The sequence below is a fragment of the Bubalus bubalis genome, chromosome 12 (assembly GCF_019923935.1).
Source record: "Bubalus bubalis isolate 160015118507 breed Murrah chromosome 12, NDDB_SH_1, whole genome shotgun sequence".
Taxonomy (NCBI): Eukaryota; Metazoa; Chordata; class Mammalia; order Artiodactyla; family Bovidae; genus Bubalus; species Bubalus bubalis.
This window is the reverse complement of record NC_059168.1, coordinates 68,788,877-69,077,234: the sequence shown is the minus strand read 5'-3', so window position 1 is coordinate 69,077,234 and position 288,358 is coordinate 68,788,877. Positions and strand designations below refer to the sequence as shown.

Sequence of the window (288,358 nt, the reverse complement as noted above, 5' to 3'; positions counted from 1 at the left end):
TCTGCTCAGGCTTCATGGAGTGAGCACATCCCCCATCCGCCAGGCAGAGCCACCTTGGTCTCAGTCCTTGCTGAGCAGTGCCGGCCCCTGGAAAGCTGTCACGGCCAGGAGTGAGAACAGGCTAGCACCACCCGGCATTCGTCCTGAGGTTCTGAGCTGCCAGGGGTAATGCTCTTGTCTTGGGGGGAATTTCCAGCTTTGCTTTTGCCAAACTGGTGTTATCAAATCGGGTCTTGCTGCTCACTGCTTACAAAATCAATACTTAACAAATGTTGATAGAAAAGAGAGTTGCCTTTCATCAGAATGCTGGCAATCTGGGGAGATGGCAGACTCGGCATTCCCCCAAACCACCTCTGAAAATTCTGCTTGAAGGGAAGCAGGAAAGTAATCTCAGTGAATTATTGAGCTGGGGGTCAAAGTGGTTGCCATCCCCACCCCCACCCTCCCACCCCACCGTGTGCAGGCTTGTATGTGGGCTTGCTGACTCCCCATAATCTTTCTTTAGACGCTATCTTGTTCATGAAAGGGGAAGCTAGGGAAGAGATCTGGTCCTCTGTCAATTATGTAGTCTTCATTTCTACTTCTTTGAGCAATGGAAAGGGCCAGTAAGTTAGGTAAAGTATTGTGTGATCAAAAGATTTGAAAGACTGGCCAGGGCTGGAGACGAGTAGAGCGTGGGGGTGCTTAAGGTTTAAGGTTAGTGACAAGAGAAAGGGGTGCCTCCTGCAGAGAAAGCTTTCCTACATAGAACTTTTGCCTGCCAAAAGCTGCTTACACCCAGGGAGAAAAATACAGGGATGAGGGGAACCGTCAGCTGGCAGAGTTCCACTCAGAATTCCAGAAACTCACACCCTAAGTCCTCCTCACAAACACACACACACATGCAATTTGCTCATCTATCAAAGTGTACTGAGTACCCATGTATGGAGTGCTAGGGAAATGATGGTGAGAAAGATACCCAGGCCCCGCCCTAGAGCAGCTTTCAGCCTGGTGGAAAAGAAGGACCTCTGCCCAGGGATTACAATGGAGACTGATGAGGGAGAGGATAGAGAAGTTCCACACACTGGAAAGCACACAGTAAGTACATCCAATCCTGTTACAGGCCAGGAGTGGTTTTGCAGAGCAAGGAATGTTTGAGCTGACCCATGTGAGGGAAAGCTAAGATCCAAGCAGGGCAAACGTAGAAGCACAGAGGAAAGCAGGTTTGCAGAGCATGCAGGGCAGATGCAGGAAATGTGGCCTCGCCTGCACTAGGGTATATGAACCAGCCCAGAGATGCTCAGAAAGTCGGGGAGGATGGCCCCAAAGTGAGGGAAATGAGGCACCAGTGGTAAACTTCCTTCCCAGGGTCTTATCATGGTGCTCTCCAAAGAGACAGTGTCCAATCTATAGGCTCATATATCATTGTCTAGGTCCGTTTTTTCTAAACCTTTCACTCTGAGACACACACACAGCCTCAGGGAGTCCCCATTTAGCACACAGGTGACACTCAGGGCCAGAGCAGGAAAACTGGCACCCACGAGTTGAAGTAGATCCAGATGGTGGCTAGCAGGTGGGAACAAGTCCAGGTCTGAACTAGGAGACCAGCTTGAGAATGACTTCAGTCACTGTTACCATTTGCTGACCCTGAAACTGCTCCCATGCCTACAGAAGGCTGGAGTCAACCCGAATCCAACAAGTAGGGGGACCAGGTCTGAGGGACACCAGGACTAAGAGGTCCCAAAGATGAGTCGGAGAATTACTGGATTCTGTGGGTAGGGCTTCAGCCAGGGATGGACTTATAGTCAGGGTTGAGAGGACTGTGGAGGAAGGAATATGGAAGACCACGACCCCCTCAGCTGACCCCTGACTACAGTCTTCCTCTTTGCCCCAGTTCCTGCCTCCTCCTGGCTGATCTCTGCATCCGTGTGGTTGGCTTTCCTAATTCCCTGCTGTCCCAGTTGACAGACACCTGCATCTCCACCTTGGGCATCTGAGTCCCCCTCCACACTTCAGCACTGTGGTTCACAGGAGCCAGTCTGCCTTAATGTGAATCCTGGTTCTACCATTGGCCAGCTGTGTAACCCTGAGCAAGTCCAAGCACCATTATATGCCTCCATATAAGATGATATTAGAACCTGTACCAGTGGGTGCTGTGGGATTAAAGAGTTAATACAACACATGGCACATAGCTGGGACTCCATAAATAGTGTTAGTAATAGAGTGGACTATTAGTTGCAATAAAGTGTTGCTATGTCCCCAAACTAAATGCAATGTCTGGCACAGAATATATACTTAATTTTTGTTGATGAACTTTGTCCTCATTCCGAGCTGCTCTACCCCTGGTATTAAAAAGAAAACATCCATCTCTTCAACCACACCTTTTATTCTTCCCACTAGATCTGGTCTTTTAATCTCCCCCACCTCCATCTTATTCTATCCTGGTCCAGCCTGCACCATGGGAACTAGCCTCTCACTAGCCATTCCCACAAGCCTCCTCCTCCACACCCCGTACAGGGCCACGTCTTAGACAGACCCCGACAGCAGCCGTCCTCGCCCCCTGCTCTGCCCTGCCGCTCACAGCCACCTTCTTTCTACTGTGCCGCCTTCTCCCCACCTTTGTTCTCAGGAGAGGATCTCTCCCCCTCTTTTTACTGAGAAAAGAAACATCACCAAATACAAAATCCTTCTAACTTCTAAAATGACCCCATTTTTCCCTTGCTATGCTTTCTTTCATAGGCGACTTTCTCCATTATGCACCCTTTTCTCTCAATTGCAGCTTATACTCTCCCATCTCTTTGAGGTCCTGCTCCTCAGTGTATACACAAGTTTAATACTCCCCACTCCCCTCAGGGAGAGGGAGTGGGGTATGTGGGTTGATGGGGGAGTGACAGTTCTCTGAGAGATCCTTTCTATTGTAATGTTTCACATGCCCACCAGTAATACAGAAAGAGTATCAACCAGGAGGGTGTTGACAGAACCCCAAATGGGATACTGACAGTAATGAATGAAACTAACTCTACTAAAAATGGATATATAACCATGTGTGGATCACAATAAACTGTGGGAAATTCTGAAAAAGATGAGAATACCAGACCACCTGACCTGCCTCTTGAGAAATCTGTATGCAGGTCAGGAAGCAACAGTTAGAACTGGACATGAAACAACAGACTGGTTCCAAATAGGAAAAGGAGTACGTCAAGGCTGTATATTGTCACCCTGCTTATTTAACTTACATGCAGAGTACATCATGAGAAACGCTGGACTGGAAGAAGCACAAGCTGGAATCAAGATTGCCAGGAGAAATATCAATAACCTCAGATATGCAGATGACACCACCCTTATCGCAGAAAGTGAAGAGGAACTCAAAAGCCTCTTGATGAAAGTGAAAGTGGAGAATGAAAAAGTTGGCTTAAAGCTCAACATTCAGAAAACGAAGATCATGGCATCTGGTCCCATCACTTCATGGGAAATAGATGGGGAAACAGTGGAAAAGTGTCAGACTTTATTTTTTTGGGCTCCAAAATCACTGCAGATGGTGACTGCAGCCATGAAATTAAAAGACGCTTACTCCTTGGAAGGAAAGTTATGACCAACCTAGATAGCGTATTCAAAAGCAGAGACATTACTTTGCCAACAAAGGTCCGTCTAGTCAAGGCTGTGGTTTTCCCTGTGGTCATATATGGATGTGAGAATTGGACTGTGAAGAAGGCTGAGCGCTGAAGAATTGATGCTTTTGAACTGTGGTGTTGGAGAAGACTCTTGAGAGTCCCTTGGACTGCAAGGAGATCCAATCAGTCCATTCCGAAGGAGATCAGCCCTGGGATTTCTTTGGAGGGAATGATGCTGAAGCTGAAACGCCAGTACTTTGGGCACCTCATGCGAAGAGTTGACTCATTGGAAAAGACTCTGATGCTGGGAGGGATTGGGGGCAGGAGGAGAAGGGGACGACAGAGGATGAGATGGCTGGATGGCATCACTGACTTGATAGACGTGAGTCTGAGTGAACTCCAGGAGTTGGTCTGCTGCATTTCATGGGGTCACAAAGAGTCGGACACGACTGAGCGACTGAACTGAACTGAACCATATGGAAAGGGTGGGGAAGACAATAACCATCCTAAATAATTTGAAAACCAGTATTCAGCTATACATTCTAAGGCTAAACCAAAAAGAACTATATACAGATATCATCCTCCAACAAGTAGATTCATTTCTCACAAGAGTATGAGTAGCAACTCTGAAATCCCTTTACAGGTTTATTCGAAGTGAGCAAATGTAAATACACTGCAGATAATGAGAGCAATGTTCCTCGCTGTTAGAGAAAAGAGTTACAAACAAGCGAAGGGGAAAAGCCAGAATGAACCGTGTGGTATTGGATTGGAACTGAAGGTATTAGCATGACCTTACAGATTTGAATATGCAGATGGCAGGCACAGAATTTCACAACTATTTCAACATTAAGACTTTCCCATCCTTTAAAGAGACATTACTTTGCCAACAAAGGTTCATCTAGTCAAGGCTATGGTTTTTCCAGTGGTCATGTATGGATGTGAGAGTTGGTCTGTGAAGAAGGCTGAGCGCCAAAGAATTGATGCTTTTGAACTGTGGTGTTGGAGAAGACTCTTGAGAGTCCCTTGGACTGCAAGGACATCCAACCAGTCCATTCTGAAGGAGATCAGCCCTGGGATTTCTTTGGAAGGAATGATGCTGAAGCTGAAACTCCAGTACTTTGGCCACCTCATGCGAAGAGTTGACTCATTGGAAAAGACTCTGATGCTGGGAGGGATTGGGGGCAGGAGGAGAAGGGGACGACAGAGGATGAGATGGCTGGATGGCATCACTGACTCGATGGACGTGAATCTGAGTGAACTCCAGGAGTTGGTGATGGACAGGGAGGCCTGGCGTGCTGCGATTCATGGGGTCGCAGAGTCGGACATGATTGAGCGATTGATCTGATCTGATCTGATCCTTTAAAAAGCAAAAACTTTCCTTCACCCCACAAGGATGCTGTCCTCATCACCTTTGTGGCCCTCAAGTCTAGAGCAGCACTCAGAACAGAGAAGGTTCTTAGTGTTTGATGAAGGAGTGAGTGAGTGAATAAATGAATGAATCTCTAACATCTCCCCTCCTCTTTGTTATATATCCAATAACATAGTTGACACTTGAGCTAACCTGTCCCTCAGTGGATATCCCTCAGAAGTCACTGAGGGATTTACTTATGTAGAAGCAAAAGGGAGAGAGTTTATGGTCCCAGATCAGAAGGCTATCCAGGGAGATGGTGTGACTATACCTGTTGTCTCAGCATCAAGTTTAATAGTGTCCCCTTTCCCTGTGTAAGTGTCCTAGTTGGGATAATGAATTACATGGCTATCCTACAGAGAGAGGACAAGCAACTTTTACTAAGCCCTGGATAGGAAGTGGTACCCTCTGCCCAAGGGCAGCAGAGCCCACCACTTGGCCTTATCATGTCACTGCGCTCCTCCAAATTGCCAACTGTCTGTAGCTGTGATTCACTTGAGTTTTTCAGAAGCCACAGAAAGCTGCCCTGGCCATGCACACCAGGCTGATCATGGCAGGGAATCAACATGCCCCAGGAGCAGCCCTCAACCAGCGACAGAAGGGGACTGTGTATGATGGCCCAGGTTCTCACCCCTCAGGCAGGACAGAGGCAGGTGTGTGCTCCACACTGTTTCCCAGAATTCCCCGTAAGATTATGCTCTGATCAACCACAGTAGTAACTGCTTATTATGACACCTTGGTCGGCTGCCCCTGCCCCTGTCCCACTTCCTCGGCTCCGGTCAGTGTTTCCTGCACTTGCTAGATGAGCTCCTTGCCCTTGAATTCTTCAGGGTTTGCTTCTGGGGGAACCCAAACTGAGACACTCAGCTCCCTCTTTCCTCCCTGGGGTCTAAGGAGCCTTGTTAGTGCTAAATTGCTTGGCACTGCTTTCCAGGCACCCCATCCTCAGGCAATCCCATTCCCCACAGACCTGAGCCCTTCCCCAGCCTACACGGTTCTTGCTTCCCAGGCCCGTTCCTCCCTCCTCAGCTGTCTGCCCAGGGCTGAGTCACCAGGGGGCTGGAGTGGATCTGGATCTGGGTGGCCAAGGCCTTCTATTGACCATGGCCTTAACCTAGACCCTAACGTCTTTCTGGGTTTTCTTTCTTACCTGTTTTTAAAGAGAAAAGATTATTAAATTTTCTGTTTTATATTGATTCCTTTCTTATTGAAATATAGTTGATTTACAATGTTTTAGGTATACAGCAAAGTGATTCAATTGTATATATATCTATAAACACACATATTCTTTTCCATTATAGGTTATTACAAAATACTGAATATAGTTCCTTGTGCTATGCAGTATGTCCCTGTTGTTATCTAGGTTATACATAGTAGTTTGTATCTGTTAATCTCAAATTGCCAATTTGTTGCCCACTTTCCCCCTTTGTAACCATTGGTTTTCTGTGTCTATAAGTCTATATCCATCTTGCAAATAGTTCATTTGTATCATTTTTTTAAAGATACCACATATAAGTGACGTCATTTGATACTTGTCTTTCTCTTTCTGACTTACTGATGATCTCTAGTTGCATCCATGCTGCTGCAAATGGTATCATTTCATTCTTTTTTGTGGCTGAGTAATATTCCATTGTGTATATATACCATATCTTCTTTGTCCATTCATCTATTGATGGACATTTAAGTTGTTTCCACGTCTTGGCTATTGAAAATAGTGCTGCTGTGAACATTGGGAGGATGTATCTTTTCAAATTAGCATTTTTGTCTTTTCTGAATGTAGTCCAGGAGTGGTTGCTAGATTATACGGTAGTTCTAGTTTAGTTTTTTAAGGAACCATAGTGGCTGTACCTATTTACTTTCCCACCATTAGTGTAAGAGGGTTCCCTTTTCTTTCTGATTAGATGTTTCTGTGTCAAATTCCAATATCAGTTCAATAGCATTCTAATAATCCACTCCTGGATCTGACTACAAGTGTCCACCTCTTCATCCATTTCACAAGGATCAAAGGCCAAAGAAATGGTCAGAGGAAGGGAAATTACCATTTATAGGGTCCCCAGTTAATATGCAACAGGCTGCATGTGAGTATGGCCTTATAACAACCATAAGAAATAAACTGGATTTTTATCTTTTTAGAACTAAAGATTTTTATCTGCAATTTTTTAAAGGAATGATCATTATAGAAATTTCACAAAATATGAACAAAAGAAAAACATTACTCATAAATTCTCGCATCCAGAAACTACCTTCGATATTATAGTGGTTATTTCCCTCTGACCCCTTTATCCATGTATGCCTAATTGGAACCACAGTAAGGGAAATCCTTTTTCACTCGATATTAAAATAGAAACATATCTGCCTTGTTACTTCATACTTTGTGAACACTAGGACAGAAATGCTTGCCTCTTACGTACACATTTTATATGGTGGGTAGGAACACATACACCATTCCTGAGGGATGGGCACTTTGGGAAGAAATCACTCCAGCAAAGTGAAATCGAGAAAAGAGGCAGAGGGAGATTTTGTCTCTTTCTGGCCTCTTTTTTTTTTTTTTTAGTTTAAAAAAATCAAAAACAATAAAATATTATTATTTAGACATTAAAAAAAATAACAAATAATCAGCTCAAGGAGTAGAAAACAATTGCCTCTGGGAAACGGGAATGAATGGGGCCACTGTTGTTTTCCCAGCAAGGCTTGTCAACCTGATTCCCTCTCTAATCTTTGTGTTACTTTGATGAAAATGAAACAATATGAGGCATGATTTATTGACCTAACAGTAAATACAGTTTTGTCATAAACTTTGCAAACATTGCTTTTAATGGCTGTATATTATCCCATCCTGTGAATATACAACAATTTATTTATCCATTTCCCTGTTATTGAATTCATCATTTGCTTTCAAATTATATTTAGATAGTGATGTTGTGATGAACAGCCCTGTGCATAAAGCTATTTCCTGTATTAGAGATTTTCTTTGTTGGAAAATAAGAGAGCTCTTAGTATATAGGAGAGTGCTCATTTTCTCCTGCCTGAACCAGTTTTGATTCAATTCTTTTTAAAAAGTCTCAAGCTATGAGGGAAAAAATTATTTTCCCCTTTTTGACAGTTAATAAAATGGAAGCTTAGTGATCTCCAACCTGCCACAGCATGCACAGGGTTAAGAAATGGTGGAGCTGGCTTTTAAGCCTGGTCTGTCTGACTGCCAAGTCCTCATCTATGCCACGTCTGGCCTGGGAGAAAGAGCTAGTTGTCATGAGAGCTGGATCTTAGTCCAACCTTTTTCATTGACTAGCTAGTGCTCTTTTAGTCTCAATTTCCTTGTCTGTGAAACACAGGTGCCCCACCTACCCATCCACTTTCTCAGAGCTATCAGGACCAAATAAGGTAGTGAATAGGGAGACTCTGGAGATTCTAGAAAGCTCCATCTGATTATAGACTTCAAAAAGATGTGGGCCCTGCATCCTTTTTCCTCCCAAATATAAATCTAGATCTCATGTTTATTTAGCATTTACATATGGCTGTTACTGGAGGTTAAGTGCTTTATACAAATTATCTCACTGAATCCTCCTAATAGCCCAACAGGTTAGATATTATTGTTTCTCCTGTAGAGAGGAAAAGTTGAGGCTGTGTCCCACAGCCAGTAAATGTTGGCGATGAGATTGAATCCAGGAGAACTGACCCCAGAATTTGAGCTCTTATTGTTTTAAAATGTGGTTTTTATTATTATTCTGGTATGATGGGGCCAACAGACTGGGAGACAATTGCTGATGAAAAGATAGTTTGTTACAGTTCTCAAGAGGGAGGGGCACTCCATGCCATGCAGGACCACACAGGGAAGTCCCAGAGTTGGTCAAGATGCAGAAGGAGTGAGGGAAAATCATGGGAAAGAGACTTTATTGCAATTTTCCTGGGAAGGAATGGGTGAGACAGGGTCAGCTGGCCACACAGGTCTAGAATGGACTCTTTTGAATAATTTCAGGGGGCTCATGGGTGTAGGGACGGTTTAAAGTTGTCTGGTACCTGACCCTCGAGGGATTATGGCAGAGGATAGTGGTCAACCTGTGACAGCTCCATAAAGGAGGCAGTGGGCAGCTCTGGGCTCTGGAGAGGTAGGTTTTCATAGGAAAAGTACATTCACAGGGGAGTCATTTCCTGTCTCTGGGAAGGGCAGTCTCTGCAGGCTCGCCTGGGCCCCACATGCCAGAGCATCAAGAATAGATTGTGCAGTGTTCTTGCCATAGCCGGGGTGATTATCATCACCATCAGGAGCCATCATCACAATACTAGTGATGTCCCATCATTTTCCTAACCCAAGGTCCATGAGGACAGGGACCATGTAGCACCCAGCACACAGTAGCTCTCAGGAGGGATTAGTGGAATGAGTAAATGAATGAATTGTCCAATGCCTGCCAAGCCTGGACCTGCATGCACTGCAGGGGACACACAGGTGTAGGTGCTCAAAAAATATCATATTTTCATCATCAGGTAAGAAATAGGGCAAGGCAGAGAATACCAGGGAAAGAAACTCTCAGCAGCCTTATTAGCCAGGATCTAGACCTATGTGCCTGTGGAGAGTTCTTCCTAGAGGAATCTAGATGACAGTTTGCAAATTTTGCCCAGTGAGGATCTCAGGCATGCCACAGCAACTCCTGCATGTCCTCAAGAACATAAGCTGACTCCTCACCTGACTAGTGATCTGATTTTAATCCTCTCTGCAGAGACTAAATGTCTGCCTTATTTAAGCAGTCACCTGGGAACATGCTCAGGGGGTTCTGGCTTTTTTTCATCCTTACATTTCTGCCCTCATCACCAGGTTCATCCCAAGCTTCTTTATTCATTTATATTTATTCACACACTTAAGAGCGTTTATCGTGAACAATGGTTTCGAGTGGTCTCATTTATCATTTACCATTGTCTTCAAGGAGGATCTGTACAACAGAGTCCTGCTTAACACATTTCCTCCATTTGTCAGAACTGGGGATTCTGGAGTTGACAGGTGGAGAGCTACCTACAGTTATGGGGTAGCACTCTGAGTCCTAAGAGAATATTCTTCTGCTGTATAGTACAAGCAACACGGATAGATTGGAGGAGAGTTTTCATGCTATGAGTGGAATTAGAAAGGACTCCTTGGCCTCAAGGAGTTGACAAAGCATACTAAGCAAAAGAAACAAGCAGACCCTTGGCACTTAATATAGTTAACATGAAGTGACAAATATATTTTATGGGGATCATTGACAAAGGAAATACACAAACAGCCAAACAATATAGCATACATGAGATTCTGAGCCCAAGCAGCTTGGCCTCCCATCCCATCTCTTCATGCCAATGGGATGTCTGACCCTTCTCTCCATCTCCTCTCCCTGTCCAGCCCACTGGACAGGCACTGACTATAGAAGGTATTTCTTCAGAGAGAAACCAGGGGCTGTGCAAAATTAGAAGGGCTAGAAAGTAGGAAAGCAAGATGAGGCTTCAAGTCAAGGAAGAACAGAAAGACTCACCTCTTATCCAGAGGCTGTTATGTCCACTTTCTTTCCCAGCCCCATTCCAAAAACATCTATCCACATTTATTCAGGGATGCCTGTTGCCATGACTACCGGGAGACAGATGCTTTTTTAATATGTGAAGAGCTCTTCCAATTTGGAATCCGACCTGGAACAGGTGGCTATTTTTAGCCACACGCTAATACATGCTTTAGAAAAGTCAGCTCTTTGCCTTGTACTTAAGCATCACCTTTCTCCACTCTCATCAGAAGGCCAACACCTGCCCTGGGCAGCTTGTGCCACTTCTGTCTTTGAGAGGGAGGGCCTGCCCTCACCAGGGCTGCTCTTAGAGTGTTGATTCCCCACTTGATACTCAGAATGGTGGCCACCACATTGCTCAGGCACATTTGTCTCAACCTCCATTATGGGTCTCTATTTCCTGTGCCTGATTCTCTGCTATTATTTATAAAAGGATACTTTGAATTCCATGTCTGTCCCATGCATGTGTGGAGGCAGCCTGGTCTCATGATAAGAGCTGAAGACTTCCCCTACCCACCTGCAAGTTAGTTTGAGATTGAAGTCCTTCAATGCTGTGGCCTCAGTTATGTTCCTAAACTTACTTCTCAAATCTCTCAACTCCAAGCTTGAAATCCCTAGGGCATTCTTCAGTTGTGCGGTGTTCTCCCACTGGAAATTCTCACATGGCTTTTAATCCCCGTATGAAACTTGATATGCTCAAGAATTCCTCCCTGTGCCATCTCTCCTTCCCTCCTAGTTAAAAGAATACAAGCATTTCCTCATTCCTGTAGGTTCTCACATCTCACAAGTAAATGTATAAGAGCTTGAAGCATTGCACACACCTCCTGGTGCTGTATTACTTGGGAATTCCTTAGCTTCTTTATGACCACTGGAAGGTTCATGAAACCAGAGAGGGAAGTTTTTCTCCATGTTTACATCTCTAGTGGCTAATTCAATGTTTTGCCCATAGCAGAGACTCAGGAAGTATTTGTGGAATGAAATTGTTATAGAAAAGTCTTCAGACCATGTTTCTAGTATTACTTTTGCCACTGATCTTGAACATAAAGCTTTCTAGGTCTCAGTTTCCATGCAACAAAAGAATGATAATGTATATTTCACTTCTCTCAAAACTTCATCATCAGAACCAAACTAGCTTTGTCTTATAAATGGTATCTTCTCAGATAAAAACATATATCCCTCAGAAATAATAAAACAGAGGAGTGAGGAAATACCATAGTAATACTGGAACTCTTTAAACACTAGAGCTATAGAAAGCACCAGAGCAGTTTGAGTAGACTACCCAAGAAGAAGAATAAGGAAAAGTAGGGGTGAGGTGGAGGACAAAGAGAAGGATGAGAGGGAAGGAGGAACAGGAAGGGGTAGATAGGAGAACATAGTGTGGTCACAAGCCATACACAGTCCTCTGGGGGCAGAGGGTGGCAGAGCAGGAACAGCTACTGGTAGGAAAGACTGTGTGAGGTATTGAGAGGCAGCACTCAGATCCACTTTCTTGTTTGCTGGTCATGACTTTGGAGATAGGGGTTTCCCAGTCAATAAGAAAGGAAACCAGAAGGAGAAGGGCCCCTAGCCAAAGGAGAGAATCAGGTAGAGAGAAAGCCCAGAAATCTAAATGTTAGTGATAACCACAGATAATTTTGATTCAGAAATACTCTAGCCATTCTTTGAGAAACACTGAGCCAGATAAGACAAAGTAAAGTTAAGAAGCATGTTGGTTAACTATTGATGGAACCAAGAACCCAGAAGTTGGAACTGGCAATAGAAATTAAAACATTGCATAAAGCCTGAGAAGCAAAGAAGAGACAGACAAAGCAAATTTAAGAGGAAAAGAAAAAAAGACCTGAAGGAGAAAAGACCTTAAATGCAAGTTTTGGTAAAGCAAGACTGAAAGCAGATACATGGGGAACAAATGGCATAAATATGAGGAAGGATAAAGAGAAATCTTTCCTGCAGGTTGATTTTCATTTTTTAAGGATGAAGATGAATAGAGAAATTTATTACTTATCAAGTATGCTCCTGGATTCAAGGATGGCAAAAGGGAAAGGTTTTCATAGAACCCTGGACTAGTAGACACTGCTGACCCTGAGACCTACAGAAATGATAACCAAGGAGAGAAACAGGAAATGTGAGACAGAATAGTCAATGAGATTCAAATGAATAAGTGATGCCATAAGGATAAGTAATGAACAAATCGGATGGGCTAGAGCCCAAGAGGTCAGCGTGAACTCAGGGCAGTGATCTCAGGACCATGGATAGCTCTGTGCCTGCCCTGTGTCTAGAATAAGAGTGGCCTTTTAACCCATTGCTACCTTGATTGGCTTCACTGCCTGGGTCTCATTTTGGATGTTAAAAAGATCTGCTTACCCAGTTAAGGTTTAAGACTTCAGAGCTAGGGAATAGTTGCTATCTAGCTGGTGGCCTGGAGAAGGCGATGGCACCCCACTCCAGTACTCTTGCCTGGAAAATCCCATGGATGGAGGAGCCTGGTAGGCTGCAGTCCATGGGGTCGTGAAGAGTCGGACACGACTGAAGCAGCAGCAGCACCAGCAGCTGGTAGCCATTGATAACTCCATTCAGAGATATTATAGGATGTAGAAAGAAAGAGTACCTTGGAACCAAAGACTAGGTTTTACTTCCAGCATTACTACTTGCTAGATGTGTGACTTTAGTGAAATCAAACTTAATAAAGCTCAGTTTTCTCTTCTGCAAAATAGGGTTCATAAGGTTTTCCCTACTTCCTATAAAGACCTATGTGCTCATCTGCTCAATCATGTCCAACTTTTTTCAGCCCCATAGACGGTAACCTCCCAAACTCTTCTGCCCATGGAATTTTCCAGGCAAGAATACTGGAGTGGAGTGCCATTTCCTACTCCAGGGAATCTTCCTGACCCAGGGATTGAACCTGCATCTCTTGCATTGGTGGGTGGATTCTTTACCTGTAGTGCCACCTGGGAAGCCATAAGGACCTACAGGAAAAAGCAAATAAGATTATGATGCAAAACACTCTTAAACTGTAAAGTAAAAGTGAAAGTGAAGTCACTCAGTCGTGTCCAACTCTTTTCGACCCCATGGACTGTAGCCTATCAGGCTCTTCCATCCATGGGATTTTCTAGGCAAGAGTGCTGGAGTGGATTGCCATTTCCTTCTCCAGGGGATCTTCCCAACAGTTAAATATGTATAGTTGTGACTAGCTTCCTACAAAATGAATACAGAGGTACCCTAGGAACTCAACAAGGTCAGGAGACATGGGTGATAAGCTAAAGGTATATTAGAGCCCAGCATCTCCAAAGGTAGAGATAAAGCTGTGAGAGGAATGTGGATTTTCAAAAGCTATGGGAGCTGTTTGGAAAAATGAATTAATGTGAAAGGAAGTAAAAGAGGGAAAGGGAAAGTAAAAGGACAGACTTGCAAATATTCATGACTTTCTCAAAATGAGCAAAGTTGATTATTTTATCAGTTTACAAGTAATACCTGAAACAAGCTAAAATATCAAACAGGTGAAATAGATTTGTTAGAAATTCAAAGCCATTTCAACAATATCTCTTCCTGCAATATGTAAACACAAAACACCTCTATAGCAAAACTGAATCTTTTTTTATTATTTTAAAGCCTTTATTTTAACCTTATTACAAAAGTAATATATGATCATTATAGAAAAAAAAACCAGAAGAAATAAACAAATCCAAATGATTATATTAAAAATACTCTCAATCCTATCAACCCAAAGACAATCCTGCATTCTTCAAATTCTTCTGTACATTTTGAAGGAACTAAATTCACTCACCTTTTTAAAAAAAATATATGGGCTCATCTTCATGCTGTTTCACAATATGTCTTATTAAGTAACCATGTTAAGAATATATTGTCATATAGATAACAATAAATAAATTTGAGCAGCAATTTAAATGGCTACGTATAATAATATTTATTGTGTAAATATTCATACTTATTTTACCATTCCTTTATTTTTGGATAGTCTATTCCCAACATTTCTTTATTATATACTGTGATATAAGGAGTTCATGTTGAAACCTGTGGGTTCCAGTGACAAGTTAAGTTCTGCTCCCAGATTCCTTGAATGTTGACTGTGTATCTTTGGGAAAGTTAATCTCTTTAAGGCTCAGTTTCTTCATTTGTGGAATGAGTTTAATAATAGTATCTACACTAAAACCTCTTGTTAGAATTAAGTGAAATGATATATTTTAAACTCTTTGTACAATGCCTGGCACATACTAAGTACCTACTAAAATGATGACAATTTTGTTCAAGTCCTTACAGCAGATCTCTGTGTTCATCCTCAAATAAACTTCCAGAAATAGAATTTTTATCAAAGGAAGGACATATCTATTTCAGGACAATGCCATATTTTAAATAGAGAATAATTCCATTGTCATGAAGAAAAGGGACAATCAGATATTAAAAAATAATATATGGATGTAAAGACTTTAGACTCATTGCTATTAAACGAAGAGTGAGCATATTCTAAAAGCAGTGATTCTGTATCTTAGAAAATGTCTTACAGAAATAACTGCATGAATACATATGTACAAGTACATTCATTGCAGTATTATTTATAATAGCAAAAAAACTGAAAGCAACCTGATTATCTCATTTTTAGGAGATTGATTAGATTAGATTATGGTATGTCCATACAGTTGAATATTATGCAACCATTAAAAAGGACAAGGTAAAACTACATATCTAACTTTGTATTGAGTTCCTAATATAAACTTATGGGGGAATTTAAAGTGACAAAGAGGAAGCATAGCCTGATCATAATCTATGCAATAATTTTAGGGATGCAGAATTTAAGGCTCATTAGTTACATGCACTACCAATGGAACAAAGATAGATAATAATAATAAAAAAAGTATTTGAACACTTTAAGGGGTACAGTAGGTTCATTATCCTAGTAATCTGACATAAACTTACTAAAAGTGAGAAATAGCTCATAAAAAGGACAGGATAATCATGAAATAAAAGTTATTACAAAACAAAAGCCATCTCTTTTCTAATCAATAGAAGTCTGGGTCTTAAAGCAGAAAAGATGCTTGAGAAGTTAGCTTATCCATCACTTTGCCTTTCAGTAAAGTATGTTTATCCCTTTATTAAAATGGAAAAGCAGAGATGCACAGAGCCAAGTGATTGACCCAAAGTCACATGGCTCAAGGAAGTGGGGTGATGACCAAAATTCTCTCTCCTGATCAAAATGGTATTCTCAAAATCTTGGAAACTTGGCAAGATCAAATACAGCATATGCAAATTCCTATTGGAACAGGAAGAAAGTAGAACTATAAAAGGGATCATTAAGGGGAGAGGAGACTTGCTCCCTTTTCAAGATGCCATGAAGAAGTAGGACATGTTAAAAATAAATTTTAAAAATGCTCAAAAGGAGGCACCAAGCCAAGGACTTTAAATAACAGAATAGCTCTTCTCTTACTCAGGAATGATCAATGCAGAGCAAGTTTCCCCTGTAAAGGTGAAAAAAGAGAAACAGAAATAGCAAAAATCAAAGAATAAATGAGGAAAGTTTCCATAAACATGGCCATGGAGATGAGTGACTATAGAGAAGGTTAGACAAGAAAAAGGACAAAGAGAAAGATGGAAAGTAACACACCGGAAGGAGAGGTAGCCTGCCTTCCAAGAGCCACTCAAGGATCAGCCCTGAGAGTGGTCACAACAGACATCAGTGCTCCGGAAATCAGTGACCATCAGGCTGATGAGAGGGGCCATGCCCCAGAGTTCTGTAACCTCACTGCTAGGGACCACACAATTTCCCACAAATGTAATGAAGCATGGAAAAACGGTAAAATGACCAACAGGTGCAGCCAAGTGGTGTTAATGTACAGCTGGTGGGAGGGAAATCAATGGTTCAAGGAAGGAACACTGGTGAAAACCTGAGATGAACGCAGAATCTCAGCAGCCTTCCTATCCTTAGAGTTTCCAAGTCTGCTCTAGCTTAGCTGGCTTCTCCCCACTTCTCTGCCTGAGAGGGCCATCAGCAGCACTGTGCCTATCTTCAGTTCATGGATTTTTCTCATTGCGCAAAGAGAAACAATGGATACCTTTCAAGTTAAAACCTATAAAGAAGAATATTTCGGAAAAGGAAACCCAAACCTCACTCCCCCAATACTCACAAATGCAGTAATCATCAACATAGGTAACTAAGGATTAGTTTAACGAGCATGCACGATCTTAGTATCCACAGCTCTCCATCATGTCATACCTTCCCAAGTACAATCAGGATTGGTCAGCCTGAATGTTATTTTGTGAATCTATTGTTCTACACTGTGCCTTGAGCCTAGCCTCAAAGGGGTCCCACAGGCCATCCTCCAAGGAGCCTCTAGTCCTCAAATTAACTCTTGCATGAGAGACAAACTTCTCATCCTCATCTAAAGCTCACAGCCCCTGTGTGAACCAAATGCTCTCTGCTTCAGGTCCAGAATTACCTAAGTTCTTCATTGCACAAATAGACAACTCCTTCCACATCCCCAGGTGCTTTAAGGGACCCCGTTCTCAGGGAATAGTTACTAAATTTTTTAAAAGTTTAGCACCCTTGCTCCTATATAAGCTAGTATTACAATGAATTTTTTAAAGAAAGGAGAAAAAAAGTAAAATCAGCTATGGCCTAAACAAATAGGAAGTTCACATTTCATGTACTGGAGACATAGGGTCGGGGAAGCAGTTGCTCAGTCCTTCCACTGGGGACACTTGGGCACCTTCTTCCCTTACCTCCAACTTGGCTTCCCGGCTTTCATCTTCTTGCTTGTTGTCTACAGCCATGAGGTTGTAGCCTTGCATCCATGATTAAGGCAAGAAGAGGGGAAAAAAGGACGAAGGGCTTTCTGCCTACAAGTCTTTGTGCTTTCATTCAGGAAGCTAAGACTTTTCCAGTGGACTCATCTACATTTCATTGACCAGACTACATTATACATCACCCTCAGTAGTAAGGTAGCTGGGAAATGGAGAACTGTGTCTTTACACTAGGAAAACAGCAAAGAAGGTAATTTAAAATGAATACTCATAAGTTACTGAATGATATCTGTCATAATTACTTCTTTGGCTCTTTGGAACCCAAGGGTTCCTATTCTTTTACATATTCTCACACACACCCGCCCCCACCCCACAACCCACCCATCACTAAGGAAGAAAACCCAAAGTTTTGTCCATTTCAAAGTCTAGGATTTCTGGTTACTGTGCAGAGTTCCCTATCGGCCTGTGTGTGCCTCTCAGGACCACAGTCTGTTAAATTGAAAAGACAGTTCGTCTGCCTGCCTATACCTGATGTTCAGAGGTAAGGAAAAAAACAATAACCACAATAAAAACTCCAGCACAACTCACAGAAAAGGAAAGTACCAAATGCACGTTGCACCATAGAACATATCAATTCCTACTGATCAGAAACAGGGAAAACTTCCTGGCCTGGCAGTAAAGTAAAACCAATCTGGCAGGTCCTAGATCTGCTTTCTGGGAGGAAATTCCTTTTCCATTATTCCCAATTGTAATATCCCCACAAAAACTCTCTGTGGCAAAGACTATTCCCATTCTAAAGATAAGAAAACGGAGACACAGAGAATAATTTGACCATGGTCATATAGAACCAGGATCCAAGCTCAGACAATCAGATTGCAGGGTCCCTGGCTCTTTACCATCAAAGTTCTTGTAACATAACAGGAGTTCTCCCCTAAGGGTCCAGGAAGAGTTTTGGAGACTGTTTCTACAACAGTGTGAAATATACTTAGCACTACTGAACTGGACACTTAAAAATGGTCAAGTGATATATTTTATATTTGTATTTTATTGTTATTTTTGAAAGCTACATAGAAAGTGACAGGAAATTTTTAAAAATAGGACCAAACGGTATTATGCTAGGAATGTCTTATCAGTAATAATTGTGCTGGCTGGTCACATTTTAGTTACAAAAGCATTTTTACACTCTTCCTATTTGATCCTTACAACCATATTGATTGATAGATATGGAAGACTTTTAGTATCCTCATTTTATGCACATGCCAAATGAGACCAGAATGAACGTCTGTCCAAGGAGGCAAAAGCTGGAATTAAACATAGGTCTTGTGATTCCACAGGCAAGTGTTCCTCATGATACTATGCTCCTGGTTAGTGAGGAAAGAGGGGAAAGTGCAATGGTTCGCTTAGGAACTGACATTTATAGGCAATGGCACCCCACTCCAGTACTCTTGCCTGGAAAATCCCATAGGCAGAGGAGCCTGGTAGGCTGCAGTCCAGGGGGTCGCTAAGAGTTGGACACGACTGAGCAACTTCACTTTCACTTTTCATTTTCATGCATTGGAGAAGGAAATGGCAACCCACTCCAGTGTTCTTGCCTGGAGAATCCCAGGGACGGCGGAGCCTGGTGGGCTGCCGTCTATGGGGTCACACAGAGTCAGACACGACTGAAGTGACTTAGCAGCAGCAGCATGCTGTGCCAGGCACGAGGCGCTATGGTACCCAAGCCTCATTATCTCTTTAAGCCTCAACCATGTGAGGTCAGGCCTCCTAGTATCCTGATTTACAGTTATGGGATTGAGACTCAGAGAAGTTAAATAACTTTCTCAAGGTCACCTGGCTAATAACGGAAGCACTGTATTCAAGATAATATGATGCTTAGGGGCAGAAGGCGGCCACAGGGAGAGGATGTCGGCAGGAGGTGATTCAGCAGCACCTATTTTTGTGCCTCTAATTGCCCTCTGGTCAAGAAAGAATTTGAAGACAGTTGGTTAAACAAGTGTGGGAGGAGGAGGTAAAGGGGTAAGCCACAGGTGCAAAGAACAAGCCTTTTCCAAAGGTAAGCGGAAAAAGGAACAAAAGGCTTACAATCTTGGAGATGTAGACAGGAAAGCAAAATTGCAGAAACCAGTAATTACGGTGTCAAGAGAACTGGCCAGAGGAGGAAAGACTGCTTTAGGAAAAAAAACAGAGAAAAAGGTGAAAGGATTTTTTTTTTTTTTTTTTGCATGTGCTGCATTTATTAGAAAGTGAGAGACAATGTTTGTGGAAAATATGTGGGTTGGGTGGGGAGAATTATAAATACATCTGACACTAGCTAATTTTTAAACAATTAAACGCTGAGGGATCCAATGAGACAATGCATGGGAAATGCTTAAATTACAAAGTGTTTTACAAAAATAGAGTGGTACTTATTTTTATATGAGTGTATTTACAATACAACTGGAAAGTCGAAGAAAAGCCAGGCCAAGGGTCTGCGATGATGCTCCGCCAGGCTCTGCCAGGCTCCCACTGAGCTTGTCTTGCCCGGGAGGTTCCTCTTTATCTGGCTGAATTACTGCTCTGCTTCACCTCTGGTGCTGAGTGCTGACGTGGTTCAGCTGCTCAACAGCTGGCTCTCATTTGCCCCAGGTGGTGGTATCTGAGGAATCAGTTGAGCAATGTCTCCACTATGTGTTGTTTGGGTTTTGCAAAATCCCATCATGATACTGAAAAACCAGAGTCATCTCACAGGACTCCCCCAGATTGGCTGGAAGAATCCAGCATTGTGTGTTGGAGAAGTGGGTTTTAGGAATGAAGGGGGAGCAGGGAGAAGTCCTAGGGAGAGAAGTCCTGGGAAGGAGGAGGCAGGGTACATTTGTAGGGAAGGCACATTCTTCTTCCCTGAGGGTTTGCAAACGATGCCATTGGCGTTGGGGCCATAGCTCTCTCACTGACCTTATTGATTTTAGGTGGGACTGATCATACTCCCCTTTTCCCTTTTCTCATCAACTCTGCGTCTCTCTTCTATTTTCCTGCCTCACTTTTCTTCTTTGCTTTTCATTATCACGCTTTCTTACTCTTTGCTCCTCTCCTTTTCTTCTCTTGCTCTTTTCTTCTGGCCAATGAACATTTCCAGAGTAGATTACGTGGGGCTGAGAAGGAGGCTAGGCAGGAGTTTTTTCAAAAGATGAACTATTCTTAAACCATATGCCACACGCAGACAGCCTCTCCTACCACCTGGAGAGTCGGGCTGTGTGAGCAGAGTCCAGGGTTAACAGAAGGGGTTTTGCAGAAGCCATCACTTCCTTCAAATAAAACCCATCAGTCTCCCTCCAAGAGAGCCTTCTGAGAGCCCCACACTGGGAGAGATTGTCCCGGAGCGAGGGTGTGTGTTTTCTGCCCCATCTTACCTAACATGCTGAGAACTGCTTGCTCCTGGGTATGGGATCTGTTCTGCTGGTGAAGGGCTGATCGTTCCGGAGACGGAAGGTTTAAAGGAGTGATTCTCAATATTTTGTTTCCAAGAGCCTCTGCCCAAACATTTGCTTTTAAAAGATTTGGTCTCCAGGCAATTAAATGACTTTTTTTAAATGATCCATTAAGATGACTTTGTTTCTCCATGTTCTAATTAATCATAGATGAATGTGTTTGCCAGGCAGGCTCTGAGGAGTACAGCACTTAGCGTCCTCACAAGAGCAGGTACAATGCCGCCCTGTGAGGCTCCAGTTGACATTTCAGTTGACCTTTGAGGTCTGATGACTGATAATGTGCTTCTCCCTCTTGGCTTCCCAAAACGTTTGAACACCGTTGGAGACCCAAAACACCCAGTCTACCCTCCTGGGGAACAGGGCTTTGAGGTGCAGAAGATGATGGTTAAGGTGACAAATAAGGGGTGGGCACACTCAGGACCAAGAAACCTGGCATTTGAACACTTAGGAAAGAATAGATGCCCCAGGAATAGGGAAAAGGAGTCCTGCCTGCGAGAGAAGAAAGGAGCTCTGGATGGGGGTGGATCTGGCTGTGATGGAGTTTGAAGTTCATGTCACCTGGGGATCCTCTCAGAAGTAAAGGCTATGTAATCACAAATGCAACAGTAGCTACTGGACCTTAAAGGGTCCTGCAGGTTTAGGTTTGCCAGCTTCCCAGAAAAATCTGCTCTGGCCAGTGGACAGCTTCCTCGTGGGGTTCAGCTGCTCAGGGGACCCTGGGAGCAAATGTTACATAATTCCTCTGAGGGGGTCCCTGAATAGTAGAGAAGTTCAGAAACTCTTCTAAAACAACTCTCATGCTGTCCTTTGGCCTCAGAAGCTGTCGTGAGGCAGGAGAAGTTGCTGTGGACAGAATGCCCTTGGCTTCATGTTGCTGTTCAGTTGTTCAGTTGTGTCCAACTCTGCAACCCCATGAGCTGCAAAGTTTGGAAGTGTGATTTTGGAGCCCAGGAAAATCAAAGTCTGTCACCATTTCCATTGTTGCCACATCCATTTGCCATGAAGTGATGGGACCGGATGCCATGATCTTAGTTTTTTAAATGTCGAGTTTTAAGCCAGATTTTCACTCTCCTCTTTCACCTTCATCAAGAGGCTCCTTAGTTCCTCTTCACTTTCTGCCTTTAGCTGGTATCATCTGCATATCTGGGGTTGTTGATGTTTCTCCCAGCAATCTTGATTCCAGCTTACACTTCATACAGCCTGGCATTTCTCATGATGTACTCTGCCTATAAGTTAAATAAGCAGGGTGACAATATACAGCACTGTCATTGTTGTTCAATCACTCAGTCATGTCCAACTCTTTGCAACCCCATGGACTGCAACACACCAGGCTTCGCTATCCTTCATTATCTCTCAGAGTTTGCTCAAACTCATGTCCACTGAGTCAGTGATGCCATCCAACTATCTCATCCTCCGTTGCCCGCTTCTCCTCCTGTCCTCAGTCAGGGTCAACCAGGATCAGGGTCTTTTCCAATGAGTTGGCTCTTCCCATCAGGTGGCCAAAGTATTGGAACTTCAGCTTCTGCATCAGTCCTTCCAATGAATATTCAGGACTGATTTCCTTTAGAGTTGACTGGTTTGGTCTCCTTGCTATTCAAGGGACTCTCAGGAGTCTTCTCCAGCACCACAATTTGAAAGCATCAATCCTTCAGCTCTTAGCCTTCTTTATAGCACATCTCACATCAGTACACGACTACTGGAAAATCCACAGCTTTCACTGTACAGGACTTTGTCAGCAAAGTAATGTCTCTGCTTTCTAATATTCTATCTACGTTTGTCATAGCTTTTCTTCAAAGGAGCAAGAGTCTTTTAATTTCATGGCTGCAGTCACCGTCTGTAGTGCTTTTGGAGCCCAAGTAAATAAAGTCTACAAAAAGTAGACTTTCCATTTTTTCACCATCTATTTGCCACAAACTGATGGGACCAGATGCCTTGATCTTAGTTTTTTGAATGTTGAGTTTCAAGCCAGCTTATTTACTCTCCTCTTTCACCTTCATCAAGAGGCTCTTTAGCTCCTCTTCGCTTTCTCCCATTAGAGTGGTGTCATCTGCATATCTGAGGTTATTGATAGTCCTCCTGGCAATCTTGATTCCAGTGTGCTTCATCCAGTCCAGCATTTCACATGATGTGCTCTGCATATAAGTTAAATAAAGCACAGTGACAGTATCAGCCTTGATGTACTCCTTTCCCAATTTGGAACCAGTCCGTTGTTCCATGTTCAGTTCTAACTGTTGCTTCTTGACCTGAATATAGGTTTCTCAAGAGGCAGGTAAGGTAGAATGGTATTCCCATCTCTTGAATTTTCCAGTTTGTGGTGATCCACACAATCAAAGGCTTTGGTGTAGTCAATGAAGCAGAAGTAGTTGTTTTCCTGGAATTCTCTTGCTTTCTCTGTGATCCAACAGATGTTGGTAATTTGATCTGTGACTCCTCTGCCTTTTCTAAATCCAGCTTGCACATCTGGAAATTCTCAGTTCATGTATTGCTAAAGCCTAGCTTGAAGGATTTTGAGCATTACCTTGCTAGCATGTGAAATGAGCCCCGTTGTATGGCAGTTTGAACATTCTTTGGCAACGCCCTTCTTTGGGATTCATATAGACTTGCATTAAAGTCTCCAACTCTGTCACTTACTGGCCATAAATGACTTCATTTGATTTCTTTATTTTTTTTAGCTGAGTGGCTTTAAGTTCATTTGAAAAAGGGGATAATATCTTCTGCTAGAGGGAAAATCTTCTTGTAAAGATAACATACTAGAATATGTGTCAGGGACTGGGCTCATTAAAGAGCGTGTATTCCCTCTTCCCCTCATCCTGAGTTTGTGTCTATGCCTGAAAATATACCTGGACTGGATTTTATTAATATGTGGGGCAGTTTAGTGTGTCCGAGTTGGACTTTTTGAAGACTCTAAAAAAAAAAAAAAAAAATGTGTACCATTGCCCCAGTAGTTACTCTCCTAAAGCACTGTTTGTATTGAAAGATTACTTATGACAACTCTGTGAATATGATAAAACAAAAACTTATTGAATCACATACTTTAGATGAGTGAATTATATCATATGTGACAAACATCACAACAATATTGTTGTAAAAAAGAAAAAAAAAGATGATTTGTGGAGGTTAGTTTTCTGCTACCAGATTATTTGGTTGCAAAGAACCAATGAGAGCGAAACATCGGTCACCATGATTTTCTTGTCTTCATTTTCTCAGTCTTAATCCTCCTTGAGATAACTATGTCATTTGGGGGATAATTATGATTGCTCAAACAACAATGCAAAGGGGGAAAAGCCAATGTCTCTTTTTTTACTTACAAATTAAAAAATTTTGAAAACCTAATTGTTCTATTAATATTTATATGAGAGTTTTGTTGAAAGAGGAAAGGCTCATGGCATCAAAGAGGGTATCCTTGAAGGAAACAGGATGGCAAGTTTGTGCTCATCGTTGATTAGGAGGAACCTGACCACCCCACTTTAGCCCCTGCTCCCAGGGAAACCAGAGAAGTTCCCCAGGGTGGGGAGCTGCATGGGAGGGCGATGAACAGAAGACCAGTGGCTAGGGTGCAGAAGGTGGTCCTGGCAGATTCAAGGAAACAGGTGGAGTCAGCAGTGACCCAGTCAGTCTTTTCCACTGACGGGGGTGGAACGCTTCCAAAGACCATGCGTGTAGGCCGCCATCAGCACTGAGATGTACACGTCTACTGAGCGTGCTGATGAACAGCATGGATGCAAGTCACTGCCCTACAGCTGCGTGCTTGTCACCTGTGGACGTGATAAGTGACACTTGTCCATACCCCAGGATTTTGCTGAGCCCCATCCCGACTGCCCCAATTGCCTGATGGTACCACTTCCTTTTCTATGGCCCCAGGCCCAGAGAGGGGATCCTGTAGCATTGACCCGGCACACCCTGCAGGCAGAGCCCTGCCCTCACTGTGTTCCAGCATCAACTGAAGCTCCAAAGCCATGCATGGTCCCCTGCTGAGCGCTTCTTCTAAGTACTCTGTGTGGGAGTCCTTGGTTATGGTTGAGTTCTTTTTATCTTTTTTTAAAGCTTAACTCCTACTCTGTCCAATTCTTGCATCAGCCACTGCTCTGCTTCCTGGCACCAAATGTGAAGCATGAAGAACCCATTCAGCTCACTTTCTGAATCATTTGAGGCTTTCCAGACTCTCTAGCCTGGGGGTAGCCAAGAGTAGGAGGAGGTAGAGCAATGGACCCATATATGATTGTCACTTCTGAGTTTACTTCATCAGGAACGTTTCCAGCTTGAATGAAAGAGTTGAAATGGAGGACAGGGAAGGATAAGATTCTTGCTTTCTAAAAAGAGGAAGGCTGCATGCTCAGAGGGCAAAGGGAGAAGAAATCACTCAGTTTCTCCTAGAAGCCCCTACTCTGAGCAGTGCCCTTCCCCCACAAAGCCTTCAAGAGAGAGTGTTGAGACTGAGATCAGGAAGAGAAACAACTCAGCAGGGTTCCAGGCTGAGCTGAGTTCCATGTTGGCATTGAGGTCCAAGTCAGACCCTGGCTTACCAAACTGAGCCAAGTCTTGAATTTTAAAATTATGGTGAGGCTTTGTTGTGATTATTTCCAGAGAAAGAGAAAGATGAAGGGAGGCAGCCTTGCTTAAAATGTTCTTTATTTACCCCAGAAAATGTCCCCTGATGTTGGAAAGGGATTGAGCTAAAAGCAAAATGCTGCAGGTACAACACCCTAGCTGAGAAAGGGTAGGGGTGGAATTCCTTAATGACAATTCATGTGCAGAGGATTTAGGGGTGTTACCTGAGTGTCCAGAAGAAGTGTTGAAGCTTCAGAAGGGCATGTGTAATTCAGACCTGGATTTTTGTTAAAGGACTTGGAATAAGGAAATGGTTCCCTTTGTGCCCCTCGCTAGTTGGACGATGTCTGAAATGCTGGGTTGAGTTTTGATAAAGGAGGCCTTCCAGCTGCAGATACCTTTAACCCATTGTCACTGCCAGCTGTTCCCACTGTCCCATCCTGGGCAGTATCCCCAGACCCAGAGCTAATCCGGAGTGGTAGACATCAACCAGCTATGCTTCCCCAGAATTCTGGGAAATCACCCCTCCATCATTCTCTGCCTTACATAGTTAGACATCCGCTTCTTTCTAGAAATGTGCACATGACCCAGTTCTGGGATTTTGTATTAGAATTCTTAGGAAATATAAGTTCGTTTTCAGCTGAATTTGAAGCTGAGAGGAGCTATCTCTCAGCTTTCTCAATGAAAGCTGCTAGAAGCTACCATTTGGGCACACCTGCCTGAGAGGAACATCAACTTAGAGCTGAGAGGTGAAGTCACGTGGGTCCAACAGTCCCTGAAGCAGAAGTTGCCCTCAGTACCAGTACTTTGCAGTTATAGGAATCTTTGTGCTTAAGATTAGTTGGGTGTCTGCCCTTCCAAGCAAAGGAATCCTTATAATACAGACAAGGGATAGGTCAGCAGCTTTAGTCCTATCTTCTGTTGAAGCTCAGAGTTAAATAAAAATTCTTGACTCAGACTGTTCCTCCAGCTTCCCCCTCCCCAAGCCTCCCACACGTCAATCATGTCCAGGCTTAGGGACTAGAGTTACCTTCAGTTGAAGGTGACTACTTCCTCCTTCCACATTATCCCAGTGGGTATCACTGGACTCTTTCTTTGATTTTGACCCTGTGGCCTAGACTTCCAGATTGTTCTGGATTCTCTGGTCTGGGACTCTGTCTATTTGGACTTTTCAGAGTTGGCCTTTAGTTGGCCAGGATCTGAATTTAGTGTGAACCTTGAGAAATCTTTGGTCAACCCTAAACTGCCTCCATATATCCAGGTCCATTTTTGTCTTGGGAAGAAGGATCTTGAGCCACGGAGACTTAAATATACCTCAACGATATTTCTTAATTCCAGTGTGAATCAGACACACACCCAAAGGGAAACCCCAAAGAAGACTCACCAGTATGACAAGGAAACAGGAAACCAGGTCCTTAAAGTCAGATGCAAAGAACCTGTGGCATTTGGCCTGTGAAAGAGGTTAAAAGAGAGACATGATATCTTTCTGCAAATGTTTATAGGACTGTCATATAAGACTATAGCCAATGAATGAATGTCCCAGGGAGGTGAATCCAAAAGAATTACTTTGGATTATTTTTATGCACTTGAGAATTGCCCTTGGCTTTAGCAAGAACATCTTTAACTTTCTTTTCATCTTTCAAATGCCTATCCCTGTGTCAGTGCATGAACACTAGTAGATGAATTTTGGGGGATGGCATCTGAGAATTGCCTGGAGAGGGTGGGGAAAGCTTGGTGACCTTCATGGAGAACATTCACTACCCAGAGCTGGAGCAAACTCCTGGACCTTAGGAGTCTGGGAGTAAGAATCATTGCCCATGAGCCAAACTCACTTCTAGGGAGCTGAAATATTTCCTTACTGAGGGACAAAGAGGGAGAGCCCCCTATGCTAAATCAGAAGGCAGCTATCTTCATAAGGCTGGTGGGAAACGGGGGCCCAAGTTTAATAATGGTAAATCTATCAAAACCAAACGGACATAGCTCACATCCTGTGGGCAATAAACATCCACAGGTGAAATTTTATGAGGTTTTAAAGGGAACTTTATGAGTTTTGAGGGAGCCTTAGTATAAACTGAAACCAGCCATGGAAAAACAATATAATGTGAACTGTGGAAAGCAATATCTGAAAATTCTGTCACTGTTACCAGACCAAAGAAATTGTTCAGGAGCAGGAGAAAGATATGCTAACCTTCACATCTCTCCCACAATTTCTGGTGAGGTAACTGTCTCACCAGCAACATTTTTAAGTCTTTGAGAGCAGAGGCCATTTAAGATCTCTCATTTCCCATATAGCACTTCATACAACATAGGTGCACATACACATGAACTGTTTCTAAGAGATGGGCAGTAACTTTTGTGAGTACTTCCATAGGAAGTCCCTACTATTCTGGGGACTTTGTATATCATAGGAAGGAAACTTGAACTCTGAATGTTAAGAAGCTTTCCCAAGGTCACATAGTGAATAAACAGCTGAACCCTGATTTCAGTCCATGTCGGTCTGTCCCTGGAGCCCATGTCCTTTCAGCCACAGCCATGGTTGCCAGGCTTTTGGATTTCATCAACCAATGCAGTGTCAAAAACACTCAAGAGAACCCCGATTGGGTTGCCAACATTTTATTGAGAGGCTATTGTTAAGAACTGAAAAAGTTGGATTAACAATGGGCAAAAAGACAGGACATGATCTCAGGAGAAGGAGAACAGACTGAGCATTATGAAACGCTCCACGCCTTCATATGCGTGCGTTTGTGCGTGTGTATGTGTGTGTGTACCTGTAAAAATGCTGTCATTCGTGAGCAGGAGACTGGCTCTTGGAACCTCTACTCTCTGCCTCACTTCACCTTCTTTAATCTTGTATCTGGCACAAAGTGTCCTACACAAAGTAGGTACTTAAGACTTGTTACTGAGTGAGTGACATCATTTGCTCTTTTCTGTTTCGTCCTCTGGAAACACCTCCATGATGCAGGTTCTCAGCAGCATCCCAGACTAGCTTCACTTAGAACATAGGGTTTAGTAAAACCTGGGTTTTGCCACCACCTCCTCTCCCTCTCCTCCCTACAGCTGCAAGATTTCTCCTTTTGGCAGACTCTCTCGATACAACTTCATTTCTTTTCACTAAAGAGATTCCATCACTACCCCTTCTGGCCTAGACTCTCACCCTCAGAGATTCTTTAAGAAGTGGGGTCAAGGAGGTCTGTCCATCCCTAAGAGGTGAATGGGCATCTCAGTCTGGGGGTTCTGTGTTTCAAGAGTTCCATTCTCTTGTCTGGGTTCTTCCACTTAGGGAAATCTCTTCTCTTCTTTGGACCTCAGTTTTTTTCATGTACAAAATGAGGGGGACTGAGCCAAAACATCTTACAGGGTACTTCCAATCTTGGCAATCCACACCTCTCTTCCATCTGGCTGATTGCAGCTCCTTACACATCAGGGCTCCTTTTGTTTGAGAAAATCTGGAATTTGGGGATGGATTCAATGACAAGTTGGCTCTTGAAGAAGGGTCTGTAATACGATCGTGCAGCTGTTTAGTGATTCTCCATGAGTGTACGATCACTTCAGGGTGGAATGTCAAAGTTTACCAGACATTATCTTGGACCGGTTCTCCTTTTTCCATGAGACCAAGTCATTATCCTCAAAAGCATTACTAATTGTGCACATCCACCAGATGCTGGAAGGCCCTCGCTGGAAGCAAAGGACCCTTGCCGGGGGTCAGCCACCTCATTCTGCTTTCTCCTTGGCTGGGCTTATGCTGGAGGGCCTGGCAGGAAGCCAGCCTGTGCCCTGGAATAAATGACTTGTCAAGTCACCAGCCATAGCCCGGGGAGGTGCTCTCACACCCACTCAGCCTTTCATTTATCTTTATGGCAGTAAAACCAGCTCTCCTAGAAGTCTACTTCATGGAGGGAAAGGCTAAGTTACAGGACCTATGTTTTATTTAAAAAAAAAAATTTTTTTTTTTTTTTGCAAAGACTTCCTTTTTAATTTTAGAATAGTTACTTTCTGGCAGTCATCAGAACAGGGCTGTTTGGATGTCATCTAGAAGCAGAGAAGAAAAGGAGATGGCTAGCTGACTGGGCTGCCTGCTGGATCGACTAGGGTTGCTTTCTCACAGGCAGATCAAAAGCCTCCTGAGCAGTTAACCCTCAGCAAGGGAGTTACTCCTACAAATGGAGAGGATTTAGCAAAAGCAGGCAAGTACTGCATGCAAATGCTTTGCATGTATCAGCACTGGAGATTTCCAGTGGCCTCTATAAATATCCTGAAGGTGAACTTTGGCTCCACTCTAAAAACATCCCTGAAGTCTATTAACCATCCTAACCCACAGGGGTAAGGTTCCCCAGACTCTTGGGATGGTACAGAAACCTCTTCTCCATTGCAGTAACTATGCTGGGCAGGGCTGTTTAGGTCTGCTTGATCTCTTTTTCCTTGGTGACACCTCGGTGAGACACTATATTTTAATCTCTGATAATCACTGTAAGAGCTAGAGTAAAAATAGAAAATGAAAGTCTTGGAGAAGAGGCAAGACCAAAAAGGAAGAGATACAATGAGTCATATGTCCAAACAAGAAATATTGGGAAGGTCAGTTGTGAAAAGGAGTTGACTCAGGGAAGGTCTTCAGGGAGTGGTCATGAAAAAAGTTTGGAGATCAAGCAAGGACATGAAGAGCCTCAGAGAAGCTGACTTGGAGAAGAGATGCCTCAAACTAAGAACACACTTATAAGAAGTTCCTGTAGGGGGAGGGCAGGGCAGAGCGCCCTTGAGGAGCCTGGGGACCTTCTGAAGTCAGATCCAAACTGACCTCTTCTGAAGGCCCAGAGAACTCAGAGAGAAGGCTCCCCACTCATGCAGCAGCCAAGGAAGTCAGGGGTAAAAAACAGTTTATGGGAAGCTAGGCAGAGAAGAGGGAGGGGACTGGGGAAGGTGTTGGGTAGAATTTAATGGGGCTCTAACCACCAAGATGGAGTCCAGGTCCTCTAAGAATGAGTGCCTTTGACCCATTACAAAAAGTTACAGGGAAAGAGTCAAGAAATTGAAAAGGCAAAGGAATGCTATTTAGGAGCCTCCTGGGCCATTCCACCACCAACCAGGTGAGCCACGGCAGCTTTTCTCTTCCTTCTGTTGAAAATTCCTCCCATATCTGTGAATACAAAAGTGCATCAGCATCACAGAATTGGAGAGCAATCCTGCCTTCTCACTTTACCAATGAAGATACCTAAAGTCACCTCAAGAGCTGGTGGTCGAGCCCCAACTGGAGCCAAGTTCTGCTCCTTCCCATGCCCCAGTTCCCTCCCTTTCTCCATCAATCTCTGGCCCCCTCCCCGAGGGTGTGTGTCTTTAAACCCCCACTTTAAGGATCTGAGAGTCTCCCGTGGTGTCTGTCTCTCCCTCTGCCCTAGAAAGCCTCCCATCTTGGCCTCTTGCTCATGTGAACCTCTGCTTCCTGGGTTCCCACCTGTTTGGCAGCATCTGCCAGCTGCTGTGGGCCTGTTGGCTGCCACCTCTCGCTGCCAGAACAGAAACCTCTCCCAGCCTCCTCAAGGGTGTGGACTTATGCTCTCAGATCCACATGTTCCCTACCTCCTTCCAGGGTAGGCACGTGTGTGATTCCAGGAGAGGGAACAGGCAGGTGGCTGCTAAGACCTGTCCCCAGCGCCCTGCACATGTGCAGACACACAGATGGGAGAGATGGGCATGTGGGAGTCTGTGGGTAACACATGCCTGAGTGCTGGTTACATCCTGCCCTAGTCCAACAATGAACAGTGAAACTCCCATGACTGAGAAATGTGGATTTCCTTGACTTCTGATTGTGGGTTTATTGCTTAAGTCCAAAGCTTCTGTCTTTTAAAGAACTGGTTAAAGGTTAAGGGGATCCATCCAATAGGGGGTCAAAAAGATCGTTTAAAACAGGTTCCATTAACCAAGATCCTGTACAAATCCATGCAGGAAAATAGAAGTGAGACTTAGGGGCCAGAACAGCGGCTCTGCAGGAGGACCTGGTTTCTGTCTGGGGAGATGAGCTGTCAGATCCTTTGCTGTGGAGAATCACAGGCTCCCAAGTGGCACTGAGCTAGGATGGAAGCGAGGCTCAAGTTAGGCTATAGGAAATGATCTTTCTCCTGGACTCTCACGTGGGCTTCATAGAATCTCTCCAGACCAGAGGCCCTAACTTTGTTCTTACAAAGGTAAATGACTCAGGTTCTCCCACTGAGACCCTCTAGGTGCTATTTATTCCTTTGAAGCCAAAACAAACTTCTCAAACACCTGTTCTGAGCCAGGCACCCTGGTTGGGTTTCTGGGGGAGCAAAGATAAGCTGAGCAGGATCTGCGGCCTCGCAGAACTTAGAACAAGGTCAAGAGAGCTCAAACTGCCTTGAATTGGGGAAGTTTTAAAATAGCTTTCCAAAAATGCTTCCCCTGCATGGCTGAGAAGTCAGGTCCCCAACAAGCCTGGGTGCAGGTGGCATCAGAGCCCCTCTCTGATGGAGAGGTGGCTAAAGGGTCATTTGTCTAGGCCCCACTCACTTGCCTTTCTGTGGACCTTACTGAGTGGCTGCCTCTGCCAAGGGCCGGGCTGAGGCAGCTCCTGGCCCTGGGAGTGGGAGGCACTATGGACCTGAGCATCTGGTGCTCTGGGCCTCTTTTGAAGGAGTCAGGTGGGGACATATCTGTACCTCAACTCATCCTGAGCATCCCCGGGGAGATACAGAATGCGTCTCTCCTTTTCTATCCACAGCTTTCCTTAACATCAGTGGATGGATCAGGGTCTTGAATGGAACCCCCGGGGAGGCTTTAAACATTGAAAGTCAGTCCCAGGCCAGGGCCCTCACCGGATGGGGAGGGAGCATGGGCGGAAGCAGAAGTGCTTGTGTTAACAGAATGTCATTTCCCAACATGATTCAGACCCCGGCGCAGAGGCAGGAAAAGGAGAGCAAAGCCTCCCCATCCATCACGGCGGACACAGCTATTTTTAGAGCACACACCACCAGCTCGGCACTGGGCTCCAAGGGCCCTGCCGTGCAAGATGAGGCTGGGCTGATAGAGTCAGTCAAGAGTGGAGATCTTGCAGGTGTAGGGGTGTGTGTGTGTGCGTGCGTGCCTGGCCCCTCATGTGAGCATGAAGGGGAGACTGAGCAGGAGGTGATCTTGGGTGGAGGGCTGTCAAGGGAGAAGAAAGGCCCTCGGCTGTCTCAGAACCGCCTCCCTCCCCAGCCCAGCCCCATGGGGGTCTGACCTGCCCTTTCATATGTGTACAGGACTCTCCTACCCTCTCCCCCACCTAGGTAGAGGGCAAAGCAGCCTGAGTCCTAGGCTTGACAGGATGTTGGCAGCCTGTTGGTGCCCTTGGTTTTCCTATCCCAGCCTTGAAAACATCTGGCCAACGTGAAGGCACCCATGCCCAGATGAAGAAGACATCCATGCCCAGGGGTATCGGGGCCCTCTGCACAGGGGGGTCTAGGAAATAGGTTCTGCCCCAGTCAGCACCTCAGCACCGTGTTTCTAAAATACAAACTCTCACCTGGGAGTAGAGAGAGAGCCCTTTGCATAAGGAACAGAAAAGTGGCTTCCCTTTGTTTCCCCCCATTCCTGGCCCTCTCTCTCTCTCCAGCTGAAGGGAAGAGGAGGCCTGCCTTGAACTCAGCCCCTAGGGAGGACTGGGCCCAGGAGTAGCCCCAGGCAGTCTATCTTCTCAGTTCCAATCAGTCTCCTCTCATCTTCTTAAATGCCCTGCCCTCCTGACTTCCACTTCTATCCTAAAAGACATGCCTAACCTGGCCTGTCCTAATCCTGACCAACATGAACTGCCTAGGAGGAGGCTCTCTCTCTCTTCCTTTTCTCCATGAGGCTCTTCAGATGCTCTGTGCAGTCCACAGAAATGTCATTTATCCTATATGGGCCTCACAGGGCCTCGGAGTTGATCCACTTTCCCTTAATAGCTCAGATATTCCTGAGGTTCTGGCCAGTTTTGAACCTTCTTACTGGCAGAGAGTTCAGCTGACTTCCGGCACAGTCATGGGGTGGCTTTCCACAAGCCAAGGCTGCTGGAGAAAGCATCCCACCATGACAAGTCCTTGCAGTCCCAGGAAATCAGGTCAAGGCTTGAGAGACCCACTAGCTTGTTGTAGGCAGGAGTCTCTCTGCTGCCTCCGAACAGCACCCAGGAGACGGAGGGTTCTCTGCTTTGCACCATGACCTGGGGTGGTCAGAGGATGGGGAGGAATAAGGAGACACACAGCTAGTTCATTTAGTTTTAACCTGTATCTTTTCCTCTGAGGAGTTATCACAAAGAAGTACCATCCAGTTGGTAATATAGCAGGAGAAAATGCACTTGACTGTGTCTGAGGACAATTGAGATGGATCAGCTGCACAAACAGGCAGGCAGGTGGGGACGAAGTAGTACTGCCTTGGAAGCCAGGTACCCCAATCCAGCTCTGCCACCAGCTTACATGCACTGTGATCTGAAATTCATTTTTCCTGTCCATAATTTATTATTATAAAAGAACTGCAGTGCTACCCACCTCAAACTGTGCAAGGAAAAGCAAGGAATAATGTTAATAAAGCAGCCGTCCCAATATGCCACCAAATCAACCTTTTTACAAGTGATACTCAGATGACCTCATCTGTGTGTTCCGGGAGCTTGGAACAGAGTAGGATGAGTCAGATGCCAGCCTACTTCTTTTCCAAGGACCTGAAACCAACTAACCTCTGCTCTTTCTTCCTTTGAAGCCCTGTGTATGATCATGCTTGCAGTCCCTGGGAGGGTTAGGCTATTTGTCCGGCTCTATCACGAGCTTTGTGATGTGGGAGGCAGAGGTGCCCCTGTATGCCCCATTCTTCCTGCTAAAGCTTTTCCCCTTTTCCCTTTGGCTTGCCCTGGTACTTTCAAAACCTATCACCTACCTCTCCATTATGTTCTTCTCCGGCTTTCTTTTTTCATCTTTCCAGTCCCTCTCCCTGGTGACTGTTTGACCTTTTCCCTCTGATCTCTCTGTCTTCCCATGCTTCCTTCTCTTTTATGAGCAGGTGGCTAATGAAACTGGGAGACACACAGCGTTATACACACCGCAGGTTGAGATTGCCTTTCTACAAATGCAGAAATCTTCATGATACTGCAGTGCCAGATGTGGGGCTCCTGGGGGGCCGACAGAGGAGACATTCCACTTGATGCTCAGCAGGGTCTGGAGCTGAATGAACCACATCATCAAGACCCTGACGCACAGATTGCAGCTGCTGCACGGAGCATTCAGTTCTACAAGAGAGACCTCAGCCTGCAGATCCTCGAGAGGTCATACCTCTGCTCATCTTTCCTCCTCACACACCTGACTTAGCCATGTGGCACCTTGGTCGTAAGGATAGCAAAGGAGTCCCAGGGACACAGGACATAGGCAGCCTTCCAGGATAATCTGGCACTCTTCTCTTCCATTCACAATAAGGTTTACTTGAGAGGAAACTTGCAAATAAGTTCCAGCCTCAAAGACTGGCACCACTTTTTTTCGGGTCCAAGAAACTCGCCAAGTTGAAAAACCAATGAAATTGGCATCCTTCACTGCAAGCTCAGCACAGATAACTTCTCATTCTTGGTAGGTGGGTGAAGACAATTGTACAGGACTGTTGAAATAAGTTGAGGCTGTGTCTAGATACATTGATCTGCAGGTTCAAAGGCTGTCCTGTTATGCCCAGTTCCACCTCTGACTTTACCTGACCCTAAACATTGTTTCATTTTTTCGCCTGTCTTGGTTTGCCTAATTTATAAGACAGACTGATAACAGGGAGAAACCAATACATAACTGGGGGTGGGGGGGGGGGGAAGGAAAATGCTATGTAAATAATAGTAGAGATTCCCCTGCTGTTTGCTTGACAGCAGTTCACTTTAGAAGGTTCAAGATCCTTTTGATCTGAGATGAGAGGGACCAGCTGCTGGGAGATGGAGTCTGATTTAAACCAGAGTGAACTTTCCAGAAGACCTTTGTAGATAATTTGCAATGCTTCTTTGTAGTCTAAATGCAGGACAAAGGTGGAGACAATAGCATTGCTAACAACCGCAAACTATAATTTCTGATCAAACCATTTTCTTCTTTCTGCCCTGTTTATGCTTCCAATGTAGGTCATTCTGTAAAGACTCAAGTGACCATTCCTCCGAACAGGTACTTCTGACTCTACCAAGACCATTCAGGCTATATATTAATATTTAAGTAATTGTAGCTCAGTTGGTAAAGAATCCGCCTGCAATGCAGGAGTCCTTCTGCAAAGCAGGAGACCCAGGTTCAATTCTGGGTCTGGAAGATCCCCTGAAGAAGGAAATGGCAACCCACACCAGTATTCTTGCCTGGAAAATCCCATGAACAGAGAAGCCTGGCGGGTTACAGTCCATAGGGTCACAAGAGTCAGACACAACTTAGCAACTAAACCACCAATAGTAAGAAATGATAACTCACTGTATCAGTAGGTATGCAAAGTTTATGGAAAGTATTTCCAGCATCTCTGACTCCCTACTTCAGGGATGTTAAGATCACGTGACTCAGGGAACCAGTATGGAAGAGGGCTAGTTGTGGGGCAGGGGGGTCACAAAACGTACTTACTGGACCACATAGAGCTGTCTCCCAGCCGTCCCCCCTCACGTCTCCATGGCCAGATTGGAGCAGGCTGTGGAAAAAATTCCTGTCTATTTTCAGAAACAGATAAAAGCATTCAGATTATGCAGTGCAAATCTCAGCCTGAAAGCAGCTGGAAAAATCTGTTCCTTGCCACTGTCACTGACCCCCCTGACCCCTTCAAGTAATGACATTCAGGCCTGCTTCCCCTCATCTCCCCTCATCCCTACCAGCACAGTGACCCTTCCACCACAGACCTGCTCCTTGTCTGCCTGTCAGAGTGGTCATGCCTCTGAGAACTGGAGACAATGGGATTGAAGATGATAATACATATACATATATATAAGATCAGCTCATTCAAGGAGAAGACAGCAGTAAGTCCATGTTTCTTTTTCTTAGGATTTTAGGGGAGCATTTTTACAGCACTGCCTGCCCCGGGACTCCCTCCCTGGGGCTCACAGGGCAGGAGCTCCAGTCTCAGGAGGGCACACTGGCTGCCTCTGCTAACAAGATCTCCTCTGGGAGAACAATATTCTATGCTGAGCAAAGCTGCCCGAGACCAGATGTCTCTGTGTCCTGATCTCCCCCAAGCATATGAGGCTTGGGAACACTGAATAGTTCATGAAACTGGACCTCTGGTACAGGGAATTATTCCTGGCTTTAGGGTAAAGCCTATTCAGAGACGCCTCCACTGTCCAGCGCATTCTGGTTTGCAATGAATCAGTTATGCTCTGAAGATACGCAGTTATAAACACAATAAAGCAGGCTTAGTGCCTCAGGGAGCAAATAACAGTCATTCACAGTCCTGAGGACCATGCTGTTAGCTTTTTACCTGGGAAGCCCTGGGGGTCTCAGGGCTCCATACTGAAATTTTCTTTCCTTCCAGAATGTCTTCTGCTTAGTCCTCTTCACTGAATAAGTCATTAAGCACCAAACTCCTCCTATAAGAGCACATGTCTAGATTGCTTGTTTTCCCACTTTCCACTCCAAGCAATGGGTTCAAACAGTTCAAACAGCAGCCAAAGCAAGCAGCTGCTGAAGGAACCAGAAGGGATGACTCTCCTCTGAGGGAGCAGGGTGGGCCTCTCGTTTCCTCCTCTGCTTGCCTCCTCTGGATACGCCAGAGAGAAGGCAGGGCTGGGATGAAGGAGCCACTATTCAAGCAAGAATCTATCTTTTCAAGATAGAACAAGGGCTCATCTATCTAGCAGATGGATGGAGCCAGTCGTCACAGCCGACATGGGCTCTTGGATTGGAGAAACGGGGCAGGAGCACAGCCGCTGCCATGTAGGTTCCAGGCGCTCAGACAACCACAGGATGTGGGGAGAGCCGGGAACCTGGGACCCTGCTAAACCCCACCAAGGCTCAAGCTTCACATTTCTGTTTCTTATTTTTACACTGCAGGCTCATATTCTGTGAGGCAAGAATCAAGGATCAAAGTGGACATGATTTTGATGTTTAATAAAAAGCAGCAGCAGACAACAAGCACATGAAAAGATGTTCAACGCTGCTTATCATTAGAGAAATGCAAATTGAAATGACAATGAGGTGTCACCTCCCACACCAGTCAGAATGGCCATCATCAAAAAATCTACAAACAATAAATGCTGGAGAGAGTGTGGAGAAATGGGAACCCTCTTGCACTGTTGGTGGGAATGTAAGTTGATATAGCCACTATGGAGAACAGTATGGAGATTCCTTAAAAAAGTAGGACTAAAACTACCATATGACCCAGTAATCCCACTATTGAGCATATACTCTGAGAAAACAATAATTGCAGAAACATATGTACCCCCATGTTCATTGCAGCACTATTTACTGTAGCTAGGACAGGAAAGCAACCTAGATGTTCACTGACAGATGAATGGATAAAGAAGGTGTGGGATATAGCTTCCATTCCAATACAATGGAATATTGCTCAGCCATAAGAAGGAACACATTTGAGTCAGTTCTAGTGAGGCTCAACCTAGAGCCTGTTACACAGGGTGAAGTAAGTCAGAGAAAACCAATACATATTAATATATATATATATATATATATATAGACTCTGATGCTGGGAGGGATTGGGGGCAAGAGGAGAAGGGGACAACAGAGGATGAGATGGCTGGATGGCATCAATGACTCAATGGACGTGAGTCTGAGTGAGCTCCGGGAGTTGGTGATGGACAGGGAGGCCTGGCGTGCTGCGATTCATGGGGTCGCAAAGAGTCGGACATGACTGAGCGACTGATCTTATCTGATCTGATATATATATGGAATCTAGAAAAATGGTATTGATGAGCCTATTTGCAGGACGGGAATAGACACAGAAACATAGAGAAGAGACTTAGGACATAGAAAAGGAAGGGGAGAGTGGGACCAATTGAGAGACTAGCATCGAAACATATACATTACCATATGTAAATTAGTTGATGGGAAGTTGCTGTATAACACAGGGAGCTCAGTTTGTTATTCTGTGACAACCCAGAGGGATGGGAGGGAGGCTCAAGAGGGAGGGGACATATGTATACTTATGGCTGATTCACGCTGTTATGTGGCAGAAGCCAACACAATATTGTAAAGCAATTATCCTCCAATTAAACATAAATTTTTTAAGTCAGTGGCAGAATACTAGGAAAAGCCATAGCTAAAATCACAACATCTGTATGTCTTTAAATGCTTCATATAGCTCCAGGTATTTGCTCAGGTGTGTCTGTCTGCCTAGAATGTACCACCTTCTCTGCTTGTCAAACCCCTCGGTTTAGTTCAGTTCAGTCGCTCAGTCATGTCCGACTCTTTGCAACCCCATGAATTGCAGCACACCAGGCCTCCCTGTCTATCACTAACTCCAGGAGTTCACCCAAACTCATGTCCATCGAGTCAGTGATGCCATCCAGCCATCTCATCCTCTGTCGTCCCCTTCTCCTCCTGCCCCCAATCCCTCCCAGCATCAGAGTCTTTCCCAATGAGTCAACACTTCGCATGAGGTGGCCAAAGTACTGGAGTTTCGGCTTTAGCATCATTCCTTCCAAAGAAATCCCAGGGCTGATGTCCTTCAGAATGGACTGGTTGGATCTCCTTGCAGTCCAAGGGACTCTCAAGAGTCTTCTCCAACACCACAGTTCAAAAGCATCAATTCTTCGGTGCTCAGCCTTCTTCACAGTCCAACTCTCACATCCATACATGACCACAGGAAAAACCATAGCCTTGACTAGATGGACCTTTGTTGGCAAAGTAATGTCTCTGCTTTTGAATATGCTATCTAGGTTGGTCATAACTTTCCTTCCAAGGAGTAAGCGTCTTTTAATTTCATGGCTGCAGTCACCATCTGCAGTGATTTTGGAGCCCAAAAAATAAAGTCTGACACTGTTTCCACTGTTTCCCCATCTATTTCCCATGAAGTGATGGGACCGGATGCCATGATCTTCGTTTTCTGAATGTTGAGCTTTAAGCCAACTTTTTCACTCTCCACTTTCACTTTCATCAAGAGGCTTTTGAGTTCCTCTTCACTTTCTGCGATAAGGGTGGTGTCATCTGCATATCTGAGGTTATTGATATTTCTCCCAGCAATCTTGATTCCAGCTTGTGTTTCTTCCAGTCCAGCGTTTCTCATGATGTACTCTGCCTATAAGTTAAATAAGCAGGGTGACAACGTACAGCTTCATATAGCTCCAGGTATTTGCTCAGGTGTGTCTGTCTGCCTAGAATGTACCACCTTCTCTGCTTGTCAAACCCCTCAGTTCAGTTCAGTTGAGTCGCTCAGTCATGTCCGACTCTGCGACCCCATGAATTGCAGCACACCAGGCCTCCCTGTACATCACCAGCTCCCGGAGTTCACCCAAACTCATGTCCATCGAGTCAGTGATGCCATCCAACCATCTCATCCTCTGTCGTCCCCTTCTCCTCCTGCCCCCAATCCCTCCCAGCATCAGAGTCTTTTCCAATGAGTCAACTTTTTGCATGAGGTGGCCAAAGTATTGGAGTTTCAGTCTCAGCATCAGTCCTTCCAATGAACACCCAGGACTGATCTACTCTTCCTTAAAAACCCAGTCCGAGTATCTCCATTTTTGCAAAGCTTTCCAAATATTCCTTCAAGCAAAATAAATCACTTCTTCCCTTGTATTCCAGCAGAATCATCTCTCTTTCCATTGAGATGCTTACTGTCTTTTGATTTGTGGAGTAGTCAGTAAAGCATGCATTGGTGTCCTCCATCTGTGAGCACCTTGAGCCTGTGTTTTATTCACATTTTTTTTCCCACCCACTCCCAGAAGCTACCATAAAAAGTGCTTGCCAAATTGAATTATGTCACATATGGTCACAATAGAGTCCCAAATGCCAGCTTAAGTTCAGAGAAGTGATGTGTAAAGGACCCTCCTCATTCTTTCTATTCTTTTTTTTTTTTTTGAAATAAAATTTACATGACACAAAAGTCACCATTTAAATCATTTTCAACTGTAAAATTCAGTGGTTTTTAGTATATTCACAGTGTTGGGAAACCATCAGTTCCATTAATTCCAACATCTTATCATCCTTGAAAGAGACCCCTTAGCAATTATATAATCACCTCCTATCATCTCCTCCCCCAGCACCAGGGAACCACACTAATCCACTTTCATCTCTATGGATTTGCCTATTCTGGACATTTCACATAAATGGAATTATATAGTATGTGGTCTTGTGTTTCTGGCTCCTTTTGTAACATAATATCTGCAAGGTTCATCCACATTGTAGCATTTGTCGGTACATTTTGTTTATCCAGTCATCAGTTGATGAACATTTGGGTTGTTTCTACTTTTTAGCTATTATGAATAATGCTGTCATGAATATTAGTTTACGTGTTTCTATGTAGACATATGTTTCCTATGAGAGGAATTGGTGGGTCATATGGTAACTCTATATTTAATATTTTGAGGAACTGCCAAACCTTTCCAAAGCAGCTGCATTATTTTGCAACCCCACAAGCAATACATGAAGGCTCTTCACATCTTTGGCAGTGCTTTCTATTTCCTTTCTTTTTTGTTGTTGTTGTTTTATTTTTTTAATTACAGCCATCCTGGGAATACCAGACCACCTTACCTGCCTCTTGAGAAATCTGTATGCAGGTCAAGAAGCAACAGTTAGAACTGGACACAGAACAACAGACTGGTTCCAAACCAGGAAAGGAGTACATCAAGGCTGTATATTGTCACCCTGCTTATTTAACTTATATGCAGAGTACATCATGTGAAATGCTGGGCTAGTTGAAGCACAAGCTGGAATCAATATTGCCAGGAGAAATATCAATAACCTCAGATATGCAGATGACACCACTCTTATGGCAGAAAGCAAAGAAGAATAAAGAGCCTCTTGATGAAAGTGAAAGAGGAGAGTGAAAAAGTTGGCTTAAAACTCAATATTTGGAAAACTAGGATCATGGCATCCGGTCCCATCACTTCATGGGAAATAGATGGGGAAATAGTGGAAATAGTGACAGAGTTTATTTTGGGGGGCTCCAAAATCACTGAAGATGGTGACTGCAGCCATGAAATTAACAGACACTTGCTTCTTGAAAGAAAAACTATGACCAACTTAGATAGCATATTTAAAAGCAGAGACATTACTTTGCCAACAAAGGTCCATAGAGTCAAAGCTATGGTTTTTCCAGTAGTCATGCATGGATGTGAGAGTTGGACGATAAAGAAAGGTGAGCACTGAAGAATTGATGCTTTTGAACTGTGGTGTTGGAGAAGACTCTTGAGAGTCCCTTGGACTGCAAGGAGATCAAACCAGTCCATCCTAAAGGAAATCAGTCCTGAATGTTCATTGGAAGGACTATGCTGAAGCTGAAACTCCAGTACTTTGGCCACCTGATGCGAAGAACTGACTCATTTGTAAAGACCCTGATGCTGAGCAAGATTGAAGGCAAGAGAAGGGGACAGTGTTGACAAATGATGAGATGGTTGGATGGCATCACTGACTCAATGGACATGAGTGTGAATAAGCTCTGGAAGTTGGTGATGAACAGGGAAGTTTGTCATGCTGAAGTTCATGGCATCACAAAGAGTCAGACACGACTGAGTGACTGAACTGAACAGCCGTCCTGGTGGGTATGGAATGCTATAGCACTGTGGTTTTGAACTGTATTCTCTCTAATTACTAGTGAGGTTGAGCATCTTGTCAGGTGTTTACTGGCCATCTGTAGATCTCCTTTTGATGACATGTCTATGCGAGTCCTTTACTCATTTTAAAATTGTGTTGTCTTTTTTTTTTTTTTTTTTTACTTATTTTTAAGAGTTCTTTATATATTCTGGATACTCCTATCAGCTGTGTGATTTAAAACTGTTTTCTCCCACTCTGTGGGTTGTCTTTTCAGTGTCTTGATAGTAGCCTCTGATGCACAAAGTTTTTGATTAAGCCCAATTTTTTTTTCTTTTGTTTTTTTTGTACTTCTGGTGTCATATCTGAGAAACTATTACCTAATCCAAGGTCCTAAAATTTTATACCCACAGTTCCTTCTAAGAGTTTTCTATTTTAGCTCTCATATTTGTCTTTGATTTATTTTCAATTAGGTTTTACATCTGGTAGGATATCCAAGTCCACTGTCTTGCGTGTGGATAGCTATCTGTCCCAATACCATTTGTTCAAAAGATTATTCTTTCCTACTCAATAGCCTCATACTCTTGTTGGAAATCAATTCCTCATTCATATTTTATACTGTTACTTTCTTGAACTCATCACTTGAAATAAGGTTATTTATTCATTCCTGGGATATAAAAAATTTGACAATACCAAGATTTTAAAATATATGTATAGCAGTTGCATCAATCTGACTTCCCCCTACACACCTCAGAATCCATTCCAGAAAAAGGTAACAGCATCCAAGCTTGCTACATGTTCACAAGTGGAAACCACATGGACTTTTAAACTAATAATGTAAAACAAAGGGAGTTAGAAAGTAAATCTCATGGGTTGTTTTTTGGTAAGCAGAGCACATGAACCGATAGGAGGAGGTGAGCTGACTTTACAGCCCTCCATAAATGTGTGTGTCTTGTTAGAATCTGTCATAAATTAAGCAAAAAAGGAGTCATTCCTTGCCTGTAAATGGTGACTCAACACTAACAGTGGAAGCAGCACCATAGAAATTCTTTCCCCTGCCTCAAAGCAGGGTTAGACAGGGGGCTGAAGGATGATGGGGAAGCTGTAGAAAATGTAAACATGGGGTTAGAGATGAAAGGCAAGGACTTTCAGGAAGAATAAAGAAATAACTCAGAGACAGAAGCCGAAAGGAGGAGAACAGGAGTGAAAGTGGATCAAAGACTGGGGTGCCCAGTATTGGGTTGACCAAAAAGTTCATTCCAGCTTTACCGTAACCTCTTACAGGAAATACCCCAAAAATTTTTTGACCAACCTAATATAATGCTCAAGAGAAGGGCTTCTCTAGCATACCTGAATGATTAAAAGGAGTGGATTTTGTCTCTGACACTAAAATAACTTGCTTTTTAAAAAAAGCAGCAGGGAGCTACAAAGTAGTTCTCAGCATGCTTCGCATGCTTGCTGTCACTCAGACTGGTCCTTGCTAATGCTGTTACCCCTGTCTCAAGCACTTCCTCCCACCTCACCCTTCCCTGGTAGCTCAGCTGATAAAGAATCTGCCAGCAATGCAGGAGACCCCAGTTCGATTCCTGGGTCTGGAAGAGCCCCTGGAGGAGGGATAGGCTCCCCACTCCAGTATTCTTGGCTTCTGTGGTGGCTCGATGGTAAAGAATCTGCCTGCAATGGTGGTCCAGTGGTTAAGACTGCACTTCCACTGCAGAGGGCACAGGTTCATCCCCTGATTGGGGAAGTAAGATCCTCCATGCCATGTGGCCAAAAAATAAATAAATAAAATAATGATAATAATAGAAGTCACCCTCATACAAATATTTTCATACTTTTGCGTATTTTCTTGTTAAAACAGATAATTCCTTCTACATAAATTGTAATTATTATCTTGATACAATATTAAATCTCATATTCTCATTTTTGTCCTTTTGTCATAAACATTTTCTATACCGTAACTATTTTTTTTTTTTAATTTATTTTTGGCTGTGCTGGGTCTTTGTTGCTGCAAGGGTTTTTCACTAGTTTTGGCAGGCAGGGGCTGCTCTCTAGTTGCAGTGTGAAGGCTTCTCATTATGATAGCTTCTCTTGCTGCAGAGCACAGGTTTTAGGGCGTGTGGGCTTCAGCAGTTGAGACATATGGGCTCAGTAGTTGCGGCTCCCAGGATCTCCAGCACAGGCTCAATGGTTGGGGGCACAAAGTTGCTCTGTTGCATATGGGATCTTCCCCAAACAGGGATTGAACTGGTGTCTCTTATATTGACAGGCGGATTCTTTATCACTGAGCCACCAGGGAAGCCCTACACATCAACTTTTTTATTATCTTTAGTTTAATATCAGCATAGCATTCTTTTTTAATGTAATTTTAAAAATTGAAGTATAGTTGATGTGTAACATAATATAAAATGACAAGTGTACAATATAATGATTACAATTTTTAACTGTTGTATTCCATTTATATCCCTGCATAGTAATCTTAAGTTTTCATAATCATCACATTTTTCTATATTGTGCCCTCTAGGTGAACACTCAGTTTATTCTTGATTATTATTATACAAAGCTGAAACAACATTGATCATATAGATTTTTCTTATTGATTTCTTTCTTTGGGATAAATTTCCAGGAGGGCACTACCTAGCTCATAGTGTGTGACTGTGTCTGTGTGTTGTGAGACACCTTGTCATATTACTTTCAGAATGGGTTACAATGATTCAGATCACCACCAGTAATGGAGGGCTTTCCCTTGTTGCTCATACCCTGACTAGCACTGTATGTCACCCTGTATCTTAGCCTCTCCTGGTTTTACAATGTAAACTCATGCTTCAATGTTGCTTTTATCTACATTTATTTTGTTGCTCAAAAATCCAAATGCACTTTTTGGTCAACCCAATATTTAATTATAAACTTTTCTTCCTTCAGTTTATAAGCTATCTATAGTTTTTTTTTCTATAAATTACTTCTCATTTCCTTTTCTCACTCACATATGGAGATCTTAATATTCTGTTCTGTGTTTCTAATGAGTTCAGTTCAGTTCAGTCGCTCAGTCGCGTCCAACTCTTTGCGACCCCATGAATCACAGCACACCAGGCCTCCCTGTACATCACCAGCTCCCGGAGTTCACCCAAACTCATGTCCATTGAGTCAGTGATGCCATCCAGCCATCTCATCCTCTGTCGTCCCCTTCTCCTCCTGCTCCCAATCCCTCCCAGCATCAGAGTCTTTTCCAATGAGTCAACTCTTTGCATGAGGTGGCCAAAGTACTGGAGTTTCAGCTTTAGCATAGTCCTTCCAATGAACACTCAGGGCTGATCTCCTTTAGAATGGACTGGTTGGATCTCCTTGCAGTCCAAGGGACTCTCAAGAGTCTTCTCCAACACCACAGTTCAAAAGCACCAATTCTTCAGCGCTCAGCTTTCTCCACAGTCCAACTCTCACATCCATATATGACCACTGGAAAAACCATAGCCTTGACTAGACAGACCTTTGTTGGCAAAGTAATGTCTCTGCTTTTTATTATGCTATCTATGTTGGTCATAACTTTCCTTCCAAGGAGTAAGCGTCTTTTAATTTCATGGCTGCAATCACCATCTGCAGTGATTTGGGAGCCCCAAAAAATAAAGTCTGACACTGTTTCCACTGTTTCCCCATCTATTTCCCATGAAGTGATGGGACCGGATGCCATGATCTTCGTTTTCTGAATGTTGAGCTTTAAGCCAACTTTTTCACTCTCCTCTTTCACTTTCATCAAGAGGCTTTTTAGTTCCTCTTCACTTTCTGCCATAAGGGTGGTGTCATCTGCATATCTGAGGTTATTGATATTTCTCCCGGCAATCTTGATTCCAGCTGGTGCTTCTTCCAGTCCAGCGTTTCTCATGATGTACTCTGCATAGAAGTTAAATAAGCAGGGTGACAATATACAGCCTTGACATACTCCTTTTCCTATTTGGAACCAGTCTGTTGTTCCATGTCCAGTTCTAACTGTTGCTTCCTGACCTGCATATAGGTTTCTCAAGAGGCAGGTCAGGTGGTCTGGTATTTCCATCTCTTTCAGAATTTCCCACAGTTTATTGTGATCCACACAGTCTAATGAGTAACTTCAGTATATACTCTTTTCCATGTTCGATAAAAATATTTCTCCAGTCTTCTCTTGGTATTTTATATTAGTTAACATTTTCCATCATTTAAAAACTCTTAAAATATTTATTTGTGCCTATTAGTTTTGATGATTTCCTTTATTGCTTCAAAACTAGCAAAACTTTATGCTGACTTTTTTGGTAATTTTGCCCTATAATTCATCTGTTTATATATATTTCTTAGCCTATATGGAGTTTCCTTTATGACATGATAGAGAGTATTGATCTAAATAGATCATTTTCCAAATTTATGATGAGTGATACAATGGTTATTAAAGTAAGCTTTTTTTTAACTCTCTTATTTGTCACATATCAGATTTATACTTTTGTATAAGTATGACTGAGTTCTGGATTCTCTTTCCTTCTGTGTTGATTCATTTTCCCTGTTTTGTGATTTAAAAAAATCAACCTGTTTTAATTATTTGTTTTTCTTAGTATCTCTGGTGTCAGCTATATTGACTGCATGTGCTGCTGCTGCTGCTAAGCCACTTCAGTTGTGTCCAACGCTGTGAGACCCCATAGATGGCAGCCCACCAGGCTCCACCGTCCCTGGGATTCTCCAGGCAAGAACACTGGAGTGGGTTGCCATTTCCTTCTCCAATGCATGAAAGTGAAAAGTGAAAGGGAAGTCGCTCAGTCGCAACCCCATGGACTGCAGCCCCCCAAGCTCCTCCATCCGTGAGATTTTCCAGGCAAGAGTATTGGAGTGGGGTGCCATTGCCTTCTCCATATTGACTGCCATGTAGTATGTGTTAAATGAATCTTTATTGACTTGTATTAAATTGATAGCACATGCTAATAACCATCCTAAGGTTTCAATTTGGAATATTTTTTTATTTAAAAAATCAATTTTTACCTCTCTTTGCTGGGTGACTGAATCATACAGAGGAGTCTTTTACTCTGTTATCTCCAAAACATCTCAATTTCTTCCTACATTCATTTCCTGTCAAGTACTTTTGAGAAGCGAGAGAAATTGAAATAATAGAATATGAGGGTAGGGAAGTTTCCAGCCGACCTGCACTTGTGCACAGTCTCATCTAGTCCTCAGAGCATCCCCAAGAGGCAGTCACTCTCTTTGAACAGAGGAAGGTAGAGCTCAGAGCGTTTCACTCTCTGCCTAGGGTCATACAGCTTGGAACTGTGGCTCAGACCTGGGTCATCTGGTTCTAAGTCCAGTATTCTTCTTCTTTCTTTCTTTAATAGATTTTATAGATCTAGGATTTTGTGCCTTAGTTATCTAGCCTGTACAGCTTATGAGCCAGTCAATATTTTCAAGCCAAAGGCTGACACGAGATATTTCGAAGGAACATTCTGGCAGATCAGCCACAATATTGGAGAGACACAGCACAGCACCCCACCCAGAACTAATTCTGACCACAGCACAGGCTACGTTTACAGATACCTGATGGGGATGAGGGAAGCCACACACCCAATCTGATCCATAGCATACCAGGGCAAGGGGAGGGCAGCTGGTGAGCCCTTATCACCAAGATGGCAGACTGAAGGAAAGTTATGGTGGTAGGCTTGAACTTGAGCACAGAACAGCTCTTTTTAAACACAAGCCTTGAGCCGACCACAGGGGTCACAGGCAGAATGGCCAACAAGAGACAGGACTATAAACAGCAGCTGTGACTGGAAAGCACAAGACCGGCCTGACCTGTGCAGAGTATAGAAAGGACCCCGGGGCAGGCATCAGTCTCCCCTGATGCTCCCTCCTGCAATGTGAGCACCCCCCACCCCCAACAGGCATCCTGGTCTCCCGCAGAGCAGTATCTCTGGGAGGGCAGTGCTCTTGGATCGATTTCTCTACTCCAGTCTTAAGAGTTAAAACTCAAAACGGCAAGTCAGCCTGGGATTTGGGGACAAGGCTCTTCTGGGTCTGTCCTGCAGGCGGCCATGAGCTGATCCTTTATTTATGCTGGGTTGTCTGTCTTTGTTCAGTTCTGTCTGCTTCGCCAGATTGGAAATGGTTTGCTGGAAAAAATTATGGTGCTGTCTAACATGATGTAACAAGATGTCATCTTCTAACTCCAACGCATAAAATGGATTTACAGGAAGGAGGAGGGAGAAAAAAACAAAGCCCCAGGGTGCACTTGACTCAGATAAAAACCACTGGGTTTTGTTTGTGAACGTCAAAAAGCTGCATGTTATTTTACTTAGAAGAACATGAGAACATACTGGCGTTTCAGGGGGAGAGAAAAAGATATGTGCTCTCCAGCCCAGAGGAAAAGTTTGCTGAGAAAACTGAAATTAATATTAATTTCACATGGCACACATAGACAAACACACCACCAACGCTACATACAAACCACACAGACACACAAAACATGTGCCACAAATACCATACACACAAACAGATATTGCCCTCACCATCTAAACCTCACCCAGACAAAACACATACTCACCACCCACACACATCAGCACACATTCTCCAGAATCACCCCAGTGATGTCACCACAAAGGCAAACACCCCTTATTTTTAATCAAGAATTCAGTAATTCCTATACCATTGGGCCATGGGAGTGAGCCTAGATTCTGGGTCAAAGCTTTTCTAAGGAACATTTGCCAAGTCTTACAGAGCTCTCTTTTATGAGAAAGCATAATGGAAAAGACAAAGTGGAAAAAGGGTCAAAGGTTTTGTGGTTCTTTTTACATATACAGTGCTTCTAGAAAGGCACATTCCAACCCAATGTTAATATAGTACAGGAAAGTAACATGAGTAGGAAAGGACATGATAGAGTTCCTCAGCCATTTGTGTTTCTGAGAACACCAGTGCTTTATTTCTGGGGTGGCCTTATATTCTGGGGTGGCCTCTGGGAATTGTCTACACAAACGCACGTTGACATAGAAGGGAAGGCACTCATAGGGCAACTGGAGGTCCTTTTTCCTTTTAGTCCTTCCTTACCCATCAATAAAGTGGAAGACAGTGTTGGTAAAATATTGTGTATCAAGAAATTAAAACAATTGAATGGGTTGTATGCAGCATTTCCATTGTTCTGGAAAAAACCAAGTGGATATGCAAGTATGAGCTATGAAATGCTCACTATGTAATGTCATGATCACATGGGAGAGTTAAATGCTCTTGCACTTAAAGTGGCATTGCATACTATAAAGGTAAACGGTAAAATTCATGCAGGTACGTTTGAAATGATAGTTTTCTTGGAATGACAAAAAAATAGGACATAAAAAGTGCTATGACAAGAGGGAGATCGCAGGGGGAATAAAAGGAAAAACTATAATTTTGTACATCTCATGGCACCTTTTCCTGCTGTTTGAACAAGAGGCCCCACAAACTACACAATCAGCCCTGATTGTAAGTCTCTATCACTAGAATGTAGAACTCTGGTACATCACAGGTGAAACCATCTGAGTACCATGAGAGGCACATGTGGGTCCCAGTCCCGAAATTCCTGGGGCTAGAAAGGCCTCTAAGTCTGATACCCATGTCTGTAGGGAAGAATGTCAATGCTTGAGTTGGGCCAGACAGATGTGAGGTCCTCCTCTTCCGAAAGTCTCAACCTGGCAGGATGGGACTGGCACTGGGAGGTACAATGACCTCTGAGCGCTACCTGAGAAATGTGAAAAGAGCGACTCTAGGCTCTGAAGCCCCTGTGTTCAAGCCACTGTGCCAGAATGGAATCATCTGATGCAGATGAAAAAGCTATTAATTAGCTAACCAAAAGCTGTTTCCACTCTGACTAGCCTGGGCAGATGTTCATTCTGGATTCAGCTTTTCCACGACCACAGCTAAGGGTGCCAAGACACCAAGTCAAGCTGGCAGCCTCCTAGCATCTGAGGTTCAGCATTCCCTCTCCAGCTGTGGGTGAAACACTGAGTTGCCAATAATGAGAATTTATCCCATGCATCTCCCCTCTCTGGGGCACAGTGGTTCAGGGCTTGAGGCTTGAAAAGTGTTACTTTACGAAACGCAAGGTTGTGCAGACTGAAGGACCAGAGCTGATGAAGAAGTGATCAAGATAAAACCTCAAAAGCAGGATCTGTGGGGCCACGGGATTCTTAATGCAGCTGTGAGCTCCAGAGAGCTCAGGGCTCTTTTGTTTAAAGTCAATTGAATATTTATTGAGTTCCTATAATATACCTAACCCACACCTGTAGAGAAATTCATAACACTTTCTGTTGTTCAGTTGCTCAGTCATGTCCGACTCTTTGCAACCCCATGGGCTGTAGCATGCCAGGCTTCCCTGTCCTTCACCATCTCCTGGAACTTGCTCAAACTCGTGTCCATTGAGTCAGTGATGCCATCCAACCATCTTGTCCTCTGTCATCCCCTTCTCCTCCTGGCTTCAATCTTTCCCAGCATCAGGCTCTTTGCATCAGGTAGCCAAAGTGTTCGAGCTTCAGCTTCAGCATCAGTCCTCCCAATGAGTATTCAGGGTTGATAACACTTTTATCCACCAAGAAAAAATAAAGTGATAGGGAGAAGTAGAAGATTATGAGAGTAGTGAGCTTAATGGGTAAGGTACAGGCTCTTGATTAGAGAAGGAAATGGCAACCCACTCCAGTATTCTTGCCTGGAGAATCCCATGGACGGAGGAGCCTGGTTGGCTACAGTCCACGGCGTCCCAAAGAGTCGGACACGACTGAGCGACTTCACTTCACTTCACAGGCTCTTGATGTGATTGTCAGACCTACTATTCCCTAGATGCATATATTTGGGCAAACTAAACCTCCACTTCCTCATCTAAAAATGGGGATGATAATAGTGCTTTCTTCATAGTACTGAGATAAAGATTACATAATGTGTTAAATTTAAATCTCTAGGCCCAGTTGAACGCCATAGTGCTCAACATCTGTTTGGATGGCAATGGTGATGATGATTTATGATGCTGATGACGACAACAAAAGGAGGAAGGGGTCCTTGATTTTCTTGGAAACGTGGGGGAAGTATCTGTTTGCAGATATATTTTTCCCAACCTTAAGTCATTTTTCCTCAATCTCAGAGTGCAAAGAGGAAGGTCTTGAATCTTGTGACAACCTAGTAAATATTCATTGGTGATGGAGATGCTGAATTGATGATCTAGGAATGGGACACCCACGGGTTGACTGAGAGGAGAATCTGAAAGGCAGGATTAGAAGCATGGGGTCCAGGCCTTGTGTAGGAAAGCCATGTCCAGCATCTAACCAGAGGGGCAGCAAAGACTTAAATGAAGAGGACTTCAAGGTCAGATATATACAGAACTCAAGTCTGTGTGCAATCTCATGGGTTCACACAGAGGTTAAAAAGGCCAGTTTTAAAATTCTACATTAGTGAGGCTGACCAAACAATTCCTTGGTGCCTTGCATGGGAACTGCAAAGTTTGGGGATCTCAGAAGCTGAGGTCCTCTGTAGCATTTGGGACAGCTGTCATTGGCCCCCAGGTGTGTCACGGACATATTGACAAAGGACAATAGGGCTCTTTTCTGGAAAAAGACCAAGACTTCTAAATACTCCCAATTATCCAGCGTCTTACAAAATATTCTTATCCCTTGTTCCAGCTACCCATTCTAACCCCTTGTCTTTCTTTATCCTGCTTTGTGTAATTGGATCTCCTATTTGGTTCACATATTTTCCCCTTTATTCCATCGAATTGGTCTCTATTTCCTTGCCTTGCACCACATCTGCCTTTGCCAACTATAGTAACTAAATAAAATAAATCTTTTTTTATTTGATTGTTTTGTCCTGTATTATTGCTTTGCCTTTGTTGTTACTCTACAACCAGGAAACTTGGATATGATACATTGGTTGTCAGCATCCAAAAGTAATAAAATGTTGCTCTCCCAAATCTCTTTCCGGCAGTTCATCACCAACAATGTCTTCCTACCTTGAAACATTCAGTTTTATTGCTCCCCTTTATTTCCTGCCCTCAGGCCAGTCCATGTTCTGCCGGTGCCAGTTTTCCTCTTGCCCCTCACACCCCACCTTCAAAGCCATTGTCATTTCAGGCTCTGATATGTGAGTCACAAGATTATTGCTTTTCTGAGCTCCTGTCTTTCTGGCAGAGACCCTCCATGAGTAGCAATATTTTGCTTGCAATTTCCCCGAGTCCCCACCAGCCTTTATCTCAACAGAAAAGGCAAGGCAATAACTCCTCTGCCTTCTTTATCTAGACCCAGAGCTGTCTGTCTGATGCAGAGAACCCTCCTGCATGTGTTATCTGAATCCTCCATCTCTTCATCACTTACAGAATTGCTCCTGTTTATGTTTAGCAGCATCCTGTGTTCAGAATCTCTCAGATAGGATTTTTTTTTCTTTTTTTGCTTTTGTTTTTGTATGGTTCCAAGTCTGATGAATCAGGAGAGAACTGATCGTTATTTACATATCCGTTCAGATAATGGAGAAATTCCATAGCTTGTTTTCATTCACTTTTCTGATTTGATTTTCAGAAACAACGCTTGAATGCTTTTGTTTTTCACACTTGAAATCTGCTAGAGTTCCACCCTGCCTCCTTCTATGTACTCTTTTCAATCTGATGCCATCTCCTGGGTCCGGAGAGCTGAGTACCAGATAATATCTGTGAAGTAATTTTATCAACTGCAACAGAAGCAATGTTCAGATTTTATCTTCGTGTCCCCATGAAGGTGTTCTGTCACAGAGTGGAACTCTCCACTTCTCTAAATCAAATTGAAGTGGTGGCCAAGTTTTGCAGCCCCGAAACACGCTTCTCTCCTTCCTGAGTGTCTGTGTGCTGGGTGGGAGGTGCACTTCCTGCGTCATGGTAATTTTGAGGAACAATAGTGGGCTGGCATGTTTAAACCTACTCCATAGAGAACTCCTTCTCAGTTTGCAAAGTCTCTGTGTCCAGGACTCCCTGGAGGTCATCTTACTCAGTTTGTCTCCTTGTCTTGCTTGGAGGAGAGACCATAGAGTGTAGGAGGTAATTCGTGGAGTTAAAATGAGAGTAGGAAGTGATCCCCAGCGTTGGATGTTCTGAGGTTCCCATAGACTTCATTAGCAAGGATGGAGTTTCTTTTTTTCTTTTTCCCCCAGAATGAAAAATAGCATTATTGAGTCTGTCATTTCCAAAGAACCAAAAAGAAGAAGAAAAAGGAGAGGAGTGGGCAAAGAGAAAGAAAGAAAGAAGGCTGAAAGGGAAGAGGGAGGGAGAAAGGGGGAGAGAAAGGAGAAAAAGAGAAAGAAAAGAAAGAAAAAGTGGCCAAAGAAAGAAAATATGTCTCTATATTGCAGGCCCCCTTCCCAGTCTCAAGCTGCCATCTGCCTTGCAGGCAATGAAGGCCTAGATGGGGTGATCTATAGATTCTTTTGAAGCTGCTTTTTGCTTCAATTCCTTGAACCTCTCTTCCACTGGTTATCTCATCTAAGGAAAGCTTGAGCTAGATGAAGGGATGGGTGTATTTGGTGACATTCTGCCCTATTATGCTTAACTTTGAATGTTTAGATGACAGTTTTAGAGTCTGGCCTTAAAAGTAACACAAAGTGAGTCTAGATCCACTATTTACTGGCTGTGCAATTTGGACCAAAGTCACATAACCTCTCTGATTCTCAATTTCCTCTTCTGTGAAATGGCAATAATAATAGTACCAACTTGGTAAGGTTTTGTGAGATTTAAATTAAATAATCCACAGTTCTTGACCCATGGTAAATTCTTAGAAAATGCTATCTATTGATCTAAATGTATTTCAAAACTATTAGAGAATAAAAAAGAGATAAACAGTTCTAACAGAATATAATTGGTCAGTTTTACAGTATTTCCTGCTATGCATCTTTCCAGTGCCCCCTCTCTTTTTTTAAACATACTTCTAACCATATTATTTAATCATATAATTCTAATTATATAATCATAAATCTAATCATATAATTTGGGTTTCCCTGGTGGCTCAGGTGGTAAAGAATCTGCCTGCAATGCGGGAGACCTGGGTTCAATCCCTGGGTTGGGAATATCCCCGGAGAAAAAAAGGCTACCCATTCCAGTATTCTTGCCTGGAGAATCCCCATGGGCAGAAGAGCCTGGCGTGCTACAGTTAATGGGGTCACAAACAGTCGGACACAACAGTCTGAGCAACTAAGCACAATCATGTAATTTGGTACCCTGCATCATTCCAATTAACATTACAATGAGCATTTTTCATGTGGCTACATAGACTCCATAACATATGGTTGGAGATTAGGACACAAACTGATTAAACACAAACCATGTTAACCTTGTAATGCCTCCTCATCAGATGAGGAAACCCCATTAGCCAGGAGGCGAGGGCACTGCAGCTGGCAGATAAGTAACAGCAGCCTGAGCAGCTCTGTGGCTCAGCCCCAACTCCTCCCAAAAGAGCAGCCAGACCTTCTCCATTTGTCTATGCATCCCAGCATTCACAGAGAAGGCACTGTGTTACCTCTTAGGATAAAAAAGACTAAACAGACCCCCACCCCTGCCCTTGGGAGCACTTAGTCTCCTTGACAAGAAAGTAAGGGATAAAGTACAGGAGGCTTGCCACTCTACCAGAATTGTCACAGGAGGCTGTGAATCAGGTGGGGAGGCTCACCTTGCTGAGTGGGGAGACCGGGGCAAGCTTCCTGGAGGAAGCTTCTGACTTCTTACCCTTCATCTCTTTGGCATCTTAATCCCGTCCTTGCTGTCTTCTGACATTCATTGCCCTTCACTCCATTCTATTCATTTGACCCTCTGGCCCTGCTGTCTGCAGTGCTCTCCCCAACTTCTGTTTCCTTTACAGTCTCTCTGTCATTCCCTCCTCGTGGTTGGCCGGGCTCCATCAAGTATAGACTTGGCAGGAGATGACCTGGAAGAGAGAGCAGCCAATTCAGTTCATTCAACTAGTGTTTTCAGAGTTCTTCTAGATGCAAGATGTGCAAGGGTCTCTTTGGGTGTGGAGGGATACAGAGATCAGGAAATGAAACGGTTCCCTTCTTGGGAGGATCATTTGGTTCAGGGGGTGGAGTGGTAGAAAGAGTTGAAAACTGGAACAGCTAGACCTGTGATCGTGCTTTGGTGAAGATACAAACAAGAGGTAATGGGAACACAATACAGAAACTCATGAATAAAACTGGTTGGTGGTGGGATAAGTATCTGAATAATCTGATATTCAAAATTAACTGGGCATCCCGTGTCTTTATTTGCTAAATCTGGCCAACTTATTTTTATTGAAATTCTTAGTATCAGATGTTAAAATCAGAATGCTATTATCATTCAGCTGGACCTCCTGGCTGAAGTTCATTTTTTTCCCCCTTACATTTCATTATCTTCTTAACTATTTGTTCAGTTTTCTGGAAGATCTCATTAACTTTATTTTCAAACCTCTACCATGATTTTTTCTACTTGTTTTATTGTTGTTGTTGTTGTTAGTGTTTAGTCCCTAAGTCATGTCCGACTCTTTGTGACCCCATGGACTGTAGCCTGCCAAGCTCCTCTGTCCGTGGGATTTCCCAGGCAAGAATTCTGGAGTGGGTTGCCATTTCCTTCTCCATGGGATCTCCCTGACCAAGGGATTGAACCCACATCCTTTGCATTTCCTGCACTGGTAGGCAGATTGTTTACCACTGAGTCACCAGGGAAGTTCTACCTTTTTAAAGAACTATTTTTTTGTCCTGCTATGGTTCTCATTTAATTGCATTCTATTCTTGTTTTATAGATAAAACACCTTTTCATATCTCTTTTTACATCCCCCACCCTCTTATTCCCTACACTATCTCTTTTTCTTCTGAGTTCCTTTTTTTTTTTTTTTGTTCATTGAGTTAGTCTTTTTTATATTGGGTCTTTTCTCAAATGTCAGGTGATTATTGGTTGTTTGTAGATATTTAAGAGCATGGTAAAAAGCTATTGGAAACTTTGAGGAATGGTAGAGGTTTAATCGGAGAAGGCGATGGCAACCCACTCCAGTACTCTTGCCTGGAAAATCCCATGGATGGAGGAGCCTAGTAGGCTGCAGTCCATGGGGTCGTTAGGAGTCGGACACGACTGAGCGACTTCACTTTCACTTTTCACTTTCATGCATTGGAGAAGGAAACGGCAACCCACTCCAGTATTCTTGCCTGGAGAATCCCAGGGATGGGGGAGCCTGGTGGGCTGCCGTCTATGGGGTCACACAGAGTTGGACACGACTGAAGCGACTTAGCAGTAGCAGCAGAGGTTGAATAGTGGAGGAATTCCTTTTTATTGATGGGGCAAATTAGACATTTCACTAGCACAGTGGAATCTCATGGATCAATTTTTGGAGGCTCCTGGGGCTGTTCTTTGTGTCTAAAGAAGGATTCTTTGAGCTAACGGCCTAGAAGGTGAACATCTGGTTGCCAATTTGCGTCTCATCTCCTGTGATTACCAGATGTGTTTTATATTCCAGTGGTACCAATGAGCTCCTCTCCACACAATTTCATTTACTTCTAAGTCTTTGTTTCTGGAATGTCTTCCCTCCATATTCTCCACTTTGCAAAATCCTGCTCTTTCTCCAAAACTCAGATATATAACACTTTCCCAAGGTGTTGATTCTTCCCAAATTGATGTGCAGATTCAATGTAATTCCAACCAAAATCACAACAGAATTGTCTGCAGAAACTGACCAGCTGATTTCAATAGAAATGCAAAGGTCCTAGAAGAGCCCAAACCACCTTTTTAAAAAAGGACAGAGTTAGATGACTAATTTTGATTGTGGTAATGGTTTTGTCAACACAAATAATCAATAAACAATCTATAATAGAAACAGAAATGAGTTTTATTTGAGCCAAACCAACTACAGTCCAGGAGACACAGATTCAAGAAGCACTTAATTGTGTTCTGCCAGACTACAAAAGTTATGTAAGTAGTTCATCAGGAATTAGGATTGGAGCTGGTAAGAAGTAAGGGTGCTTGTTAAGCAAGGATTGTTTGGGATCCGAAATGGCCGCATAGTTATTGATACAAAGGGAGACTTTGGCACCAGAAGGTTGAAGCTGGAGCTATTAACACTAGCAGGTGTTGTCTTGAAAATAGCTAGTGATGTCCCTGAGTTTGACACAGTTTGGAAAATTCAAGCTCTCAGTGATGAAGGAATGTGTCTGCAACCACATCCGCTAGGGCCACCAGGCTCCCTTGTGAATGCCTGAATCACTGTCGCTCCATTTTGACTTTTAAATACATTCTTTTCTTTAATGGTCAAAGCAGATGTACAATGTATATTTGATAGGCTGTGAGACAGGCTGTTCTTAGCATAAAGTTCAAGCCAAATCATGATTAAGTCAGAATGACTTCCCCATGCCTTAGGATGTGAAAGTTTCTCCCATCAGTTTCATCAGTGGACCTTTGTCAAAATTTATGGAATTGTACACTTTATGTGCAATTTACTATATGTACATCTTAGTTCAATAGCATGTTTGCAAATAAAGAAAAATCCTCACCTACATATAAAGGAGGTAGCCCAGTTTATTGTTTTCTTTAACTTTTTGTATTTATGTACTTTTATGTATTTTTGGCTGTGCTGGGGCTTTGTTCCTGTGCATGTGCTTTCTCTAGTTGCAGTGTGAGGGTTTCTCATTGAGGTGGCTTTTCTTGCTGCAGAGCACGGGTTCTGGACGCACGGGCTCAGTAATTGTGGTGCACAGGCTTAGTTGCCCGGCGGCACGTGGAATCTTCCCAGACCAGAGATTGAACCCACGTCCCCTGCACTGGCAGGCAGATTCTTAACCACTGGAGCACCAGGCAAGTCCTGCTATAAACCTTAAAATTGAAGGGTTGGGAAATAGCAATATAAGCAAACTATTTAGAAACATGGAGCTAAATGCCAGAAGAACTGCCAAAAAATAAAGAAGTAGAAGTTAGCTGCCTCTGGTAGCCAGAGCTGGGGCAGGGATGGTAGGAAATCAGTGGGGAGTAGAAGCAAGTGAACGATGTTTCCCATTATGGGCCTTTTGTTTCAGTTTAATTTTTGAACAATGTTCAGGTGGTACTTGCTTTTCACAAATATCAAAAGAGAAAACATTTTTTTTTAATATTTATCTTCTTGTTTGCCCCAGGTCTTAGTTGCAGCATGCAGCGTCTTTGATCTTCGTCGCAGATGTGAGTTCTTTTTTGCTGCCTGCTGCAGCATGTGGGGTCTAGTTCCCGGATCAGGCCTTGAACCTGAGTCCTTTCACTGGGAGTACAGAATCTTAGCCGCTGGACCGCTAAGAAGTCACAAGAAGAGAACATTTTAAACAAGAAAATACAGAGAGTATAAAAATTACTCAGGGTGGCATTTGAGGGAATGAGTCGTGAAGAATGGCATTCGGAAGCAAGGGAGCTCAGTTCAGAAGTTCCTGCATAACCTTGGTGGGAGGATGAACCCAGAAGGTATCTGAACTTAACTTCTCCTTTTTTGATGTGTGTTGAGAGTGATATCGCCTGTCTTCTCTCTCAATCTGACTCCTATCACTATCCCTGCAAGCCTCCATGCTCTCCCCTCCACCAGCCATCATGCTTCTTATTCTAAGGCATAGCTTTTATAGGAGGTGCCCGAGGTGTGCACGTGTGTGGACTTGGCAGAAGAGCTCCATAGATCAGGGGAGGAGACCAAGCCCCAAGGCAGTGGGGAGGGGCTTCTCAGGATACTGTTAGCCAGAGGCATGGTTGCCAGAACCTGAATCCTAGCCTGGGTTCATTCTTTATACAAATACGTGTTATAAGCCTCTACCTTACCCACTCCGGGGAGGGCCAGTGCCTGTAATCTAATTTCTGGACGCAGATGCTGGAAGCCAGTAACTTCTGGTCATTTTCATCGAGTTTTTGCCAGTTACCCATAGTCTCTCTTAATCAAATTCTTCCCTTCCTTTGAATTCCTACATTCCTTTCTTGCCTGGGCTGTTGACATTGGCTGTAGCGATGGAATTTTCCAGTTTCATAGAAACTGTAGCAATTTTAAGGTTATGGCTGCTCAGTAAACTCTTTGTTTCTTTTACAGCCTGAGCCCTGGAGCCCTTGATGAAACAAACATTTCATGGGATGTAGGGCTTGTTTCTGAGCAGACACCACTGCTCAAAGCACAGAGTACCACTGCTCAAAGCACAGATTACCACTGCATCAGTTAGTGAGAAATGCTCTCCCCGTTGCCGACTGATTTGGGTTGTTTGGACTTATGTTGCTCATTTTGTAAATAACTGTAAGCAACTGATGACCACAGAAGTGGGTCCTTGGGGGTGGGGATTAATAATAATTCAAGATGACCATTTAAGGCAGTGAGGCATTGTTCTGTGAACAAAGCAGGTCACAAATCACTAAGTACAGGATGACCCCATTTTTCTAAATATGTCTGTGTGTGTGCATGCACGTGTGTGTGTGTGTGTGTGTGTGTGTGTGTGTGCATGCATACACAAAACTAGGAACACTAAACAGTGATTCTCTAAGACTTAGGGATTTATGAAAGATTTCTGCTTAATTTTTGCTTGCCTGGTCTTTCCAAACAAACATGTGTTATTTTGTAATAATATGAAAAACAAGTTATTTAAAAACATAAAAACAGCAAGATCATGGGCAAATACCATATGTTTTGTCTGAATCTCAAATCCCCCTGAGTGAAGGGCCAAGGCCTGGCCTGGCTGGTGGGGCCTACAGAGCTGTGGGTGGTGGGGCAGATGAGTCTCCCATGTGCCATCAGGGGACTTCCAAACTGAGGAGCCAACACAGTCATGCCCCTTTCAAGAAACTAAGTCCACAGCCATGAGATACGTGGCCAGAGAGTTGACAAAACAAGAGAGACAGAGGCACATATTAAAACTGTCCTCAAAGGCAGAAATCCAGGCACATTCATTTATTCATCCACTGAGGATCCACTTTGGGCCAACACTGTGTTGAGAATCAGGGACTTGTGAGCAAAGGCAATCAAGGACGGCCTGGGAGCGTCTGACTGCTCACGGCTTGCTGGGATGTGGGTCAGCCTGCATGGCTTCAGGATCCCCAAGAAGAATAGCCAGGCTAGGCCCCTACTCAGTGGGACAGAAACAACACCACTGCAGTGGGGCTTCCTTCCCACTTGGACCCCTCCATCAAGCCCCCACACAAGCAGTTTCTGCATGTTTCCAAGTTTGATAGAAAAACTAGGCAGCAAGGATGACTGTTAGGTGTGATTTCTAAAAAAGTCTTAAAGCTATACAATACAAATAGGCACTCTTCCAAACATTATTTTCACAATAATGCTGTGAATAAAATAAAGTAGGCCCAATTATCATAAGAGAATAAACTGGGACTTAGAGAAAATAATTGCCCATATTTATATAGTGGTTGTACTGTGAAGAAGGCTGAGCGCCGAAGAATTGATGCTTTTGAACTGTGGTGCTGGAGAAGACTCTTGAGAGTTTCTTGGACTGCAAGGAGATCCAACCAGTCCATTCTGAAGGAGATCAGCCCTGGGATTGCTTTGGAAGTAATGATGCTAAAGCTGAAACTCCAGTACTTTGGGCACCTCATGCGAAGAGTTGACTCATTGGAAAAGACTCTGATGCTGGGAGGGATTGGGGGCAGGAGGAGAAGGGGATGACAGAGGATGAGATGGCTGGATGGCATCACTGACTTGATGGACGTGAGTTTGAGTGAACTCAGGGAGTTGGTGATGGACAGGGAGGCCTGGCGTGCTGCAATTCATGGGGTCGCAAAGAGTCGGACACGACTGAGAGACTGATCTGATCTGATCTGATATAGTTGTTGGGTCAGGGCAGGCCAGTAGTGATTGGGATCAATCCCCAGCTCCTCTCCCTTTCCCAGAGGTCAAGGTTAGGATGAAAAGTTCCAACCCTCTAATCAAGGATTGGTTTACCTGGAAACCAGCCCCCATCCTTAGGTTACCTAGGAGCTTTCCAAAAGTCACCCCATAATACTACAACTGAGGACACGGTTTTCTGGCCTTCAGTCCAATACTCTTTCTGCATACTATCTCATACTTATTTGTTTATTCACGTGTTTATCTGTCCGCCAAACGTTTATTGCATACCTACCATGTGGGAGGCACCTTGTTAAGTACCAGGGATTCACGCAACTATGCTACTTCAGGCCTATCACTTGTGCTATTGCAGGTATGTTCAGAAACTCAGGTACGGGCCCCAACGATTACATTCCAGCCTCTGACCTAGATCGATGCTCGTCAATCTTGAATGCACTTAGAATTGCCTGGGGAGCTTTTAAAAAATACCAGTGCCCAGGCCCCATCCCAAACCAATACAATTATCATCTCTGCCGGTTTAAAAGCTCCCTTGGTGATTCTAAAGTGTAGGCAAAGTTTAGAACCGCAGTTCTTGGGAGTAAGCATAAAGCACGACCCTTTCAGCTACCTAAAAGGAAGCAGCAGCCACAAACACCTGTGAACCGACTGATTCTAACAGGACTCTTCTGAACCCTGGTCTTGAACCACCTTAGCTCAGAGAGTCCTCTTTTGTCATCAGCCACTCTCTGAAGGGTCAAGATTGAGTTGAGCGTGGTGGGTGATGACTTTGTCATAGACAGATCCAGGACAGCAAGTGTTTTGGCCTGACATCAGAGGCCCCAGTACATACCTCAACTTCATGCTGGAGAGAACTTGCTCTAAACATAAGGGCTTGGCTTAGCTCTCCATCACTATTACTAGTTTCTGTTTTGTTTTGTTTTTTAAATTCAAGTAGAGTTATAAGGAACAGGCTCCTAAGTAAAGGTGGAACAAGTGGTAAAGAAACCACCTGCTAATGCAAGAGACATGAGAGACTCGGGTTTAATCCCTGGGTTGGGAAGATCCCCTCGAGGAGGGCATGGCAATCCATTGCAGTATTCTTACCTGGAGGATCCCATGGACAGAGGAGCCTGACAGGCTCTAGTCCATACGATCGCAAAGAGGCGGACATAACTGAAATGACTCAGCATGCATGCGGAGGAAAATGGTAGAGGAAAGAACTGAGAAGAATTAGGCGGATCATAAGGAGGATCTTGCCAGGTTCATGCTTTAACTAGCTGAGATCCTGAATCCTAGAGAGGGGAAATGACTTGAAACAATTAGCAAACAATGCAAAACAGGACATGATTCTGTGCCAAAACCTGGCTGCAGCCCAAAACTGCCTGCTGTCAGAGTTTTTGAGGACTAATGGCTCGCCATGGGTCGCGGTATCCCAGCACTTTCTTTCTAGGTTGATTGACGTTCACATTCTCATCTCGCCTGAGGCATTTAGCTGGAGCAAATTCATAACCCAAATTAGATAAAGGTGGACGGGAGAGGAAGAAGAGAAAAGCAACATCCATCTGCTAAGGATCTATTGCACGTGTCTGTGCCTTGTAACAGCTCCATGAATCAGAAACGATTTATTACTCTGGTTTGACAGATGAGGAAACCGAGGCATAGGGAGTTAAGCTAATTTGCCTCAAATCATGGAGTGGATCAGGAGCAGTGGAACTTAACTGCGTCGGACTCTCTCTTACTGTATTTACCACTCCTGAAATCATGACTATAAACCTTAAATTCACTTTATATACCAAATTCACTTTGGTAGATTGCCTGCAGGTCTATGAACTGGACAGGGCTTTATGGTGACAAATGAAGATTGCAACATCTGCTATTCCCCCTCCTCTTCTTTTTCATCATACTTTTGATTTATTTATTCCTATTTTCCTAATTTTATTGATGTGACCAACATAAGCTTAATGTGATCATCTAACACACAGGGCCTTGGGTGGGAGAAGTAGACAGAAAGGTCAAGAAATAGGAGAGGAATCCAAGGTGAACCCTACAACCTGAATCAGAAGCCTAGGACAGCCCCATCAGGGATACAGTAACTAATGAAGAATTCCAGAGGAAATTGGAAATGTGAACCCTTTCTTCAAGACATTTTCAATTTATCTAGGAATAGAAGATGCTATCTTCTAAACACAGGAGTACATAAATGAGGGAAACATGGGTACATTTTCTTCTTTTGAGGAAACCATGGAACCAGTTTTGGGTTTCTGGAAGCATCATTCTGTTTTATTTCACCACTTTGGATCGAGTGTGGTACATCAGTCAAAAGGGCTTTGTGATCTTGGGCATAGCAAGCATTTATAACCCTGTTTACAACAGTGGGGGGCTTCCACATGCTTGCCTCCTCTTGCTTGTTCGTGAGCATCATCTCTCATCACCAGGCAAACAATTGCACCAGCTGAGAGACCCAAATAACACACTTACGTCAGATCCTGTGTGTTGATTTGCATTGTAGAGTCTGAGATGTTTCTGGCTGGGGGGAGACCTATTTAGTAGCCTGTTAGCTCCATTTTTCTTAGATACCTTTCTCTCTCTCTCATGGAGAATATGGTGATTTTCAAGCTCTGCAAACTAGAATCTGTTCCAGAATACTCAGAAATTTTGTCTAAAAGGAGTAAGGGAAGGAACTGGCCATTTATGAAGCATCTAACCATGGACTCAACAGCCCTAAGGGGCAAGTATTATCATCCCAAATATGATAAGAGGATAAAGGAAAGGGCACTCTATCACAGGCATAGATTTTCAGCATCAGGCTAACTGACCTGGATGTATATCTTAGTTTCACTATCGCCTAGTTCTGTAAACTTGGCCAAAGTCCTTGAGCCTCCGGGGTTTTTCTCATTTAATTTCTTTTTACAGCTTTATTGAGATATAATTGACATACAGCTTACTGCATGTATTTAAAGTTTGCAATTTGTTCAGTTCAGTTCAGTCACTCAGTCATGTCTGACTCTTTACAATCCCATGAACCACAGCACATCAGGCCTCCCTGTCTATCACCAACTCCTGGAGTTCACCCAAACCTATGTCCATCGAGTCGGTGATGCCATCCAAACATCTCATCCTCTGTCGTCCCCTTCTCCGCCTGCCCTCAATCTCTCCCACCATCAAGGTCTTTTCAAATGAGTCAGCTCTTCGCATCAGGTGGCCAAAGTATTGGAGTTTCAGCTTCAACATCAGTCCTTCCATGAACACCCAGGACTGATCTCCTTTAGGATGGACTGGTTGGATCTCCTTGCCATCCAAGGGACTCTCAAGAGTCTTCTCCAACACCACAGTTTAAAAGCATCAATTTTTGGCACTCAGCTTTCTTTATAGTCCAGCTCTCACATCCATACATGACCACTGGAAAAACCATAGCCTTGACTAGATAGACCTTTGTTGGCAAAGTAATGTCTCTGCTTTTTAATGTGCTGTCTAGGTTGGTGATAACTTTCCTTCCAAGGAGTAAGCATCTCTTAATTTCATGGCTGCAATCACCATCTGCAGTGATTTTGGAGCCCAGAAAAATAAAGTCAGCCACTGTTTCCCCATCTATTTGCCATGAAGTGATGGGACCAGATGCCACGATCTTAGTTTTCTGAATGTTGAGCTTCAAGCCAACCTTTTCACTCTTCCCTTACTTGTTAAGTTTTGATATATGTGTGGTATATCCATGAAACCATCATCCAGTCAAGATAATCACACTGATCACCCCCCAAAGTTTTCTCCTGCTCCTCTGCAGGACCCTCTTCCTACTCCTCTCCACCCTGGTTCCCAGAAACCACTAAGCTGCTTTCTGTCTGAGTGGAGTAGGCAAAAATAACATCCCCCCTCCCAAAGATGTCCATGTCCTAATCCCCTGAAAGCATGAATCTATTACATTAAAGGCAAAGGTAGTTTGCAGGTGAGATTTTCCTGAGCCTAATATAATCATAAGGGAAAGAGGGAAGGAGGCATGAGGGTCAAAGAAGGAGATGTGATGATGGAAGCAGAGTTTGAGTCAGTGAGATATTTGAAGATGATACACTGTTGACTGTGAAAGTGAAAGTGGAAGTAGGAGCCACAGCCTAGGAATTCAGGTGGCCTTTAAACCTGGAAGAGGCAAGGAAATGGATCCTCACTTAGACCTTCCAGAAGAATGCAGCATTCAGGAATGCTGACACTACCCAGTGTGTTAGGCTGAATACTGCTAAGCTAAGTCACTTCAGTCGTGTCCGACTCTGTGCCACCCCATAGACAGAAGCCCACCAGGCTGCCCTGTCCCTGGCATTCTCCAGGCAAGAACATTGGAGTGGGTTGCCATTTCCTTCTCCAATGCATGAAAGTGAAAAGTGAAAGTGAAGTCGCTCAGTCGTGTCTGACCCTCAGCGACCCCATGGACTGCAGCCTACCAGGCTCCTCCATCCATGGGATTCTCCAGGCAAGAGTACTGGAGTGGGATGCCATTGCCTTCTCTGGTTAGGCTGAATGGTGACCCTCAAAAATACCCAGTGCTAATTCTTGTAACCTAAGAATGTTACCTTATATAGCAAAGGGACTTTGAAATTCTATTGTGAAAGGAATAAATGCCTTTATTACATGAGCTAAGATAGGAGGGAAGAGGATTTAAGATGTTACCGGAAAGCCCAAAGGAATTTTTTGGCCAACCCAATAACTGAATATTCATTGGAAGGACTGATGCTGAAGCTGAACTCCAATACTTGGCCACCTGTTGTGAAGAGCCGATTCATTGGGAAAGACCCTGATGCTGGGAAAGATTGAAGGCAGGAGGAGAAAGGGGAGACAGTTGATGAGATGGTATCACTGACTCAATGGCATCACTGACTCAATGTTCATGAGTTTGAGCAAACTACAGGCGATAGTGAAAGACAGGGAAGCCTGGCGTGCTGCAGTCCATGGGGTCACAAAGAGGCAGATATGACTTAGCAACTGAACAACAACAATAAATTAAATTGAGAATTTTGAGCTGAGATTATCCTGGATTATTTGGATGGGCCATAAATGTCATCACAAGTGTCCTTAAAAGAGGAAGACAGAGGTTTTCTTTTATGGAAAAGAAGGTGATGAGATATTGGAAGTAGAGATTGACATGATGTTTATGAAGGTGAAGGAAGGGGCACAAACTAAGACAGTAAAAGGTAAGGAAAAAGGTAAGGAAATGGATTCTCCTCTCAGAGCCTCCAGAGGGAAATAGCGGAAACAGCATGGCCAGTACAATTGATTTTGGTCTCCTGACCTCTAGTAAGAGAATGAATTTGTGTTGTTATTTCAGGCCACTGAGTTTGTGCAAATTTGTTACAGCAGCAATAGGAAATGAATACACTGAGTCTTAGTCTTATATCTGTAAAGTGAGGACAATACATCTTTGCTGGGGTTATAGTAAAGTTAAATAATTTAACTCCATAAAGATGGGATTCTAGTCCTACTTTGCCTCTTATTCCTTTTACCTCCACTCTGAGAGTGTGTGGTCTTTGATGCAAGTTATCCTAACAGAGGTGGCCAGGATCAGCAAGGAAAGATTTGTTGTAGGCACTATAGTAGAAAGACTAGGGGACATATGAGCTGACTATGGAGAAGGAGAGTAAGACCTGACCAACTGGAGTCCAGGGGCAATAAATTCAGAGTTGGCCCCTGAGTAGAGAAGGCAAATAGGTAGAAAACCACCAAGGGAAGTAGGTTATGGGGAAGGGTTTCATTTTTAAAGGTGGGTTTTGTTATTATTCAGGACCGGTGAGACAACAGATCAGGGGATTACCATTGAGAAAATAGGTTGTTACTGTTCCCAAGAGGAGGGGCGGCTACATGGGGAAGTACCTGATTCAGTCAGGAGGTGGAGTGGTGGAAGAAAAGGTGGGCAAAAGCCCTTATTGTGGTTTCCTTGGGAAGGAATGGGGGAGATAGGATAAGTGGTTTAGGATTGGTTGGTTTGAATAATTTCAGCAGACTCTGGGGAATTTGGGCCGTCTCAACTAGTCTGGTACCTGGCCTTGGGGGATTAGGGCAGGGAAAATTGCCTAGAGTTGGATGTAAGGGTGTGTGTGTGTGTATGTTTGTGTGTTGAGGCAGGTCAGAGTAAGCCCTGGATGGTTGGTTTACATATAAAAAGTATGTGCGTTCCCCATTCCTTGTGATCCTATGGACTGAAGCCCGCCAGGGTCCGCTGTCCCTGGGATTCTCCAGGCAAGAATATTTAAATGGGTTGCCATGCCCACCTCCAAAGGATCTTCCCAACTCAGGGATAGAACCCACAACTTCTGCAATTCCTGCATTGCGGGGGGATTCTTTACTGCTGAGCCACCATGGAAGCCCACATAAAAAGCACTCCCAGGCTAGTTGTTTGCTATCTCTAGGAATGAGGCCTCAGATGCCAGTGCATCAGGAATGCAGAAAATAAGAAAATATATTAAGTACAGTTTTCTGGATGGCCTTCCCAAGCAGATTATGTGGACATCAGGGGTATAATTCAATGAAGGTCATAAATAGATGTTGAAAGAACTTGAATTGGGTCTTAAAGTTTATTACTATTTAGAAAAACAACAGACAGACAAGAGGTAACAGGCATTTCTTTTTGGAAGATAGCATAAGTAATTTCTCAGAGAAATGACACTGGGCTGAAAGTTTACCTGCAGCATAGGATGTGACAGACCCTTGGCTGGTTGCTCAATTTCTATTCCCAACCCCACCTTTCTTTTGATACCTCCCCATACAAAGACTAGGGTGCCAGATACTTGCATACTCTCTTTGTAGAGGTAGCCATGTGACTAAGTTCTGGCAAGTGAGACAATTGGGGACATTTGTTATGAAATTTCTGGGAAGGAGATTTCTTCCAGGAGAAAAAGATAAAGCCTCACAAGGAGAACACCTTTTCCTCTGTTTACTGTTTCCTGCCCCTGGATGTGACTGTGATGCCTGGAGTTGTGGCAACCATCTTGTGCCTATGAGGCAGCAAGCATGAAAATGTAAAGTCAACATACTTTATATTGGCAAAGCAGAAAGATGGAAAGAACCTGGGTCCTTGCTGTCATCCTTGAGTTACAGAACCAATTAGGAGACTGCTTACCTCTATAGTTCAAATTGCTGCTGCTGCTGCTAAGTTGCTTCAGTCGTATCCGACTCTGTGCGACCCCATAGATGGCAGCTCACCGGGCGCCCCCATCCCTGGGATTCTCCAGGCAAGAATACTGGAGTGGGTTGCCATTTCCTTCTCCAGTGCATGAAAGTGAAGAGTGAAGGTGAAGTCGCTCAGTCGTGTCCAACCCTCAGTGACCCCATGGACTGCAGCCTTCCAGGCTCCTCCATCCATGGGATTTTCCAGGCAAGAGTACTGGAGTGGGGTGCCATTAAATTAAGTAACAATAAATGTCCTTGTGGCTTAAGCCATTTCAAATTGAATTTGATGATACTTTTGGCTGAAAGCATTCTTTACAGATATAGAGAGTTTGCTTTAAATAATAGAAAGGTGAGCTTCCCTGGTGGCTCGGTTGGTAAAGAATCCACCTGTAATGCAGGAGACCTGGGTTCAGTTCTTGGGTTGGGAAGATCCCCTGGAGAGGGAAATGGCAACCCATTCCAGTATTCTTACCTGGGAAATTCCGTGGACAGAGGAAACAGGGGGTGGGGGTGGGGGTGGGGCTACAGTTCATGGGGTTACAAGAGTTGAACACAACTTAGTGACTAAACCACCCATCAGGAGAGAGGTCTGTGTTGGATGAGTGGCTAGATTTGCCTTCTTGCATTTTAATTTTTTTAGCCTAAGTGAGATTTCAGTTCATCAATATATCAATATATTTCTTGCTAATATATTTTAGCAAGAAACAGAAGGAATGACTAGAGAGAGTTAAAGGGATTACTACAAAGGTGTATATTGACTATGCCAAAGCCTTCGACTGTGTGGACCACAATAAACTGTGGGAAATTCTGAAAGAGATGGGAATACCAGACCACCTGACCTGCCTCTTGAGAAACCTATATGCAGGTCAGAAAGCAACAGTTAGAACTGAACATGGAACAACAGACTGGTTCCAAATAGGAAAAGGAGTACATCAAGGCTGTATATTGTCACCCTGCTTATTTAACTTCTATGCAGAGTATATCATGAGAAATGCTGGGCTGGAAGAAGCACAAGCTGGAATCAAGATTGCCAGGAGAAATATCAATAACCTCAGATATGCAGATGACACCACCCTTATGGCAGAAAGTGAAGAGGAACTAAAAAGCCTCTTGATGAAAGTGAAAGAGGAGAGTGAAAAAGTTGGCTTAAAGCTCAACATTCAGAAAACGAAGATCATGGCATCTGGTCTCATCACTTCATGGCAGATAGATAGGTAAACAGTGTCAGACTTTATTTTTCTGGGCTCCAAAATCACTGCAGATGGTGATTGCAGCCATGAAATTAAAAGACGCATACTCCTTGGAAGGAAGGTTATGACCAACCTAGATAGCATATTAAAAAGCAGAGATATTACTTTGCCAACAAAGGTCTGTCTAGTCAAGGTTATGGTTTTTCCTGTGGTCATGTATGGATGTGAGAGTTGGACTGTGAAAAAAGCTGAGCGCCGAAGAATTGATGCTTTTGAACTGTGGTATTGGAGAAGACTCTTGAGAGTCCCTTGAACTGCAAGGAGATCAGTCCTGGGTGTTCATTGGAAGCACTGATGCTGAAGCTGAAACTCCAATACTTTGGCCATCTCATGCGAAGAGTTGACTCATTGGAAAAGACCCTGATGCTGCGAGGGATTGGGGGCAGGAGGAGAAGGGGACAGCAGAGGATGAGATGGCCGGATGGCATCATCAACTCGATGGACATGAGTTTGAGTGAACTCCGGGAGCTGGTGATGGACAGGGAGGCCTGGCGCGCTGCAATTCCTGGGGTCACAAAGAGTTGGACATGACTGAGCGACTGAACTGAACTGAACTGAACAAAGGTGTAATCAGCAGATGATGAAGCATCCTGGGGCTAGATACAATAAATTAGGCTGCCACACAGTGGGCTTTGCCCAAGGGAAAAGGAGGGAGTGAGGCCCCGAACTCCTGAAAGCTGAGCTGTAGGAGAGAAGTGAAAGTGAAAGTCGCTCAGTCCTGTCCAACTCTTTGCAACCCCATGGACTGTGTAGTCCATGGAATTCTCTAGACCAGAATACTGAAGTGGGTAGCCTTTCCCCTTCTCCAGGGGATCTTCCCAGGAATTGAACCCAGGTCTCCCGCATTGCAGGCGGATTCTTTACCAGCTGAGCCACAGTGGAAGCAAAAAAGAGAGGTGGCCTTCAGTTCAGTTCAGTTCAGTTGCTCAGTCATGTCTGACTCTTTACCACCCCATGGACTGTAGCACGCCAGGCCTTAAGTAGTAGTGTATGAAGCCACCTCCACCCTCTAATCCCAGAAGGAGGAAGGGAGTCAGGAGAGCAACTCTCTTCACTTTCTCAGTCCACCCTGCAGACTCCTTCCAGCCTCGCCTTGGCTTAACTCTGCCAGAGACAAAAGATCAGGGAGCCAGGAGATGCAAACTAGATAAGTCCTTGGCATAATATGTGGGGGTGGGGATAGGGGAAGCAGTTCGAGGAGCAAAAAGAGAATAATCAGAATTCATTTCCACCATTGGTCTGTGTTAATGTGAAATTGTCACTTCTAAGCTACTCCTTTTAGCACCAAGGCTCCTCCCAAACTACCAAAGACTTGGCTGCCTTCTCAGAAAATCAAAACCTTGGATTTCAAATACCTTTTGAATTCCAGAATATCACTGGGTAGCACAGAGTATGCTAAGTCCCAGCCATGGGGAGACTGCAGGTCTCTAAGCCTCCAGTTCAGTATCTGTGGCCTCTACCAGCTCTGGGCTGCTGTTCCCTGCACTCATTACCACTGAAGAGTCGGTCCAGTGTTATTGGCTGCAGCTCTCTTGGCTCTTTTCTGAGGTCTGTTATTGAGTACATATTTTTGCACCTTATTGCTCTCACATTTTGAGGAGGAGAAAGCCATTACACAGGCATAGAGAGTACCCCAATAATAATAAAAGAGCAATAGAACGAGGAATTGGGATTCCCTGCTTGTCACAGGGCCTCTCTGAGCACTGCAGAGAGTGCCCTATTAAATCTGATTGTTAAGTCGATGGCTCATAAGGCTGAGAAATCCATCAGTTATGACACTCTGTTGCAGGAGTGAGGGAGGATTCAGAAACCTCTGGGGAAAATGACTTTTCTGGGCAGCAGAGAAGGTTAACCCCATCTCTTAAGCTCATAGGCACCTCAAAGGGGTTTTCCACTTTCTCCTTCCTTAAATTAGAATGGCAACACATACATCTGGCTAAAATGCTGTCAGTGTGAAAGGAAATATCATGATGTGTCCATATGCTGTGTCCAGTTTCTCTTCCCAGCAGCAGCTACATCTGTGGCTCTTGCAGAGCCTTCCCAGATATTCTGGGCATATTTGATCATAGATGTAGTCTTTTTTTTTTTTTTTTTTTTTCCTCTTTGCATGGCTTGTGGGATCTTAGTTGCCCAGCCAGGGATGGAAACCACACTTCCTGCAGTGGTAGCGCTGTCTTAGCCTTTGGAGAGCCAGCAAAGCTCCAGAAAAACTGACATTTACTTAGTATTTATGTTGCGTCTAGAGTGGATATTGTTGGTGCTCTACTCAGATGGGGCACTGGTCACCCAGCTGCTGTGACCACTGGCAGCTGATGGCTCACAGCTGCCTCCGGGCTCCAAGAATTCCTTGCAGCCAAAAAGGAACTGCCTTACTCAGCTGATTATGCACCCTATTCTCAGGCAGCCTGCAGTCGATAACTGACTGATACAGGAAAATAAGAGCCTGGACCCCTGTCTCAAAGTTGAATAACCCTGTGGTATAATTCACGCTCCAGAACTTCTGTTAGATCAGACTGGATTCTCATTTTTTTTCTCCTACTTCTGTTACTCCCCTGCTCTTGAGAGCAATACTTCAAAGAATAATCTGTACAAGGGTACTTGCCTTAGGTCCTGCTTCTAGGAAGTCTTCTTAAGAGAGCTGGTTCTAGAAAACAGACTCTAAAGATGGAATTCTGAAGATAAACCATTTGATGGCAGGGTGGTGATGAGGATCCATCAGTCACTGGTTATAGTTGGAATATTGATTGTTCCTGATGTGCTGTGGTGCGGCACATTGCTTCTGGCGAGCCAGGAAAGGACGCAGGTGGAAAAGGATTCACTGGCCGGTGCCAAGTCCTGGGGTTTGAGAGAGATGGAGCAAATTAGTATCCACAAGGACTGTGGAAATGGGTGACTACTGCTAAGTAAGCAATGTGTATGAGTCCGAAGGCTTTTTAAAAAAATTTTATTTATTTGCTTGTGCGGCATGTGGGATCTTACTTTCCTAACCAAGGATCAAACCCGCACTCGGTCCGTTGGAAGCATGGGATCTTAACCACTGGACAACCAGGGAAAGTCCCCCCAAAGGCTTCTTATAGAAGCATTTAAAGAGATTCTCACCATCTACAGCCAGAGGACAGCCAGGGCTGAAGATCAGACATAGGGCGTAGCTGTAAGAGTGACAGAAGTTCAGAGAAGGCTGTCTTCTCTGCTTGGTAAATCACCAATGTCAAGGTCACCACCTTGATAGGAAACAAGTAGAACCCTGAGAAGACAAGAGATAAGTGCTGGCCAAGTTGTGAAGACAAGGGAGCCCTGGTGCACTGTTGTGGGACTGTAAACTGATGCAGTTGTTATGGAAAACAGTATGGAGATTCCTCAAAAGATTAGAATTACTACATGATCCAACAACCTACTTCCGGTTATACATCCAAAGGAAATGAAACCACTATCTCAAAGATATATCTATACCCCCTGTTTGTTGCAGCATTATTTATAATAGCCAAGACATGGAAGCAACCTAAGGGTCCACTAACTGATGAATGGATAAAGAAACTGTTTTATATATATATAAAACATATATATATTTTATATATATATATACACACACACACACATAAAATATTATCCAGCCATAAAAAGAAGGGAATTCTGCCATTTGCAACAACATAAAAGAAGGCATTATGCTAAGTAAAAAAAAGTAAGAGAAAGACAAATACTGTATAATTTCACTTATATGTGAAATCTAAAAATAACTGAACTCATAAAAACAGAGAGTAGATTGGTGACTGCCAGAGATCAGGGGAGGAGTGTGCAGTAAGAGGTGAAGGTGGTAAAAGGGTATAAACTTCCAGTTATAAGACAAATAAGCTCTGAGGGTCTAATATACAGCCTGGTGACTATCGTTCACAATACTGTACTATATACTTGAAAGTTGCTAAGAGGGTAGATTTTTAAAAAGTTCTTACCACACACAAGATAACTATGTGAGGTGAGAGATGGGCCAATTATTTCTTGTGGTCATCATTTCAGCAATATATGTGTATGGCAAATCATTACATTGTACACCTTAAATTTACATAGTGTTATATGTCAATTTTTTTTTTTTTTTTTTTGCATTTCTTTTCCATGGGGATGGTCTTGATCCCTGTCTCCTGTACAATGTCACGAACCTCATCCATAGTTCATCAGGCACTCTACCTATCAGATCTAGGCCCTTAAATCTATTTCTCACTTCCACTGTATAATCATAAGGGATTTGATTTAGATCATACCTGAATGGTCTAGTGCTTTTCCCTACTTTCTTCAATTTAAGTCTGAAATTGGCAATAAGGAGTTCATGATCTGAGCCACAGTCAGCTCCTGGTCTTGTTTTGTTGACTTGTTTTGTTGGCTGCAAAGAATATAATCAATCTGATTTCGGTGTTGACCATCTGGTGATGTCCATGTGTAGAGTCTTCTCTTGTGTTGTTGGGAGAGGGTGTTTGCTATGACCAGTGCATTTTCTTGGCAAAACTCTATTAGTCTTTGTCCTGCTTCATTCCGTATTCCAAGGCCAAATTTGCCTATTACTCCAGGTGTTTCTTGACTTCCTACTTTTGCATTCCAGTCCCCTATAATGAAAAGGACATCTTTTTTGGGTGTTAGTTCTAAAAGGTCTTGTAGGTCTTCATAGAACCGTTCAACTTCAGCTTCTTCAGTGTTACTGGTTGGGGCATAGACTTGGATTACTGTGATATTGAATGGTTTGCCTTGGAAACGCACAGAGATCATTCTGCAGTTTTTTGACTTTGCTTTATTGACTATGCTAAAGCCTTTGACTGTGTGGATCACAATAAACTGTGGAAAATTCTGAAAGAGATGGGAATACCAGACCACCTGATCTGCCTCTTGAGAAATTTGTATGCAGGTCAGGAAGCAATAGTTAGAACTGGACATGGAACAACAGACTGGTTCCAAATAGGAGAAGGAGTACGTCAGGGCTGTATATTGTCACCCTGTTTATTTAACTTCTATGCAGAGTACATCATGAGAAACGCTGGACTGGAAGAAACACAAGCTGGAATCAAGATTGCCGGGAGAAATATCAATAACCTCAGATATGCAGATGACACCACCCTTATGGCAGAAAGTGAAGAGGAACTAAAAAGCCTCTTGAGGAAGTTGGCTTAAAGCTCAATATTCAGAAAACGAAGATCATGGCATCTGGTCCCATTACTTCATGGGAAATAGATGGGGAAACAGTGGAAACAGTGTCAGACTTTATTTTTTGGGGCTCCCAAATCACTGCAGATGGTGACTGCAGTCATGAGATTAAAAGACACTTACTCCTTGGAAGGAAAGTTATGACCAACCTAGATAGCATATTCAAAAGCAGAGACATTACTTTGCCAACAAAGGTTCGTCTAGTCAAGGCTATGGTTTTTCCTCTGGTCATGTATGGATGTGAGAGTTGGACTGTGAAGAAGGCTGAGCACCGAAGAATTGATGCTTTTGAACTGTGGTGTTGGAGAAGACTCTTGAGAGTCCCCTGGACTGCAAGGAGATCCAACCAGTCCATTTTGAAGGAGATCAGCCCTGGGATTTCTTTGGAAGGAGTGATGCTAAAGCTGAAACTCCAGTACTTTGGCCACCTCATGTGAAGAGTTGACTCATTGGAAAAGACTCTGATGCTGGGAGGGATTGGGGGCAGGAGGAGAAGGGGACGACAGAGGATGAGATGGCTGGATGGCATCACTGACTCGATGGACGTAAGTCTGGGTGATCTCCAAGAGTTGGTGATGGACAGGGAGGCCTGACGCGCTGTGATTCATGGGGTTGCAAAGAGTTGGACATGACTGAGTGACTGAACTAAACTGATATGTCAATTATATCTGAGTAAAGCGAGAAAAAAACCTTGAAATCTGGGGATGGGATATCTGAGTAGATGTACTTGAGAATCCTAAAACTTCAGATTCTCTAAGCTGTCTGGGCCGGCAGAAGTAGGTCTCTCTGCCTTGTTGGAAGAAAGTGGCAACCCTTACTTAAAATGGGTCAGATCTCACCTTGGCCTCACCAGGCAAGTTCTGGGGCTATAAGGAAGAGAAAGGATTCTATGCCACAGGGGCTGTAGGTCCTGACCCACCAGACTACATTCTGCCTACATGTAGAACCTGAGGTGCTGGATTAAGGGGATAGAGCACATAAAGCTAGTTTAGAGGAGTTTGCCAATGAGGCCTATTCCCATGACATAGTATTTAAGAACATGGTAGGAGCTCTGGGACTCAGTTCTAATATATTGCTGGCATGGTACTTGGAAGTTGGGAAAAGCAATGACCACATTAAATAAAGCAGAGTTGCCGGAACAGTCATAGCAGAATATGGATGTGGGAATCAAAAAATCCCAAGAAACAAGCATCCTAAAATGCATCTACCAAACAAGACCAGAAAGCTTTCAGTTGACTCTCTTCTTCAGGAGGGCCTGGACAACTGTCCAGGTGATAGCAAATGCCCTGGAAAGGATACCAGCATCATTGAGATGCTCAATTGTGTTTGCCCTCTGCAGATCAGGGCTCATGCTTTTATAGAATAAGATCTAGTAGCAGTGGAGAGGACAGGATCCTAGGATAGTAGAGACAACTAAGAGAAGCAGTGGTGACCTGATTACCATATGGATAGTAAGGATCAACCTGATCAATGGCAATGTCTAGTAGAATGCAGTATTTCTAGGGACAAGATAGATGGGCAGACAGAAAGGATACTGATTAACACACAATCAGTTCAGTTCAGTTCAATCGCTCAGTTGTGTCTAACTCTTTGTGACCCCCATGGACTGCAGCACGCCAGGCCTCCCTGTCCATCACCAACTCCTGGAGTTTACTCAAACTCATGTCCATCAAGTCGGTGATGCCATCCAACGATCCCATCCTCTGTTGTCCCCCTCTCCTCTTGCCCTCAATCTTTCCCAGCATCAGGGTCTTTTCAAATGAGTCAGTTCTTTGCATCAGGTGGCCAAAGTATTGGAGTTTCAGATTCAGCATCAGTCCTTCCAATGACTATTCAGGACTGATTTCCTTTAGAATAGACTGGTAACATACAATAAGAAGAAATTAATAGTAGAAGGCTGGGGTCAACATTACTCCAATGAAGTTATAATAACTTGCCTGATTTAAAGACCTGAGCCTTTACTCAAACCTAGAATGCATGAACCAAAGGAAAGACTATGTGTCTATGAGAAAGAACCTGGAACACCAGGGCAAGTATGTACAGATTTTTTTTTCAGTTCTTCTCCAAAGTGATTTATGGTTATTTCCTTGGACAGGAAAGAGGACTAATCTAATATTTTGAGGGATGTTGGATACAGGGTCTAAGTTGATGAGGATACCCAGGAGTCCGAAGCACCATCAGGCCCTCCTGTTAGAGGAGGGGCATATTGGAATCAGATAATAAACGGAGACTTCAGCCAGGTCTGTCTCAGAGTGGGCTCACTGGCTCCTTTTATCAAACTGGTGGTCATTTCCTTGATTCCCAAATGTATGATTGGAATGGATGCACTTAGTAGTTGCCAGGATCCTCACATTGGTCCTTAGACCAATAGTCTGTAGAGTGAGAGCTACTGTCTAGGAAAAGCCAAGTAAAGCCCCTGGAACTGTGTTACCTCTGCCCCAACCAAGTAGTAAACCACAGCAATGTTCAGAGGAAGATAACATTCACGTGGGCAAGAACGCAATTCCACTTTTTTTTTTTTATTTAATTTTATTTTATTTTTAAACTTTACAAAATTGTATTAGTTTTGCCAAATATTAAAATGAATCCGCCACAGGTATACATGTGTTCCCCATCCTGAACCCTCCTCCCTCCTCCCTCCCCATACCATCCCTCTGGGTCGTCTTGCTCCAGGACTATGTTTATTTTCCTGTTTTCTGTCATCATACATTCCAAAGGGACCCAGGCCATCTGGCCATTCCACAGAACATCATTTTAGTCTATCATAGTGAAATATCACGTTGCTTGGGCCTGATAAGCAAGAAATGCAAGTAATCTGGATGTCTTGATGAGATACATGCTTTCCAGAGGGTGAATAAACCCCGTAAAAATTCAGAAGCCTGCTACACTGCTGAAAATTTTAAATGGCAATTATTACTTTTAACATTTTGAGATAATTTTAGATTGATAGGAGAGATGCAAGAAGAACACAGATTTCTGCAAGCATTTTACCCAGCTTGCCTTTATATTAACATCTAATATAAGCATAGAACATATATCAAAACTAAAAAAATAACCTTGTTGCTGGGCCATGCTTCAGTCATTTCTCATTCTTGCTGATCCTATGGACTGTAGCGCACCAAGATCCTCTGTCCATGAAATTCTCCAGGCAAGAATACTGGAGTGGATTGCCATGTCCTCCAGGGGATCTTTCTGACCCAAGGATCAAACCCGCATCTCTTATATCTCCTGCATTGGCAGGTGGGTTCTTTACCACTAGCACCACTGAGGGAAGCCCAGCCTTGGTACAGTACTATTCTCTAGAGTACAGACTTTATGTGGATGGTGAAGAAGTCCAATGGTCAAAGGCATGCCAGAGATTTTTCTCCACAGTATACGACAACTTACCTTCTACCACTAAGAAAGAGTGCTTGGTAGATCTCTTCAGGTTAAGGTGGAAGGTTTCTAGTTTTAAGAAGGGCTCAGATCCATAAAGGACTCAGTAGCAAGTCCAGCCTCATTACAAGAAGCCCTGGGATTTGTGATCTATCACTTGACACATCTTATGATAAAAGCAATATCTGTGGTAAAGAAAAGGCCAACTGGAGTCTCTGGCAAGACCCAAAAGAAGAGACACAGCACAGCCCATTACAGTTCTGGAGAATGGCCGAACCAACTGGAAACATACCCATTTGAAAAGCATCTACCCTGGTGGTCCAATGATTAGACTTGGTGCTGGATGGGCTGGGACTGGGGGGTGGGGGAGGGCAGATGCCTGTCCAAAGGCCTACTCCCCCCTCTGAAAATTAGGGGGTAACAGTTTTATAGACAGGGAATTCCCTGGTAGCTCGGTGGGTAAAGAATCTGCCTGCAGTGCAGGAGCCTCCGGTTCAATCCCTGGGTCGGGAAGATGCCCTGGAGAAGAAAATGGCAACCAAATCCAGTATTCTTGCCTGGAAAATCCTAAAGACAGAGGAGCCTGGTGGGGTACAGACCATGGGGTAGCAAGAGTTGGACATGATTTAGTGACTAAATCACCACCAGTTTTATAGACCTATAGATGGGGGGTTGGGTTGGGGGTGGGGGTGTACATGCAGAAACAGCATAGTCAGCTCTGAGAGTTATTTGTACTTGATCACTGGTGGTCTGAACAGCATCATCTTGATTAAGTACAATTAATCTTTAGTTGCAGGATTGGTTTGTTCCCATTTCCTTGAGGCCAGTTCTCAGAATTGTGGCGGCTTATGTCATGGCTACAGTCTGGTCATCAAGTAGGTAACTTCTTCCACCTGGTAGGAGTTTCAATATCTATAAAACAGCTCATAGGATATGGCTCAGAATATTATCTATAGCCCTTAAGAAGGAAATAAACATCCTTGACTTTGCATAATGACTAACCTATTATTATTTGGTCTTCTTTGGTTGTTTCTGCATTTTCCTCACTTTTCTGATTAAACTTATTATTTGGCTAAAGTTTTTCCACAGACAAAAGGCAGGTGAAAGTTATGGTGGGGAAGGACCACAGAGTCCTGATCCATTTCAAAGGCAGATAGGAGGGTCTTTTGGTATTATAACAAGCCTCTGTGAGCCTGTGTTTAAGCTAATGAATTGACTCTGGGAGGAGGGAAGCTGGTTGCCAGAGGAACAAACCCTGAGATTAGAGGCTTGAAACTTTCAACTCCATCCTTCAATCCCCCAGGCAGGGATTGAGTTAATCATTAGCGGTCAGTGATTTCATTAATTATGCCAAGATTGGAGGCAGGAGAAGAAGGTGATGACAGAAGATGAGATGGTTGGATGGCATCACCGACTCAATGGATACGAATTTGAGTAAACTCCGGGAGTTGGTGATGGACAGGGAGGCCAGACGTTCTTCAGTCTATGGGGTAGCAAAGAGTTGGACACGACTGAGTGACTGAACTGAACTGAATGAGATCTCCATTAAAAAAAACACTGACAACAGTTTCTGAGAGCTTCCTGGTTCGTGTGAACAGCGGGGTGCTGGGAGGGCAACACACCCAGAGGGGGAATGAAAGCTGAGTCTCCTCTCCACAACCCAGACCTTGTCCCATGCCTCTCTTCCATTTGACTGTTCCTGAGTTGTATCCTTTAGAATAAGCCAGTAGACAGAGGTAATGCGTTCTCCTGAGTTCTGTGATCTGTTCTAGCAAACTGGACCCTGAGCAGGGTATTGTGGGATGTCCCGATTTACAGCCAGTTTGTCAGAAGTACCCAAGGTCTAGACTTCCCACTGGCATTTGAAGTAGGGAGCAGAGTTGCACAACAAGCCCTGAACCTCTGGGGTCTACACTACTTTGGAGTTGTGAGTGTCAAAACTGAATTACCTTGCAGGACACTCAGTGGGTGTCCATAGAGCACTGGAGAATAGCTTGGCATGGAAAAGCCACACATGTGGTAAACAACAGCTAATGCCTTTAGTTTCCACAGTTTTGACCCTTTCCTTCAGGTTCTACTGCTCCATTCCTCAAAAACTCCTAAGGCTAGGGAAGTGAGATAGAGAAGAAACCAGGATGATTCATCAAGTCAGTTGATGTTCTCACTTGATGTCAGAAGTCAGTTCTTCATCAGTTGGCACTGTTTATTCTAGGAGTTACAGAGATGCAAAGATAAACTATTATATAATCCCTTCTTTCAAAAATCTGTCTCCAAGGCATTTAGGATTCCCCCCTGGCCTCTAATAACAACAAATTAAAAAACTTGTCGGGGTGAGCGGAGGAGGTAAGACTTTATTTAAGTAACTTTTTTCCCAGCAATCTTATATTAAAGATTTTTTTAAAATGAGGCTTAAGGTCACAGGGGTAATTGATAGAGCTAGCTTTTGTACTGGTGTTTCCCTCTGTTGTTTAATTTTCATTTTCTAACACAATTTCAGCATTTGAAATATTTCAATATTTCTGAATAAAACTGGAGAGTTTGTGAAGCTGATTTTAGAAAAAGAACATGTAAACTTTTGATTCACAGAGAGTTTGGAGTATAATTTTTTGTTTGTTTGGTGCACCCTGTGGCTTGTGGGATCTCAGTTCTCTGACCAGGGATCAAACCCAGGCCTCAGCAGTGAGAGAACAAAGTCCTGACCACTGGTCCACCAGGGAACTCCAACGGAGTACAATTTAGCTATATTGAAGCTATGCATTCTAAACTTAGATGTTCATTATTGTTTATACTCCACATTTTGTCAGGACAGGAATTCTGTATTTTGAAAAAAAATTCTTTCCCCTCTGTACCTTGATGAATAAACGAACAAAACACATAAATATAGGTAAAGTGGCTAAGTGTGTGATGGGTAGTTAAATTCATTCTTTTTAGGATTTTAAATCAGTGAATCTTCGTTGAAAACTAGCAGGAGGAAGGCACTGTGCAGGAAATGAAAAAAGGCTTAACTGCAGTCCCCAGTATCATGGAGCTTTAGAGTTTAGGTTAAGGAACAGATGTCCCAGGACAGAAAGTGGCCGTGAAAGCCTTCTGTGAGGGATGCTCAGAGGAGGTAAAGTTTCCCTCTGACTGGGAAAACTTCATGCTAGGGAGAGCTTGGTGCTGCGTGTCAGGAACCTGAATTCTAGAACTGGTTCTATTACTGATCTGCCTCTGTAGGTTAGGCTTTGTGGACAATGAGTATCACCAGCCATATCAGTAAAGACAGGATGTTGTGGCCATGAGCCACTCCCTCCAACGCCCCCACCCCCTAGTTAAGGTGCCTGTCAGAGGAACTATTTCAGTGAGCCCAGACTCCTGCCTCTTCCCATAGGTAGAAAAGTGCTAACTTCATTAATTTAAGCTGTCTGGCTTTTAATTAACAGTATTTTTTTAATATTCCGACTACCTAGTTTTTGTTGCAAAAGTTCCTAAATTTCCTGGCTCCTCCCTTATCTCTTCTGAACAGCCCCTCAGAGCAGTATGAGAGGCTGCCTCCTGGGCTTAAGTCCTCAGTATGTTCCTCCAGGAAAACTCGGTTCTCAGTTTTTAGGTCATACATTTTTAAGCTCCCCAGATTTCTATTGTCACTCTGAAACTCTAGGGGTTAGAGGGACAATGACCTTCATTCGGATTTCCTATTTCTTATTGCTACTCGCCCCTACACCCCCTCGCTCTCTATGTCCCTCTTCTTCTGGAGGCCAGATGGAGAAATGAAGGTGGTCCCTTTAAGGGAGCCCTCAGTGTCTGGCCCCGGGGAGCCCCAGGCCGGGAGCAGGGGCGGGGCTCCGGGGACCCGGGCTTCCCACGCAGCCGGGAACGCCGCTGCGTCATGGCGCTCACAGCCAATCAGGATGAAGCCTGCCTGGACGCATTACTAGGGCGACGGGCCCGACGCCTCCTGCTTCGGGATGAATTAGCGGCGGGTTCTGCACCCAGGTTGTGACCCCCACGGATTCTGCAATTCACCCACGCGCTCTCCACTGCGTCGCGCGTAGTCCTTTGCTGGCCACAGGTGAGAAACTGGAACCGTCAGGTGGGGGTTCCGGCGCCGGGAAAATGGCGGCGGCGGTCGGGGGATCCCCGGTTGGCGGAGGGGGAGCAGTCCCATGGGCTCCTCCCTGGACCGCGGGCGTCCCCGGGATGCGGCCCCCTGTAACGGTCACTTGACGGGGAATTGGGGTCCGGATGCGGGTGGCTGTGCCACCGGCTCAGGTGAAAGGAGGCGTGGGGAAGCGATTCCCGGAGGCTAGCGGAGGCGTCGGGGGCCACGGAGCAGCTCGGCCGGCTCGATGGGTCGCTTTGCTCAGTGTTTACAGAAGCTCACCAACACGTCCTTGCTACAGACCTGGGCGGAGCTGCACCGTTGCGAACACAATCCAGCCTTTCACTGTTAAATCGGATGTACAAAAGGTCCCAAGTGGCCGCCACGTGCGAGGCTTAGATGTGAACTGGAGAAGGCAGGGGCTGGAGCTGGTTTATCTGTATCCTCCAGGCGCCTGCTTGTAGGTGACAAGAGGGGCAGTGCCACGAAAGGAAGGGTAGGCCCCAACGAGGGGCTGATGTCAAGTCCGATCATTAAGGCGAGTGTCTGAGCTCCTGCTTCTCCACTGGAAGAGAAGAAATAAAAAGTTTGGGCGCTTAGGTGTTGGGGAGACAGTCTTCCTCCTTGTACTTTCTGGGTTCGGGTGGGTTCCCCGGGGGCATTGCCCCTGCCTTCGAAGTTCTTTAGCTCTATTCCACGTGCACGTGGCTGCATGTACAATTGAGGATTTGTTGCCAAAATCTTGGCTCTCTGTGCACCAAAACCAAACAGAAATAGAGTTATGGAAGAGAAAGAAAGAGTGGCTTTATTACTTTGCCAGGAGACAAAGCAGGAGCTCAGTAGGCTAGCAGGAGAGGTTATATAGTCAGACAGCAGTATGTGATAAGGATCAAGGCAGTAACAGTCTTGTAGTACCTCTTCTGAGAAGTTTCAAAACGGTGGGGGTTGCTAACAAGATGAGGGTGTGTACAGGGTCTCAGCAGGTCAGTCTCCTAATCTTGATGAGCCTCTCTGTTCCCTTTAGTCTTTGCCTCAGGTGCTTACCCTTGCTGCTCCTCCTGCCCTTTGGAACTCAGAGAAGGTCATGGGAGGCCAGAATCTTGCCTACAAGGAATGGGGAACAAAGAGGTCTCCGTTCCCAGGAGCCCGACAGGGCCCTGCTCAGTATCAGACCAGTTTAAGCTCAGGAATGTAAAAGATAGATGTATCTGTGCAGGTCTTACAGAAATGAAATTCTGTCCATTCATGTCAGTCCCTTATTTGAGCAAAGACTTGTCATGATATATGAGGAATCACAAATCAATAATTGAAGAAGGTTTTAAGTTTTTATTAAACTCTTCAAAAGAATACTTTGCCAGATGACTTTTACAACATAATTTGTGTTAGGTGTTAAGATTTATTGCTTTGATGTATTTTTCTGGTTTCTGTTTATAGAAAAAAGGTAACATTGGTTCTTTCATTGAGCCTTGGTGGAACTGCCCTGCCAAGTCCTTGGGATATAAAGATTAATTACTGCTTCTGAGTGAGACAAAGACGTTTGATTCACTAATGCAGGTGATAAGGACTCAAGTATAGTTGGGGTGGGTACAGAGAGCTGCAGGAATACATACCAGGTAACAGTCGCTTCTGCTGTGGTCCTGTCCTAGAAAGAAAGGGAGCTGATTGCAAGGTAAAGGGGGAAAGAGCTTTAGGCAAAGGAGGAGGCAGTGCCAAGTTAGGTTGGGTTAGTTTTTTAAAAAAACAATCTTGATGAAAGTCCTTTTTGCAAAACTTGTATCTTTCGAGAGTAAAAGAAAAAGATTCATTTTAATTTTTTCCCCCGTTTTAAAAAAGTTCCTTTTGTCATTGCATGAAATGTACTTTCATGTGACAGAAAAGCAGGTTAAGTGATTTTTGTTTTCTGTAGCAGTCTTGATTTGGTGGAGTACCTTGTTCTGTTATTGAGAGAGAGCACAGTGGCACTTTTCATTTGCTATCTTTGGAGTGCCTGCTGTGAATCAGGCACTGTGAAAATGAGGTGTCTTCCGTGTTCTAATTTGAGCAAATGATGGTCCATTTCTTCCCCCCAGGTGCTTAGTCAGGCTGTTGGTGTTGCTGAGGACCAAGGGTAAACAATGGGGAAAAACCCAAAGGAGACTTTGTTCCACACTGCATCTGTGGAGATTTGGTGTTGGGCTGGAGTTAGGTACAGTTTCTAGTTCCTACTCTGCCACTGAAAATATCTTAGGGAAATCATTGTTTCCTTATTACCTTATCTTTGACATGGACAAAGCGTTTCTCCTCCAAGCAATCTCACTGTTGTTGTGAGAAGAAAAAAAAAGTATAGGTAAAAGGACTTAAAAAAAGTGAAGACCAGTGTGATGGCAGCGACATTATAGACACGGTTCCGGGAGCCGCATACAGGCTCGCTCAGCCAGCAGCGTTGTGAAGTGAGTCCTTTATCGTCTTTGTTTTTCAGATGAGGAAACTGAGACACATTGAACTTTTAAGTTTTTTCCCCCAAATGGTACTACTAGTGTCATGGTGCCAGGCTGTGTTCTTAGCCACTGGGCATACTACCTTCTGTAACTTGTGTTAGGGGGATATATATGAACAGGCTTTCAGTGAAGTAATTTTGTATGTGGTCTTTTAGTTGTATAGATAATGACCGTGACTCATTCCATCGGCATCCAATAGTGATTTATATCGTGATGACTACCGTTACTTTGGTTAAGTGATATAGTCATCCCACCTTTAATGTCCATTTTTTTTTTTTTTTTTTCCAGTGTTACAGCTCCATTTTATTTAGAAGATAGCAGGAGAATCCAAGACTCAAAGAGAAGGGAGCGGAGAAGTGCGTGGGGAGGGAGAAAGAGAGAAAAAGAGAGAGAGAGAGGGCGCGCGCGCGCGGGAGAGAGAGTCCGAGAGAAAGCACTTTGGCTCCTCCTTTTATATGTTTTTTCCTGCACCTGGGCCTGCCCTATGCAAATTGGGCTTAGCCAGGAGTGCTGTTTGTTCTGCCTGAAGTCTTCACTCTGGTCCTCGGACCTTCCTTGTCTTTTAGCCACCGCCATTTTGGACTCCTTTTCCCTATTCTACCTACCTAACATTCCCCCCTCTAGAGATGGGAGGCCCAATTCTTTGGGAATAGGGGCATCGAGGTCTTTCTGGCTACTTCCTGCTGAACTGGGGCAGCGAGGGGTATTGGGCCTCCCCCTCTTGCTAGTCTCAATCTTCAGAGTCCTTATAGCGGTGTCCAAGGGTGTGTGATATTTTCCATGGTCAGCTGTAGTTTTATATCTTTGTTGAACTGGCACTGCATGTTGTAGCTGGTTGACCTGGTGGCAGAGGCTTAGCCTCTATGGTCTCAAAATTGGAGACTACTGCATACCCGGCTCTTCTTTTTCCATCCAAGACAAAGCTGCTTCCATCAGTGTACCAGATTTCCTCAGGATTGGTCAGAGGATCTTCTGACAGTCCCTCTCGGGGTTTTGTCCAGTGGTCCAAGGTTTCTTAACCGGAGGTCTTCTGGAATCTGAGACTGGGCCGCATGAGCTTTCTGCTGAGTTCGTTTTTCGCTGTCCCGGTTTCCAGCACAATGGGCCTTCCCCTGCGCTGGGTTTCTTCACCTTCTGCTTCTAGCGCGGGAGCTTCGCTGAGTTGGGCTCCTGTTGTGCTTGGCCTCTTCCACGTAGAGGTTGTTTCAGCCAAGTTTTATCCGAGTTACGGCACCATAGATGTCACGCGAGTGTATGTTCCTCGGTTCTTTGTCTCGCCACAACAAAGATTTGGAGCAACGGATTTTAAAGCCCTCGGCACATCACAGCTCTTGGGTCTTGGACAAACCGTGTTATAGCTCTTAGGCAGATCAGTGTTACAGCTCTATTTTATTTAGAAGATAGCAGGAGAGTGAGAGAGAGAGAGAGAAAGAAAGAGAGAGAGAGAAAAGAGCACACAACACGCGGGAGAGAGAGTCCCTGTCCATTATTTTTTAAAGTATTTTAAAACAGGGTTGTTACTGACTTCTAAGAGGAAGCACAAATCAATAATTGAAGAAGGTTTTAGTTTTTATTAAACTCTTCAAAAGAATACTTTGCCAGATGACTTTTACAACATAATTTGTGTTAGGTGTTAAGATTCATTGCTTTGATGTATTTTTCTAGTCTCTGTTTATTAAAAAAAAGGTAACATGAATTAAAGTGGCTGGGACATTCGTTCTTTCTTTGAGCCTTCATGGAACTGCCCTGCCAAGCCCTTAGGATATAAAGATTAATTACTGCTTCTGAGTGAGACAAAGAAGTTTAATTCACTAATGCAGGTGGTAAGGACTCAAGTATAGTTGGGGTGGGTACAGAGAGCTGCAGGAACGCATAGCAGGTAACAGTCGCTTCTTCTGTGGTCCTGTGCAAGAAAGAAAGGGAGCTGATTGCAAGGTAAAGGGGGAAGGAGCTTTAGGCAAAGGAGGAGGCGGTGTCACATTGGGTTGAGAGGGCATGAGTGCCCAGTAGTCAGGCCAGAGTTTTGCAAAAGTTGGTGAGAAAGAAGCCAGGAAAGGTCAGGGCCAGATTATGAATTCTCAGTTGAGAGAGTGATTTTATCCTGTGGGCAGTGGGACCTATAGAAGGATGAGTAACATGACCAACTTTATGCTCTGTAAAGGGAACTTTGGTGATAGCAGGGTCAAAGACAGAATGTAAGGAAGAAACCAGTTAAGGGCAGGTTCCATACTCCAGACCAGAGATGGTGAGGGAGTGAGGCAGGGCATTAACTGTGACAGCAAAGTTCAGAGTCCACCACACACATTTTGAAGGCAGAATGGAAGATGGCTGGGTGTGAAGAATAGTGGGGTGGGGAGGGGAGCACCTGCTGAGCGAGTGACGGTAAGACTAAGGTGTTATATTTGGGGTGTTTTGGTAACCATATGGTTAGAGATCGGAAATACTGTTAAAATTTTTAGGGAAAAGGATGGAGCAAGGAGTTCTTTGTTACTGGGTTTTGGGAAACCTGTAAACCCTCTGAGGTGCTGGGTTACATAAAGTGTAACAACCAGGTTTAACAGAAGCCTCTAGGCTTTTGATTTCTGAGACTACAGAACTTTTCATTATACCCTTAAAGACAGTAGGCTTTCCATTGAAGGAAAGCCACTCAAAGGGAATGGGAAGAGGGTACGGTTGAAGTAAAATATTAGAATAACAAGTGTTACATAGTGTTTTCCCCCCTTTTGTTAACATTATGTTTTAATATATTTGTATAGAAGTCATATTACAAATGGAGTCACAAATGAATTCTCTAGTTGTAAAACTGACCGCTGCTCAAACTTCCATAATACTAGAGATGTCTTATCACCAACAACATAACATGAATGCATTTTAAATCAACCACATGGTGAAATTGTAAACCTTGGAGAGAGGCAGGAATTCATGAATTCAGAGCAAGGCCAAGAACTGTTCAAACCATAAGCAGAAATCAAAGGACTACTGAGTAGAGTAGGCATAGATTTCTTTAAAAAGACTTAAGGCGATGAGTGTAACAATGATTGACAAATTTGACTTCAGACTTTGTTAAAATTGAGAATTTTTCTCCATCTAAAGATAACAACATTAAGAGAATGAAGGGCAAAATACAGATTGGAAGAAGAAAATGGCAATTCATCTGGCAGATGTATGTATATCATGTAAACTTAGTAAGAAAAAGACAGTTTTATTTTAAAATGTACAAAAGTTTTGAATAGAATCTGTATGGCCAGTATGCGTATAGAGAAGTGTTCAACATCAGTCAATGGAGAAATGCAAATTAATTAATACAATAATGAAAAAACAACAGTGAGATACTATTGTCTGCCTTCTGGAATGGCTAAAATGAAAGTGTCAGTGCCTTTGTTGGCAAGGATGTGGAGCCACAGGATCTCTTAAATGTTTTGGTAGGAATGTAAAATGGTACAGTCATCTTGGAAAATTGGCTGTATCTAATCCTACCCATGACCCATCATTTTCGTTCTTAAGAATATACCCAAGGGAAATAGATGTATATTCTACCCCTCACCCCAAAAGTAAAAGGATGTTCAAAGCACCTTTATTCATGATAACCAAAAATTAGATGAAACCCAACTGGACATTGGCAGTAGAATGGATGAATAAGTTGTGGTTTATTTATATAATGAAAAATTAAAGAAGCAATAAAAGGGAAGGAACTACTGCTTATGTAGACATCAACATTGATGGATCTCATGGACTTAATGAGCCAGATAATTCATTGAATACTATGTGACTCCATTCAAATGAAGTTCAAAAACAGGTAACAACTGTTTCCAGGTCAGAATAGTGGTTCCTCCAAGGGGTGGTGTTGGTAATGACTAGAAGGGGCATGAGGGAACCTTCTGGCATGTTGGAAATGTTCTGTATCCTGAGATGGCATGGGTGTATGTGTATGAAAAATTCAAGTTGCATACCTAAGATTTGTACAGTTTCTCTTATACTTTAATTTAAAAAGAGGTGCTAGTGAGAATTTGGCAGTGTTAGACCAGTTAACTTTTGATGAGGAAAACCAGCAGGAATGACAGTGAGAAAGGTGCTTTAAAGGATATAAAAGGAGTATGAGAGGCCCCAGGAAAATGATGAAATCTAGATTTTTTTACTTTTTATTTTACAAAAATGTCTTTTATATAATTGTCTTGTAAAAGGCATATGTGAAATTAAGGCTGTTGGTCTCAAAGTTACATTCCAAACTCTGTACCAGATGATTAGTTCCTTGTCCTAAGAATTAGTGCAAGAAACTTCAAGTGTAACCTAGGTTTTGGTAAATACAAGATATGTTATGGGAAATAAATTGATGTATATTTTGCTTAATTTTGAGGGGAAAAATTCTAATCAAATCTCTTTTTCATCAATATGAAATGTGGTCCCTGTTTAAGAGAAGTCACTGTGTGGCTTTTCCACATCCCTGCTGATTGCTCTTGGAGAATGAGCCCTGAGTTGTGATTCCTTTGGCTGCAGGGTCTCGAATGTAGTGATGGAGCTAAGAAAAGCCTTTGGTGAGCTACCTGTAGCAGCGAGGTAAAGCTCAAAAAAGGTCTTTGTGAGCTGCCATCAGATTTGACAGTGTTTATCACACCTCTCCCTGCTGGTGATGGTGGTTTAGAAGCTAAGTCGTGTTCGGCCTTGGCGACCCCATGGAGTGTAGCCTGCCAGGCTCCTCTTCCATGGGATTCTCCAGACAAGAATACTGGAGTGGATTGCCATTTCCTTCTCCAGGGGATCTTCCCAACCCAGGGGTCAAACCAGAATCTCCTGCATTGCTGACTGAGCTACTCCTCTCCCTAGGTCTCTCTAACTGACAGTGAGGACGAGGGGTGGGTGGATCCTGCTGTGAGGACCTGGGAGGCAGAAGTCTGAGGGGCGGCCACCAGTGAGAGCTGACTGGATATGATTAACCACAGTATCAGCTATAACTCTGTTACAGTTGAGGTTTCTGCACAGGTACAATGCTCACTTCCTCCCAGGAAGGAGATTACTATTCCAGGGATGATGAGGAGCACTTAACGCTATCCTTAGTTTTCCATCTCAATTAGAGATCACCTTCTTTTTATGTTTGTAAGTGAAAGTTAACCCCCTCCGGAGACCTTGTGGAGCAGGGACATAGCTTATTTCTGTGGTGAGCTAGTGTCTACTGGTGTCACAAAGCAAATGATGGATAAGAGACAGGAATAAAGATGCAATGAGGGAAGAGATGTGAGTGGTGGCAGCCATTCTTAGGCTCTATGTGGCCAGTAATGTGGACTGAAAGGTTTTTGTTTTTTTTTTAACTCTGACAGTGAGTCTTTCCACACATGAATGTTATCTTGGGGAAGACATCTTTGTCTGGGTTCTTATTATTTCTGCCTTCCTTTTCAAATATGAATACTTTTATTAGATTTATTTTTTAAATTCAGTTCAGTTCAGTCGCTCAGTCGTGTCCGACTCTTTGCGACCCAATGAATTGCAGCACGCCAGGCCTCCCTGTCCATCACCAACTCCTGGAGTTCACTCAGACTCACATCCATTGAGTCAGTGATGCCATACAGCCATCTCATCCCCTGTCGTCCCCTTCGCCTCCTGCCCCCAATCCCTCCCAGCATCAGAGTCTTTTCCAATGAGTCAACTCTTCACATGAGGTGGCCAAAGTACTGGAGTTTCAGCTTTAGCATCATTCCTTCCAAAGAAATCCCAGGACCGATCTCCTTCAGAATGGACTGGTTGGATCTCCTTGCATTCCAGGGGACTCTCAAGAGTTCTCCAACACCACAATTCAAAAGCATCAATTCTTTGGCACTCAGCTGTCTTCACAGTCTAGCTCTCACATCCATACATGACCACTGGAAAAACCATAGCCTTGACTAGACGGACCTTTGTTGGCAAAGTAATGTCTCTGCTTTTCAATATGCTATCTAGGTTGGTCATAATTTTTCTTCCAAGGAGTAAGCATCTGTTAATTTCATGGCTGCAGTCACCATCTGCAGTGATTTGGGAGCCCCCCAAAATAAAGTCTGACACTGTTTCCACTGTTTCCCCATCTATTTCCCATGAAGTGATGGGACCGGATGCCATGATCTTCATTTTCTGAATTTTGAGTTTTAAGCCAACTTTTTCACTCTCCTCTTTCACCTTCATCAAGAGGCTTTTTAGTTCCTCTTCACTTTCTGCCATAAGGGTGGTTTCATCTGCATATCTGAGGTTATTGATATTTCTCCCGGCAATCTTGATTCCAGCTTGTGCTTCTTCCAGCCCAGCGTTTCTCATGATGTACTCTGCATAGAAGTGAAATAAGCAGGGTGACAATATACAGCCTTGATGTACTCTTTTTCCTATTTGGAACCAGTCTGTTGTTCCATGTCCAGTTCTAACTGTTGCTTCCTGACCTGTATACAAATTTCTCAAGAGGCAGGTCAGGTGGTCTGGTATTCCCATCTCTTTCAGAATTTTCCACAGTTTATTGTGATCCACACAGTCAAAGGCTTAAATTATGTAGCCTATAATAATTTGCCTTTTGAGGGTTATGGAGAAGAATGATGGTAACCAGGAGTGGCTTGAATACCAAAATGTTTATTTGTTTAATCTGAACATTTTTGAACCGTTACTATGAGCTTGGTGATGGAGACAGAATTGAGTAGGTACCATTTCTGCCACCTCCAGAGGTTCTAGGGGAGACTCTGCTCCTGGCCTCTTCTAGCCTCTGGTGGCTGCCTGCATTCCTTGGCTTGTGGCCACATCACTCATTCCTTGTCTCTGTGGTCACTGCCTTCTCCTGTTCTGTCTGTGGTCAGATCTCCTTCTGCCTCTTCTTTGAAAGAATATATGTGATTGTATTTAGGGCCCACCATGATAGTCCAGCTTCACAGGTGGTGCTAGTGGTAAAGAACTTGCCTGTCAGTGCAGGAGATGTAAGAGACAAGGGTTCAGGTTCCATCCTTGGGTCGGGAATATCCCCTAGAGGACAGCGGTGTAACCCGCTCCAGTATTCATGCCTGGAGAATTCTGTGGACAGAGGAGCCTGACAGGCTACAGTCCATGCGGTTGCAGAGTCAGACATGACTGAAGCGACTTACAGGCATGATATTCCAGGATAATCCCTCCATCTTAAAAGATTTAAGTTAATCATATCTACAAAGTGTTGGGTTTTTTTTTTTTTTTCCTTTTCTGCTTAGGTAATGTTTACAGGTTCAAACGATTAATATCTTACGTGGCTATCTTTTGAGAGGGTCATTATATAGCCAAGGTATTTGTTAATCTATGTATTGCAGGTGAAGAGATTAATTACTTAAAGTCACAAAGTTAGAATTAACTTCTCTTTATATATATGTTTCCCATCTGTGTACCACCTTTTGGAAGAAAGTAATATTCTGTGTTTATGTGGATTTGTTATACAGTCAAGTTTAGGGATTTTTTTTTTTTTCCTAAAAGACTTGTTATTTTGAGATAATTGTAGAATTACATGCAATTTTTAAGAAATAATACAAAAATTCCATGTCCCCTTTATACAGTTTTTCCCAATGTACAGTATTACAACCAGAATATTGACGTTGATACAGCCAAGAAGCTGAACAGCTTCCCCACATGGATTCCTTATATGGTCCTTTGATAGCTTCATATCCCCTTCTCTGACCTCTGGCTATCACTAATGTGTTCTCAATTTCTATAATTCTGTCACTGCAAGAATGTTACTTAAATGGAATTATACAGTGGGTAGCCTTTGGTGATTTATCTTTTTTTCACTTAGCATGATTCCCTGGACATTCATCCAAGTTATGTATCAGTAGTTTGTTCTTTTTTCTTGCTTAGTATTTCTCTATAGTCTTCAGTATTTTTTGGTATTGCGCGAGCATACTCAGTTGTGTCTGTCTCTTTGCGACCCTGTAGGCTGTAACCCTGATGTGAAGAATTGACTCATTGGAAAAGACCCTGATACTGGGAAAGACTGAAGGCGGGAGGCAGAGGGGACAACAGAGGATGAGATGGTTGGGTGGCATCACCGACTCAATGGACGTGAGTTTGAGTAAGCTCCAGGAGTTGGTGATGGACAGGGAAGCCTGGCATGCTGCAGTCCTTGGGGTCGCAAAGAGTCAGACATGACTGAGCAACTGAACTGAGACTGTAGCCCACCAGGCTCCTCTGTCCAGGGAATTTTCCTCCAGAGGATATTCTGGACCCAGGGATGGAATCCGTGTTTCCTGTGTTGCCAGGCAGATTCTTTACCATAAAGCTACCTGGTAATGTAGCTACCGAAGGACATCTTGGTTTTTTCTAGTTTTTGGCTGTTTTCCCTAAAGCTACAGTGAACATTCATGTACAGATTTTATGTAAACATAAATTTTTATTTTATTGGAATAAATGCCCAGGAATGCAGTTACTATACCATATGGTGGTTGTATGGGTACATTGAACTCTTAATTCTCTTCTGTCCTAATGCTAATACCAAACTGTCTTAATTATCGTTGCTTTGTGGTAAGTTTTGAAAATGGGAAGTAGGTCTCTTACTTTCTTTTTCAAAATTGTGTTGTTTTTTACGGGTCCCTTGTAAGGCCTTACAAATTTTAGAATCAGCTTGTTGGTTTCAACAAAGACGTCAGTTGTGGATCTGTTTGTCAGTAATTTTTAATACTATTTTCATTGAGTTGTACAACCATTACCACAATTCATTTTAGAACATTTTCTTCACCTCAGTAAGAAGCCCTGTATCCATTAACAGGGACACCTCATCTTTCTTCATCCTCCTCTACCTTTGACCTAGGCAAATACTCACCTACTTTCTGCCTATCTTAGGCATTTCCTTTAAGTAGAACTACACAATATATGGCCTTTTGTAACTGGTTTCCTTCACTTTTTAGCATAATATTTTAAAGGTTCATCCCTGTGGTAGCATGTAACAATACTTAATTCCTTTTTATGTTTGAGTAATACTCCATTGTATGGATACACCACTTTTTATTTATCCATTCGCCAGTTGATGGACATTCATGTACAAGTTTTTGCATAATTTTTTTGCGTAATTATGCTGTAATTTCTTTGGTGGGGTATATACCTAGGAGTTGAATTTCTGGGTCATAGGGTAGCTTATGTGTTTAATCTTTTCAGGGCTTTTCCAGACTCTCCCATTTTACAATCCCCTTGCAGTGTGTGGGGATTTCCATATTTCTCCATCCTCCTCCAACACTTGCTATTATCTTTTTGATTTTAACCATTCTAGGGGAGTTGTAATAAAATATTCTCTTGTAATAAAACATCTCTTAAAGGATAAAAAAAATCTTGATTACAATAAAATACAATATTATTTATTTATTATTTATTGTAATAAAATATTGTATTTCATAATAATTCAATCCTAAATTCTTCACCATATATCTTCTAAAAACAAGGTCATACATAACAAGAGTATAATAATAATACTCAACAATTTAATATAATACTGTTGTTTAATATACAATCCATATGTATGTTTCCTCAGTTGTCCTTTATAGATGTTTATTTCTGTATTAAGAATCCAATGAAAGAAGTGTTTTCATGTCTGTTTAGCTTCTTCAATCTAGACTAGTTGTAAGAAAACATTCTCTTGGATATGAGGTAATCTCTCATTGCAGTTTTGACTTGCATTTCTCTGATGAGAAATGATGTCAGACATCTTTCCATGTGGTTATTAGGCATTTGTGTATTTTCTTTGGGGAAATATCTATTCAGATCCTTTGCCCATTTTTTCCTTTTTTATTTTTTAAATTATGAAAATATAACACATTTGCAAGAGACTCGGAAAATACAGAGCAAATTTATAGTTCTATATATTACAATTTCTTTTAAATAGATAAATAAGATTTTTAGTTGGAGTTTCAATATCAAGCTCAAAAATTAACAGAATGACTATACATAGAAGTAGAAGGATATAGTAGACCTAAAAAGCACTGTGAACCAATTCAACATAATTAAGATTTATACAACTTTGCCCATTTTTAATTGGGTTATTTGCCTTTTTACCACTGCATTATACAAGTTCTTCATATATTCCAGTTAGAAGCCCCTGATCCTATGTGTGATTTGTAGAAGTTTTCTTCTATTCTGTAGGTTGTCTTTTCTATTGAAATGCAGTTTGCAGTTGATTTTCTTTCTTTCTTAAGTTTATTTTTAATTGAAGGATAATTGCTTTACAGTGTTGTGTTGGTTTCTACCAAACATCAACATGAATCAGCCTTTCCTGGTATGTTTATCTTGTATCTGCAGCCTTACTGAATTCACGCTTTAGAAGGTTCTCGGACGTTTGGGGGCAGATTCTTCGGGATTGTGTATGTAAACCATCATGTCATCTGCAAATAGGGACAGGTTTATTTCTTCTTTCTGTATGGCTTTTATTTCCTTTTCTTGCCTTCTTGCATTGAGTAGAATTTCCAGTACTGTGTTGTACAAGGGTGGTGAGAATGGACATCCTTGTTCTCAGTAATAGAGGCAATGAATGCAATGTTCATTTTTTTCATTTATCATTATGTGTAGTAATGTTTGCTGTTTTTTTTTTAAAGATGCTCATTATCTAGTTGAGGAAGTTCCCCGTATTCCCTTATTTTTATGAGCACTTTTCTCTTGAACAGGATTGACATTATTATTATTATTATAGCTCTTACCATGTTTTCTGGTCTGTTTTTTAACTTTTCATTTTATATTGGGGTATAATTGATTAACAGTGTTGTTATAGTTTCAGGTGTGTAGCAAAATGATTCAGTTATACATGTGTATATTCTTTTTCAAATTCTTTCCTATTTAGGTTGTTACATAATATTCAGCAGAGTTTCTTGTACTATATGGTAGGTCCTTGCTGGTTATTCATTTTGTTTGTTTATTAAAAAAATTTTTTTTTCCTTTGTATAGCCCAACTCACTAAATTTTTATTTTAAATGAATTGGTGTTTATGGTATGTATGATGTCACAGACAGTGACCATACACCAGTTTATATTGTTGGGAACAGGCACAGCTGAAAAGTGGCTGACTTGCTATTCTTATATTACACAGGAGTAGGTCAGTTAGGGAGTTAAAATAATAGTCAACAGAATGCTTTTTTTTTTTTTTTTTAACTTTTTATTTTGTATTGGAATATAGAACTCCGGCAGACGGTGATAGACAGGGAGGCCTGGCGTGCTGTGATTCATGGGGTTGCAAAGAGTTGGACACGACTGAGCGACTGAACTGAACTGAACTGATAGCTGATTAGCAAACAATGTTGTGATAGTTTGAGGTGAAGAGCGAAGGAACTTAGCCATATACATACATGTGTCCATTCTCCCCCAAACTCCCCTCCCATCCAGGCTGCCACATAACACTGAGCAGAATTCCATGTGCTCTAAGTAGGTCCTTGTTGGTGGTCCATTTTAAATACAGCAATGTGTACATATCAGTCCCAAACCCCTTAACTATCCTTTACACCCAAAACAGGATTGATTTTTATCAGATGATTTTTTTCTGTGTAGACTGGTATGATCGTGTAAATATGTGTTTTTTCAGTTTGTTAGTATGTGGGTTACATTGATTCTTGAATACTGAACTAAGGATTTTTGTGATTATATTCATGTATTGGTCTATAGTTTTTTGTTTTTTTTTGTAGTAATGTCTTTTCCTGGTTTTTGAGGTTTTTTTTTTTCTTTTTTTGAGGGCTTCCCTTGTAGCTCAGTTGGTAAAGAATCTGCCCGCAGTACGGGAGGCCCAGTTTTGATCCCTGGGTTGGGAAGGTCCCCTGGGGATGGAAATGGCAACCCACTCCAGGATCCTTGCCTGGAAAATCTCATGCACACAGGAGCCTGGTGGGCTGCAGTCCATGGGGTCGCAGAGAGTTGGGCACGACTGAGCCACTAATACTAACACACTGCACTTCCTGGTTTTTGCATCAGGGAGATGCTGGATTCTTAAAGTGATCTTGTGTTTTCCGAAGAGATTGTGTTAATTCTTGAAACATTTGGTAGAATTCTCTAATGAAACGATCTGGGCCAGGAGATTTCTCTTTTGGGAGGTTTTTAATTATGAGTTTAATTTCCTTAATAGTTATAGGGCTGTTCAGATTGTTTCATTTTGAGTGAGTTGTGTGTTTCGAGGAATTGGTCCGTTGACATACAAAGCAGGGCTCTTCACTGATGCTGGGCAGCGGTGGGAGTTTCAGCTCTTCTCTAGGCCTTTACTGATAGACTCTGCCTTCTTGCTGTTCCCCACACGGCCTAAACTGACACCACTGGGAGGGGATGGCCTTCTTACGCCTGGAGATAGAGAAAGTCCTGACTCTCTACTAGGCTGTCTCATACCATTCTGGTGGAGATGAGAAGGGGAGCCTCATTACTGTCATAGGAGTAGAAGAACAAGCTCTCCAGGTGTTCTTCCTAGATGCTGTGTGGCAGGGGACAGGGGTCCTTAGCAAGGGAAGGAAGTTCTGCCTTTGGTATCATCCCCACAGGTGAAGGTAGGAGGTAAGGGAGGGAGTAAGGGGGTAGCCTCCTGTAATGTTGAGGCACAACAGTATATAGCCTGGTGAGAGGGAAAGTTTAGGCTCCTTTCTTGGCTTACCTTGTCACAGGGTTAGGGTGAGCTACAGTCTATCTTATGGTTTTTGGCTGGAGTGCCAGTGGTTATTGTCTACAAGTTTTCTGTTTTGCTCTGCTACTCTTTTCTTGGTTCTCTGAAAGAGCAGGGACTTTATTTGTCTGCCTCCATTGGCATTTCTGGATTATTGGCTGCTTCAGCTCTATGTCCATGCTGTATTTGAGGCAAAAGGAAAACCCAGAGAATTCACCATCATGTTGTTCCACAGATCCCGCAGTCCTTCCCAAACTAAAGTGCCTTCTCTCCACCTTCAGAGTCTTCTTTTGTTTGTTTCACATATAATGTCCTGAATAATCATTGGAAGGACTGATGTTGAAGCTGAAGCTCCAATACTTTGGCCACCTGATGAGAAGAACTAACTCATTAGAAAAGACCCTGATGCTGGGAAAGATTGAAGGCAGGAGAAGAAGGGGACGACAGAGGATGAGATGGCTGGATGGCATCACTGACTCAATGGACGTGAGTCTGAGTGAACTCCGGGAGTTGGTGATGGACAGGGAGGCCTGGCGTGCTGCGATTCATGGGGTCGAAAAGAGTCGGACATGACTGAGTGACTGAACTGAACTGAAGCAGTAGGAGCAGTACATTTACTGGATTTTATGGAGCAGTAAGTAGTTGGACTGAGATTAATTTTTTTTTTTAATGGAAGAAAACATAGGGTAGAAATTAAGATACATGATTGGCTAGTTAGATACTTAAGTTAGTTTTGGGTCAGTTACTTTGAAGTGACAGTTTAACTATGTTCTCTTTTCCCCTAGAGAGTAATTCTGTTTGTCATTGTTCAGTAAAACCAAACCCTCATTAGTTTAAGATCTCTTTTAAAGAAGCTTGAAAATCCAATGAACTAATTTATTTCTGCATTTATATATTATAAATGCATCATAATTCTACATTTCTGGCTTAGTGTGTGATAGAAAAAAAATTTATTGTAGTGAAAGATTAGTTTTATAGAGGGACTAACTCAGTTTTTCTAATAGAGATCTTGAAGCTGTGGATTCTTTTCTTAAAGAGGAAAAAGGCATTGTGGTTAAGAACTACATAAGGAAAATTTGTGGAAGTCTTTGAAATGTACAAAACAGATCATGGGGTATTTTGGAAACTGGGTGGTCTAAAACACGTTTCCTGGAGATGTGATCTATGGAATCTGCAGGTTTTATTATTTTTTGACTGACTTTATAACTTTGTAAGTTGTGGATAACTGACAGGAGTGCATATGTCTTTAGACATGCGGCTGAGTTTTGTTGGTTGGAGGTACTATTGATTTCTTTTCCTCTTTTGTGGGAGAAGCCGGTTTTAGATCTATTAAACAAATACATTTCACCATTTCCAGTTACCTGTGTGTTCATGTTCTTTGGATTCACTTTTGAACCAGATGAAGCATGTTATTTATTCCATAATTAATTAATGAGTTAAGTAAAATCATAGGTGTTCATTTTATATTAGTATGGGAGACACAATGTTATCTTTTTGTTTGTTTGAATTATCCTGTTAACAACTTGAATCCCACTGTAACACTTACTGTCATTGTGATTTGGAGCAGGGAGTTTTATCTTTTAACCTAAGTCTGTCTACCCACTATAAAAAGGGGTCACAGTGCTATTTTCCTGTTGGTTTTTGAGAGGACTGAAAGAAATGTTGTAAGGAGCACTCATCTCACTGCACCTCATACATCTTAAGAACTTTGCTTTTTACTGTTATAAGGCTGTGGGCAACCATTTTACCTTCCTGAGACTTAATCTATTTAAAAAAAAGGAACTTTTTTACTTGGTTGTTAGGCCATAAGTTTTACTAGTCATAATTGCAAAGAATGGAAGAAGTAGCAGTAGTTGCTTTTGGAAGGAAGAACATTTTAAACATGCAAGTCACCTTGCTGCTCTGAGAAAGAGAAATGTAGAGTTGGATCTGGTGAGCCATTCATTAGAACAGCAGCCTGGTAATTCGATCAGTAAACTTTGATTGAGGGGATCCTGCTGTGTTGGCCTTTGGACTAGGAAGAAGCAGTAGGGCTGGGAATGGGGCTTACCAGAGTAACAGGAATGCTCTTTTTTGCCATAAAACAGTTTGGAGAGTGGATCAGGATAGATGAAAGACTTGGAGCTCAACACCCTGATGGGTGTGGGCATGCTCACTAGTGAGTATAACTGGAAAGGGCTGAGTTTTGTTAAACAGGGAAGGCCATTTGGAGTTGTAAGGGCAGTTTGAGGGCGAGTGGGGAGGTGGGACAACTGAAGAAGAGGGAGGAGCTGGAAAAATGGCTCCAGGATAACTGTTACTTAAATTGACCATTCCCTCTGACCCTCAATATTGACCAGTGTTTTTACCTAAGGGTTTTTTGGGCCTTTGGGGGGTTTAGGTAGATGGGAGCAGGATTCAGTTGGTGAACTGTTCGAGCTAAAAGAGGGGGTCCTTAGGCTGAGAGAATTTTAGTCCCTCAAAAATTAGCGCTGGTCTGGGAAAGACCTTGGTCTTCTGGGAAAGACCTATAATTGGAGCAAGCCAGGGGATAGTTCAAGGCCAGGGTATCCCCAGCCACTCTTAGTTTAGGATAATGAGAATAATTCCAGCTGCACTGCCAGGTGAGTATGGGGAGGAACAAGACTTTCCTTTGCCTTCATAATCCTTCTGACTGGTCTAAGAATTAAATTGACACGAGACAGATTAGTGGGAGAAATCAATCCTAACTTTGTAAATACAGGAATCCCACATACATGAGAAGGTCAGAAACTTCACATCCATGGGATATTCAAAGACAGAAAGGTAAAATGAGGTATGTATGTCATTTCTGAGCTAAGGGACTTCCAAAGTACATGTGTGTGTGCTAAGTCACTTCAGTCGTGTCCGACTTTTTGTGACCCTATGGACAGTAGACCGCCAGGCTCCTCTGTCCATGGGGATTCTCCAGGCAAGAATACTGGAGTGGGTTGCCATCCCAGTCTCCTGGGGATCTTCCTGTCCCAGGGGTTGAACTCGTGTCTCTTACTTCTCCTGCATTAGCAGGCAGGTTCTTTACCACTAGCACTACGTGGGAAGCCCAGGACTTCCAAAGAGAGGAAGGTTATTCACAGAACAGAAGAGCAGGTGTTGGGTAATTAGATGGCTGTCCTGTCTTACAGATGGGGCCACTTAGATAGTTAATTTCTGATAGTTACTCTTTTTCTGACAGAAATTCTCCGTTTAGATTCTTATTGGGTGGTCAAGGGAGAGGCAGTAGTAATAGGCAAACAGTGTCAGATTTGTGATCTCCGAAGATTTACCTTCGGGACCAGAAACCAGGCTTGACCACTCAGGGCTCTTGTGTGGCAGAAGTTTTATTACAGTGAAAAGGGATGGAAAAACTTCTGACATAGATATCAAAAGGGGGTGGAGAGTGCCCCACTCGCTAGTCTTTAGCAAGGGAATTACATACTTTTTAATTAGTTATTACAATAAATCAAAAGAATGTCTCAAGGTTGTAAAAATATTGTCAAACCCACTCCCACAATTTACATTTTAGGATAACAGGATTAGAACTTAACAATAGGAAGATCCTACCAGACCCACTCCCCTAATATATGTTCTAAGATATCAGGATTAGTTGGAAGGTTTTCAGGAAGGAGAAACTGCCCTCAAGCAGGATACATTATTGTTATATAATCCCTAGTACAGAGTTTAAACTGAGTTGTTTGTTGTGTAATCATCAGTTTAAAGGACTTAAAGGAAAATACTGTTCTATGTGACTAAGGCTAAGGAATATAGAGGAAAAAAAAGTTTGTCCTCTCCTCTTCCTTGAGAATTCCAGATCCCTATCTCCTCCTTGAGAACCCCAGGCCCCTCTCTCCTCGGGGACCCCCGAACTTCTTATAAACCTGCGTAGCAATTGACTCTCTCAGTAGTATCTCTTGGACCTCCAGAATCTGGATTGATTTCAGCTCAAAATAGTCTTCTCGCAAGAGGGACACATCTTGGGGATGCATGTTCTGGACCTTTTCAGAACAAGGAGTTTATACATTGACAGATAACCATGGTTATAATCGGCTTATACACTGATTCTGACTTAACAAAATTAAGTACTACTATACACGAAAGCAAGAGTCTGCCCAAACATATTTTAAAGTTTTATGCACAGTAAAATAGTCCTTGTAATTTGGCTTTAGACTTGGGGCCCCAGAAGTGGGAAGAGTGTGGGGTCTGCTTGCTTTCTTACAGAAGGTCTTAAGGTTCCTCTTGCCATCATTGGAACCTGAATACCCCAAGTGTTGGATGTGGGGAGGGGAGCTGCCGCCTATCCCATTCCTTCTGGAGGTTGAGATCTGAGCTCAGATTTTGCCTTCACTGTCCAAATTCTGCCTAAGGGTGTTGCCGTGAGAGGAAAGCTGAAGCTTCAAGGACCCAGCTGGTTTTAGCACGCCAGCCTTGGGCTTCCCAGGAGGCGCTAGTGGTGAAGAACGTGATGCAGGTTTGATCCCCAGGTTGGGAAGATCCCCTGGAGGCGGGCACTGCAACCCACTCCAGTATTCTTGCCTGGAGAATCCTGGTGGACAGAGGAGCCTGGTGGGCTACAGTCGCTGGGGTTGCAAAGAGTCAGGCACACCTGAAGAGACTTTGCACTCACCCACTCCATGTCTTCTCTCTCTGGAGCCTGAGGGCATGGGAGCACGTACTGAGCTCTCACTGCTCTCTGGCATTCCTAACATAAGCACAGTCCCGTAGGCTTCCTGAGTTAATAAGCCTGTTCATCAATCTAGTCAGTACTTGAATGTCTCAGTTCCATGGCCCCTTAGCCTTATACCAGGAACCATATGACTACCAGTGTGCTGGCCCAAATTCCACTTTCCGTTTCTTCTCCCACTTGTCACCTTCACTGGCAGAAAGGGTTGGGGCTTTCTTCTGTTAGCAACAAAGGGATAAGATGATGTGTAAGTTGTAGGGAAGAGTAAATTTTGATGCTTCAAAACGGTGGGCAATTAACAACACAGTTTCTAGTTATTGAATGTGCTTTCTAAAAGCTGGCAGTAAAAGCTCTGAATGTCTGTGTAATGGTTTCCATGCTTGAAATGTTCATCCTGCTTCATGTATCTTTACAGGAAGCTTCCCTAAATTGATCATAGTTGTCCTGTTTATGTTGTGTTGTTGAAATGTTCTGTGGTTGTTCCATAAACTTTTCTTTGAAAAATAAACATTTCTGTTAGAGAGATGTAATATAGGTTTCCTGTTGATAGAAATAAAAGGGTCCTTTTCTATTAAAGAACAAAACCCAGCATTTCTGTTTGGCATTTAATCATGTGATTCTGTTTGAATCTTTATGTTAAAAATGAGGTACACCCTTTTGTTTAGAGTTCAAAATATTAAACCAAATATATCCTAGAATTCAGCCCTTACATTTTATGCTGTGTGTGGTAATTTGCTTTTTCTTTTTGACTTAGATGGTTATGTAACACCATTAGCTGATATCCTCCTTTGAGTAGTGATGGCTTTTTTGTGTGTATGTTGTGGGTGGGGGCAGATTTTATCTCTGTGGAAAACTCTGACAACTGATTCAGGCTATGATCTCCCCAATCTCTGGGCTCACATTCTCCTTCTGTCTAGGTCCATTTGAAATCCCTGGTCATTGCCACCAGTCTCAACTCGGCTAACACTAAATTCATTCTCAATCTCCTCTTTGTCTGCCTGGATATGCCTGTTTCTGTCTATTTAGTCATCCAGCTTGAATCAGTTTGACACCCCCTCCTTTTTCCCTCCTAGTGTTTCATCTATTGTAACGCTTCTGATTTTTTTTCCTTCCTTATCTTATGCTTGTATTATTTTTATAGCCTACTACTTGGTTTCTAAAATAATAGCTTCCATTTATTGTGTATGTGAGATAATAAAGAATATATCTGGTCTTTGTCCCTGATTCCAGACACAGACCTTCAAAAACCCTTGGAATTTCCTGAGTAATAGGAGTATCCTTTGTTCATAAGTCCCCTTTAACCATACCTGCTGCTGCTGCTGCTAAGTCACTTCAGTCGTGTCCGACTCTGTGTGATCCCATAGACGGCAGCCCACCAGGCTCCCCCATCCCTGGGATTCTCCAGGCAAGAACATTTATGCTAATAAAGTGACCCAGGGTGGGCCCACACATAGTTTTAAGGGAGGGGCTGGTCATACCGGAAAGAGTTTGCTCTTTTTAAAATTTTCTGTGAGGTTGTCATTTTTATTTAATCTATAACCTGAAGCTGATAATTGGTTTTTGTTTTGTTTCTCTTAAAGAGTATGCTCCATTTATAGTTGCTATAAAATATTGGCTGTATTCCTTGTGTTGTACAGTGTATCCTTGTAGCTTATTTTGTATGTAATCGTTTGTATCTCTTAATCACCTACCCCTATATTGTCCCTTTGCTCTCCCCACCAGTAACCTACTAGTTTGTTCTCTATATTTGTGAGTTTGTTTCTTTTTTATTATATTCACTAGTTCGTTTTACTTTTAGATTCTGCATATAAGGAATATCATCCAGTATTTGTCTTTTTCTGACTTATTTCACTTACCTTCCAGTTGATCCATGTTGCTGCAGGTGGCAAAATTTCATTTTTTTTTTTTCATGGCTGAGTATTCCATAATCCATTCATCTATTGATGGACACTTAGGTTGCTTCCATATCCTGGCAATTGTAAATAATGCTGCTGTGAACATTGAGGTGCATGTATCTTTTTGAGTCAGTGATTTTTTTTTTTTTTCACTTATATATCCAGGCATGGAATTACTGTTCAGTACAGTTCAGTCACTCAGTTGTGTCTGACTCTTTGCAGCCCTATGGACTGCAGCACACCAAACCTCCCTGTCCATCACCAACTCCTGGAGTTTACTCAAACTCACGTCCAAAAAGTCGGTGATGCCATCCAAACATCTCATCTTTGTCATCCCCTTTTCCTGCCTTCAGTCTTTCCCAGCATCAGGGTCTTTTCCAACAAGTCAGTTCTTTGCACCAGGTGGCCAAAGTATTGGAGTTTCAGCTTCAGCATCAGTCCTTCCAGTGAATTTTCAAGACTGATTTCCTTTAGGATGGACTTGTTGTATCTCCTTGCTGTCCAAGGGACTCAAGAGTCTTCTTCAACACCACAGTTCAAAAGCATCAATTACTCAGTGCTCAGCTTTCTTTATAGTCCAACTCTCACATCCATACATGACTACTGGAAAAACCATAGCTTTGACTAGATGGACCTTTGTTGGCAAAGTAATGTCTCTGCTTTTTAATATGCTATCTAGGTTGGTCATAACCTTTCTTCCAAGGAGTAAGCGTCTTTTAATTTCATGGCTGCAGTCACCATCTGCAGTGATTTTGGAGCCCAAGAAAACAACCTATCACTGTTTCCTTTGTTTTCCTATCTATTTGCCATGAAGTGATGGGACCAGATGCCATGATCTTAGATTTCTGAATGTTGAGTTTTAAGCCATCCTTTTCACTGTCCTCTTTCACTTTGATCAAGAAGCTCTTTAGTTCTTCTTCACTTTCTGCTTTAAGTGTGGTGTCATGTGCATATCTGAGGTTATTGATATTTCTCCTGGCAATCTTGATTCCAGCTTGTGCTTCATCCAGTCCAGCATTTCTCTTGATGTACTCTGCGTATAAGTTAAATAAGCAGGGTGACAATATACAGCCTTGATGTACTCCTTTTCCTATTTGGAACCAGTCTGTTGTTCCATGTCCAGTTCTAACTGTTGCTTCCTGACCTGCATACAGATTTCTCAAGAGGCAGATCAAGTGGTCTGGTATTCCCATCTCTTTCAGAGTTTTCCACAGTTTATTGTGATCCACACAGTCTTTGGCCTAGTCAATAAAGCAGAAGTAGATGTTTTTCTGGAACTCTCTTGCTTTTTGGATGATCCATTGAATGTTGGCAATTTGATCTCTGGTTTCCTCTGCCTTTTCTAAATCCAGCTTGAACATCTGGAAGTTCACAGTTCATGTACTGTTGAAGCCTGGCTTGGAGAATTTTGAGTGTTACTTTGCTAGCGTGTGAGATGAATGCAATTGTGCGGTAGTTTGAGCATTCTTTTGGCATTGCCTTTCTTAGGGATTGGAATGAAAACTGACCTTTTCCAGTCCTGTGGCCACTGCTGAGTTTTCCAAAGTTGCTGGCATATTGAGTATAGCACTTTAACAGCATCATCTTTTAGGATTTGAAATAGCTCAACTGGAATTCCATCACCTCCACTAGCTTTGTTCGTAGTGATGCTTTCTAAGACCCACTTGACTTCACATTCCAGGATGTCTGGTTCTAGGTGAGTGATCACACCATTGTGATTATCTGGGTCGTGAAGCTCTTTTTTGTACAGTTCTTCTGTGTATTCTTGCCATCTCTTCTTAATATTTTCTGCTTCTGTTAGGTCCAGACCATTTCTGTCCTTTATTGAGCCTATCTTTGGATGAAATGTTTCCTTGGTGTCTCTTAATTTTCTTGAAGAGATCTCTAGTCCTTCCCATTCTATTGTTTTCCTCTATTTCTTTGCATTGCTCACTGAGGCTTTCTTATCTCTCCTTGCTCTTCTTTGAAACTCTGCATTCAAACGGGTATATCTTTCCTTTTCTCCTTTGCCTTTCACTTCTCTTCTTTTCACAGCTATTTGTAAGGCCTCCTCAGACAACCATTTTGCCTTTTTGCATTTCTTTTTCTTGGGGATGGTCTTGATCACTGCCTCCTGTACAGTGTCACAAACCTCCATCCATAGTTCTTCAGGCACTCTATCAAATCTAATCCCTTGAATCTATTTGTCACTTCCACTGTATAATTGTAAGGGATTTGATTAAGGTCATACCTGAATAGTCTAGTGATTTTTCCCTACTTTGGCCACCTCATGCTTAGAGTTGACTCATTGGAAAAGACTCTGATGCTGGGAGGAGAAGGAGATGACAGAGGATGAGATGGCTGGATGCATCACTGACTCAATGGACGTGAGTCTGAGTGAACTCCGGGAGTTGGTGATGCACACGGAGGCCTGGTGTGCTGCGATTCATGGGGTCACAAAGAGTTGGACACGATTGAGTGACTGAACTGAACTGAACTGAACTTTCCCTACTTTCTTCAATTTAAGTCTGAATTTGGCAATAAGGAGTTCATGATCTGAGCCACAGTCAGCTCCTGGCCTTTTTTGCTGACTATAGAGCTTCTCCATGTTTGGCTGCAAATAGTATACTCAATCTGATTTCGGTATTGACCATCATCTGGTAATGTTCATGTGTAGAGTCTTCTCTTGTGTTGTTGGAAGAAGGTGTTTGCTATGACCAGTGCATTCTCCTTGGCAAAACTCTTTTAGCCTTTGCCCTGCTTCATTTTGTACTCCAAGGCCAAATTTGCCTGTTACTGCAGGTATTTCTTGACTTCCTACTTTTGCATTCCAGTCCCCTATAATGAAAAGGACATCTTTTTGGGGTGTTAGTTCTAGAAGGTCCTGTAGGTCTTCATAGAACCGTTCAACTTTAGCTTCTTCAGCATTACTGGTTGGGGCAAAGACTTGGACTTGCTGGGTCATGTGATAATTCTCTTTTGTGTTTGGATGAATCTCTGTGCTGTTTTCAATGGCTGCGCGAGTCTGCATTCTCACCAGCCGTGTTCTGTGTTTCCCTTTTCTCCACACCCTTGCCAACCTCTTTTATTTGTGTTCGTTTTGATGGTAGCTGTTCTGACAAGTGTAACGTGCTATCTCCTTGTGGTTTTGATTTGGTGATTTCTGTGATGATTAGTGATTTTGAACATCTTTTCATGTCCCTGTTGGCCATCTTTGTGTCTTTTTTGGAAAAAAATGTCTGTTCAGGTCTTCTGGCCATTTTTTAAATTGGGTTTTGTTGTTGTTGTTGTTATTGTTTGGAAAGATTTAGCTTTTGATTGGTGGGTGGGAAGTACCACCCCCTGATCTCTGGGGTGGGGAGAGGAACTAGAGATTAAATCCAATCACTTGGCTAATGATTTAGTCAACCATGCCTGTATAACGAAGCCCTTCATATAAACCCTGGGATACAGGAGTTTCTGGGTTGTTGAATGTGCTGGCGGGGTGAAAGAGAGGGCATGGCATCTCTGAATCTCTCCATCGTCTCTTCCTAGACCTTGCCCTGCACGTGCCTTCCACTTGGCTGTTGCTGAGTTGTATCCTTTGGTTATAAACTATAATCATTTAAGTGTAGTTTTTGTTTGTGTTTTTGTATTTTAGTGAGTTCTGTGACTTGTTCTAGCAAATTATTGCACTTGAAGGAGGATCATGGGAGCCCCTAAATTTATAGCTAAGTTAGACATTGGTTCTGATAGCTTGGGGATGTCTGAAGCAAGGGCAGTCTTGTTGGGTGTCTTGCCCTTTCACCTGTGGGATCTGATGCCCACGCTCAGTAATAAGCATCAGAATTGCGTTGTAGGACACCCAGTTGGTGTCAGAGAACTGGTGTCCGAATACAGTGTGCTTACACCCTCATCAGGCATTGTGTTGTGTGTTATATTCTGTAATACTCCCTACGGCTAGGTAGGCCCTGGTTTTCTCATCCTTGTTTTATAGATAAGGAAAAGGAAGCCTTTAAGAAGCCATATTACTTTCCCAGAGCTAGAAGGGTTAGTGAACACAGTGCTTTCTGACTTTAACCCTTTATGCAAAGCTGACTGCCTCCCTTGCTTTAGATGTTACGGCCTTTTCCAAATCTAGATGAAAGAGTGCTTTTCCTAAAATATGCTTTTATTACATCATTTTTGAGCTTAAGAACTTTATATTCTAGATCATTGCAGGATAAAACCCACACTTCTTAGGCCGCTATCCACGGCTCACCACGGTCCATCAGGCCCAAACTAGTAACTGTCGTAATCTCTATATAGAAGCAAAGGAATCAAACAACTATTGTATTTCTTGGATGGGCCTCTCATCTTGTATCTCCAGTGAATTGCATTAGAGATGGAAGACATATCTTCCAGTTCCTTATAAACTATAACTGGGAAGTCAGAATATATTTAAAGATTGTCAGTATAAAAATAGCACATGCTGATCAGTACAGATACTGAAATGCTTCTGGAGTTCCAAAGAGCAACAGCTTAATGGAGCAGATGTATTTCGAGCTCAGTTTTAAAGAGATGGTAGGATTTTGATAATTGTCATATCTGGGGAGAGGACCCTTGTAGGCAGGATGCTCATGAATAAAAAGGAATGGAGTGGGTTACTGGACATGTATGGAAAGGTGGTGTTGATGGCAGTGAATAAGCTTATCTGGAGGGAACCTTTTTCTGAAGACCAGGGTTCTAGTCCCTGTCTCAAAACATTATTTCAAAAATGGCAGCATAATATTTTAACTAACTGAATTTGTGCTCGGTCTCTGTTCTTTGAAACCAGAGTTGTTTGAAATGACTACAAAACTATTTTAGGACCTCTTTAGGTGCAAAGGTGGAGTGATCATACTGGTTAATACAATTTTACTTAAAAATAAGGTACAAGTATAATTGAGTACAAGTATAATTAAGGTACAAGTATAATCTTTTTATATGTCACCTGAGCTGATCAAAGGACATTTCAAGCTATAAAAGTTCAAAAATACTTTCAGTAATGCAACATCAGAATAAATACAGTATTTCAAGTAACCAGTCTGAAGGAGACAGCATTGTTTATATTGGGCTGCTGCTAAGTCGCTTTAGTTGTGTCCGACTCTGTGCGACCCCATAGATGGCAGCCCACCAGGTTCCCCCGTCCCTGGGATTCTCCAAGCAAGAATACTGGAGTGGGTTGCCATTTCCTTCTCCAGTGCATGAAAGTGAAAAGTGAAAGTGAAGTCGCTCAGTCATGTCCGACTCTTAGCGACCCATGGACTGCTCCTTCCATGGGATTTTCCAGGCAAGAGTACTGGAGTGGGGTGCCATTGCCTTCTCTGGTTTATATTGGGCAGGTTTTGGTAAATATGTATTTTAAAAGGTCTTCTTTGTACCTGAAGTCACTGCATAATTTTATACTTAGTATTCTGTATTCCGTAGGGTTTGAATCATTCCTGACTCTAAAGTATAAGAGTTTTTTGGGCTCCCATTTAAAAACAAAGCTTTAATTTTTGTTTTGATTTTTTAAATAACATGCATTTTGGAAAATAAATGTATAAAGAACAGATTAAAATCACATTATTACTCAGAGGTAATCACTCACCCTTATTAATACTGCACTGTTTTTGTTTATGTAATTACATACACAATTTTGTAATCTATTCTTTTCATTTAATTTTATAACGATTTCCCCATTTCATAAAATTTTTTTGAAAATATGGCTTCTATTAATATTATAATATGTATAACTTTGTTATATTGTTTTTCCCTTTAAGTAAAAACAGAATAATTTACTTACTATATTTCAAGTGCTTTTTTCACCTAATGATGGCTGGCTTTCTAAATGACAGCTTGTATTGTTGTGTTTCATTTTTTTACTGGCCACATTGTATTCCTTTGTAGATATATGCCATCATTAGCCATTTCTCTATTGATGGGCATTTATAATATTTCTTTCACAAGCAAATAGAATTTCAGTGAGCATATACAATATTTATTTATTAAACTGAAGTACAATTGATTTACAAATATAGTTTCAGATGTACAACATAGTGATTCAGTATTTTTATAGAGTATATGTGATTTAAAGTTATTTTAAAATATTGGCTGTATCCCCTCTGCTGTACAATATATCCTTGTAGCGTATTTATTTTATACACAATAGTTTGTCTTTTAATCCCCTACCCCTATCTTGCCCCACCTCCCTTCTCTCTCCCCGTTGGTAATCGATTAGTAGTGTATTCTCTACATCTGTAAGTCTGTTTCTGTTTGGATATATTCATTCGTTTCATTTTTTATATTCTACATGTAAGTGATAACATGTAGTATTTTCTCTGACTTATTTCACTAAGCATAATACTCTCCAGGAGGTCCATCCATGTTCTTGCAAATGGTTCATTCTTTTTTATGGCTGAGTAATTTTCCTGAGTAGAGAATATGGCTGAGTAGAGAACATACTACTGATTACCAAGGTACTTTTATGAGTATTTTTGTAAGATAGAAGTTAGAAGTGGAATTATTGGGTAGAAATCTATTTAACTTTTAAATCTTACTCAGTTTATACTCAGGTAATAGTATGTTTAAGAGTCCCTGTGTCCCCACACCCTCACCTTTGCTAGGTATTATCATTATCAAATATGGAAGGGTAATAGTTGGAAACATGACATCACATTGCTTTCATTTCATTTTTTTTTTTTAAGTGGCTTCATGTGTGACTATTTTTCTTGCTTATTTTTTCTGTTGCTATATTTTATTCTAATTCTTAATGCTTTCATACTTTATATATAACTCTTTAATTCATCTGGAATTTATTTTGATTTTATGGAATGAAAATGCTTGATTCTGGAGGAGATTCAAGGGCTAGTGGGCCTTGAAATTATGTATTGGAAAAATTTAGACAATAAAATTTTTGCTGTTTTTGGAAAGTAGTCCATTTCAAATTCATTTAAAAACTTAGTTTATTTTTACCCAATTCTATAAAGTTTGTTGGAGAAATAAGAAAACCCTGCCAACAAAAGGACCCCTCTTTAGCAATGTAGAAGGGAGAAAAAACTTGCTTTATTGGGTAAATTATTATTTATGTAGAAAGTTTAGGAGAGACAGCAAAATTTGAGTAGAATTTCATTCATTTTACAGTAAATAGAGATTTACTTTTTCTTTTGTATTTTGAAGAGACAAATGGATGTCTCCTGTGATGGTTTCTTATATACCTGGTGATATATTGCAGAGAGTTCTGAGAATCAGAAGGTTTGTGACCTTGCATTGTAAAATCTGGAGACTTAAGATTACCTACTTCTGACTGAAAGGTTGCCCTATGTTTTTAAGGAGACACACTGTGGTAGGCTGAAAATGGCTCTCCTAAAGAGTCAAGTGCTGATCTCTGTAACACCATATGCCCAGAAAGGGTCTTTACAGATGTGATTAAATTGGGGGTCTTGAAGTGGTGCAGTTATCCTGCATTATCTGGTTGAGTCCTAAAGGCAATCACATATACCCTTCTAAGAGGGCGGCGGAAGGAGATTGTACACATACAGAAGAGGAGGAGCAAGGTGACCCATCAAGGAGGCAGAGATCGGAGTGATGAGGCCACAAGTCAGGGAATTCTGACGGCGGTCGGAAGCTGGAGGAGGCAGAGAATGGATTCTCCCTAAAGCCTCTGAAGGGAGTGTTGCCTTGATACTTTGATTTCAATAACAGCCTACTAATAACTGATTTCAGACATCTTGCTTCTAAAACTGAAAGAATAACTTTCTGGCGTTCTAAGCCATCAGGTAATTTGTCACAGCAGCCATGGAGGGGAAATATGTCTCCTAAGGAGAGGAGAGCCTTAGCTCTCTCCCCTTTATTAAACTAAGACCATTTCATTTTATTTACCCTTTTATTAATTATTGGTAATAACACTTGGCTCTTGGCTTCTCTTAGCTAATGACCATTATATATTTGTTCCTATGGACAGAGGAGCTTGGTGGGCCATAGTCCATGGAGTTGCAGAGTTGGACATGACTGAGCACACACACACATACATTGTTGAATAACAGAGGTTAAAGTTAAACATGCTTCAAAGTGACTTTAAGATAAAAATGAAAATTTTAACTTCTATGGTGTTTGTAAAGATTGTGATAAAATTTGACTGATAAAAATTTTCAGGTTTTTTTAAACTTGAAAAATGAGTAATTTAGAATCATTTATATCATGAGTTTTTTTTTTTTTTTAGATTTGCTTTTGAATTGAGAATAAAGTCTATTGTTCTTATTAGTCAAACTGGGTGATAGTTGCTAGATACTTATTAACCAGTTTGAATGTTTGACTTTTTTTTTTTTATGCAATGGAAGGAATTTAAAGTTCATAGAATTTTGTTAAGATTTTCCTCACTTTACAAGTTCTAATTTTTTTTTAACCAAGTAGCAGATTAGAGGGCTTCCCTGGTGGCTCAGGTGGTAAAGAATCTGCCTGCAATGTTGGAGACCTGGGTTTGATCTCCATGTTGGGAAGAGCCCCAGAAGAGGATGTGGCATCCCACGCCAGTATTCTTGCCTGGAGAATCTCCATGGACATAGGAACCTGGCGGGCTACAGTCCATGGGGGTTGCAAAGAGTAGGACATGACTGAGTAACTAAGCACAGCACTGCACAGCAGATTGTAACTAATGTCATAACTGAACTTCTGACTTTTTCATTGACAAGTAATTATATTTTTGATGAACTAACCATCAGTTAGTTAGAGATTTAGAGTTATTAAAAAATCTATTTTCCAGAGTTTTCTGAAAAGTTTATTTTCTTTATATTTTATTTTTTTAAAAGATGATGATTAATTTTCCCCCAATTCTACATTTGTCTATTTGAGAATTTATTTTGTTAGAATTTTGAAGACTTTAACCAAACTCATTTTAAAGTTTTGCTTTTGTAGTTTCCTAGTCATGTAATTTTAGTTGCATTTATGTTTGCTTTCTTTTATAATACCTTTATTTTAAGTTTACTGCTGAGTTAATGTTCTGTTAAGTTCTATTATTTTACACAGTGTATATGAGTACAGCTTTGTGTGAATTCCATAGCTTTTGCTACGCAGTATCTTTAGATTTTTTTCTTAATATTTTGTTATTGTTTTTAAACTTTCCTGGAGGGCTTATTAAAATATGGATGCTCTAACTCCACTCTTGACCTATTAAATGAGAATCTCTGGATGTAGGGCCTAAGCTTCTTTGTTTTAAACAAGCTCCCCAGGTAATCTGAGTGTACACTGAAGTTTGAGAACTACGTCTTACTTATCTTTTAATTAAAAAAAGTAATTCAACATTATTTAAAACTTTCCATTCATTAGGATTCTTTGTTTTGAATTTATTATTAATTCCTGGTTTTATTGTGTTATAATCAGAAAATATGCCTTGTAAATTCATTAAGATTGCCATTATGGCTTAAGAGATGACTGAGTCCCTGGCAACCATCAGTCAGCTTTCTATCTCTCTGAGTTTACCTATTCTGGATATTTTATATAAATACTATAAATATGTGACCTTTTGTGTCTTGCTTATTTTGCTTAGTATACTGTTACCAAGGTTCATCCATATTGTAGCATGCATCAGTACTTGATTCCTTTTAAGGCTGAGTAATATTGCCTGTATGTATATACTACAGTTTGTTTACCCATTCATCCATTGATGGGCCTTTGGGTTGTTTCTGCCTTTTGGCTGTGGGCAAATAGTGCTGTTATAAACATTTGTGAACATGTATTTGAGTATCTAGTTCTAGTTCTTCTGGGTATATACCTAGGAGTGAAATGCTGGATGATAAAGTAAATCTATGTTTAACTTTTAGAGGAACTGCCAGCCTCTTTTCCCACAGTGGCTGCACCATTTTCCATTCTCATCAGCAATGTATGGGGGCTTCCAGATTTTCTGCATGTTCACCAATACTTGTTATTTTCCATTTTAAAAATTATGGCCATCTTTGTTGGGTCTGTAGTGGTACCTCATTGTGGTTTTGATTTGTGTTTCCGTAATATTATCATTGAGCATTTTTAAAATGTGCTTATCACCCATTTGTGTATCTTCTTTGGAGAAATGTCTAATTTAAGTCCTTTGCTCACTTAAAAAGGTTGTCGTTTTCATGTTGAATTGTAAGAGCTCTTTAATATTCTGGATACTAGGCCCTTGACCTGCAAAGGTTTTTCCCCATTATGTGCATTGTCTTTTCACTTTCTTGATACTGTTTTTTGATGCACAGATGTTTTAAATTTTTGATCAAGTCCAATTTATCTGTTTTGTTTTCTGTCACTCGTAGTTTTAGTGTCATATCTAAGGATCCATTGCCAAATCTAAGGTTGTGAAGATTTACCCGTATGTTTTATCTAGGAGTTTTATAGTTTCAGCTCTTACGTTTAGATTATTGATCCATTTTGAGTTAATTTTTATCTGTGGTGTAATACCAAAGTCAGTTCATTCTTTTACATGTGGAACTCCAGCTGTTCTTGTATTATTTGCTGCAGACTATTCTTTCCCCATTGAGTGGTCTTGGCACCTTTGACAGAAATCTGTTGGCCACAGACGTATGGGTATATTTCTGGACTCTCACTTTTATCCCATTGATCTGCATGTCTTTTCTTATGCTACTACCATACTGTTTTCATTACTGTAAGCTTTGTGGTAAGTTTTGAAATTGGGAAGTGTGAGTCTTTCAACTTTGTTCTTTCTTTAAAATTACTGTTTGGCTACTTGGGACCCATTGCAGTTCCATACGAATTTGAGAATCAGCTTTTCCTTTTCTGCAAAAAAGGCTGTCAGAATTTCAAGAGATTGCACTAAATCTGTAGTTTATTTCACTGTTAAGTATGATGTTAGCCATAGTTTATTTTTCTTTTAAACCTTAAAATTTTTCGAAATGGAGTTAATTGTAAAATTTTACATAAGCTAATTTAAATGTTGTTGCCAGTTTATGGGAAGTAACCTCAAAATTGAGAACAGAATAAATTTTTGCATGGTAATAACTTTTGGTTCATAAATGTTCAAGAATATACAAAAAGCATTTATGATAAAGGAGAGAAAAGGAGACAGGACCTTGAGAATTCACTGAATACAGAGTGTTACTCTCTGAACTACTGCCAGATTGAATATTTTAAAATTTAAACATGGGTCTAAAAAATTTTTTTTTATCATTTGGCCATGCTGCATGGCATATGGAATCTTTGTTCGCAGACCAGGGATCAAACCTGTGCCCCACCCCCACATCCCCCCCCTCAAACTGGCCTCACAGTCTTAAACACTGGACCCCCCAGGGAAGTTCCAAAAAATGTTTTTTAATGTGTTGATTTCTTTGTTGATTTGTAATAAATGTTTATAAATATCAGTAAGTTTCTTTTTCTGAGGCCTACACAAGAGGAAAGAACCATTGACCAGTAACTAATTGACCAATGACTACATCAGAAGTTGCTCAGAAAAATGGAATTTCATTTTCTTATTAAAATGGAGTGGCCCTAAGAGTCAGAAGCACATTGATCTTGCAAGATATTACTTGACTTCCTTATAGCTATTTTAGTGACATTTAGATAGGCTTTATGCAAAATATTTTTGATGGACAAGGTCTTAGAAATATATTTCAGAGAGATAGGAGGTAATTACCTTTCATATTCAGTTACTTTCAGTTTTCCTAAACATTTTTAGGAAAAATACCCAAGAACTTTTTTGGGCATTTTTTGGTATTCAGTATTAAGGTATTTCAGCATACCCAATTTTGCTTCTTTGAATCTTGCTAGCCGTCCTCCTCCCAGCCCTGCCCCTTGTCTTTTGTGCCGTGTTCAGCTAATGCATTCAGGTGAGACTTTTTAAGTCACAGAGGTAAGGAAGAGAAAAGATTAGCTTGGATCAGTGTGTTTCCAAAAACTTTTTGCATTAGACAAACCATAATTATCCTTTTCTCTCCATCCTCTCTGGAGTTTAAAAAATAGTGTAATGATTTGTTATCTCTGAATATAGTTGATATTTGTATACAGTGTATCTGTGGCCTCACCAGTCAGTGGAGAGCAGGTGTTTCCTCTTGGAAAATAGTTTGCCTGGACTAGATATTTCTGATTGCTAATTTATTTTATATTTATATTTATTTATTTCTGAGACAGCTCTGAACAAGGGCAGGATGTCTGTGTGTGTGTGTGTGTGTCTTTTAGTGTTCTCCAGAGAAGCAGAACCAGTAGGAGATAAGACATTTGTATATATATCTGTATCTTAAATATTAAAAATTTAAATGTATTTATGTATTTAATATGCATAATATTAACATTTGAATGTAATATAATATTCAATTCAAATGCTAATATTATATTGAAACACCCTCATAGACACATCCAGAAATAATGTTTAATCTGGGTACTCCGGTTAGGTTGACCCGTAAAATTAGCCATTACATTGTACCTCTTATAAGTAAATGGAGTTGAAATCCATGAAGATCGTTCTTACTTAGGCTCATGTCTTTTCGTTAAAGGGAGTGGGTAGATGCAGAAGAACCTGGTTGGCTTAGAAATCACCTGGTTCTCCTAATGTGAGTTCTTGCATCTGGAACATCTTCTTTGACTCTGTTATCAATATGTTTCTCATCCCTTTACTTCTCTTTATATTAATGATTCTCCATAATTATACTTTTATGAAACTAAACAAAGATTTTTGCATTGATTTCTTCTAGAATGAGATAAAAATTGATTAGTACCTGCTTTTATGGGTGGGAGATGAACATGGATACATGCAAAGGGATGGTAAAACCTTTAATAGAACAGGGACTACCAAATGTATTTTTCCATTTCTGATATGAATTCTGCCATTGGATTGGCCATTTATCTTTATTCTTTTGAACTTCTTAAAGGGAGTCATTGAATGGATAGTGGAAATGAGTAGGCAGCAGCTTGTGATTGCTATTCCTTGGCTTCACCATCATCCACTGTCTGAATATGGGCTTTCTGGTTCTGAAACCTGATTTTCTTGCTTCAAGTGTGTATGATTTCATTCATTTCATGCCAGCCCAAGTCATAGGATTGATTTTTCAGAAGCCAAGGGTTAGTTTATTAATTTACATGGTGAGATGGACCTTTCCAGTCCGATTCATACTCACTGTTGGAGTATCGTTTTATGTTGATAATCTAAGTACTGAATGGTGTCTTTCCAATAGTAAGAAAGTTGACTAGTGCATTAAACCATAATATAATGAGTGAAGTTGTGAAGTTGCTCAGTCATGTCCAACTCTTTGGGACCCCATGGACTGTAGACTACCAGGCTTCTCTGCCTATGGGATTCTCCAGGCAAGAATACTGGAGTGGGTTTCCATTTCTTTCTCCAGGGGATCTTCCCAACCCAGGGATCGAACCCAGGTCTCCCACATTGCAGGCAGATGCTTTTACCCTCTGAGCCACCAGGGAATCCCAGTGCATTAAACGATAATATAATGACTTAGATATAAAAATAAACATGTGTTAAGGATTTTATTTAATTCATACTCAATGTGGGAATCAGGCAAATGGTATATAACCAGTTCAAAGAAAAGTTAAAAAAAAAAGTTTCATAAATGTATATATGGAGTAAAGTAATGTTGAAATGGATGGCAAACGGATACAGAAGTGGTTTGTGGGGGAGGGGGCGCCACTGAGAAGTGAGTGAAGTCAGTTGAACCCTCTTCCTGACAGGATGTATCTGCTCGTCTTTTAGTTACTTACAATCTACAGGTTTGTAAAATTTCCATAGAAGTTGGAATGTGATGAGGTGTGAAGGTGTGCTATAAATAGTGTGCCTGGTTTTCCATGGTTTTCTCTCTGTGAGTGGGAGTTAGAAGATGTTCTAGGACTGTTCTTCTGGATCCTCTTAGGACCTGATAGACCTCTACAGTTGTACCATCACTCTGTGAATGAATGTGGACATGTTAAAATAATTTGGTTTTGGATCATATAAATAATTGGTAATACACAGATCCAAGTTTGAAGATTTTTTTATAGAGGTTGGTAGTTTTCTCTCTGGTACTGGGTCTTTTTATGGAAAGCTGGTGATGGAGTATGGCTGCTGCTGCTGCTGCTAAGTTGCTTCAGTGGTGTCCGACTCTGTGTGACCCCATAGACGGCAGCCCATCGGGCTCCCCCGTCCCTGGGATTCTCCAGGCAAGAACACTGGAGTGGGTTGCCATTTCCCTTCTCTGATGCATGAAAGTGAAAAGTGAAAGTGAAGTCGCTCAGTCGTGTCGGGCTCTTAGTGACCCCATGGACTGCAGCCTACCAGGCTCCTCCGTCCATGGGATTTTCCAGGCAATAGTACTTGAGTAGGGTGCCATTGCCTTCTCCGAGTATGGCTGCAAGGAACATTAATAAATCACCCGGTTTTGTATGCTTTTCTCTTATAAACACATAAATTTTGAAATTGCTTAAAAATTTTTGGAGGCCTTATTGTGGGGTTGGAAAGAGCCCAAGGTTTATAATAATCTGAATTACTTACCTTAGATTATACAAGGATATGTAAATTATGATTTTATAGTCTAATTTCCTTTTAATTCCTTCTGAACATTTTCATGTATGTTTAAACAGAATAAGTTAACATACATGTTTTATACAGTTGGGTGTAGTATTTCTCTATTAGCCAGAATAAATGTTGAGTGATTCTTTTCTTTTCATGGTCTTTTCTGATAGATGATTTTTCCTAATATTGTGATGCCATCTAGTGAATTCAGCCTTTCAAATAAGAAGTTATGAGAGGAAGTAATGAGTACAATGAAATCTTCAAAGGGAACATTCTAGCAATTAGAACTGTTTTTATATGTCTTGTTGAGAAGGCAAATTTCTGTTCCAGGAAGTGTTTAAGCAAAGATTTGATAATTTCCCACAAGTCTTATTGTTAAATGAAACTGTTCCAGAGGACCTCTAAAATCTCCTTCAGTTTCAAAGTTATAGATTTCATATGAATTGCTAGTCTTCAGTCATAAATACTGAGCATCCAAAGTGTTTGGCACTGTCCTGAGAGTTGTGAAGATTTCAAAGGTATTGTTACAGCACGAATGTGACTTCAAGTAACTCTTCTGCATCAGTTTGGAGAAAACAATAGTGTCTACCCTTTATTGAACACTTACTCTGTTCCTGAAGCTGCTCAGAATAATTTACCTTTTGTCATTTAATCCTCACAATAATCATGAGGTAGTAACCTCTTTAGTTCTATTTTAATAGTGCAGAAATCAAGACTCAGAGAGATTAAATAATCTGTCCAACTCATACAGTAAGTGATAGAACCAGGATCATCTTGTGTAAAGTAATAGTGAATAGATTAAGGTGATTTTTAATTGTTTATAGGTTTCAGTTCAGTTCAGTCACTCAGTCGTGTCTGGCTCTTTGCAACCCCATGAACCGCAGCACGCTAGGCCTCCCTGTCCATCACCAACTCCTGGAGTCCACCCAAACCCATGTCCATTGAGTTGGTGATGCCATCCAACCATCTCATCCTCTGTCTTCCCCTTCTTCTCCTGTCCTCAATCTTTCCCAGCATCAGGGTTTATAGGTTGGTAGCTCTCTGATTGGGTGGTCAGTTCTCTATTTCAAGCTAGTTCAGATTACTTTTGGATACATTATCTTTACATTGCTACACTTAAGAGTATGGTTTCTTATTTCATACAAGAAGTGGTAGTTTAGTAATTTGTATCTAAATTTTTTAGTTTATTAATAATTTTTGGTCCATTAGATACTTATTTTAAAGACTTATTTGACAGAATGATACAGTCTTACTTTACAAGTTTGCTTTCTGTAAAATATCTATAAAGTTTGTAGAATCTACTGCTTATTCCTATGCTTACGAATTCTTTGAGGGCATTTATGACTTTTGGCTTTCCGAGTCATTTACCATCTTCTTCATTGAATCTTGAGGCCAGTGTAGCTTTCTTCATTTGGTTTTCATTATTTAGACCAAGTAGAAATTGATTTCTTCATTTGTTGGTAAGTTAATTTCATCAGATAGAGAGTGTTGGCTTTTTGATACCCTGGATTTTATCTACTTGTGGTATACTCTGGTCAGTGTTAGTCATACAGAAACAGTATAGCATTCATTTTTGGTATAATTATTGGAAAGAGAAGGTGTGCCCTAGAACAAAAGAATATTGTGGTATATAAGGTAGATTTTTCTTATTTCTGGAAACTTATTTGGTGTTCATTTATGAAACTGTGTCTTTGCTCCAAATCATTTGTGTACAGTTCCTAATTTGTATTTAATAATTTACATTAATGTTGACCTTAAAGGCCTGACTACTCCTTAATCTCTATTTCTCCCTATTTCGGTTCTATGTTTATACCTAAAGACTTGTTATCAATGTGCCCTTTTCTTTATTTTTCCATTTAGGGTCTCAGTAAGAAGTGAGAGAGAATGTGAGAAGGAACAAAATAGCAGCTTTCTTAGTGGAAAGGAGATACTCAAAGTGCCCAGCCTAGGATTTTTAAAAGTCTAGAAAGGTTGAGCAGGGCTCTAGAGAAGGTAATGTCAATGAAAGTAGGAGCTTAGAAAAATTGCATGCAACTCCATGTGCCTTTTGGCACATTTTAAATTTCTTAAGATTTTGTGATCCTGCTTCATTTGTTTTTCCTATTTCTCTTTGTCCTTCTCCCAAAAGTTTTTTATAGTGGTGAAAAATCTTAAGAGTTATTTCAGGGATGAGAATTATGGGATAAGTTGTGGTCTTGAATTCTATGGCCCAGGATCTGGGAAAATAAAATGAAGAGTTTTGGTAAGAATAGGTATAAGCTGGTCACGTTCAAGAGAAAAGACAGAGATAGGAGTGAGGGAAAGGAAAGAATGAAAGATGACTCCTAGGTTTCTTGGTGGAGAATCTGAGTGGTTGCTGATACCATTTACAGAGGTGGGGAAGGACAAAGGCTGAGTAGTGAGTAGAGGAATGGGGGAATGGCATTTATTCTGGATATGTTCTGGATATGCTGTCGGCTTCCCAGGTATCTCAAATGGTGAATAACCTGCCTGCAGTGCAGGAGACCTGAGTTCAATCCCTGGGTTGGGAAGAACTCCTGGAGAAGGAAATGGCAACCCATTCCAGTATTGCCTGGAGAATTCCATGGACAGAGGAGTCTGGCAGGCTCAGTCCACCGGGTCACAAAGAATCGGACACAACTGAACAACTAACACTTTCACTTTCACGCACAGTTTGATAGAACTATTAGACACCCAAGTGTCAGGTAATCAGCTGAATCTGCGAGTCGAGCTTGGAGGAGAGGATTGTGTTGGAGATATATTTTGGAAAGGTCACAATGTGCAGAGTAGAGAAGGAGGGAAGGAGGAAAAGGATAGAGGAAGGATAGAGAGAAGACAATGTCCCAGTGATAGGAAGCCCCAGAATTGAGAGGTCCAGTAGAGGAGGAGGAGCCACAGGACATCCTGAGAGAGGGAGCAGTGAGGTCACAAGAAACCCAGGAAAGCGGTGTTGCAGAAGCAAAGAAAGGCAGGCCTTTAGGGGAGGAAGTGGCCATGCATGTGAAGCAAAATGAGGACAGAAAAGTGGCCATTGGATTTGACAAGGTGAAAGTGGACTTTTTTTGCTGACGTGGTTACAGTAGAGTGGTAGAAGCAACAAGTCAGACTGTAGTTGATTGAAGAGGGAGTGGGAAGTGAGGGACTCTGTCATCGTGATGCATTCCTCTATTGGGCAGACATAAACTTAATGTACATGAAAAGTCTTCCAAACCCATTCAGTAAGCCTGGAGGTTTGCATTATCCATAAATGACTGTAGGAAGTTAGCAGTGACCTTTGTCTCCCAGTAATTTTCTTTGGTTAGCAGTTGACTGTTAATTTATAAGGTTCTAAATTTCATAGGTGGCTTCCATTTTAGAGTAAAATCAAATGTTCAATCTGTGTTAACTTCTAGAGTTAATATTAAATTAAGTTAAAACTTAGAGTGTTTACCTTTTCAGGAAGGTAATTACAAGCTTTGAAAGTTTAGCCAGGACTGTTTCATCTTGAAACACTTAGAAATTCATTTTGGTTTTTTGTAATTACAGTGTTTCAGTGAGCGACAGCTAAACAGGGATTGAGTTTGGCAGTTATGTACGTGTTCTAAACTAAGCACTATTCCTGTGGTTTAGATTTCCCTTTATAAATAGAATTTTAATCAGTATAGCTTAAATTTTTTTCCAAGCATGTTATAATTAGCACTGGCAACAACTTAATCCTAAAATGTGCATAATAAATTTAATAATATTTTGTAAGTACTGCTATTAAATGAAAGTAAATAGGACTTATTTGAATATGTAGAAATGTCTCTGGTTTGTATTTTTCTGTTACATTGTGGGAAGAAAATATGGCTACTTAAAAAGTAGTATTACCTGCTTGGTCATATCACTGGGAATGATGTTATACTTACATTTTGGAGTCAGATTTTATATTAGAGTGACATGGTCTTAAATACCATGACAGCTCATTCATATATTCTGAATATACTATGTATTAATGTAGTTACTGGCACAAAAACCCTATTTATTGTAGGATCTGCTTTCCAAGTGTGATTGATCTGCCAAGTTCAGGCCCACTGCACTGACCAACACATGGGACTTTTAAAAATTCTAAGGACAAGAAATTTGATTTATAGGAAATTGTTTTGCAGAGTTGTTTTTCTGTAAATTTAAACCTGTTCTAAAATAAAAGTTTATTTCAGGGGAAAAAAGAACACGTGGGATAGGAGATATTTTTGTAGCCATTGTTGGGAAATACAATCTGCCATACTTTTTCACTCTGGTTATGTAAGCTTTGTGGATTCGAGTTTCCTTATCTTTAAAATAGGGATATAATGTGCCTTCCTAGTAGAGTTGTTTTGAGGGTTAAATGAGGAAATATAAGTGCCTAGCATACTGTCTCGGTGAAGGCAATGGCATCCCACTCCAGTACTCTTGCCTGGAAAATCCCATGGATGGAGGAGCCTGGTGGGCTGCAGTCCATGGGGTGGCTAAGAGTCGGACACGACTGAGCAACTTCACTTTCACTTTTTACTTTCATGCATTGGAGAAGGACATGGCAACCCATTCCAGTACTCTTACCTGGAAAATCCCATGGAGGGAGGAGCCTGGTGGGCTGCAGTCCATGGGGTCGCTAAGAGTCGGACACAACTGAAGCAACTCAGCAGCAGCAGCATATTGTCTGGTGTTGTAAATGTTCAATAAATGCTATTAAACAGTAATGATGTCAACTCAATTTTTTTTTTTTTAAGTCTGCATAAGAAACAAAGCATATTCATACATTTTGACTGAGCTATGAGAAGTGTGGCCTTCCCATGCTGGCCCGAGTTTAGGGCCTAACCTCATTGAACCTCTATCCTTCAGTTGAGTTTCTGTAGTCCCTGTCTCCTCTTTATAGCAGTTAGAATCGACATCTCTAAAATTATGTGTATTTCAAAATCACATTGCATATTCTTAAAGAATTTGGGGGATTCTCAGTTGCCTTAACTTTAAAACAAAAACCCTTAATGAATTTTAAAGGCAATTCTACTTTCCTCTTCTCAAGCCTTGAAGACCATAGGCAATATAGTGTATAGGAAAGAATATTGAACAGGAATTAGGAGACTTGATGTTTAGTTCCTAGTTTGGTTCTAAGTATTGCTAGTTAGGTGATTTGGGGTCAGTCAGTCAGTTCAGTTGCTCAGTTGTGACTCTTTGCAACCCCATGAATTGCAGCACGCCAGGCCTCCCTGTCCATCACCAACTCCCGGAATTCACGCACACTCAAACCATCGAGTTGGTGATGCCATCCAGCCATCTTGTCCTCTGTCGTCCCCTTTTCTTGCTGCCCCCAATCCCTCCTAGCATCAGAGTGTTTTCCAATGAGTCAACTCTTTGCATGAGGTGGCCAAAGTACTGGAGTTTCAGCTTTAGGATCATTCCTTCCAAAGAACACCCAGGACTGATCTTTAGAATGGACTGGTTACATCTCCTTGCAGTCCATGGGACTCTCAAGAGTCTTCTCCAACACCACAGTTCAGAAGCATCAATTCTTTGGCGCTCAGCTTTCTTCACAGTCCAACTCTCACATCCATACATGACCACTGGAAAAACCATAGCCTTGACTAGACGGACCTTTGTTGGCAAAGTAATGTCTTTGCTTTTTAATATGCTATCTAGGTTGGTCATAACTTCCCTTCCAAGGAGTAAGTGTCTTTTAATTTCATGCCTGCAGTAAGCATCTGCAGTGATTTTGGAGCCCCCCAAAAATAAAGTCTGACACTTTTCTACTGTTTCCCCATCTATTTCCCATGAAGTGATGGGACTGGATGCCATGATCTTCGTTTTCTGAATGTTGAGCTTTAAGCCAACTTTTTCACTCTCCTCTTTCACTTTCATCAAGAGGCTTTTTAGTTCCTCTTCACTTTCTGCCATAAGGGTGGTGTCATCTGCATATCTGAGGTTATTGATATTTCTCGCGGCAATCTTGATTCCAGCTTGTGCTTCTTCCAGCCCAGCGTTTCTCATGATGTACTCTGCATAGAAGTGAAATAAGCAGGGTGACAATATACAGCCTTGACGTACTCTTTTTCCTATTTGGAACCAGTCTGTTGTTCCATGTCCAGTTCTAACTGTTGCTTCCTGACCTGTATACAAATTTCTCAAGAGGCAGGTCAGGTGGTCTGGTATTCCCATCTCTTTCAGAATTTTCCACAGTTTATTGTGATTCACACAGTCAAAGGCTTTGGGTAGTCGCTAAAGCAGAAATAGATGTTTTTATGGAACTCTCTTTCTTTTTCCATGATCCACCGAATATTGGCAATTTGATCTCTGGTTCCTCTGCCTTTTCTAAAACCAGCTTGAACATCTGGAAGTTCACTCTTCACGTATTGCTGAAGCCTGTTCTTTCAAATTCAGTTTTCTTAGAAATTTCTTAGAAATTCAGTTTTCTTGTTGATAAAAGAGTTGGAATGAATGATAGTTGTAAAAGTTGATTCACATTGACATCTAAGTGAAAAATGTGCTTGGAACAGACACTTTGGGATACTTTACTTTTCCAGGGTTGTCTCACAAAAGAAAATTGTCATTGCCTTATTTTATCTCTCTTTTTTTTTGGCTGCACTGCAGAGCATGAGCGATCTTAGTTCCCCAGCCAGGGATCAGACCATGCCCCTTGCAGTGGAAGTGCGGAATCTTAACCACTGGACCACCAGAGAATTCCTGTACATGTCATTTTTGACCAAATATATATTACTCTGCTGATGATCTCTATAGCAAAACTGTGTGACTCCTTCATGTTCTCTATAGCAAACCTTGTGACTCCTTCATTGGTTTAAAAACTCAAATATGCTAAGTTGGAAGATTCATCAAGAGTAGTTAGTAAAATATGCTAAACGTTCTGCAGAGATTTCCCAAAAAGGAATTGTAAAAAAATACTATAAGCATCAGCAGCATGTTGGAGTAAGTATTATAGCTTCCTAAGCCAGTTTTTTTTTTTGTTTGTTTGTTTTGTTTTTTAGCCAGTGTTTTTTGAAGCATACACATCTTATTTAGGACTAATGACTCTGGTATTTCTTTATAAGTTGATTTGCTTTATGGGACTTACTTCCCATTGGTCTCTGTGACCCTAGATTTGAGACTCTTATTTTAAACTCTTATTTCTAATGATTTTTCAGTGTCATGTAACTCTTAGCTTTCCCATTGACCGGTATTATTGTAGTGCTAGAGGAGAATTGTAGGCAAGAGCTATGTTGTACAGAATAAAATCTCTAATGCAGATCTGGTGTCTGTTTCTTTTCCCCTCGCTTAGGGGGAACTACAGCTTGTCCATACATGCAATAATTCTTAGCTATCAGATTTTAATATTACTAAAACTAGTATGATCAGTGTGTATAACAGTGTTTGTCTAAGTGTGTAGCATTTAGTAACATATGCCAGACATTTTTAAAAAGTGATTTCATTTTAAAATAATGAAAAATTGAACAGTTTATCAGCTACTATTTCATTTTGCCAAGTATGTGGTAAATTGAGTGTTAGTAAACTGAAACTCTTTTTATTTGTATAAATAACTTTTCAGATCTTTTATCATGGTAATGGTATGTGAGTGTTAAATTTTTAACAAGCAGTAACTTAGGGCTTCTTTCAGAGAAGGCAATGGCACCCCACTCCAGTACTCTTGCCTGGAAAATCCCATGGATGGAGGAGCCTGGTGGGCTGCAGTCCATGGGGTGGCTAAGAGTCGGACACGACTGAGGAACTTCACTTTCACTTTTCACTTTCATGCATTGGAGAAGGACATGGCAACCCACTCCAGTGTTCTTGCCTGGAGAATCCCAGGGACGGGGGAGCCTGGTGGGCTTGCACAGAGTTGGACACGACTGAAGTGACTTAGCAGCTGCAGCAGCAGGGCTTCTCTGGTGTCTCAGAGGTAAAGAATCTGCCTGCCAATGCAGGAGACACGAGTTTGATCCCTGGTCCCAGAAGATCCCCTAGAGAAGGAAATGGAAACCCACTCCAGTATTCTTGCTTGGGAAATCCCATGGACAGAGGAGCCTGGAAGAGCATTGCAGAAGAATCAGATATGACTTAGTAACTACACAACAACAACAGCTCTCAGAAAGTGCTTTAGAACCCAACTAAATGATCCAAACTCTTAACAGACTGCTGTGTGGTAGTGCTACGTGCTATGTGATGAAAGTGAAAGAGGAGAGTGAAAAAGCTGGCTTAAAACTCAACATTCAGAAAACTAAGATCATGGCCTATGGCTCCATCACTTCGTGGCAAATAGATGGGGAAACAGTGGAAACAGTGACAGAGTTTATTTTTTGGGGCTCCAAAATCACTGTAATTGGTGACTACAGCCATGAAATTAAAAGAAACTCCTTGGAAGAAAATTTATGACCAACCTAGACAGCATATTAAAAAGCAGAGACATTACTTTGCCAACAAAGGTCCGTCTAGTCAAAGCTATGGTTTTTCCAGTGGTCATGTATGGATGTGAGACTTGGACCATAAAGAAAGCTGAACATCGAAAAATTGATGCTTTTGAACTGTGGTGTTGGAGAAGACTCTTGAGAGTCCCTTGGACTGCAAGGAGATCCAACCAGTCCATCCTAAAGGAAATCAGTCCTGAATATTCATTGGAAGGACTAATGCTAAAGCTGAAACTCAATCCTTTGGTCACCTGATGCAAAGAACTGACTCATTGGAAAAGACCCTGATCTGGGAAGTATTGAAGGCAGGAGGATAAGGTGACGACAGAGGATGAGATGGTTGGATGGCATCACTGACTCAGTGGACATGAGTTTGAGCAAGCTCCGGGAGTTGGTGATGGACAGGGAAGCCTGGGTACTGCAGTCCATGGAATCGCCAAGAAGCGAACGTGACTGAGCAACTGAACTGAACTGAACTGATGTGGTAGAAATGGTTTTCGATGATTCAACTTAGACTGATCTTTCCGCAGTGAATATTTGAACATTTTTCATGGAAAGCAAATTCTAAACTGCATAGAAAGATGTGTGACTAACATTTGCATGATGTTTGGAACTTACTGAAGCATACTCCAGGCTTCCAATAAATAGAATTTGCATAGTTCTACTTCTCTTGACAGCTTTTTTCTCTCCATTTTAAGAAAGCATGCTGTGCAGTGTCGTCATTTCAAGCCTTGCCATTAGTGGTATATAGGATAAAAGGTAGAAAAAGTGGTTTTTATGGGCTTTGTTCTTTAAGAGGCTTGGAATTAGCTTTCTGTCTTTGATAAGCATATATTTCCATTGATTATAAGGACTAAGTGTTCACTTTCTTTAGTGTTTAAATTTAACACTCCTTTATTCCAAATAAAATTCTTATTATCTGAGTTGAATGATGACGCTTGAATTTCTCTAGCGAAAAGAGCATTTCACCTGAAGTTTTATTTTGGTTTTTCTAAATAGACAGTCACTTCTGTAAACAATAAGATTTTTGTTTTGGCCCCAGCGCCTCATTCTTTACGACTTTTTGCTCTCACATATTGGCTAGAACTGTCGTTGTTTAGTTACTAAGTCATGTCCGACCCCCACCAGACTTATCTGTCCATGGGATTTCCCAGGCAAGAATACTGGAGTGGGTTGCCATTTCCTTCAGTTCACTTAGATCACCATTCCTCCTTTCCCCCCTGTTCTTTCATACTTATTGCAGAGAGTTACGTGTGTCATCAGTCCTATCTGACCATTTGTGACCCCACCAAGGCTATATAGCACACCAGGTTCCTCTGTCCATGGAATTTTCCAGGCAAGATGACTGGAGTGGGTTGCCCTGCATTGGCAGGCAAGTTCTTTACCAGCTAAGTCACTGGGGAAACCTTTTGTTACTTATTAGGTATTTTCTAATCTTTGTAAAATAAAGCATGGATTGTCTGCAGTGGTGCTAAATTTAGTTAACTTCATTTAATTTTCTCTGGTTACACTTTCATTCTAAAGGAGAAAAATACTAAAAATGCTTTTAATAAATTAGAACAAAGATCTCTCAAACTAGTAAAATTTGCAATAGTAAAGTCACTCTCTTTTATCTCTTCTCCCTCCTCCTTTCCCTTCTACACATGTGAAACATTTACAGCAGGGTCCTGTTCCAGGCCCTAGGGCTACAGCAGAAAATAGACAAAAATTGTTGCCCTTTTGGAGTTTGAAAGTGAAAGTCACTCGGTCGTGTCCAACTCTTTGGGACCCCATGGACTACCCTCCATGGAATTCTCCAGGCCAGAATACCGGAGTGGGTAGCCTTTCCCTTCTCCAGGAGATCTTCCCAACCCAGGGATCGAACCCCAGTCTCCCACATTGCAGGTGGATTCTTTACCAGCCGAGCCACAAGGGAAGCCCAAGAATACTGGAATGGGTAGCCTATCCCTTCTCCCGCAGATCTTCCCGACCCAGGAATCAAACCGTGGTCTCCTGCATTGCAGGCGGATTCTTGACCAACTGAGCTATCAGAGAAGCCCTCATGGAGTTTATGGACAGTCAACATTAGAATGCTAGATGTGATCAATATCGGGGGAAAAAGGAAGTGTATGCATGGGGTAAGGGTGTGGGGTGGCAGATGATATGATGCTTGACGTGTGTGCTGCATGGGTGGCGTTACAGGTTTTAATTGGGTGGTCAGGGAAGGCCTCTCTGAGAAAGTGACCTTTGGGCTATGACCTGAACCAGGTGAATAGAAACCATGTGGCTAACTGGAAAAAGAGCTATTAAATAGAGGAGACCACAAGTGCTCTTCAGCCTGAGGTGAGAATAATGAAAATGTTCTAAAATTGATTGCGGTGCTTCCATCTCAGTACTCTGTGAATATACTAAAAACCACTGAAAAGTACACTTTAAATGCATGAACTTTCTGGTATGCGAATTATATCTCAGTAAAGCTATTAAAAAGAAAACCATCAAGCTTTAGAGATTTTTCGGCTTTGACCCAGGGAAAATCCTTCTTTTCCTTACTTCTCTCTTTAGAAATGGTAGGGTGTGTAGTAGTAGTCATTGCAGTGAATCACACAAATTGTGTTCCAGTTAGACCAGATACTGGGAAGCACGATAATCATTATGAATTATTAGTGAATCCATGTCAGCTTACATGGACTGTTTTAAGTTTTTAAAAATTTCAGCACTAAAATCTGGTCATGTATATGCAGTCTTCATAGCTTGCTGCTAAAGTCACAGTAGATGATTATCCATTTTTTATATAACTTGGGAGGAAAAGGTAAGGTTGGCTTATGCTCAGTAATGACTGATTTGGGATGGAGACTCGCTTGACTGGCTTTGCAGTCGCATCCCTTACTGACAAGGCACTTGCCCAAGAGCATTGCCGTTAGACTCAGGCTTGCTTTTTGTTTCCTTTTAGTGATTTATATTCAAAACATCTTGTCCATCTTAGCTCCTTTAGAAAGATGGTAACAATAACCCTATATGGGAGACAGCAAAAGAGACACAGATGTATAGGACAGTCTTTTGGACTCTTGTGGGAGAGGGCGACGGTGGGATGATTTGGGAGAATGGCATTGAAACATGTATATTATCATATGTGAAAAAAAAATAGCTACACCAAAAAAAAAAAAAAATTAGAGCTAGAAGGTGCCTAGTGTTCAGAGTTACATAGTCACTGCAAAGCTTGTATTAGATTCTCAGTAATCCTGAATTCCATCCTCAGAGTCTTTTTCCAGTTCCATCACTGTACTTCCGTAGGAATAAATAATGCTTATAAAGGTAGGCTCCCATTGACCCTAAGGAGATTATTTAGATTCTATTACAGTGTCTAATGGAGAAGGCAATGGCAACCCACTCCAGTACTCTTGCCTGGAAAATCCCATGGACGGAGGAGCCTGGTAGGCTCAGTCCATGGGGTCACTAGGAGTTGGACACGACTAAGCGACTTCACTTTCACTTTTCACTTTCATGCATTGGAGAAGGAAATGGCAACCCACTCCAGTGTTCTTGCCTGGAGAATCCCAGGGACGGGGCAGCCTGGTGGGCTGCCCTCTATGGGGTTGCACAGAGTTGGACACGACTGAAGTGACTTAGCAGCAGCAGCAGCAGCACAGTGTCTAAAAGTATTGATTCCAAATATCTTATATAAAGCATCAGATCATTTTGTCTCAGTCTGTAGTTACTCTTTGTCACAGGACTACTTTCCTCTTCTAGGTAAGGAGGCAGGTAGGTGGTCTGTTATTCCCGTCTCTTTAAGAATTCTTCACATTTTGTTGTGATCCACACAGTAGAAATCTGTATGCAGGTCAAAAAGCAACAGTTAGAACCTGATATGGAACAGACTGGTTCCAAATTGGGAAAGGAATACATCAAGGCTGTTTATTGTCACCCTGCCTATTTAACTTATATGCAGAGTACATCATGCGAAATGCTGGGCTGGATGAAGCACAAGCTGGAATCAAGATTGCCAGGAGAAATATCAATAACCTCAGATACACAGATGACACCACCCTTATGGCAGAGAGTGAAGAGGAGCTAAAAAGCCTCTTGATGAAAGTGAAAGAGGAGAGTGAAAAAGTTGGCTTTAAACTTGACATTCAGAAAACTAAGATCAAGCATCAGGTCCCATCACTTCATGGCAAATAGATAGGGAAACAATGGAAATAGTGACAGGCTGTTTTTTTGGGCTCCAAAATCACTGCAGATGGTGAGTGCAGCCATGAAATTAAAAGACGCTTGCTTCTTGGAAGAAAAGCTATGGCAAACCTAGACAACATATTAAAAAGCAGAGACATTACTTTGCCAACAAAGGTCCATCTAGTCAAAGCTATGGTTTTTCCAGTAGTCATGTATGGATGTGAGAGTTGGACCATAAAGAAAGCTGAGTGCCGAAGAATTGATGCTTTTGAACCGTGATGTTTTGAACCGTGATGTTAGAGAAAACTCTTGAGAGTCCCTTGGACAGCAAGGAGATCCAACCAGTCCATCCTAAAGGAAATCAGTCCTGAATATTCATTGGAGGGACTGATGATGAAGCTGAAACTCTAATCCTTTGGCTACCTGATGCGAAGAACTGACTCATTGGAAAAGATCCGGATGCTGGGAAAGATTGAAGGCAGAGGAGAAGGGGATGACAGAGGATGAGATGGTTGGATGGCATCACTGACTGGATGGATATGAATTTGAACAAGCTGTGAGAGTTGGTGATGGACAGGAAATCCTGGTATAGTGCAGTCTATGGGGGTCACAAAAAGTCGGACACGGCTGAGCAACTTAACTGAGTTTCCTCTTGTACTGATTAAGTTAACAAATGATTTTATTGCAGTTTGAACTGTTTACTTCCACAGTGATTCTAGGCCTGGCTCTGCCACTGACTTACTCTGTGACTTTGTCAAGTAGTTTTCTGATTAAAGACAGATTTTGTGTTTTAGAGGTAGGTTTTATAAGCAGGATTTCCCCACCCCCACTCCCCACCAAGAGAGTGGATTTTATGTTGCTGTTATAGCTGAAAAGGTATGAGAGAAAAGCAAACATAACATAAGTTTCGTAGACCTCCGGAAGGAAAGGAAGGGATTTTCACTCCATAAAGAGCCTCACAGCTCCTTCTTTTTTTTGCATGGAAATGATTATTATCATTATTTATTTATTTATTTTAATTGGAGGCTAATTGTTTTACAATATTGTGGTGGTTTTTGCCATACATTCACACGCATCAGCCATGGGTGTACATGTGTTCCCCGTCTTGAAACTCCCTCCCACCACCCTCCCCATCTCATCCCTCCCCTCAGGGTTATCCCAGTGCACCAGCCCTGAGGACCCTGTCTCATGCATCGAACCTGGACTGGCGATCTGTTTCACATATGATAATATACATGTTTGAATGCTGTTCTCTCAAATCATTCCACCCTCGCCTTCTCCCACAGAGTCCAAAAGTCTGTTCTTTACATCTGTGTCTCTTTCACCTTCTTGCATATAGGGTCATCATTACCATCTTTCTAAATTCCATATATGTGCATTAATATACTGTATTGGTGTTTTTCTTTCTGACTTACTTCGCTCTGTATAATAGGCTCCAGTTTCATCCACCTCATTAGAACTGATTCAAATGCATTCTTTTTAACAGCTGAGTAATATTCCATTGTGTATATGTACCACAGCTTTCTTATCCATTCATCTGCCGATGGACAGGCTGCTTCCATGTCCTGGCTATTGTAAACAGTGCTGTGATGAACATTGAGGTACACGTGTCTCTTTCAATTCTGGTTTCCTCGGTGTGTATGCCCAGCAGTGGGATTGCTGGGTTGTATGGCAGCTCTATTTCCAGTTTTTTAAGGAATCTCCACACTCTTCTCCATGGTGGCTGTACTACTTTGCATTCCCACCAACAGTGTAAGAGGGTTCCTTTTTCTCTGCACCCTCTCTAGCATTTATTGTTTGTAGACTTTTTGATAGCAGCCATGCTTCACAGCTTCTTACCACACAGGCAAGATGCAGTGGGGAAGGAATCCAGCTCTGTGTCAACGTGGTCAAGGAAGAAGGGCTAATTTCGCCTGCAGAGCTTTGTAAGACAGGAGTTGGGGAGTGTGCTGTGGCCTTGGCCTGGCCCAAGAGAGCTCTTAACTTGCATATGAAGCATTTGTATCTTGATTCAAACAAGGGCATCTTAATCTAGAGCCTGCTGTTAGTAACAATGATAAAAACAAATATTTACTCAGTATATACTGTGCATCAGTTGCTGCTCCAACCACTTTCCATGTATTAACTCATCAGATTTTTCACAACTGTATCTGCTATTGACCTGACTTGGTACTGCTATTACCCCTGTTTTTGAAATTGAGGAAGTTACAAGTTGGCAGTTCACAATTAAGTGGTGGAGCTGGGATTCAAATCCACAGCCTGTGGCTGTGGTAAATAGGGACAAGCCTGATCTCAAGGACGAGTGAGTTTCATTGTAGAGGCCTAGGACTGCCTGAGAGCCTCTACTCATAGCACTGAATTATTTCTCTGAGTTTATCTCTCAAACAGAGTTTTAAGAAATTAGGCCTTTAAAGTGCTTGCTGTTGGAGAAGTCTTAGGATTTTGAATCCACAGATACAGTGCCTAAGTACTTCTTTTCAATAAATGTGAAGCATGAAGATTTTATTACCGATTTAACCTTGCCTATAATCATCAGTATGCAGTATATACTACATGCGTTGCCCTGTGTCTAGTTGCGATGTGCCGTAGGGTTAAAATACACAGCAGATTTTACAAACTTATTGTGAAAAAATGAATGTAGAGTATCTTATTAGTAATCTCTTTAAATTTGATCATGTTTTGAGATGATATTTATTTATATTAGGTTAACTATTAAAATTAGTTGTATCTATTTTTCTTTATTTCTTAATGTGTTTGCCAAAAGATTTCAAATGACAGATGTGGCTCACCTTGTATTTCTGTTGGACTGTACTATTATAGGGAGTCTTAAGTGAGAGAAAGAAGGTATTTTTCCTATGAGTAGGAAACGAGTGAAGTAGATGGGAAAAATATGCATATCTGGTAAATCTGAGTGCATCAATATTGTCTCCTACTTGGGTGAATAATATATGTTATAATAACTTGAAAATGTTTGAAAGAAATAAATTAGTTGAAAGAATAGATACATTTATACCATATATAAGTCAGTAGTATATTTATTGAACTCTTACTATATACCAGGCACTCATCTAAGCACTTTACATATATTAACTCTCTTAATACTAATAGTAACACTGTTAGGCAGGTACTGAAGAGGGTGCAGTAAGGTTAAGCTAAGGCCTCGTAGTTAGTATAGTGAGTAACGAGTTACTTCAAGTCTATACAGTTTGGCTTCAGAGTCAATACTCTTAACCATTCTTTTTATTACCTCTTTAAACCATTAGGTTCCCCAAAAAGTTCGTTTGGGCTTTTCCATAAGATGGAGTGAAAGTCCCAAATGAACTTTTTGGCCAGCCCAGTACTTGACCTTGTGATTTGTTGTATTTTTGAATCTTATGATTTAGTATGGTAGTATGTTCATGAATATAACCCATGAAATTTTTTTTTTAAGTTTGGCAGTTATATTTTGTTTATAAATTTAAAGTTCCTAAGAGTGAATAATTTTTGTTTAGCTTCCTCTTAAAAGGCTGGTTGTTAATGCCTTAATTTTATCCTATTAACTGTATTTGTGATAATATTCCATAAATTTTGTATATTATAAAAGTTCTGCCTGGACTTTCAGGGAGAAATGTATATGACCAAATGATAATCAATAAACTTTTTATAATTTAAATGAGTGGGATCAAAAGAAAATACAGGAATTTGTCCTTGGGTTTTCTCTTTCTGAGAGCTATCATTTAGGCATTAGACTTAGTAAAGATAACACGTTTTAAATGTGTTTATGCTGAAGGGGAAACGATAATACTTTGTCTAGGTGGAGTGTACATTAGATATTTATAGCACATGTATTACATAAATATTTAAGTACAATTCTAAATTAGTTGTTACCTAAAATTAAAAATATTTTTCTGCCTACCAAAAGATGTGATATGCTGTAGATGATACAAGAATAGATGTCACAGATCCCTGTCCTCTAGAATTAAGACACACATGAAAAAATGAAATACCAGTTCAGTTCAGTAACACTGTGTACATCGTGAAGGGACAAATAGGTGTTATAGGAATTCTGAGAAAAGGAGGAAGCTTTTGAACTAGTAGCTTGGGAAGGGTTGTAGGAAGAGGAAAGAATTGAGCTGGTCTTACAGGATATGTTGGGTTTCCTTAAGTGGAGTAAGGAGGGCATGTGAACAAAACTTTAGACATAGAGAGGGACATGTAGAGATTAAGAAACAGGAAGAATTCAGCCATGGTTAAAATAGAGTGTTAGGAAGATAAAGACTTGGGCCAGACTTGTAGAAGACCTTAAATTCCAATAGTAGAAATTTGGATTCCTTAAGAAGTTTGGAGTTGAAGGGAGAAAAAAAAGCTTTGGATATATGATACTTTATCCTTGATTTACTGCTTATGTGATGGACATCACTTAATAAGTTATATTCTTGACTTAAAATGCTAGATATCTTTAGTTTTTGGTAACAAGAAACACTGAAGGGCTTGTTTTCTTGATTCCTAGTTAAGTCTAATGCTTAAAATTAGCTTTTGTTAGCATCATCTGATTTCTTGATTGGAAGAATTTTATATCACTAGCAAATACTTGACTGTTTTTAGAGATGACAGATCAGTATTTTGCACTTATGGTTAATTTTGTTTATAAATTTCCACATTTGTATTATAAATTTCCACAGTTAATGTATACCCTTATTACCAGGCAAACTAAAACTTGCTCATATTTTAAAGCTCTGGCTTATCTTGGCCCTGCTGTCTTACTAATTCAGCAACTGTGGGCTACATTGTTTAACCTGCTGAACTCCATGTTCTTTCTTTGTAAAACTGGAGAATTATCTCTCTCCCATCAGTGGGAGATTGTTTAATGAGATAAGACTGTTTAAAAGAGAATGCAGTAATGATGTTTGGCCCATTTTGGAAGTATATATTGAGTAAATTTTCTCTCCTTCCTTTCTGACTTTGAAATGGTTGTGAGTAGAGACTATTTCTTAATTTAAATAGACTCATATAACAGAACTTAAAAGAAATTTGGAAGTCAGTTACTTTTGCAAAGTCTGACTTTGTTGTGTAATAACTTGAATCTTTAAAATGTCGATATGCTGAGAGAACTTATCGACGGTTAAAAAAGATAAATTTGCAGTGGTTTAATTAGAATCTCCATAAAAACATCTGAACTGTTAAAGGACTAAAGTGTTTCTACCAGGTTATTTCATGAGCTGAAAGCGAAATTGGGCTGTGGCTTTCAAAGGAAATGAAATCGGAGAAATATTCTGTATCAGCCATTTTCTATATCATGTTGTTATGGAAATGCATTTAAACTTTTTTCTAAATGGATTTTTTTTTCTTTTTTGGTGTTCATCTATCGCTGTTAATGTATGTATGGATTGTGTAACTCCCACCATAGTCAGGAGCAGAATAGTTCCCCCCAGCCCCAAAACTCCTTTGTGCTATCTGTCCCTTTATAGTCACACCCTCACCTGGCCACCACTGGTCTGTTTTTCATTTCTTCCTTTATGGTTGTATTAGTGAAGGCTGTCAAATGATAAATATCTTATCAAATATGACAAAATATGAGGAATATCAAGTAAGAATGTATGCACAAGTGCTTGGCACATGTAAGTACCAGGACTTAATGAAAATTAGTTTCATGTATAATATTAGGTCAATAAGTGAAGCTTAACTGTACTCTTCTTTTAGGGTCAACTTTGCATAATGTTTAACAGCTCTTTTCTCCTTGCTCAGAGGCTTTTAGGCATATTTTGGAAAGACTTTTTGTTCTACATGGCTTTGACTGCTGGAAGTCTCTGTGTTAAATGCCTTTTAACTTCATGTCCCCTGGAGAAGGAAATGGTAACCCATTCCAGTTTTCTTGCCTGGGAAATCCCATGGACAGAAGAGCCTAGTGGGCTCTAGTCCATGGGACTGCAAAGAATTGGACACGACTGAGCAGCCTCATGTTCCTCATAAGAAAGAGTGGAAAATAGTATCTACCTTGAGAGTTGTTACAGTAATTAAACGTGATGATATATATATATATAAGCATATATATATTTGAAAAAATAAATCTATAAATATAAATACATGTTTACACATAGACACAGGTGTGTATGTTCATATATGTGTAAGTGCCCTGATCCATAGTAGGCATTCTACCAATTTAAAAAAAATTATAAATAATACAGTTTACAGTAACTTTGGAATAGCTTGGTAAAAGAATATCATGTCCTCTTGTTATCTGGATTCTCACCCACCCCTCCATCCTTCCAAAAGCTTCTGGAATGGGAAGGTTGATCCTCAAAATACCAACTTTCTGTTTTAATAATTTTTTCATAAGTTTATTTTTTTTCCCCAGAAATTTATCACTAATAAATTTCTGTTTTGGGTTGGAGGGGAGAATACCAAGTCTGTTTAACTTTACCTTAATATTTCAGAGTTCACATCACAGTATACCCATTTCATAAAAGGTGGTTTTGTTTTTTTAATTGATGATTGGGACATATGGGCTGAATCTTTGCCAACCTCAGGGCTGCCTTTCGATCATGTATCCCTAAGCTTCTGCTTATAATAATGACTTTTCTGGCCATTTAAAATTTTTCCTTAAAAGTAAAGCACACAGTATTCTGATATATAACACTAGGCAGTGGGATATGATTGTTTTTTAACAAATTTAATTATTTAATCAAGTACAGAAGCAGATTTAGAGTTTTTTTCCTTACCCACAGATCATCTACATTCTTTATCAGTGTGTTTTGTCTCATTATTAGCATTGAACATATTAATAGAATCAGGAAATTACAAGACTAGAAAAACCTTTGAAATCTTCTAGTCAAATACTCTTAATTCTGTCTAACCCAAACCCCCTTTTTGTAATAAATATTTTGCAGTACTCTTTAGTGTCCAGAAGTGAAATTCAGTTAATGAAAAATTTTACCTACTTAATTAAAATAAATCAATTTAATTCTGTAAGTGTAATATAAAAGAAAAATAAAAGGAAAATTATTGGAAATATAATATGAGGTATGCTGAAGAAGGAAATGGCAACCCACTCTAGTATTCTTGCCTGGAGAATCTTATGGACAGAGGAGCCTGGTGGGCTACAGTCCATGGGGTCTCAAGGACATGACTTGGCAACTAAATCACCATCACCATGCTAGAAGTCAAAACCTCAAAAGGCAAACAGCAACCCAACAGATTTCTAAAATGCTCCTTGTGGGATGGGCTGCTCCATAGAGAACCATGAGTTTTCTCATTTCATAGGTAAAGTAAGTAAGGGGTGGGTGTAAGAGAGCAGAAGGTGGGTATTGGATGGGCCTTGGTATACTTCTCAGAATTACACAAGTGTTATTAGCAGTAGAGCTTGGATGGGGACTCTGGGTTTGAGGCTCTGCCTTGCTGCTCTTGTTGTTTAGTGCTTCTCAAGCTGCCCTGGATTCTGAAGGAACCCAATGGGCCGCAAGTCCAGGGTGCCACTTTTAGTCAGTCAGTAGGTGCCAGACTTTGCTTCCTGGTTTTTCTGAATACCTGCCTTCAGGATGTCACACATTTTGTCCTCTCCCAAGCAACTATCTTCACCAGCTCAGTCCTCACCTCCTCCTCTTCCATCCCTCAGTAAGCACACAAACAAAAAACTTAAAGCAAAATTTTTCTCTTTTAGCTCCACTACTTGTATGTCAAGGAGGCCTTCTAGAAGAACACAGAGCCTTTGGTTAGATGCTTGCAGAGTTTTTTTTACATTACACTCTTTACTGATTTGAATTTTTATTTCCTTGCTCAACTGTAGGTTCCATGAGAATTTTCTAGTCTACCCTATGTGCTTATGTTGAAGGTAAAAGTATTATTTCCAAAATATAGTAATATTGACTCTCAGTGGAGAAGTGCTCTGTTTATATTCCAGTCTCAATCCTCTGTGATACTCCGGTGTTTCCAGAAGTGCTTGGAGTAGAGCCCAATATAAAGCACCACCAGCACACAAGTTTGGGTTCCTTTTTATTTTCATCCCATTTAATTTCTTGGAGGAAGCATCATCCCCTATAACTTTTGGACTGTTGCTCCTGAATTTTACCAGTTATGCAGAATTCTATTGTAGCTTAATTTTGATACTTTTGACTTTAGCCTTATACATTGAATTTTTTTATAAAATAGATTCCAAGTAATCAAGATCAAAGATCAATTAATGAAGAACTAATACCTTTGTGGTATTCTATTAAACATCTGAAAGACATTTTACTCTTTTGTAAATAGTTTTAGGTAGAGTATAATTTACTGTTTTACAGTAGCTATCTGACTTTGTATTTTAGACTTCATGTTTTTTTCCTCTTGTATTTTGGAATATCTTCATGTTTTTGCTTAAGTACAGTAATTTCATTTCTCATCGTTGATTTACTGAATATGCGTTGGTGATACTTTCTTTACATTCGGCAGCTATGCCTCATTAATTTAAACCTGGCTTTGCTTTGTCTCACTGTGTTGTCAGCTATACTTCTCACAACCCCATTTCAGTGCTGCTAACTTAGGGTGTTCATGTCAGTAGATACCTTGATACTATTTGGAGACTCTGGATGTTTTTCCTGGCTTGGACCATGGATTCCTCTTTCATTTCTTTTGGCATTTGTGCTTTACAGCTGTAACACAGTTCATTGGAAAGAGCACAGGCTTATGAGTTAAATGGATGCAAGTTTAAATCCTAGCTTTGTGACCTGTCAACTGTATAGTCTGGGAATATTTGGATGCTTTTGAGGTCACTTTCTCCAACTGTAGAATGGGTTTTCTTTTACCCATTTTTCAGAGTTGTGAGATTAGGAATATTGTATGTAAAGTACTTTGTCCTTTTCTCTCTTCCATGTCTCTTAACTGTCTCTGAAAGAGAGGCAGAGTAAACTTGAGGGAGATAGACTGAGAGTGAGAAGTCCTGGATAGCCCTACCCTTCTGTCTCAAAAATTATGTGTGTTTGTGACTGACCCAGAATTCTGTATTTATGAATAAAAGCAGTTAATGGATTTCAGTCAGAAAAACCTTGAATTAAAAAACATTTGATTTTATTCATATTATGAGGTATTAAATAATAGCGACATTTCAGATATTTTTAAGACAAGGCTTACTACAAATAAATACAAATAAATGATCTGTATTATTTCTACCCTTTTCCACCACACTTTGTTGGTTTTTTGACTTCTTAATGAGAATAGTGGCTATATATGACTTATCCTTGGTTCTATTTCCTTTTTCAGATACTTGTGTTTCATGGAAGAAAATTACATAGCATAGTTTCTTGAGAGTTAATATCTTCAGAATTCCTGGTAACAGGAAACCATTTTAGGCTGTGGTTCAAGTATTTCCCTAAAGCTGTAGAACCCTGAATACATTCTGTGAACTACCTCTAGGTAAACTACCCTTTGCTGTATGAAGATTAGATTGTAAATATTTTCTTAATTTCCTTTTATCTATTAAAAGAAAAAAAATACTATCAATGATTTTGTTGTTGTTGTTTAGTCACTAAGTGATGTCTGACTCTTTGGTCACCCCGTGGACAGTAGCCCACCAGGCTCCTCTGTCCATGGGATTTTTCCTGGCAAAAATACTGGAGAGTGGGTTGCCATTTCCTTCTCCAGGGGATCTTCCTGACCCAGGGATCAAACCTATATCTCCTGCATTACAGGCGGATTCTTTACCAGCTGAGCCATCGAGGAAGCCCCACATCCGTAACTTTGACGTCTTTTATTAAAGCTATATAACTATAGCTTTTAGAAATAATGTGATCAACTTGTTTTGTAATAATAAATAGGAAGAAAAACATTTTATTCGTTGTCCAGTCAAATCACTTGTTAGATGTTTCCCTGTAACTGGTATTTTATGCCTTCCAGTGAATACCAGTAATTGGAGGGGGGGAACTATTGATGTCAGAATATTAGCTCTTTCATGTATGGAGAACACGGGGCCAGTGTCTTTAATATCGGATAGTTCACACTTTATATCTCTCTTGGTGGTTATCCCTACCCTCAGTATTTTCTTTGTGATGCACCTTGTCCAGTCTCTTAATGTAAGAAATTCTGGCACTTGATTTTTCCCTTTGAAATAAATGTTGTTGGGACTTTTGAAAAATTCTTTAAAAATAATACTGTTTGTCCCACAATTTGGGGAAGAAAACCAAGCATAGTCTCACTATACAGGGACAGTCATTGGTAACATTTTGATGTCTTTCTGTGGTCTTTTTTCTGTTCTGTGATTTCTTTCTGTCCATGTTTTGGTCCCCTTTGTTCTCTGGCTCCATCTGTATATGCTCTTGTTTCTCTTTTTTTGTCTGTTCGATAGGTAAGAAGTAGATTTATTTAGAAAGAAACACACTCCACAGACCAAGTGTGAGTCATCTCAGAAGGCAAGAGCATCCTCTTTTTCTAATTTCTGAGATGTCAGTTATCATTTCTCTTTTCCTTCCCCATTCATGATTTCCAGGGTAGAGTTGATTATAGTTACTCATGTCTTGGTAATCGCCCAGCTAATTAACTTCTATTTTGAGATATAATTCACCTGCCATACAATTCAGCCATTTAAAATATACAAGCAGTAGCTTTTAGACCACCACTATTTGATGTTAGAAGACTTTTTTTTTTAAACCCTCAAACAAACTTGATACTCATTAGTAGTCGCCTCTTAGTCCACTTGCCTTGAGCCCTAGTCTCTAGTGCTAAGTTGCATCAGTCGTGTCCAACTCTTTGTGATCCTGTGGACCATAGTCCACCAGGTTCCTTTTCCATGGAATTCTCCAAGCAAGAATCCTGGAGTGGGTTGCCATTTCCTTCTTCAAGGTATCTTCCCAACTCAGGGATGGAATCTGCGTCCCTAGAGAACCACTAATCTACTTTCTGTCTCTGTAGATTTGCCTATTCTGGAGATACATAAATGAAATCGTATAATATGTGGACTTTTGTAACTGGCTTCTTTCACCTAGCATGAGTTTTCAAAGTCCATCTGTGTTGTAGCATGTGTCAAGTACTTTGTTCCTTTTTTTGTTGAATGATAGCTGATATCTATACCACTTATCAAATGAGGAAAATTGGGTTGTTTCCACTCTATTATGAATTGTCCTGCTATGAGCATTCCTGTGTATGTTTTTGTCTGGACATAGAATTGCTGGGATTATATAGTACCCTATAGTTAACATTTTGAGAATTATGTAAGTAAGTTGAACAGGGAAAAAACGCTTATGAATAACAGGTAAGAAATATAATAGCATTATACCAACCTGTCTTTCATGATTTTATCTAGTAATGTTCCACTTAGCGTGGGTGCGTGTGGTTTAAACTTTTACATCTTAAAAGGAAACCTCGTGTAATAACAGGAAATTGTTAAAATATAGTGAGTGTGCATGCCATTTATGCAGAAGAAAATTGGTGACATTTTCATTTAAAAAAAATACTTGCTCTTAATAATTCATATTGCTTGAAAAAATTTCAAAGAAACAAAACCCAACAGAAATCCTGAGACTTTGGAAAAACTTCCTTATGACTAATTACCCCCGTGCAGTGTGCATCATAAAGAATAATGTCAAGAAGTCGGCCTCTTGCCTAGCTTTTGCGTCCCAGCTTGACAGGGTACTGTTCTTCCTCCAGGCCCAGGCCTTGTTTGCATCCTGATTCATTCAGCATGTTTTAGTTGATTGCCTTAGACCTTTAGGATCCCTTTCCAAGGGAAAGAACACTGAGCTGCTGACTGGAGATGGGAGGTCTTCACCTAGTTCCATCATCACTGGTTTTGCCACTGTGAGCACAGTCAGGTCCCTAAACGTTTCTGCTTTTCACTTTCTTCACTGGTGTGATTTAGAGAATCATCTGTGAAACCAAAAGAGGTTTAAAGCTTGGTGATCTTTGTTTTTTTTTAATCTATCATTTTCTTTTTTTGGCCATCCCATGTAGCTTGTGGGATCTTAGTTCCCTGACCAGGGATTGAACCTGGGTCCATGGCAGTGAAAGGACCAAGTACTAATCGCTGGACCACCAGGGAGCTCCCATAGCTCATAGTGATCCCATAGAGCTCCCATAGTGGTCTTAATTCTAGCTCTAGACTTCTAAATGTTACACACTGGTTGTCATGCATACTGGTTTTTCATGAATTTGGCATTTAATATATACTTTGTTGTGTGGCCTTCTTTCCATCTTTTTCAGATTTGTTCTTCCCTCTCCACCTAGATAGATGATCTGTCCTAGAAGGGCAAAGACTTCTGTTAACAGTAACAAACAATAGTCTTTAATACCTTGCCTGAGGTTGGTTAGTATTTGATAGTGCAAGTATCATGAGTTTTCAGTGACTGTAGAATGACTCTAATTGGTCATATTCTCTGTGTAAATGAAACAATGAAAAATACCTTGGTAACTTTAGATAGATATTTTAACTTTTTCTTTTTTCTTTTGAAGAGTATGCTTTGACTAAAGTAGACATGGTATAGTCAGAAATGAACATTCTGTTTTTGATAACTTTTCTTTACATTAATTGATTTATTTTAATTAGAGGCTAATTACTTTACAGTAATTAAAGACTCGCAAAAAGTCGGACACAACTGAGCGACTGAACTCAACTGAACTTTACAGTATTGTGGTGTTTTTTGCCATACATCGACATGAATCAGCCACGGGTGTACATGTCTCCCCCCATCCTGAACCCCCCAAACCCCCCTCCCACCTCCCTCCCCACCCCATCCCTTTGGGTCATCCCAGAGCACCAGCTTTGAGTGCCCTGCTTCATGCATTGAACTTGCAATATGGTAATATACATGTTTCAATGCTATTCTCTCAAATCGTCCCACCCTCGCCTTCTCCCACATAGTCCAAAAGGCTGTTCTGTACATCTGTGTCTCTTTTGCATATAGGGTCGTCATTTCCGGGTTTCTAAATTCCATATATATGTGTTAATATACTATATTGATGTTTCTCTTTATGACTTACTTTACTCTGTATATCTAGGCTCCAGTTTCATCCACCTCATTAGAACTGACTGAAATGCATTCGTTTTTTATATAGCTGAGTAATATTCCAATACTTTGGCCACCTCATGTGAAGAATTGACTCATTGGAAAAGACCCTGATGCTGGGAGGGATTGGGGGCAGGAGAAGAAGGGGACGACAGAGGATGAGATGGCTGGATGGCATCACCGACTCGATGGACATGAGTTTGGGTAAACTCCAGGAGTTGGTGATGGACAGGGAGGCCTGGCGTGCTGCGATTTGGGGTTGCAAAGAGTCGGACATGACTGAACTGAACTGAATATTCCATTGTGTATATGTACCACAACTTCCTTATCCATTCATCTGCTGATGGATATCTAGGTTGCTTCTGTGTCCAGCTACTGTAAACAGTGCTGCAGTGAACATTGAGGTACATATGTCTCTTTCAGTTCTGGTTTCCTCAGTGTGTATGCCCAGCAGTGGGATTGCTGGTTTGTAGTTCTCTTTCCATTTTTTTAAGGAATCCACACTGTTCTCCATAGTGGCTGTACTACTTTGCATTCCCACCAACAGTGTAAGAGGGTTCCCTTTTCTCCACACCCTCTCCAGCATTTATTGTTTGTAGACTTTTTGATAGCAGCCATTCTGACTGGCACGTGAGCACTTCATTGTGGTTTTGATTTGCATTTCTCTGATAAAGAGTGATGTTGAGCATCTTTTCATGTATTTGTTAGCCATCTGTATGTCTTCTTTGGAGAAACGTCTGTTTAGTTTTTTGGTCCACTTTTTGATTGGGTCGTTTATTTTTCTGGTATTGAGCTGCATGAGCTGCTTGTGTATTTTGGAGATTAATTCTTTGCTAGTTGCTTCGTTTGCTATTATTTTCTCCCATTCTGAAGGCTACCTTTTCACCTTGCTTATACTTCGTTATGCAAGCTTTTAAGTTTAACTTGGTCCCATTTGTTTATTTTTATTTTTAATTTCCATTCCATTCTGTTTTTGGTAACTTTAATAACTGTTTTCTGCTAGAACTTTATCCTTATGACACTCATATGTGTATATATTCATGGGCTTATATTTTGTGTATAAGAAAAGATTCAGTTAACTTGCTTGCTTTCTGACAGTCTGTGTACCTCCATTACTTAGTACTTTAATTATACATTTTACTGGGTAGCTCTGTGTCTCATGAGGGAAGAAGCACAACATGAGTTTAAACTTCAGGTTGATGGAAATAAAGTGCTATAAAGTAAACTGAACGATGGTTTTGAGTGACCTTTGTTGGGACAAGGATCCTTGAGGATGCCCGTGTAGTTTTAGTTTACCTAGGACGCTTTAATCATTCGTGTCTCAGTGTATGTTTTGAGTGGTTTTTAATTTGTCTATAAAAATTAAAGTTTGGCAAATAGAAATTTGTCTAAGAGGTATGGGTTATTTCTACTTTCTGATTTTTACTTTCATTATGGCATCACGGAAAAACTGGCATTACCAGCAAGCTGATTTTTTTTTTGACTGTGCCTAAGCTGCTGCTTTTTTCCTTTCTCTTTTCCTCCCTCCCTCTGTTCCTTCCTTTTTTTCCTTTTACTATGTAAGTGGAAATGTTCTCTTTTTAAAACATTATAGAGCTCTATTCCTTTTTGACCACCCTTAGTCACAACCTCATCCATCTTCACCAAAGCAACCATAGTGACGTTGGCATGTATCCTTCTGAACTGATTTATGTGTATTTACATTTATTTATATAAGCCAGATAGCATAGCGTTTTGTGTGGGTGGGGGGAGGAAATGTGGTTCCCGCGCTTCCAAAAATGGTACCATATTCTTTTTCACTTAGCAATACCTCTTGGAGAGCTGTTTATCTTAGAAAAGACAGCTTACCCTCTGTTTCTTTACAGCTGCTGGTGGTATTTCATGCACCACAGTTTATTTAGCCCTTCTCTCATCAGTGGGCAGTTATATTTCCAATTTTTACTGTTGTTATAGACAATGCTACTATGAAAATCTTTATACCTAAAACTAAAGTATTTCTCAAGGGTAGATACTGAGAAGGCATTATGATGGTAGGCACTCAAAATTCTAATAACTGCTTATCTATTTTCCCTCTAAAGTTTATATTCCTCTCCAACTGTGAGGGCAAAGATCCTACCACATGAGTTCAGAATATGGAAGTCAAGACATAGGCCTTTTTATCAATCTTTAAGAAGGAATGGTGTTTGTTATTTTAACTTTTGCATTTTCTAAAAATAGGTTGAACTTTGTTGACTTGACCATTTGTGTTTTTTCCTATAAATTGCATATGTTGAATTGGATTCATTTCAGTTGAGTCGCTCAATCGTGTCTGACTCTTTGCGACCCCATGGACTGCAGCACGCCAGGCCTCCCTGTCCATCGCCAATTCCTGGAGTTTACTCAAACTCATTATTCAGTTTAAATGATAACTTTGGGGGTAAATATTATTAAAATATACATAAAGAAAGGTGTATAAACCACAAGTATACAGCTCAGTGAATTTTCAAAAAATAAATACACCATATGTAACCAGCACCCAAATAAGAAACAACATTGCCAAAGCCCTTGAAGCCTCCTGGTGCCCCTTTCAGTAACTAACCCTGCTCTGCACTTCCAGGATAACTGCTATCCTTACTTTCAATAGTATAAGTTAGTTTCTATGCTTTTCATTGTTAGGTAAATAGATAACTGCTATCCTTACTTTCAATAGTTTAAGTTAGTTTCTATGCTTTTCATTGTTAGGTAAATAGAATCATATAGTACATACTCTTTGCTTCTTTCTTAGTATTAGCTTTTGAATATATTTTAAGTAAAAAATTGTATCTGTGTAGAGATCTTTATATTTATACAGATAATTTCTTCTCTCACTAAACTTCAAGAGATACGTTGTGTCATTTTATATAACCCCCAGTGTCCTTATACAGGTGTAAGAACTCAAGAGTGGACTCGTCCCACCAGGCTTTAACGGACTTGTTTACTCAACTCCAGTTGATAGCTGAAAGTTCTTGCTTCGTTTTGGTTTACTTATGGTTTGATCCTATTCTGCTCATTAGCTGTCTTTTTGTGTTTTGTCAGAATTTGCAAACGGGTTTTATTTCTTCTTAGTGCTCTGTAACGAGACTGCTGCTTCACCTTTTATCTTCTTTTTGTATCTGGGAAAGTATTATTATTCTCTTGTGCTGCTTTAGGAAGAATGAAACTCTATCGTTTGTCCCTTTCCTTTTATCATTGTTTTCCCAAACAGCTAAAGGGACCTGCTGCAACTTGAAACATTATCCTTTCCAGCTTCCCCTGGTTGCCTTATAAGCATTTAATTGATAAGCAATGGTTTTAACTTCTGTCTTTTAACTAGTAAAATGTGTAAAACTGAGTAAGGTTTTTTATAGATGACATTGTTTAAAATTATTTTTAATTGATAGTTTGCTTCCTAAAAGAATTTAAAGTGATTTACAGTAAAAGACATATGAAGTAATGCCAATAAGAATAAAAATATAAGATTGTAAGAGGAGAAAAAGATAATAATTACCATAATTTTGCTTCCAGAATTGGGTGTTAAATTTAGCTTTGAGCCTCTGTCTTTTGAGACTTGAAAACAAATATAATTGTCACTTGGGAATAAGGAAGCTCATTATTTCATCAGGCAAGGCAGATGTGTTTGTTACTAAATTCCAAAAAATGAATAAATGTTCCTCAGAATCAGGTCATGCAAATTAGCATGTATCTAGGGATTTTAAAACATATTGATGGGTTTAAAAGAAATCAGTCAGCTCATAAACTTTTCACTTACGTTTGTGAAAAAACTAAGTCAGTGTGATGGTATTTGGTTGTGAAGTATTCATCTAGTTTACAGGAGTAGAGCATAAAGAGCATGTGCTTAAATTATTTCAATAATGAACAGTGTTCACTTCTTTCAGGTTGTGGAATAATTTCAGTCATCAGGCTATGATTGTTGTAGCTATCTGTTAAAACTATTTTCATTGCAAAGTGATCATAACTCTTATTATATATTGTATATATGCAGTGATTGATATTAGTGTTTATGCTCTCGGTTTATGTATTTGATTTTGTCACGTGAATCAGGATCAGCATGTTGCTTATTTATTTTGGAGTAGTCTTAGAAAAATTATAAACTTTTTCCATATGTTTGTTTCAGCTGATTCCCAAGGGTTGCTTTTTCTGGCAGAGTATTTGATTAGGGATTATAACATCATCCTAACTTGAATTAACGTGTTCTTAAACACTTTTATAATTAAAATATCTTTAACTGTAAATTAATATGTTTATTCTTTATAAAATTAGAGTAATATAGAAATACATGAATAAACACATGAAAGCTGTGTTCTTTCCCTGTTTCCACCAAAGATGGTAGTCACTAAAAGGTTTTGTTACTCTTGTTAATGTACTATACAATTAGAATACAGTATGATATATGGAGTGTGTGCAGACTGGCAAAAATTGCCCTTGATATTATATTCTAAAAGTCAACCTATAAATAGCCACCATACTTAAGAAAGCTATTATCCTTTTCTGTTGTTCTTTTACTTTAAAAGTTTACCTATGTTTGTATCCCTGGACTATATATATTTTTTTTTTCTTTTTTTGAGAACTTGAGAGGTCAGCATAATCTGTTAAACACTGCCATCAAACACTGCCACAGTTAGATGAAGGCTCCTAGAGGTACAGAGTCACTGGGTGATAGTCAGACCTCAGCTTCCCAGAAGGCTCACCAGATAGATCCTTTTTAAGGGGAAGACAGTAGGCAAGTTCCTGCATAAGTAAGTCCTAGAAAACTACAGTGGGAGGGCTCACCACCGTCAGGACTCTGCAAGTGTTTACTGTTTGTGCTTCTAAATTCACCATGCCCTCCCTCCATCTCTCAGGAGTAGGTCAGAGCAGAGTATTTATGATAGATAAAATGAGTATCATCAGCTGATCTGGCAGCTGGGTGTGGAAGAGAGAACAGGAATTTTACCAGCACCTGTTCAAGAAGCCAAGTACAGATTAGAACCTGTGCTGGGTTTACCTGGGCATTCTGTTTTGTTTCACAGCAAGGATTTTGGTGATACAGCGTTCAAAGTCTTTTTCTTGAGTCAGCCCCACCACCCCTGGTTTGTTTAGATTGGATATCTTCTCTGTCTTATGCATGACTATTACCCTGGGATCTCCCTTCATGATTATCTTAGAGATTTTCACCTAAGTTGGATCTCATTTCCTGTGTTTCAAGTCTCCATCAGTCTTGTTTACTCTTTTGTTTTAGCAGAGCTCATTTTTCCAATAGCTTCTTGAAAAAAAGATTTTATGGGAGGTAACTTTGAGACCTTGTGGTAGTGTTTGTACTGTCCTTGATTGATAGAGTGACTGAATGGAGTAATTTTCTTGAGAATTTTGTAGGGATTCTGTTTTCATCTTGCTTTTGCTATTGCTGCTGAGTCCTAAGCCAATCTAATTTTTGGTCCTTTTTGACCTATTTTCATCCCCTCCAGAGATTTTGTAGAGTGTCCATTGTCTCCTGTAATCTGAAAGCTACAGCCATGTGCCAAAGGGAGCATTTGTTCTCTTCTGTAATCCTAGCTTTCAGTAGGCTCTGTTAATGTGGAATGTCATATTCTCCTGTTCTGGGGAGGTTTTTGTTACTTTGTTGCTGATTTCCTCCAATTTCTCACTGCTTTCTTTTTGCAGTTTATATAACTTGCCTATGGCTCTTGTCTTGGTCCTCTAATATTCTTTCTACTTTCCATTTCTCTATCTTCTGCTTGACTTTTGGGAGGATTTCTTCAGGTTTATTTTCTAACTCTTCTGTTGAGTTTTCATTTTTGCTGATGTTTTTACTAAACATTTGCCACGTTTTAAACTTCCAATTGCTCTACTTTCTGAACGTTTCTATTTTTCATTTTACTTAAATTTCTTTCTCCACAAGAACATATTATTGTTGTCTACCGGACACAGTATTTGTCTTTTTGAAAATGTTAAAGATTGTTTTTTTTTCCTTCCTAAATAGTTTGTTTCTTTCAAGTATACTTTCTTCTTGTTTTCGTATCTAATGTCATGTTCAAGTCTTTCCCCAGATGTCTCATAATCTACTCAGAGTAAAAACCAAGGGACTTACAAAGCCAACTAGAAGCCTGCACATCGGTGTAGGTTATATGAACCTTGGGCTTCACAGTAGAGTTAATAGGTCAACTTTTTATCAGGGAACCACCAGTGTTTCTATAGTTTCATCTTGCCTCATGGTCTAGTAAGATTCCTCAGAGAAGTTTGTACCTGTAACTCTGCATAGAGCTGTGCTACTCATACTCAACACAGTAGCCACATGTGCCTGTTTAAATGTAAATACCATTGAATTAATAATTCACTTTCCCTATTGTTCAGTTCAGTTCAATCGCTCATTCATGTCCAACTCTTTGTGACCCCGTGAACCGCAGCACACCAAGCCTCCCTGTCCATCACCAATTCCCAGAGTCCACCCAAACCCATGTCCATTGAGTCGGTGATGCCATCCATCCATCTCATCATCTGTTGTCCCCTTCTCCTCCTGCCCTCAGTCTTTCCCAGCATCAGGGTCTTTTCCAGTGAGTCAGCTCTTCACATGAGGTGGCCAAAGTATTGGAGTTTCAGCTTCAACATCAGTCCTCTACCAATGAACACCCAGGACCAATCTCCTTTAGGATGGACTGATTGGATCTCCTTGCAGTCCAAGGGACTCTCAAGAGTCTTCTCCAACACCACAGTTCAAAAGCATCAATTCTTCGGTGCTCAGCTTTCTTATATAGTCCAACTCTCACATCCCTACATGACCACTGGAAAAACCATAGCCTTGAGTAGACGGACCTTTGTTTCCCTTTTGAGCTAACCACATTTCAAGTGCTCAGTAGCCACATATAGCTAATGGCTGCCATGTTGGACAGCACAGCTACTGAACATTTCCATCACTGCAGAAAGTTTTATTGGAGTGCCCTGGACTAGAACTAAAATCTTGTTGCAGTCATCTGAGAGCTCAGTGAGGGAAGACTCTGTGGGGTCTCAATGTTCACAATTTAGTAGGTATATGGTTACCTAATCCCACTCTTCTTAGAGCAGTGACTGTCCTCAGCTGTGTGTCCGCCAGCCCAGAAACTCTTGTTTTATCTTCTCCAGAGAAGACAAAGGCTTAAACAATATGCCTGACTCTTCATTTTACTTTAAATACTCAGTATTTACTTTTTGGCCTTTCAATCCTACTGGTCCCTGTTCTGAATTCTCCACTACATTTTGCAGGCATGCCCCTGGTAATAGATCCTCTCTCAGTATAAATAGTGTTAGGGACTTTTCATTAAGAGAACAAAGTCCCATATTTCTTCACCTGTAAATAACCACTGATATAATTAATATCTTGTTTTGAAGTATTTGAATTGGATGAGAATGTTTTGTAAACTGCCTATTTCAGGACACACTGGGCATTATCAAGTTTTATAGCAAAGTCTTTGTAAGTGAAAGTGAAAGTTGCTTGGTTGTGTCAGACTCTTTGTGACCCCATGGACTGCAGCACACTAGGCCTCCCTGTCCATCACCAACTCCCGGAGTTTACTCAAACTCATGTCCATTGAGTTTAAATCTAAATTTGGTTTAGATTTGTGACATCTTGATTTTATATACAGAATAAAGTCTGTGTGTGTTTAATTACAAAAGCAGTATCTGCTTGAAAAGAGCAAAGTGTTTATTAGGCTGAGCATGGACTCTGACTCCAAATTACCCAGATTCAAATCCTGTCTCCACCACTTACTAGTCATATAATCTTGAGCATGTTATTTAACCACTCTGTGCCTCAGTATACTTACATATAAAGTGTGGGGTAATGAAAATATCTATACCATGGGATCACTATATTAAATAGGTTCACACATTTGAAGTACATGAAACAATGCCTGGCATATTCTAAAAGCTTGGCATAATTCAGATATGATTATAATTGAAATAATCCAAACATATAGAATTCTCCAGATCATAAAAGCTTAATGAATATTCTATTAGATTTTATCTTGCATAGCACATTCCTTTTAACTTAGTTCTTATTCTTTTTAACTTAGTTCTTACTCTACATACAATAAAGATCAATATTAAAATATGTTCAGTGAGCTTGTGTAGTCTTATCATCATCACTGCAATCAGGAAATAGAATAGTTTCCTCAACCCCTAAAAATTCCCTTGTGCTGCACCTTCACAAACTCACTCCCTATTCCTGACCTTTGACCACCATTGATCTTTCCTTGCTTATAGTTTTGCCTTTTCCAGAGTGTCCTATAAACGAAATCATATAGTTAAAAACAAATCATTCCTTTTGAGCCTGGCTTCCGTCATTCAACATAATGCATTTGAGGTTAACCCCAGATGTTGCATGTATCAGTCTTATCATTGCTGAGTAATATTCTTTTCTATGGATGTATTAAGTGTGTGCATCCACATACTCCCAGGCTGACATGAGGGTTGTGTCTGCTGCTGCTGCTGCTGCTAAGTTGCTTCAGTCGTGTCCGACTCTGTGCGACCCCATAGACCGCAGCCCACCAGGCTCTGCCGTCCCTGGGATTCTCCAGGCAAGAACACTGGAGTGGGTCGCCGTTTCCTTCTGCAGTGCATGAAAGTGAAAAGTGAAAGTGAAGTCGCTCAGTCATGTCCGACTCTTAGCGATCCCATGGACTGCAGCCTACCAGGCTCCTCTATCCAGGGTTGTGTCTGGTCTTCTGCAGTTATGAAGAATGCTGCTATAAAAAACTGTGTACAGGTTTGTGTATCAATATGAGTTTTCAGTCTGTCTTGTATATTCAGTAGTGGGATTGCTGGGCTATATGGTAAATGTACATTTAATATTTTAAGAAACTAAGAAGCTATTTTCCAAAGTGGAAAATAGCTTCTCATGCCATTTTGCATTCCCACCTGCAATGTGAGTTCTGATTGCTCTGCATCCTTACCAGCACTTGGTTTTGCAAAAAAAAAACAAACCCCAAAATTTAGTTGCTTTAAATAGCTGTGTAGCTAGCATAATTCTTAACCAAGTTTTCTAGCAAAGTCTTGAGACTTGGAAAAAGAGATAAAATAGGGCTTGATTAAATGCAGGTATCATAAGGAGGGGTTGGAAAGACTGTTCAATTTGTGAGAGCTTGGTTTATCTGTGGTGTTCACTGTTGTATCCCCAAATGACTGACACAGTGCCTGACACACTGTAGGAATCTCTTTGCATGTTTATCAGATTATTGAACAAATGATTGAGAGGTTAGGGAAGAAGTAGAGATAAGTAAATTTAGGAAAAGTAAATTTAGGTTAGACTTGGTCTGACTAATATTCATATTGACACATCTCTTAACTCTTCTGGTTCTCAGCTTCATCACTATAAATTGAGAAGATTCTCTTAGATGATATCTAAGCTCTTAATGAATTTTTTTTTCCTTTTTATGACATCAAATGAAAAATAATTCAGTAAGTGAAAAAGAAGCATGTCAGATCCTTTGATGTGGATGTATGGATGTAATAGGAAGTATAGCCCTTCAGGGAGTTTAGGGGTGAGTGTCTAAACAGAAGCTAGCTAGCTAATGGCAGAAACAGATTAAAAAGTAGTTACAAGAGACTTTTCAAATCAAGTAGCAACATTGCAGTGATATATTTGGGAAGTAGGAGTTGAAAATACTGAATTTAGAAGCTCATTTTTATTGATACTATTAGTTTTAAATGCTTTAAGTTAGACTAGAGAGAAGCAGCCTATGGTTAATGCAAAGAGGAGGAGCTGAGCCTCAGTGAAAGCAAAACCAAGGGTGTGTAGGACTTTACAGAACATCCTGGGCCCTGTGTGAGCAAATGTTTGGCTGCTGTTTTCCAGTGTTCTTTTTCTCTGCCCTCATTCCCTCAGCCTTGTTCTTAGAAGTTCCGATCTGGAATTGAGCAGAAAGCCAATTCTCAGCAGATATTTGTTCTATTTGTACTTTGAAGGATTTTGTGTATAACACTGTCAGGTATTGGTAGGGATTTTTAAAATATACCAAATATACAGATAAACTTGATTCGGCGTTAAGGGATTTGACCTGTTTTGTCTGTCATTTTTTAAAGCACCATGACATTTGAATTTTTTTTTTTCTTGTTGCAGTTCTTTTCAAATATTCAAAGGTCTTGATTGCTGAAATGCTTTTTTCAATGTATAGATTTTTAAGGCCATTATTGTTTTCATGGTTTTAATGTTTCCAACAGTTTTATTATCCTGAAGCAAACCATATTTTTGCTCAACAGAGTTTAGGTCGTAAAATCAAACATTTGATTATTCATTTTAGACTGTGCTTGCAACACTTCATTTTAAAACATCAATATTATATTCATCTGGTTATGAGGACCCTCAAAAGTAATCCTCTGGCAAATAATTGAGGCAAGTGATTGAGGAATCTGACTTCTTCCTAACCTTTCAGCTCATAAAGACCAATTGCCCAAAGATATTACTTTTAGGTTCTCATGTAAAGAATTAATATTTCTAGACCAAAAAAAAATTTAGTGCACTCTGTAAAATTGCCATCACTTTTAAGCATAGTCACCCTTAGGAAGCTGTTCTGCAGTTCTTAGTCCATTAAGTCTACTTTTTATAGTAAGGGATTAAGAAAAAAAAAAAAATTGTGGAATATTTTAAGATTTTGTGTTGGATAACATCTTGGAAAAGAAAATATATAGTTTTGTTTTAAGACTTAATAGCCAGGAAAAAAAAAAAACCCAAGACTTTTAAAACAGCTTTTTTGGGGGGGGGGGGCGGTGGTGGCGGTGGCAGTCAGACATTTACTCTTTAAGCGTATCTATTTCCTTTTTTAATCGAAGTATAGTTGATGCACAATGTTGTAGTTTCTGCTGTACAGCAAAGTGATTCAGTTATACATATACACACATGTATATATACACACATACACATTTTTCCATAGTCTTTTCCATTATGGCTTATATAGAATATAAACAGGATAGAGAATGTAATTCCCTGTGCTATACAATTGGTCTTCCCTGATAGCTCCGTTGGTCAAGGATCCACTGGACTCTGTTGCCTTGTGGTACTGCTCATCTCAAACTCCTACCGTTTCCCTCCTTCCCCTTTGGTAACCATGTTTGTTTTCTATGACTTAAGTCTGTTTCTGTTTCATAAGTTCATTTGTCTCATATTTTAGATCACATATACAAGTGATAGCTTACCAGTGTTTGTCTTTCTCTCTCTCTCTTTTTTTAATAATCTCTGGTTGCATCCATTTTGCTGCGAATGGCCTTTTCATTTTTTTAGAGCCAAGTAGTAGTCCACTATGTGTATATACCACATCTTTTATCTATCAGTGGACATTTAAGTTGCTTCCATGTCTTGGCTATTGCAAATAGCCACTGATAGTGTCTTTTTGGATTATGGATATATGCCCAGGAGTGGGATTGCTGGATCATAGGGTAGTGCTTTTGTTTTTTAAGGAACTGCCAGGGACTTCCTCGGTGGTCCAGTAGTTAAGACTCTCTGCTTGCAATGCAGGGGACACAGGTTTGATCTTTGGTTGGGCATTTAGATCCCATATACTGAGCACTGCGACCTGACAGAAAAGGGTGCAGGGGGGCATCATGTTGTTTTCTATACCTGCACCAGTTTACATTCCCACCAACTCTGTAGGAAGGTTCCCTTTCCTCTATACCCTCTCCGGCATTTGTTACTTGTAGACGTTTTGATGTAGACGTTTGATGGCCATTCTGACTGATGTGAGGTGATACCTCATTGTAGTTTTGATTTGTGTTTCTCTAATAATTAGCAGTGTTGAGTATCTTTTCATGTGCCTTTTGAGCATCTGTATGTCTTCTTTGGAGAAATGTTTATTTAAGTCTTCAGCCCATTTTTTAAATTGGGTTGTGTTTTTGTTACTGAGTTGTATGAGCTGTCTGTACAATTTGGTAATGAAGGCCTTGCCGGTCACATTATTGGCAAATATTTTCTCCCATTTCATAGGGTTTTTTTTCATTTTGTTTATGCTTTCCTTTGTAGTGCAAAAACTTGTGAGTTTTATTGGTTCCTATTTAATTTTGCTTTTGCCGTGGGAGATTGATTGACCTAAGAAAACATTGCTAAGTCATAGAATGTATTGCCTGTGTTCTCTTTTAGGAGTTTTATAGTCTCGTGTCTTAATATGTAAGTCATTTTGAGTTTATTTTTGTGTATGGTGTTGAGGGTATGTTCTAAATTCATCAATTAACATGTGGTTGTCTAGTTTTCACAATACCACTTGCTGAAGAGACTAGCTTTTCTCCATTATATATATATCCTTGCCTCCTTTGTCAAAGGTGCCACACAGCATGCGGGATCTTAGTTCTCCAACTAGAGATCCAACCTGTGTCCCCTGCAGTAGAGGTACAGAGTTCTAACCACTGGAGCACTAGGGAATTCCTGTCAAAGATTAATTGGCCGTAGGTGTGTGGGTTTATTTCTGCTCTTCATTCATTGATCCATAGGTCTGTTTTTCTGGAGTGCATCCATTTCTAATGTACTGACAACTTGTTAGAGCTGTAGGACATGTAAGAGGACATTCAAACTCAGATTCTTTATCAGAACCTATTCTGTAGCCCTATAATTAAAAATCATTAAATGTATCATTCTGAAATTGAATTTGGGCAGTTGTAGTAATAAAATATATTGATTTTTTTGTGTGTGTCTTTCAGAATCATGGTGTCATGGAGAGGGATATACTTTATACTCACTCTGTTTTGGGGAAGCTTTTTTGGAAGCATTTTCATGCTGGGTCCCTTTTTACCTTTAATGTTTATAAGCCCATCTTGGTATCGCTGGATCAACAACCGGATTGTGGCAACCTGGCTCACGCTACCTGTGGTAAGTTACACACACAGCAGAGAAAGGGATCGTACCAAAGTAGCCTATCCTATTGATTTGTATTTTGTGAGTCAGATTTAGTCAAATATTATGAGAAACATATTCCTATTACATAAGAGGCACATTAGTTTTTGTATTTTCATCTTTAAATGCTAGGAAATGAAATAATTAATGTGTTTAAAATATAATATTTTATCTATTTAAATAGAATATCTATTTAATAGAATATCTTCCATATTCCTCATGAATTTATTTTCCTTTAGTGAGGTGTGCTTTAGTAAAATGCACAAATCTAAAGATGCAGACTGAAGAATTTTTACATTGTTAGTTTTATATTGCATTTTAGTTTTTATTTCTCATGTTTGTCTTATTTATTATATATACATGTATCCTTTTTCAAATTTTTTTCCCATTTAAGTTATTACAGAATATTGAACAGCGTTTTCTGTGCTATACAGTGGGTCCTTGTTGGTTATCTGTTTTAAACATAGTAGTGTGTAACTGTCAATCCAAAACTCCCAGTTTATCCATCCCCTCAACTTCCCCCTTTAGTAATGACAAGTTTGTTTTCTAGTTTGTGAGTGTTTCCGGATAAGTTCATTTATATCTTTTTTTAAAGATTCTGCATATAAGCAATATCATACGATATTTGTCTGACTGACTTCACTTAGTATGATAATTTCCAGGTCCATCTCTGTTGTTGCAGATGGCATTGTTTCATTCCTTGTGATTGGTCAGTCCCTATTTTCTATTTCTTACTGTTTCAGTTTTGGGAGATGGTTCCTTTCTAAGAATTTGTCCATTTCTTCCAGGTTGTCCATTTTATTGGCATATAGTTGCATATAGCAGTCTCTTATGATGCTTTGATTTCTGTCGTGTCTATTGTAACTTCTTTTTCATTTTTGATTTTAGTAGTTTGAATTCTCTCCCCCATTCTTCCTCATGAGACTGGCTAAATAAAGGTTTATCAATTTTGTTTTATCTTTTCAAAGAACCAGTTTTTAGTTTCATTGATCTATTGTTTTCTTCATCTCTATTTCATTTATTTTTGCTCTGATCTTTATGATTTCTTTGCTTCTACTGATTTGGGTTTTCTTTGTTCTTCTTTCTCTAGTTGCTTTAGGTGTAACATTAGGTTGTTGGGATTTTTTTCTTTCCTGAGGTGAGATTGTACTGCTGTAAACTTCCCTCTTAAAACTGCTTTTGCTGCATCCCATAGGTTTTAGATCATCATGCTTTTTTCATTCGGAGAAGGCAATGGCACCCCACTCCAGTACTCTTGCCTGGAAAATCCCATGGATGGAGGAACCTGGTAGGCTGCAGTCCATGGGGTCACTAAGAGTTGGACACGACTGAGCGACTTCATTTTCACTTTCACTTTCATGCATTGGAGAAGGAAATGGCAACCCACTCCAGTGTTCTTGCCTGGAGCATCCCAGGGATGGGGGAGCCTGGTGGGCTGCCATCTCTGGGGTTGCACAGAGTTGGACACGACTGAAGTGACTTAGCAGCAGCAGCTTTTTTCATTTGTCAGTATTTTTGATTTGCTCTTTGATTTCTTCCGTAATCCATTTGTTGTTGAGTTAGCATACTGTTAGGTCTCTACATGTTTGTGTTTTTTACATTTTTTTTTTCCTTGTAGTTGATTTCTATTCTTATAGTGTTGTGGTTGGAAAAGATGCTTAATATGATTTCAGTTTTCTTAAATTTACTGAGGCTCACTGTGGCCCAGCATGTGGTCAGTCCTGTAGAATATTCCATGTGTACTTAAGAAGAATGTATATTCTGCTATTTTTGGATGGAATGTTCAAGAAATATCAGTTGAGTCCATCTCATTTAATGTGTCATTTAAGGCCTGTGATTCAAGCAAACATTTAGAGGTAAATAATTTTTTTTAAATGTCATATGTTGCCACTATACTTCATTTTCTTTAATGTCATAAATTTTCCATAGCGTATGATCTTTTGATTGTAAATCACATGTTTTTGGCTGAATCTCTCTACCAAAACCTTAAGAGTTCAAAGATTTCCATAAGTTACTACATCGGTAACTCATTATAACTGTTATGCTTCTCAGTGTCTAATCAATCTAATTTCTTTGGAGAGCCAGTGTAGGCAGAGTGCTTATTCAGATATTAGAGACAGACATTTGGTTTCACTATTGGCCTTCCCACTTTCTAGTAATTTGAACTTGGCTACTTGGCGTCTCTAAATTTCTCTTCCTTCATCAGTTAAGGAAAGTTAATACCACCTACCACAGAGTGTTATTGTGATGACTAGATGAGATACTGAATGTAGACTTTGCAAAGTAAGCAGTAAATGTTTTCTGTTTTACCAGCTTTAGGGGGTAGGCTAAACTGCATTATCAAGGAGAATTCGGAGTGGCTTGAATAAGGCAAAACCTTTACCTTCAAGTCCTGGTTGCCAGGTTAGCTCTGCTCCCTGCTGTTATGCAAGGACTCAGATTCCTTCCACCCAGCCTGGCATAGCATCTTCTTCTGTATGGTTAAGACTGTTCACTACCCCTTCTTTGCCCTACTAGGCAGGAAGTGAGGAGGGAAGGAAGGCCAGAGCAATAGCTTTGCATTTATACCAGTGAATTACAAGTTATATATAATATCTCTTGCTCACCACATAGGTAAGAACAGCTAAAAGCTCTTACAGAATCTGGGAAGTGTTGGAAATGTAGTGTTTTGTTTTCTGGATGGCCATGTACACAATTAAAATCTATTACTTTGGAAGAAATGCTGGATTTTATTGGACAAATTAATGGACAGATTTTGCCATAGCTGCTACTACTGCTATTACAACCAATAGCAACCAATTACAGCAGAATTGCTGCTGCTGCTGCTGCTGCTAAGTCGCTTCAGTCGTGTCCGACTCTGTGCGACCCCATAGACGGCAGCCCACCAGGCTCCGCCGTCCCTGGGATTCTCCAGGCAAGAACACTGGCGTGGGTTGCCATTTCCTTCTCCAATACAGCAGAATTATGTCATATCTATTTACCTTTGACAACTTCAATTCTGTGCCCTAGAATGGATGAGGGGAGAGATAAGAATGAATGTTTGAAATCTGAGTGGTCTGGTGCTAAATATGCTTCATGTGTTTAAAACCGCATGCAAATCAATAATTTCATCTGATGATGGGTTGGAGAAATCTGGTCCAACATTTAGAAAAACTGGCTAAGCTGTACTTACTGATGTGTGCTAGTCTCTTGTAGGTACTTTTGTTTGAGATTTTCAAGGGTGATTTCAGCTATTCCTGACTGTTGCCTTATTACCTGTCTTGAGAACTTATCATAGAGTCAAGATTCAACCACCATTGTAGTGTCAAATTGGTATATATTTGTAAAAACTTCTGTTACCCAACTGTTTCACTCACTGACTTGCTCGCTGGTAATGGTATATCGAGCAGAGTCTTTCAGTTAGAAATCTATAGAAGTTGAATCCCTTGTAGCTAGGTTACAGAAAATCATGTTCTGATTTTGAGAAAGTGAACGTCTTTATTAAAAAGAAATGAAGAAAAACTGTCATGGTGTCTTTATGATTTTTTATTTCGTACTTTTGCAAAGTGCTAATGGAATTTCTACTTTGAAGCAAATAGTACAATAGATCACTTTTTATTCAGAAGGAGTTTTAGTTTTGTCTTCTCTATAGGTGTACTTTATTTGAAATACTCAAACAGTTAAAAGTCATTTTTCACTAAAAATAAATTAGGGTAAATGCATTTAGACTAATTATTGCTTCATAGAAATAATCAAAAATTATTCTTTTGTATAATCTTTTATAAGTTTTGCTTGTTCATTAAAATGATTTCATTGGCAAGATTTTTCTTATCTTACTATTTTTAACTGGTACATTTTCTGTTAAATGAGGTTCCACAGTAAAATCGTCTAGAATTTTAGAATTAGATGAGAATTAATTAGAATTAGAGGTCACCTAGTCTAACTTACCTGTGTGTCCAAGAATCCTTTCCCAAAGTCTGCAAAGTAACCATTCATTCTCCTTTGAAACATTTTTGTAATGAGAAGTACATGTCTTTGTTCATTTCATTTTTGGATGGTTCTATTCAACATAATCAATACTGTCAGGTCAAACTTCGTTTGTGCCCAGAGAAATTTTTGCTTCTCAAAATTCTGAGTCTTTCCAACTGTCTGACTGTTAGGTAATTAATTACCAAGATTATGAGAACTACTTGGAGTTCTGTCCTTTCACCATAAATCATGTCCTAGGAATTTAGTGGTCATTTTCTAACTCGCCATCTAGGACACATCTCTTCCCACACCTTGCTGATTCCACTCCCGTTCTAGAACACAACAGGTGTTCAACAAACATAGATGACTGAATATAATTTCTGTCTAGACTGCTGCTCTTAAAAAAGAGGGTCTCTGTCTTTGAGTGACTTGGGATTGTGCATCCTTCAATACCTAAGGATTTGAGGACCTGGGTCTACAGAGCCAAGGCAGACTTGGAGATGAGGAATGTCACAGATCTTTCTTACATCAGACTAAGTAAAGATCCACTGGAATGATAAATAGGAGCATGGGCATCATGGCAAAACTGATTCTCTTTGATCATGAGGGTAACCCCTTATTTTTGTTTTCATACACAGTGGAACACTTGGAGGTAGGAAACAGTGGTATATAAAAGATTCTCAGAAATTCCTCATATATTTCTAATTCTAGGTGAGATCTTTGATCAATTAAATAAAAGTCCTAAGAATTATTACCACTCTTGATTCAGACATAAAGCATTATAAAATTTTATAAGATTCGTTTCTTACTGCTGAAACTTATCTTCTATACTAGAAAGAGAACAAATATAAGAATAATGGCTTTTTTAAAACAGTTTTTGATCTGTATTATTTGAATTCTGGAATTCTTTATAAGCATTAGAACTTTGTCTCTGTGTAGTGTATTTGTTAGTCTGCTTTTGCAGGAGCTGTAAATAATGTTGACTAGATATGTCTTTTCTGGCATTAAAAATGATTAATGTGAACTAGAGCTCTAGGTTGTCCAGAAGGTTATATATTATAACTCTCAAGCACATTCTGATAGAGTGTTGGATGGCAGGAAAGAGAATACTTTATGATATGCTCCTCAACAAATAGTCTGGGATTTTTTACTTTTGACATTTACTATAATGAAAAGCTAAAGATTGTTTTGGGGTCCATAGGAAACACATATTGGAAATTTCACATGTAAGGCTAGAGTTGATGTTTGGGATTTATGGGCTTAAGATTTTCATCTCTTTTCTATAGTACAACATGGGCTGTCCCAGGTGGCACAGCAGTAAAGAATCCACCTGCCAATGTGGAAAACGTGGCTTCTCCATGGGTTTCCCAAAGAGTTGGACATGACTGAGTGACTGAGCATACAAATACACATAGTATGGTACACAATTAGTAGTCAGCTTCCTCTTTTGACTCTTAAAGGAAGTGTTCCTATATTTTAGTTATTTGCACACTCTGAAAATTATATATCATATGTGGAATGCAGAGTGGAGCCAATCCAAATTAACCTTGGATGGTGACTTCATACACATCACCTGGGCCAAGACATATAATTCAGTGATTTCATTTTGGTAGTTGACAGCCCTTTACGCCTGTAAGTGGAAAATGGATATTTCTTGCTGTGGGTCCAAGTCTAGAGGACTCCTCCCTGATTTTCTCCATCCTAAAGTCTCTTCTACATTGGAATTTAGCTTTCCAAACTTTGAGGGGAGGGGGTTATAATTATTTGAGTGGTTATGGACACTTTAGAAAATTTAACAAAAAACACAGGCATTTTTTAGCTACTTTAGCCTAAATGATCATGTTTTACATCTTAACACTCTGACTCTGTAATACTGTGGATATAATAACAAACGTATCTAATCTTTTATTTTTTAGCTTGTATTCCTTTTAACCTGTTTTTTTCTTGGTCCTATTTGAAGTCCTATTGTTCTTTTGTATGTTTTTTAAAAAGCTCTTTTTGGAAATATAATGAAAAATTAATAAAACATGAAAACACTTTAATAATTTTATTAAAGTATAAATATCAACCAGGTAAGGAAATAGAAAATTGCCAGCAAACCACCTAACTTCTCAGTCACAAAACCCTTTTCAACAGAAGGAATATCCTGACTTTTAGTTATTTTTTTGCTCTTCTTTTTAATTTTGCCACCTGTATATTTACCCCTGGGCTTCCCTGGTGGCTCAGTGGTAAAGAATCTGCCTACCATTGCAGGAAACATGGGTTCAATCCCTGGGTCAGGAAGATCCCCTAGAGAAGGAAATGACAGTGCACTCCAGTATCTTGCCTGGAAAATCCCAGAGACACAGGAGCCCGGTGGGCTGCGGTCCATGGGGTCGCAAAGAGTTGGACACAACTGAGCATGAACTGAGCACACAAGCATATTTACCCCTAGAATATCGTAGTTACTGTTTGTTTTAGAAAGTTTTACATATGGACAATTATTATGTTCTTGTTTTGTTTCTCAACATTATGCTTGTATGTTGTCCATGTTGCTACTGATGCCCATAGTTCATTTATTTTCACTGTTGTATTATATCCCATTGTATGACTATACCACAGTTGGCTTATTTGCTACATTTTGATCAAAGTTTTTTTAACATTGCCAAAGAGAACTTTTTATTTTCTTTTATCTGCCATGGACCAGTTTTCTTTCCCTAAGTTTATTACTTGGAAATTATTCAGAAATTTAAATGGGCATTGCAGTCAGTAATCAGGGCTTCTTAATATCTGTTATTGTTCTTTCAAGAACCTCAGTCTATAATTTATTCTAAATATTTCATATATAATTTATGTCTCTCCATCAGTAAAGTTAATTAAATAAATTCAGCAAATATTTGAGCATCTCCTATGTGTCAAGCACTGTGGCTGAAGTACTTTAGTAAACATACACTGCTTATATATTTAAAAAATAAACAGATACATGTGTTTGTTTAAAAGAAACCATAGTACAAAGAGGTATAAAATGAAAATTTTGGCTGTTCCCTCAGTCATATATCCAGCATTACATTTCTTGACTGTTCTTTTATTTAAAAATGTAATAATCTTATATATCTGTAGACTTAAAAAAATTACACAGTGGAGATCTTGTTGTATGCCTTTTGCACTTTTCATCTTAATAATCTATCTTGAATATTTCATTGAAAGTTAGCATTTTTAAGTTAGAGAACTGCTGGAAGCTTAAATTAATAGAACTGAAAATACAAACAGTACTTTGTTCCAGATTAATTTATTATAGAAGCAAGAATAATGGGGGGAAATATGCTTTTGACTTATTAGAAATCAGATTTATTTATAGGACATGATAAACTTTTACCTATGGGAAATCATAACTTTAAATTGTTAAATATCTATGTGGTTTTTTCTGTAGGCATTGCTGGAGACGATGCTTGGTGTGAAAGTGGTTATAACAGGTGATGCATTTGTTCCTGGAGAAAGAAGTGTCATTATCATGAATCATCGGACAAGAATGGACTGGATGTTCCTATGGAATTGTCTGATGAGATATAGCTACCTCAGATTACAGAAAATTTGTCTGAAAGCCAGTCTCAAAAGTGTTCCTGGATTTGGTAGGTTTACATAAATTCTTTTAAGTTGTTCATTTATTTTATATGTGATGTACTCAAAAACTACAGAATAACTTACTAAATTCCACTTAAGTACAAGCCATTTCCGTTTTTTTACAGTCTATGGACTGTAGACTGGCAGGCTACAGTCCATGCGGTTGCAAAGAGTCAGACATGACTGAAGCGATTTACAGGCATGATATTCCAGGATAATCCCTCCATCTTAAAAGATTTAAGTTAATCATATCTACAAAGTGTTGGTTTTTTTTTTTTTTCCTTTTCTGCTTAGGTAATGTTTACAGGTTCAAACGATTAATACCTTATGTGGGTATCTTTTGAGAGGGTCATTATATAGCCAAGGTATTTGTTAATCTATGTATTGCAGGTGAAGAGATTAATTACTTAAAGTCACAAAGTTAGAATTAACTTCTCTTTATATATATGTTTCCCATCTGTGTACCACCTTTTGGAAGAAAGTAATATTCTGTGTTTATGTGGATTTGTTATACAGTCAAGTTTAGGGATTTTTTTTTTTCCTAAAAGACTTGTTATTTTGAGATAATTGTAGAATTACATGCAATTTTTAAGAAATAATACAAAAATTTCCCCATGTCCCCTTTATACAGTTTTTCCCAATGTACAGTATTATAACCAGAATGTTGACATTGATACAGCCAAGAAGCTGAACAGCTTCCCCACATGGATTCCTTATATGGTCCTTTGATAGCTTCACATCCTCTTCTCTGACCTCTGGCTATCACTAATGTGTTCTCAATTTCTATAATTCTGTCACTGCAAGAATGTTACTTAAATGGAATTATACAGTGGGTAGCCCTTGGCGATTTATCTTTTTTTCACTTAGCATGATTCCCTGCACATTCATCCAAGTTGTTTTATGTATCAGTAGTTTATTCTTTTTTCTTGCTTAGTATTTCTCTATAGTCTTCAGTCGGAGAAGGCAATGGCACCCCACTCCAGTACTCTTGCCTGGAAAATACCATGGACAGAGGAGCCTGGTGGGCTGCTTTCCTTGGGGTCGCTAAGAGTCGGATACGACTGAGCAACTTCACTTTCACTTTTCACTTTCATGCATTGGAGAAGGAAATGGCAACCCACTCCAGTGTTCTTGCCTGGAGAATCCCAGGGACGGGGGAGCCTGATGGGCTGCCGTCTATGGGGTCTCACAGAGTCGGACACGACTGAAGCGACTTAGCAGCAGTAGCAGCAGCAGGAGCCAAAGACAATCACCAGTTTTTCTTTTTCCTCAGGGGATAATAGATTATTTTAATCTCTTTTTTGGAAACTATTCTTAAGGAAGTATATATGGTCCCAGAAGGACAGAAATTTGAAGGATATGAATTAATAGTTCAGTAACTTATTTCATGCCATACTTGTGGTAATTTAGACCAGAAACTGGTCTGTGCTGATAAGATACTTGAAAGGACCTGATTCCCTCACATGCATCTAATAAATAGTAATGAATACCCTTTGGTTCCAAGCAGTATACTAGGTGCCATTGTTTTCTGAACTTACCTAATCTATCATTTTTAAATTCCTAGAAATGTTTACTTTCCAAAGTTAGAAACGCAACGTGTTCATTGAGTGGTGGATAAGTATGGATTTTTCAGCATTGCTTAATTGCCCTTCACTCCTTGATGTGAAGAAGGGGTAAGGAACAGACGAAATGTATTCAAACCTATTGTTCACATATGAGTGGATGAAGCACCCACTAAATTCCCTGACAGCCTCATCCATTACATCTGTACTTCTTTGGTTTCCTATGTAATATTTCTTATTTGAATTCTTTGCTCTCTAAACCATGTCCCTATCAATAGTGTACTGAAACTGTGTAGGATTTTGACAGCAAAGGGCAGGCATTGTCCTCAGAACAGACTGGTAAGAAATATTGCCTGTTTGTGTTTTACTTGTCTTCATGCTTATAGTTTTGTCTTTGTCACATAACAGTATTATAGTGTCAGTATAGTCAGACTAGGTAACTCATTGTTGCCCCAGGAGATTTTCACAGAAACTAAATGCCCATGGCTGGCAATTTGTTATGTAAATAAATATTGAAACATCTCCAATCAATAACATTCAGGTAACAAAAGACATATTAATACATCTCTGTCAATAATACATTAAACGTCAACTGACTTTCCCTCGAGCAAACATCTCCATAGAACCAGCGGAAAGCTGCAACATTTTACGACATAGCGCCAAAATTCATATAACAGCCTATCCACAGTACCTTACTGGTGGAAGCTGTCACTGTCCTTAAAGAGACTAGGGGAGGAAGCATACACATCACCTCTTGATGGTAGAAATATCAAAGGTTTTTCAGTGTTTTAAAAACTGCCACATTCATCAAGAATGATAATGTCTTGTTTATCATTCCTTATTCTACATAAATATATTAACAATATTAATATTATGTGAATGAGCTTGAAAATGTATGTGAAATTAACATGTTACATTGAGAAAAATAGAAATGAAAAAGAAAAATTAAAACAGTTTTGTGTTTAATAGATTGAATCCATAATAAAAAGCCTTCCCAGAATGGTTTCTGGAGGACAGTGGCAGCTGCCTAATTTTCTTTATCCTTAAAAAAAAAAATTCATCCAATCAACAAACAGGAAATATAACCACATATCACTCATCGCTTCAGCATGATCAGGAGACAAAGAAGGCATTTAGAAGGTATGGTATTAAGTAAAGAAATAAAAAGTCTAAAAGAGTTCTCCCATCCATCATTGCAAACCTTTGGGTTTTAAGAGTGAAGAAAGGCTTAAGAGTAAAAGCATTGACAACTTAGAAGAAGCACAGACAAAAGCATCCCCAGAAAGATTCCAGTCCAATGCTAAATGCCAAAATACCAACTGAACACGGGTCAGGACATAGTAGCTCATAGCACAAAACATAGGAAAGTGATTAGAAAGAGAGTGAGACCTGAAGATGCCTCAGAGAAGCATTGCTTCTGAGGGAGAATCAGATATATAGAGATGGGGTAAACTTCCCTTGGAAGTGTGGCAGTGAAGGAAAAGGAAATTGAAGATCTGGCAGGAATAAAAAGAGAAACATGAAATAAAAATCTTTGCTCATCGTATGCAAATTATGTACCCAAACTCCATAACCATAAAAAAAAACAAGTAGAGGGGAGAACTGAAAAACCAAAAAGTCAAAAAACATACACCATAACACAGCACTCTAAATGGACTGAATTATTAAATAAGCATTTGACGATTTTGTTTAAAAAAAAAAAAAAAAACTTTTGAGAAATACAATGAATAGTAATGAACAAGAAAATTAGAAATATTTCAACTGAATTCAAGCAAAAAAAAAAAAAAGAATTAAAAAAGGCAAAACCAGAAATAAAGAGTGAATTATGAAATACCCAAGAGGAAATAGAGTGAAATGACTCAGTGGTGAAAAGCTGGAAGCATGTCCTCTAAGATCAGGAATGAAACAAGGATGTCCACTCTCACCACTTTCTTTTGGCCATGCCACGCAGCTTTTGGGATCTTGGTTCCCTGTCCAGGGACTTGAACCCGGCAGTGAAAATGCTGAATCCTAACCACTGGACCCCCATGGAATTCCCATTCTCTTGCCACTTCTATTCAACATAGTTTTGAACGTCCTAGCCACAACAGTCAAACAAGTAAATAAAAGGAATCAGAACTGGAAAAGAAGTAGTAAAACTGTCACTCTTTGCAGATGATATGATACTACATAAAGAAAAAAATCCTAAAGATGCTACCAGAAAGCCACTAGAGCTCATTGGTGAATTTGGTAAGGTTGCAGGTTACAAAGTTAATACACAGAAATCTCTTGAATATCTACATATAACAACAAAAGATCAGAAAGAAAAATTAATGAAACAATTCCATTTATCATCATATGAGAATATTAAGTACCTAGAAATAAGCCTATTTAATGAGGCAAAGGATTTCTACTCTGAAAAGTGCAAGATGCTGATGAAAGGAATCAAAGATGACACAAACAGATGGAACGATATACTATGTTCTTGAACTGGAAGAATCAATATTGTCAAAATGACTGTTCTACCCAAGGTAATCTACAGATTCAATGCAGTCCCAATGGCATTTACCACAGAGCTAGAACAAAAAAGTTTTAGATTTGTATGGAAATAACAGGACCTTGAATAGCCAAAACAATCTGAGGAAGAAAAACAGATGGAGGAATCAGGCTCCCTTACCTCGGAATATACTGCAAAGCTACAAAAACAGAAATACAGATCAGTGGAACAGGATAGAAAGCCTAGAAATAATCCCACACAGCTATGGTCAATTAGTCAATGACAAAGGAGATAAGACTACACAATGAAGGAAAGACAGTCTCTTCAATAATCAGTGCTGAGGAAACTGAACAGCTACATGTAAAAGAATGAAATTAGAACATTCTCTTAACACCATACTCAAAAATAAACTCAGGATGGATTGAGGACCTAAATATAAGGCCAGACACTATAAAATTCTTATAGGAGAATATAGAAAGAACACTCTTTGACATAACTTGCAGCAGAATCTTTTTCAGTCCATGTGCTATTAATTGAAATTTTAAAAACTAAATGAAACCTCATTAAACTTTTTTTGTATAGCAAAGGAACCCATAAACAAAACAAAAAGACAGCCCATAGAATGGGAGAAAATATTTGCAAAGGAAGTCACCAACAAGATTAACCTCAAAAATATACAGTTCATGTAGCTCCATGTCAAAATAAAAACAACCCAATCAAAAAAAAAAAGGGCAGAAGATCTAAACAGACATTTCTCCAAAGAAGACATGTAGATGGTGAAGAGGCACATGAAAAGATGTTCAACATCACTAATTATTAGAGAAATGCAAATCAAAACTACAGTGGGGTATTACTTGACACCTGTCAGAATGGCCATCATCAAAAACTCTACAAACAATAAATGCTGAAGAGACTAGAGAAAAGGGAACCCTTCTATACTGTTGATTGGAATGTAAATTGGTATAACCACTATGGAGAACAGTATGCTGCTGCTAAGTCACTTCAGTCGTGTCCGACTTTGTGCGACCCCATGGACTGCAGCCTACCAGGCTTCTCTGTCCATGGGATTCTCCAGGCAAGAACACTGGAGTGGGTTGCCATTTCCTTCTTCAGTGCATGAAAGTGGAAAGTGAAAGTGAAGTCACTTAGTCAACACATATGCTACTTCTACCCATTTAACTTGTTCCTTACAGAACCAGTCTAATTGTAGAACAGTATTATACTTAAGAGACCCTCCAACTGGCCACCGTTCGCCATTCTCCAATGGATACTGTGGCCATTGGAGAAGGAGCCCAATGGAGAAGGATACAATGGAGAACACAGAGGTCCTTAAAGAACTAAAAATAGAACTACCATATGATCCAGCAGTTCCATTCTTTGGCATATATCTAGAGAAGACCATAATCCAAAAAGATACATGCACCCCACTGTTCAATGCAGCACTATATATAATAGCTAAGACATGGAAGCAACTTAAATGTCCATCAACAGAAGAATGAATGAAGAAGAAGTGGTACATATATAAAATGGAATATTACTCAGACATAAAAAATAATGAAATAATGCCATTTGCAGTAACATGGATGGACCCAGAGATTATCATACTCAATACAAATATCATATCACTTATATGTGGAATCTAATGTTTTTTTAAAAAGATAAAATGAACTTATTTACATAACAGAAACAGACTTACAGATATCAAAAACAAACTTATGGTTACCAAAGGGGAAATGTGGGAGGCAGGGCAGAATAAATCAGGAGCTTTGGATTAACATATACAAACTATATAAGATAACCAACAAGGACCTCCTTTAGCACAGAGAACTGTTTAATATTTTGTGATAAACTACATGAGACAAGAATCTGAAAAAGAATGAACATGTGTATAACTGAATCACTTTGGTGCACACCTGAAACTAATAACAACATTGTAAATAAACTATATTCCAACAAAATTTTTAAAAAAGAATGAAAAGGAGGAACAAGAAAAAAAATGTCAGAGGAAGTAGTTGAAATGAACGATAGTCATAGTTATTCTAACATCTATATAACTGGAGCCTGTAAAGAGTCAATCAAAACAATGTAACTTAAATATTACAAGGGTTATATTTAAAAGTATTACCAAGAGAAATCTTGGGCATAAAAGATGACTGGAGAGGCACTTCCAGCATGATAGCATGAGGAGCTGTCTATACCCACTTCCCAGTGAAACTGGAAAATCTAAAGTAGCAGTCATTTAAAGTCTCTGGAAATGGTCTGAAAGGCATACAGAAAATGAAAATACATTTATTCAAGAAAATTTATACCACGATTTGTCGAGAACAACGAGAATCTGTGTTTTTTAAAACAAGACATACTACCGGGGTCCAACCCCGGTAGGATCCAGGGATTCCCTCAGGAGGATGGCGTCGGTGATAAGGAAAGTAAAAGGGGAGAGAAAGAGGCTTGATCTTCCTTGGTTTACACAGAAAGCTAATAAAGCTCCTGACTCGGAACTTGCTCTGTTCATGGAGGCCGCAGGCGCCCTCTCTGTGGGGTGAGGACGCAGGACGCCCTCTCCCCGGTGAAGACGCAGGGCTCCTTCCTGATTGGGTCTTAGAAGCCCAGGCAAAAAAGTGAACTCAGAGAGCCCCTGTGTCCCAAGTAGTCATCCTGAAAGAAGAACAGAGAGAGAAAAGGAGGGAAAAGGAAAAAAGAATGACACGGGGAGACCAAGCTCTGATGAAGCCGGGTCCGTAGCTTTATTTTCAAAAGGAGCTTTTATACCCTAAGTTGTACATAGAGGATAATAGGGGGTGCAGAGTCATGCAAAGTCAGCAGTCCTTGACCCTTATCAAGACCAGGGTTTCCTTCTGCAAACCTATCATATACAAATGCTTTAGGTGATTTACATCATCTTCTGGCCAGAAGGCCTGTTAACATTTTATGACTCTCTGTTCTGATAAAGGTTAGTTAACCAGAAAACTTATTTTCTCTAAAAGTAATTTTTCTAAAGTTTGGCGCCACTCTCCAAAAGCACTAGATAAATTTGCATTCCTATAGGGCAAAGGTGCAGTGGGCTGTAGCAAGGAAAGAATTTACTACCTCAAGGGTCTAAAGTTGTTAACACCAAGGCCACTACTTATTTTTTCTATATACCGACTATATTAATTAATATATTCCCAGGGACACAGTGGGTAAGGGATATGGAAACTTGGCAGCAAGCATTGGCTCAACAATGAAATCCTTCACCAGTTCTATTCTAATAATTCTTAACTCCTCAAAAGGCTCTATATTGTTTGAATATGTTAAGCTTCCCGTGCCTCTCACGGTTGGGAGGCTGTAAACAATCATATGCATAGCTGTAGGAGTCCGGATAAACCTGTCAGGCAAGTTAGAAAGCCATCTGAGGGGTTTGGATTGAAACACTCGTATTGTGCCCAGGAGGCGTATTAACTAGAGCTCTAAGTTGATTTCCTTCAGAGAAAGGTGATCGGGGATAGCCCCACGTTAATGTCAGAGGAGTTGGTGAAAGTCGTAAAATAGTAAAACAGACAGATTCTGGTTTTGGGGTAGATGCCCAAGCAGGTCCAGGGGGTCCCTCGAGTCCTGATTCGCCTTGCCCGTCAGGCCTCTCCCACATGACCCTGTCATGGGTGGGATCTCCTGTGCTGGCTCCCTGCATCACACTCATTTTCTCCCACCTCCCAGTTCAGCCTGACAGAAACTCTGTCCCATACTGGTGCAGCCAGGAAAACAGGGTGACCCACAATCAGGAGAAATCCGAGCTTCTCCCTCAGGAGTACAGGATTTGAACCCCACATTTAGCTCCCCAGTTTTAACACTGGCACCTGAGAGAGGAGTCTTCGAAACATCTAACTTTGAAAACCAATAGTTTTACATCTGTGAGACTCATACAGGAAACTAAACCTATATAAAATAGGATAGCAAAACAATTTTTAAAGGGCTCTTGCATACTTGTGTTCCTATACTCCTGGATCCAGAGCAAAGGCAGCTGAATAGAAAGCACCCAGTCTTGCTGTGAAAGAGGGCTTATCTGTGAAAGATTTGCTTGTTTTCCTTGCTGTAGCCAGAGGGGCAGGGTTCTAATAAAACACACATCTAAGGGCACACATCTAATCCTCTCCAGAGACCTTGGAGGGTGGGTGTATCATTCACATACTACCTCTGGTCACCAGTGTCTCTGAGAAGGGAGCTTATATACTCTGGAACTCTGACTTTATGGCTGTTACCCAGAGAATACATCCCTTGGGAGTCTGGCTCTTGTAACCAGGGGTTTGTGTTCAGGGGGTAGGGGGTGGGGACAATGGGATGTAGCAACCAAAGAAGAAACAGTTCTTAGCTAACCATTGTTCTAGGGCTCAGTGTGGAGGGAGCAGGCAGAAGAGCCCATCTCCAAGTCTTCTTCTAAAAGAAGAGAAGTATATTTGCATAATTTAAAAGCTGCTGTCTGAGGGTGTGACTTCCAATTGGCCTGAATCAAGGTGTTGAGATCCTCTCTATTGGCACATCTGTCCTCAACTACTGGGAGCCACTAAGAATAAAGTAGGTAGGCTGCTTGGACAATCACAGAAGGTGAGACAACCAAGAACTAGAGTATGGTTGAATGGTAAGGTTTATCTCCTGTACGAGGACACTCCTTCAAGACTGAGAGAGGTAGGTGTTTTATCTAATGCATAAAAATGAACACAGTCAAGGAAAATGAAGAGACAGAAGAATATATTCCAAATGACAGAACAAAATAAAACCTTAGAAAAAGACCTAAAGGAACTGGAGAGGAGTGATTTATCTGGTGGTAAAGAGTTCAAAACAGTAGTCCTAGAGATGCTCATTGAGCTCAGGAGAACAATACATGAGCAGTCTAACAGAGATAGAAGATACAAGAAAGAATTCACAGTGCTGGAGAACTCAATAACCGAACTGAAAACATAGGAGTTTAACAGTTTAGATAAAGCAGTAGAAAAGGTCAGTGAACTTGAAGATGGAGCCATACAATTTTCCAATCAAGGCAGCAAACAGAAAAAAAGATTGAAGATAACTTAAGGGAATTATCCCTGGAGATTCCCATGGACAGCCCTAGCAGGCTACAGTTTATGCAGTTGCAAAGAGTCAGACACAACTGAGCAACTAACACTGCTACTTCTACCAAGGGAATTATGGGAAATATCAAGAGGCCTTACGTTTGCATTACGGGGTCCCAGAAGGAGAAGAGAAAAGGGAAAGGGGAGAAAACTTATTTGAAGAAACAGTGGCTAAAAACTGCCCCAACCTGGGGAAGGGAAGGAAATAGTAGATGAACTTAAAGAGACTCATGTCAAGACACATAATTAAAGTGTTGAAATCTAAAGACATGGAGAGAATTTTAAAAGCATCAAGTGCAAAACATGTTATGTACAAGGGAATTCCCATAAGATCATCAGCTTATTTTTCAGAAGCACCTTTGCACACCAGAAGGGAGTGAAATGCTATATTCAAAGTGCTGAAATTTAAAAACTGCCAAACTGAAGAAGACTGTATCTGACAAAGTATCTCCTTCAGAATTGAAGGAGGGATACAGATAAGCAAAAGCTCAAGGAGTCTATCACCTCTAGGCTGGCCTTACAAAGAAATGTTAAAGGGACTTCTTTAGGCTGAAAAGAAAAGGTGCTAAGTACAGGGAAACAATAAATATCCTTGGTAAATATAAATATATAGTAAAATTTAAAATAATCTAATGTTGTAAGGTTTGTGAATTAACTACTTCTAAAGCTAAAATAAGTTTTAAGACAAGTATTAACAATAATTATAACTACAATAATTAAGGGATACAGAAGATAAAATGATGTAAATTGTGACCTCAGAAACAAAATATGGAGTAGTAAAAATGTATAGCCTTGGAATGTGTTCCAAATTAAGTTGTTATTAACTTAAAACAATACTATTTTATGTCTCATGGGAACCATAAAGCAAAAATCTATAGTGGATGCACAAATGATCAAGAATAAGGAATCTAAGCCCACCACTACAGAAAATCACAAAGGAATAAAGCAAGAGAGAAAGAAAGGAACAAAAGAATTCTAAAACAGCCACAAAGCAACCAAATGGCAGTAAGTACATAGCTATCAGTAATTAAAAGATATTCCATGCAATAGAAATAAAAAGAAAGCTGAGTTAGCTGTATTTCATATCAGACAAAATAGGCTTTAAGACAGTCTTTGATAAAAGACAGGGTCATTATATAATGATGAAGGGGTCAGTCCAACAACAGGATATAACATATGTAAATATTTATGGATCCAACATAGGAACACCTAAATGTATAAAAAAATATTAAGAGATCTAAGTGAGAAATAGCAGTACATTAACAGTAGATGATTTTCATCAATGGGTGGTCATCTAGACAGAAAATTAATAAGGAAACATTGGCCATAAGTCCAATTGGTCTAATATAGTTTAATAGACTTATATAAAACATTCCAAATTCCATGGACTGTGCAGTCCATCGGTCACAAAGAGCCGGACACGACTGAGCGACTTACACACACACACACCATTCAAAAGCAATAAAATACACACTTCTCTCATTTTCCCATGGAATATTCTCCACAATAGATCATATGTTAGGTGGCAAAACAAGTTTTATTACATTTAAGAAAATTGAAATCACGTCAAGGCAACTTTCAATCATAGTGTTATGAAACTAGAAATAAATTATTTGAATTTTCCAGTTATTTTCTTATATGTGGAAATTAAATAACGTACTGCTGAACAACCAATGGGTCAAAGAAGAAATCAAAAGAGAAATTTAAAAATACCTTGAAACAAATGGAAATACAACACACCAAAACTTATGGGATGCATTAAAAGTAACTCTAAGAGGGGAGTTCAATAAGCAACCTATCTTTACACCTCAGGGAATTGGGGAAAAAAAAGACCAAATGAAGCCCAAAGTTAGAAAGAAGGAAATAAGTTAGAAGGCAGGAAAGAAAGAAATGGAAGAAAGACTAAAAAGACAACAAAAAAGATCAGTAAAATTAAGTTGGTCCTTTGAAAAGACAAAATTGACAAAGCTTTAGCTAGACTCACCAAGAAAAAGAGGACACAAATCAGAAATGAAAGCGAATAGGTACAACTGATACCACAGAAATACAAGAAATCACGAGAGACTGCTATGAATAATTATTATATGTCAACAAGTTGGACAAGCTAAAAGAAATGGATGAACTCCTAGAAACATATGACTTAGTAAGACTGAATCATAAAGAAACAGAAAGACTGTACAGAGACACCACTAGTAAGGAGATTGAATCAGTAATCATAACCCCCCCACCCACCCCCAACAAACAGAAGGCTAGATGACTTCAGTGGTGAATTCCTACCCAATATTTTAAAAAAATAATGCTAATCCTTCTCAATCTATTCCAAAAAATTAGAAGAGAAGGGAACACATCTAAAGTCATTTTATGAGGCCAGCGTTACCTCAATACCAAAACCAAAGATGCCACAAAATAAAATTATAGGCCAGTATCCCCAATGAACATAGATGTAAAATTCCTGGACAAAATATTAGCAAACAAAATTCAGCAATACACTAAAAGGATAATGCATTATGATCAAGTGAGATTTATCCTAGGGATACAAAAATGATTTGACATCTGTAAACCAATCAGTGAGATATACCACACTGGCAAAAGGAAGAATAAAAATTATCTTATCATCTCAATACATACAATAGATGCAACAACAAGAAAAACATTTGTCAAAATTTAACATACATCAGTGATTAAAACTCCCAATACGATGGATATAGAGGAAATGTATTTCAGTGCATTAAAGGGCATAGATGACAAGCCCATAGCTAACATCAGACTTAATAGTAATGAAAATTTCTAAGTTCAGGAGTAAGACAAGGATGCCCATACTGTCCATTTTTATTCAACATTATATTGGAAGTTCTAGCCAGAGCAATTAGGCAAAATTAGATAGATAGCATCCAGATTGGAAAAAAGTAAAACCATCACTATTTGCAAATATCATATTACATATAGAAAATTCTCTTAAGGCTCCAGCAAAAGCTGTTAGGATACGTGAATTCAGTGGGGCTGCACAATACAGAATTAATATACAAAAATCTGTTGCATCGCTATGTACTAATAACAAACTAATCAGAAAGAGAAACTAAGAATATTACCCCATTTACAATTCCATCAAAGAGTAAAGTAGGAATAAATCTAACCAAGAAGGTGAAATACTGAAAATTATACAATATTGATGAAAGAAGTTGAAGAAGACAAATAAGTGTAAGGATATTTTATGCTTGTGGATTGAAAGCATGATTTTCAATTTGAAAAGTTTTCAACTTGAAATTGTTTCAAAAACAATTTCGTAGTTTTCATAGTTGGCATTTTTTGACAGAAATATAACAGTCCTAAAGTTTGTATGAAACTGCAAAGGCTCAGAATAGCCAAATCAATCTTGAGAAAGAAGAACAAAGCTATAGGTATAATATTCCCTGATTTTAGGCTATACTATAGAACTATAGTAATCAGAACAGTATGGCATTGGCTTGTAAACGGACAAATAGATCAGTACAACAGAATACAGAGCCCAGAAATAAACCCACACATATATGGTCAATAATTTATGACAGAAGAACCAAGAGTATACAGTAAAGAAGGGATAGGATAGTCTTTTCAATAAAAAGTGTTGTGAAAACTGGACTACTATCTACACCATATACAAAAACTAACTCAAAATGGAATAAAGACTTGAACATAAGGCCTGAAACCTTTAAGGTCCTAGAATAAAAAATAGGTGGCAAGCTCCTTGACATTAGTCTTGGTGATGATTTTTTGGATTTGGTACCAAAAGCAAAGGAAACAAATGCAAAAATAAATTGTACTACCTCAAACTGAAAATCTTCAGCACAAGAAAGGAAACCATCAACAAAATAAATAGGCAACCTCTGGAATGGGAGAAAAATATTTGCAAATCATATTATCTGACAAAGGGTCAATATTCAAAATATATGAAGAACTCATAGAACTCAATAGCAAAATAACAGTTCAATTAAGAAATGGGCATAGGACATAAAGGGACATTTTCCCGAAGAGATGTCCAGATGGCTAACAGGTACATGAAAGGGTGTTCAACAGCAGTAATCATCTGGGAGATGCAAATCAGAAGCCATGAGATACCACATCACACCTGTTAGAATGGCTACAGTCGAAAAACTGAGAAATAGTAAGTGTTGGGAGGATGTGGAGGAAAAGGAACCCTGGTGCACTGTGGATGGGAATGTACATTGATACATACATGGTGGAAAACCATACAGAGGTTCTTAAGATTAAAAATGGCACTACCATATGATCCAGCAATTCTGCTTCTGGATATTTATTGGAAGAAGTCACACACACTAACTTGAAAAGACATCTGCATCCCCATGATTATTGCAATGTTATTTACAATAAACAATAGATGGAAACAACTTGTGTCCATTGGTAGATGAGTGGATAAAGAAAATGGTAAATATAGACAGTGGCATATATTATTCAGATATAAAAAAGGATATTCTGTAATTTGTATCACCTGGATAGACTTTGAGGGCATCATGCTAAGTGAAAAATAAGATAGAAGAGAATTCCATGTGATCTCACTTACATATGCAGGCCCCCAAAATAAACAACACAAACCCAAAAAAACCTGAACTGAATATAGAGAATGGATAGTGGTTGTTAGAGGCCAGGATTTGGGGATGGGCAAAATGGATGAGGTTGGTAAGAAGGCACAAACTTGCAGTCAAAACATAAATAAGTTATGAAGATGTAATGTATAGCATGGTGACTGTAGTTAATAATATTCTACTGTATATTTGAAAGTTTCTGAGAATAGATGTTAAAAATTCTGGTCTTAAGAAAAAAATTTGTAACTACATGTGGTTATAGATGTTAACTTAGACCTACTGTGTCATCATTCCGTGAATATACATATATGGAATCATTTTGTTGCACACCTAAAACTGTTATGCCTAATGTTATTTGTCACTTATATCTCAGTTTAACAAAGTAGTAATACAGCTTTATTGGGTGATTGTGAAGATTAAATTAAATGCCAGTACAGTATTGCTGCTGCCTTTTATTTCTCTAGTTCCTTTTGGTACATCTACACTCTGACCTTTGGCCTTACAGAGATCTGTATCAGACCTCTGATTTTTCCAGTGTCTCACAGACCCACATTCTCTTTCCTTGACCACCTGATTTTTACTTCCTCCCACTCTGCAGTGGTATAGTCATTTTTAACATTGTTAAACTGTCTCATTTTGAGCTTGTATGTATTTCGTTCTTAGCTATCCCATTTTCTTATCTCAAAAGTTACAAGCTTCTTATAGAGTGTCTTTCATATTGTGGGCCCACAAAGTATATGTAGACTTGATAGGATTTCTTGAAAAAGCAAACCATTAATGAGAACAGATTTTGGATTGAAGAAAACCCAGTTTTAGAACCTTTAAAATAGTGCAAAATAAATTAAACAAGGCAAAAGTGTAGGCAGGAAAAATAAAACAGAGTGTGTCTGCAAATGGAGTATTAAGGTTGGACTTTGCAGGAGAAGATTAAAAAAAAGAAAAAGAATGGATGTGTCTTACTGGTGAGCTCCATCCTGCTTCAGACTATGCTAGACTTAGCTTGTTGACAATTGCCATGACCTTCAGTTCAGTTCAGTTCAGAAAAAGAATGGATATGTCTTACAGGTGAGCTCCATCCTACTTCAGACTATGCTAGACTTAGCTTGTTGACAATTGCCATGATCTTAGAGTGTATTTAATGTTGCTATTTATAATCATTTCTAAATGTTTGCTTACCAGAGTTTGGAATATAATCATCTGGTTCTTTTAGTTCATTTATAAATGAGTAAAGGGAATAATAATATCTGTATTATCCATTTGGAGAAGGGATGGGAATTTAGAATTTGGAAATTTTTTCTTAAAGTATGTAAGTAACAGACGTTGTGTAAGAAACCATTAAGACTGTTTAGATTCCAGTTCAAGTAGTGAAGAGTTTTGGTAAGCTAACTAAACAGTTTAGAGTCTCCTAAGTTACGTGAAATTAGATTTTAAAGAAAAATGTCAGATAGTTAGATTTCAACTGTCTGTAATGGTGGTTTAGACCTAGATTTTCACTTTTAGCTAACTTCATAACTACTTAGTAACAGTGAAGGAAATACTAAACCCAAAGGTGTCATAAAAAGTCCATTCTCCTGGTGTTTTTGTACCAAGAAATTCATGTGCCATTTGGCCCACCTAGCTCACGGCTCCTTGGGTTTTTCTGGATTGCTAACTAATCACACTTGACTGGCAAAGAGAGTTTGGTGCTTTTAGAAAGCACAAAAAGAGGAGTAAACATTAAAGAGATAGTGATTTAAAAAGTGTCTAGGTCATGGATTCAACTAAAAATCTACCTCACATAACTCAACGGTTTCAACGTAGATTATCGTTTAATCCTGCTGTTGTCAAACTGCAACATAAGAATTGTGGCAAAAACTCGGAACCACCACAAATTGTGAAATTTATCTAGATTGTTCAGGATGAGACCAAGGAGAAGTGAGAAGTAACCACATGACTTCTGATGAATGCTTTTATCCATTCTCAGTGTGTTCAAGGTATGCAAAGTCTGAATGAAGCCTCAGAGGCTCCTGTGGGTCCTGTTTTAGCAAGACATTTGAAACTGGGTCAGACACCACTTCTCCTAAGTCTGACCTCCCTGAAAATAAGCTGTCTGACAAAATATTAAACATTTTTTAGTCAAATCTGATTTATAAAAATAACTGGAAGTTTAAAAAATTGCCCTTGGTGTTATATATGCATTCTCCTTTTTTCAAAGATCATGAATAGAAACTACTCGGTTAAAATCTATTGTCCACCTTGCCCAATACACGGGAGAAACAGTGGTTATAGTGCACACTTCTGTTACACATGAACATGCAACAAAACAGGGGTCATACATTAGTTGGGAAGGTAATCCATTTTATGGGGTCAAATTTTCAGTTTTCACTGTATTTCATTAACTATTTATGTTAGGTATAAATTCACTTAAAGATGTTTCTCACACAGTTTTAAGAGTCACTACATTTACTGAAGTCACCTAAATTTTATTATCTGTTGTATATTAAGTAGGGCTTCCCAGGTGATGCTAGTGGTGAAGAGCCTGCTTGCCAATGCAGGAGATTTGAAAGAGATGTGGGCTCGATCCCTGGTAAAATCCCCTGAAGGAGGAAATGGCAGCTCACTCCAATATTCTTGCCTGGAGAATCCCATGGACAGAGGAGCCTGTTGGGCTACAGTCCATAGGGTCACAAAGAATTGGATACAGCTGAAGCGACTTAGCACACATGTATATTAAGTACAAAGAATGGATAATTTTCTATTTGAAATATTGTGTTTATAATACCAAACTTAACTCCATGGAGAAGGGAAACTCTCCACTTCCTACCCAGCTTCCTCCTGGTTAAAATGGACATTCACGAAGACTAGAACCATCTTTAAGCCATAAATGTCTTTGATATCATCCAATTTGGTGGACCCCCCTAAGGTGGGGGTATTATATTATCCCCCTGGAGGAGGAAATGGCAGCCTACTCCCGTGTTCTTGTCTGAAAAATCCTGTGAACAGAGGGGCCTGGCAGGCTACAGTCAATGGGGTCACTAAGAATCGGACACAACCGTGTGAATGAGCACACATATCATTTTTACTATACGTGGTTTTTTTTAACACACTTTCAATGTTATAAATAGGTTATATGTCATGCATCTCATATTATATAAATTCAGTAGTTTTACATGAATTGACAGAGTTCTCTATCAACTGACCAACTCCCTGTCAGTCATTTTTTGGCTGAAATGTCTCAGCCTTTTATGTCATCCACAGCACTAATAAGCTCCCACCCCTCAGTACCAGGTTAATATCTGAAGTTTTCAATAACTCTCCATTTTCTTTTTGCTGCTATCAGTAGCAGCTTTTTATAAACTTCAAGCATCACTTGAAGTTTATAAAAGTATATATACTTTTATATATATATATAAAAGTATATATATATAAGTATCACTTTTTATAAACTTCAAGATTAATTAAACTCATCTTAAAAACTCATTGATTGCCTCTGACCCCTTCACTCCCTCACTTTGTTATGTTTACCAGGATCAAAGAGAATACACAGCTTGCTGGGCACATTAACATAAGTTTCAAAGGCAACTATTATAGCAAATAAAACATTTTTATGTGACTCTTTCTCTAAATTTCCTCCCAATTATGAAAAACGACACACCCGGATCCTCTCTTCAAATTATAGAAAGACATAAACCAGAATTACCCACCAGGACCGCTGTTCTTGGTATAGTGTGGACGCTTTCTAAATTTAACATTTCATGCCTTTCTTCTGTTTTACAACTCGAGAAAAGATGAATACATTCCTAGATTGAAGTAAGACTCTCCACAAGAGTTAATAATAGTTAACTATTATAGTTAACTATAATAGTTAATAAACTGGCCCACTCCTGCCAGTTTCTTTGGTACACCTGAGACATCAGTTTTTTTACCTTCATTAAGTAAGTGAGCCTAGTCCCCCTGAGTAACAGCTGCTGAGGATCTCTACAGCAAATATATTTGAAGCTCCCTCTGACCCTTTCTTCAAAGGGCGCTTCTAGTCAAGGATTCCTAACCATTTAATGACTAAATGGTAGATTGATTATTTTATTGCTTCCTGCTGCTGCTAAGTCGCTTCAGTCGTGTCCGACTCTGTGCGACCCCATAGACGGCAGCCCACCAGGCTCCCCCGTCCCTGGGATTCTCCAGGCAAGAACACTGAGGTGGGTTGCCATTTCCTTCTCCAATGCATGAAAGTGAAAAGTGAAAGTGAAGTCACTTAGTCGTGTCCGACTCCTAGCAACCCCATGGATTTCAGCCCACCAGGCTCCTCCATCAATGGGATTTTCCAGGCAAGAGTACTGGAGTGGGTTGCCATTGCCTTCTCCGTATTGCTTCCTACTGTATCTAAATCATGGAAGGTTTCATAGCAGCTTTCTTTCCTGTGTTGTTGTATCTATTACAAAATATCTAAGGCCAGAGAAGATGTTTCACTATTTTTAACAATGTATTTCTGTGATAAGCACATCCCATGAAAGCATATGAAAATACCCCATATTGCCTTTCTTAGCCTTCTATCAGCCAGTTCCACCAAAGGCATGTAATAGGGAGACTTCTTGTTAGGAGGCCCTGGGAAGGATTTTCTTCCTTAATAAAATCGGTTCATGAAGGGACAATGCCATTCCTTTCCTACTTTGGGACATTATTGTGAGAACACATCATACTTGGAGCTGCTGCAACCATCTTGCATCCAAGAGGATGGCCAAATAGAAATGTGAGAGACTGGTTTCTGAACCAGCCTTGGGGCCAGACTTGACTTTACGTGAGACACGTACACCTACGGTGTAAGACCTCTGGATTGGTATCTGTTATTTAACACAGCCCAGAGCATCCTGATACAACTTCTTTCCCACATTTCACCAATGTATACAGAAAAGTATCCAACAATTGATTTACTCATTCAGTAAATTTTATTAAATGGTTATAATGAATTAAAATTTATATGAAAACTGTCAGAAGAAATAGGTATATTAAAATATTTTACTTCTTTGGCTGGATATCATATACAGCTGTATTTTCAGATACATAACACAGACCATTTTCATCTTAGCTGTTCTACTACTAGTTGAAAAATAAGTTTTTGTAGTTTCAGTTGCCAGACTTCCTTGGCTGAGACTGAGTTTTGATGTGGTGTTTTTGTTTTGGGGGGTTTTTTTTGGTCAAAAAGGCAGGGAAACCCATTGGGAACAAAGGTTTAATAAATTTAGTTAAGTCATCTGTCAGGCAGTATACCAGGATTATACTTTTTTCTAGAATTACATTGAGAACTAAGTAATTTTTTTAGGGTTGCATTGAGATGTGTGCGTGTGTTTATGTGTGGCCCCATGGGCTGCATCCCACCAGGCTCCTCTTGTCAATGAACTTATCCGGGCAAGAATACTGGAGTGGGGTGCCATTTCTTATTCCAGGGGATCTTCATAGCCCAGGAATAGAACACCATGCAGGTCACTTGAGTCTCCTGCATTGGCAGGCAGATTCTTTACCACTCACACCACCTGGGAAGTTAAATGAAGCTCTTGTTTTGACTGTGTTCACTGACTTCCTAACAAAGCTCAAGCTCTGAGCTGTGTGGAAGTTGACAGATTCTTTGGTTGGGAGAAATGGTTTTGGGCTTTAAGATTATTCAGTCAGTCACTTACTGGTGTTACTATGGTAAAAGTGCAAGAAAAAGTAAAAGTTGCTCAGTCGTGTATGACTCTTTGTGACCCCATGGACTATACAGCCCATGAAATTCTCCAGGCCAGAATACTGGAGTGGGTAGCCTTTCCCTTCTCCAGGGGATCTTCCCAACCCAGGGATCGAATCCAGGTCTCCCACACTGCAGGCAGAGTCTTTACCAGCTGAGCCACCAGGGAAGCCCTTACTACAGTTCAGTTCAGTCCAGCCACTCATTCGTGTCTGACTCTGCAACCCCATGAACAACAGCACGCCAGGCCTCCCTGTCCACTGCCAACTCCCGGAGTCCACCCAAACCCATGTCCATCGAGTTGGTGATGTCATCCAGCCGTCTCATCTTCTGTCATCCCCTTCTCCTCCTGCCGCCAATCCCTCCCAGCATCAGGGTCTCTTCCAATGAGTCAACTCTTTGCATGAGGTGGCCAAAGTACTGGAGTTTCAGCTTCATTATCAGCCCTTCCAGTGAGCACCCAGGACTGATCTCCTTCAGAATGGACTGGTTGGACCTCCTTGCAGTCCAAGGGACTCTCAAGAGTCTTCTCCAACACCACAGTTCAAAAGCATCAATTCTTCTGCATTCAGCTTTTTTCACCATCCAACTCTCACATCCATTCATGACTACTGGAAAAACCATAGCCTTGACTAGATGGACCTTTGTTGGCAAAGTAATATCTCTGCTTTTAAATATGCTATCTAGGTTGGTCATAACTTTCCTTCCAAGGAGTAAGCGTCTTTTAATTTCATGGCTGCAGTCACCATCTGCAGTGATTTGGGAGCCCAAAAAAATAAAGTCTGACACTATTTCCACGGTTTCCCCATCTATTTGCCATGAAGTGATGGGACCAGATGCCATGATCTTCATTTTCTGAATGTTGAGCTTTAAGCCAAGTTTTTCACTGTCCTCCTTCACTTTCATCAAGAGGTTTTTTAGTTAGTGAAAAGCACTTTCTGCCATAAGGGTGGTGTCATCTGCATATCTGAGGTTATCGATATTTCTCTTGGCAATCTTGATTCCAGCTTGTGCTTCTTCCAGCCCAGCGTTTCTCATGATGTACTCTGCATATAAGTTAAATAAGCAGGGTGACAATGTACAGCCTTGACGTACTCCTTTTCCTATTTGGAACCAGTCTGTTGTTCCATGTCCAGTTCTAACTGTTGCTTCCTGACCTGCATACAGGTTTCCCAAGAGACAGGTCAGATGGTCTCGTATTCCCATCTCTTTAAGAATTTTCCACAGAAAATGACATTTTCTCAGGATTAGTTGGGGGTTCTGGGTTTTGGGGAAAAGTCCCACAAATGTGAACTGACTCATTTCATGGGAAGGGTTCATTATATCAACCTAGCTTATCATGGTGATATTAATTGTAATCATTTGGTTAAGGTGCTGTCTGCCAGAATTCTGCACCACAAAATTAATGTTTTCTCCTCTATTTTATTCAGTAAGAGCAGTCCACATACAAGTGCTGGTTGTGGATAGCAGAATTAAACTTCACCTCCTAGAGTGGGGAGTATCGACGTATTTTATTTGTAATTGTGTGAAGGAGATTTGTCCCTTCTCCTCAGTTGTTTAATTATCCAATATGAACTTATCAATATTTTATTCTTTGGGTTATAATCTAATAGTACTGTTATTTATTTTGTAAATTCTGAGAAATAGAACTTACTCTCCTGGATTTATTTGTGTAACCATTGTTATGCACAACCACAGTCAGTAAATATAGTATTTGCTCATGATTGTTGTGATATGAGTTGATATAAAATTTGCATCTGTTCATATTATCACTCATTCTCATTTAAGAGAGGCCTGTGGGTAACATTTCCTTGGTGCATCCATACCCTATATTCAGGATTAAAAATTTGTGGAAGAGAACAGTTTGTCGTCTCTTGCACATTGCTTTTTTGTTTCTGGCATTGCATCCATGGTCTCATAGTAGATACTGTAATGAATTAATAAAAACTTGGACAATAGTGATAAATTAATCTATCTTTGAAGTTCAGTTTTTAGCACATTAGGTGAGTAGTATATATATTTCTGTGGTTCTCGTAACTACAATTTATCCTTGAACACCACTGGTTTGAACTGCATATGAATTTAATCCACTTAAGGTATTTTTCCCCTAATAAATATGTACTGTAGTACTATACAATGTGTGGTTGTTTGAATCCATGGATGTGTAACTATGGATATGGAGGGAATAACAGTAAAGTTATAAGTGGATTTTCAACTATGCTCGAGGGCAGGAACCCCTAACCCCCAGGCTGATCAAGGGTTAACTGTATATTCATCTACACTAAAATGAAAAAAGGAAAAATAAAAGGCTGTGGAAGGCTTACTTTTTATGGAAAAAGAATGCATAATGTTAAAAATACACTCAAATAGTTTTTTACCCCCCTAGCCAACTCTAAAACTTGATAAAAGAAAATTTAGGCCAAGGAAAACCAGGTTCTAAACTTATGGAATATCTTTAGACTACAGAGTATGGTCAGAGATTATGCCTGTCTGTTTTGAGAAGGCAGTGCTGATAATGTAAATGGGGTTTTTGAAAAAAAGATGGTGGTAGCAGAGCCATGCCAGCACCCACAGAATCTATCTTTATAAACCTGCTAGATTCTCCATCCTTGTCTGAGAAATTCAGGTGGTAAGACAAAATGTCCTCCAATGGAAAAAGTATGAAACAGGCAGGTTATATAGACTAATTCCAAATTACATGATTAGTTGCACTGTTATTTATCAGTCCATAAAATTATGAAATAATATATGATAACCTCAAGATTACTAAGAAAACTGTTAAGAAAAATCTGGATATTGCTTTTTAAGAAAAATAGGGATATTGCTTTAAACATGAATAAAATGTAGCATTGGCAATGAAATGGGGAGAAAAAGACTCACAAGGCTTTGTGATTTTTATGAAAGAGAGAAGAATATTTAAGTTGAAGAGAAGAAAAAAGATTGAAAAGCATTAGTGATGTATAAATGGAACATGAGAAGGCAAAGCACAAAGAATCATCATATCTTCAGAGGAGAGCTCTAAGAAGCTGACGATTCAGTCATTTTACTTGCCATTCTGGGATTTCTGAAACATATATAAAATATTAGAAAAGTTTTATGACAGTCCCGTAGGTCTTCCTATTGCTCCCTTCCCCCAAGGGAGCAACAGCTGTCTCACTTGGAATGGAGAAATACACTCAACCTGTCAGTGTGTTCAGTCTAGAACAACTGTGAAGACAATGCAGAATTCACATTTGAGGAAAATCACAGCTTTAAAGAAAGTCTGAGAATAGACTCTCTGGAGAACAGGTATATTTCTCTGAGGAGAACATCAATTGTGTTTAACTAATACCCTTAGAGAGATTCAAGTACATATTGCAAAGAGACTGTTTAGTACAGTGGTTAAAAACATCAGCTTTGGAGCCAGACTGCCTGCATTTGAAACCTGGTTTTACCACTTACTAGGTCTTTGACTCTCAATGTACCTTAGTTTCCTCATCCATAAAATCAGAATAATTTTACCTAATTTATGTAGTTGTCTTGATAATTAAATGAATTAATTCAATCAACATTTTTATTAAAACTACTTCTGTCTGTATGTGTCATAGCTTATTATAGTTTTTGCTCTTTTTCCGTAAAAAATCGGCTTCTGTGATACAGAACCAGTTGTAAATTTTGAAAATTAAAGAGTTGCTTGCTGAAATGATCAATTAGTAGACCAGACACCACAGAAGAAGAAATTAATGAGTCAGATGACCAAGCTAAAAGATTTTCCTTAAATGATAGGAGATGAAAATTATGAGAGGAAAAAGCCAGAAGTTTTAACATCTATCTAAGAGATGTTCCAAATAGAAAGTCTGAAGGAATGAAGAAGAGAAAAAAATAATGTTTTCTGAAATAATGGAAGGAATATTCCCAATTTTAGAGACATTCATGTTAGAAGAATATCCTCACTGCTGAGCAGAATTAGTGAAAAAGTTGCATACCTGTATTCATATTGGTAAAGTTTCACAAAACCAGGGATACAGAGAAAATCAATAAAGCTTTCAGAGGGGGAGAATTAGGTGATCTACAGAAATAAGATTGATATCAGACTTCTTATTAGCTATATCAAGTTAAAGAAGACTGTGGGCAAAATAGCTTTGAAATTTTGAGGGGAAAATTATTTGGTAGTCTCAAGTTCGTTTTAAGCAAAACTAGCCTCCAGAATTGAGAACAACAACAAAAAAAATTACATTTCAGAAATATGAAGACTCAAACATTTTTTGACAGAAATTCCTTAAGGAGGGCTAACAGAAGGATGTGAGATATAAGAAACAAATGATACGAGAAGCCAAGACAGACTTACTGAGTCAAGTCTAAATAATTAGAAATATTTCTGTGACACATAAGGAATAGTAGTAGTAATAATAATGGCAGTTTTGGGGAACTATTGGTTGATTTGTTCAAATGTTGGAAGAGGGACAAGAGGAAAGCATAATTTTTTGTTTAGGGGAAGATTGTTTATTAACTCAGTATTATACTGACAGTTATTTAAATGTTTCTTAGAAATAGAAAAGTGAAGTTATTTAAATTTAAATCTTTGTCAGAAATAGAAAAGTAAAGTAAAGCATGACCTTTAAAATAATAGAGTTTATAATTTCCAAGTCACTAGAAGAGGGGTGAGCAATTGTGAATGGGAAAAATTTTTGTTACATTTTTATGTTCCTTGACGCAATATCCTTGGTACTTTTGTAACTTAATCATAATAATGATAATAGTGATTACTTACTGAATACTTTGTGCTAAATAATCTTATTTATTTCTTACAATTCCTATCAGGTAAAATACTATTGTGACATTATCTTATTAGATTTGGGATCAATGAGGGACAATGGCTTAAGGCTGACCAGCTGGTTTGTGGTGGCTCCCTGATTTTAACCCACACAGTCTCACTCCAGAGTTACACAAAGCCTACCGACTGCACTGTGGGCATAGGTGTCCTCAGGTGAAAGAGGAGAGACATGTAGGTGTCTATCCGGTGGCTGTCACTGACAATAAATACAGTGGGTGAGCAGCAGTTGAACATGTGTCAACAAGACCTATGCTAAACTTATTTATATTTGTAGACTATAGTATTCTAGTTTGAACTTGCTTGTGCTTAGTCACTCAGTCATGTCCAACTCTTTGAGACCCCATGGAATGGAGCCCACCAGGGTCCTCTGTCCATGGGGATTCTCCAGGCAAGAAAACTAGAGTTGGTTGCCATGCCCTCCTCCAGGGGATCTTCCCAACCCAGGGATACCACATTGCAGGTGGATTCTTTACCATCTGAGACACCAGAGGAAGTCTAAGAATACTGGAATTGGTAGACTATCACTTCTCTGAGGGAACTTCCTGATCCTGGAATTGAACTGGGTTCTCCTGCATTGCAAGCAATTCTTTACCAGCTGAGCTACCAGGGAAGCCCCAGTTTGTACTTACTCAAACCAAATAATATGGTCAAAATCCTTCAAGCTAGGCTTCAGCAGTTGTGAACTAAGAACTTCCGAATATACAAGCTGGATTTAGAAAAGATAGAGGAACCAGAGATCAAATGGCCAACATTCATTGGATCATAAGAAAAGCAGGAGAATTCCAAAAAAACATCTACTTCTGCTTCATTGACTACACCAATGCCTTTGACTGTGCGGATCACAACAAACTGTAAAAAATTCTTGAAGACACCACCATACCTGTCTCCTGAGAAACCCGTATGCAGGTCAAGAAGCAACAGTTGGAACCAGACGTGGAACAGTAGACTGGTTCAAAATTGGGAAAGGCATATGACAAGGCGTGTATGTATGCTGTTCTCCCCCTGCATATTTAACTCCTATGAAGAGTACATCATGTGAAATGTGAGGCTGGATGACTCACAAGCTGACATCAAGATTTCAGCTAGGAGAAATATCTTCAACTTCAGATATGCAGATGGTACCACTCTAATGGCAGAAAGTAAAGAGGAACTTAAGAGCCTCTTGATGAGGGTGAAAGAGGAGAGTGAAAGAGCTGGCTTAAAACTTAACATTCAAAAAACTAAGATCATGACATCTGCCCCCATCACTTCATGGCAAAAAGATGGTGAAACAATGGAAACAGTGACAGTTTATTTTCTTGGGCTCCAAAATCACTGCGGACAGTGACTTCAGCCATGAAATAACCAAAAATAAAGTCCAAATAAAGTCCTACAACTTTACTAAATAACCAAGTAAAGTCAAAAAAAACCCCAAAGAACAAAACCCTACAGTCTTTAAAGTCACTGATTAAATAATGTAATGATAGTTCTATATGTTTTCAGGCTCCTACCGTATCTACCTAATGACAATAACTATTGTTTTAGTTGTGTTTGATTGCAAGAAACTACCACTCATCCCCTCTAGCCGAAATAAGAAAAGCATGTTGTAAAGATACACATGGCAGTAAGGGAGATGGAGTCTTGTGGATATTCAAGAGGTGAAACCAAAGACTGACCAGCCCTTGTGGAAAACTGCCTGTTGTTCTGGATCCCAGTCAGCTTTAGGGGCCTCAATAGCAGAAGTTGTTTAGGTCTTCACTACAGTGGGCCCCCTTTATTTTGCCTTGGGTACTACTGTCTGTATTATCTGCTTTTTTGTCCTCCGTTTGTCTGACATACCAACTTGTTTTCTCCATGGTCCCAGGTAAAATTTCTGAGAGAGAACTTTGATTGGCCGCATAGTTACTGTGCATGGCCCAGGGTTTTCATGCTTCATGGACTGTCAGATAAGACTGTTGATTATCTGCCTTAAGTCAGGTGTATTTACCACAGTTCAGTACAGTTCACTCAGTCGTGCCCGACTCTTTGTGACCCCATGGACTGCAGCACTCCAGGCTTCCCTGTCCATCACCAACTCCCGGAGTTTACCCAAAACTCATGTTCATTGAGTAGGTGATGCCATCCAGCCATTTCATCCTCTGTCATCTGCTTCTCCTCTTGCCCTCAATCTTTCCCAGCATCAGGGTCTTTTCAAATGAGTCAGCTCTTCGCAAGAGGTGGCCAAAGTATTGGAGTTTCAGCTTCAACATCAGTCCTTCCAATAAATATTCAGGACTGATTTCCTTTAGATTGGGCTGGTTGGATCTCCTTGCAGTCCAAGGGACTCTCAAGAGTCTTCTCCAACACCACACACAGTTCAAAAGTATCAATTCTTCAGTGCTCAGCTTTCTTTATAGTCCAACTCGCACATCCGTACATGACTACTGGAAAACCCATAGCTTTGACTAGATAGACCTTTGTTGACAAAGTAATATCTCTGCTTTTTAATATGCTGTCTAGGTTGGTCATAACTTTGCTTCCAAGGAGTAAGCGTCTGTTAATTTCATGGCTGCAGTCACCATCTGCAGTGATTTTGGAGCCCAGAAAAATAAAGTCTGACACTGTTTCCACTGTTTCCCCATCTATTTCCCATGAAGTGGTGGGACCGGATGCCGTGATCTTCATTTTCTGAATGTTGAGCTTTAAGCCAACTTTTTCACTCTCCACTTTTACTTTTGATTGAGTAGTACAGAAAGGGAAATACTAAAGACTTTGTACACATGGCTTGAGAACAGATCCTTTGCTTACTACTTTTGTAAGCCTGATAACACATAGTAACTTGGTTAAAATGTCTGTTTAATTTGGGATTTTAACTTTGGATCAGTTACTAATAAATATTAAGGCAGTTCTTCTTTGTATTTCAATAGCTAGGTTTGGCTTGAAAAGAGGCTTTGGAGAATTTTGAAAATCTTAGAATTTAGTTAACTCCTTTAAGAATATCATCTGGTGTATCTGTTACTTAATCCAAGGTCAGTGCTGAATTTAAGGTATGTCATGAGATGCTCATTATGAAAGTAATTTATAGTAAAACCCCAAAAAACTCTAAAATATATATTTTAAATGTGGATATTGGTTAAAATTATATGTAAATACTTGTTAAATTGATTCTAGGTTGGGCTATGCAGGCTGCTGCCTATATCTTCATTCATAGGAAATGGAAGGATGACAAGAGCCATTTTGAAGACATGATTGATTATTTTTGTGATATCCGTGAACCACTTCAACTCCTCCTATTCCCTGAGGGGACTGATCTCACAGGTAAGGTGGCCTGGGCTTGGATCACAGAACTTCACAACATGAAAGGAAAGTGAAAGTGAAGTCGTTCAGTTGTGTCCGACTCCTTGACTCTTTGCCACCCCATGGACTGTAGCCTACCAGGCTCCTCTGTCCATGGGATTTTCCAGGCAGTAGTACTGGAGTGGATTGCCATTTCCTTCTTTAACATGAAGGTACTCTGAAATCAGCTATCTAGTCTAAATTTCTCAGTCCTCAGGCAGCTGAACACTAGTGAGATTAATGGCCCATCCCTGGAGTCATTCAGTTGGCACATCAGAACCCAGAACTCCTGATGTTCAGCCCATAGAATTTATAATTGGCAACTCCAAGAAATAGTGTTTTTATAGATTAGTATTATATACTAAATTATATACTTAGTATGTTTATATAACTAATATATGTTATATATGTTTATATTATATAACTAATTATATATTAGTATGTTTGATTTTTATAGTTAAAATTCTATAGTAGTTAGATCACAGAGGGTAATACTGAGCATAATATTGGCTGCATATTGTTTAACCTTGAAATTATATTGTAAGTTTATTGATTCCCAGAGCTGAATTATCATTGGGAAATTTTAATGGACAGACTGCCATATTTACATTTTTTAATATTTAGAATGTGTAACAGTTAAATTTGGGTATTGAAATCAGCTGTATTAGAGTATAGAACGTCATTTTCGGAAGTGATAGATTTATATTTGTGAATGCCAAAATGTACACCAAAGAGTGGCAACTTTGGAAGTTATTTAGTTATTAAAAGATAATTGGGTAAAAGCTCATGGGTTGCTGTTACTTTGGTATATCAGTATAAAAATGTTCATACATTAGGTATTCAGAAGTTATAAGGTAGATATTTTAAACTTTTTTCACTCAATTTTTTCTCAAGTATCGTTTTTAAGTGATGAAGTTAACATCTATTTGAGTATTTTCAGAGTCCAGAATACTCATTATTCCATGATGTAGTTGCATGTTTTTAAAGTTAGAACAGTATTTGCCAGATAGAGGAAACAGACTAATCTTAAAGCTTAAAAAAATTTTTGAAACAGTATTTTACAAATAGTTTTGAGTTGGGATATGATTTTTTTTTTTTCTAAGTAAGCTAGCAAATTACCTTTGGTGTGAAAAAATATTTGTTAAAGGTGTTTTTTACCTTCCATGATTAACTTTAAACTTGGGTTTTTAAGCCCAAAGAGAATGTTTTATGATCCTCTTAAGTTCTGAATCCAAATTGTTTGCACATTTTTTAATTAGTGCATTTAAATGTAACTTTAAATATATTCTATTTTCATATGTTATTGTTTATAAACCTTTTTTTTTTTTTTTTTTTTTTTTTTTTTGCTTATGCAAGTAATATACACAATACTACACAAGTTAATTTGGGGAAATTTATACTTTTTGTACTTAATGTTATATTGTAATATCACACATTGTTAGTCATGGTTCTTCAGAAAAATAGAACCACCTCTGTATGTGTGTGTATGTGTGTAGAAAGAGAGGAAAAGAGAGAGAAGGGGTGGGTCAAATTAGGAATTGGCTCACATGATTGTGGAGGGTGGTAAATTAAAAATAGATAGGGTATGTCAGGTGGAGACTAGGGGAGAGTTGCAGTTTGAGTCCAAAGGCAGTCTGCTGGCAGAACTCTTTTTTTCCTTTGAGGAGTGAAAGTGAAAGTCGCTGAGTCGTGTCTGACTCTTTGTGACCCCATAGACTATACATTTTCTCCAGGCCAGAATAAGTGGGTAGCTGTTCTCCTCTCTAGGGGATCTTCCCAACCCAGGGATCAAACCCAGGTCTCCCATATTGCAGGCAGATTCTTTACTAGCTGAGCCATCAGGGAAGCCCAAGAACACTGGAGTTGGTGGCCTTTCCCTCCTCCAGTGGATCTTCCCAATCCAGGAATCGAACTAGGGTCTCCTGCATTGCAGGCAGATTTTTTATGCAGCTGAGTTACCAGGTAAGCCCTTGTTTAAGGAGATTAGTCCTTTTCTCTGAAGGCCTTCAACTGATTGGATGAAGCCCACTCACATAATGCAAAGTCTATTGGTTTAAATATTAATCTCATCAAAAACACCTTCACAGACACAGCTCAAATAATGTCTGACCAATATCTGGGTGCTTTGACCTAGCTGGTTTGCCACAAAAATTCACCACCACAGTTGCTATACTATGATTTTGTGTTTTGTTTTCCTGATTTGGAAAGGAAAGCTTTTCTTGGTATTTAACAACTATAATATTACATGCAGTTCAACACCCTTGTATATTTAGTAAACTTCTTCATTTAATAAATATATGAGTGCCTGGAGCCTCATATACCAAAAAATCTCTACTTTCATGAAACTTACATTCTAAGAGGAAAGACAGATAAAAAAACAATAAAAATATGCCAGGTATTCATGCATGCCTTACAGGAAAAGCAAGATAAGGAGAGAGTAATAAAAGATGGGGGCATAGGGTGCTGTTTAAGTAAGGTGGTTTGAGAGGGCCCCTTGAGTGATAGTTGCTCAGTCATGGCTGACTCTTTGCAACCCCATGGACTGTAGCCTGCTAGGCCCCTCTGTCCATGAAATTCTCCAGGCAAGATTACTGGAGTGGGTTGCCATTTCCTTCTCCAGAAAAGACCCCTTAACTTTTCATTTAAGTAGAGACTAAATGAACATAGAAGATCATGCAGATGTCTGAGTAGAAGGCATTCTGGCTAGCAGGAAGAATATGAGGTGGAACATGACTGGCTGGTTTGAGAACATCTGAGCAGACAGTATCACTGGAGTAGCAGGGCATGCTGGTGTTAGAGTGTTAAGAGGGAGCCAGCTAATGAGACAGGAGGCTGTGGTGAGAAAGTGAGGTGCTAGTCCATTAGTCCTAATAATCACAGAGTCTGGGGGTAGGCAGATGAAGTGGGCAAGGAGGAGAAAATGTGCAGCTCCGATCTGTGTCTGATTATTTCTGTCTTCCCACGTCGTGCCCATGCTTTTTAGAACTACTTCCACCTGTATTCACATTCTACATCAGAGTTCAGTTTTGGTCTTCAGATCCCCCAAGTCTATGACCAGCTGCAAGAGAGAACTGAAGAGTAGTTACCTACTCATCTTTGTGGTGACTATGGGATTCCCCATCCCATGTAAGATCCTGCCAGCTGTCTATAAAATACTGTTCTGTAGTCCCATGCCCAGAATACCCCCAGAATGAGAGAGGAGCTTATTCCTTTTCTTGTTTAGGGCTTTTACTTTTGACCTGCTAGAGATCTGTTTAATCTTTTGACTCAGTTTACAGGAGTGTTCTTTTAGTGTTTTAGTGTTGTGGAATCCATCTATACTTTTTTGAGATTTTGAGAACTCCATGGTCTTAAATTTACTCCTCAGAAAGTAGTATTTATTTATATAGGTTTTTTTTTTTTCACCCCCTGGTGACTTGGAATGGTCTAAATTTCAGGATGCAGCTGAGAGTTTCAGGTTCTAACATCTGTTGTCATCAGAAAGTATTTCATGATCTCTACCAGCAGCTGAGGCCAAATTTCTAAACACTGTACTTTTTCCAAATATAATTGCTGAATAATGGGCTTGGTTCTTCTTGGAACTTATAAAGTTACCTCATGGAATGGAAAAACTTTTTGCCAACAGTTGGAACATATACTTGACTCAGTAGCCAAACCATGTTCAGATGTTTGTGCATGATGTGCTAATCATGTGTCCATTCTGTTGTGGAGTGGTTTTAGTTAGTAGTATTAGTGTGCTGTGCGCCTGAGCAAGGCAGATACTTCACTTTGCACTGAAGCCCTAAATTATGGGGTTAAAACAGTGTTGATCTATTTGGCAAATTGTTGGTAATTTCTTCTGGATGTCCAGATCCTTATGTTTTATTACTATTTTATTTCATCTTTATATTCTAGCATTTCAATTTTTATTATGTTATGAAAATTTTAGTTATTAGTATTTTATTTATATTTCAGTTTTCATTGTGTATTGACTATTTTATAAAATCTCTTAAAGAATTTTAAGGATTTGAATATGTTATAAAACATCTTTAATACCTTATTATAAGAATTTTCAAAATTCCAGTAAGTAGGTAACTCTAGGATTATTGTTAGGGATTTAATAAAGTATTTCTATCATTTGATTCAGCATGTTATATTGAATAATTACAGAAAAATTAATTGCCATTTTTAGAAAAAATTCTGTACCATTTCCTTTCTTTACTTATCATTCTTTATTTTATGGCTTCTACTATTGTTTTGTTTAGAAAATAGCATGACTCGAAGTAATGAATTTGCTGAAAAGAATGGACTTCAGAAATACAAATATGTCTTACATCCAAGAACTACAGGCTTTACTTTTGTAGTTGACCGTCTAAGAAAAGGTAAGCACCTGTCTCAAAATGCACTTTTTTTATGTAAGTGGCAAAAATTGGTGAACTTCACATGTAGCTCTTTTGAATTTACAAAGCACTTTTTTATACTTTATTTCAAGAAATAAGAATAGTACTGTATTTTTATACTGACTTGACTCCATGCACTAAAATGTTTTAAAACAATCAAAAGAAAACATTTTTTCTCCTTTTTTGGAATAGAAAATAATAAAATAATGCATACAGTTAGACTATCATTCCATTTTTAAATGTTTCTTAAAAGTCGTAAAACTGTCTTGAGAGTATCTTATCACCTATAGTTATTTATAGCTTAAAAAATATTTTTATATTCATTATTCCACTAAGTGCAACAAATGATTGTGGTTAGTAGAAAGGAAGTACTGCTACCTCCATTTTATTGTTAAATAGAAGTTGCATCCAAGGTGGTTAGTAAATTTCCATAGGTCATGGATAGAACCTCATTCTTCTGCTTCCTACTCTGTGGCTTGTACTGCCCTCTGCCCTTCATGTCCTCTAGAACCATGTCTATCGAAGGGCATCTAGAGATAAGGTTGATTCCATTGACCATGTCACACTCATTTAAAGGTTTACATTTTGATATTTTTATGGGGAAAGAAACAACTGTACATTTTGTTCTAGCTGCATATTTAAGTATATCTTCATACACATATGTACATACAAATAAATAATAGACATATGGATATATATGGAAAAGGAACTATCCAGAATCACCCTAATTGGCATCACTGTTGTTCCTTTAGGGTTTAACGTACTTTAAGATGTAATGTATAACCTCATTTAGTGAACCCTGCCAAAAGAAGTATCTTTACAACTAAGTACTCATGAGTTAAAAGAAATGTATAAAAAGTCCAAAATCACATTGGTATAGTAAACTAAAGATGTTGTCCCTATTACTTTGGCTTGCTTTTGGAATTCAGTGGTTATAACTAAAATGAAATGGAAACATGGGCTTGATGGTCATATTGTATATGACTGTCTACCCATAGAAACTCATGGAGAACACAGTTCTTTATGCCCATGGAATAGGACAGGGCGCCCCAAGACATTAAAGCAGTGATCCTGCTATTTTTTTTCTTCCCCAAAACACAGTACCACTTACTGTGGCATTCAGTTTAGGCTCACCCTTCTCATTCCATAATATGTTTTTTATTTTCTAATTGTCTACTATTTTATAGTATTTAATGATTACTTTTAAAGTATTTCTGACATCATGGAACATTCTGTTGGAACACATCTTTTGCTAATAAAGATCTTTTTAATTGTAGGCAGGATAATGGAGAAATTATTTTACAGTGGATAAGGATATATCTATAGAACTGTCTGTTCTGAAATCTGGAAAATATTTTAGTAGCACACTGATTTATAACTTTGGGGAACATGTATTGCTTAGTCATCACTCAGAGTACTAGTTAACAACCACAGTATATAATTTTTCCTGCCCAAACTGGCAACTGATCTTCCCCCTTCAATGTACCAGTCAAAAAAAAAAAAAAAAAAAAAGGTAATACAGATGGCTCCATTTGCTTCAGTTAAAAAAAGTTGATGAGTCTCTTGACTTCAGTTAGAAAAGTAGAATGGGTCCTATATACTATGATGATAATAGAAACAAGAAGTGTGATGGCTGTAATTATAATAGTAATCTAATTAGAACGGTAGCTAACATTTATTGAACATTTACTAAGTACTAGGCATTATGCTAAGTGCTTTGTATGCGTAAAGTCAGTTAACCCTCACAACAACCAATATTTAACTTATAGAGCAGAAATTGAGGCGAAGAATCAGTTCAGAGTTACTGGAATATAGTTTGTCTGACTGAGTAGGCTGTGCTCCTTCTACTGTAATATGGTGCCTCTTGTATTTATAGTGTGATTTCAGTTAAAGCACCTTTGTAATAATAGTGAGCTGGCTGGTTTCTTCAAGGAAAGTATTTAAAAGAAAAAAGAGGCTAAATGGCCAGATAATGGAGGGATGGTAGTCACAAGTTGAAGTGGTTATGATGCTACCTGAGATACATGGGGAGCAGGCACAGTCTGGTGGGGGTGAGGAGGTGCCAAGTGGACAGAAAGAGAATAGGTTTCATCAAGAATCAGAGGTAAAGTGGTTCTTAGACCACCATCTAGTCAGAGTGTCCTTTTAGAAAAGCAGTCTAATACTCAAAAAGGGCCCAACACAACTGTCTTATCTTTTTGAGATCTGCTTTTAGTAGTCAAGTGAAAAAGCAGCTTGCGTTAAACAAATGACCATCATAAATAAATATTCCAGTGGAAACCTGGAGACCACATATTAAAACCAATTACTGAAGAAATCTATGAAGACAAGATGGCAGAGTAGAAGGACTCAGACCTACCTCCTCTCACTAAAACACCCAAATCACAACTGCTGAATAGCCATCAACAAAAAGGACTCAAACCTACCAAAAAAGATACTCTACCCACAAAGACAAAGCAGAAGCCACAAAAAGATGGTAGGAGGAGCACTTTCATGATATGATAAAAATCCCATCCCTCTGAGTGGGCGACCCACAAACTAGAAAATAATTATATCACAGAGGTTCTCGCACAGGAGTGAGAAGTGAGAGCCCTATTTCAGGCTCCCCAGCCTGCAGGTCTGGCATCAGGAGGAGGAGCCCCCAGAGCAATTTGGCTTTGAAGGCCAGTGGAGCTTGAGTAGAGGGGCTCCACAGGACTGGGGGAAACAGATTGCACTCTAGGAGGGAACAAACAAGGTTTCGTGTGCACAGGGACCAAGGGCAAAGCAATGACCCCATAAGAACGTGGGCCAGACCTGCTTGTGGGTCTTGGAGGGCCTCATGAGGGAGACAGAGGTAGTCTGTGGCTCACTCTGGGGACAAGGACACTGATGGTTGACACCCAGGGGATTCTCTTGAGTGTGAGCTTTCCTGGAGGTTGCCATTTTGGCACCAAGATCTTGCCCCACCCAAGAGCCTGCAGGTTCCAGTGATGGAACGCTTCAGGCCAAACAACCAACAGGGTGAGAACACAGCCCCACCAATCAGGGGACAGGCTGACTAAAGCTGTCCTGAGCCAACAGCTGTCTGTAAACACACCCTTTGACACAGCCCTACCCTCCAGAGGGATGGAACCCAGCTCTACCCACCAGGAAGCATGCACAAGGCTCGTTGGACCAGCCTTACTTATTGGGGGACAGAAACCACAACCAAGAAGAATTATAATCCTAAAGCCTAAGAAACAGAGACCATGAATATAGAAAGTTACGCAAAATGAGATGGCAGAAAAGTATGTTCCAGAGAAAGGTATAAGATAAAACTCCAGAAGAACAGGTAAGCAAACTAGAGATAGGTAATGTATCTGACAAAGAATTCAGAGTTTTGATAGTAAAGATGATCTACGATCTCAGAAAAAGAATGGAGGCACAGATCAAAAGAATAGAAAAATGTTTAATAAAGAGCTAGAAGCTTTAAAGAACAAACAGATGAACAATACCTTAACTGAAAATATACACTGGACAGAATCAATATCAGAATAAACAAGGCAGGAGAATAAGTGAGCTGGAAAACAGATTGGTGGAAACCTCTGCTGCAGTACAGAATAAAGAATAAAAGAATGAAAAGAAATGAGGACAGTACCAGTGACCTCTGGGACAACATTAAACACACCTTGCATTCCAGGGGTCCCAGAAGAGAGAAAGGGCCTGAGAAAAGAGATAACTGAAAACTTCCCCAGCCTGGGAAAGGAAACAGTCACCTGAGTCCAGAAGTACAGAGAGTCCCATACAGGAGAAACCTAAGGATGAACACACCAAGACAAACACTAATCAAATTGACCAAAATTAAAGACAAAAAGAAAATATTAAAAGCAACAAGGCAAAAGCAACAAATAGCATAACGGGAACTCTCATAAAGTTATCAGCTGATTGTTCAGCAGAAACTCTGAAGGCCAGAAAGGAGTGGCCTGATATATTAAAGTGATGAAAGGGCAAAAGCTACAACCAAGAATTGTATAACCAGGAAGACTCTTACTCAGTTTCCATGGAAAGATCAAAAGCTTTATAGACAGGCAAAATCTGAGAGAATTCAGCACCACCAAAACAGCTTTGCAGCAAATGCTAAAGGAACTTCTCTAGATGGAAAAGAAAAGGCCACAACTACAAACAAAATTACGAATGAGAAAACTTTGCCAGTAAAGGCAAACATACAGTAAAGCTAGGAAATCATCCATTCACAAATGTAGTATCAAAATGAGCAACTCTGACAAGAGGAAATGACAAGTTAAAGATGTTGGAAATGCATTTGAAATTAAGAGTCCAGCAACTTAATGTGTGTGTGTGTGTGTGTATATCCACACACATACACACGTATAGACTGCTATATCAAATCCTCATGACAACAGCAAACCAAAATTCTACAGTAGACACACTCACACAATAAGCAACACAAAACACTAAAGATAGCTGTCAAATCACATGAGAGGAAAACAAAACAGGAAGGGAAGAAAAACAACCCTCAAAAAAGCAAAAAACACACCCCAAACAATTAACAGGATGGCAATAAGAACATAGATAATTACTTTAAATGTAAATGAATTAAGTGCTTCAACCAAAAGACACAGACTGGATGAATTGACACAAAAATCAGACTTGTATATATGCTGTCCACAAGAGACCCACTTCAACCTAGGACATATACAGACTGAAAGTAAAGGAATGGAAAAGGTATTCAATGCAAATGGCATTGCAGAGAAAGCTGGAGTAGTAGTACTCATATCAGAAAAAATAGACATTAAAAAAGACTACTACAAGACACAGAGTAGGATACTACATAATGATCAAGTGATCGAGAAGATAAAACAACCGTTAACATATACGCAGCTGACATAAGAGCACCTCAATATATAAGGCAAATACTAACAGCCATAAAAGGAGAAACTGACACAGTAATAGTGGGGGACTTCAACACCACTCTTAGATCAATGGACAGAATGATCCAGAAAGAAAATCAATTGGGAAACACTGGCCTTAAATGGCAAATTAGGTCAGATAGAGTTAATTGATACAAATTAACTTATTTAGGCTGTATACTGTCACCCTGCTTATTTAACTTATATGCAGAGTACATCATGAGAAACGCTGGGCTGGATGAAGCACAAGCTGGAATCAAGATTGCCGGGAGAAATATCAATAACTTCAGATATGCAGATGACACCACCCTTATGGCAGAAAGTGAAGAGGAACTCAAAAGCCTCTTGATGAAAGTGAAAGTGGAGAGTGAAAAGATTGGCTTAAAGCTCAACATTCAGAAAATGAAGATCATGGCATCTGGTCCCATCACTTCATGGGAAATAGATGGGGAAACAGTGGAAACAGTGTCAGACTTAATTTTTTGGGCTCCAAAATCACTGCAGATGGTGACTGCAGCCATGAAATTAAAAGATGCTTACTCCTTGGAAGAAAAGTTATGACCAACCTAGATAGCATATTCAAAAGCAGAGACATTACTTTGCCAACAAAGGTCCGTCTAGTCAAGGCTATGGTTTTTCCAGTGGTCATGTATGGATGTGAGAGTTGGACTGTGAAGAAAGCTGAGTGCCGAAGAATTGATGCTTTTGAACTGTGATGTTGGAGAACTCTTGAGAGTCCCTTGGACTGCAAGGAGATCCAATCAGTCCATTCTGAAGGACATCATCCCTGGGTGTTCTTTGGAAGGAAAGATGCTGAAGCTGAAACTCCAGTACTTTGGCCACCTCATGCAAAGAGTTGACTCATTGGGAAAGACTCTGATGCTGGGAAGGATTGGGGGCAGGAGGAAAAGGGGATGACAGAGGATGAGATAGCTGGATGGCATCACCGATTCGATGGACGTGAGTTTGCATGAACTCCGGGAGTTGGTGATGGACAGGGAGGCCTGGCGTGCTGCAATTCATGGGGTCACAAAGAGTCAGACACGACTGAGCAACTGAACTGAACTGAACTTATTTACAAAATAGAAATAAAACTCAGACCCTGAAAACAAACTTATGATTACCAAAGGGCAAATGTGGGAGGAGGGATAAATTATGAGTTTGGCAGTAATATCTACATACTACTGTATATAAAACAGGTAATCAACAAGGACCTAATGTATAGCATAGGGGACCCTACTGAGTAATCTGTAACAACCTATACGGGAGAAGAACAGATAATATGTATAACTAAATTATTTTGCTGTACACCTGAAGTTAACATTGTAAATCAACTGTACTCTAATATGAAATAAAAATTAAATTAAAAGAACAATTATCATGAGGTAGCATATTAAAAAGCAGAGGTATTACTTTGCCAACAAAGGCCCATCTAGTCAAGGCTATGGTTTTTCCAGTAATCATGTACGGATGTGAGAGTTGGACTGTGAAGAAAGCTGAGCACCGAAGAATTGATGCTTTTGAACTGTGGTGTTGGAGAAGACTCTTGAGAGTCCCTTGGACTGCAAGGAGGTCCAACCAGTCCATCCTAAAAGAGATCAGTCCTGGGTGTTCATTGGAAGGACTGATGCTAAAGCTGAAACTCCAATACTTTGGCCACCTCATGTGAAGAGTTGACTCAGTGGAAAAGACCCTGATGCTGGGAGGGATTGGGGGCAGGAGGAGAAGGGGATGACAGATGATGAGATGGCTGGATGGCATCACTGACTTGATGGACACGAGTTTGCATGAACTCCGGGAGTTGGTGATGGACAGGGAGGCCTGGCATGCTGCAATTCATGAGGTCGCAAAGAGTCGGACATGACTGAGCGACTGAACTGAATTGAACTGAACATCTTTACTGCTAACTCATGCATGTAACTGAATTCACAGTTTCTGACACCTAATAGCTAACACAAGGCAGGTGAGAAGTTTAAGACATAAAGAAGTTACGGTTAAGAAGTCTTAGCAGGAAATACTGAAGAAGAGAAAATGCTTAACAAAGAAAGTTGTTTCTGAGCCTGTGTTTACAATATATTTCACCAAGACTAAGAATATTTAGAAACACACACTTAACCTGAAATACAGCACCCATTATATAACATGATACAGATGTGTTGTTCTTGTAATAATAACGGTGAGAAGTTTTTCCTGAGTCCCTTGATCTCCATCATTTTTGTACTTGATTTTATATTTTTACTAGATTATAACCTTCTTAAGGATATGTATTGTCTTTCACATAATAAAGACTAAATCAGTATTAGGTGAGTTGAATGTTTTCTTTTGTCTGAATAGATAAGCACAGTGTACTACCATCTTCCCAGCACAATGTGTGTTACACTGATCAGTATCTATCACGGATAGTTTATTTTATATGTACCTCTAATCACAGGGCAATTAAGTAAGTGATTATGTAACTCTCTTTGGTACTAGATTAACCCAGATCCAAAAGAAATTGCTCACTTAGAAAAGAGCTTTTCCACGAGACAGTTTTTGGTTTTGATTTTTAGTTACACAGTGTTAATAAACTTATCACACAACTTAATGCACCAAAATGTAGTTATACTCATTACTATCACTGCTGCTATATTATTTTTAACAATAGTAGCTTTATTCTTTGATTTTAAACAAGTAAGGATTTCCTCCAACCCTTGGTTTTGTTACATGTTTGGAAGCCATCACTGAATTGTAACCATGCAGTAATTGCCTTCATCATTAGATGGCACAAGTGTGCACATTTGAGGCAACTTAAAATCAAGTTAAAGTAGTTGGGAGTGAGAAGTCAAACACTCCATTGATCAAAACCCTGCCTTTAAGAAGTTTATAATCTTCCTGGATAGATAAGAATAGTGTTCATGGAAATATAAAAAAAAATATGACTGTTTAATTATGTGCTGGGTTGTGTGGTATATAGCATAAACTATTATGCTGAATTACACAATCACTTCATGGCAAATAGTTGGGGAAACAATGGAAACAGTGACAGGCTTTATTTTCTTGGGCTCCAAAGTCACTTCAGATGGTGACTGTAGCCATGAAATTAAAAGACACTTGCTCCTTGGAAGAAAAGCTATGACCACCCTAGACAGCATTTTAAAAAGCAGAGACATTACTTTGCCAACAAAGGTCCATCTAGTCAAAGCTGTGGTTTTCCTGTAATCATGTATGGATGTGAGAGTTGGACTATAAAGAAAGCTGAGCACCGAAGAATTGATGCTTTTGAGCTGTGACGTTGCAGAAGACTCTTGCGAGTCCCTTGGACTGCAAGGAGATCCAACCAGTCCATCCTAAAAGAAATCAGTCTTGAATATTCATTGGAAGAACTGATGCTGAAGCTGAAGCTCCAATTCTTTGGCCACCAGATGTGAAGAACTGACTCATTGAAAAAGACCCTGATGCTGGGAAAGATTGAAGCCAGGAGGATAAGGGGACAACAGAGGATGAGATGGTTGGATGGCATCACCGACTTGATGGACATGAGTTTGAGTAAGCTCCAGGAGTTGGTGATGGACAGGGAAGCCTGGCTTGCTACAGTCCATGGGGTCACAAAGAGTCGGACACGACTGAGCGACCTGACTGACTGACACAATTACAGATATGTTCAGTGAAGATAGCTCATGTTGAAATACTCAGGTAAGCCTTCTTCAAGAAGCTGCATTTCCCTTGGAGCTTAGAGACCTTATGTAAATAGGATAGGCATTAAAAAAATAAGGATGGCTGAGGACAGGAAAGGCAGAGTACAAGAACGGGCACTCAGTTTGGGCCAGGAGGAGCTGAGTGGTCAGCTAGGGAAAAACCAATCTGATTGAACTGAAGACCTGTGCCATAAACTAACAGATGGTACTTAAGAAGGCTGTGTGGAGCCATTATTGTTGGAAAACTTAATTCCTGCACCCAAAGAGTTGTGTTTTTATTTTTTTCCATTTCTAGATCAAGTCACTAAAGCAAACAGCTCATGTGTTAAGACTCTAAAACATATGGATATATTTAAGTTTCAGATTTGAAATAAAATGTTTTTTAAGTCAAAGTAAAACAATCCATATTTTAGCTCATATTTAGTTCATATGCCTAAATTCTGAATATGAAGAAATGAAGAATACTGTCTTGCCACTAATCTAGAGGATATATACTTAACAGGTAAAGATTAAGTAAATTCCCACTAGGCATTTTGGATCAGCACACCTGACCAAAATTCCCCAGTTTATATTCAGGGAGAGAGAAGCATTAACTGAACACCCAGATTACACTTATAGTATCTGATAGTCCTGTGTTGGGCTCCCTCATTTTGGTCTGTGGTAGTTCTTATTTGTTCTGAGAAAGCTGGTGGTTTTCTAGGAAGTAATAACAGTATATTGATCATAGAGAGCTCAGTTTTCAGTGGCGTTTTTAGACCATTTGTATGTCTTGGGCTTTTTGCTACCTACTGATAACCCAGTCTGTTCTTGCCCATAGTAGCTGTGTAAATGGGGGACGAACAGTGGCCAGCAGGAGTCATAACACTGCATTTATCTTAATTGGTGAGCCTCCCCTAGGATTGCATTTCGATGACCCTTCCTACCGAACAGCGTGTTCAAGGAGGCCAGGAAGAAAAGGCAGACAAACTATTGGAATATTCTGTGCATTAAGTGTCATTGCACTCTGACCTTTTTATGTTACTTTTTTATTGCTGGAAACTATTTATAAAATACAGTAAGACCTTTCCCTTATGTTAAAAAAAAATGTAATTGTGGAAGTAGATCTCTGAGATTTATTAGAATATTTCCTGAGACCTAAATTTTCATCTTTCCCCAAATTTGCAGATATCTTTGTAGACTCTCTTTTGAGGCCAATTTAAAAAGCTTTTAAAAGCTTTTATCTATGGTGATGAATAAAATACAACAAAACCTAAAGGAAATTTGGATATTGATCAGTGGGAAATCACAGAGATCAACTAAGTAACTTGGTCTTAATACATCATGAAGCAGAAATGATCCACACTCGCCTAAGCAAAATTATATATGACCATATGTTAAAGACCTTTGGAGTCACTCATTTCATATCTTTGAATGCCATGGTACTGCTTTAGATCATAAATGGCATTTATATTGTTCATTTTCATTTTCTCTCTCTTTGTCATAGCAAAACATCTGAGATGCTCACTTCGGACAGAACTTGCCATTGTGTTCAGTGAAGAAAGTCATGACAGTCTTAATTAAAAATGGTAGAAACCCTATTAGGTCCAGAAAAACAACCAGGTCACATTTATCAAGTACTTGCCAGGTTCCATGCACTGAACTGTTCACATGTTGCTGTCATGCCATAGCATTGCCCAGGGAGCTTTTTAAAACATACATTCTCGGGTTTAGGCTCAGATCTGCTGAGTCAGAGTCTGGTGGTACACTCCTGGGCTCAGCTACCTCACTAGCTGCTTTCTTACGAATCACTTAGTTTTCCAAACTGTGCTTCCTGGTGGTTGGCCTTGTGCTACACCAAAGGAGACTGGCTCAGTTAGCAGCGTGCCCAGGTTTCAATGGCTGCTGAGTGGAGTACCATGAACTCAGGTCTCTTTGATGGCAAAGCCTATGTTTCCTCCTACTATGTAATAAGTTAACAGTTTTTCTATTCCAGATGCTACAAAAATACCATCATCATTGTGTAGAGGTTTTTTTCTCTGTTACCCAGATTGCTGTCTGATATCCTTGGCTATACTATTGAGTTTTGTTTAAATGGAAAAATACATCAAGGATTTCCTTTTTGTAAACACCTTTTTTTTTTTTTCTAGTTCCTTTATTTACCAGCTCTTCCTTTATTTTTCTGATCAACCCTCAAATAGCTTGATGACTTGATATTCTCCATGTTAGCTCTTTTCATATATATGTGTGTATACACACACACCTGTATATATAGGTTGTGTATGTGTGTGCTAAGTTGCTTTAGTCATGTCCAACTCTTTGAAACCTTATATATAGACCATAGTTCACAGGCTTCTCTGTCCATGGGGTTCTCCCAGGCAAGAATACTGGAGTGGGTTGCCATTTTCTTCTCCAGGGGATTTTCCCAAACCAGGGATCCAACTGCCATCTCTTATGCCTCCTGCATTGGCAGAAGGGTTCTTTACCACTAGTGCCACCTGGGAAGCCCCATATATAATGATATATATCTTTTTATTTATTGTAAAAAAAAAAATAGTTGGAAAATTAATTACAAAAAAGAAAATGGCACCCATAGTCTTGGCAGGCACTTCTCAGAAACATCCAGTGCCTTATGACATAGTCTTCTTGTGTTTCTCCACGTTTTATTTTTTAAATCTGGGTAAATTCTATTTTGTTTGTAAAGTTTTTCTTTTGTTATTTACTATAATGTGCACATTTTCACCATTCTTACATAATTTTTTATAAGTATGCTGTGTTAATATATGCATGGGGCTTCATCAGATAGAGGTACCACTTTATTTAATGAGGCCTCTATTATTCAGTTAAAATGGTTTCCAGTTTTCCACTCTTATAGATAATGCCAAAGTATGTGTACATCTCTAATTATTAGGATATATTTCCAAATCTAATTACTGAGTCCAGGGTATGTTTTTTTTAAGTTAAAAAAAAATATTTGTCTTATGCTCTGCTCCATTTCATTCAGTCACCAAATTCTGTGATATTGCCTTGGAAGCATCTCTTAGAGAAACTTGCTACATTTCCAACAGTGGCCCCCTTCGGTGGGGTCCCATTACCTCTTTTCACTCTTCCTGGCTTTCTCACTGGTCTGCCTCTGGTGTCTTCTTTGCTAATCCGTACTGCACACAGCTAACAGTTGGTCTTCATAAAGTACCACTCTAATGTAATTGTGTGTGTTTCCGTTTGTTCAGAAAATATTTCTTGGGCACATATGTTAACATGACTTTCTGAGATACCAAGACATCAGGTTAGGAAACATTAAAATGCATTATCATTCAAGAGATATGAATAAAAAGTAACTTAAGCACATACAGAAAAATTAGTCTTTTTTGATATGGAATAGGTGGCATGTGAACCGAGAAAGAATAATGAGGCATTTTCCAGGGAGAAAAAACATTTAAATATTTGCATTACTTCCATATTCCTTAGTCAGGACTTTTTATAATGTGGTTCCAATCTATTTTTTAAATTTTATGCAGTGTGAGCCAACCTATTTGAATTAATGGACTGTTCCTGACTGTGCCTTATGCTTTGTGACTTTTGCCTCTGGTTATATCTGTCCAGGCTGAAACCTTCCCGGTTTTGCTCTTATCTTTAACCTCCAAATGCTATTCTTCCTTTAATGATCTTCATCTAAGGGTCCATTCTCATTTCCCCTGCCTGGCAGACATCTGGACTGAATATCCTTTTCCTCTCTAATAGGACTTAGCACTTCCCTTAATAGCCACTTTAATACATTTTACCTCTTAGCTTCCTAAAAGGACAGCAACGGCCATGTCACCTAAACCATTAAGGGCAAAGATTTTATTTCTAAATCTAATGAATACCTTCATGCTTTTATATTACGTTCCTCTTAGCAACATTTGGCACTGTTAATTCTTCTTGATATATGCTCTCCCTTTGGCTTTTACATTTTTTCTCCTACTTCTCTGGGCTCCTCTCAAGACTTCTACAGGTTCTTCATTCCTTTCTGTGTTCCTCATAAGGGTCTCCCAGACTCCTTTGTTCTATGCCACACATTCTCCCTGGGACATGTCATTCAGGGTGGTGGCTCAGATAATCATCCATGTGCTCGTGACTCCTAATTCTGAATCTTTAGTTCAAAACCACTCTTAGTTCAGAGCCATATCTGTGACCTTTGCCACATGGAGTTTCTGCAGGCATTTCAATATGCTCATAATTGAGTTTATCATTTGCCCTAAACTGCATTTCCTCCTCTAGTCCTCACACTGTGGCATCATTATCATCACTGTCAGTCAGGCCACTCTACATGAATGTGACAGCACACTACATTAGGCACTTGGGGCCTGGAGTCAAAAGACCTGGCTTCGAATCCTGGTTTCCTTGGGACCAGGAAGTATGAGGCTGGTCAGATCCGTGTCTCTCATTAAGCTTCATTTTCATTTTCTGTAAAATAGGTGTAATAACAGTGCTTACTTCCTGTGATTTTATAGGACTCCTGAGGATTCAGTAAAGTCAGGCATGTAAAGCGTTTAGCCCGTGCACGTGTTTGTGTGTGTGCACGTAGTTGCTCAGCTGTGTTTGACTCTGCAACCCCATGGACTGTAGCCCACCAGGCTCCTCTGTCCATGGGATTCTCCAGGCAATAATACTGGGCCTGGGTTGCTGTTTCCTCCTCTAGGGGATCCTCCCAACCCAAAGATCGAACCCACGTCTCTTGCATTGGTAAGTGGATTCTTTACAACAGTGCCATCTGAAGCAGCCAAGAGCACTTAGCACAGTGCCTGAAAAATAGCAAGCACTCAATAAATGTTACAGTGCAAATTGGATTCTGTCAGCTCCCGGCGAATGGTTTCGGGTTTCACCGTGTTCCAAGGTTAAATCTACTCCTTTGACTCTTTGCCAGGCCCCCTGTGACCTGGTCCTTGCTTGCCTTTCTGGCCAGCTGCCATCTCTGATTGTCCCACTGTCCTAGCCATGCTGATCTCTTCTCCTCCCCCAGGGTGGACAACACTCTGAGCCTTCCCCTAGAGCAGAGCTTCTCCTGCTCAGCCTGGAGGTTGCAGCCTAGATGACAGTTCATTTGGGAAGCCTTCCCAGCTATTGTAAGACTTCTTTGTTCTCTATGTGAATGCTTTTCCTACTATGTTTGCCTTATATAAACATTTTTTTCCTGTGATATTGTCACTTATTTAATTATCCATTTTGTCCATTAACTCTCAGTTTCCTGACCATAAGGATCAGGTCAGGTCCATTGACAGCTTTTATCCTAGACTTCAGCACAGGCCTGGCGTATTAAAGATGCTCTTCAGATTTTTTGAACTAATCCCTATTTGGTTGAGGTAATTTATACCCTGCCATGGTTCAATACTGATTTAAAGTGGCAAACATAAATATGTATATTATGTTAACAGCAGCAGCACAACATAAGAAAAAAATTTAAGGTAAAGGGACAATAAAGGTACGAATTTAATAGACAAAGTATTTCTTACAAGGTTATTGTATATGTAAAATATATTATAAGCTCTATATTCCTATAAAATATGGATCTATAAATTGGCCCTGTGCTTTCTGGCACCTTCTATAAATAAAGGAACCAAATGGTATCATTGACAAGGGGCCATAAGATTACAGCAAACCATATGCCTTGGAAGCAGAAAGACACATAGAGAGAGGAGGTAGGGTAGCAAAGGCCAAGAAACAGCAGAGGTCATGAGTTGATAGAAGACATAATTAAAAGCTGTAGAAGAACCAGAAGATATTAGAAGGCAGAAGCCATTAAAGAAGGAAAGGGAACTTCTCTGGTGGGAAGGAGGAGTAGTTGGGAGTCTGTCTGCCTCTTCAGGGGACATGAGTTCGGTCCCTGGTCCAGGAGGATCCCACATCCTGTGAAGCAGCTAAGCCCCTGCCATGACTGCTAGGACTGTGCTTGGAACCCACAAGCCACAGCTACTGAAGCCTGTGTGCCCCAGAGCCCATGCTCTGCAAAAATAGAAAGCCACCACAATGACAAACCTGTGCATCGCAGTAAAGAGTGTCTCTTGCTCGTCATCACATCTAGAGAAAGCCCGCGCCCAGCAACTAAGACCTAGTGTAGCCAATAAACAAACAAACAAAGTAAACATTTTTTAAAAAAGAAGAAAAAGGAAGATGCAGTGGTGGTGGGAAGGAGGAAGAAGAGAAGATGACGAGAACAAGAACTAAAAGGACCCTTGAGTAAAAGAAGCTAAAGGATATTAACATCAAAGAGGAAGATGATTGTTTGGAGGATAAATATCAAAGAGCTGAGCCCTTCCAATTGCAGAGGACCTCAGTTGGGACTGTCAACTCCAGCTGCTTGGGGGATGTCCAGGTGACCCAGCCACTGGACCCCAATGATCTCCTTGTTCACCAACCCTGTTCCCTCGTCTCCCTCTAAGGCCTGAGTGAGCAACTATTCCTGAGTTCCCATGAGGCTTGGCCCTGGGGCTAATGGTCCAGTCTACCTATGCCCAAGGGTATCCTCATGATAAATCTGTTGGTTTTTTTTTTTGGAAAAAATGAAGCAAACCACGTGCTCGGAAAAAGCATGCCCATTTATGAAACTAAAGCTGTTTGGTTCCTCACCAAGGACATTGTGCACTGTGGTGACCAGCAGCCTCACAGCATCTTCATGTTCAATGTTCCACATAGCCTCAGAGTGCTTGCCCACATTGGCTAATGGCAGAATGAGAAAGAGCAGTTCAGTAAAAGCAGCCTCATAAGAGGTCAAGACATTGTTTTAACTAAAGGTATGGAGAGGCTGCATGTCCTTTAAACCATTCTCCATAACTGGTATTTCACTCATGAGCTTTGGATGAGAATTGGTTTGTACAGATTTTGGTGACTCTTCATAAGGCATATTTGGTATCATAAGTTAAGTACTAGTCCAAGGGCTTTAGTTGTAGGTGGAGCTGGAAGTAGGCTTCTCTACTGAGATTTTACGCAGTGACTGTACCTCTGAACTGAGGGTGGCCAGTGTGGTCTGCAGAAAACAATTGGATTTATGTGATATTGCTGGCAATGTTTAACAGAATGGTGCCTTGCACAGAGAGAAGACCATTGCCCCAAAGCTCAGCCCCTGTCTGTGTGGCCTTTCTGGTCTTGTTTCTTGCTGTAAGAGCATGCCCTGTCTTCATTTTAGACAGGTGGAACATGCTTTTCTCATGCTATTCCTTTTCCTGAACTGTTGCCAGTCATCTGGGTAGCTCTTCTTGGTCCTTCAAAACAGTTCAAATGTCTTTTCCTTTTCAGACAATCTCCTGATCAGGTTCTGTCCTCTTAACTCTCATCATACTCTATGCATTTGTCTTAATCATTTTTCTATATTTTTTTTATCAGTGATTTTTTTCTTTTTAACCTCTTTCTTGGGCCGTCTATGGGGTCGAACAGAGTCGGACACGACTGAAGTGACTTAGCAGCAGCAGCAGCTTGGACCCTGAGCTCCTTTAGGGAAGATACTGTCTTGTTTTTATGTCTGAGGTCCTAGTGTCATGCATATTACCGGTACTCAGTATAGATTTGTACAGACTTTTGTAGATACTCTTTTCAGCATCTCACAAATACACAGATGCACCTCACATGCTTGTTAATGCACTTGTGATTAGTAATGCCTTCTACCACGTTCAGTCTAGAGATCAGACACTCCACATAGACCCCTTCGTTTTAGCAGAGGTGAGATTTATGGCAGTGCTTCAGGGCCACATAAGGCAGGTGCACAGTTGGTTTTTTTTTTTAAAAAGCCATCTTTAGACAGTTGGCCTGTTTTGTTTTGTTTTATACTATTACAGGATACATGTAAGGCTCTTTTTTTCCAGATTATTTATACTATTAGAAGGGACATACAGAAGAATATTATTTGTAACTTAGATGACCAGCTCTTGGCATTTGATCATGTAAAAATCAGTATAGAATTGTAGTTCTTAAATGTTTCCCTGGTTTATTAGTATTTCTACTCAACCAGTTTCAGCTTCTGAGATAGCCCTCACAAGACAGTCACTGCAGACTTTTGCCTCTCTGTACCACTTGAATTCAGTAGGAGAGAAATCTTGTTCTTGGGTTATGTACTATTTCTCTAACACTAGCCATCTATGATAAATGTCAAGGTAGTTAGTTATCATAGTGTGAAAAGTAGGCCTGGTGATGAGTTCATGTCTTATGACACCATTATTTAAAATTTTCAAAATACATATTTTCCTATTGGTTAGAAGATTATCATTTGCATAAATGAATGAAAATTATATACAAGTATTGGTACTCTGTGTAATGTTTATATTATTATCTTAAAAGTAGTACACTGAAAAATGCTGATAACTGACACTTATAAAATATGTTTATTTTAAAGTTTGGAATTGTGGAAGAAGCTTTGTAAGTAAAATTTGTGGAACTTCCTTTGCGTGATAATTTTCTGTATGCTGTATCTGATTGTAAAAAATACTGTTACATACATTAAAATCTTTCAGTTTTTCACTCTGAACGTGTTAGGGAGAGAGATGAATCAAGAGCAGAGAATGCTAGCAGCTCTGCCCTCATGGTGTTATCTCACCGACTGGCACCTAAACACTCAATCTTCATGTCCTTATAATGAAGCAAAACAAGAGTTTCAGTGCATATGCACAATGTATGTAACAATATACTTTATCTTCCTGTTCATCTGAAAATGAGAGTTAATTCTCAACGTGGAGATGTTGGCCTGAATCTAACTGCTGTAGACCTTTTCATACAGAAATTCTTTTGAACAGGAAATTATGTCTGCCTTTTTGGTGTTATATAGTGTATAATTTCATTGTGGATGTATCATTTTTCTTTTTGAGGCCTGTCCTTTTTTCTGAGCACATGTCCATTTCAGTACTTTTAAAGGTACCTTTCTCTTTTAGCTTTGTAGATTTGCTTTATAGGTTTTTTCCTTCCTTATTTAAAATAATTAAATATAATTAAAAATAATTTTTTTCTATATTTTGCAGTTGCTAGGACCTCTTCTCATTTTGTTTTTTTTGTTTGTTTGTTTGTTTGTTTTTAAATGAACTGACGCTCATTTTGAGTATTGCAAAGGTATTTTTAAAACAATACTGACCTTTGCTGGTGGGTGTGTGTGTGCTTATGCATGTGCACATGTAAGCCAGGTTCATGTGCCTTCACTTTTTAAACATAGATTCCAACCAGGAATCAGTTCCACAAGAATGTGAAACTAAGTATAGAAATTATTTGCTTATTAATGTTGAAAATTACCTGAATGGCTTTCTAAATGAAAGAATTATTTTTTCCATTTTATTTCACATAATTATATTTCATATAAAATAAAATAATTACATTTATATGTGCTATTATATATTTTACTATATAGGCATCCCCTACTTATCATCTGATTGCTAAGAGCACCCAAATGCACTTTGTCATAGATGGACTGAGCAAAACAAGTCCTGGTGCAGTTATCCCAAGCTGGCCCCTCTGAACGTCATGAAATGTAAGATGTGAAAAGCGTGTTTGTAACTTTCTAATTCACCTGCTTTCTCATAATAGAGTTATATAGGAGGGGAAAGCACATGTGTCTCAATGGCTTGAATTATGAAGAAAACTAATATTGGAACCAACATATTAATGATATTTTTACAAATAAGAGAGGGTATTATTAATAATTTCTTTAACAAAAAGTAATTCATTAACTATTTGGAAACTTCATTTAGATTACTGTTGTTAACCTATTGTCGTTGTTAAATGTTGTTGTTAAAATTCTGTTCTGGATGAAAGCAACTAAGTCCTCTGACCCAGAAAAGCATGTTCAAAGTATAATTTCCATGTACTCACACCAATAGTGCGAAGTCCCTCTCCTGACTAGAAGCATTATCAGGGCCAAATGGTAGATCTTTTATAATAATGATGTCTAAGTGCAAGTCTGCAAAAACAGGAATAATTTGTTGTTCAGCTTTGAGGAGTGCTAGTTAACCAAATTCAGTCAGATCTGCTCCCCAAGAGCAGTGATAACTGTGTCCAGAAAAGACACTGACTGACACTTCTTTTCTGCTATAAGCTAGCTCATCACCATTGTAAATCACCAAAAGCTTAATGCAGTGAGCAGAATCTAGGAAGACTATGCCTTGACTTCTGAGAAGGTCATTGTTAAGGTTTATGTTTGACTAGAGCAGTTTGTCTTAGCTTGTATAATAATATGCCTTTCCTGCAAGCCCTGTGCACACACATATTTTAATACCTGACTTTGGCACTGTGAGCCATGTTTTTCTTATTTTATCTTCTGTTAAAGGCCATTTTAAATCTATGAGGAAATGGGGAAGATGTAAATCATAAATAAACTATGAATACAGGATTTTAAAACTTTCATACCACAGTCTCAAAAGTTCTATCAAAGTCTCCCACGTGGACCCCCAAACTGTTTTCTTTAAAAGACATAAGCCTATTTGATCAAGGCATGCTGCTGACAGCATGAGAATAAAAATTTATGATGAGCATCTTCTTGTGCTCACATTCATTAAGTTAGTGTATGGTCAGTTACCATGGAGACAGTACACCAGGCAGAAGAGAAGGGTGAATAACAGCTGGCAGAACAAGGGGAGAGTTTAGGGAACCAGACTTTGACTTAGATCCTGAGGAACAGTTGGCATTTGATTTGGTAAAGATATTGGGAGAGTACAGTCGGGTTTGGAGATCCAGTGATGGAGACTGGCCTGACTGGAACTCAGAGTTCATCTTTTTAAGTGATAAGAGTTAGATAGTCTTCAGATAAGTTCAGTCGTTCAGTCGTGTCCGACTCTTTGCGACCCCATGAATCGCGGCACGCCAGGCCTCCCTGTCCATTGCCAACTCCCAGAGTTCAGTCAAACTCACATCCATCGAGTCGGTAATGCCATCCAGCCATCTCATCCTCTGTCGTCTCCTTCTCCTCCTGCCCCCAATCCCTTCCAGCATCAGAGTCTTTTTTTCAATGAGTCAACTCTTCGCATGAGGTGGCCAAAGTACTGGAGTTTCAGCTTCAGCATCATTCCTTCCAAAGAACACCCAGGACTGATCTCCTTTAGAATGGACTGGTTGGATCTCCTTGCAGTCCAAGGGACTCTTAAGAGTTTTCTTCAACACCACAGTTCAAAAGCATCAATTCTTCGGCGCTCAGCTTTCTTCACAGTCCAACTTTCATATCCATACATGACTACTGGGAAAACCATAGCCTTGACTAGACGGACCTTTGTTGGCAAAGTAATGTCTCTGCTTTTCAATATGCTATGTAGGTTGATCATAACTTCCCTTCCAAGGAGTAAACGTCTTTTAATTTCATGGCTGCAGTCACCATCTGCAGTGACTTTGGAGCCTCAAGAAATAAAGTCTGACACTGTTTCCACTGTTTTCCCATCTATTTCCCATGAAGTGATGGGACTGGATGCCATGATCTTAGTTTTCTGAATGGTGAGCTTTAAGCCAACTTTTTCACTCTCCACTTTCACTTTCATCAAGAGGCTCTTTAGTTCTTCGCTTTCTGCCATAAGGGTGGTGTCATCTGCATATCTGAGGTTATTGATATTTCTCCCGGCAATCTTGATTCCAGCTTGTGCTTCTTCCAGCCCAGCGTTTCTCATGATGTACTCTGCATAGAAGTTAAATAAACAGGGTGACAGTATACAGCCTTGATGGACTCCTTTTCCTATTTGGAACCAGTCTGTTGTTCCATGTCCCGTTCTAACTGTTGCCTCCTGACCTGCATACAGGTTTCTCAAGAGGCAGATCAGGTGGTCTGGTATTCCCATCTCTTGGAGAACTTTCCACAGTTTATTGTGATCCATAGATAGTCTTAGTTGTTGTGAAATCTCACTTTTAACAAAGTGAAAAACAAAAGGAGTCAGAAATGGTGGAAGTTATGAAGGTAGTTTTTGTTACTTTGTAAAAATTCTGGGCTTTTTTAGTAAATTGTTCCCTTCTTAGTATTCTAAGAGAGTTGATTATCTTCCTAAGCAATTTACTACTTGTTCTCAGATAAAATAAGATCTATTGGCTTTCCATCGTCATAGTCATCCCAAAATAGTCTTTTATTTTGAGATTTCTGCCTTAATTATGTTCAGCTTAAAGGAAGACTCAGTAAAAGTGATTGCATCTCATGGTTTGTTTTTTTTTTAACATCTTTTTTGATCTATGAGAGAGGTATTTGCAGACTGCATGATGGCATATAGTAGGGGAAAAAGTGTGATTCATCCTAATTACAAAGCTGTTCCCTAAGAAAGAATCATTGGAAAAATGTCTTACTTGTGTTTTTACAAATAGTTTTCAGACTTACAGAAAATTTTTTTGGCTTTTTCTGTATATGGCTGTAAATGGCCATGATTTTATATTGCAATTTTTTTGTGTGTGGGACCATTTACTTAGTGACTGCCACTCTAGTGACCTACAGAGTTAGCCATAAAACCTAATCCCTACTCCGTAATACCCCAGTTCATACTTTTAATAGCTATGCCTTAAAGTGTGTTTTTGAAGTTGGAAACCCATGACCTGATAGGGAGTCCCTTAATAAATATCAGTAAATATTGATTTCATCTAAATCAATCTTCTTCAGCAATAGTTGCCTGATTTGCAGGGCTCAATATTCATTGACTTTGAGGGATTCATTTTCTAAAATATTATCAACTTATCTGAAATTCTAGGTGCCAATAGATTTTTTGGATGTAAAGTCAGAGAAGAACCCTTTGGGTGCAGCATTAGAATGCATTTGTTGACCTTAGAGTAGTTTCACGGGAGTTGGGGCTGCCAGAAACCAGATGTGTATGGAGTGAGTCAAGACAGCAAGTATAGGTGCTTCCTACAGGGAGTTTGCTGGAGTAATCAGCAGAAGAGGAGGCCATATCAAGTATTACTAGTGGAGTTGAGTGTTTTTAAAGGCTGAGGAAATTTAATAGTGGAAATGCTGCAAGAGAAATGGATTGATGATGGAGCAAGTTTTCTGAGAAATCAGGAGTGACTAGGAACAGAAACAAAATTAAAGGGATTCCACATTTCCTAAGGCAGGAAGCATAGCTGAGCTTGAATATATATATTGGTTTGAGGAGTAAGGGGTAAGAGAGAGGTGCTTTGATGAAAAACTCTTCTGTCAGGTCAGAGGTTAGGTGGTAACGTGATGTTTATGATGGAGAAAAATGGGGGCAGAGGTGAATGATGAGAGTATGGAATAGTTGCTGTAGAAAATGAGAAAAGGAAGCTGATAAAAACAAGTAAAAGCATTGTTGAGCTCTCTGATCTCATGCTCCAGGCCCAGTCTGGCTTCCCGCAATAACTGAAGCTTCAGCCAAAGTGGAGACTCACTTTGCCTGCACCCATCTCACTCCTTCCTTCCTGTCACCTTTTACAACTGTCTTGTCTCTTCAGCCTTTCTGCAAAACTACCGTTCTTTTATACCCAGCTCAGGTAGATCATTTCTTGAATTCTTCAGCTGGCACCCTGTAGTCTTCTACAGTAGCTGAACCACTCTTAAGAATCATGTAATTTGCAAGTATGTTTTATGTTCTTTCCCAGATTGTAGGTTTTTTGGGGGCTAAGAATCATGGGTTTGCCAGTTGTCTTTGTTTCCGTTTCTCTGCCTAGGGCAGTGCTCTTCTATCGGTCAGTAGATGTGAATGAATAAATTAGTGAATGAAGCAAATCCACCAAATTGTGTGAGAGTGGTGGATGGACCTCTTTATGAACCAGTTAATTCCATTTTGTACTTTAATTAGCTCCTCTTGAGCGGGGAGGTGTTTTTAAAGTGTTGGCCTACACAAATTTAAGATATAGCTAAGTTACCTAAGAGATACAACTAGTCATTTATTGGGTATCAATTCGGAGGATATTATTTTGGCTTATTGATAAAGTAAAACTCTGTATTTAGATCTTAATTTGCATTACAGAATTTCATTTGGCATTATTCATTTGAGGAGCAAAAATAGAAGTTTCTCAGATGCTTCTAATTGCCTCTTTTGCCATATGGGCATAGAGGTACAAATAGCAATCATAATTCAACTCCAAGATCACAGACTTCATTATTTTCATTGAAATGCAGTAAAATGTTGACTTCTACATCACCATAGCAATAGAAGTATTCCCCATCACCATTGCCCATACCCAAAGCCCAAAGAACATACACTTGATTTTTTCCCTTATTTCAGTGATACTGGTCCATCCATTTGTATCCAGGTTTTCCCATCTCAACCCCAGCACAGTATCTGGTAAGATACTGTTAAAATGTCATACTCTCGCCTTGAGAAAAAATGGTCACAACAGATAAAACCCTCAAAGTCTAGGTCTATCTGCTGACACGTCCAGAGTAGGCCAGTAGGCAAGTGAAGTAAATAAAATGCAGAGTAAAGAGGAAAAGAAATTTTGCCAAAACTGCGATCAATCCTGTGCTAGTTTCTGCCTATAATGTTAAATTTCCACTCATTGGATTTTTCAGGTTCCTATGTATTGGTGTATGTATCGTATAGGGTATTTTCTTTGGATAATTGCTCAGTATTTTAGCTTTGTTTTGTTTTTCCTGCTGAAATTATTAAATAGAGATATTTGATATGGTCGAGAAGATCATCATTAGTTGTGGCCACCTCATCCCTGCATCTTCCAGATTCTATCATCTAGAAGTAATCTCTTCTTTCCCTAAATTTCTATAGCCATTTAACTGTATTCATATTGAGACAACTCAGTTTTAGCCAGATATGGATACAATCTATTAGCAGATGAGTAGATAAAGATGTAGTATATATAAATATATATACACATACACATTTATACACACAGTGGAATACTACTCAGCCATAAAATGAATTTTTGCTATTTGCATATCTATACAAAAAGATATGTGAACCACTATGTTCACAGCAGCACCATTCACAATAGCCAAGACATGAAACAACCTAAATATCCATCGACAGATGAAAAGATAAAGAAGATGTGGTATATATATACAGTGGAATGCTACTCAGTCATTTAAAAGCAGAAACATCACTTTGCCAATAAATGTCTATATGGTCACAGCTATGGTTTTTCCAGTAGTCATGTATGGATGTGAGAGTTGGACCATAAAGAAAAATGAGTACCAAAAGATTGATGCTTTCAGATTGTGGTGCAGATGACTCTTGAGAGTCCCTTGGACAGCAGGGAGATAAACCAGTCAATCCTAAAGGAAATCAACCCTGAATAGTAATTGGAAGGACTGATGCTGAAGCTCCAGTACTTTGGCCACCTGATGCAAAGAGCTGACTCACTGAAAAAGACCCTGATACTGGGAAAAATTGAGGGCAAGAGAAGGGGGCTACAGAGGATGAGATGGTTGGATGGCATCACTGACTGAGTAGATATGAGTTTGAGCAAACTCTTGGAGATAGTGAAGGACAGGGAAGCCTGGTGTGCTGCAGTTCCTGGGGTCTCAAAGAGTCAGACATGACTTAGCAACTGAGTAACAGCAACAACTACTCATTCATGAAAAAGAATGAAGTAATGGCATTTGCAGCAACATGAATGCAACTAGAGATTATCATACTAAGTCAGAGAAAGATGACTACCATATGATACCACTTATATGTAGAATCTAAATTAAGACACAAATGATACAGAAACAGAATCTATGAAACAGAAACAGAATCTCAGACAGAGAACAGACTGGTGGTTGCCAAGGGGAAGAGGGTTGGAAGAGGGATGGAGGAGAGGTTGGGGTTAGCAGATGTAAGCTTTTATGTATAAAATGGATATATACAAGGTCCTACTGTATAGCACAGGGAACTATAGTTAATATCCTATGAGAAACCATAATGGAAAAGAGTATATAAAAAATGTATATGCATGTATAACTAAATCAGTTTGCTATATAGCAGTAATGTACACAACATTGTAAATCAACTATAATTCAATTAAAAAAAGAAATTTTGCCATTTTCAGCAACATGGGTAGATCTAGAGGATATTATGCTTAGTAAAATAAGTCAGACAAAGAAAGACAAATACTGTATGTTTTCACTTATATGTGGAACCTAAAAAATGAATGAATATAACAAAATAGACTCATAGATACAGAGAACAAACTAGTGGTTACCTGTGGGGAATGCGTAGAGGAAGGGAATGATAGAGGAAGGTGATTAAGAGACGTAACTTAGGTGTAAAATAAATAAGATAATATGGTGCACAACACAGGGAACATAGCCAAAATTTATAATAATTTTAAATGAGTAAATCCATTGAATAACTATGTTGTATACCTAAAACTAATGTAACATTGTAAATCAACTATACTTAAATTTTTAAAAAAGACACCACTTTTTTGTTGCAGTTGCATACATGAACCTCCCTTTTCTACACTACTAACCTGTTGACTACCCTGCTTCATTGTTTCAGTTGGGGTTTTTTTCTGTTGTTAATTATTCTGGTGATCTGATTCACATCTAGAATGGCTTTATTTTTTGCTGAGGGAGTTGGGTGCTTCTTGGTGACGTGAATGAATACATTTAAGATATGTTTTGTAGGTACAGATGCCAGTCTTAAAGAAGGTTAAAGAAGATCATTGTTTTGTATAGTGTAGAGATTGATGGCATATGGCCACACTCTGACAGTATTCTGGAAGGTTCTTTGGATGTCTTCTTATAATTGTCATCTAAAACTGATCACAGTTGATGATGCACCTTATAGAAAAAAAAAACTTTCTGTAGTGACAATTAGTGGACCTTTTTTCTACTTTTTGGTTACTAGACTTCCTTCATGATTAGAATCCATTAGAACTGGCTAAGCTATTCTAGACTGATATAAATTCTTATGTCTTCAGTGATGTCCTTTGCTGCCCAAGCACACCGTAAAGTATTAGTGATCTTTCTTTCCAACAATGTTCTTTGATGCCCATGGAAAAAGGAAGAACCAATGAATAAGCTACCAACATCACTGTGTTTAAAAACTCTAGGCTTCCCTAAAAGACATGAATAAAGGTAAAGTGTTAGATATTAGAGTGGCTTTGTACCAGCCAAGTCGCAATCTCTGTAAGAGAAATAGGAGGTAGATAAGAAAAATTCAGTCAGCAGCAGGGTAGGTACTTCCCTGTTCTCTCAAGGGAAAACTAGTCATTGTCACACCTTACTACCTTATGATCTTAATTCAACTCTAATGTAATGCACCTTTGAGTTAAAAAAAAAAACAAACAAAACAACTTGATTCTTTTCTGAGCCTTCTGTGTCCAAATATGGCAGCTTTTACCCTTCTCAGATATCAGTCAAACCCCTCCATCCTCTGCCTCAGCCCTGATTCCACTGGAGAAAAGAAACTTAGCACCTCTCTTAGCCTTCCACTCCACCCTGGTCCAGACATCCGCATACTTCATCTACACAATAACACCTTTAGTTCAGTTTCTTCCTTTCATACACAAACTTCTTAGAAGAGCTGTGGACACTGTCCCCAGAGCCTTACCCCTAGCAGCTGTACAAGCTTTGCAATCAGTCTCCCACCCCCACATTCAACTGAACCAGGACAGTCTCCCCAGTTTCATAAAACCCCGACCTTGTCCCTTCTTGCCCTCCCCACCAACACTTGACTGTGGCAGATATTCCCTTCTAGAAACAGCTCCGGCCTTGAGAACTAGGGGAGAGGATAAATAGAACTAGGAGACTTCTGCGATCTCTCCCAACTCTCAGTAAGGCTTGATGATTTTCTGAGATTTCAAGAATCTTCAGCTCTTTTTGTTTATAAAAATTCTCAGCAATTTTTGGCTATTTAAACATAGTAGTGCTTAAAAAAAAATAATGTTGAGACTACAGAATGCAGCATCTTTCTCATGCGGTTACTGTAATTTCAAAGAGATTATTTTTAGTAACTGTATTTGTTATTATACAATTTCTCAGAAATAGAAAACACATTAGGGGAACTTTAAATAGAAACAAACTGTACTGAATTTAAAATTCTGTGATTCAGAGATACAGATTTTGATGCATCAACTTATCATCTGAAGTTCTGAAGCCTGAAAAGTTCTCTTGTAATATAAGGTTTTTACATCTATTAGAATAGGCTTTTTATCTAATTTATTTTTTTCAGAGAGTAGGATGACAAATAATCTAAGAGAAAATGAAAACTAAATGGTATAAAAGAGTTAAAACTGAATAGTTTGTAATTTCCTCCCTTTCCTAACAGTATCTATAGTATGAACTCAGTTGTTTAAGGCAAATTTTTTGAACAGTTCTCCCTTTAGACAAATAATTTGTCTCTATTAGAAGAGGAGCAACTCGATTTTTAAAAAATTATTATTTATTTATTTGGCTGTGTCGGGTCTCAGTTGCTGCAAGTGGGATCTAGTCCCTGACCAGGGATTGAACTCAGGCCTCCTGCATTGGGAGCTCAGAGTCTTAGTCACTGGACCACCAGGGAAATCCCTGATTTTTTTTTTTTTTTTTCTTTAAGCAACAGAAATTTATTTCTCCTAGAAATCTGAAATCGGGGTGTCAGCAGAGCTGTGGAGTAACATTGGTTTTAATTCAAGAACAATGTTTAAAAAGTATGTCGCCAAGTCTTCCTGGACTAAAGGTGCAGATGAGCTCGGAATAATGTCAGAAAGTCCTATCTTGGAGCCCCCTCCAACCTGGCTGCTGAACCTTGTCATTTCTCCCCAAGTGTCCACCAAGAATTTCCAAGTATTGCTGTCTCATGGGCTTTGACCTGCTGGGAGAAGTCTGCTCTGCAGTCCACGCAGGGAAGACACCATGACCAGGTCATCCCATGGCTGGCATGAGCGTGAGACACTGTGTCGCTGCCTAAGGCATGGCTCCATGTCTCTACAAGGGCCAGGCAGCCCCATGTTCCCACATCCTGGCAAAAGTCCCTCTGGAAAGAGTTCCTTGAGCTTTTAGTCAGAATTTTCTCTTTCCCAGGGACTCAGTCCTTGGGGAAAAGCACCTTGCCTCCTTTTCACCAGTTTCTGCCCCGTGTCTAGGCCCCAGACATCCTCTTCAAAGGGTCTCTTTTCTCTGCCAGACCATACATTCACATAAGTGGCGGCAGAGAAGGGGCAGAAGAGTGGAAGCAAAGTCCCATCAGAGAGGCCGGCACAGCCGTTGGAACCAGAGCTCCATGATCCTGAGGCTTCAAACTCTCCCCTTACCTTTCAGTCTCTGCCCCTTCCCCCTCAATTTTGTCCAGCTGTTGTAGCAAATTAATAAGATAGCCAATGAAAGCCAATCAAAACCTCAGAAGTCATCAAAAGTTATTTAAAATAAAAGTTTTTTCCTTTCCAATTTGAATTGCTACGAACTGGATAGTTAAACAAGATTTTGGTAAAGAGTACATTTTGTAAATTCTGCAAATTGGTTATTTGGCAAATCAAACCTCTAGCAAATTGGCCTGCTTTCCAGTTCATCAGATAGTAAATCTCAGATTCCCTTGGGATTTCCTACTGCCATAGCTCTTTCATGACAGTGTGCTTCAGAACATTCAAATATTATGTCTTCAAATTCCACATTTAGTTTTATTGAGAACAAAATGTTGTCATCTCTCTGGGGTTTTTGCGTGCAGCACAATAACACGAGTTCTAGGATATCATGTTAGAGTCCTCTGCAACAGAACTGGATGCTGACCTTGCTTCTATTTATTTTTAATTGGTTGAATTTAGGAAGGAGTGGTACTGGAATGTGTGTTTATTCTGAGCCTGGAGCACCACTACGAGGGGTGCCATGTTGAGAAAAAAGCAGAGAAAGGGGATAGTGTATTGCCATCTACTAAAGACTTAAATTAGACATAGAGCTGAGTAAGAATGTGTTTTTCTCCTGTTCCCCTAATTCCCAAATTATAAAACTACTGAAATTGGATGTATGTTCTTTAAGCACTAGTAATTATCAGAGTGAATCGAGTTTATGTATTACACTAGAAATCAAAGCAACAACACAAACCCAAGATTTGTATGCCTGTAGATAGATAAACTCTAAATAAAAGCTATTTTATATTTGCTATATCAGAGTATCCTACTATAAAGGGATGAACTTTCACCCACTAGATTTGTATCAGTAGTGCCCTTTGGGTCTTCTGTTGCTCTTACAAGCTTATGTGGCTCTTTTGCTGTCTTTGACGAATATTTAGCAACAGGGTAGGATTCTTTCTTGCTGTTTGTCCAGCATTTGAGAAAGATCCCTTGTAACCAGCTTCTCTAATATATGGCATTTTCTATTTTATCTTATTGAATTGTTTGTTTTAAAACAGAGGTGATACATTAAATATGTTTCCTCATGATTGAAAGTTCAAGGACATCTACCTTCAGCTCTGCCCTTCAGGTGTATTTGATTTCACTCATGCTGCTGCTGCTGCTGCTAAGTCGCTTCAGTCATGTCTGACTCTATGCAACCCCATAGACGGCAGCCCACCAGGCTCCCCTGTCCCTGGGATTCTCCAGGCAAGAACACTGCAGTGGGGTGCCATTTCCTTCTCCAGTGCATGAAAGTGAAAAAGTGAATGTGAAGTCGCTCAGTCATGTTCAACTCTTAGTGACCCCATGGACTGCAACCTACCAGGCTCCTCTGTCCGTGGGATTTTCCAGGCAAGAGTACTGGAGTGGGGTGCCATTGCCTTCTCCATGATTTCACTCAGAATCATTCAATTCGTAGACAAATATCTAGACAAGATTCTCGGAACCTCCTGTGTAAGAGTTCTGGATCCTTCTGCTTAAAAAGGGGTTTCCTCCAAACTGTTCCTAATTCTAGAATATTTGTGGGTAAAGATGTGGCTTAAAACACCACTTAAAATAGTTTTTGTCAGCTATTCACTTTGAACCTCTCCCACTGATCTTAAAATACTCAAGGGGGCTTTTGAGAGACTGCCTTTTAGAGAAGAAAAAAGGCAGTTGCTTAGCTATCCATTAGCTGAAACAGCTTTATAGGGGGCAAGGAAATCACTTGATTTTTTTAAAAGAAGTGAAGAATGCTTTAGAAAGGAGATTTGATTTGTTCTACCACGAGGTAATACACCTATTTGTTAGCCACTCTTAATGTGATGGTGGGTCCTCATATATATTCTGGGAGTGATGAAGCATGGCTCCCACATAACAGAGAAATTAATAGGCAAATTACAAACTTGGAATGGAAACTTGACATTAAAACAGATCATCATATGTGCTCACCGCTTGAAACTCAGGAAGAGTTTCAAGAACTAATTACCTAGCAGCAGGTAGTAACATGGAAATAATATTAAATATACATAGAACACTCAGATCCTTGAGCATGCAAAAGGATCAGGTCAATTTATTTTTACATAAATAAGTTCAAGGTTGCCAAAATCATATTAAAGCCAGAAAAAACAGTAAGGACCTGTAAACCAGCAAGGATATGCCTAGCCAAGGCTAATTAATGTGCCAGACATTACTTGTCCAGATACCACTAATGAAATACACTAATGTAACATCAAAGCATGCTGTGATGATACAGGTTTAATGTTCTAAATGTTCCCTTCTTTTCAGTCCTTTAACTTAGAGGTAAAATTGGGTAGCTGATATGCAGTTTTCTTTGCATTTGTCAATTAGCAGGTAAAAGGGTGCTATTTCCACAGATTAGTGCATTGTACAAATAGTTTGTATATCTAAAATGTATGTATTACAACTATAGAAGAAAAAAATGTTACTTTCCACCTGCTAAACTACCCTCATCAGATCTGTAAAATGAGGATACTCACCTTTTGGGATTATTGTTGGGAACATAAATGACAGTCTGTATAAAGAATTTAGCTCATTACCTGGGCCACACTGAAGTGTTCCATAAACACATCGTAAGTATTCTAATTAACTGTTGAGGTACAGGTTTTAGCACCCGAGCTTTGAGTTTAGCATTGAATTAAGAACTAGAATATTTATACTGGACCCTTTAAGGACAAAAAATGAAAGTCCTTTTGGCACCATTTTTATTACATTAAATAAAATAATATATTTATTTAATTTTTAAATGTAGGTTATCAGTGTGTACAACTGTTAAAAACAAGTATATTATATTCTTGTGTTATTTTTGAAATGTTATGGTAACAGAGGAAGTAATCCTGCAAAAGTTTTATTGAGCACTCCCTATAATCAGACCCTGAAACTACAACTTAATAAAAAACATAGGCCTATCTTCCTTAATGATCTAAAGCCCACAGGCTATTAAGGGAACAAACATGTGAACAATTAATAACATACTGCACCATTTCATCTTTTTTTTTTTTTTTTTCTTAAAGAAATAGAGTAAGTATTTACCTGCCTCACCCTTTCCATTATATCTCTTTCTTTCTTTGAATGTGTCTGTATCTAGTACATTCATATACTGGTAGTATCAGTTCAGTCCAGTCTCTCAGTCGTGTCTGACTCTTTGCGACCCCATGAACCGCAGCACGCCAGGCCTCCCTGTCCATCACCAACTCCTGGAGTCCACCCAAACCCAGGTCCATCGAGTCGGTGATGCCATCCAACCATCTCATCCTCTGTCGTCGCCTTCTCCTCCTGCCCTCAGTCTTTTCCAGCGTCAGGGTCTTGTCAAATGAGTCAGCTCTTCGCATCAGGTGGCCAAAGTATTGGAGTTTCAGCTTCAACATCAGTCCTTCCAGCAAACATCCAGGATTGATCTCCTTTAGGGTGGATTGGTTGGATCTCCTTGCAGTCCAAATGACTCTCAAGAGTCTTCTCCAACACCACAGTTCAAAAGCATCAATTCTTCGGTGCTCAGCTTTCTTTATATAGTGATTTGTTTATTTACATGCCTGTCTCTCCTACCAGACTGTTAGTATCATAAGAGTTATCATTCATCTTTGTGATTTCAGTTCTCAGCACAGGGCTTAGCACCTACCAAGCACTCCATAAATGTGGATGGATGGATACTGTCTACTCTTCCCTCTCCAATCCGTTTCTCATTTTCTAACACACACCTTGAAAAGAAGTGATGGAGAATCTCAGAAATGAACCAGAACTCATTAATAGAAGGGAATATTAAATATTTTGACAGATAAGAAAACATTTTTCCTAGCTTAATAGTTAGTCATGTATAATGAAACTTTATGAATGTGACTTTCTCAATTCAGAATGAATTTTTTTGTTTATAGAACAATACTGAAATACATCATTTCACGTATAAGGAAGGGGGCTGCAAAGCAGAGAACGGTGTGAATAAAACTGCTGGAGGATTGTTTAATCTGTTTCATTTTAATAGCATCCATTTACATCCATTCAGTTACTGGACTGATTACAAATGTTAACAACAGAGTCACTTATTTATTAAGGTATGTCCATTAGGAACTGTTATTTGCCAAAGTGCTACTGGTTGTGTCCTTTTACAAAATATACGTAAAACAATCAAAATGCCATTCTTAAAGCAATCTGAACTGGGAAGTAGATCTTCCCAGTTAATTAAAATTAAAGAGCTCCTGAATTCCCTATCCTCAATGTTGAAGGACTGGACAATAAAGGCTTAGTTGAAAAACTTTTATAATTTCAAATCAAATCCAATAGATAAGTATATTGTGGCATATGGATCATACTAATAATCATTATTTATGACAGAGCATTCATTGGTGGTTAATTTTAATCAAGGATTTTAGTAGATGTATCTCAAAGCTGTTATTCAAAAATCGTTCTCAACACTTGAAAGTCCACTTTTTGTGAAATGAAATGAGCTAAATCTAAGACTTCATTAAGAAAAAGAATTATATTTATTACTTATGCTGATTTTTGTTTCAGTGTTGCCCTGACTTGACCCTTTTATGATTCTATGCAACAAAATTAAATATTTTAGGATAATGTTCTAATTCTTTAAGTTGTTTCTTATCAACCATATTTGTTATTTGAAAACAAAGACATTTAGTTTTACATGTATATTAAAATGAAATTTGTTTTGTATGACTAAGTTGGACTTAGATAAAAACTTAATAGACCTGGAATTCATTTTGTATCTCCTGGACTTCGTGAGTGTTGTTTTAACTGCGTATCAGTCTACCTGCCTGCCCCTCACCTCTGCATTCACCTTTGTATCTTTTTGATTCTCAGTTCATGTAAGTTAACACTCCAGAAATCCAATGCTATTTTCAGTTATCTAATTACTTAAGGCAAAATGAAATAAGTCCTAAACTTAAAAATTATTGAGAATATTATACTTAAATAATACAATTCAATATTAAATGTCAGTAAAGTATCAGATTGATTATATTTTGTCTTTCCAAACAAAGTCATATTTAAGAAAATACTTTTCCTGTGCTTGGTAAATTGTTCATTTAAATTATTGTTGGGATTATTTAATTAGAATTTATCATCACCTTTAAAAAATAGTATCACTAGCCAGTTAATCTGGCTGGTGGATTAAATCTTAATATGTCTGCAAGCTCCATATGAAAATATTAAAAGTCTGGCAGATGGCATATTTTCCTTATAGATTTTACCTGAGATTGATCCTAGCATCTATCTGCTGCTGCTAAGTCGCTTCAGTCGTGTCCAACTCTGTGCGACCCCATAGACGGCAGCCCACCAGGCTCCCCTGTCCCTGGGATTCTCCAGGCAAGAACACTGGAGTGGGTTGCCATTTCCTTCTCCAATGCATGAAAGTGAAAAGTGAAAGTAAAGTCACTCAGTCGTGTCCGACTCTTAGCGACCCCACGGACTGCAGCCTATCAGGCTCCTCCGTCCATGGGATTTTCCAGCCAAGAGTACTTGAGTGGGTTGCCGTTGCCTTCTCCTCATCTATCTAGTTAGAGACTAATACAAAGTTTTTTCTCAATCACTTTTCAAGGAAATATAATCCAGTCCTCTCATGTAATATTTACTCAGGCTGGGATTTTAATCAATGGATTGGGCAATGATACATATTTTCAGGTCTCAGTGATTATTGTCTTATTTTCTTAGTCAGCTGAGCTTTCTCCTTTTTCTCTTGCCTCAAAGCACCACTAAGAAACTGCTGCTGTACTAGGCTCCCTGTGTTTTAGAAAACAACTTCCTATGAGTTTCATCAGAATATGGAAAATTCTAAAATTATCATTCCATTACTCTCCATTTTATTCCCCCCACACATTCAAAGATATGGTAGGGGCATGCCATTTTTCATCATGAGCCTTATTGTGCTTATTTGAATTATTACTCTATGTGTGTATGTTATTGTAAAATTAAGGAAAAATAATCAAAAGTTTCAGAAACTTGTTTATGCCAGAATACATGTTTTCTCTGTATTCAAAGAGTCCTGTCAATTCACCTAGTTGGTTTTTATACAATATTTCTTTATGAAAAATTTAAATATACAGCACAATTCAAAGGAATTAACAGTGAACACCCATGTACCAACCATCTAGATTCTGCCCCCAAAATTTTACTCTATTTGATCAAAAATCTGTTAGATAACTGATTGTTGGCTGCTGCTGCTGCTAAGTCGCTTCACGTGTCTGACTCTGTACGACCCCATAGATAGCAGCCCACCAGGCTCCGCCATCCCTGGGATTCTCCAGGCAAGAGTACTGGAGTGGGTTGCCATTGCTTTCTCCAAATCTTAGACTAGGGCTCTTTTATGAATTCCTTTTTTGGCTTACTAGTTTTATTAATTGGCATCAAGTTGTACTGCTATTTCATTTAGCCTCATTTACTGAGATTCCTTTAATAATGTGTGTAGGAGTCTGTATACATTTTCAAAATCACAGTTTCCAGGTATTTATACCAAAGTGGCCAGTTTTTTTCTGTTGTATTAACTATTATTTGGGAAGGTCTCTTTGTATAATATATAAGATTTTGATTTCCCATCTTTCTACTCTTGTCTCAGGAATTCCATTTTAATTGAAATGTAACAGTACATAATTAATACTTCTCTAGGAATAAACAATGAAACAAAGTATTGGACATTTTTAAAGGTATCTACATTTATTCCATACTGGAATCATGTTATATAATCCTATTTTAATGAAACATAAAATGAGCATTATATACACACATATTCCCTGCCATAAATCATGAACTTAAAGGCTATCGCCTTGATTATGCTAGTTTTCAGAAATGCTGCCTGTAAATTTTATTGGTTTGTCTTTGACCTTTTTTCCTTCTCTTTGTGTTCTCTAAAGATCAGTTTTAATCCTAGCTTTTTTTGTGAATAAGTTTCTTATGTATCTTTTATTCCCTGAAACTTAAATAGAATCAGTTTTCATTGTTTTCTGGTATACACCCATTTCTTAGTATGGAATTTCTCCCATCTTATATCTGTTTTCTTTCTAGTTACTGTTCTATGATAAATTATTAACCAGTGTACAGCAGCTCCTGACTTTTTTCTTTCTTACTTGGTTTCCCATTCCTTGTCTCTTTCTCTTCCTGATTTTTATAGGAGACCTAGAAGTTTTAAGTTTTCATCTTTCATTCCAGTCACTAATGAACTGTGTACAGTTATGTGCAAGCTCTAACTTGAGCTATCCTGATACCTCCACCTTATCTTCATTCTGCTAAACTGGAATTCTCAGCACTTCCTGAACACACTGTGCTCATTCTCAACTGGAATATTTGACCTTGTTCGCCAGCGCTGTTCTCATCCATCCATCAAGACTCAGCTACGCTGAGCTTTTGCTGACCTTAATTAGGTATATTTAAAAATAATACCTTAAAAGGTTTATTTATATCAAGGTGATATTTATACCAAGGCCTTCAAATAATAGGTCTGCATAGTTTTGCTGGAGAGAGCCTGAATTTTGGGATTCTAAGTCTGAATATGGTATGCTATCACTTTTCAAATATTTTTACTACATGCCAAGAACTGTTGTCATATTTCTGGGCGATTTTTCAACACTAAAGTTCCTCTGTGAGTGAAGATAATTATTGAAGTGGTAAAACAACCAAAGCAGAACACTTACTTTACTTCAGTATATTTATTATTTCTTTTGGTTAAAGACCAATAAGACCAAGATTGTGAGTTTAATTGCATGTGGGTTGTTAACTTCCCACCCAAAAATATTTTTCATTATTCACATGCACATGACTGGTTTAGCACAAACCCATTTATCATGGTCAGTGGTGCAAATTTCATATTCCAAAGTTAACAGATGCAGAAAATAATACATTTTAATGAAAGCATTTAAGTTATTTGGCAAGGTTTTTGTGTTTTTTTTTTTTTTCCCAATGCAGTGCCAGAGACATACCAACAAAGTGACATAGATATTGCATGTAATTTCTTTGTAAACAGTATAATTCAGTTGGTGTATCATATAAATATCTTTCTTTTTCTCCTTTGCTTTTTGCTTTCAGCTATTTGTAAGGCCTCCTTAGACAACTATTTTGCCTTTTTGCATTTCTTTTTCTTGGGGATGGTTTTGATCACAACCTCCTGTACAATGTTACGAACCTCCATCCATAGTTCTTCAGGCACTCTATCAGCTCTAATGCCTTGAATCTATTTGTAACGTCCACTGTATAATCCTAAGGGATTTCATTTAGGTCATATCTGAATGGTCTAGTGGTTTTCCCTACTTTCTTCCATTTAAGTCTGAATTTGGCAATAAGGAGTTCATGATCTGAGCCACAGTCAGCTCCAGGTCTTGTTTTTGCTGCCTGTATAGAGCTTCTCCATCTTTGGCTGCAAAGAATATAATCAATCTGATTTCTGTATTGACCATCTGGTGATGTCCATGTGTAAAGTCTTCTCTGTGTTGTTGAAAGAGGGTGTTTACTATGACCAGTGTGTTCTCTTAGAAAAACTGTTAGCCTTTGCCCTGCTTCATTTTGTACTCCAAAGCTAAACTTGCCTGTGACTTCAGGTATCTCTTGACATCCTACTTCTGCATTCCAGTCCCCTCTCATTGGAAAAGACTCTGATGCTGGGAGGGATTGGGGGCAGGAGGAGAAGGGGACGACAGAGGATGAGATGGCTGGATGGCATCACTGACTCGATGGACGTGAGTCTGGGTGAACTCCGGGAGTTGGTGATGGACAGGGAGGCCTGGCGTGCCGGGATTCATGGGGTCGCAAAGAGTCGGACACAACTGAGCGACTGAACTGAACTGATGATGCAAAGGACATCTCTTTTTCGGTGTTAGTGCTAGAAGGTCTTGTAGATCTTCATAGAACCAACCATTCAGCTTCTTCGGCATTACTGGTGGGGGCATAGACTTGAATTACTGTGATATTGAATGGTTTGCCTTGGAAACAGAGATCATTCTGTCATTTTTGAGATTGCACCCAAGTACTGCATTTTGGACTCTTGTTGACTATGAGGGCTACTCCATTTCTTCTAAGGGATTCTTGCCCATACAAGGCTGAGCGCTGAAGAATTGATGCTTTTGAACTGTGGTGTTGGAGAAGACTCTTGAGAGTCCCTTGGACTGCAAGGAGATCCAACCCGTCCATTCTGAAGGAGATCAGCCCTGGGATTTCTTTGGAGGGAATGATGCTGAAGCTGAAACTCCAATACTTTGGCCACCTCATGCGAAGAGTTGACTCATTGGAAAAGACTCTGATGCTGGGAGGGATTGGGGGCAGGAGGAGAAGGGGACGACAGAGGATGAGATGGCTGGCGTGAGATGAGATGGCGTGCTATGATTCATGGGGTCGCCAAGAGTCGGACACAACTGAGCGACTGAAATGAACTGAACCGAACTGTATTTTGGACTCTTGTTGACTATGAGGGCTACTCCATTTCTTCTAAGGGATTCTTGCCCTTAGTAGTAGATATAAATGGTCATCTGAATTAAATTCACCCATTCCAGTCCATTGTAGTTCTCCTGTTTGACCACTTCTAATTTACCTTGATTCATGGACCTAAAATTCCAGGTTCCTATGCAGTATTGTTCTTTACAGCATCAGACTTTACTTCCATCACCAGTCACATCCACAACTGGGTGTTGTTTTTGCTTTGGCTCAGCCTCTTCATTCTTTCAAGAGCTATTTCTTCACTCTTCTCCAGTAGCATATTGGGCATCTACCAATGAGGAGTTGAGAACTCCTACCAGTTGAGGAGTTCATCTTTCAGTCTCATATCTTTTGCTTTTTCATATTGTTCATGGGGTTCTCAAGGCAAGAATACTGAAGTGGTTTGCCATTCCCTTCTCCAGTGGACCACGTTTTGTTGGAACTCTCCACCATGACCCATCTGTCTTGGGTAGCCCTACAAGGCACGGGTCACAGTTTCATTGAGTTAGACAAGGCTGTGGTCCGTGTGATCAGTTTGGTTAGTTTTCTGTGATTGTGGTTTTCAGTCTGTCTGCCATTACTTTGCCAACAAAGGTCCATCTAGTCAAAGCTATGGTTTTTCCAGTAGTCATATATGGATGTGAAAATTGAACCATAACCAAAGCTGAGTGCCAAAGAATTGATGCTTTTGAACTGTGGTGTTGGAAAAGACTCGTGAGAGTCACGTGGACTCCAAGGAGATCAAACCAGTCAATCCTAAAGAAAATCAGTCCTAAATATTCATTGGAAGGACTGATGCTGAAGCTGAAGCTTCAGTACTTTGGGCACCTGATGCGAAGAACTGACTCATTAGAAAAGGCCCTGATGCTGGGAAAGATTGAAGGTGGGAGGAGAAGGGGATGACAGAGGATGAGATGGTTGGATGTCACCATCGACTCAATGGAAATGAGTTTGAGCAAGCTCCGGAAGAGGGTGATGGACAAGAAAGCTTGGTCTGCTGCAGTCCATGTGCCTACAAAGAGTCGGACACAACTGAGTGACTGAACTGAACTGATCATATAAATAAAAAACTAAAAATACAAAAGAAAAGAATAGCATAAATTTGGGAACGCGAGATTTGGGGCCAACTCCAACAGTAGGCTATTAGTGTGAAAACTCTATTAGGGGACTGGTTGGTTGCTGTCTACCCAGTTTCTTTCTCAAAAGGATTTCCAGCCTTAGGCTACAGTAGGTTTAGTCAGATAGAGAAACAGAAGACTCATTGGGTTTTTACCAGGAAATAATGGGCTGATAAGTGTGTGTGAGAGATTATCCTTGCAGCTGTGTTAACAGTACAGCAGTATAGATTACTGAGCTTTTAAAATCTCAGACACTTTCTACTATGGTGGATCTTATTGAATCTTACTAGCAGCTTGTAAAATGCCCCCTCCAGAAGAGTGTTTATTTCATTCCTTCTGCACTATACAACCAGGTCAAGTATTTGAACCCCAAGAGTTAGAGAGCCTTGAGAAGTTCTTTCATGAAGCCAGTCTTTAGTAACATGGTTAAAGAGATAAGGTTTGTGTCAGAGGTAACCTGTTATCCTTTCTGTACTCCTCATCCTGGACTGAGATCCTGCTCATCTTTGGCCGTCTTAAGTTTCTACTTGGACACACATGCACTGGGGATTGTTCTAAACTCTGAGCTTGTCCAAAATCATTGGTTCTGTGTCTCATTTAAGAGCTTTTGATAACCAGTTAATCTAATCATTGCTCCCAAATGCCTTTCTCTTTCTTCTTTTCTATGTATTATACACATTTAGTAACTGAAAGCTTTTGTTTTAATGCTCTGAAATACAGGGGTGATCCTAAGCAAGCACCTTGGCCATCTACTTCAAAGGCTTTGCCCACACATCCATCCTTGAATGGTGTGCTCTTTCAATCATGCTAACTCAGCCCCTGTTTCCCACCACTTGTCTTTAGATCAAACACATATAAATCTAGAGAAAGATGACATCTCTAGAAATGGAGACTGTACAACTTTTCTTTCAGAGACAGTAAAACAATAACAAGATTTCAACTAGGAAAGGCAATCTCCAGCACGATGATGAAGGGAGATACAGGGTGGCAGCTGCAGAATCAGGACTTGAGACCATTGTCCTGATCAGAGCAGGAGCATGGAGAGTTCCACAAAAAACTTCTCCAGGGGATGAACCTGATAGACTGTCTGGTGTGTGTGACTGTACTGGAAGGAGATTTGTACTTCTGGCTAAGTTGGGAGATGAGCTAGTGGCAGGTTTCTAGAAAATGAAGAAAACAGAAAAACAAGACCATTATTAACTCCAGGGAAAGTGATTAGTAGCACAAGAAAAGGATGTAACAGCAACTAGAAAACGACACTGTGAATAGCTGCTTTTTTAATGTAAACACTATAAATGTTAACCTTACCAAGATTATGATACAACTGTATTTAGGGCCATTGAGGAAGGAAGGAACCGGAATAAATGTTACAAAATCCTCATTTTTCATAGTAGAAAGTAGATAACAGGAAGAGTGCAAAAAAAAAAAAAAAAAAAAAGGAAATGTCAGCATAGGCATTTTACATAGCTGTATGGAGGTAAACATGAGAATAAACAGCTTAAAGTGTTGGAAATGGTTATCTATGGGGAGTGACATTACAGGTTAGGGAGGAATTGGGCAGGTGATTGCTTTTTATATTGATTAGAAGCCATGGTGGTTACTAATGTTCATCCATATTGTTCTCTTATTCCTGGGGGAACAGAAACATACGTGCCCAAATACCATTGTAGCTACTGAACCATAGGACTAGCTCTGGCCCACACAGAGGTGAAGGGATGTGTGTCATTTATGGACTGCAACTGTGTGACCCTTCAACTCCTTCTTCCCAGACCTCAGCAACCTGCAAGGGACAAGGACAGACTGGAATCCATCCAGGAGTCTGGAAATCTTTCCTGCGTTCTTTGGAACTGTGACTTCTTAGGACTAAGAGAAGAGTTGACAAACTTTGCTGGAGAGGTCCAGATAGTAAATATTCTCGGCTCTGCAGGCCATATGGTTTCTTTCGCAACTACTTGACTCTGCTGTTGTGGTGCAAGTGAATAAGGGTCTGTGTTCCATTAAAACTTTATTTATGGACGCTGCAATTTGAATTTCATGACTTTCACATGTCATAAAATATACTCTTTTAATTTTTTTTCCCAGCCATTTAAAAATGGAAGGAAAAAAAACATTTTCAGCTCATAGGCTGCACAAATAGAGGTGGAACTGGCCTGCAGTTGGCCTACCCCTGCTCTAAATATTCAAAAAATTGTTACACACAAAAGCTAATAGCATCATACGTTTGTTTTTAGAGAATAAAACTAGAACAAAGGAGTGAGAGTCCCAAGGGGATCAATTTCAGCCTCAAATTTCCTCCCATAATGAGAGCATTACTGTAAAATAAAAGCTGCCTGCAATGAAAAAGACTGCCCCAAGGTGTCCCTGTGCTTGAAACGTTCACCCTAAGGTGGGAGGGGGCACTTGATGTCCATGTGCCTTTATCCTTGCATTTCATGGCCCTGTAACATGATTAAGATGAATCATTCTGATGAAGCTGTTTATTGTTTTTCAAAGTACAGTCATTTCCCACTGGTTTTAGGACAGTGCTTAGGAAAAGTTAGGCTAGAACGTGTGCTTGAGGGCTGAGGGTGAGGAGAGGCATAAATACTTTCTATTAAGCATTTATGGTGCCAAGGTTTGCAAAGACCACTTGCTAGCTTAAACATGTTTGCACACAGCAGTATCTTCTAATTTAAATTCAATCATAATCTCCAAACAGCCCTAGCCTAGACTAGCTGAAGGTATAAACTTCATTTTCATCTCATTAGGCCACCTGGAAGCTGCAATCAGTGAGTAGTCCTGACGTCAGTAGTCTGTCTGCTTCATTAAAATGTTAATTTCATGGCTTTAATTCTCTTTGTAAAATGTACCACTGCGGGACACTATATGCAGATTTATTCTAAAGCAGACCAATTTGCATGTTGCATTTTAGTACATTTATTTCTCCAGATTTCTCTGTGTGTTGCTTTTCTTAGGAATTCCTTTCATGTTTAAAGAAGTGTTTAAATATCTAATATATTTAGGTATTTAAAGCAATTTTGGCCTCACAAAATTAATTTTTTAAAAATTCTGAAAGCTATTTAATAGTTTCCACATTAGTGACATAAATCCCCCTTCTTAGAGTGAAATACACATGGTTTTTTCCCCCTGTAGCACTGAACCTTCACCTTAAAGAAAGATTGAGTAACCGTTTTCATGAACAATCAGAATGAATCTAGATAGTGCCAGGTAGAAAAATGGATGAGCAAAATCCTTTGTCATATGAAGTCCTCTAAATTATCCTTTATGTTTTGAAAGTGCCCATTTAAATGCCAAGTTCATATTTTTATTCCTAAAAATCTTGAGTTTTGACTGATTTCCCACGAGGAAACATTAATCAGGAGATAACCAAGAGGCTGCTGCTACATTGACAAAACTTAAGACTCTCCTCCCAGTCTGTGCCCCAAACCTACGGTCATCAGAATGACTGCACTACACAAATGCAGATGCCAGTGCGTAGGGCCGACTAGATCCTTGTTGGCATCTTGGACTCTTCCTTATACACATGTACCAGGACCTTTACATCTTGCTGATTTTCCCCACGATTATTTTCTTCTTTTAGGTGTCCTTTGCTGGCGTCCTTTCCTCCTTTCTGATCTCCAACAGAAAGATCATTCCCCAGAGTTCTGTCCTCTGCTATCGGCTCTTCTCTCAGCATAGTCTCTCCTTTGGAATATGCCTCCATTCTGTGACTACCACTGCCATCTGTTTGCTAATAATTCTCAAATGTATGCTTCGAACTCACCTGTCTCCTGAGGTCTGACCTACCTGGATCTCCAACAAGTAGAGACATTTTATTTATAGATACGTCTCTATCACCCCAAATATAATATTTCTAATACCAAAGTACTTACTTTCTTCTCAACTTCTCCATTTTGTTCATCAGTGCCATTTTTATGTACTCATCAAGCTATAAGTATTCTAGGAGGAGGCCCACAAAGATTAATGTAGAAAATCAAAGGATAGTTCACCTCTTCCTTTTCATGAATGCTCAAAATTTATTTTTTTAGCATTAGACCCACTGAATAAAGTCAAGTACTTCTTCGCCCAAGCATACACATGAGAGTCCCATCCCGTGAATAATGACCTAGTGAAATCATAGTTCTCCCTCATTCGTGTACCTTCAGTTTCCTCCATGGCCACCATACAGAGATTTATGTTATTCCTTCTTAGGAATGGAGGATGGGGGCTTAATTTTATCAACAGTTTCAAATCATCTGAAGTTTTTATTGAACATAATTCCCAGTCAGCCCTAAAATTACTCTGTTCTCAAGCTTCATGAGTAAAAGGTAGCTCAAGGTACCACCCTAGGGCTATTGGTTGCTTATGGGCTATAAATGTAGACCTGCCTTAGTGACATTCTAAAATAGTTTAGCAAGTGGCATTCCACTCTGTGTTTCTTGGATGAGTAGCTCATGCAGCTTTTTTTCAGCTTTATGACTGCGGATCAGATACAACTAGGCTTCAGATCCAATAAGAAAAGCAAGCACCCAATTTTCTGGCCAGTGTGATACCATTATCATTAATTATCCTAGGTGACTGGGTATATGAGTCATGAGTTTAGAGTTTAGCCACATAAGTCACTGTTTTAATCATTGATTAAATGATTAAACAATCATTTTATCTTAAACTAAAGTGTCTCTTATTGGTACTTTAATGGAAATGCTTGTTAGCAAGGCCAAGGCATTTTTATTAAGCCAGTTATGATAGTTATAACTCACAGCAGATATTTATTCAATGTCCATAGTGAGACTGCATCAAACTGTAAGTGCTATATGACATACAAAGACACTGCAATACTCAGACATTACTCTTGAGGAACCTGTACAATCCAGTATAATTTCTGACTGAGTTGGTGAATTACAAACAAAACAATTACAAAAACTATGAAATTAAAAGCATTCTGTTTCCAATATGAGTTGATGAATTTCTAAGGTCAGTTTTGGGACGTCTAAGTATTAAATACCTACTTATGTAGGTATTCAGAGGGCTCTAGATCTGATCCTATGACTGCTTTAAACCATTCTATACATGAGTAGAATCAAGAATGATGTCTTTTTTCAGGGACCACTCTAAGTCCCCTTCCCCATGTCTCCCACAAGCAAGGACAGCTTAGTTTGACTTTGAAACCAACTTTGACCTTGGAACTCGGGGCAGAATAACACACACACACACACACACACATACACACACAAGTGATCTACAAAGAAGCTGCATCGAGGAGAATATGAGAAAATGACAAAAACAGCAGGCAGTCAGTCTTAGAATGACTGAGCTTTTTTCCTAGACTGAAAGATGCACCAAAATGTAAGTTCAGCCTTCATTTTAACTGTGCAAGCTGCTGTCTCTGAGTGAGTCTTATTGAATGTATGTTACTATTAATTTGCCTTTCCTAACTTTCTCCATGTAGGCAATGGTTTTGTATGTATACTTATGGTTAAGAAAGGTGGAGGCCATATCTACAGAGACTTATAGAGAGTCATGTCAGACTCAAAGTAATGCTATAACTCCAGCTGAGCCAGGTATAACAGAGTATTTCTCTTTCTTTAGAGAGAAAGGGAAATATTGCCCCAAGAGTCATTGATGGGTTTTCAAGAGAATGATGGATAGTAGCAGCACCATAGAGATAAAACTGTAGACAGAGATGAATGAACCACAGGAGAATATTCATTTATATGGTCATCCTGCTCACTTAGTAATCTTTAGTTTTCTGTCAGGCTGGATATAATAGATACTTTACTAAAATGAGGTGTATTCATATTAAGTAGCAAATTTACTCTAAAACAATGTTCATTCACTGGAATAAAAAATAACCTAGTTTGCCCTAGAAGTGTGATAGACCATACCATTTCTCACTTTATTACAGGTCAATTAAAGACCATTTAAAAGTTCACGTGTGAGCTGCTAATTCTTTCGGGTAGAATTACGTATTCATAATCATACCTAGAAGAGTAATGGAAAACTTTTCCATTTCAGAAAAACGTGCAAGAAAATATACCATAGCCCAGTCCTTTTCCACTGGACACGTTCTCAATTAAAATAGTGTGTTTCTTCTGCTGTGGGTAAATGTTGATTAATTGATGTTTTGTTTGTAATGTGTTTCAGAAATGGAAAGAATTTCAGTTATATTTGCAATGAAATAAAATTAAGATATTAAGTTGTCTAAAAGGCTTTTGCTGCCAAACTTAACTTTTTGAGAGACTTTTTAAAAGATAACGTAAAGACCAACTATATTCTTCTAGATCTTAACCTTTAAAAATTGTGCTTATTGAGAATACTAAAGTACAGTTTAGGGGCCTGCACTCCAGTCCTTTTATGCAATGGAAAGAGCTAACTAGAGCTCAGAGGCAGGAAACCAACTTCTAAATTTAGTCTTTTTAATTCAGCTAACTCCAAGCCTCTTTGAAAAATTACTTAATCTCTCTGATCTTCAGTTTACCAAACTGAAAATGAGAAATCCTGAACTATCTCCCTATATTGAATTCTTGATCCTATCCCCAGGGCTTTAGAATCAGATTGCCCTAGGTTAAAATCATCACCTTGTCCCTTACTGGCTTTGTAACCTTGCATTAATTACTTAACCTGGGATTCAGTACCCACTTCATAGGGTTATTTTGAATATCGAATAAAAATAATATGAGGAAGTACGTAGCATATTGTTTGGTTTAGTGTGTTTCTTTTTTCTTAGCCTTCATAATACAGAGGAATTATTTCTCTAACAGGTTTTGTATAAGTAGTATGTCCAAAGCAATGTAGAGAATATGAAGAGAAAGACATGCAGCCTGCCCTTGAATATATAATCTAATCCAAGAAATATAAGTGACAAAAACTCCTGATATAAACTAGAAAAATGTTAAGTGCTGTAAGAGAAGTTTACAGAAAGAGCTATAGAATTTAGAGAAGTGATAATATATATATATTATCATCGAATCCCAGAGTTCAAATAACTGGGAAAAAACATAACCTTTGAATGTTATCATCATTATCAAAAACCACAGCAGTGTGTACATTGAAAGTGAATGTTGCCCATCCATGTTGCATCAGTTTGTATTAAAAGTCAAAATGGCTGTCATCTAAAACCTCCACAAACAGTAAATACTGGAGAGGGTGTGGAGAGAAGGGAACCCTCCTACACTGTTGATGGGAATGTAAATTGGTACAGCCGTTATGGAGAATAATATGGAGGTTCCTTAAAAAACTAAAAACAGAGCTGCCATATGACCCTGCAGTCCCACTCCTGAGCATGTACCCAGAGAAAAACATGATCTGAAAGGATACATGCTCCCTAACAGTCACTGCAGCACTGTTTACAATAGCCAAGACATGGGAGCAACCTAAGTGTCAACTGACAGAGGAATGGATAAAGCAGATGTGCTACATATATACAATGGAATATTACTCAGCCATTAAAAGAGAGTGCAATAATGTCATTTGCAGCAACATGGATGGACCTAGAGATTGTCACACTGAGTGAAGCAAGTCAGACAGAAGGGGAAATACTGTATGACATCTCTTATATGCGTAATCTAAAAAGAAATTATACAAATGAACTTAGTTACAAAAAAGAGACAGAGAATGAACTTATGGTTGCCAGGACGGAAAGAATGGGGAGAAGGAATGGTTAGGGAGTTTGGGATCGAAATGTACACACTGCTATATTTAAATGTATAACCAACAAGGTCCTGCTGTATAGCATATGGAACTTTGCTCACTGTTACGTGGCAGCCTGGATGAGAGGATACATGTATATGTATGGCTACGTCCCTTTGCTGTCCACCTGAAACTGTCACACATTGTTAATTGGCTATACTGCAACATAATATAAAAAGTTTTTTAAGAGAAAGGCAGAGGATGGTGATATGCTTTACTGAGCAGGGTGCATCATCACTTCGAAAGTTTTCATGCCAAAGTGTATAACTTGGAGTTAATCATAAGGAAACATCAGACAAACCAAATTGAAAGAAAATAATTGTCAACATTGGTTCCTGGATTGGATCCTGAATCAGAAAAAAGGACAATAGTGGAACAAATAAGCAAAATTTGGGTAAAATTTGATCAATAGTAAAATCTACTATTAGCTAATATAGTAAAGTTCAATGTTAGTCTCTTGGTTTTATTTAATTGTATTATAGCTGTATAATATGTTAATCTTTGGGGATGGTGGGTGAAGTTCATTCCGAGTCATTTTAGTGCTTACTTTGCAACATTTTATAAACCTTGAAATTATAGATCCTCATATAAATCCTTTGCAGATGAAGATAGTTCAAGTAAAGATATTAGATTCACATGTGAGAATTAAAGGGGACTGAGCTGAGCAGTCACAGCAAAGCTGTTTCTAAATTTAAAAATATTTTGACAGGTTTCATTTGACTCACAACCCAAAACTAAAAAGTTGCACATTAAAACCAGAGATCTAAATAATCTCATCCTCAGAATTTGTAGTACTCCAGTTTAGAATAGGTTCTACTGGCCAAGACAAACCTCCCCCATCCATGATGTGTATTAAAATTATAGTGTTCCATGGCAGTGAGGATTGAGCTTTAAATCTTGCTTCAAAAATTTTGTTAAATCTTCCCTTCTAAACATGTTATTTATATAACATGTACCTTTTTGCTTCTATTGTTCCTGTAAAATTTTTGTTGTTTTGTATTCCTGTATTTTTAAGTTTACACAAATGAGACACCTAGATATCTATTTCTTGCATTTTCACTTAGCCTTTTGCTTTTAAAATATCAATACATTTGTGTTTGTTAACCAAAATTTTAGGAGACTTGATTGAAATAAGGTGGGGTTTATTAGGACAGCACTCAGGAGCTACAGATTCAAGAAGCGCTTAAATTGTGTTCCACTAGGCCACGAAATTGGGAAGCTTTGACGTACTCCTTTTCCTATTTGGAACCAGTCTGTTGTTCCATGTCCAGTTCTAACTATTGCTTCTTGACCTGCATACAGATTTCTCATGAGGCAGGTCAGGTGATCTCGTATTCCCATCTCGTGAAGAATTTTCCACAGTTTGTTGTGATCCACATAATCAAAGGCTTTGGTGTAGTCAATAAAGCAGAAGTGGATGTTTTTCTGGAACTATCTTGCTTTTTTGATGATCCAGCGGATGTTGGCAATTTGATCTCTGGCTCCTCTGCCTTTTCTAAAACCAGGTTGAACATCTGGAAGTTCATGGTTCACAAACTGTTGAAGCCTGGCTTGGAGAATTTTGAGCATTACTTTACTAGCGTGTGAGATGAGTGCAATTGTGCAGTAGTTTGAGCATTCTTTGGCATTGCCTTTCTTTGGGATTGGAATGAAAACTGACCTTTTCCAGTCCTATGGCCACTGCTGAGTTTTCCAAATTTGCTGGCATATTGAGTGCAGCACTTTCACAGCAATGACTAAGAGAACTGCTGAAACACTACAGGCCTGCCTTGGAGATACTGCAGGTTTGGTTCCAGACCACAGCAATAAAGCAAATATTTAACAACAACAACAAGAAAAAGTAGAATTGCTGAGTCAGGAGGATTAATTAGGTAGCCCCAATTTGACTAGCTCCCAGTTGCTCTCCAAAATGATTACTCCCCTCTTAATTCCCTCTGGCAATGCATCACCCTCTCACTGCTACCAGCATTTGGCATTATCCAGCATTCTACTTTGTATAAAGAAGTCCCTTATTGGTATTTGTTTGCTTTTGTCTGATTTCAAAGGATTTTCATCTGCCAGTTAGGTTTCGCATTTCTTTTTCTATGTTTATATCTTCTATTTTTCTCTTGAGATTACTTTAGTGACTTATTGATTTGTACTGGTTCTTTTTGAGTTATAGATTTTAATCCCTTGTTCATTTTAGGTATTGCAAATATTTTATTCTATTACATATAGACTGAACAGAAATGTTCAATATAATCAAAATCATTAAGATTTTTGTCTTATAATTTATGCTCTTAAAAATATTTTAATAAAACCTTTCTTGCTACTTGATTAGAAAAATAGTCTTCTGGTAAGTGTATAACTGTATCTTACATTTAAATTTTTATCATCTCAAGTCCTCCTTTAAATATGTTGTTGGTGAGAGGATGCAGTTTTATTTTTCTCCAAGACTATGTATTACACAACTGTCATTCCCCTGTTGATCTGTGATGTTATCTTTGTTGTACATTAAATTCCCATGTATCCATGAGAATGGCTTTGAACTCTATTCTCTATGGTATTAGTCTTTTTTTTTTTTTTTTTCTGAGACATCTGATTTTGTTTTTTATAACTACTTGATTCTTTTAGATTGTATTTTCCATATCGAAAATGCTATTTCTTTTAAATCTCAAGGAACTAGTTCATGCATATGTTAAACCAGAATATCCTTGTTTTCAGAACTGTTTAGGCCTTTCAGCCCCGAGATCTTGTCCTTCTCTGAACTCGCCCATAGTATTTATTTTCCACTGCACTTAGTTCTTTTAAAATTTTGTGTTAACTTTGAATGATTTCCCTTGTTATTACTTTTCACATGATTATATCTTGTATTTCCGTGACTTTGAGTCTACCGTAGTAGCTGTAGCTAGCACAGGGTCTGCAGTTGCCATTGTAGCCATGATTTACTAGACTTTCTGCGGATTCCCAGGTGGTGCTAGTGGTAAAAAACCTGTCTGCCAGTGCAGACAGGGGTGGGTTCAATCCCTGGGTCAGGAAGGTCCTCGAGCAGGGGACAGCAACCCACTCCAGTATTCTTGCCTAGAGAGTCCCATGGACAGAGGAGCCGGGTAGGGGGCTACAATCCATAGGGCAGCAAAAAGTTGAACACGACTGAAGCAACTTAGCACTCATGCACTAGACTTTACATCAGTACCTTTGCTTTGATGGATGTATGTCTTCTTAACTGAATTGTAAGCACATAAGGGCAACGACTAACTTAAAGCAGTGGTCTCCAGCCTTTTCGGCACCAGGGACCAGTTTCATGGAAGACTGTTTTTGCATGGACCAGGATTGGGTAGGGGGGAATGGTTTCATGATGATTCAAGTGCCTTACATTTATTGTACGCTTTATTTCTATTATTATCACATTTTCAGCTCCACCTCAGATCATCAGGTATCAGATCCCTGATCATTGAAGAATGTTGGACAGACATCCAGTTTCTAGATGTAGTAATTGAACACAGCCCTGTCTAATACAGCAGGACTTCCCCCCCCACCCCTGCGTCATTAACTTTTTGTTACATCTGAATTTCTCCACACTTAAAAAACAAAGTTTTAATTTACCTATTTTTCGTTCCCTTTTTATTTTTAGTAATTGCATTTTACTTAGTTTTCTTTAGTGAACCAAGTGAAAAGCAGTTGTGGTAAATAAATCATGTGCAGGGGAAAGCAATATATTATAATTATGATTCATTATCATTTAATTAGGCCTTCCATTATTGAATTGGTATCTCTGGTTTCCCCTGGTCTCTGACTAATCCTGAAACAAATTCTTTGTGGACAAATATTAGCCTGTAATAATTAAGAGGATTCATCTATGCCAAGGCTTTTCATTAAATCTCTTTCTGAATAAGTACAGACCGATTTAATTTAATATGATTTATCCACTTGTATATCAAGGTCTGGTGGAAATTGTTTTTAACACCAGAGCATTAGAAATATTAAGATCATCTTTATAGTCACAGATCTCTCAGGTTTTTAAGACCTTGCTCTTTGATTCGTTCTGTACACCTAGGTGTGATGTCACTGCTAAATTCAGGAGTGTCACATGTACTGAAACAGCCCCTCATTGAAAACAGAAGACTCATTCTGTTTTATATTAAAATACTGACCTTAAAGTTACATATTCTTATGTTCCTTTAGTTTGGGAGTCAGTTTTCATCCCAATTAGTTGGTTCACCACATTTAAATATGCCTTTTCAGTTTTACCAGAAGTTCAGTTTTAATAGAAACAAGCTTTATAGATGTATATTCTGCAATGGGGGCCTCCGTGGACATGAGTGTAACTTTTTTTTAACTCCTTGAATTATTTTTAACTCCTATTATTTTTAACTCCTACCATTATTACTTCCTCACCCTTTACCTTCCTTCTGTTTTCCCTCTGTTTTTCATTGATGGACCTTTAATAGATATTGAATTTAATTTTGTTTGGTGTCTTTTTCTTCTTCCTTAATCATCTTTTCCCCAACATTCCTCCTACTTTATCCACGTCTGGCCCCACCACTTGCTCTTATAACTTTTCCTAACCCTTTTGTCCAGGTTTTCATTTTTTGGTTCTTTTAGCCCTTCCTCTTCCCCACTATGTGTGCAAGAGAAAGTTTACATTGCTGTCTACATGTGAATTGATTAAAGCTACATCAATTAACTATATGAAGCCAAAACATATATTCTAATTTGCTGCAACTTAAAAAAACCTGAAAATACGTTTTTGTGTGTGTGTGATACCAATGAAGCCTATTATGAAGCCAACTAAATGATGTCTTCTGATCACAATTGAGCTCCAGTTTCAGGAAACCCCGGGGAAGGGAGAGGTGAATGAGTGTATGTGTTTGTGTCCACGCATGGTCTCAGTGGAGCCCTCGGCAGAGGGCAGGCGGGCCAAGGGGCAGGAAGGAAAGGCAGTCCAGCATCCTGAGCTGCCATCTGCTGCCGGGCCCTCTGATTCCACCTTCCTGAGAGTGGCTGACTGCCTCCTCTGCCCCCATGTGAACTACTTCTTGTGTGGAAGCTGGTTTGGTAGGGACCTGAGTCAGTAGGGCGAAAGTTAAATAGGTGCTTTGGAGTCCGAACTAGCAGCAAAAGAATCTCAGACCAGGTCAGGCTAAGATTCCTCACAGGTCTGGGGTGGTTTGAGGAGGCTCTAAGCGGCTTGTCTGGTCAGCAGGGGAGGTGGTTGATGAACCCATTAGCAGGCCACGTGAAATAACAGCGTGCAGTACTGTGGTCATTTGCAGAGGAGACCCCTCTGGGCAGCGGTCAGAGTAGACATGGCATGTCATGTAAGGCAGCAATTACTGGTTTCGGAGTAATGGAAATGCCAGCTCTGCGAGAATTTTTTTCAAGCTAGTGAGAGCCCTGTGTGTCTCATGGATAGAAAGAAAAAAATAGCACAGTAGAGAAATTACAAGGCTTTGAGGAGGTTGGTGATTCTCTTTAAAGACATATGTTTGGAATTGATTAGGAAACAAATGCCTCTGCTGTAATACTTCAATTAATGAAGGGCAACATGCCAGCAGGCTTAATGACATATCTTTTGTTGTTCAAGAGTAATGATGCAGAAAGCTCTCAGTATTCCATTCCACAATTTCAGGAAAGAATTTTACTTTAAAAATAGCGTTATGTGTTTAACATTGTCGAATATGCCATAAGCCAGAAAATATTCATCTGGGGATTTGAAGGGAGTGAGAGGGGGAATGTCAGCCTCACTCAGCTCTCTACACCTGTAAGGGGTGCCTACACACGGTGAATAGACCCCCAGCTCCTGGCCTTGTGACAGCCTGGAGATGTCCTCGTGTTCCTAGGTTTGCATCCTCGACCTACTGTTACTGCCCCACACACATGATCTTGATTCCCAGTATATCACCTGAAATCTATTATTATCTCAAGTTGCCCAATAACCTGTGAAGAATACCAGTGCTTTAAAAAATATATAAAGCAGTGTTTGCACAAATGGAGCTGGAGAATACCCGAAGCACAGTGTGTCTGGGACTGAGCAAGGAGTGTCTGATGCTCACAGCACAGAAGCATAAATCTCCGTCTGCCTTCTCTCCTCTGGTGTGGAGGATCATTCATCACAGTTACTGTCCAGAAGCAAGCCCCAGCCACCACCTCCTCCCCCCGCCGTGCCCCTTCCTCCTGCAGGCCGTTAGCAAAGGCTCTATTCTTGGGTGCTCCTCCTGCCAGAAGTGTTCCAGAGAAGGAAGCTTTGCTCAGTTTCCCTCTTTCTGCTCACTCAGTGTATTCAGTAAATAGCTATTTCACCGAGCATATTGAAGAAGCACTGGAGATAAGTCAGTGAGTAAAAGCAACGAAACTACTACTCCCCTCTGGTGCTTTCATTTTAGCAGCAGAAAAACAGGCAATACACAAGTAAGTAAAAACAAATATAGTTCGTCCAATAGTAAGCCTACAGAGGAAAAATAAATCTGGGAAGAAGAAAGCCTGCCGTCTTAAGTAGGGTCCTTGGGGCCCCCTGAAAAGGTAAATTTGGGGGAAGAACATCTCAGGTAGAGGAACAGCTCGGGTCCCAGAATGGGACTGTGACTGGTGTGTTCAAAGGAGAACACAGAACCCAGTGTGGCTGGACCAGTGAGTCTGGTGGGCAGCAGAATAAAATGAGTGCTGAAGGGTAACGGGCTGTTGGGTGAGTGTAGGCTTTGGGCGTTTTCTCTGAGTGAAATGGGGTGAGGAAACCAAGGTGGGCTATAATGACGAACATTCTGAAAGGATGACTCTGGTTGCTGTGCTGAAAAGAATCTGTAGGAGGGACGGTGGTCAAACAGAGAAACCAATTAGATATTTGCAGTAATCGGGTGGGAGGTGGTAGCTTGAGAGAAAATTTGGGGAGGTGGCCAGAACTGGCTGGACTCTGGATCTATTTTAGGTGGAGCCAGTAGGACCCTATGATGGAATGCATGTGGAGTATGAGAGTGGGGAAGCAAGGATGACTCAAAGTTCTTGGCCTGGAGGAAGGACAGCCACCTTCCTCCTTGAGACAGAAATGGCTGGAAGCGAGACTGTGGTAAGCTTGAGATTCTAATTAGGCATCCAAAGAGAGAGGTGAAGTTAGTAGTCAGATACGTGAGTCTGAAGGGAGAGAGGCAGGCTGGAGGTACAGATTTGGGAGGCATCAGCACATAAGCTTTAAGACTGAAAGAGATCACCTAGGGAATGAGTGCAGATAAACTAAAGTAAAATAAAGACTTGGCACTGGTCACTGAGTCTGGAAAAGCAGCGAGAAAGTAATAAGGGCAGGGAACAAGGTGAAATAGTTTTTCAAGGAGGTGGGGAATCACTGGAGTTGGTTTTGTTGAAGGTCACTGATGACTGTGGAGAGCAGTTTTGGCAAAGCTTAATGGGCACGGGTTCAAGAGAAAGATGAGACTGAAGATTGTGAGTGTAGACAACTCAAGACGTTTAGCTGCATGGGTGAGGACAAAAGTGAGCAGTAGCCAGGGGACATGTGTTAATAGGGGATGATGGGAGGAATTACATGCATGTTGATCTGCAAGACAGGAGTGATTGATTATCGCTGGAGAAATGTCATCATCAGAATCACTAGATTAGACAAGATGATAGAGACACAGGTGGAGGGACAGGCCCTAAGTAGGAGGCTGGGCAGGTCATCTGTATAAAGAAGAGAAAGCAAAGTATATGTATGGACTTACCTGCAAGTAGGTGGGTAGATACGGTGGTAAGAGCTTGTAGAAGTTTCTCAGGAGTCGTTTTCTTAGAGAAATCGGATGAGACTGAGGGATGATGAAGTGTAGTGGAGGTTTGAAAGAAAAACAGAGGCATGAAATACTCAAATCCTGGTGGTTGGGACACAGAACAGACTAAAGAAACCAGTGTGGTTACCGAGCAGTGCTGAGGGCCAACTTTCAGCTAATAATCATGACTTTACCAAGGACCCTCACTAGCCTCCAATCCCAGTAAACAAACAACAACAAAAAAGTCAAATACTCCTATCAATGCATGTACCCATCCAACAGGCTCAAGTGAGTGTCTGGGCAAGGAGGAGGAAGCAGACAAAAACCTCCAGCAGGCAGAGGGGTTATGTAAACGAGTGAAGTGAAAGGAGGTATATAATCTTAGGAACTGAGCCCACAAATTCCATTTCACTTACTTGCTTTACGAAGCTATGGAGGAAAAGTTGTACCAGGAAAAGGTAAGTTATACATCGGGAGGACTAAATCAGATTTCTTCCTGGTTTTATGTCTCAAGACTGGTTGAATGGTTAAGAAATCTATTCATATCATATAATCAGTCAATAGATCAGCCTGTGTAAAGTACTGTAATTAGACCCTTCCCCATTGAGTAAAGGTGGGGAGGGCACTAGATTCCAGGGCAGGAGCCTCTGGACACACAGAGTGACCACCTCCCCATCAGCCTGGCCTGGCCTTGTCATTGGCCACTGTGTGTGAATAATTCAAAGCTAAGCAAAGTAATCTTGATGCCAGGGTCACGTATTCTGTGGCACTGACAGAGTGCTGCTGTTGAGTTGCTGTGGTATGTGAGGAGACTGGTGCTCCGTTTTGGATGGTGGTAGAGCAAGTATTTGGTGGAGGGCAGTGGTGGGGGCAGCTGGGGGGAGAGGGAGGTTACAATGGGTATGTTAAACCAGTTCCCAAATGTTTCATAAGTTTCTATGTCATAGTGTTGGTTAAAAGCAGAAATATATCCTCCAAAACCTGAACTATTAGAACAGATGATATACTGTCTCAGTATTGAAGGGTGCAGTGGCGTCTGTGTGTGTACATGTGCGCACACGAGCTTTGTTTGATAATACTGAAGCCCTGCTGTGCTACCACTGTGGTAATCTAATTAGAGAGCTCTGCTTCTAAAATATTGATCGCAAGACACACGGTCTCCCACTTTATTGTTATCTTTATTCTTTGTCAATCCTAATTGAATTATTTGCAACTGCTCCAAAAGTATGTTGATTCAATCCTTTTCCTTTCTAGATGGTTAAGCAAGAAAACATTTGGGTATTATTTGTGACCCTGAAAGAAATTAGGATGGTAGAAGTTTTAAAATGTCATGTTGCACTTAACATAATTTTTTAATTAGGGAATTATATTAGCCAAGAAGGGAAAAACTTGTGCAAAACAATAATGCAAAACTTATGAATGTGTCAGTGTTTATTTGAATGAATAGGAAAATGTTCTGTTTCCAATAAAATGCTAAAACCAAAAAAAATCATTAAAAATTAGTGCATGTGAATAAATTTTGGACTTGTTTCAAACTTTAAATACTCTGTTTTCTAACATTTTAGTTTGATGAGAATCCAACCAGTGTAAATCATGCTGTATTTGGATTATAGCAGATACTACAAATTTGTTTTATTATATCTCTTACATATTACTTTAGAGTACATATTTGAGAAGCTTTCAAAAATAACAACTTTTAGAGGTACAATTTACTTGCTTTAAAGTGCAAGTACATTTTAAATGTACAGTTAGATGCATTTTGAGAAATGTAGTCATGTAACTACTGCTCTAGTCAAAATACAGAGTATTTCATTATCCCTAAAAGTTCTCTTAGGACCCCATTTGCCATGAAACCTCTTCCTTGAACCCACAGCCTCTACAAACTGCTGATCTGCTTTCTGTCACTGTAACTTGGCCTTTTGTAGATTTTTATATAAATGGAATTAAGCAGTATGTAGTTGACTTTACCTTGCTTCTTTCACTTAGCATAATGCTTTTTAAATTTCATCCATATTGTTTTACATTATCAGTTTATTCCTTTTTATGGCTGAGTGGTATTCTGCTGTGTGGAATATAACACAATTTTCCCATTCATGGACTGATAGCTATTTGGGTTGCTTACTGTTTAAGAATATTATGTATAACATTGCCATGAACATTTCCATACAGGGATTGACATAGGCTAATGTTTTCCTGGGTAAATACCTAAAAGTGTGATTGCTGGGCCATTGCCTAACTGTCTTTTCCAAAGTGGCTGTACTAAGTTACATTCCCGTCATCAGTGCTGGAGAATTGTTAGGCATCATCATCAAGACTTGTTATTGTCAGCTTTTTCAGTTCTAGCCATTCTGTTAGGTATGCAGTGGTAACTCACTGTCGTTTCAGTTTGTATTTCCCTAATAATAAAGACGTCAAGCATCTTTTCCTGGATTTACTCGCCTTTCATATACGTTCTTTGGTGATGCCAATTCCATTCTTTTACGTATTCTTGAAAACTGGGCCGTCTTCTTATTACTGAGTTGTAAGAGTTCTTAATATTGGGTTGGCCAAAACGTCCGTGAGGCTGTAAGTAAAAATAATTTTTTTTTCATTTTCATCAAGAATTTTATTGAACAATCTTATTCACTAACGAAATGAACTTTTTGGCCAGCCCAGTATTTTAGATTCAAGTCCTTTATCATATATATGGTTTGCAATTATTTTCTCCCAATCTGTAGCTTATCTTTTCATTTTCTTAAAATTGTTTTATGGAGAGTCAAGGTGTTTAATTTTGATGAAGTACAATTTCTCCAGTGTTTCCTTTCTTATTTTTGCTCTCTGTGACCTAAGAAATTGTTGCCTGATCAGGGTCACAAAGATTTTCTCCTATGTTTCACTATAGAAATGTTACACTTTCGCATTTACATTTACTCCTCTGCTTAGAGCCATCCTTATGTTTTCCAAAGTGTGGCCCTCCAACCCTCTACATCAGATCAGAATCTCCTGCAGTGCCTATTAAAACATGGATTCCTTGATTTCACCCATACACGTTAAATGAGCATCTTGGGAATGAGGTCCAGGACTCCTCACATTCAGCTAGTTCCCCAGGTGACTTAGGCCACTGAAGGCTAATAACCACTGGCACAGCCTCTCTTTCTCAACTAAGGAACAAGTCTCAGCAGTCTGTAGGAATTGCCATAAAATGGTAGCTCTGCATTCTCCATAAGAACCTGTAGCTACTTTCCTCGGATAAATTTAGGAAACAAAGCGTTCACTTTCCGTACAGCTGTCTTTGACAGTTAGGTGACCTTGCTCTTTATTCTCAAAATGCCACTTTATAACTCAAAAGTACAATAAATCTCTAGAAGAAATGTCCTTTCCCAAAATAAAGCCTCAAAAAAGAAGCAATCCTTGACATTCGATATTGCTTAATGTGTATTGTGTCAGTTTCCTAGGCCACCATTAAAAAAATCACTACATATTTGATGCCTTAAAAATAAAAAAGATAAGTCTGAAATCTAGGTACTGGCAGGGGCCATACCCTTGCCCAAAGCTCTAAGGGAGAATCTTTCCTAGCCTGTGCTAGCTTGTTGGCTCCTGGCATTCCTTAGCTTGGCTACATAACTCTAGTCCTCCCAGCATCTTTACATGATCCCCTGTTCTGTCTTAAAAGGACATTTTTTAAGGTGCATTTAAAGTCCACCTTAATCCACTGTGGTCTCATCTTAGTCCTTAACCTTAATTACATCTGCGAGAACCTATTTCCAAATAAAGTCATATTCTGAAGTTTTGCTGGACAGTAAATTTTGGGGAAGAGAATACTCAACCCACTGTGCTGTGTGTTTAGTTGCTCAGTGGTGTCTGACTCTTTGAGATCGCATGGACTGTAGCCTGCCTGACTCCTCTTGCCCACAGGGTTTCTCCAGGCAAGAATACTAGAGTGGGTTGTCATGCTTTCTTCCAGGGCATCTTCCCAACCCATGGATCAAACCCAGGTCTCCTGCATTGCAGGCAGATTCTTTACCATCTGAGCCACCAGGGAAGCCCAAGAATACTGGAGTGGGTAGCCTATCCCTTCTCCAGGGGAGCTTCCTGACCCAGGAATTGAACAGGGGTCTTCTGGATTGCTGGCTTATTGTTTACTAGCTGAGGTACCAGAAAAAGACCATTCAGCCCACTACATAGACTGATTTACTTCCCTAATTTTTTGTTATTCTTACAGCTCAAGTTTCATAGTAGCTATTCATCCAGATGTTAACTCTCCTTACATTTTTGAATTTAAACAGAAAGTCGAGTTATTACCCAAATGACTTTTTATGCCAATTCATAAGAGTTGATCCCTGGATGGAAGCACTTTTCTCTACTTCCTGTCTCCTAATGAATACCTTCAAAGAAAGCATCTGCTCTTTAATACTTTACTTACTGCAGTGTTCCCATCCTGATTCCCCCTCTCTGGCTCACATGAAGCAGCTGTTTAGTCAACAGTTGGGCTAGATCATCAGCACTGACCTCTGCTTGAGGTCTGACTTGAGGAAATTTGACAGAGTTAACTAGAAAATGAATTCACCTTAATATCTTCCCCCACCACCCAGTCTCCATTGATGCTTTGGGGAGTATTGTTTTGAGAAGTTTGTCAGCACTGAGGAATTTCTGGTTGATGGTTGAGAAATGTTTAGAAGAATCCTTGATCCTTTCTCATCTTAGGAATAAAATACGCTGAAAAAAACAAGTGTTATATAGAACATGCCCTCCCCTGTATCAGCAATTGACTCCTTAGGATGCAAGAAAATAAGTTTTCTGCCTGGAAGAAGATACAGCAGGCCACAGCTATTGAAAACCAGGAATTTTAAGTCTATAAATGTAGATAACCACATGTATGGATTCTGCTCATTTACAAAGGTATAGAGTACTTGGATTCGTTTTCAGTTTGGTGTAATGTTAGCATGTGTCTTTGAACTTTATCCACAGAAAAAAAGAGAGGGAGGGAAGGAGGGAGAAAAAGTACAAAAAGGAAAAAAAAGTACTAAAAGAAAAAGAGGAAATTGTCACCTCTTTTGGTCAGAAGTGTCAAAATTGTATATGATATTATTGGTATGTCTGCTCTGTTCTTTGAAACACATCTTTCTGAACTGCACAAAGTCCATTTTCTTTTTCTCATTTTAAACTTCAGAAGATACTCTATAAATGCTGTAAGAACAGAGTCTATTGTTCCTTTGTCATATTGGAGGAACCTGAGACTTTTGTCCTTCAGCTGAGCTACACACCGTCTGGTTCTTTATCATTTTGTTGGAAAAGAAGTCCCAGTCCCATTAAATGGTCCTTTCTTCCCTTTTGCATAAGTGAAGACCTGCATTTGAGACTTCACCATTTGAAATTTTGGATATTTCCTGTGTTGACCCATTTCTTTACTACTACCACCTCACTTTACAGGACTCATTAAAACAAAGTAAAAAGAATGAATGAATGACGACTATTCCTACTAAAAGAGTACAAAAGCCATAAAGTTCCCTAGTAGAATATTTAATTTGGTCATTTAGGAGAACAGAATATTAGTGGGTTGTGGAAGAGGGAAGAAGTAGGAAACTTAGCCTTCAGAATAACCTTGTTCAGAAATATCACCTCACACACCTTCCATCAACCAAAAGGACTTTGGGATTGCTAAGCCCCTGCTGTAGAAGGTGTGCAACCATGGTTGGATCTGTCCTGGTTGATGGGGGGAAAAAAAACCAGCAAAACCTTGTAGTAAGATCCTCAATCCCCAGTCAGGCGGAGGTCAAGTTTACTGATTGGGAATTTTGATTTCCGAGTGACTGAAAGCAGGTAACTTAATTCTTGGGTCATCTACGTAGAAGACTAGGCAGGAGGTGTAGCATAAACCTAACCTTGAGACCGATCAGTGTGGCTTCCAGTGCAGAGCTCAGGGCCACAGAAAGGACAAAATGTGTCACCTGCAGCAGAGACCTTCACTTCTACTCTACCTTCTACCTATTTTTGAAGAAACCAACTTGGTCTCTACCCACTAATAAGATCACATCCCCAACCAAATTAACTTTCCCTCTCAAAGGAGACAAGGATGAAACTGCAGCAGACTCTGTGTTATATGCAAAATCACATACACAATAAAGCTATAGAGTAGTAGTGTTAGGCTTTGATTTGGGGCCATACTTTTTACTAGTTTAAACTGTATTGTTACTATTAATTTTCTAGATTTATAAGATTATAATTTACACACTCCACTGTGGTTTAGGTAACTGCTACAAAGTGGATGGTCGGGTCTAGCTTGTGGTTTGGTGAACCAGTCAGTTAAGCTTGTCCTAGGAGGCAGTGGCACCCCACTCCAGGGCTCTTGCCTGGAAAATCCCATGGACGGAGGAGCCTGGAAGGCTGCAGTCCATGGGGTCGCTGAGGGTCGGACACGACTGAGCGACTTCACTTTCACTTTTCACTTTCATGAATTGGAGAAGAAAATGGCAACCCACTCCAGTGTTCTTGCTTGGAGAATCCCAGGGACGGGGGAGCCTGGTGGGCTGCCTTCCATTGGGTCGCACAGAGTCGGACACGACTGAAGCGACTTAGCAGCAACAGCAGGAGTATATAGTTAGAACTGGACATGGAACAACAGACTGGTTCCAAATAGGAAAAGGAATATGTCAAGGCTGTACATTGTCACCCTGCTTATTTAACTTATATGCAGAGTACATCATGAGAAACGCTGGGCTGGAAGAAGCACAAGCTGGAATCAAGATTGCCAGGAGAAATATCAATAACTTCATATATGCAGATGACACCACCCTTATGTCAGAAAGTGAAGAGGAACTAAAGAGCCTCTTGATGAAAGTGAAAGAGGAGAGTGAAAAAGTTGGCTTAAAGCTCAACATTCAGAAAATGAAGATCATGGCATCTGGTCCTATCCCTTCATGGGAAATAGATGGGGAAACAGTGGAAACAGTGTCAGACTTTATTTTTTGGGCTCTAAAATCACTGCAGATGGTGACTGCAGCCATGAAATTAAAAGACGCTTACTCCTTGGAAGGAAAGTTATGACCAACCTAGATAGCATATTCAAAAGCACAGACATTACTTTGCCAACAAAGGTCCGTCTAGTCAAGGCTATGGTTTTTCCTGTGGTCATGTATGGATGTGAGAGTTGGATGGTGAAGAAAGCTGAGCGCCGAAGAATTGATGCTTTTGAACTGTGGTGTTGGAGAAGACTCTTGAGAGTCTCTTGGCCTGCAAGGAGATCCAACCAGTCCATTCTAAAGGAGATCAGTCTTGGGTGTTCTTTGGAAGGAATGATGCTAAAGCTGAAACTCCAGTACTTTGGGCACCTCATGCGAAGAGTTGACTCATTGGAAAAGACTCTGATGCTGGGAGGGATTGGGGGCAGGAGGAGAAGGGGATGACAGAGGATGAGATGGCTGGATGGCATCCCGACTCGATGGACGTGAGTTTGAGTGAACTCCGGGAGTTGGTGATGGACAGGGAGGCCTGGCGTGCTGCAGTTCATGGGGTCGCAAAGAGTCGGACACGACTGAGCAACTGAATTGAATTGAACTGAGGAGTATATAACAGAAATGTATACAAGATCTAATCATTTATATTTTGTATACAACTACAGCAAGACTCTGTTAATCAGAATATGTGAATGATATACTTGAGAATAATATAGTGCAAGACTGAAAGAAAAACACCAAGATCTTTCATTTTTGTAGAATTGATGCCCTTACTAAGTACTGCCTTTACAGACTGGCTGACAGATATGTTTTGTTTCTTCTAGCCCTCCAAGGGAAGCATTATTCCCAGATTGCAGGTGAGGAGCCTGAGGCCCAGGAAGGTTAAGTAACTTGTTCAAGGTCACATGGCTAATAAGACTGTGCCTGGGTACAAACTAGGTCAGTCTGATTCTGCACCTACTGTTCTTAATGTGCAGTTCATAGAAGGTAGAATGGCATAGTGGAAAGGCTTTGTAATCAGCCACAATGATTTCTACTAACTGATCTTCAGCAAGTGACACTTCTTTGTGCCTCAGTTTCCACAACTGCTAAAGAGGGATACCACCACAAAAGTGTTGTCCTGATAAACGCCACAAGGGAAGGGTCTTCCTTTTGTCCACCAGTATACCCCAAATGCCTACAGCTTTTGGTCCTACTGTTGAATCAATTATGCCCGGCACTTAGTAAGCACTCAGTACATGGATAAAAGAGTCTGATGGTCCATGGAGTCGCAAAGAGTCAGACACAACTGAGCAACTTAAGCACATACACACATAATACATAGTAATGTCCAAGTGCATCATTAGGCATCTTCAGTCCTAACCTCAGAGCACAGAGACTCCAATAATGTGCTGTCTCCAATCTCATTTAATTCAAACACTAGCAAATTAGTACAGTATGCATATGCTGACATTTCTGATCTTTTAATCCAGTATTGATTCATGTCCATGGGCTTTGGAACATCTAAACAAATCTGTTGAATCCAACAGTACGATAAATTATATTTTGTTATTGCTCTTGTTTTTTTGCATTGAATTTTGAATGCCTTCTCTAAACATTCTAGCACATGTTTTTTTGTTTTTTAAAGAATAATGAAAACAAAGAGTATGAAGTTTTGAAAGAGAAGGCAGAATAAGTCTGTGTCATCAAAAGCACAGTCTACAGATGCACCAGTGTAAGTAGCAGTTATGCTTAGTAGATCCTGGGAATGAAAAGTTTGAAACCAGAACTCGTCCTTTTCCCATCATAGCACTGTGTGATTTTATCCCTCGCTGTCTGTGTTTGCTCTGTAAATTCTACACTAAAATCCTGGGGGCTAAGGAGACCCAGCGCATGAGCTACATTGGCCTGCCTATAAAATTAGCACCCATGCTCTTTGTCCTTAGTACATAGCAAGAAAAGCTTGCATTCTGTTCAAAATAGACTAATGATATTTTACAATTTTTGAACCAAACACAAATTTTCACCACTCAGATCTGAAGCACAAAGTATAGTATATATGTACATGGATCCTCTACTGTGGTTTTTTTTATTATCTCATGTGTAGACTGACATTCTCACAATTGTTTTAATCTCTTCTGTATTGTGATTTTGCTTCATTTGCTATCTGTGATCTGAAATATGTATGCTCTCTTTCCCCCTTAATCTCCTTCATCGAGTTTAATCTTTTATTCATCAAATACCTAGTTTTTGCATTTGTTTATTCTTTGACTATTTATTTTTGGTGAATTTTGCTAGAATGCTAGAATGTTTAGGGGAGGCATTCAAAATTTAACTATATCCCATTGATTCTCTTTTTCATTCTTGATAAGGCATTCATAATAAAAATTATAACAAAATAGAAGTTATTTAAATGTAGTACTATGTTGCCAAAACTCAACAGTATCTGATATGCTAAAGCATTTAAACCCACATTTTAGTTAATGTCAGATCTGTACTTTTTATTATTAAGCAAATGCTAGTGAAAGCACTGAGAAAAGACCGTAAAGATGAGAAAACTGAACATAAAGCTATGTTTTTGCTGCTGATTGAAAATCTAGAAAGTCAAAGAGTCTAGTAAAAAAAAAAAATCAACTAGACTTAATTTTATGATGTTAAGATGGCTACAAATAAGTTAAATATACACAAACAATTGACTTTCTGTATTCTAAACAGAGAAAAACAATAGAATGGTAAAGACGAGAAATCTCTTCAAGAAAATTGGAACTATCAAGGGAACATTACATACAAGGATGGGCACAATAAAGGACAGAAATGGCAAGGACCTAACAGAAGCAGAAGGGATTTAAGAAGAGGTGGCAAGAATACACAGAACTATACAAAAAACATCTCAGTAACCAATATAACCATGATGGTGTTGTCACTCACCTAGAGCCAGACATCCTGAAGTGTGAAATAAAGTGGGCCTTAGGAAGCATTACTGTAAGCAATGTAATTAGAGGTGATGGAATTCCAGCTGAGCTATTTCAAATCCTGAAAGATGATGCTGTTAAACTGCTGCACTCAATATGCCAGCAAATTTGGAAAACTCAGCAGTGGCCACAGGACTGGAAAAGGTCAGTTTTCATTCCAATCCCAAAGAAAGTCAATGCCAAAGAAGTGCATGAACCAAGAACTTCATGATGTACAAGCTGGATTTAGAAAAGGCAGAGGAACCAGAGATCAAATTGCCAGCATCCGCTCGATCATAAAAAAAAAAAGCAAGAGAATTCCAGAAAAACATCTGCTTCATTGACTAAAGCCTTGAACTGTGTGGAACACAACAATCTGTGGAAAATTCTTAAAGAGATGGGAATACCAGACCGTCTCACCTGCCTCCTGAGGAACCTGTATGCAGGTCAAGAAGCAACAGTTAGAACCAGACATGGAAACAAAAAACTGATTCACAATTGGAAAAGGAGTATGACAAGGCTGTTTGTTGTCACCCTGCTTATTTAACTTCTGTGGAGAGTACATCATGTGACACCTGATGTGACATGTCCAGCTGGATGTATCACAGGCTGGAATCAAGATTGCCAGGAGAAATAGCAACAATCTCAGATATGCAGATGATACCACTCTGATAGCAGAAAGTGAAGAGGAACTTAAGAGCCTCTTGATGAGGGTTAAAGAGGAGAGTGAGAAAGCTGGCTTAAAACTCAGCATTCAAAAATCTTAAGATCATGGCACCCAGTCCCACCACATAGAAGGAGAAAAAGTGGAAATAGTGACAGATTTTATTTTCTTGACCTCTAAAATCACTGCAGACTGTGACGACTGCCACGAAATTAAAAGATGCTTGTTCCTTGGAAAGTAAGCTATGACAAACCTAGACAACATATATTAAAAAGCAGAGACATCACTTTGCTGACAAGGTCCATATAGTCAGAGCTACGGTTTTTCCAGCAGTCATGCATGGATGTGAGAGTTGGAGTATAAAGAAAGCTGAGCACCGAAGAATTGATGCTTTTGAGCTGTGGTGCTGGAAAAGATCTTAAGAGTCACCTAGACTGCAAGGAGATCCAACCAGTCAATCCTACAGGAAGTCAACCCTGAATATTCTTTGGAAGGACTGATGCTGAAACTGAAACTCCAATACTTTGGCCACCTGATGTGAAGAGCCAACTCATTGGAAAAGACCCTGATGCTGGGAAAGACTGAGGGCAGGAGGAGGGGGCAGTAGAGGATGAGATGGTTAGAGAGAGTCACCCACTCAATGGACATGAGTTTGAGCAAACTCTGGGAGATAGTGAAGGACACAGAAGTTCAGCTTGCTACAGTCCTTGGGGTCACAAAGAGTCGGACAGGACTTAATGACTGAACAACAAGCAGTGATTGCCTAAAAGCATTAAGTAGGAACATATATCCCATCCACAATAGTCCAAAGAATTATGAAATTATTTAAGAATAAATTTTAAAGAAAGTCACAAAAGTTTTGTGAAGAAACCTGAAGTCTTGTTGGAAGATAAACTAAGATTTAAGCAAATGGAAATACATTTTTCTTGAAAAAACAATATAAAAGTATCAGTTCTTTTAAATTTCAGTTGCTCAGTCATGTTCGACTCTTTGCAATCCCATGGACTGCAACAGTCCAGGCTTCCCTTTCCTTCACCAACTCCTAGAGCTTGCTCAAATTTATGTCCATTGAGTCAGTGATAACATCCAGTCATCCCATCCTCTTTCGTCCCCTTCTCCTCCTGCCTTCAATCTTTCTCAGCATCAGGGTCTTTTTCAATGAGTCAGTTCTTCACATCAGGTGGCCAAAGTACTGGGGTTTCAGTTTCAGCATCAGTCCTCCCCATGAATATTCAGGACTGATTTCCTTTAGGATGGACTGGTTGGATCTCCTTGCAGTCCAAGGCACTCTCAAGAGTCTTCTCCAACACCACAGCTCAAAAGCATCAATTCTGCAGCGCTCAGCTTTCTTTATAGTCCAACTCTCACTTTTGAAAGAAAGACCATTTCTTTCAAAAGTATAATGTAAATATAATGCAAATACAATTTCAGGTTAAGTTGAGAGGGGGGTGGTTTTTTGTGTTAGAATTGTGTGTGTTAATTTGCTTCAGTTGTGTCCAACCCTTTGAGACCCTATGGACTGTAGCCCACCAGACTCCTCTGTCTATGGGGATTCTCCAGGAAAGAATACTGGAGTTGGTTGTCATGCCCTCCTCCAGGGGATCTTCCCAACCCAGGGATTGCACTCCTGTCTCTTAAGTCACCTTAATTGGCAGGGTTATTTACCTGGTTGCTCTTAAATTTATATTGCAAAATAGGTGCTAGCAGGAGCCCAATACAGTGTGAAAAAGAAAGATTTGCTTTATTACATATTAAGTAACTAAGGAAAGGAATAAACACAGCTCATTGGAGCAAAAGAGAGAAAGGAGACTGGATAGCTGTATATTTGAGAATCTAATATATGACCAAGTGGTATTTCAAAATAGTAGGAAAAAGAGTTATTTAATAAAGGATGCTAGAAAAACAAATGTCTTGAAAGAAAGTAAAGGTGGGTTATAAAATTAAATGAAAAATGTTTTTTCATCTTGTAGAAAACTACAAAGTATACAAACAGTCTAGGGGCTGGAAAGACAAAAGATAGGAATCTAAAAGCTATAACAGAATAAATAATGAACTTGTATAGACACAGACACCCACACATATTGGAAGTATGCCATAAATAATAGCAACAGATAACGGATTTATAAAACTATTTGCAATAAAGAATACGGAGTATTAATAATCCATGGTAAAGAACAAGTTTTGCAAATTGACTAGAAAGAGACAGACAGCCCATAGGAACTGGATAAAAGACATAAAGCCACATTTCATAGACAGCAACAAAATAACCCCATCAGTGACCAGGGAAGCACGAGTGTCAGATGACCAACACTGGTATAAAAGATTTAAAGCATGTATAAAGAGGTCTTACAAATCCATAAGATGACAAATCACTGAATCCCAAAACCTATAGGGAAAACCCTAGAGTATATACCCAGTGATACGTTGTTTTATCTAACCAAAGACATACAAATTAAAACAAAAATGACATATTTTGGCAACTTTCTAAAAGTAGCAATTGCAAGCATTAGTAGAAGCGTGAAAAAGAAAGCACCATCATACATTTCTTGTGTGTTTTTATTAAACTGACCTTTCTGGGGGTCAGTTTCCCATATGCAGGAAAAACCTATTCATATTCTTTGATCCAGCAATTTAACTTACTGGAATTTACCCTATAAAATCTTTATTATTAGTTGCAAAGATACCTATTTAAATATTGATATTTAATATTATGTGAAAACAAATATCTGATAAAGTAATTTTTAATGTTGTATACACATCTATAAAATGATATTTTAGAAAATTATAATGGCATGAATGGAAAGTACTTGTAACAGTTATAAAACAGTATATACAGTATGATCTCATTTTTGAAAGTTTCTGTATCTTTTTTTGAGGCACATGTTTTATATACATGTGTGCATATGAGTGTATGTATGTCTCTCTGTCCTCAGCAAGTGCTATATTGTTATTCGTATCTCGCCTTAATGATCTTCTAATGCACCAATATTGTTGAATTATGGAAAATGTCAACAGGTTCCCATTGTACCTAGAAAATAAAACTTGTTTTGAAGTTCTGTCAGAAGATAGAGATTTGTAATTGAAAAGATTCATGCATTTACACAGAAAACAAAAAGTTCAACAGATTTAGGACAGGAAAGTGAAAATATGTCTCCCTAAAATTGTAGGTAAGAGCTGAATTCCTGGATAAGCATGATTATTCACAGGGATACCATTTTTAGTGTCATCTTTCAGCTGAAAGTTGCTTTTTAAGTGCAGAATGGTTCTTTCTTAGAAAAAGAGTAGACACTAACTTCAGCTTATTAAAAACAGTAACAGCAACCTGGGACAAAGACCAGTGATCCTAGAGCACACGTCATCAGCTTCTAATTCTAAATGCCATCAGAGGATTCAGTTTCTATGCTGAGTTTAAAATGTCCGAGAGATGAGTTATTAGGTTGGAAAAGAAAATGTATCAGGAGATAAATTGGGACCATGATGCACTTGCTTGATATGCTTGGACTTACCTGGAGAGCCAAGGTCAGCCCCTGAACGACTTTACTGCTCTACCGGGGAGAGGAGTGGACAGAATATTAGACAGTAGACCTCAGTGTCACTACAAGAGACTTGTCTGTCTCCCAAAGAGAGGAAATCTAGAGGAAAATGGAAGGTAAAGGATAGCAGCCTAAACCAAGCAGGTGCTGTCAGTGATCTTCCCACGCGGAGCAATAGCAGAGTTTGAGCACACGCCTGCCAAGCCCTTCTGTAGGCCTCCTGCAGTCTTGTTACCAACTGATCCCAAAATCCTATGAGGGTCGCTACTGTTTTCATTTGCATTTACAGATGAGGCTTCTTGTGAACTTGCCAAGTCATAGAGCTGATAAGAGGCAGGGCTGGAAGCCTCCTGACACCACCTTTTGTTCCATATGCATCCAATTTGTACAAGGAAAAATGAATAATGTTCCTAGGAGGGAACAGTAATGTTTTCTCTAACAAAGAAAATGGTACTGTTTGAGCCTTAATACTAGTTGGTTTTAAGTGATTCATGCATGCCCCATTATTTTGAAGCTGAAAGATTTCTTCTTTATTGGTATTTTTTGTCTAAATATATCCAAATCTGTCCATTCAAAGCTGTTCTTCAGAGTGTACTGACTAGTGTCAGTCTGTCATGCTTATTTTTAGCCATGTACTATTCAGTATCAAAGTGGCACAGTGAATGACTGCTTAGTTACTAACTCCCACTTTTATCCTGTTTGTTTTTTTTTTCAATCTAATAAAGTAGTGCACAAAACCAGTGACCTCAGCATTTTAACACAAACACATCTTAGATGACAAGCTGCTTTATTGAAAACTCTCCAATACATATAGGTAGATTTATGGATCTAGATCTAATAGAAAGTGTATGTATAATTTTTTTAAAAGCAGGCATTAAATGAAATTCTAAATTTTTGTATATTTTGCATTTGATTATGGTATAGGGAAAGGAAAAACACTTCAGTTGTTATCAACTTCATTAAAGTTGTCCAACTCTTTGCCATCCCATGACTACCCAGTCCATGGAATTCTCCAGGCCAGAAAACTGAAATAAGTAGCCTTTCCCTTCTCCAGCAGAGAAGGCAATGGCACCCCACTCCAGTACTCTTGCCTGGAAAATCCCATGGACGGAGGGGCCTGGTGGGCTGCAGTCCATGGGATCGCTAGGAGTCGGACACGACTGAGAAACTGCCCTTTAACTTTTCACTTTCATGCATTGGAGAAGGAAGTGGCAACCCACTCCAGTGTTCTTGCCTGGAGAATCCCAGGGATGGGGGAGCCTGGTGGGCTGCCGTCTATGGGGTTGCACAGAGTCTGAAGCGACCTAGCAGCAGCAGCAGCAGCCCTTCTCCAGGGGATCTTCACAACCCAGGGATCGAACCCAGGTCTCCCGCATTGCTGGCAGATTCTTTACCATCTGAGCCACCAGGGAAGCCCAAGAATACTGGAGTGGGTAGCCTATCCCTTCTCCAGCGGGTCTTCCTGACCCAGAAATTGAATCGGGGTCATCTGCATTGCAGGCAGATTCTTTACCAGCTGAGCTATAGGAGAAGCCCCGTTAAAGATCACTTTGGATTAAAAAAGAAAGAAAAATAACATTTCTGTTGTTCTGCCAGTGAACTATATAATTGAATCTTGGCAAACTGGAATTTCTTCTCTTGGTTCTTTCATTTTAAACATACAGATGTGTAAAGACTTGGCCCTCCCCCATTCCTAGTGAGGAGAGCTCTGCTGATAATCATTGGCTCCCTTGCTATTCGGGGAGAACTGCTCTTCTGCATAGGACACTCATGAAGTCCAGGCATGCCTTTTAAACTTCTATTGGTTAAACACAACTGAAGTATTAAGAATTCCCCCAGTCTCAGTCTGAGACTAAAAATTAAGACTTGGAGTATCAAGCAAGTGCTTTTTGTGTTCTAGAGAACAGACATCTCTGGACCCAGCTGAGTGTTGTTCTTCTAACAGAATGGTTGCTTTTCAAAATTATACTGAAGTATGAAACTGTCCAGTAGACACAGCATCAGAAACAGAGCAGATCCATTTTCTAAGCCCCATGTAGGCAGAGAGCATCTAGGCCAGATGGAGCATCTAGATTTTTAATTTAAACTATCTAAAAAGCAATACAATCTTCTAAAAATGGCTTTTACTGATGGCAACCATCATGATTCACATACTGAAAAGTCTCTTGTTCTCATACCAGAAAATTTAAAGGTAGTGTAACTTCTTTGTCATTGCAGGAACTTATCTTAATCTATTATGCATTATTTTAGCTATTAAATTGGTAAATGAAATAAAGGCACATCTCAACTTTTGACTATCCATTTCATTATTGTCACTTACATACGAACCAAGCTCTGCAAGCATGCCCACCCCTGGGAGGAAGATACCTTGTCTGGTAGTAAGGACTCCCCTGGGCTAGAGGCCCCAGGGCAGGCAGGACGTCTTGAACAGATGGTGTGAAAAGTAATCTCTTTTCTTAGCAGTCTTATGTTGATAGAACTCAACATAATTAAAATAATATCTTAGTAGTATTTTAAATACTATTAAATATAAATAGCATTTAAATACTATTATAATACTATTTTAATTATGTTGAGTTCTATCATTCCACAGCTCTAAATTCCAAACAAGCAACTTACAGAAACTTCTGGAATATTGCCTTTTTGTAAGGTGATCTCCCAACACCCTCACCCAAGATTGTTGTAATTCTTTCAGAACCAAGAAGTCACAGAACCAAGTTGCAAAAAGATCCAGTGGAGGAAGTCAGTCTCATTAACTGAATATAGAAGTTGTAGTGCATGCTAACATTTAAGAACTTCCCATGTGCCAGTCTTATGCAAAGAGCCCTGTGTATATAAGTTCACTGAATTGTTTTAACAGCCTCATGCAGAAGGCATGATAATTCCCTCCTGTACCTTTAGATGAGAAGATAGACAGACTATAGATATTGGTAAAATATGTGTTTTTTCTAAGTGTAGGGCAGTATGTTACTAAGGTTCTAAGGAGTCAAAGACATGGTCCTGCCCTTAAGATCCTTGTTTTCCTGGGACACTGGGTTCTCGTGAGCTTCTTATACTGTCCTGCAGGATGGCGGGTGAATGCCCAAATGAGCACATCGAAACATATGTCTTAAGCACTCCCTGCAGGCAAGACCACTTGGCCTGAATACATATGGAAACTCTTCTTAGAACCCTTAGAATTTGAGCTGGTCATTGAATAAAGCTGAGATAAAATATTTCAGGGAAAGAGTCTGAAATATTTGAAGCAGAGCAGTGTCCTTGGCCACTTTGTGAAATAATAGTTTGAACATTTGTCTTATGTGGAAGACATGCGGTCTGTAATTGGTGTCTTCAGGGCCCAGAAGAGCAGTGCCCTGGACAGTGGTATAAAGAAGATGCTTGAATGCAGTATTTTCCCCACTATCCATGCTGGCATCTGTGGACTCAGTTCAGTTCAGTCCCTCAGTCACGTCCAACTCTTTGCGACCCCATGAACCGCAGCACGCCAGGCCTCCCTGTCCATCACCAACTCCCGGAGCTTGCCCAAACCCATGTCCATTGAGTCGGTGATGCCATCCAGCAATCTCATCCTCTGTCGTCCCCTTCTCCTGCCTTCAATCTTTCCCAGCATCAGGGTGTTTTTAAATGAGTCAGCTCTTCGCATCAGGTGGCTAAAGTATTGGAGTTTCAGCTTCAACATCAGTCCTTCCAATGAACACCCAAGACTCATTTCCTTTAGGATGGACTGGTTGGATCTTCTTGCAGTCCAAGGGACTCTCACGAGTCTTCTCCAACACCACAGTTCAAAAGCATCAATTCTTCCGTGCTCAGCTTTCTTTATAGTCCAACTCTCACATCCATACATGACCACTGGAAAAACCATAGCCTTGACTAGATGGACCTTTGACAAAGTAATGTCTCTGCTTTTTACTCAAAGCTAAATTCACGTTAGAGCCCAACATGCTAACGTTATGATTCAGTAACAGCTACAGCAGCTAACATTTGTTGAGAGCTTACTACATATCAGATCCTGTTTTGTGTTTTTACTTATCTCATTTATTCCTCACAACAACCCTAGGAGGTAATTTATAGATCTAGAAAGTAATAAGCCACAGAGATTAATTCATTCACTTATTAAGAAGCAGAGCTAGGATTTGAACCCAAGCAGTCTGCCTCCACAGCCCTCATGCTGTGCACTACAATAAATCTAGAAATTTTTTCACAGAACATTTCTCTAAGTGGTACCATCTCTGTCCCCAAACTTGCTGTATTTTGAGCAGACACTTGTCTGCATGTACACACACACCTCCTACCCTACAGATTGCTAAGAGGAATGCAGAAAGGGGCATCTTCAGTTTCATACTACTATATAGTATGTATTCTATATACTTTGCTACCAATTTGTGTTTATTAATAAATTGGATTATGGATTATGGTTCTGGTTGGTGGGCATCGATGAACAGGCTCTGAGGTCTGCAGGTAGAGGGGGCACTAAAACATTAAACTCACTTGTCAAGGAAAAGTTTGATCAATACAGAGCAGGGTAATCATGATTAATGTTGAATTGACAAAAGGTTGATCAATTTGTAATGCAGGTGAGGTTAACAGGTAAGACATATTACCATCTTAGTGGATGTATCGTGCTCACTGTACCAGTGAGAATTGGTCTTTGGATGCTTGACCAGACAGCCTTCCTTCCTGTGGGTAGGTTCCTGCTATAGCCCACCACCGGGTGGGAGTCAACCAGCCTTTTCTCTAACAGTGGACACATCACCTCTTGACAGCTGTTAAAAAACATCTTCCTGTGATTTCTCACCACAGGACCCATTTCCCTCCTCTGAAGCCGAACAGGCCCGGCCCCTTTTTTCCCCCAGGCCGTCAGGCACAAGTGCACTGGAGTTGCCTCCGCCAACCTTGCATTGCCTCCTCTGCCGCCAGGTAGACAGTGCACAGCGTCCCGAAAGGACTTCCCTCCAGTTCTGAGTGTAAACCTTGTTGATACGGGTATTCTCATTTCTTACGGCATCGCTCTTAAGGGCTGAGTATTTTATAAGACAGTTCTGAAACCAGATTGAAACCTAGTCCTTTCCCTAAAGTAAATCACAGAGGAGAGGAGACTGACTGCCAACATTACAGAGAAATTGAGCACAACCTAATGGTTCGGGGGGAAGGGGAAACGTGATATAAGGTGGGGAATTTGCTTCATATCTTTGTTGTTCTTAAGACTGAGGTAAAATTTGGAGAGAGTGAAACTGCACAGATCTTAAATGTACCATTTCATGAAATCCAAACTCTTAATCAAGATACAGAATGTCTCTGCCCGCTCCCCCCACCCCGAAAATTTCCTCATGCTCCCTTCCCACCAGTCCCCACCCCCACAGGCAACTACTGTTCTGATTTCCACCACAGGTTAATTTTGCCTACATCATAGAGTCCTGTGATGAATCAAGAGTTCACATCAAAAGTCTCTCACTGAAGATAACTTGGTACGGAAGAAAGCAACATTCAGAGATCATGCATCAACACGTTGTGTGTCCTTGGGCCAAAAACTTAACCTTCCTGGGCCTCTTACAGGATTCCATGGGTGATCCTCTTGATTCTTTAAAGATGGCACTCTGGTCACATTTCTAATCTCAGAGATCCCCTCTTCCCCCAGTCCATTCAAGAACCCCAAACAGAAATAAACCTGGGCTCATTCCACCCCCTCCAGTTGAGCACTCTGTCAGGTCAGTTCTTCCTTGTGATTTTTTTTTAACATGCCACTTCCTTTAGTCCCTACCTCCTCTTCATTTCTTGCCTTGTAATGACCAAAGTACTCTTCCAACCTCTTTGCCCCTGGTCCTCTCCAAACTATTCTTGTTACTGCTCTCAAGCTAACCCCTGCTCAAATGAAACAAATACTGGTTCCATGTCTCTTTAAAATCCTTAAGAGGCTCTCTATCACCTACAGACTTGAGTTCCCGTTCTCAAGGTTGACAGTGAGGGCCTTCACTGAATGCCTCCAGTCTAGTTTAGTGCCTTCAGCCCTCCAGTGCTCTCTGCTGGGAGGTTCACCTGCCATGGCTCCCCTTTAGGACACTGCTTGCCTGTCTCCCTGATTCTGCTGTGAGCTCTGGAGTGAAATTAGGGATTGGCATTTTTTGGTTCACTTCTCCATCTCCAACACCTGGCATATGACTTTGCTGAAAACACTTAACCCCACAGTTACTAAACAATGAAATTTTTAAGGATGATGGCATACTAAGTCAGGGTCTCATTCAGTCTCTGAATTCGACTTCACACTGATGTTTCTAGAAATTAGAAAGTCATATGGAAGTTTTCAGGCATGTCTGACCACTGTATCAACTCTGACATGGAGTTTTTCTTTCCAGAAGCCTTCGTAGTGATATTGGGTCAAAAGTAAGAAAGTTTTTTATTTGGAGAGAGGGTGTCTATTGATAGGAGATCTCTAAACAGTGAATCCTATTGGTGGAGAAGAGTTGTGTTCTTTAATTCCTTTCTCAAATCTAATTTAAGGTGCTTATTTAATTCTTTAATGGCAGATTCCTATTTCTAGGAACAAAGATAATTTCTTTCTAAAGGTCTTTGTGGTAATTAGCAAGCAGATAAAAAACTAAGTGACTGGTAAATATTGACGCAAGAGCCCAGGAACACAGGTATTTATAGCCCTTGTTTGTTCATCTTGGTTCACTCTGTCCTGATCTTTTTTTCCCTGCCTTCAGTGTGAATCAGCATTGTTGTCCAGATGGATCTTTATTCCATCTGTATTTTTATCTTTTCCAAAACCTAGGTAAGAACCTTGATGCCGTCCATGACATCACGGTGGCGTACCCTCACAACATTCCCCAGACGGAGAAGCACCTCCTCCTCGGGGACTTTCCCAAGGAGATCCATTTCCACGTCCATCGGTACCCCGTGAACACACTCCCCGAGTCCAAGGAGGACCTCCAGCTCTGGTGCCACAAGCGGTGGGAGGAGAAAGAAGAGAGGCTGCGCTCCTTCTATCAAGGGGAGAAGAATTTTTCCTTCACGGGGCAGACGGTCGTTCCTCCTTGCAAGTCAGAGCTTAGAGTCCTGGTGGTCAAACTTCTCTCCATCCTCTACTGGACCCTGTTCAGCCCCACAATGTGCCTGTTCATCTACCTGTACAGTCTTGTCCGGTGGTATTTTATCGTCATGATTGTCATCTTCGTGCTGCAGGAGAGAATATTTGGTGGACTGGAGATCCTCGAACTTGCATGTTACCGCCTCTTACACAAACAGCCACATTTAAACGCAAAGAAAAATGAGTAAGATGTTTAAGGTTCACCGCGGAAAAGCCTGGGGCGTATTTCGGAAATGTTCTAAGCCTTTGTAAATGGAGATGCATTTTTGCATGACTGTGTCAAATATTTCTTACAACCGTCATTATTTGTTAAAGATATTTTGCACTTAATTTTGTGCAACAATATTGCTACACACGCAATTTTTTTTTTCTTTTTAAATCTCTGAATGTAATTTCAACACTGTGTAGCAGGGAGCAATGGCGGCAAAATTATCACGGGCCGGAGTATTAGTACACAATCATCAGGCTGTTAGCAGTCAAGGTACACACAGATCTCACAGGTCCAGTCCTGCTTCCTGACAAATTCCCCAGATGGGAGGCAGAGCCGAAGCCCCCGAGCACCAGCCCAGATCAAGTGCTGGCACTTGACTGTGGGGGTGAGGGACCCTCCTCCCAGCTCCCTCTCGGCGCTGTCCCTGCACCCCTGTCTATGCCAATCAAACCCTTGCATCCTTCCTTAAGACCAGAAGACAGAAACCCCTTCTCCTAAGCCGAACAAACATTTTGATAGGAAGCCCTTCATTATTCATGAAACCTTGGCATTTAGCCTTGCACTGACCGAGACATCAGAAAACCACCGGTGCCCTTTTCTCATGCAGAAAATAAGACCTAGACGAGTCTCAGGGAGCAACCACAGGCTCTCCACTCAGAACCCTTAGTTTAAATTTTTAAAGCTCGGAGTTCAAACAATTTAGTTCTTCACTTCTGTGTACCTTTGCATATGTAGCACTTGTTTCATTACAGCTTGTTGGCAGGTGTCGCTTTTCTGCATTAACAACGGTATACATCGAAGTCACTTACCTTTTTGAGAACAGTCTGGTATTGCTGTCAGAAACTCACTTTTGAAGTTGTGTCTTGGTTGAAATATTTCTTTAAAACCTGCCACAAAAAGGAAGGTTATTGTATTTTCTACATGTGCATGTGTGTCTAACCTCTGCCACTAAATCAACAACAAAAACACTTGCAGACAGGGCCGTAATGGTTTAACCTAAATTATTCAACCCTTGTAGCCTTGACAAATTTTATTAAAATCAAAATGGTCACAAAAATGAATCCTTTCTTAATGATAGGGATCTCTCTCTTTTTTAGTCTCAGGCTCCCTCTTTCACTAGTAAAATTTCAGCCCACTTTTGACCAGTTGTTCTCCTAAATATTCCTGTCGTTTGGAGTCAATGGAAAATCCAGCAAGCCAACAGTACCAATCTCCTTCTGAGGCAAAAGAAAAAAAAAAAAAGCATGTGGTCGAGGTTTCCACTCCACTGGAGCCTTGCAATTACTTTTTAAATTTTATTTATTTATTTTGTCCTAATGGGAATGCTGGTCAGAGTAGCAGAAAAGATGGGGCAATTAAAAGTCTTGTGCTGTAAAGCAAACCTGCCTGTTTATTCCTGCCTTGAACCAGCTTCAAACACTCTTTCTAGCTTGGTATATACTCTTGGCACAAGTGCTTTCTCCTTAATGACGTCTTATTTTTGCTGGACGGTGATTTCCATCCAGGGAACAGCAGACACAGGCATCGCCAGGAAAGGCAAGCACGCTGTGAGCTGGACTTACCAGGCAGACTTTTCCGGAAGGTCCTGGTTGAGCAGCCCTCTGTCAGCACACCACCCTCACTTGGAGAGTTCTAACTAGTGCCTCTACGGAAGGCCCAGCCTATTTAACTCCTCCCCCAAGGCTGTTTTCAGTACTGCTGGGGCTTCTGATTTGTTACTACCCACATCTGCTCCAGACCCAGCTCTTCAGTGGTTTTTAAGGTGGTTAATTTTTTTAAACCTTCTCTCCCAACCCCCAGTAAAAGAAGTTTTAAATTTAGGTCTTTCTCAGACTTCTTCTGGTTATATTTGGAAACAAGAAATAGTTTAGCAATCAGGATTGCCTTTGTCCTGGGTGAGAGAGAGAGGCTGCACTTTCTACCCTACAGGTGTTTGTAATGTAGGCTGTTAACCCTTCCTCCAAGCTTCTCATGGCTCCTCTGGCTTTAATGGCAGGTCCTCTTTAACCCTCTGAAACCTGTAAAGGGGGAACTCTTCCTTTTTAAAACATGATTTCTTTTGGTCTTAAAAAAAATACAAACATATTTTCTGATAAAAATGCAAGCTCCTTTTTTAGTGCCCAGAACTCATAAGCCCAGAAACTGAGACATTGTACTTGCTCTAAGACTTAGAAATGGTAACTTTAAAAAGAAAAAAGTTGCCTTTTTGGGGTATTTTTTCTGTGTGTTTGGGAGGGTGTGTTTTGTTTGTGTTTTTTAGGGGGGGCGGGGAGGCGGTTGCAATAAGGCTTCTTTTAAAATTGTAATTATTTGTTTTCCTACCCAGCTTTTTCTTCTTTTCTTTAAAGAAATATATGGTCCATGGTTTGGACTCTAAAACGGATAGCAAGTAGAGATTAGTAGTAGTGTCAAGTAGAGGTTAATGCAGCTTCGGTCCTGCTTGGCCCAGGAAGGAGCCCCTCCCCACCTGCCACCCTCACTCTGGACTCAGCAGCCCCTTGTCTGGCTGCATATGGGCCCTCGCTTTCATCTTAAAGCCCTTTCAGTCCATCAAAAGTAAACTCAGTGGAGTTTGAAATATTTACAGTGCTGTGTGTCCACTTGTCACATCGTTCCCATTCGGAAACGTTTTCAGTAAAGCGAGTGTGGTTTATAGGGGACGTGCAAGATTACACTTAAAATAGGAACCTACAAGGAAGGGCACTGATGAGGCCGCAAGTTTTCGCACCAGGCCTCTCTGATGAAACAAGCCCAAAGGAATTGTAAAATTCAGGGGAAGAACATGGTGGAAGACTGAAAGAAAAATAAACGTCAGAGCCCATAATTTAAAGCTCTTCGTAAAATCCTCTCCTTGTTTGTCATGCTACTAAAACACAGCTTCCTCTTGAGTCACTTTGAAATGAGTTACGTCCACAGCCCCAGGTCAGACGTTGTCAACCGTCGACAGCCGAGACTCCAGGGAGACGTTCCCATCTCACCCGGACTTCAAGCGCCTGGCCGTGCCGCCCTTGTGCACTTTTATAACAGAGACTAATGGAGGGAGCCTGTTGGTATTAAATTGTTTACATTTCTTTATATAAATAATGTGCTTTCAGTGCCTTAGTTACAGGTCCTTTTCTTTTTCCTGTTCCAAGAATCCTGCAGAGTGTCTCTTAGGTAAAAGTCTCTTTGCTATTCACAGGGAGAAACATGGTTTATAGAACACTGGTCACTGTGGGCAGTACTACTTTATGATGACATCTGGAAAAGAGAACTTGATGCTGAGGGTAGCGGTTGCCTCAGGGCTGTGATTTATGTCGTAGAAAACAAAGATGCTCTTGTCACATGATGAACTTCAGATTAGATATGGCCCTAAAGTTGTCTTGTGCCGACCTTGTATTCTTATTTCAGAAGAGAAATCTTGGTTTTGGTAATTCATTTTTTAAAAAAGATCATGATGTGCAAAACACTAGGTTTTAAAAATAACTCACAGAATGGCCTTAGTTTTCAATGTTCACTGGTATGTTTGTGAGTTGTGGTCTCTAGTGTCCATCCCAGAATAAAGTGGAATGAATTCAATAGAGTTTACATGTGTGTTGGACTTCTCTTCGTGCAGGGATGACTGACTGGGTGCCATATAGTTACAGTCTCCCCGTGTGTCCTGTTGGGGAAGAGCTGATCAGTTAGGACTCTCTGTCACAGATGTTTGAAACAAAATGCCAGAGCAAAAAGGGGATATAATGCCTTCATCCTTGAAAAAGTCCAGGGGCCACAGCCAAATTCAGGGCTCAGTGAATGTCCTCAGAACATTCTCTTCCTCCATCTCTCAGTTCAGCCTGAAGGGAATGTGGTCATTCCACGAGAATGGGGGTCAATGGGAAATACCCACCTCAGCAGCTGTAAGAGGCAAGTGGGACTCTACTCATTGCTCCTCCACCGTCAGGGAAGCTGAAACTAGGAAGGCAAACCTTTTACCAACGCCAGACAAGTGCATAAAAACATACTTGGCCAACAGACACAAAAGTTGTGGGACTTAAGGGTAGCAGAATATGCCCACCCCAGTATAGGCATATAGGAGCTCAGGGCATGCTACCCGAAATAGACCACGTTGGTATGTTGATTATTTTCAGTTGTAGGAACTTGAAAAATAGCAAATACAGGGAAGGGCTGTCTCTGAACTCCCCTTTTCTACCTAAAGATATCCTCCGAAAGGAACTCAGTCTCCATAAATGCCCTCCCTGGCAGTTTCATCAAACTGACTGACTTGTCACAGGAGAGGAGAGAACACACCCACACACTTTGTCACAAAAGGCCATACTCCCCACCCCCCAACCCCCATCTATTCCAAGGTCCCATTCATCTTTCCTGATCACCATTCACTCTCCCCTAAGAAGGCTACTTTCTCCCTCACCTTTCCATTAAGTGGTATTTCAGCCTGGATTCTAAGCCACCTCAGAGAGTTACTCAGTTTTCCCTGGGTATCTCCATGAATACAGGAGGGATGATACATGCTAATCAATTTTTGATTATTCTCCTCTTGTTAATCTGTCTGATATTTCAAGAACCCAGAAGGGTAGAAGGAAAATGATTTCCTTTACCTGCAGAACCTGAGCTCTGCAGCGCCTCACTCTGTCTTCAGATCTTCCAATGAGCATCTGCTTGAAAGATTCACTCTGAGGGGAGCTCCCATCGCCATTCTCTGGGAAAGGGGTGTGCAGGACCAGAAGAGCCAGGTTGCCAGGACGGCGGTCATCAGGCTGGCGGCATGTCTATAATCTGATCAGACAGAGGGGAGAGGAGAGCAGGGTCTTTCTGGTCACCCATGTGCTTCCACATCGCTCATTTCACCGATAAATTATATAAAAGGCTTCAGCAACTCCCTGTGAAGGGCAGGTTTCTGATGAGGTACTTCAAATGCCAGCTAGTAGGCCATAGGATGTCACAGAATCTAACCTGCACTCAGGCAGTGCACTCTTCATGCCAAAACAGTTTTAAAGTAAATACTTAAAAGATAGCCTGTGCTCTCTTGGTGGTGTTGACTTGATTCCCAGGAGCCACATGGTGACTTGATGCCCACAGTCACCTCAGCCTTACATCCTCTCAGGTTCAAATCCAGGGGGAAAGAGCCAGAGAAACCCCTTCCCCGGTGGCTCAACACAAATTCTAAATTGGGTTGCAATGGTAATTCCTGAACCACACACTTGCCTGGAAATATTAGGTGGGTTGCATCCCTGGATTACTCACCACCTCCTAGAGCCAGGTCTGGAGGGTGTCCCCTTGGACCACAGGGACAAGGTGTTGGGGAGGGATGAACTTTAAGAGGATTGCTATTGAGAACAGGATAAAAATGATGCCGGATGGCCAGATGTCCACCTCGACTCTGCAACTTCGAAAACCTCCCAGTGGAGTCAGGAGGAAATTGGCACGGCTTCCAGCGAGAGTCCAAGACCCTGCACTGTGAAAGACACACAGGAGCTCGGCCGCCTTCTCCCTCACCCCAGGAGACATGGGGGAGCCCACAGGTTCTCCAGAGTTGCACACGGACAACCTCATCAACAACTGGTCCCTCTGAGGACTTCAGTCATGACCTCCACCCAGATCACCTGGACTTAAGACAGTATGTACAGCATTTCCATGGGAAATCGGTGAAAGTATAGCTCTCTCCCTACTGGCCAATGCAGTCCTCTTTCCCCCAGCACTGCAGACACAGAACCTCACCATGTCACTCATCCCTCCCTCACCTGCCCTGACAGTCAAGTTATCACCCCCACGTGTGCCTTCCTCCTCAGGGGCAGCTCTTCATTCCTGTTACATTAAATCCGGCAAGTCTGCACCGTCTACCAGCTCTCCCTGCTCCAGGAGATGATGCCTTTGTCTGTCCACAGGACCCAGCTGATATCCCCACAGTGCTAGTTAATCATGGAACCCCACTTCTCATTGCCCTCAGGGACTTCCTAATGATGTCAGGCAGCCCAGACTTAACCTCTCTCTCCCTGTTCCTCCCAACCCAGCCTAACCTTGGGCCCAGGATTGTCCCCAGATGTGGACCTTCGCCTAAAACTCACATGCCCCCTGCCTTTTCCCACCTTTGCTCATAAAGGTGCTTCCTTCACAGCCCAAATTCAGTCAAATCCCACCTTTTCTCTGAACTATTTCCTGATCCAGCTAGCTTGAAATGTCCTTCTCTCATGGTGATATTTCTCTGCAAATCTTGCTTAGCTGTATTACATACTATCTTATGTTATAGTTATTTTTCAGTCCTATCACCTCAGCTGGATTATAAACTTCTGGAAAGCCAAGATAAGAATGTCTCATATTTCTCTTATCCTGAGCAGTGTTTAGCCCAGCATCTCACCAATTCCTTTTGCACAGTAAATTCTAAACAAGGATTCCTTGGAAGTTGTTCAGAAAGGATCCTGAACTAAACTCAAGCTGGTTGCAAAATTTTATAAATTTAACATAACAAAAACAAAAATTTGAAATGCAAACCCATCTACTTCTGGGAAATAATTAGCTTTTTTTTTTTTTTACATGAATCAAATCATTTTTGATTGATGGTATGATTTACCAAAATGTATTAGCATCCAAATTCTTAAAAGCAGAAACTTGGCTCAAAATGTGCATCCTGAGGACATCCCTCGTGGCTCAGTGGATAGGACCCTCCTGCCAATACAGGAGACTTGGGTTCAATCCCCAGTCCAAGAAGATCCCACACACCACGGAGCAACTAAGCCCGTGCACCACAACTGTTGAGTCTGCTTTAGAGCCTGGGAACCCCAACTAGTGAGCCCATGTGCTACAACTACTGAAGCCCAAGTGCCCTAGGGCCCATGAGAAGCCACCGCAATGAGAAGTCCAAGCATTGCAACAAAGAGTAGCCCCTGCTTGCCTCACTAGTGAAAAGTCCACACAGCAACAAAGACCCAGTACAGCCAAAAATAAATAAATAAAATTATTTTTTTTTAATGTGCATCCTTAAGAGTCTTGTCCAACTAACCTCACCTCCACCCAGCTACACCTGTAGAGGAGAATTTTCCAATCAGTTCAGTTCAGCCACTCAGTCATATCCAACTCTTAGCGACGCCATGGACTGCAGCATGCCAGGCTTCCCTGTCCATCACCAACTCCCAGACCTTGCTCAAGCTCATGTCCATTGAATTGGTGATGCCATCCAACCATCTCATATTCTGTTGTACCCTTCTCCTCCTGCCTTCAATCTTTCCCAGCAGCAGGGTCTTTTCAAATGAGTCAGTTCTTCACATCAGGTGACCAAAGTACTGGAGCTTCAGCTTCAGCATCAGTCCTTCCAATGAATATTCAAGACTGATTTCCCTTAGGATGGACTGGTTGGATCTCCTTACAGTCCAAGGGACTCTCGAGTCTTCTCCAACACCACAGTTCAAAAGCATCAATTCTTCGGTGCTCAGCCTCCTTTATGGTCCAACTCTTACACCCATACACGACTACTGGAAAAACCATAGCTTTGACTAGATGGACCTTTGTCAGCAAAGTAATGTCTCTGCTTTTTAATATGCTGTCTAGGTTTGTCATAGCTTTTCTTCCAAGGAGCAAGCGTCTTTTAATTTCATGGCTGCAGTCACCATCTGCAGTGATTTTGGAGCCCAAGAAAATAAAGAATTTCCCAATATCTAACATAATTCTTATGCATTGATCTATCCCCAAAAATGCACTGACCAAAAAAAAAAAGTAAGATGCATGCACAAAACTCTCCATTGTAGCTCTATTAGAATAAAATACTACCAACTAGCTAAATGTCCGTAGTAGGGAATGATTGAATACACCATGGTAAAATTATATGATTGAGTTCTGTACAGAGGCATGATGCACAGCTCCATACACTGATATGAAACATTTCTCCAAAATTCTATGTTAAGTGAAAAAGATAGACAACAAGGTATATAGTTATGCTATCTTTTATCAAAAAAGGTGAGGCCATATACATACACACACACATGCTTAATTTCAAAGCTAATTCATTCAAAATAATTTTAACAAATTATAAAAGTAAAATGGTAACATATGGGGGGAGGGATGGAGCTTGATGGATGGGACTAGGATAGGAACTAGATTTCTTGTATGCACCTTATTTTATGCTATATGCTTGACTTTGGAACCAAGTTAATGTTTTATATAATTATAAAACTAAATGAGAGTTTTGTAAAACTAACCACGACTCAGCACTTTCACTGTGGTGGCCCAGATTTAATCTTTGGAGAACTGATATCCTGCATGCTGTGTACCATGGCCAAAAAAAATTTTTTTAATGTTTTTAAATAAAATTAAATGAAAAATGTAAAAACAATTTCTAAAAATAAAAAGGAAAACTAAACAAATGACCCTAACATATCAAATTTGTGGAATAACTACACACAGAAGAATGGGTTCAGTTAATTATAATATATATCCTTAACTATATATTTTAAGGCAAAAAGAATTTTTAAAAAACTTGTTTTTATCGTCATTTTGTTAGTAATGATACCAGTTTATTTTCTGAAATTATTGCATTTGTTGTTAAATTTAAGCATATAAGTGATTATGATAATGTTGCTAGAACCAAGATCTTCCGTGTGAAAGATATATAAGTATAGAATTTTTAAAGTTTCAATAAAATCCCCATAATCCTAAATTTGAACTGAAAATAATCAGTATAAATTTATGATGTATTTGGTCTTGAAAATGAAACAGAAACAAGAAGAGAGCTACTTGGTTGTCCTGTCCATTGAAAATGCCATAAATAATGGCCAACCATCGAGTAGCCTAGTTTCCAGATAATGGAAAATCATTTTCCATTCAAACGAACCAGAGATTCTTAGACAAATGGTCCAGGACTGTAGAAGGTTTCTGGACATCTTGAGATACTATTTCAAAAGCAAGGAAGTTTTCAAAGACTTTTGAGGTCAGTGATTAGGGCTTAATCTCCAAAATATACAAACAATTCATATAGCTCAAAAACAAACAACCCAATAGCAAAATGAGCAGAAGACCTAAATAGACATTTCTCCAAAGAGGATATGCAGATGACCTAACAGGCACATAAGAAAGGTCTCATCATCACTAATTATTAGAGAAATTCAAATCAAAACTAAAATGAGGTACCATCTCACACCAGTCAGAATGACCATTATCAAAAAGTCTAGGACTTTCCTGGTGGTCCAGTGGTTAGAAGCCTTCCTGCCAATGCAGGGGACACAGGTTTGACCCTGGTCTAGGAAGATTCCACATACCACGGGGCCGCTAAGCCCACGCACCACAACAACTGAATCTATGTGGTCTCCAGAGCCCCTGAGCTGCATCTACTGAAGCCCGTGCACCCTAGAGCGTGTGTTCTGCAACAACCAAGGCCACTGCAGCAAGAAACCCACACATCACAGCTAGAGAGCAGCCCAGGCGTAGTAACAAAGACCCAGTGCAGTCAAAGATAAACAACAAAATACAATTTTAAGAGTCTATAAGTACCATGCTGGAGAGGTTGTAGAGGAAAGGGAACCCTCCTACATTGTTGATGGTACTATAAATTTGTTACAGCCACTACAGAAAACAGTTTGGAGATTCCTCATAAAAACTAAAAGTAGAGCTACCATATGATCCAGCAATTCCACTCCTGGGCATATATCCTGAGAAAGTCATAATTCAAAAAAGATACATACACCCAATGTTCATGGCAGCATTATTTAAAATAGCCAAGACAAGGAAGCAAGCTAAATGTCCATTGACAGATGAATGGATAAAGAAGATATGGTGCACACATACAATGGATATTACTCAGCCACAAAAAAGAATGAAATAATGCCATTTGAAGCAATATGCATTGACCTAGAGATTATCATTCTAAGCAAAGTAAGTCAGAAAGAGAAAGACAAATACCATATGATATCAAATAATATTATATGTGGCATCTAAAATATGGCACAAATGACCATGTCTATGAAACAGAAACACACTCAGAGATACTATACAGAGAACAGATTTGTGGTTGCCAAAGGGGTGATGGGAGAGGAAAGGATTGGGAGGTTGGAATTAGCAGATGCAAACTACTCTCTATACGATGGATGAACAAGTTCCTACTGTATAATACAGGGAACTGTATTCAATATTCTGTGATAAACCATAATGGAAAAGAATATGAAAAGGAATATATATAGGTGTAACTGAATCACTTTGCTGTACAGTAGAAATTAACACAACATTGTAAATCAACTATATTTCAATAAAATTTTAAAAACAACAACAACAAAACCCAAAAAAAGTCAGGACTGAAAGACTCAGGAGCCAACTTAAACAAGCTCCCACCGCTCAAAGAGGGACAGTTTGAATATCAGTAAGAGAAATAATTGAAATACAGAGAAAGATGTCAAGTGTGGTAAAAGCCCAGAGTTAATGATGCTCAAAATAAATAAAAACACACATTGATACATTTAGAGGATTCTGGATAACTAATTATTTACTCTGAACAGTGGTATCTAGAGGAAAAGAATTTAGCATTTAACCTTCCTTTCCTACATAAATTGTATCTCAAGCTAAGTATTTGATGAAGGAAAGTTTCTCTTAATGGAAGTAATCCAGCTTATAACTGATAAAAACTATAGACTAAAAGTGACTTCAGAGTCACATTAATCAAATGCAGTGGGTAAATCTTGTTGGGTCCTTTTTTGAGTAAATAAACCATAAAAATAAACTATGAGATAGTCAGTTACACTAACTGGATATTTAATGATCTTAAGGAATTATTTTTAGGTGTGAAATGGTATGTGATTATGATTTTTAAGAAGTCTTATCTTTTGCAGAACCTGATACAGTGCTGTGCTGTCCGGGGCAGAAAACGACTGCGCAGACCCCGAATGGGTGGCTCTGTGTCTCCTGATGGTAGGTGAGCCTGCATCGTTCTGGTCTCTCTAAAGTGTGCCCTTGGAGTAAGAAAATGGTAAACAAAATTGCTGCCTTGAGAGATTTTAGGATCCATACTTGTTTTAGCTCTCTTGCTGATGACAAGAAGGCACAGACGTCTGGAGAAAGCTGGGCGTGGAGGGCTGGGGTCCTGTCTCGTGCTTCAGGACAGTGGGACTCTGAGTTTGGCCCTTTCTCTCTAGTCTGGGCTCGGGACCGTCTTGGGATGTCTTGCTGCCCCTTAGCCTGTCCTGGGTCATCCAACCGCAGTGCAGGTTTCTCGGCAGGGCCAGGAGACACAAGATGCGCATGTGTTGAAATGCCCAGTGCTCTCTCCATCCACTCAACTCACCAAAGATACCCCTCCTCGTTGGGGATCTGCAGGGGCACGGACAGCACCCTCTCTGGTCTGGTCTCCACATATAGGCTCTGCCTTCACCTCCCCCTGAGGCCAGGGCCTGCCAACCAGATCACCTGGATCATCTTCAGAGCTTTCACACCTCCACCTGGTCCCACCCCTGAATTCTGACTTAATCGGTCAGGATGCCAGCTGAGCATCAGGTGCCATCAAGGTTCCCAGACAATATTAACAAGCGTCCAGTGTGTCCACCCTTCTCAGGCCCCACACAGAGGGCGTCCCCTCCCCGGGTCCCCACACCCTCATCTGTAAAATGAGCCCTTGGTCTGAGATGCTCTGGATGAAGTTTGAGCTGATTTAATTCAGTAAATATTTATTATCTCCTCACTGCCTGTGGGGCCCTGCACAAAGGAGGAAGAAAAGATGAGGGGGCTTTACTCTTTGTCCCTCCTGCTCACACACAAGCTTTCCTTCTCTGCAAAACAAAAACAAACCACTGTTTATGAGGTGTGAAGCCAATCAGACAGAAATGAAGAGGGTCAACAAGAGAGGGCATCTTGCCCAAAGCACAAACTGTTACCGGTGCCAAAGTCTGGGCGCAGGCGGGGCTGGAGGAGCCCCACACATGGTAGGTGAGCAGGGGCACCACCCTCAGTCCACTGCCCAGGGAAAGAGGCATTGCAGACAGTAGCTAGCACTGCTATGTCAGAAACTGCCATAAGATGACAAAAGCCATAGCCCACAAGGGGTATTTTCCATCTCACGGGCAGGCTGAAGGGAGGGTCTGTCTTTCTTCACCTCTTTATTCTGCAAGACCTCTGTTGGAACCGGGAGATTACCATGAGTGACCCACCCTTGCAGGGGATCGAGTGGCAGATTCAGTTTCCCCGTTGGGCCCTCAGAGCAGCGAGTGGATGAGGAAGGGGACAGGCTGCCTGGAGGGTGTATGCCTAGCGATAGGTGAGTTTGGGCCTGCAGCCAGATGCCAGGCACACGGGGCTTTGAGGAACCAGGTCATTCTGAGGAGAGAGGCCTGCAGCTGCCAGCTCCATCCTGCTGGCCCCTGCTGTGGCGATGCCCCCACTGGTCCTGAGGAGCCATGGGACTGGCTGCCTTGAGGCCACCCATGACTCTATTCATGGCACTACGGGGACCCCAGACTGGATCCTGGCAGGTTTGCCTGTGCTCTGTAAGTTAGTTAGCACTCCTGTAGGAACGTTCAGTTCCTGAGTTGGATGACCATCCTCTGGCTGTGTAAGGGCGTCAGATCTGGGGAGCTGGAGGAACCATGCTCATCAAAATTCTTTCCCTGCGGTCCCTGCTGCCAAGATGCTGTTTCCCAGATAACACGTGGCTTGTTCATTCAGTCCCTTCCCGGCTTTATTCAGACACCTCGAGGCCCGAGGAGTCATCAACTTTTCCACTGTGGGCGTCTGTCATTCAAGCAAGCCACGTGCTCCCCACTCACTTTTTGGGAAACATCCCCACAGTTTTCCTATTGAGATGAGAAGACAAATATCAAATCTGGGAGCGGCCGGGCCAGTGCATCACCTTTTCTGGCTGGAAGAAAAGAAGGTCAGGGGGTAGGAGTATGAGGGGGGCTGCTCACATCCAAATGGGGGTGCTGTCAGGCAGAACAAAGGGCAGCTTCTGCTCACCACTTTTCTCTCGCAGGCTGGGGGCCAGCAGCAGGCTGCTCAGTGATGAGGCCCGTGGCACCCTTTTCCCAATCAGCGGTGGGGGCAGAGGTTCCCGGATACCACATGCTCTGAGGCCAGGGCATGTAGGCCTACTGTGTGCCCCTCACCATCTGGTGCAGGGCACATGCCCACTTTGGGCATGGGAAGAGGCCAGACCCTGTCACAGATTTCTGCAGAAAACTGCCAAAAACCCATCCCCCTGTTCCACACACACTTTGCTTTGAATCTCATAGCATTCCCTGCTGGAAGCCAGGCCCCAGTCACTGCGTCCACTTGTGAGATGTGGAACCTAAGACTTGCTCTAAGTATTCTGCTTCTAATCACACACTAAGGATGGGATCCTAAGATAGCTTTTTCTAGGAAAGCGTTACGTCTGCGCTGTTGCATTTCTTCCCAAGACCAGTCGTCGCTGTATGTGAGCAAGTGTTTGGGGTTATATGGCGTGATGCTTGGGCTATGGATGTTGTGAGTCTGGGTTTAGCCCAGCCATGTAGGCACTGAGTCATCGTGGGCATGGCCCTTAATCCTTTTGGGGTTTCTATTGCCATAATATAAGTACAGGAAAGTGCTTTGCAAACTTCTTATCTGTGTGTGGATAGTGAGAGGGCTAATATTCTATGGCTGTGTGAGTGTGTATGTGTGTGTGTAAGTTGCTCAGTCATGTTTGACTGTTTTCAACCCCGTGAACTGTAGCCCACCAGATTCATTTGTCCATGGAATTCTCCAGATAAGAATACTGGCTAATTGCTAAGTCACTTCAGTCGTGTCCGACTCTGTGTGACCCCATAGATGGCAGCCCACCAGGGTCCCCCATCCCTGGGATCCTCCAGGCAAGAACACTGGAGTGGATTGCCATTTCCTTTTCCAATGCATGAAAGTGAAAAGTAAAAGTGAAGTTGCTCATTCATGTCCAACTTAGCGACCCCATGGACTGCAGCCTACCAGGCTCCTCCATCCATGGGATTTTCCAGGCAGGAGTACTGGAGTGGGTTGCCATTGCCTTCTCTGTTGCTATTCCCTTCTCCAAGGGATCTTCCTGACCCAGGGATCGAACCCAGGTCTCCTGCATTGCAGGCGGCTTCTTTACCATATGAGCCACCATGGCTGGTGGATGATAAGTGGCCACAGTACAGTCACTACCTTTACGGAGCACTTGCTTCTCACCAGGCACTGTGCTGCACATCTTATGTGGATTATCCTTTTGAATCTTCCCTGGCATTTCAGGGGACCATGCTTGGGTTTTCTGTTGCTGGGTAACAAACCTCCTAAGCCCTAGAGACTTACAGTAACAACCATGTACTCTCTCTTGTGATTCTGTGCATTGCCCAGGCATTTCTTCTGCTTCACATGGTGCGGACCAGGGCTCTGGACCCACTGGATGGTCCACAATGGCCTCAGTCACATGGCTGGCAGGTGGCGCTGCTGCTGGCTGGTGGGAGCTCAGTGGGGCTCTTGGCCAGGCCTTGTTCTCCTCCACAGGCCTGCCTGGGTTTCCTCAGTGTGGTGGTTGGGTTCTAAGAAGAGATGTCCTCAAAGGACCACCTCCAGTGTGCAAGTGCTTACCAGACCCCCACTTGCTTCACCTGTGCACATGTCCCTTTGGCCACAGCCTGTCACAGAGCCACACCCAGAGTCAGGATGGAAGGGGACTTCACCAGGGTAGTAGCACGCTGCACTGAGGGCCTCTGAGTAGGAGTCTACTGCAGAGCGGTACCTCCTACTCTCCTGCTTCACAGACAAGGAAACTGAGGTTTAGAGAGTTAAGTGACTTAGCTGAGGTCCTAGAGTCAGAGCTGAGATTGGAAAACTCAGCAGGTTTGGCTCTGGGGCCCCTACATTCATCCCTCCTGTGTGGACTGTAAAAAGTGATGCTATCTGCACGCTTTTGCTACGTTGCTGCACCTCCTTTCCTCATGCGGGGTCCCTCCTTCCTCCAGAAGGAAGATTCCTCTCCCACCTCACAGTGAACTTAGATGCCTCCTCTATCTTCCTCCTTGGCTTCCCTCTTGCTCTTAGAACAGGGAGGCCATCCTTCTTGGGGCTGACTCAAGATGTTCTCAAAGATCCTGGAGGCAGCAGGGGCTCAGGTTCAGCCAAGAGGCTGTTGTGGAGTGAGCAGGGCACGCAAGATGCTGGACTGCATCCCATCCTGGGTCATAGCCTATTGGGGTCCAAAGGAATGCTGAGGCCACTGGCTCCATCTGGGGGTCCTCCATGGTGGCTGTGAGTCCCGGAGTTTTCTTCCTGACTTTGGAGCCCAGGCCCTGCCCTGCCTCTCCCTAACCTTGGCCCAGTCACTTCCCCTCTACAGGGCTCTCATGATCACTGCATCAGGATTTATGTTTGGCTGAACAAGTCCCTTTAAGAACTTCTTCTATTAATAGATGCTGGGAGGAGTGAGTGGGAATTTGGTCAAATCTAGTGAGAGGAAAGTGAAAAACTGACTTTCTCCAAAGAGGTCCTTACGCTCAGAAGAAGGGGATTGGAAAAGATAAAGAGGCTTCTGCACAGCAAAAGAAACAATCAGCAAAATAAAAGGACAACCTGCAGAATGGGAGGAAATAGATGAAAATCATCTGCCTGGTGAGTTAATACATAAAATATATAAGGAACTCACATAATAGCTAAAAAATGGGCAAAAGATTTAAATGGACATATTTCTAGAGAAGACATACAAATAGCCAACAGGTACATGAAAAGATGCTCAACATCATTGATCACTAGAAGAAAGGCAAATTAAAACCATGAGATATCACCTCATATCTGTTAGAATGGTCACCATGGAGAAAATAAGTGTGGGCGAAGATGGAGAAGGGGAACCCATGTATATTGTTGGTGGGAATGTAAATTGGTTACAGCCATTATAGAAAACAGTATGGAAGTTCTTCAAAAAAATAAAAAATATGACTACCATCAGATCAGATCAGATCAGGTCGCTTAGTCATGTCTGACTCTTTGGGACCCCATGAATCACAGCACACCAGGCCTCCCTGTCTATCACCAACTCCCGGAGTTCACCGAGACTCACGTCCATCGAGTCAGTGATGCCATCCAGCCATCTCATCCTCTGTCATCCCCTTCTCCTCCTGCCCCCAATCCCTCCCAGCATCAGAGTCTTTTCCAATGAGTCGACTCTTCGCATGAGGTGGCCAAAGTACTGGAGTTTCAGCTTTAGCATCATTCCTTCCAAAGAAATCCCAGGGCTGATCTCCTTCAGAATGGACTGGTTGGATCTCCTTGCAGTCCAAGGGATGCTCAAGAGTCTTCTCCAACACCACAGTTCAAAAGCATCAATTCTTCGGTGCTCAGCTTTCTTCACAGTCCAACTCTCACATCCATACATGACCACTGGAAAAACCATAGCCTTGACTAGACGAACCTTTGTTGGCAAAGTAATGTCTCTGATTTTTAATATGCTATCTAGGTTGGTCATAACTTTCCTTCCAAGGAGTAAGCGTCTTTTAATTTCATGGCTGCAGTCACCATCTGCAGTGACTTTGGAGCCCCCAAAAATAAAGTCTGACACTGTTTCCCCATCTATTTCCCATGAAGTGGTGGGACCGGATGCCATGACCTTCGTTTTCTGAATGTTGAGCTTTAAGCCAACTTTTTCACTCTCCTCTTTCACTTTCATCAAGAGGCTCTTTAGTTCCTCTTCACTTTCTGCCATAAGGGTGGTGTCATCTGCATATCTGAGGTTATTGATATTTCTCCCGGCAATCTTGATTCCAGCTTGTGTTTCTTCCAGTCCAGTGTTTCTCATGATGTACTCTGCATAGAAGTTAAATAAGCAGGGTGACAATATACAGCCTTGACATACTCCTTTTCCTATTTGGAACCAGTCTGTTGTTCCATGTCCAGTTCTAACTGTTGCTTCCTGACCTGCATACAAATTTCTCAAGAGGCAGATCAGGTGGTCTGGTATTCCCATCTCTTTCAGAATTTTCCACAGTTTATTGTGACCCACACAGTCAAAGGCTTTGGCATAGTTATTAAAGCAGAAATAGATGTTTTTCTGGAACTCTCTTGCTTCTTCCATGATCCAGCAGATGTTGGCAATTTGATCTCTGGTTCCTCTGCCTTTTCTAAAACCAGCTTGAACATCAGGAAGTTCACGGTTCACATATTGCTGAAGTCTGGCTTGGAGAATTTTGAGCATTACTTTACTAGCATGTGAGATGAGTACAATTGTGCGGTAGTTTGAGCATTCTTTGGCATTGCCTTTCTTTGGGATTGGAATGAAAACTGACCTTTTCCAGTCCTGTGGCCACTGCTGAGTTTTCCAAATTTGCTGGCATATTGAGTGCAGCACTTTCACAGCATCATCTTTCAGGATTTGGAATAGCTCAACTGAAATTCCATCACCTCCACTAGCTTTGTTCGTAGTGATGCTTTCTAAGGCCCACTTGACTTCACATTCCAGGATGTCTGGCTCTAGGTCAGTGATCACACCATTGTGATTATCTGGGTCGTGAAGATCTTTTTTGTACAGTTCTTCTGTGTATTCTTGCCATCTCTTCTTAATATCTTCTGCTTCTGTTAGGTCCATACCATTTCTGTCCTTTATCGAGCCATCTTTGCATGAAATGTTCCCTTGGTATCTCTGATTTTCTTGAAGAGATCCCTAGTCTTTCTCATTCTGTTGTTTTCCTCTATTTCTTTGCATTGATCACTGAAGAAGGCTTTCTTATCTCTTCTTGCTATTCTTTGGAACTCTGCATTCAGATGTTTATATCTTTCCTTTTCTCCTTTGCTTTTCACTTCTCTTCTTTTCACAGCTATTTGTAAGGCCTCCCCAGACAGCCATTTTGCTTTTTTGCATTTCTTTTCTATGGGAATGGTCTTGATCCCTGTCTCCTATACAATGTCATGAACCTCATTCCATAGTTCATCAGGCACTCTATCTATCAGATCTAGGCCCTTAAAT

At 40.4% G+C, this 288,358-nt stretch overlaps 1 protein-coding gene and 1 long non-coding RNA gene across 3 annotated transcripts; one reads left to right on the top strand and one right to left on the bottom strand.

The window, feature by feature from the left end:
- The first annotated feature begins 81,309 nt into the window (after positions 1-81,309).
- On the top strand, positions 81,310-274,051 carry LCLAT1 (lysocardiolipin acyltransferase 1). 2 transcript variants are annotated; one of them, XM_006061048.4, is made up of 6 exons: positions 81,313-81,662; positions 155,876-156,044; positions 163,426-163,624; positions 190,959-191,105; positions 195,368-195,484; positions 269,964-274,051. In XM_006061048.4, exons 2-6 carry the CDS (start codon positions 155,880-155,882, stop codon positions 270,464-270,466), a joined length of 1,131 nt encoding a protein of 376 aa, XP_006061110.1. In that variant the 5' UTR covers positions 81,313-81,662; positions 155,876-155,879; the 3' UTR covers positions 270,467-274,051. The 2 variants fall into 2 exon arrangements, with proteins under 2 accessions (XP_006061111.1, XP_006061110.1); XM_006061049.4 differs by lacking the exon at positions 155,876-156,044 and having other exon boundaries at positions 81,310-81,662.
- LOC123328571 lies at positions 251,549-272,182 on the bottom strand. Its single transcript, XR_006543489.2, has 3 exons — positions 272,052-272,182; positions 271,299-271,376; positions 251,549-251,698 (listed from the first exon to the last, which is right to left on the bottom strand). It is a non-coding gene; the product is annotated as an uncharacterized LOC123328571 (long non-coding RNA).
- Positions 274,052-288,358: the final 14,307 nt, after the last annotated feature.

What these genes read in the sequence shown, in the direction of transcription:
- LCLAT1 (XM_006061048.4), top strand. Translation starts at nt 155,880, where the DNA reads ATGGTGTCATGGAGAGGGATATACTTTATACTCACTCTGTTTTGGGGA. An exon ending in CCTGGCTCACGCTACCTGTG is followed by an intron (nt 156,045 to 163,425) that starts GTAAGTTACACA and finishes TTTTTTCTGTAG; the next exon opens with GCATTGCTGGAGACGATGCT. An exon ending in TGAGGGGACTGATCTCACAG is followed by an intron (nt 191,106 to 195,367) that starts GTAAGGTGGCCT and finishes TGTTTTGTTTAG; the next exon opens with AAAATAGCATGACTCGAAGT.